The sequence below is a fragment of the Dermacentor variabilis genome, chromosome 6 (genome assembly GCF_050947875.1).
Source record: "Dermacentor variabilis isolate Ectoservices chromosome 6, ASM5094787v1, whole genome shotgun sequence".
NCBI classification, from domain to species: Eukaryota; Metazoa; Arthropoda; class Arachnida; order Ixodida; family Ixodidae; genus Dermacentor; species Dermacentor variabilis.
Window position 1 is genome coordinate 186,131,220 of NC_134573.1, and position 243,793 is coordinate 186,375,012.

The window sequence follows — 243,793 nt, forward strand, 5'->3', positions numbered from 1 at the left end:
GTTGAAGATCTCCTGGTGGTCAAAATTAATCCAGAGTCCCCCACCACGGCGTGCCTCATAATCAAATCATGTTTTTGGTACGTAAAACCCCTGAATTCATTCGTTCATAACGTTTAAGAAGAAACAAACTGGAAGAGTGAAAGTAGTGTCTAAGAAAGTAGCTATAAGCTATTTAAAAGGAGCATTGAGGCACGCAGCCTTTTGTGACCATCTCTAGGGGAAGAGACTGCACGTATACATTATGTTCATTCACGCTGTAAAAACAAATCTAAACAATCCCAGTCACTGATTTTGCAAAACAGAAAAACGCTGAGGAAGGCATTGATTAGGTCGTGAGACGCTACTATATGATGTGGCCTCAGTATTTTGAGAAATCCACGTTTTTATTGCCAGTGATTACATCACTTCACGAGGGATCAGGTAACAGCAGATTTGTTGAAGGATGGTGGTCAGATTGTTCTAGAGAAACTGGCCACCCTGTATACGCAATGCCTCATAACCTCAAGCGTACCGGAATCTTGGAAGAACGCTAACATAATCCTAATCCATGAGAAATGGGACGCCAAAGACTTGAAAAATTATAGACCGATCAGCTTACTGTCCGTTGCCTACAAAGTATTTACTAAGGTAATCGCAAATAGAATCAGGAACACCTTAGACTTCTGTCAACCAAAGGACCAGGCAGGATTCCGTAAAGGCTACTCAACAATAGACCATATTCACACTATCAATCAAGTGATAGAGAAATGTGCCGAATATAACCAACCCTTATATATAGCTTTCATTGATTACGAGAAAGCGTTTGATTCAGTCGAAACCTCAGCAGTCATGGATGCATTACGGAATCAGGGTGTAGATGAGCCATATGTAAAGATACTGGAAGATATCTATAGCGGCTCCACAGCCACCGTAGTCCTCCACAAAGAAAGCAACAAAATCCTTATAAAGAAAGGCGTCAGACAGGGAGATACGATCTGTCCCATGCTATTCACAGCATGTTTACAGGAGGTATTCCGAGACCTGGAGTGGGAAGAATTGGGGATAAAAGTTGATGGAGAATACCTTAGCAACTTGCGATTCGCTGATGATATTGCCTTGCTTAGTAACTCAGGAGACCAATTGCAATGCATGCTCACTGACCTGGAGAGGCAAAGCAGAAGGGTGGGTCTGAAAATTAATCTGCAGAAAACTAAAGTATTGTTTAACAGTCTCAAAAGAGAACAGCAGTTTACGATATGTAGCGAAGCACTGGAAGTGGTAAGGGAATACATCTACTTAGGGCAGGTAGTGACCACGGATCCGGATCATGAGACTGAAATAACCAGAAGAATAAGAATGGGCTGGGGTGCGTTTGGCAGGCATTCTCAAATCATGAACAGCAGGTTGCCACTATCCCTCAAAAGGAAAGTGTATAACAGCTGTGTGTTACCAGTACTCACATATGGGGCAGAAACCTGGAGGCTTACGAAAAGGGTTCTGCTGAAATTGAGGACGACGCAACGAGCTATGGAAAGAAGAATGATGGGTGTGACGTTAAGGGATAAGAAAAGAGCAGATTGGGTGAGGCAACAAACACGGGTAAACGACATCTTTGTTGAAATCAAGAAAAAGAAATGGGCATGGGCCGGACATGTAATGAGGAGGGAAGATAACCGATGGTCACTAAGGGTTACGGACTGGATTCCAAGGGAAGGGATGCGTAGCAGGGGGCGGCAGAAAGTTAGGTGGGCGGATGACATTAAGACGTTTGCAGGGACAACATGGCCACAATTAGTACATGACCGGGGTAGTTGGAGAAGTATGGGAGAGGCCTTTGCCCTGCAGTGGGCGTAACTAGGCTGATGATGATGATGATGATGATGATGATGATGATGATGATGATGATGATGATGATAGAAGACGGAGTTCTGTTTATCGATACTCATTGATTTCTGTTTGTTAAATAGTTTTGAATTAGATTTAGGGGAACACCACGAACTCCATAACACTTTAGCTTTCCTATTAATGTTTCATGGATGATTTTGTCAAAGGCCTTGGACATATCTAAAAATATGCCGAGTGTGAATTTTTTTGCTTCAATATTTTTAAGTATCAATTCTTTTTGAAACAGTAGAGCACTTTCTGTTGAAAAACCTGATCTAAATCCGTATTGCGATTTAGTTATGACGGAATGTTGGTCAAAAAAATTTGACAGTCTAAGATGAATAATTTTTTCAAGTCCTTTGGAGAATAGGGGAAGGATTGAAATAGGTCTATAATTCCCGAGAATGTTTTTATCTCCACGTTTGTGTATTACCGTCACCTTAGCATTCTTCATATTTTCTGGGAAAATGCCAGTTTGTAAGGAAAGGTTATAAATATGTGTCACACACGGGCTAAGTAGATCAATAACATATTTAATCGGTTCCATTTTTAGACCATTTATGTCCTCGCTCTTAGTCATCTTAAAGTTTTTAAATACTCTTAATACTTCATTTTCATCAGTTGGGTAAAAATATATTGATTCCTTGAGCGGCACGGGTAAGTAATCAAAGGCACTATCTTGATGTGAGCTCTCAGTTACCGACGTAAAGTATTCATTAAATTTGTCGGCTAACTCCTTGCCTTCGATAACTTCATTATCAACTAGAAGTTCTTCTAAACTACTTCTTGCTCTACCTGGAGATATAATGGAGTGTAATTTATTCCACATTTGTTTGATATCTGTGACGCCCTCGAACATGTTATAATAGTAATTTCGTTTTGCTTGCCGTTGTAATTTAATGACCAAATTTCTACATTTTTTAAAGATCCTCAAAGCATCTGGACTTCGGTTAACTAAGAATGCATGAAAAAGCCTATCCCTTTCCTTCATGATTTTTAGGATCTCTGTGGTCATCCAAGGTTTGCGGGCACGCTTTGGTTTTTTAAAAACCTGAAGTGGGAAATGTTTACTGTAAACTGAAGTGATCGTTCGGATAAAGCTGTCGTAAGCTAAGTCAGCACAGGAGAAAGAAAATAAGTCATCCCATTGCGTTTGCGCAATTTCATCACGAAAGCGCGAAAGGGAGTTTAAGTTTACAGCTCTATAACATATACCAGAACCAGCCAGTCTGGGTGTGCAGTGGGATTGGTGTACAATAAAATATATAGGTAGGTGATCACTGATAGCAGTACAAATAGTGCCAGCAAGTACGGAATCGGAGGGAAAGTTTGTTATGAACAGGTCTATTAATGTTGCACTCGAGTCAGTAATACGAGTAGGAGTGACAATAACATTCGATAAAAAGTGGGAATCAAGAAGTGCCGAAAGATTCTTTTGCTTATTTGTGCTTGCTAACATATCAATATTCAAGTCACCTCCCAACACGAGTTTATATCCATTGTCATTAACGAAGGAAAATATGTTATCTAAAAACTGTATAAAATTGTTTATGCTGCCATCGGGTGGTCTGTATACTGCAATAAATACACAGTTTTCTACTTTAAGACATACAATTTCAATATCATCCGTGCACTGAGACCACTCGTTAAGCCATTCGTATCTCATCTCATCTTTAACATACATACATACGCCACCTCCTGTCCTTATTTTCCTATTTAAATGAACTGGATTATAACCTTCGATATTAATAACGTCCGATTCATCACGGTACCAAGTTTCTGTTAGCATAACTATGGAGAAATCAAATTTAAACTCATCTAGAAGAATAAACAGGTTGTCCTCTTTGCAGCGAGCAGACTGCATATTAATATGAAGCACAGCTAGGGGTGATATGCGTTGGTCTACAATGCGTGAATTTAGTTCCGATGGAGTAGAACCTATGCTATTTGAATCCATTAGTAGGCAGTGGTGATAACCTATGTATACAGAAATTAATTATAGCAAGTATAATAAAACAGCAGCCTTCGAGAAGGGTAAACGTACTCAGAAAGAGATGTTGTTGAATCGTTACGAATCCATAGTTTCGTTGTACAATGTGAGAAAACTAGCAAAGACAACAGCGAAGCGATTTAAGGCACTAATCCAGCACACAGCAATATTAAAAATTTTATACAAATGTTCAGTTGCATAATGTAGATGAAGAGTAGGGGCATTTGTAACACAAGAAGCTATGTAATATGAAGAATTAGGTTTAGACACATATAACACTCTACAGAAGAACAGGATTATGTTATCCTGTTGAACAAAGTGATAAAAAAAATAAAGAAAAATGACATGCAGGATCACAACTAAGAAAACCATTTTTGCACCGTGACGACCTGTTAAACAACTTGTGCCAAGTCCTCCTCACACGTTATGCGCAAAACTGATGTCTTTTCCAATTTCCGCATCAGAACTTTGCCTTGAGACACCCAGATAAACTTCCATTTTATTTCCTTCCTTGCTTGTCTCGCTTTTGCTAGCAAAATTTTGTTTTCGCGACAGAGATGCTCATTTACATATATAGAAGCATCTGTGTCATACCCTAGATCCCTTGCATTTAGTTTTCTATTCTTTGCTGCCGAAAGCAATCTGTCCCGGGTGGCCCTCAAACGAAACTTTACGACCACATGCGGCCTACTCTTATCTCTGGATGGCACACGATGCACTACGTCTATGTCATTCTCGGTGATGCCGGCCCTGAGATGCCCCGCAAGTTTTCCAACTTCCTTCAGAAGGTCCTCATCTGGTACAACCGGAAGCCCTTGAATTTCAACATTCATATTTCTGGAGTATTGTTTTAACTCAGTTATCTCGTTCCTAGCCTGTTTCAGTTCCTTTTTGAGGAGTTCACTTTCAATGCGGCACTGCTCATTGTCAGCCCTAACAGCAGAAAGCTCACCGCGGAAGGCCTCAACATCAAGTTTAAATTTTTCAAAACCATCACTCAGGAATTGTACGGATCGTTTAAGACCAATGATTTCCGACCGAATTTCACCGTTAGAGGTACTGATCCGTGCAACGTCAGTTTTAATGTCTGAGGTCCCGTTGTCTACGTAGGGGATATTGTATATCGATTTGCACGTTCGGTTTCCGGGTGTTCGTCCCCGCACAACTTACATTTTGGGGTACAGCGATGGTCTTCTGTAGGGTTCGCGAGTCCGCAGGCCAGGCACGTCTTGATTATGGGGGTCGGGCACACGTCCTTGCGGTGTCCCACTCGGCCGCACTGCCGGCAAACGTCGATCTGTTTTCTGTAGAGGCGGCACGGAATCAGGGTAACTGTGTATCGGACGAAGTTCGGTACCTTGGGTCCTTGGAACACCACGACCGCAGTGGTCGTGTTGCCAATCCTCTTTGCGCCCACTGCTAGCGGGTTCCTCTCGTTGACGATGTTCCTATCTAGCTCGTCGGCGCTCGCGTCGATGGGGATGCCTCTGACGACGCCCTTTATGGGTGTCGTGAGGTGCCGTGCGATATGCACTGACCTCGTAGGGTTTGCCTTAAATAGAGATTTCCTGGATTTTAGTGTACCTAGCCACGTTGTCTTCGTTCGGTGTACTGACGACCATGATGTTCTGTTGCGTGTTGGGGCAGATGGTGTCCGCGGCGCTTTCTTCGCTCGTGATCTTGGCCGCGGCGAGTATGGCCGCAGCGACGGTGGTGGTTCCGGTCTTGACGATGTCCAGTCCCCCTCTGGGTCTGACGACTATCTTGCTTTCTTCCAGTGGCATGCCTGCGGCCTTGATGACCGAGGCTCTGACGTTCTTGTTGAATTTCGACTTCGTGCTTGTTTGACTCCCTCCGGGTCCGTCGGGCTTGCCGCTGGCGGGGGTCCGCAGGCGCAGCCTCGACATGCGTTCCCCCGCAAGTGTCCATCCGGCATCGTTGTGGTATGTCTCGGGTGATATCTCTTTTCCTCTAACTTGAACGCACATGTGATTGTCCATGATCATTGTTGTCTGAGGGGGTGCCTCCATTTCAGAGCTGAAGAGCGGCCGCAGCCGAGGAGTATGGAAGGCGGCTGTCGGTGTGACGGTGTTGGCCCTAGCGTTCGCGGAACACGCCTAGCCCTAGCAATCTTTCGCCCGGCGGCAGTTGATGTAGTTACAAAATTTGGCAAAGAAAAATGCACCTCTGGGGTCAGCTCGTATCGGTCGATGCCAGCCCCCTTCACGGTGTAAGGATTGGGGGCTCAATCCCATCGCTCGTAATCAGCTGTCAAGTTTAGAGTGGGGCATGAATTAGAAGGTAGCTGGCTCATGCCGTCGTCGAACTTATCCACGCTGAGGACGTTGTTGAAGGGAAGGACTGCTTCTCATCTAGAACGAGGAATATGGGCTTATTTACAGTATCTACACAAGGACGTTGCAGTACATCAGTCTAGCATGACTGCGAGAGAAAGTGCATCAGTCTAACATGACTGCTCGAGAAAGTGCTCTTGAGCAGCCGCACAACAGCGCTTTATAAACACTCGGTCCTCCCTCGATCCCAAGGTGAGGGAAACGGCCGTCCAGTCATCGTAAACATGTCGCCTCTCTGCGGGACGGCTCACACACACACACTCACGCACACACTTCTTTGCGCGAGGTTCACGGTCCGGAGCCGACGTCAGACGGACTTCGTAGAACTCGGGGCTTACGTCAGGAAAGGCGCCTTCTATTCCCCGAGCTGACCCCCGCAGCGCACCGCCAGGTGCCCATTGTCTTGCGTCTTGAACGGCGCGTGGGAAGGAGCCTCGAACTTCCCGCGAGTACTCCCCCGCTCGCTGCAGACCAGGGCGGCGGTGGCGGGCTCAGTCACAATAGTTGGTCCGCCGATCGCATTCAGGCACAACGGCGACGAGGCTAGAGCGTAACGGTGGCGTTCCAAGAAAAGTGGCCGCCGCTGTCGCAACTGGTTGGTAAAACTTGCACTTCAGCTGGCCGTTCTTAACAACGGACACATTAGTGCAAGGAAAGCTTTGGTTCGAGGTAATTAGCACTGCGTAATTGGTTACTAATCACGGAGCCGATCTGTGGCTGGCTACATGGGCGGTGCCAGTGCTCAAGTCTGGAAAGGATCCTAAGAACCTTGCCTCATATCAGCCAGTATCGCTAACATCATGCGTATCAAACTTCATGGAACGACTAATATGTACGAGGCTAACTTGGTAGCTTGAGCAAGGAAATTGCCATCCTCGATGACCGGCTTTCGTCCACGGTTGGGTGCCCAGGACAGTGTCTTAGACTTACTAAGCCACATCGAGCACCATCACGTGCTGCCTGCCATCTTTATGGAGTTGCCAAAGCATACGACTGTGTGCTGCTTACTTGCATCGTAAACGGATTCCGAGCCCTGGGTGTCTCTGGAAATACTCTTTACTTCGTCCATGAAGTGACATGTTCAGGTTAAGCTCGGAAATTTGATGAGCGAAAAGCGACGCATTTCCCTCGGCGTCCCACAAGGAAGTGTCCTATCTCCCTTCCTTTTTAACGTTGCCGTGGCCACCCTTCCAGACGCACTGAAGTAGGCTGGACGGCTGTTAAAATGTACATCCAGGAAGATGACATCTGCATTTAAATCTCAGGGTACCAGCACAAACGTTTGGTCCCGATAGCCCAGGGTGCAATCTCCGTCATCGATCGCCACTTATCGACGCGTGACCTTTTTTTATCAGCGGAAAAATCTGCCTTCATGCTTTTCCCGGGAGTGAGGCGCAAGTCAACTCGCCTGTCTCCGAATATTAGAGGTCATCCAATTCGTTGTGCAACTAGTATTCGATTCCTGGGCGTGATGCCCAGGAATCGAACACTAGTTGCACACCTGTCGATGGTGATTATCGACAGCAAGCTACTTTAGGGAAGCGCATTTGAAAGTGTTGTGGCTGCAAGAGTCAACGCACTTCGTCGAATGGCATGTGTACGTTGGAGGAACATTCCTATGTCTATGCTCAAACTGAACGCTGCACTGATAACCAGCCGCATTCAGCGCTGGATTGAGGGTGGGGGGGGGGGCTAAGGGGGCTGTAGCCCAGGACTTCACCTCGGACAGTAGGAGAAGGGGGCCCATTTGTTCTAACCTGCTTAGTATATATAACCATGGGCAACGGAACTTCGAGCGACATGTATGAAGCGAGAAAACCAGAATGAGCAGACGGGGCCCCCCGCCTAATGTAACAGCATGCGTTTAGCCTGATCATTTGGGGAAAGCTTGTCATGCTGCAAAAACAGGAATCCCCCGCCACCCCGGCGGGGCCCTCTTGCTTACGAAGCGAGGTTCGTTTGCTTGGAAGAGTTTTCGTGGTTTCCTGTAAGTCCGTCTGTCCAGTGCTGTCTGGAGAGGAGGGGCAAGGGGGAAACACCCTAAATCATGTAATGTGGGATGAGGACCTAAATCTCCCTTGCCCCTCGTCACCACCACGCCACCCTCCACCTCTCAAATAGTTCCGCCGCTGTCCTTCTCATAGAAAGGATGTGCTGCAGTGCCCAACAGTGCCTCCCATTCGACTTTTCTTTACCGTGATGGTAATTTGGGCGGGGGAGGATGAGTCTGATGGCAGAGTCTAGGCAGGAAAGGAAAGAAGACGTCACACGTGCTTTTGTCCGCGTGCCGTGGGGCATGGAATGTTCACTGTTCGGGCTAGGGTTGTGGGAGAGTGAAGGGGGAAGTTGGAGAGCTGGACACAAAGGCATGTCTCCAGGGCCCATTCCTGCCTAGTGGCTGTGCACCCTCGCGCGCGCTCGAAGCAAAAATTAGGTCAGACTGGCCGCCGAACTTTCCAGAAAAAAGTAGAAAAAGATGGCTCAGAGGCGACGGAGGGCGCGTAAATTCGCCCGCGCTAGGAGTCGCCCTCTCTCCTTCGTTCTCGCGCTCGGCGTCGACGGGGCGAAAGAAAACTCGAGACCCTACCAGAACAGACGATTGCTCCTAGCCAATAGGAAGACGAGACCGGAACGGGAGAAGAAGTGAGTTTGTACGGAGAAGGAAGGAATTTGTACAAGGAACTCGATGCGTATGTGAACGCCTGCTTTCGCGCTAGTAACAGACAGATGCAGCGCGCGTCTATAAAAGGAAGTTGATCGCGGTCTGCGATTCAGCCCCGAGCGGCTGGTTAAGCTTGCATAAGCCCGTCCACTGAGGAGCTCCCGGGGGACGCACCACTCTCGGCCAGCCACGGACCATCCAGGCAGCGTGCGCCAGTCATCGGGACGGCCATCGTTGGACAACTGCGGTTGCGTCGGACTGATGAAGTGCCCGGTGAATAATTAGCATCCATTCATGCGAAAATGCTTGGTCGGAAGCATCAAAGTGGTGTGTCTAAACGAAAGACGAAGTTAGAAAGAGAAGAGCGTGAAAATAAGCTATCAAAGATGAGAAAGTACCTACTGAATGCAGCTTGCGCGGAGCAGTATGATCGCTCTACCCAGAGTCCGTGTCAAACTCCTAATAGTACCGACTGTGCTTCTGTGGAGGACTTGCCAACTCCATCACCACGGTTTCCTGACAAGAAGCAAGGTTTTGACTCATCTTGATTGTCTAGATCCTGTGAAAACGGTGCCAACCTCGGTCGTCTATATTTCTGAGCAACCGACGCTAACCGAGCCCTGCCCTATTCCTGAGTCAGCAACGTCTATGCTACTAGGCCGGACCTCTGCCTCAGAGCTCCAGGTGTCCGGTCCGCCACGCCCGATTTCTGCTACTGCTGATCAACAGGTGCCAAACCTCTCCGATGACCCTCCTTCTACTGACAAGCGCCAGGAAACAACACTCCAAGAACCGACTCACTTCTTTCCTGTTAGTTTGGCTTCAATTAATCATGTTCCCACCCACAAAGTGTGCCTCGAGAGGACGAATGAGACGGCTTCTCGTTGCGGCAACAGAGAAGCACAGACACCCCCGCAGCAAGAGGTACGTTGCGAGATTCTCCGACCCTGCTAAGTGGCTGGACGTTATTACTCACAGCTTTCGGAGTGTATGCCTTGAGAAAGGGCCATTGTATTTTCAAAATCGGGCAGGAAATTTTCCGTCTTCCGAAAGGGAATACAAAACTCAGAAACGCTATTTGTCACCTCATCTTTTCGTGCGAAAGGCTGTAAATGGGGAGGCGTACGAGCAACACTGGTTAATGTACTCGGAGTTTAAAGGTTCCATTTACTGTTTCATGTGCAAACTATTTTCGATTTCAAGCAGCCCCAGTGCTTTCACCACGCAGGGCTTTTCTGATTGGAAAAGAACAGAAGAAAAGGTTTGCGCAGATGAAAATAGCGTCGAGTACCGGAATTACGTGGCAGCATGGCTCACAAGCTCTAACTCGAGCAGCACAATTGACAAGGAGCTGGTTAAGCATCTTGTCACTGAGACCGCTTACTGGAGAGAGCTGTTGAAGCGCGTAGTCGTTGTAGTTAAGCTTCTAGATAAGCGCAATCTAGAGTTCAGGGTCAGTGAGGAGATTTTTGGTTCACCGAGAAATGGCAATTAGATGAGAGTGCTTCAGGCCATTGCCAAGTTTGATACCTTTCTAGAGGAGCACATCAAACGCTACGGGAACAAAGGAAAAGGTCACCCATCGTATCTGTCGAAAACCATTTGTGATGAATTTATCGAGCATATATGGCAAAGGCTGTCAAGGAACGTCTCGCTGACGAAGTGAAACGCGCAAAATATTTTTCTTTAATTGTTGATTCGACTCCAGATCTTACTCACGTTGATCAGCTGTCAGTTGACTTACGATACTATTTAAATGGGAAAGTGTACGAACGCTTTCTTGGATTTGTTCCAATTGAATCGCATACCGGCTTGTATCTTTTCGATACCGTGATGTCCCTCTTGACGACCAATGACATCTCAATTGATGATTGTAGGGGCCAAGCTTATGATAATGCGAGTAATATGTGATGAAAATACAAAGGACTGCAAACTCAAATCTAACACCTGAATGAATTGGCAGTCTACGTCCCGTGTGCTGGTCATTTACTGAACTTAGTTGGCGCGTGTAGCGTTGACAATTGCCTTGAGGCTGTCAAATTTTCCCCTGTAATTCAGAGAATATGTGTGTTCTTTGCTGCTTCACCTAAACGATGGAGGTATCTTTTGGACATCATGGGCGGAACTGGCCAGCAGCTTGTTTTGAAAAGTCTCTCTGAGACCAGGTGGTCAAGACACGCTGAATCATGCAAGGCCATTGTGAAAAAATTCAATAGAGTCTTGTGTTGCCTTGAAGCTATATCAAAGAACGAGGATGAAAACGGTGACACTAGGAACGAAGCGCACTCTCTCTTCAAGAAAATGACAAAACTAGTGACTGCATTCATGGCGATTTTCTGGAGTGAAATCTTGGAGCGCTTTGACAAAACGAGCGTAGCACTTCAGAAACCAGGCATAGACATTTCAACTGCTGTAGATCTGCTGAGCTCTCTAGAAGGCTTTGTTAATTCTTTGCGACCTCTCTTTAATACCTTCGAAGAGAGAGCACGCACGCTAAGTACCAATCAATGTTATCAGGATGAGGATAAACGTATCGTTTTGAGTAAGCACCCGGACGGAAAAAGCGATAGTGCGCTACAAGGTAGAAAAAAGTTTATCGTAGAGACCTATAATGTTGTACTTGACAGTCTAGGCTCGGCTTTGCGAGTGCGAAAGGCTGCCTACGCTGAAGTCTGCGAAAGGTTCGGATTCTTAAAATTGCTGACAAAAGTTGGGAGCGAGGTCTCTCTGGCACAGCAGGCTGAGAAGTTGGTGAAAACCGACCAGAATGATTTGGAGCCAGCGTTTCCCGCTGAAATTGTTCAGTTTGCGAACTTTCTGCGCAACTGTGTGTGCCAGGACACGAGTCCCCTGAGAATAACGAAGTCGCTGCACGAAAGAAAGCTTATTGATGTATTTCCGAACCTCTCTATTGCTTTGCGAATAACTTAAGCATAACCGTGGCAAACTGTGAGACCGAACGATCGTTTTCCAAGTTGTCGCTGATAAAAAATCGCTTTCGTTCGAGCCTCCTTGACAACAAGGTGAACTCGCTTGCTAACATGTCCATTGAAAGTGACCTCCTCCGCGATCTATCCTTCGAACAGACTATATCTGATTTCGCCAAAGCGAAGGCGCGAGAGACGCCATTTTAAAAAAAGAACTGTTTGCGCTATACATGAATAGTTCCAATAAGTTCGTTGTGTCGCCTCCCAGCCTCCATGTTGCCAATGAAACGCTGATCACTGTAATTCAAGATATGCAAATATTCGTTGTTCGTCTCTTGTTTGTTCTTGTGATATTTAGCGTGCTTATAAAGAAGGGTATTTTTGTTGTTTTTGATAATGCCACGTTTATTTATTGTCGTCGTTGCTTGTCTTACCTTTAACGAAAATATCTTCAAATAATGTTTTTTAATTACGATTGATAATTTTCATTGGTACTCTAGTGAATTTTTATGGTGTTTGTATTGCCTTAAGTATTGTATATATATCTATTGCATATTTATAGAGTAACGTGTATAACGATTACAGCAGTTTGATGCTTGAATTTTAGTAAAGATTGTTCTGGATAGAACCATGCGTCCCCCCACGGGAATAAACTTAGTGATGCAAACAAAGCCTAGCTTCGGAAGGATCGACATCTGGGCTGTGTTGGCTTTTTTCTACGTTCTAGTTCGTCTTGAGTGCACTAAACTTCTTATTAAAGCCTAGCTTTTGCTGAAAACAGAATGCAGATTAATCACAAAGTGAACATATGTGTTGGTGTTTACAACAGCACGCGTTTCTAGCAAGTTTCCTTGTTTTCCTTTTAATAATAATAACAATAATAATAATCCGGTTGTTCGCAATTCGTTCTTTTTCATTTGGTGGAATTAAAATGAAACGTGTCATATTTCCAGTAGCGTAGCAGGCGACAGGGGAGGGGGGGGGTTCACTATAGGGAAAGGGGGCCTGCATGCGCATTAGCCCAGGGCCCCCATTTTTCTTAATCAGGCCCTGGCCGCATTCTTTATCATCTGCCGCTGATATCGCCATCACCGAGCCAGTTCGAGCGCTTGGACGCACTGAACAGAAAGGGACTTCGCTTGGCGATGGGAGTTCCTCAGGCGGCTTCAAACAAGAAGGTTAATAATGAAGCGGAGTCTCTTTCACTCCGTCTTTTCGCATCTCAGGCTTTGCTGATGCAGCTTTCAAGGCTGGGTGAGTCCCTCGCAGGCGCGGCACTTCTTTTTCGGCGAAGAGCAAGAACTCGTTCTCATTTCCACGCGGCGCTGAACACCTTTCGATTTTTACTATTGGAGTGGCCTAAACAGAGTCGCCTTGACCCGCCATGGTCTTTATAGGACGTTACGTGCAGCCTCAGTGTACCCCTTCTACCAGCGAAACGCACCATTCCAACTGCCGAAGCAAAGTTTCTTGTGCTAGACCACTTGAGCACAGCGTTTCAAAGCCACCTACAAGTGTACACAGACGGGTTGGTGTGTGTACAAACAGACAGCTGCGCTGCGGCATTCTGCATACCCTCCCTTGATGTGTCCTGGTCTGGCCGCCTGGATCGCGTAGTGTGGTCTACAACAGCAGAAAGTCCCGGCGTTACCGCGGCCTTGCGAAAACCACGTACTTATTCCGTACGTGACGTCGTGGTGTTGATGGACTCAACATTATCGTTACAACAATTAGACCGGGCCCTACCTCGAGACAAATTTCCAAGGCAATCTCTGGCGCTGATCAAAGTTTTAATGAGCAAGGGATTTACCGTAAAATTTCTGTGGATCCCATCTCATGTAGGAATTGAAGGAAATGAGAAAGCTGACGCTCTTGCACGCCGGGCACTGACATGTGTCCCAGATGTTAGAGCGCCAAATATTTTTAAGAATTCTAAGAATGTAATCCGCAATCACTTTAGGGCGATCTAGGCTCCACACCCAGCCTGTGTGATCCATGTACTTACTAGGGAAGAAGCAACGCTGTTGTACCGCATCCGAACCATCTCCGCGTACACCCCGACTTGGTCACTCAAGACTAGACAATGCGCTTCCCCGTTCTGTGCCTTCTGTGGTGAGATCGCCGACATCGAACATTTCGTTTGGATATGCCCGTAGTTCGACACGGAAAGGAAAGCGATGGTCGACAGCCTGTAAAAGAATGGCATTCCATACAGGACCTTCGAAGACGTCGTTTTCCCCGGAGGGCCTGCTGCAATCAGGAAAAGGGCGCAACGACTTCTGATTGCCTTCAATCGAGACACAGGGCTCTTCGACACCTGGTGACACACACTGTGACACTCATAGGAGGCTCAGACGCAACAATTTTCGGCTACGTATGCCAGGCTAACCCCGCCTGCTGCAACACCACCACCATCACCACCAAAAGGAAATTTAGTCAATTTTGGTCTTAGTCGGAATCGAACCCGGGCTTCAGGGGTGCGAGACGACCACGCTTCACCGACGCCACGGCGGCTTTTTTTTCTTTAATACCGACATGGCAACATTCGAAACAAGACATACAAACAACACATGACAGTCACGATAAAAATCTCTGCCACTGATTGGCTGACACGGGGGCTAAAAACGCTCGAAGCTGTTGAAGGTTTGGGTTTCCATGGAAAACTTAAGTAGGGTACCACGAAAGCGCTTATATAAGGACCTGATAGACGCCACGTTGCCGGTGCCATTGTATCGCTCAGTGTTCTGCATTGGATCTGAAAAGAACGAATGCCAGTACGCCCGTCGGTACAGTCTTTCTTTATCTAGCTCCACACCGTTACTTCACCTTTTAAACCGTGGCAAGAGGAAGGACATTTTGTGCCTTGGAGCGTCAACTGTTTACTATGCTGAAAACCCTAAATAGTTGAACACACATATCTTGACTGCTGGGATGCTGTATTCCGTTGGGATATCTTACAGAGAACCTTAAAAAAGGACTTGCCGACTACGCCATACGAGATTCGTTTCTTGCCTATGCTAAATGAAGACACTGTACCGTATTACATGTTCATGCTGTTATCCTTGCATAGTTTATAGAAAACTAGAATGGCCGTGAGACATGCTGAAATAAACGCCCGGCTTGTTAGAGAACATTTCATCGAAAGCATTTGCTATATTAAGGAAATGTATAATTTGCGAAAAGAAAAGCCAGCATGGCTCGGTGTGATGACTGTGACGTCACGGCGGCTCCCCGGTGCTGGCTGACTGAAGGCGTGCCTATAGCGCGTGCGTCATCGAGCGCGTGACGGCGCCGCCAATTTACGGGGAGGTGGCGCGTCACGTCATGAATGTATAAAACGAGTGTCTAAAATAAAATGTCACAAAGGGACTATAATGACTTCACATTCGTACACGTAGGCAGTCTTAAGTGTCTCTGCCATATTTTTTTTTGCAATCAGTCACAACTTAACTAATAAAACTTAGTGGTTACAAAGCATAATAACTATTACACTTAACATCAAAAATATGAGGAAAGAAAGAATACAAAGAAACAAATTAAAAAAATATGCACGACTTGAACTGTATTTGCTAAGTTGTACATGTACACCACGCATTGGTATGAAAATTACTAAACGATAGAAGGGACTATTTACAGCAGTAATCATCAATTGCAGAAAAGCACATAGTTCTCAAGTGTTCACAGATCGATGCACTTAAACATTCTGGCAGTATATATTTAATCGTCGCGAAGCCATAATTTGTGCTTGAAGAAAAGAGCGCTACGAAGACGCGGACTAAAAGAGGAACATGTACGACGCACAAGGCGCTACTTCCAACTAAATGTTTTTTGAAGAAACAGGCTTTTAAATAGATACAACCTAGAATGGCCTATCGTGACATCCCGACCTCCCTATCTCATTAGAAATGCTACCTCTTTTTCGGTAAGCGTCACTGAAAGGCAGCTAATGCACGTGCCCTCGGCCTTTGCAATGTGGAAAGCTCCTAATACCTCCCTTTCTAGTCTATCTCGAGACCGTGCCAGAAACCTGGTGTCACGAAGATGCGGGCGGCAATTGTTCCTCTTTGAGTCCGCGTCTTCGTAGCGCTCTTTTCTTCAAGTATGCAAAACCAGCTCGCCCACATCAAGCTTCTGATGCATAATTTGTACGACACTTTGGTAATATGAAAGTATCAGGTGTTCTACTTGTATATGGCTTTTTATAACACTGAAGTGGTACATCTTGAAGAAATGTGCCATTAGTTGTTATTTCTAAAAGCGAGCAAATCTATAATCAAAGAAACGGTTTACAGGTATGATTCTGTAATCGAAGTAAATTGGTCTTGTTTCAGAATCGTAAGAAGCTGTAACTGTTACTCGCAACATTTTTTTTTTTGTAACACTTGAAGTTTTAGAATGTGAGCCATTGTGGTGTGACCTCCAACCAGAAAACAGTAGTTTATGTAGGAGTAGGAAAATGCAGTGGGTAACAAGTGTTCGCTGCGTGAAATCGCACGCAGCGATTTCACGCAGCATTTATCGCATTATAGCATTTTATCGCTAAGGTGAGTAACACGTGCGTCACATATAACATGGTTGGCTTGAGTATGACGCCAAGGGACCGGAAATACTGTCAAGATCACGCATGCGAAGCTTTACCCTGAGAAAACGATCCTTTCTTTTTTGTCCATTTCTGGACAAATGTAGCCTTAAGGTACGTCCTCACTCGTGGAAGTAAGCACGCGAAAGGCGGCGCGCTTAAAAACGCGCGCCGCGTTCCGAACGCCACACCACTGCTCGTTCGCGGAGGGCAGGCGAGAATTCTCGCCCTCTCTCGAGATGCCCCGGGAACGACAGCTCTTTATTCAATGATGACAGCGCAGGAATGAAGCCCACCGAGAAAACACGGCGCACGCGCCGGTCGGGCTCGCCGGAGAGAGCATTGCTCTTACCATCCACGTGACGACTTCGGCGCCTTCGATTGGCTCGCTCGGATTTGCGGAAACGCGGCGCCGCGAAAAAGTGGGTTTGGAACCCATCCTCGCGCAGCAGAGAATTCTTGCCGCGAAAGCACCTTTCGCGGGGCGCGTTTTTAGCGCGCTGCTTTGCGTGCGCTTATTTCCGCAGGTGAGGCCGTACCTTTATGCGGATAACGCTTGTTTTTTGGCCTCTTCTTGTACAGCACACTCCTACATAAGATGGCTGATAGTAGCCACTTGATCAGAAGAGCAAGTGATACTATGCATTCTTAGTGGTGGTAGATGCCCTGCTCTTTCATAAACGGTTTATTGTATACCGCCATATTGCTAGCATACAAGACGGTGGTGCTAGGACTTAGGCCCCTCGAGGCATTCATTTAAGTGAAGGAGAAAAAGTGACTTCCCACCTGAAGCAAAGAAACAAACCGTGAACAGCTAGTATGTGACAGGATGTGCAAAGGTTGCGCGCTTTCACGTTAAAGACAAAAATACGCCAAATGCATGTCGGAAACACAGCGAAGAAAAGCGCGGTCTCGGGCGTAGCAAGTAACGTTGTCTAGTAGAACAGATATTTGGCCCACAACTCACATAGGCGCTTTAAATGGTGCTATACATTCTAAAACTTGTTAGTCGGATGCGTTGTCGGCAATGTTGCACAATTGAAGGCTAAACTTTCTGTCATATTCAATACATACAATAGTATACCACACCTGTGCGGATAACAATTTACAGGTCATACATGATATAAGATAACTATTGTGAAACGATATATCATTATTTCTTTTTTTTCGCGATGCACGAACAAAATGTGATCCATTTGAGTGTGCGACATCTGGTAACATGAAACATGAGTTTATATGCTTTAATCGGAAGCTGAAAGAGTCTAGAAAAGAGTAAAAGAGAGAAAATCGAATGTTTGAATGAATATAATTCTGAACATCATGTTTGACGCCAGGGGTTGAAGGAAAAAAAGAAAGTCAACTTTCATAAGCATAGTTCACTTTGCTACTAACGCTAGAGCCAGCGGACTTAAATGCATACCCTGAAATGATGTCTGGAATCCTTGGAAGCGTAACATGTCCAATTTGTGCTGAGCCTTATAGCAGAGTCATTAGGATCCCCCACCCCCACTTACTTTCTTTTTTTGTGTGTGTGTTCCTGGCCCTCGTATCTTGCACAGAGGTTATGCACTATGATATACTATTTTCGAATACCATGTTTGAAGACACAGGTTTCTTAGCTGTTGGCATAAAACTAAAAGTATTTTGTGGGCACTGAGATTGGGGGCAGTAATGTAATGAACGAAATCAGCAGAAAAGAGACTGGCAGCCAGCTGCCGCAGTAGGGAGAGACGAAATGGCAGGGAAGTTTATCGGAACTACTCCCCCTGTTTGGGGGGGGGGAGGTGGGGGGGGGGGGGCTTGCCCGATAATCTATCCTGTTGTCAGAACGCCTTCGCGCTCTACCTGCGCCAGGAAATGGCCGAAATGCGAAGCCGAGTGACCTCGCCTTCGTCACCACACATAGCTCTTAAGGTGGCAGCAAAAAGCACAAATGCGAGAATAGACAGAAGTGTACGCTCACAAAAAAAAAAAAAATTATCGTATAGTAGTCTATGTGTGACAGGCAAATAAGCTAAGGGCCAAATATAACGGTTTAGACTACAAGGGATGATAATCGAAAAACAAATAACATGTTACGAATTAGGTGTTAAGGTTGAGAGAGAGAGAGAAGGATGCATAGAAAAGCAGGGAGGTTAACCAGAGGCAGTTCCGGTTGGCTACCCTGCACGGGGGGAAGGGTGAAGGGGTCTTAATGTTGACAAGTTAATTCCCTTCCACCAGTCGCTGTTCTATAGACACGATTTGTCACTAAACACCATGTGCTGCGAACATTTGGTGTCGGGAACGGCAGGTACAAAAAAAGAGCAAAGATCGGCAACTGAAGGTCGTTTTTTGTGAGTAAATGTCCGCTCAGACTCGCACTTCCCGTGGTCGGAAGAGGAGTTCCTGGGGCTTTGGGCGGAGTGAGATGCCGAGTACTTCATCGAGCACAAGGTTTTGGCCATCTGGTGGCGCCTCTACAGTGAAATGCTGGAGGATGGTGGTGAAGTAGATAAACGTCTCCATGTTGGCGATCACTTCTCCTGGGCACGCCCGCTTCCCTGCGAGAAGATGCGGGGTATAAGGTCGCACTGAAGCACGATTAAGAAGACAGCCGCAGCGGTGGCTTAGCGGCTATAGTGTTGCGCTGCTAAGCACGAGGTCGCGAGATCAAATCTCGGCCTCCGCATTTCTGTGGAGCTAAATGCAAGAACGCCCGTGTCGCGTGGAGTGGAGGTACGTTGAAGATCTCCTGGTGGTCAAAATTAATCCAGAGTCCCCCACCACGGCGTGCCTCATAATCAAATCATGTTTTTGGTACGTAAAACCCCTGAATTCATTCGTTCATAACGTTTAAGAAGAAACTAACTGGAAGAGTGAAAGTAGTGTGTAAGAAAGTAGCTATAAGCTATTTAAAAGGAGCATTGAGGTTCGCAGCCTTTTGTGACCATCTCTAGGGGAAGAGACTGCACGTATACATTATGTTCATTCACGCTGTAAAAACAAATCTAAACAATCCCAGTCACTGATTTTGCAAAACAGAAAAACGCTGAGGAAGGCATTGATTAGGTCGTGAGACGCTACTATATGATGTGGCCTCAGTATTTTGAGAAATCCACGTTTTTATTGCCAGTGATTACATCACTTCACGAGGGCGTATAAGTAAGATCTATGCAAGTGCCTTTTTATTCAGCGTCATGCCGATAAACTTCTGTCAGCAGCAATCGATGGAAGCCATGAGAGCAAGCAAAATGAGTTGGCACTCGCGAAATGCCAGGCAGCGCAGTGCGGTCAGTCAAGTATTGTGGACTTGATAGTTGTGCAGTGCGGCGCGTCTCTGAATAAGTGGGACGACATATTAAATGAACCGCAAAAGCTGTTTGAACAAGGAAATAACGCAGAAGCTAAATTTCCTCACTAATTCGTCACACAACCTGGAATTTATGTGAGCAACATGCTTGTCGTGCGTGGAAGCGTAAACTCAATTCGGTGCATTGGCTGCCACGAAGTTTTTTTGAATGCCTATAATTTTTTCTTTAGTCGCGGCCAAGGTCAAACGCAATGCTGTCCAAGGACACGGAGTTTGTCGCCGATGCGCGCGCACCCGACGCGCCGGCTCGCACATCGCTATTGGCTTCGCGCTGATTGCTACGCTGTGCGCGCGCCACAAATAGACGTAGCCAGGTTGCAGTAGCGGTACTTGCAGATACGACAGTGAGCTCTCGAAAGTATCAAGTGGCACAAGAGTGCAAAGGCTCTGCAGAGGTATGCGATTCTTATACCGAAGTGGCGAGGCACGAGGCGAAGCAACAGATGCTAGCGGTCGTGGAGCGCGAGCAAGAATGGAAGCGACGCGCGGGCGAAGGACAGCGGCACACCGAGCGAACGGCCGCTGAACTGGCCGCCGAGACCAAGCGGCGACGATTGGAGTCGACGAGGGTGGCGATATGGGCTTGTTGGTCGGTCATCGTAGAACGGTATCTGTATAGCGCATGAGCATGGCATGAAGGCTGACCGCATTTGCAATATGTCATTTACCTTTTGTGGTGCTTTCCTGACGTACGGGTTTTAGATTGTTTTCATGCCTTCATGTACGTAAGTGTACCTTCATGGTTGATATCGCTGTGCACGGGGTTGTTTGGGGGTATAAGTATGACCGATCACGGAAGTAAGTTTTTGTTGCTGATAGTTAGCGCTTGTCTCTGTTTCTTCTTGTGTCCTTGTTCGGTTGCGCTATACAGATACCTTACAATGCCGATTGGAGGACCGCCACTTGCGGGACACAGACGCGCACTTTCAAAAGCACTTTGTCGAAGACGAATTTGGCGCGGCGAGCAACGTCTAGGACCGCCTGTGGTTCAGATCGTACTTCGTCGGGGCGTCGCGGCCCGCGCACGCGGCGGCCCTCGAGTGAGCGCTTCCCGGCACGGACGCGTAGTTCGTTCGGGCTCTGCGCCGCGCGCAGGGGAAAAATGCTTCGCATTGACTTAGTTAATCAGTCAGAATGGTTTGTACGTATTTTCTTTTCTACAGATACTGGTGCGTTTAGGAAATTTTGGTGTCGGGATTAAATCTTAGTAATGAGGTGCTTTCAAACACATAATGGCATTTTGTTTACATGTCTTTATATTATACTATTAACCAAGTAAAAAGGTGCAGCCGTCGCCAGCAGACAGCAACAACTCTTCTGTTTATTTTCATCCAATAAAAGAAATAAGTAGTACGAGTGAAAGCCTTGAGGACGGTCATATATGTTGACGGTTAATGACGAATCGATTAGCTTTTCTCTTTCGCTTGAGGGACGCCACATATAACCTGAACCGAAGAGAACTTACCGTAGGAGAATGGGATGAATCGCTCCGGCTTCTGCGGCCGTGTGCCGTCGTCGGCGAGGAAGCGCTCTGGTCGAAATGCTTCCGGATCGCCCCAGTAGGCGGCGTCGTAGAAGATGGACCAGAGCGATCCGATGACGACGCTGCCGCGAGGGATGACGTACTTGCCAACCTTCACGTCTGTGGAGGCACTGCGCCCAAGAAGCGAAAATGTAACGGACGACACTCGAAATTTAACACAGTCGGCTGCACGTGGAAGGAACATGTGCAGAGGGGTAGTTTTCACAACCACGGGAGAAATACTCGCTTTGCTGGCACAAGTATTTTTCAAGGGACTCTGCTAATCTGCCGTGCACTTGATGTTGCCATACGAAGAAATTGCGAACGCAAATTTTATATTCAAGCATGCTGAATAATACGTAAAATGCGTTAAATGGCAAACTCTGCGTACCAGCCGTGGTGGCGTATGCAGTGGCTTTGGCGTTGCCTTGCTAAGCCTGAGGGCGCGGGTTCAAATCCCGGTCGCGGCAGCCGCATTTCGATGAGGCCGCGGTGTAAGAACGCTCGTGTACAGTGCATGGCGGGGCTCATTCAAGAACCCCAGGAGGTCAAAATTAATCCGTAGTCCCCCTACTACGACGTGCTTCGTAATCATATTGTGGTTTTGGCATGTAAAACGACTAATTAAAAGAAAAATATATTTTCTGTGGAGAACTCGGCTCCGTAAGCTGAGTCACGTTCCCGATAGCGCTTTTGAGATGTCGCGACAACAATGCGAGTGTAGAAACTCGGGCGTGCCAACAGTAACGAGCCTATCGCACGCAAGACGAGCCGAGCATGAAGAGTGCAAGAAGCACTGCGCTGACTGTCGACATTCAGCTCTGATTTTCCATATAAGGTGGGTGCCGCGAAGAGCGCTCAGATACTGACTATCGCATAAGGCTGAGGGGGTTGACGGGCTTGCAGCGCATCGTCTCCCACATGAAGGCCTGCGTGTACGGCATCCGGCAGCGGTCGCTCCAGGAGATGTGCGAATTTTCGCCACTCGCAAGCACGACGTCGATCTCGGCGTGAATGCGGCGCTGCAGCTCCGGTTTCATGGCGCTCATGAGCAGCAGCCACTCGATGGCGGCGCGCACCGTCTCGCTGCCGGCACCGAAGAAGGACGCCACGTTGCCCTTGAGCAGATTGCCTGCGAATCGATGCAACCATGCGTGCCGTTATCTATAGTGGGGCCTGAAACGCGCCGGTTTTGCCCACGTCTAAGGTCCTGTAGGGGACCGGTTTCAGCAACTCCTGAGTCAGTGATTAGGCAGTAGTGTGCCCAGTAGTGCAGGCGCACTTAGAGATAGGCTCAACTAGCGGCACGACTTTGGGAGCAGCGCGTTTCCAGCTGCACCATTTCAGTTTTAGGGGAGTAATAATAATAAAAAAAACTAAGTGCACACGAATTTTCACACCGAACAACTGCAATCGAGGAGCGAACAAACTTTGTTGTCTGTCTTTCGCTGGGCGTGGGTGCAGCGTGAAATGTGTAAATTATTGCTTAGTTTTGAAGAATTACAGACAAACACTCTGGCGCACGATTTAATGCCACTATTGCCTCTTGAACGAACACTTTTGTCATGTGCGCCGAAATGGTCCTAGGAAAATTTCACTGCAGCTTGCAAGCTCTTTACTAGCTGCCTGCGTGTGAATAGCTAAAAGCCAATTATTACAGAGGGCCCACTCAGGCGTATTCAGCAAGAAGTGCACTCTACGCTCTTGCGTGGCGCATCTTCATCACTTCTCTTCTTGCGGCAATCGCACAGTAAAATCAATCAATCATTTATTTTTATTTCGGCATCATCGACACAGACAAAAATCCATCATCACACTTGGCCAGTATCTGCACTCTCAAACATTGACAACCAGGGCACGTCACATATACAGAAACCGAGCAAGACAAAACCCATGTAAGAGCATAGAGGTGTTTCAATAAAATTATAAATGCCTTAAACATAACAAAATTAAGATTGCATCGTAGTCTCACCGTTAGTATGCGTAGTTTCGCTCACTACGACAACCACCTCTAAGTGCCCTCCTTATATGGCGGCAGGACATACAGTAATTTGTAGTTTTCTTGAGTTGCGCAATATGTTTTGTTTGCGCAAGGTGCAAAGTGCCAAAAGGGGGGGGGGGGCATGTACGTACGCGTGAACGTCTTGCTTCTTTCATCCTGCTGCTTCATTTCGCTGAGAAAGCCGTCGATGTAGTCCCGCACCAAGCCGTCCTGATATGTGTCCTGGTGGAAGTCGATCTTGGAGCTGGAACGGAGAGGAAAGGAAGAAGCTTTAAAGCTCTTCTTGTTCTGTGGAAGTATGCAGATACGATGCAAATGCAGTATACTTCGGGAGAAATGCACCGGACAGGATTTCATCATGCGTGCTCAACTCTTCATTCTTACCAGGTGCGTCTCCGCACCTGCATCAGGCGCAAAATATCACTGACGTTTGAAGTGGCATAAAAATAAGTATATGCCCCTATTAAGGCCTTGTTTACAAATAGCACATCTTGTCCACTGCTCCCAAAGCAAAGTTAAAAAATTGATATAAGAAATATCCTGCCACGGAAGTGCTTATGTGCTAATCGAATGGTATGCATGTGAGAATAGACACCGGAGGACAACGTGGTGAAACGAACACTATCTTTTTAATCCTCATTCTCCCCTCTTCATGTCCTTGTCTACTAATGAACCGACACATGTAAAATTCCGTTAGATCATTGTAGACTGCGCGCTTACTCTGTAAATTAATTAACGAGCGTATTAAAAACAAAGTGACCTTCGAAGTGTTCTTTACAACAATGCTATGGAGGCATCACATACAGTTACAGGAAAGGCTATCGTGCAGGCTGCTCATTCGCTCGTTCAATTACATCTGCAAAAGAAAGCAGGCTGTCAGCTGCGTATTTATTTATTTCGCCTACAAAAGACCTTCGCATTTCTCGTTGATAAATTTTTCTAACCATTTGAAAATTGTAGTACAGGGAGTGCAACGGGAAGCTACGATATCTAGTGCGGCTGTGTCGATGACGCAGGTGTCATAGAACGGGCTCTTCACATTGAGCAGCATCTCGTGAAAACTCAAGCCGATTCCTGTGTCTTTCCTGTAAATAAAATCCCTCTCTCTCTCTCTCTCTCCGTGATAAACGGCAGTGCACGGTCGAATTGGGCACGACACGCCTTCTCGGCGGCACGTGTGTGTGTTGCTCATAAACACCGAGCGTGTTTCAATGTACGCAGCTCAGTCGCGGTGCAGAAAACTGGAACCGTGCAGCAGTGGGCACTCACTCGGCAAAATCTTCCCTGCGGACAAGCGCGTCCCTTAGCTGCTCGCAGGCGCCCATGCGGAAGAAGACGAACAGCTTGCGAAGCCAGGGAAAGAAGTTGATTGCCGAAACCTGCGCTGCCAGCGCCGGGATGACCTCGATCAGCTTGTCTAGGTAGACGCGCTCGGGATCGTCGTACTCGAACCGGCGGCCGAACACTAGAGCCGAGATGATGTTGGATGTGCTGGGCGTCAGCACGGACGTGGGCACGATGCGGCCGCTTTTGACTGACTCCAGCTCACGGAGGAGGTACGACAGCTCCTCCTGCAATGATTGCGCATTAGCAACACTTAATAGGTACTGATGGGTCAGTTGGTGAGCTATGACATTGAAACAGCGCACTTAAATCTGACACATTCACGCACAGATAAGAAGGACATACACAGGCGCTGGACTGCAACCACTGCTTTATTTATGTGCGTGAACGTGTGAGACTTAAGTTGCGCTGCTTCAATATCAATACTTTCAGTTGCGTCAGATGTGTGAGAACATACGGGTGAGTGCTCGGGTCGGACGCTCTTCCCTCTGGGCACGCTAAGTTGAGAACAACTCTCAGCACGACTGAAGCAGCAGTACTTGAGTGTGTCCGATTATTTGTCATCGAGAATAGCGAGGAAGAACAAACTTATCCAGAACTTTACCGCACCGTCGGCTGCATAACGTGCGGCGCCGAAGAATGCTCAGTAGATCCGCGGCCTTATTTTTGAACTGCGTCTCAAAACCCTACATACAGAAATAAGCCAGCTCATACGCTGTGCTTTACTCATTCTCATTCTGTAGCTTCCGTCACTTAGAGCAGCCAGGATACGGACCAATAGACCTGACAAATAGGTGTTCTAACTTATGCATAAGTTGTATGAAGCCGTCCTGCAACATCTACACGAAGTGGACACGTGCCATTGAATCTGGCCTCCCCGTTCTAGTCCTTCATGCGACAACCAAGTGCGAACTAGAAACAAAATGACTATGGCAGAACACAGGACGCACACAACAAGAAAGAAAAAAAAAGAAACAAAAATAACGAACTAACACATAAACAAACAACAGAGTTTGTAGCTATGAAGCAAAAAAAAAAATTAAATTGACGTCGCTGGGAAACGTCGCGCTGCACGATGGCGTTCGCAAGGTCTGCTTCATATTATCTGCTCTTACGGCGCTAGAATTGAGGAATAGTAAAATGACATCACTGAAAATATTCGAAGCCAGACGAAGGCTACTTTGCTCGTGAATTTTAAAAACATGTTAGACTCGTGTTTGAGACGGCGCTGCTTAGTTCCGCCTTACGTGTATGTGTTTCTCCATGGCTTGCGTTGCGATGCCAAGGTTCTTGAAGAGCTTCAACGAAAACCGGCGCTGCTCCTTCCATAGGGGTCCATTCAACACAATCAGTCCTGCACAATGAGGGTACATAAGTGAAAGGCGCCTGGCGATCTTTAATTTAAAAATACTGCAGGCAGCAGTGCTGCCCAACCAGAAGGGGGTTACAAAAGGTGAGTTCGCAAAGAACGCTCAAAAGTATTAATATGAGTACATTCAACAACACAAGCAGGCAGGCGGTTCCATTGTTCGATTGCTTAGGGGAAAAGTGAATTTCGGAATTAATTCTGGCATAATATGGCCTTATCACCTCTGGATTGTTTAATCTTGATGATCTTTGTGGTGCAGAAGGTAAGTATGATTCACGTGACAATCCTGTTTTGTTGTGATAAAGCAACTACAAGAATTTCAACATGCGGATGTGCCTGCGTAACTGGAGCGGCTGCAACTTATGTTGCCTTAGCATATCAGTAACATATGAACGTTTTCGATAATCAGATGAGATGAACTAGGCAGCATGATGTTGGAAGCGCTCCACCTGTTCAACGTTTTCGGCATGGTACGGATCCCACACCACATACGAATACTCCAGGACTGGTCGAACAAGAGTGCGATAGGCTTCAAGTTTTACGTTTCCTGCGTAGGTAGCATAATTTTTTTAATTCTTTCGAGCATGTGTTGTTAATATGTCTGTCCCATTTAAGATTGGTAGTAATTGTTAGACGTAGGTATCTAATGGATATAGCAGGATTTATGCACTGATCGCCAATTTTGTAAACGTATTGTAAGGGATGTTTTTTAGTTGTTATTGTCATTGATGCGGTTCTTGAGAAATTAATTTTCATCGCCCTTTGTTCGCACCAGTCCGCGAGTTTACATAAATTAGTATTCAGTAGTTGCTGGCAGGAAAAATTCTTAATGACAGAGTAGATAACGCAGTCATCGGCAAACAACTTCACAGTGATACCTTCATCAACATCTTGAGCAATATCGTTGATATATATGAGAAACAATAGGGGTCCGAGACCCATGTGGTACACCGGACAGAACCTGCAAGCAATCAGACCCAATTCCACCACATCCTACAAATTGTCTGCGATTCTGTAGATATGTTTGCAACCAATTGACAAGATTGTCTGGCATCTCAAGTTCTTTTGGTTTTTCAATAAGCAAGCTGCACGTGGGTATACACCTAAGCCCGATGGAGGCGGGCAATGCAGTCAGCACAGCCAGTACTTCATGCAACTTTAGAAAATCTGTGTCTTAGACTCTCAGCCCAAGGTCTTGTATTTCAGGAAGACACCGGGCTACAAACGACTGCCGCTACACAGCTCCTAAAAATGATTTCGCACGAGCATGATGGTTGCTTTAGTCAATACGTATAATACTGCTATCATATAGCTGAACATGTTAAGGTTCCTGTACTCTTATTTAGTGACTATAGCAACGGTGAGGGATGCCTCGGTGCATTTACTTTTTGTCGACTAATGCGAGATTAACAGTGTACTCTTGTCAATATATCTGGTAATAGCCATTAATGATGAATGATATGCACGAAGAAACAAAAGATGCGTCGCACATCACTAGCTATCGCTGTCACTCGTTTTTTTATCGCTTACTTTTTCTTTCATTTTGTTTGTGCACAAGAGCACTTATCATCTTTCATATTCACCAGCATGAAATTTAGCTATCTCCTGCCCAACATGGTGCGAACCACTGTTTTTTTCATCAGCCTACACAGCACGAGCACATCGAAGCTTGCCAGAATGAAATTCATGCACACCCTAAAATTTTGTGGTATGGTCCGTTTCAAGGGTACCGTATAAGCGTCATTGATCATCATTGAGCGATTGATCATGAAAGTAATTAATTGATGATTTCGATGACTCGTCGTGGACGTCTACATTATTCTAGTCAAACAGTGGATGTACGAACTGCTGATTCAATACCAAAATCGCCGTGCCAACCTGTTGGTTTCAATAAATGTAAGCGCTCCCCCCCAATCCTGGCGTTACAGTTTTCCACAGTTCAAGTGACTTGTAAAAGGCGGCACATCATTTTATGGCCAACGGTTTTGTTTTTGGAAGATGATGTTTTCCGCACGAACTCGGAAAGACACGTCATAGCTAACGGAACACAAGAGAGGCCTTTTAGAATTTAGATTTTGCCTAACCAGCTCGCAGTGTGAAAAGGCAATTGTGAACTTGACAACCAAGGGCAGCTCTTTGCAGGAAAACAGAAAAGTACGCGGGAAAAAATGAGGCGGTGGACTAGATGAGGGCACTTATTTGCACATTTACCAGAAACATTGTTTCAATGTTTCACGTCTCAAGTCAGCAATACTGTTAGGCAGAAACAACGCCCAACTGTGGTCTTTATCATCTGACCAGCACATCCTGGCTTTGTCCATGGTCTCAAGATAAGCTCATTAAACAATGCTCACTTGACGAAATGCGCCAACGAGACTTTCTCTGTCTGCTGTCCTCGTATTTATCGAGAGCACATACGCACATTGCACGTTAGAGTCGCACATTGCAGTCGCGGTAACTCTCGTGGCCGGTAAAAGGGAGAGCGCAGTACTCGATGGCAGTCTAGGTTGTTTTTATCCCTGTGCTGCATACTTGCGGTGGTTCATTAGGCGACTAGTTGCTCCAGTATGTTCGCCGAAGCCACAACAACATAGTTGCTAGAAAAATGTGAAAATTGTTATAGCTGCTTTGTTCTTGCCTACCTTGCGAGTGCTCGTTGACTTTGAAGGGAAACTCTTCGGGTCGGTTGAGGAGGGAGTCTTGCGATAAGGCCTCCTTGATTGAGCCGAAGTCGCACAGGAACACCACGTACCGGCAACCTAGGTGAACACTGCGGGAAACGCATCTTCTTTTATTCGTTCTGGCTTAAGCACAACACAGTAGCCCGAATTACTTCCGAGCGTAGCGCGGCCAGGCTTCGCATATTTTCTCTAGTCAGCCGGAAAAAGTTATTCCATTTAAAGTTGTCAACTATGTTGACCTTCGGTTGTCCCAAGTTTTCCAAATATGTGACGCTCATGTGAAGCACGCTGTCATTCAAAAGATTTCGCTCCAACTAATTGAATGTTGCACGCCGTGTTTTTTTTTAATTCCTTGTTGCCCGTTGTTTGGTACCTTAACGCCCCTAGCTGATATCGCGTTTTGTCTTCCTGGGGAATGTCGCCGCCTGTAGTATTCAGGCACCACCAAGTGTGATTTTTCTTTATTACAAGCAGAAAAAGAAATAGTATTTTGGTTTCTCGCGATTTTTGAGGCCGTACACGAACACGAGCTGAGCTAAAGTTGGTGCACCCTTACTCAACATCTCATCTTTCCAGACGCAATACTAGTTAGGCAATGATACACGTGAACATAGACACAAAGGATATCTGCGGCTTCATTTAAAAAAAAGACAAAAGTTATTGTTTATTATGTTATTCAAGAGCAGGACGAACAATCCCATGCCAAAGACTTTGTTCATAAGCACACGAGTTCATTTTTTCTAAGAGGAAGCGTAACGTATTCGCTAGCTATCAGTTTTTTTTTTCACCGAAGAACTCATATTGCCAGAAATGCGTACGTAATAAACTTCGAAATGAGGGCAGAAATGAGTGCGCACCCGAACACGTTGCCATACTTCTGCCTGAGAGCCTCAACGCCATGGTGACCATCCTTCGGCATGAATGGAAGGTAGCCGAGTAGCGGCACCCCAAATGGGCCCGGCGGGAGATCTCGTCTCAGGCATCTCTTCAGTATGTCCCACAGGTACTGCAGTACGAGGGCACCGACTCCGGCGATGAGGCCCGTGACAAGGCACCGCCAGAAAACGCCAAGCATGACGACAGTCCACAGCAGCCGGTGCAGCTCGGAGTTCTGCAAGCGATATCACTTGTTCGTGTCAACGCTTGTACATAGGATCAAGGACACAGTGCCTCAGCAGCTGTGACAATGGTGCGCGCGTATAGTTGAGCACACTGGGAGAGGGTTTCGTGCTCCCGTACATGTGGCCTCTCACAGAACGTAGCCAACGCAAACACTTCGCACGACACAGCCTTGGCTTGCGCAGAGCGGAAAACACTTGCGGCGTCTGCGCTGACAAAACCGGATCGATACGAGATGTAGAATCTCTGGGAACAGTGCAAAAAGGCCGCCGCTATCGTCGCCTACGCATGCTAGGTCCTGCATATCGCCGCAGGCCTGTTCTCTCTTGCGCTTAGAATGGCGTCCTTTGATCGGACTGTCAATGAATGTCGGCGAGTGAAACTCCATTGTACATGAGCTGGCGCGTGCAAGCAGTTAGTGTCACGGGATTTAAATTTCGTTGTAAACCGTACTTGGTGAACAGTCTGAAGTTGTGCTAGTTCGTGTTAGAGAACACCTTGAATCTTTCGCCTTTCTATCGCCGCTTTGTGGTGGTATTGCAAAAAAAAAGAAAATAAAATAATGTGGTCGTATTTTGATGCTTTCAGAATTGCTCGTTAAATGCCAACTAAAAAAATTACAACGGCGCAGAGAAATATCGCCTTTCACTCACAGCAACGAGTTGGAGTGGATCATATGAGACTTACAAATTGCGGAATCACCTTGTGATGTTAAATTTATGGCGTTACAGCAATGCGCTATCAATCTCCCTTGCCCTAACTTTCTTGACTGGGGGATAGGCTAAACAAGCATACAGACACATCAGGTCGAAAATCGCACAAGAAGTTTAAATAGCCTACCAGATAAAAGCGGCGTTTCCTGGTAGTGCCAGTGTAGCCATGAGTTGACGTAAACGGGTGCTCTTGAGGAGCTCTATCACTCCAGAATCTAGATTTAGCAAGCCTCTTACCGGCAAGACAGCAAGGTATCAAGTAAAGCGATGTAGCGGGATTGGCATGGAATATAACCTAGGAAGGTGGCACATTTGGTCGATCGAAAACGCTTAGGTGTTAACAGGTAGGGTCAATACTTGCCGTTGCGTGCTCCCTTACACCCCCCTCCCACTCCTTCGACTAAGTTCAAGCAGGAAACTGCTTGAAATCTTGAAGCTACTCGTAGCCCAGTTTTACCTGCTGTGCTGCAGGCTTACCTCCTCCGTCGCAGTCAATCAACCCCTTGAAACGCCCTTTTCCGAAGAATATAAACGTCACTTCGATCTTATTTTCACGGAGCGCTAAAATCGCTACATGTCTCCGGCTATAAGTATTTAAGAGGATGAATTGATCCACCTTACTCCTTTGAACACCTCATTTGCTATCTCAGCATTTCTCGACTACATTTCAAGAGCGTTATTCCTTTTACCGGCACTCAGTCCTTAATGTTTGAGCACTAGGATGCAGCTTAACAAAGCAGCCTGCAAGAGATAGCACACTGGTCAGAGAGAGAGAGATAAAAGCTTTAACGACGTGCTGGAGATGTAAGCCTAGCCTGCTACTCCAGTTGATGAGTGAGGCGCGCGATGAAAACGCTTTATACATTGTTGAAAGATACAGGCCTTACGGAGATTTTATTATCAGTTTTAGAGAAAGGACATGTACAGGATGTATATGTCGTCTGTGTGATCATTACGTGCGTATTGTATTTTTCACCCAGCACCTCTTCATTAAAGACAGCGTCTCTCTGTCTCGCTCTCCTGTGCACCCCATTATGACCTTCAATGCCCTATGGCAGCTAGGCTGTATGACCTAGCAATCGATTCAAGAAATCGCCATCGTTGTGGCCACTCTCTGCAATCTGAGAACGTGCTTAGCTCAGGACTTCATACTTTCAAACTTTAAATCGGTGCAACAACCATTGTCTCGTGGGTGGCTTTCAATGTCCTGCCAGCATTCGCTTGCGCTATCTTAATGGAGCCCTGAGGAAATGTTGCAGTGTCAGATTTAGGTCGATGCTGTTAACATACTACTTCTGGTGACCAGAGATAGGATCTCTTGTGAGCAAAGCACTTTAACTTCCGAGGTCTTCCGAGACCACTTCTGAGGTCTTCCAAAAAATAGAGTATCAGAGCATGACCTGCTCTCTTGGGGTCACCATCAATGACCCCACAAATGCAGTTCCGTCACCAGCAATTGGGCACTGAAAAATCAGTCTGTGAACTTATTGGATGTGGCAGAAAGCGAACCGTGAAACTCTCGGTACGGTGAACGACCTTGGCCTTACCAGTAGCGATTTTTTGTCAAGAGCTGCTTCTGCTCACTGACCGCGCGGGCTACAGCAGAAGACAATTTTGCGCTAGCTTGTAGCGATACATGCTATCTTATCCAAGTTTAGGGTACCCAAGGTCGTGACGAAGATGACCAATAGATGCTGAAATTTCGCTGCACTGAGGCCAGCGGCGATAACGACAGTGAAGGTACAGTGAATCTCAAGGAAAAAAGGCAGCCAGGTATCGAGAACGTCACGTGCCGTATGTGGTGAAACGCGCATGCCACACATTGAGCCTCGTACAGCTGATTAGGCTGCATCGTGAGGCATACCGAAGCCCATATAAGCAACAGAAGCTTGCGGGGTGTGCACAACTGCGTGCGACATGGACAATTTTATTTGTAGCCGCTATCACATGCCGAAACCCTGATGTGCTAGACATGATCTGAGCAAAAAGTACGAAATAAGATAGCTATGCCTAATACGAGGTAGACCAAATAGGACTTTAGAGGTGGATAATCGTTTAAAAAAAATATGGAGGAACAAGGAGGCGAAATGCTTCTGACCAGCACCAAAAATTTCGACGATATATACGACTTGCAATTGCCACGAAGATGACGACACAATAACGAAGATTTTGCGCTTACATTCAACCCTTTTAGATATGGAGTGTATAATGCCCCTTTCGTAGTTTTTACTTTTCTGCTTATGCGACAATTATTCGTCGAGTGCCAAGTAGTTCCATGTGTGCGGTGTCGATTGCAATTTCGCAACCTTCGTGCACGTTCATAAAAAGCTGCACACGTTGCTGTGGCTGCATACAATTCTTCAGCGCGTACTGCGTCCTCCACGAGGTTATCTTGGGTCCCACTGCAGAGATAACGTTCAAGGAAACAAACGCGGCCAATGGTGAAAGCCTCGTGAGGATGGGCCAATCGTTGCGCCTTCGGCAGATAAGAGGCTAAGCGCTTGGTAACAGGTTACAGATGGGATTTGTAGTACAATGTAGTCTGCAGCGCACTCTCGTTTCAAGCAAATACGACCTGCTCCACTTAAAGCCTCTTACAATCTATTTGCAGCTTGTACCACAGAAACTGTGATAACACCGAAAACGAGAACGCGTGTGACTACAAGGACTAAAACGATGTGCGCATATGAACTGTCTGTTGCCTTCATGTAGCTGTGATCGAAGTTTCCTAAAACAATTACTAGAATAAACTCTGGCGCTGCGATCGTTCCGTTACCATAGGAATGATGGTTGGTAGATGATTTCTCTGATCTTCATGCGTGTGACTTCAAACGTTCTCGTGACGTCATTATTTATTACGCTTTATCTTCTTAAATTTTCATGCACTAGTAGTTTTCTAAACACAGCATGCAATAGTAAATTGTTGCGTCTATGACGGATTTTGTTGAAATGATCAATTTTCAATGTCGCAAAGCCGTTTGATGCCAAAAGGACAAAGGTTAGCTAAATATACGTACTGCCAATGATGCTGGCTGGACAGCCATACCTGCAGCTCCCCTATACGCTAGAGCCACAGTTCCCTGTAGTAATTTTTGTAGAAAACTCTGCGGCTCCGAGGCTCCGCGATACGCAAGTTTGGAAAGTCACTTCCTGTAGGGCAGTTATTTCACCGAATTCTGTCTGCAATAATTAAAGATAGGGGAGTAGAAATTGTCTAGGGAAGGAGAGATCCCTTAGTCGCCGTCGCAAACCGGCCGATCTGAGGTCAATGTGACATACGTCGCGGTAGTTCGTCGAAGACGAACAAACTCAGCGACACATTAACACAGTGCTGTCTCGGTGGTGAGATGGGGCACCGAAGGGAATCCTAACTGTAGAAGGGCAGAGGAGCAGTCGATGAGCGCAGAATGGGTGCCAGGAAGTCATGTCCGAGGATGACTTCATGTGGACACTGGCGCAGGACGGCGAATTGAACTGATGATCGAGGTCTGGTGGCTAGCGAAGCTCACACGCGCAGTACGCATGCCAGCGACGCAAGATGTACAGCCGTCGGCAACACGAACGACAGGTGACGCGACAGGCGTCAGAATCTTGCGGAGACGATGAGAAAGACGAGCGCTCATAACCGACATGAGCGCCGAAACAGGAATGCCGCCCACTGTCGCCAAGGTCTACAGAGGATTTGCGGGTCGGTTGGCCAATGCAGCAATATCCTTACAGTGATGGCAGCAGCAGACATTTTTAAACTGTACGATGACCGCTCATAAGCTCATTTTATTAAAATATCATCAGTTCAATAATAAGCATCCTAATTAATAACGTAACTATACAGGCTTAAATCGTACAAACAAAGAGGGTCGGCAAACACGGCATGTTCGCTTAGTAGGAATCCTGCCGCTCGAACCGACGACGCATGTGTAGAAATGCTTAGAAATAGATTGGCGCTCAGAATGCTTGTTCTCACACGTATTTCTTGAGCAACACCGGGAAAAAGTTTGTGAAACACCGAGGTGTTTTATCGACGATTTCTGGAACGGATACCTCGACATTTACTAAAGTCAGGATTCATACTAAACAGACATACCTCGAGGTGGCTCCAATTCAGCAGTTGCTATGTGCGCACTGACGTTACCATTCGAGTATTTTAGGGAAAAATGGAGCATAAATAAATAACCTCGATTATCCCTATACTTTGGTGTCCTCAACTGCTATGAACTTAGGAGAGGAAACGAGATGCTTTTCTCACAGATCCCTTGTGCTTATGTAGTTAGAGATTCCCGATAGGGCCGGTGTATATCACGGTTTGTAAAGAACCCTAACAAAATTACGAGCCACGACGGCAACAGCGTCTGCTTGATGCATGTTCGAGAGGGCCACTGTAAGCGCTCGAGACTCCCGGAAACGCCGGCCAAATCTCACGCGACTCACTCAAAGATAAGGCGTCGACAGCGGCCGTAAAGGCGGGAGCGAGTGGCGCGTGTGCGCGTTTCAGTTTAGTATATCGGCCCCACTTACGACAATAATAATAGCACCTTTGTATTTGGGACCAGAGTGTCCGTCGCAGGCAGCACCGGAGGCTTCTAGCAATGTCGTAGTTGATGATGCGGTGAGGAGACTCCGAAATTATCTCCATCACTTTGTGTTCAATTGTAAGCGACATTCCAGTGAAGTTGTCTTTTTAAATCCGAACTTGTGGACATGCGATCAATTTGCTAGGCATCAAACACCGCAGTAACTGCACTTCGTGCAATGAAACTGTTACAAATGTTTTTACAGAATTTTGTTGCTGGACCTCGCATTTGAAACTAAGAGGTACCTCTTGTCATAGGTTCAGTATTGCAAGGGTTTTCGGGGTTTTGTGCTAACTTACCGGCATTAGGAAATTACGGCTCATTCAGGTAAACGACATTTTAGTGGCCCCCAGTGCCTTCATTTTCTAACAAGCTCGCATAATATTTGTTGTCTCTCCTATATGAGGAACTTGTAAGGCAGTTGAAAGATGTCGGCAGTAAATGGTCACCTGTCGTAATCACTAATATCCAGGAACTGGCCGAATACTCTATTTTTTGTGTGTAACAGAAACGCTGCATTAGTCAAAAGAAATCAATTTTGGGTTGGAGTTTAATAAGCAACGAATTTATTCAATTATTGTTCACTGTATGTTATGTTTACACTAATGCAGTATATTTTGCTGCAACTACATCTCAAATACGTCTTTTTGTGCTAGAACCTTTACTAAAGACTTTATCTCTATTCTCCATAGGCGGCCTTTATGAAATACTGTTTAATCACCCGTAGCCTCTAAGAACTTAGAGCTATATCTAAACTTTATTTTTTACCCACATGATCTCGCTCCGGAACACAGCTAAATTAGAATATGGACACACTGTATAAAGAAATCTCAGCCTCTGCCGAGGTCGAAAGATAGCAGATGGGATAGTGTTTATGAATTTATCCCTAGTGTCCTTAACTAATTGCACAGTTCAAGAGTCTCACTCAGCGTATATAAGAGCTTCTGTAGTGCCGGAAAACATCAAAACTGAGCTTCCAACAGGCGCGAAACGCTTACTCATTCTCATAGGGAAACAGCGACAACTGCAGCTCTATTTGGGCCGAACACCTCAAGAAACGCGGACTCTTGAAAATGTACTGTAGCAAGGGAGCATAACACGAACGTAGTGAACTGCTATATATAGTGCATATTTCTCACGTTCTATCCTGACGCTGTTTGACTTTACTTGGGCTTTGTTCCACAAAACACTAAATTTGTCATCGTTATATCACATTTCGCATCATTCTCGTGTAAAATTAAAAAAAAAAGTGGCCGTGCAACTGCCCTTCCTTGAAACCCTTCACACATTTTTGTCAGCGCTAGCTTCATCCTGTTGGTCTGTTGATTAAAAAAAAAGTTCTCAGAACCCCCGGCTACGGGACGTCATCGGCTCAGCAAGCCCTTTTGGCGTACTCCTGCTTTTCACGATTATACCGCTGCGACCGCCTGTGACTGCAGGTCTATTCGATTCAGCCAAGTTTCTCTGCACCTTCTGCACCTATTCACGGTGCACTGCACCTAGCCCCTCGATTCCCCGAGATTCAGCAGTGCGCCCTGCACCTCCGTGCTCGATTGAACGGGGTGCCAGGCAAGGTGCCGCTGTGGTGCACTGCACCCTTGAACCTTGCAGCGAGTGGGTGCAGCCCGGCACCCCCTGCACTTTTTCGTTTGAGGTGTCGTGCACCTTTTTCTGAATCGAACAAACCTTGCGTGATGGGCACCCGCTTGCCGTCTGTACGTTCCCCTTTGTGCTCATTTTTTCAACACAAGAAATGTAGAGGGTGTTCAACCAAATACGGACCGCAGTGTGAGTGCGCGCTATGATCTGTATTCTTTCTTGAAAGGGAACAGTTAAATAGTCGTCAAGCAGAGAAGGAGCGAGAAGCACGAATCTCAGATCCGCCTGTCTCCATTATAGTGGGGTTGTTCCTTTAACACTAAGACTGACGCAAGAACAATGCTCGGGAGGACAAGGGGACACCTCGGCCCTCTAACGTTTGGACAACAAAGAACTTCATTTTGCCAAAGGCAGTTGCACGATCTTGAAACGTTGGCAGACGACAAAGGTGTTTCCTTTTCCTTTTCCTCACATGGTTCCTGCATGAGTCTCCATATTTTTTTTTCGTTCAAAAAAAAAAAAGAAGTAATTACAATTAAAATATTCTTCGAAATATTTTAATTTCCATCTCAATTTATTCATACATGTTTACATGCCCCCGAGATGGGACAAAAGGAGGCGAGCGCTACACGCCTACGGACAAGAGTCGACGTCCTTGGTAATATATTGGTCAATCAGCGCCCTAAGCAACACAGAAGCATAAGCAACATCCACTTGGTCACTTCATAGACATCACTTCATCTGCCGTGAATATGGTCATCTGTACAAACCGCAACACGTAATCGCCCGATTCGTTTCACCCCTATGCACCGTGCTTCATTTAGTGCTATGAAAATGCGATCCGCGAATTCTGTGGATGCGCAGTGGTACGCTGCGCCCTTTATAGCTATCCTGCCTCAATGCACACTGCAGAAACAACGAACTAGCCCGATAGTGCACGGTGCGAGTACTCCACATTGTCATGGTCCACTCACCGCGGTTGCCTGCGCGCGCAGCGTCCCGTTGGAAATGCCCGACTGTCGTGCGTGGCTTCGCCCCCACCTCTCCGGTTCGGACCGCCGCGGAGTGAAGCCGAGGAGCGGTGTGCGACGTAGTCCCGCTACGCTGCGACCGGCGCCAACGGGAAATCCTTGGAAGAGGAAGCCGAGAGCGACCTCTGCGATAGCGAGGTGCGGATAAGAATTACTGACGCGGAAGTCAGGTTGCCAGTCATTGGTCAATCGCCCGAACGCGAGGTCAGGTACACAATTACTGCCATCGGGAAAAGAGAGAGAGACAGACAGCTGTGGCTGGCACCACATTTTGATCTCTCACACATTTGAGTCACACAGTGGGTTGAACTTACAGTCTAACCGAGTTCTACAATAAAAGTTTCGTTATAATCGTCCCGTCATAATCCAATACTGAGGCCAGTTTTTCTTCCAATCAAAGGAACTGCTGGTTATGCTGACTCGTGAAATGCCGGGCGATCATGGACTGGGCTCATCGGGTGATATACTTTCGCCTGATAAAGACGCCGCTGAAGAAATCATACGTTCTATGGTATTACGCATTGCATCACAATGCTTAAATACGTGGTTACATATCATGCTGAAATAACATGTGATCCTCTCTATACGCGTCAGGCATCTCTCTTCTATACTGACTCATAGAATTTAGCGCCCGAAAGCAGACACCTAGGCTATGACAGGCGAGTTGTACAGGCGAGAGCGAGAAGTCTCGTTTTGTCCGCTTCTCCTCACGCTGCACATATAGTTTCAGCACTAGCCTAACAAAATGTGTTAGCTGTGACAACAGGAGAAAGGATGTAAAACAGGGCTACGGATTATTTGAGACCCTCCTGGTGCCTTCATGCACCGACATCTCGCTGCATAATCATTTCTACATTTCGCCTCAAGTGAAAGGCGGGTGGGAGTCGCAACATGTGCTCAGCAGCTGTTTGTAAATCGCGACCGTTTCTTTTTCTTTTTTTTTTTGCGCTCCGCGTCTCCGCCCCACCGCCGCGGCTGGAAACCGAACCTATGCGGTCGTTCAGCAGCGGAGCCCCATTGCCGTGTGGGCTACCTCGGACGGTATGCGTAGGAAAAGTATCACTCGGACAATGACAAAATGCAAAAAAAAAAGTTGGAAAGTTATATCAGAGAATGTCCAAAATGACGGGTTGCAAGAGTTTCCAGTATATCGAGGTTTAGCGATGGTGGGATTTTAATATCCTGAATACGGGAATGCATTGTTTGTAGAATGTGTTCGCAGCTTCTGGATGTATTATTTAATGAGTTACGACGCATGTTGTGTCTTTTTTAATAATAGCGTTTCATTCAGCGGAAGCAAAGGGATAAACGCTCCATAATCCTGCTGGTTAGAAAAGAAATAGGCACTTGGTAAGAATCAAATGTTGCGAAAAAGCCGGCATTGAAATTGGCCGGTATGGTCAAATAAGTAGATCATTATGTAAATGGGCAAATTTCGCCGTTAAATAGTGATGCGAAATTGACAGGTGCGAAAACGAGAAACACTCTCGGGCCTAAGCTCGGCTAAAATTTCAAGCCTGCCGGTTTGTCCCACGGTTAACACCTTCGCAGTCAAGGCTGTAAGCATTTTTTTTACTGTACATAACAGCGAGCGCGAACCACGTCGGTGGGGAGGGAACCCGTAGTTTAAGACAACGTTTTAATTCTGACCCTATGGTGCGTACCAAAATATTTGACACGAGAGCTTGATAGCACTAGCTATTAAAGTCTATTATATGCAGTTTTCATATCGTCTGTCGCAGCTGTCAGTATGTTTACTTGCCACAAAAAGTCGCCTAAAAATAAAACTTAGTTTGGCCCCATCAACGATTCGATCTTTCCTCTAAGGGTAAGCTCGTTAGCCTTGAGACAAACCAAACTTCTCTTGGTTTTTTACTGTGAGCTGCGTTCCTCTGCTTCGTTGCAGCCTTTGCCCACGTGAAATTCCCGACCAGCGTCCTTTTTAAAGCGATTTGCCTCTTCTCTCGACTTTCGTGGCGCTGCTACCGTTGCGGTCTAGCTGGCACGCACCACTGGGTTTCTTGCAACATCCCCAGATGGCGCTCGCCACCGCGCACCCCGGCCACCGCCGCCGTGGCAGCGTTTTCCAGTTTGTGCGTATGACGCGGGCTGTGCTTGCTTTTCTGTGCGACAAAAATGCAGGTGCTGAGATGTAGAGTTCGCGTGCTGGGTTGTGATAGTGTAAACATTACAATCGTCTGTAGCCTGAAGAGAGCGCTTGGAGCTAGCATCTCTGCCGGTAGCCGTGGTGCTGAAGCAGGCTGCGCTGCTGCGTCCGTATGTAAAACACCTGAACGCTCCTTTCCAGCAGCCGAACGCGCAAGATCAGTCCTCTTGCTGACTAGCCGTTGTTGAGTAAATGTTCTTGTGTACACTTCTGCCACGATGCGATGTGCCATGTGAGACAATGATTATGAACAAGGACGCACAACAACGCCTCAAGCAAATACGTCCCCCTGTGTGTTCTGTGGCCTACGCAGACAAACAGCAGTGATGCACGCAAGGTAACGTGTATACCATCAACTCGCCACCCTCGTATTGGACTAAACGATGACCAAGTAAACCAATCCAAGTGACCAATCCAAGTAAGCAGCATACAAAGCTTCGCTTACATCGATTCCCACAGTGCGTGGGATCCGCTAATTTTTTTTCTATACGTCTTCGTTCCCCATCGTAGGACAACTTAACGTCCTTTTTCAATATTCTCTCTCTCGCTTCCCAAAATATTGCGCTTTGCCTGACATTTCCGTCTTCCCCCTTTATATATCTCCCTCTCTATTCTGAATTTATTTTCTTTTCTAATTTTGATGTTCCCGCGTACGCCTACACACGACACTCAGCACACATCTGTGGTATATGCAATGGCCAACGCATCGGCATAGATTCCAACGGAGTTTCCTGATAATCCAGGCCACATTTACGCGTGCAAAATCTTGTCCGTCAGAGCCGTCTACCAATGAAGGCCGGTACGGAATGCCTCACCTTTCGAGCTTCAGAACGAACCTGCAGGGGCTTCGCTCGAAAACGACGGGCCAAGGACGCTGTTACCCGGCGGCCCTCACTTTCCCAGCGTGCCGAAGCCAAGTCCCGTGATCGGCCTTTACGGCCGCTGCATTGTTCTTGTCAGCAGCACGAGCACTCTGCACGAGATGCAGTCCATTGTGCCGAGACATGCCAGAGGGTCAGCCAGCTATCTTTGGAGAAATGCCCTTATCTGGACGAGGTCCTACGTACAGACAGGGTCTTTGACATCGTCACAAGTTGGCGTTTATCTATTGAGAGAAGTGTTCCGGGGGGGGGGGGGAGAGGGAGGGTTAAGAATGACGCGGACTAACGATATGCGCCTTGCTCGACTATAGATGGGTTCAGTGACAGTCGAAACTATAAAGCTTAAAGGGTGCCACTGTTGGACCAACGACTTAAGTTAACATGCACTGTCAGGTGAACATTGGTGCCTGTCCCATTCCATTCGGCCGCACTTATCGCAAAGTTTATGCGTTTGCGATCAGGCTTCTTGCCTGCGGTTACGAAACAGTGGTTAAAGCATAAGAAAACAGGGGCTGCTGCAAGATAAGTTTGCTTCTTCTATGCTTTTCAGTGCTTCAGTAAACACCTGTCTCCTTGGCAGCTTATTCATTTCTCCAGGTTCCTCTGGTGCATATACTTGTTTGTGTGTGTTTGTGCCAGTTTTCTCACTTTCTCTTGTAGCAAGAAATCGCGCGCAATGTGCTGTACTACTTACACTTGCCTAGCAAACTAGGCAAGTAACTTCACATGTTAGTCCTCGAGTTATGAGCTCGAGCAAACATTTAAAATTAGTGACAAACGTATTCATTCATTCATTCATTCATTCATTCAATGAAGGTTCAGTGAAGCACTGAAGACATCGGTCTATTGTTTTCGCAGGTTGAAAATTTCAAAGCTACGTGTTCATCCACGACTGGCGCCATGCCTCAGGCCCCATGACTGGCGCCATGCCATGCCCTGTAAACGTATGTATTACATTCAACAAGAACGCTTTTCTTCAATACGCATTTAATTTGTTATTAATGATAGAACTTGTAAACGACGTGTACATTAAAAATAGGGTATGTATTTCCGCTAATCTGAAGCCTTAAGTAGCGCAACGTTTTTCTCCCCCATTTTTTACAATTTCGACAACCTTCTCGTGGGTTTTCTCCCCACAGATGTTGTAGTCAGCCTTAAGTTACACCGTGGATGATTTTTGGCCTTTTGAAACTTTTACACCGTCATAGGTAGGCTACAGATGTCGTGAGTGCTTAACTTTGCGCTACAGTTCATTGGTATTTCAGTGTTTTGTTCGTGAACAGAAATCCGCGATGTTTCTTTACCTAGTGTTTAAAATAAATAAATGTTTCCACCATTATTGGGCATGCTCCTCTGAGCAGAATAGTCCATGTACCATACGGATGGCAGCACTTCAAACTAGTCAAATGTCCGCTTGACATAACGTATTCGTTCGTCTTCTTCGTCTTCTAAGTAACCAGCACCACCATGATCATCGTCGTCGTCATCGTAATCATTATAATACTAATCATCATCATCACCATCATCGTCATCACCAAAACCATTTCATATCCACTTACTCTAGTATGGCGTCAGGCATCTCCATTCTATGTACTGTGACACCGAACATAGAATCCTGGCCAATCCTGGCAGGCTCGCCAGATGTAATACAAATGGGGGTTCGTGGGCCCACGGCTCAACAAACAGCGAGAAAGGCATGGAGAATTGACATTGTCTATATCCCTCCTATGCCAGGGTGCGCAGAGCATTTACATACACACACAACACAAGAATACATAAAACACTTAGACAAGTCTAGAGCAGGCTTCGCGGTACTATTTTAGTCGTCTGTGTCTACACGGCAAAGTTCGCTGTCGTGAAGCATCCGCTCTCACCCGACGGACGACTAACTCACGCGCAGTACCACGGCGGTACCCTCATGGTACTCCGAATGCCCGCTGCCGTGCCGTCTAGTGCAGCGGCAAGGCCCGGCGCCGGGAAAGAGGGCGAAGAAGACGCTCACCGCTCTGGGTTCGAGCAGCGTGACAGGCCCATTGGCGGCGAGCTCTGCGGGTTCCTGCCAGCGTAACAGGGCTGGAAGGACTGCTGGCAGCCACGCGAACTGCAGCATTGTCCGGTTTCGGCGGCGGCTCTCGGGCGGGACCGCAGGCGCGACCGCCAGTGCGGACCGTTAGCTGCCCGAGTCGTTCCCTGGTCCCCATGAGCCTCGGACAGTTTCCCGAACGGACCGCTAGCCGCTGGTGCTTGGGCCCGGCTGTGCGCTCGAGACGGACCGGTAGCCGTCTCAATCGCTTCTGGTCGTCGCCGTCCCGTGATCGTTCTGCCGAGCAGTCCGATTCTGAACCACAGCTTGAGCTCTCCTCGCTTGCCGCGCATGACCGCGCACTCTTCCTTTTCTTCCTCGTCTGCGCAAACGCCCCACTCGTCACACTATACCTGCAGATTTCTTGTCGTCTTCACAGCACCTATCCGCTGCTGTCCTCAGCTGCGTTTAGCGTACCTTGGCACCCAGTTTGTTACATCTCAGTTAGAAAGGACACTTTCGATCGCGATCGATCCCTTGAATCGATCGCGATCAAAAGGACACCGTGTGACGGGGGTGTTAGTGTAGGACTAATATATTAGATAGCAAACGGGGGTAGCCGATATTATAGTTAACGTTATGAGGAAAAAAAAATGCAGCCGGGCAGGTCACCGGTGGTCTGTTAGAGCTACAGAATGGATGTCAAGGAAAGGGAAGCACAGTCGAGGACGGCCGAAAATCAGATGGTGTGATGAAGTTAGGGAATTTGGAGGCATAACTAGGAATCAGCTAGCGCAAAACATGGACAATTGAAGGATGCTGGGAAAGGTCTTCGTCCTGCAGTGTCATAATTAAAAATAGGCTGATAATGATGATGGTGATAAATATAATAGACCAGTGATCATTTCTGGATGGATTGCACACGCTTCCAAATAACGCTCAATTTCAGCTAGAATATCAGCTGCGCGATCACATTGCCTTAGTCCGAACGCTTGCCGTTAACCCACCATTGTCTTTTATCCTATTGATCTTTGCGCGATCATTAGTTTCTTCTCATTCTTTACAAGAAGTAAAAAAATCTTATTTCTTATTTTATTGACTAAAAATAAGTGTTAGATGGTAAAATATACTGCATAGTAAGTGCCAATGTTATAAAACAGCAGGCAGTACATGGTGTCTTAGTACAGCAAAAAAGAAGCGAGGTGAACACAGAATTTACATGAAGGTACAAAGGTAAGTAGTTGCGCTACTTGTAAACAAGGTGACGAAATAACACTCAAATATTATGAAATACACTCTGAAAGATGGAGGCAAGGCAACATATAATTTGTCTAATAAAACCTACGTACTATAGTTGAATACAGAAAGGTACAGTTCTTAATTTCAAAAGGAAACAACTGAGGAAAAGTGCTGAATTTAACGTAAATAGTTTATCTTTACATGTATTTAGTTAGGAAATAGATAGTGCAGGTGGATGGTAAACCAAGTACTGTTCGCGTCGAAGAGTAAGTACACGCGTAAAAATATATAGTGAGAGTATTTAGTGAAAGAAGTCTTGAATACTATACAGATCGAGGCCCTGACGAAGACAAGTGCCCCTGTCGAAACGTTGACAGGGAGATTCTGGGCAATGTTGGCTTAAGCGACATTCCTTATTCGACTACTCCTCATACAGGCCAAAAGACAGGATAATGTCAGGTCAAAATATACGAACAAATGGTCCTCGACGGTGTGCAAATGTAATCAAACCACTGTTTACTTTTGTGGCCTCCTTAAAGTGAAGAAAATGCGGGCGAAATTCAACGGCGATGCCCTGGCTTGCGCCGTTGGGTGCCAGAGCATGCGGAGCATAAAACGTGTGGTGCTCAAACTGTTTCGGAGCAGACGACACGCTGGTGGCCACGCACATCCTGACGTCACACAGTCCTCACCGAATGGGCGAACTCAGGAACGACCTTCCCGTGCGTAGAAAATAGCTCCCTGCGTACCTTTAGCTACATACTGCGAAATATTCTTGAAGCTGCTGACGCTGCTATACGCTGCTTTTTGTTTCGGCAGGCAGCGACTTCCAGTGTTCACCACTGAATTGACATGTGGTACCTGTTATGTCAACACAGAAAAATTTCAGCCGTCATCGCGGGAAATGGCTCATTGGCTGGTGAGTGCCGCCGCATCTGTCGCAGACAGAAAGCAAGCACTCGGTGAGACTGCACAGTCAACGCCTCTAAAGCCATTGGGAGCACGGCATAATATTGTCGTGTGTTATAACAGAATAAATCTTTTTGAAACATGTGGGCCGACGCTTACGCTTCCCGTTCCGCGTCGTGGGTCTTGTTCACTTGGCAGTCCGGTGATTTCGTTTGCGATGCTAGTGCGTAAATGTTATGGTATCGCTGGAGGTCGTGTTTCCGTTGCCTGTCCGTGTAGGCGTGGTTAAGATGTGCTCGTCGCCATTTTAGGGTTAAAGAACTGTTTGATAAATCGAGGTTAACGTATCTTGCAGATCGTTGCTCCGGGAAATCTGACCTCTCGCTTGACTCTCCGTTGATGCTTCATCTCCTTCTCGCGCTAGTTTCCAGGGCAGTCTCCTGTTACTTGTGCATGCAGTGAAGTTACGCGTCGGGGAGATGCTCTTTCCATGGAGCGGCGGTGTCTGGCTAACAGGAGCGATTCCCCGTGATTTGCAACTCGAGACGAGTTAATTCCACTAGCATTTTTCTGTTATATTAAGTCGGCGCGTGATGCCTGTCACCGACTTGCGATAGCGTTCCAACACGCATAATAATGCGCCAAAAGTCTACTCTTAGCCGTGAGGCGGCCTGTATTACAAAAATCTGGATTTATGTTGAACTGCATGCGCCGGAAGTTATAGTTCTGAATTTCGTCGTCATCAAAGTGTGGCCGCAGTAGCAATAATCGAGTGAAATGTATTTACATTTACAAATGCATGCTTTAGCCCAAGAAGCGTCTAATCAGTTTGAAGATGCTAAGGTGAGCGAAAATTGAGGGCTGGCAAGAACGTCGAAGCAGTCCCACGAAATAGCGAAATACTCGAGTACAGAGCCGATTCGTGATCGCAGACTCTATTGAACGGCTATCTCGGAACATAATACGTTATATAGGACGTGAAGATGTCCGGCGATTCGGCGGGGAAACACTAATTGTGCATTTCCGCCGCTGGGAATGTAGCTGCTCTAGTACAGACATGCTGGCGGCTTTCAAGCCAGGAACGCGTCTAGCAGCGCACCACATTTCTCATAGGTGGAAGCGAATAATTTAGATTTGCTATTGGCTTGAAGTCACAAAGCAATATACGCGCCATTTCTGTTGCTCTAAGCAACAGTGTGGACGCAGTTTCGATGCTAGCACAACGCGGGCATGCCAGTGTTGGCTCAACTTGCCGCGAGAGGCGTTGATTGTTCCAGAAATAATGCAACATAAAGCACTTTGGGGTCACAGTAGCTATGCGGTGGAGCGTGGAATCTTGAAAGGAGCAATGGTGCCAGCGCTAACGTTCGCAAGTGCCATTGTATGCTTAAAATAAGTTATCTTGTCTGGGCTGGACGTTAACCAAGGATCGGTAGTCCCTTTGGCTATGGGAGCCCACGGCAAAACCACAAATGAGGCAGTGCAGGGTGACATGCGTTGGGCCTCGTTTCAAGTCAGAGAAGCGCAGAGCAAAAGTAAGATCCGTAGAGTAAGAGTAAGACCCGTAGGTAACAAACGCCTTGCAGAAGCGCTTGGATTTAAAGTGAATGGAAGAATCAAGCCGTCAGCACTCGAGATAAGCGAGTGACGTGTAGACTATTGGGAAAAAAAAACAGGAAAGAGATCGGTACGACCGGCTCTGTTAAATGCATATGTAGTGCAGTACAAGGTAGACAGAGAAGTTTTCAGGAAGAGAAGATTGAAGAGATGCGTAAAGAGAGAGAGAGAGAGGAAACTTCTTTGCTCAGTTAATCGGTGTTATGGCAGGTCTGGGTGGGGCCCTCAGTCCAGGGCTCCACTGGCTCTTGCGGCGCGCTGAGCTTGGTCCAGGAGGGCCAATCGGCTCCCCTGATCCTCCCTTGCGAGTAGTGCCTCCCACTGCCGTACGAAGTCTGTGGCGCTTAGAAAAGGTGAATTGACGTTGCTTGGCCGAGCCGTACATTCCCACGTTATGTGGGCCAGCTGGGTTTTGCGCCGCACCACGGGCAGGTGTCGGTGTAATATGTCGGGTGCTTCTTGTGTAAGAGGTTTAGGTGTGGGTACGCCTGTCTTGGGCTTGCCTTCTATTTAGTTTGGAGTGCGGAGGGCCGGAGGTCCGTCTCTCCCTCCTCTGATTCTCTAATAATGTCGCGCACTGCGGACAGTGGTTCGTCTATGGTTCTGCCCGCTGCTCGGTCGTTGCTTCCTCGAGCTATGCGGTCTGCCCTTTCGTTCCCGTCGAGTCCGTTGTGACACGCTGCCTGCGAGTCTGCAAGCACATGAGCCGACTGGCCCTTGAAATCGGCGTCTCGTATCGCCAGCGCTATTGCCGCTGCGTCTGCTGTGCATACCGAGGTAGTCTTAACCGTAGCGGTTATCGTGGTGACTCTATTGGTTGCGCCGATCGCGTAGAAGTCCCTGCGAGTGGTTGCACTCGCGTTCGTGTAGTAGACGGCCGGATCCTTGCCGAATCGCTTCTGCAGAGTCCTCGTCCTGGCCTGTCTGCGGCCTGCGTGGTACCTGACACTCATATTTCTTGGTATAGGTGAGACATGGACGTGCTCCCTCAAATCTCGTGACAACAAGTCTGTTTCGTCTCCGCAGAACAGGGGTCGAGCGTTGTATCCCAGTCTTTGGCGAATAGAGCGGCCCTGGGGCGTAGAGCTCAGCCTTTCTCTTTGCGATATCAGAACTGCAGCGGCATGTTCTTCATATTAGTTGTAAATACCCAACCGCTCCAGGCGCTCCGTGCTGACTGTGTTCGGGAGTCCCAGAGCAGATTTGTATGCCGTTCTGATAAGGGTGTCCACCTTCTTCATTTCAGTTTGGTTAAGCTTTTGGAACGGCAGGCCGTAAGTAATGCGGCTAATCGCAAATACTTGCACCAGCCTAGTAGTTTCTTCTCCCGCGAGTCCGTTGCGGCTGCGTCCAACTCGCTATATCATACGTGCCACACTTTTAACGGTTGGTTTTAAGCTCCGAATTGTGGCATTCACTTTGCCATTCTCCGGGACAAGTAGGCCAAGCACTCTCATTTGGGCGACTTCACGAATGGCCTTGCCGTCTAGATGTAAGTCTATCCTTGGTGTGGCAGTTTTCTTATGACGCTTGCTCCGTACGCACATGAACTCTGATTTTTCAGGTGCGCATGCCATACCCGCGTGCTTGGTGAAGTTTACTACCTTGTCCATGGCCTCCTGTAATAGGTCTTGTTTTTCTCCGTAGGAACCCCAGTGTGCCCACAACGTTATGTCATAGGCGTAGATCGTACATCCGAGGTACCGTGCTTGCTCTAGTTCTAGGGCCAGTCGCCTCATTCCAACATTGAAAAGAAGCGGTGACAATATTGAGCCCTGTGGAGTTCCTCGGTTGGGCATCGTAAAGACGTCAGAGCGCGTACTGCCCAACCCAATCGCTGCCTTTCTGTCGCGAAGGAAGGTAAGGACGTACCGAAACACCCTTCCGCAACCTATGTCTTCCAGACCTTCGAGGATTGCTTCGTGAGAGATCGTGTCAAACTCTTTTTTTTTGACATCGAGTGCCACAACTATCCTGGCTTTGTTGCTTCGTGGCGGGTCCAAAACTTCGTCCCGAAGCATAAGAAAGGCGTCCTGTGCCGAGACGTGTGGCCTGAAGCCGAGCATAGAGTAGGGAAGAAGTTCATTCCGCTCGATGTAGTTGCTCAGTCGTGTTTGGATCACCTTCTCAAGAAGCTTCCCTGCACCCGACGTGAGCGATATTGGTCTCAAGTTTTGCAGATCTCTGGGTTTAGTCGGTTTCGGTATGAGTATGATAGTAGCCTCTTTCCATTCTTCTGGCAGTGCCCCGTCGTCGGACCATACATTATCGTTGAAGTAGGTCGTAAGCTGCCGCAGTGATTCCTGACTCAGGTTGCGCAGCATCGCATTTGCAATGTGGTCTGGACCCGGTGCGATGTTCTTCCGGAAAGATTGTGCGGCTGCATAGAGCTCTACCGTTGTTATGGGTGCGTCCAGCTCCGCGTTGTCTGGTCCCTCATAGTTGTATTGCACTGATGTTGTGTCCGGTACTCCTATGTAGACGCTCTTAGGGTCCTCAATGAGGGCATCGGCCGTGCCATCGTATTCACTTTCAATTAATTTCAGTGTTCTGTTTGTGGTGGTTCGTGTTCCTGTCGGATCTATCATACTGCGCAGACTAGACCATGTTCGCTTTGTGCTAAGCGTTCCTTTGAGTGCATCGCAAAACTGAAGGCAACTGGTGTCCTGCAGCTGGTGCGCGTATTCACTGGCTTCCTGCGCAAGCCTGGCTATCCTGATCCTGAGCTTTCTGTTGTGTCTCTGTCTCTTCCACCGTTTGGTCAGACTTCTCCGCGCTTCCCACAGGTGTAGTAGATGCCTGTCTACTGCCGGTGTTTCGACTGTTATCGATATTTCCCGTGTAGTGCTTCTATGTATTCTCCTGATGAATTCCGTCCATTCTGTAGCACTATCGCACGGTGTGGCCTGTCTTTGCTTCTGTCTATAAGCTGTCCAATTGGTTATGGTGGCTTTTTTCCTAATCTATGGCGAACCCGCGTCGTGTTAACTGAGACAATAATAATGCAGTGATCACTGCCAAGGTCTTCGCCTAGGTTGGTCCAGGTAACACCTCTGTCATTGTTGCTGAAAGTTAGGTCTGGCGTGGTATCTTTGACTACACTATTTCCCGTTCTAGTTGGTTTACCCGGCCACGTCAGCAGGACCAGCTCCGCGAGGTCGGCTAGCCTTTGGCCTTTAGGAGTGCCTCGATCATAGCCCCAATCAGAGTGCGGAGCGTTAAAGTCCCATAGGACAATTGCCCGGTCGTTGCTTTTCACTTTGCGCAATGCGGCCGTCACTAGCACGTCGAACTTTGCCTTCCTATCTCTAGGTGGGCTGTAGACGTTGGCAATAACTGTTTTCAGTTTGCAGCGTCTACATGTTCAGACCGTGAGAACCTGATGTTGTACACCGCAGTTAGGGACGTAGTCCACGCTCACCGCTATGTCCGCCCGTGTCAGTGCTGCTACCTGAAGATGGTCAGGGTGCGTGTGCATCTTGTATCCTCTGAGGTTCGATATCTTCTTGCCTGGTTCTTGTATGCATAATATATCCGGGGGAACAGGCGTCGCATCTATAAAACTCAAAAGTGTCGCGTCTTTAGTTCTAAGAGTCCTGCAGTTCCACTGCCAGACCTCGAGGTTTTCGGCTACTCTCCTGTGGCGGTTAGCCATCTATAGTACTTTCACTGTCGGTCAGCTCTCTCTCTTTAGGCCTGCGTGCAGGAGTTCCTGGGCTCGCACATTTTCGTTTTTTCGGTCCCTCTTTCGTAGCATGAGAAGAGGAGTCCTCTGTCGTTTGAGCTTGTACAGCTCTGCGAAAAGAAGTTGGATTCATAGCAGGGTTCATCCATAGCATACCTGAAGAACTCAAGCAGGCTAGGTGAATATTCGTCACCACCCCATTTCAAAGCGGATGGATGCCAGTAAATAATTATCAGCACCACCACCACCGATGCGTCTCTGGGCAGTCTCGGAAACGTACACGCCAGCAGACACTAGTTCAACCCAACTGGTGAAACAGTTTCAAGGCTAACTATGTAGAAGACTTCATACTTGTATTTACAGGTCACAATGTGTATCCGGTGAGCTTAGCGGGAAGCGGACTATGTTAAGTATTTAATTATGCGCTTAAGTATAAGAAGACATTGGAGAAAGATGTGGTTACAGTTAGTACAAAATAACATAAAAGTAAAAGGAGTAAAATGTAGTATGCAGTAAAATGACGGCGATGTAAAAAGCGCTCTAACATTGCGGCATGCGCAACAGTTAGAGCGTTAGTGCATAGCAAAATCTTCATCAGAGCCTTTCTGTACATTTTTTTACGAACTTGAGTGATGCTGTTAAAAATATCAAGTCAATGTGCGCTAAGTCAAGCGTGGTCATGCACTGCTACAGGCTTGTGGCTGATTTGAAATGTAGTAGTTTTAGGTTCCAGTTGAGAAACCAAAGAAGAACAAAAAAAAATGCGTTTTCTTTAAATTGTTTAAGCAGTTTGGTCACTCAAGGGTGGAAGGAATTGCATGTAATGCCCACAGGCAGGCGGAACGTGCATGGAGATGCGTCCGTGTCGGCATCACGGAAGAGACTCGACACCCCTCATGGGCGCATTGCGTTTCCTGTGGCCTCAAACTATGGTGCCGGCCTGCTTCAACCTGTTGGCTTTCCACCAGAGTCATTCTGCCGTTGAGCAATGCCTTTTGGCATAGTCATTCCATTTCCATAAGCGCTGAGGAGTCCATTCGATGAGTAGTCGGACGCGTACTCCCGCTGCGGCAGCTCGGTGGCTGAGCTCGATGTCGCGCGGGATCAAATCCCGGCGGCCGCATTTCGATGGGGCGAAATGCCAAAGCGCTCGCGCATTGGGCGAGCGTTAAAGAAACTCGGCTGGTCAAAGTTAACCTGGAGTCCCCCAATACAAGGTGCATCATAATCATACCGTGGTTTTGGCGCGCAATACATCCCAAATTTAATTGTTTAGTTTAACTTACAACGCATACATTACGCTTCAGTCAATTTACGTGGTCGATGATTTTTAGTATTTATCGGGGATCTCCTTGCGCGGTTAATACAAGACAGAAAGAGAGAGAGAGAGATAGAGAGAGAGAGACATAGTTAACATACAAGTTAATAACAAGACAGAAGCGCTCTTTTATGCCTGCGTCCTCACCGTTTTCTTACACTTCATCTCCTCTTTACAATGCGCCGTCGGAATTCGGCGTTGCGGTGAATGTGGTGCAAAAAGTATACATAAAAGCCGTGATGGTATCGGTTCAACTGTTTTCACCCTGTCAAGCAACTGGAGGTTTTAAGCTCCTGTGATTGTTACTGTGAAATATCGTCCATTTCTTTTTCGTCATGGTTCCCAAGAAGTTCTTATCGCTTCAAGGCTGCCGCCGTTGCTACTGGCAGTACAAAGAGGTCAAGTTGGTTTGGATATGCGTGGAAAAGAGACAAGAAAGTGCTGGGGTGTCAGTACATGATTATCTACCTACTGCAGCTCTCTCTCTCTCTCTCTCTCTCTCGCTTTCCTTTTTTGCGATCTAATACAGCTGGAATGACTGTTTTTGCAAAGCTATGGAAATGACACGTTTAGAGGAAGCTTTTGTGAAGGGCAGAAGAAGTCAACCCTCCTTTATCAGCGCTCGCTGCTTCAGTACTTCATGTGGAGGTCATTGAGATGACAAGAAAGGACCGAAAGTTAAATTTCAATTTCAATTGCAGTAGGGTCTCGTTCATAAAATCTGGAAGGGACCGTGAGAGTCTATTCATCGGGTCACAAGTTTATCGTAATAGAAGTGGTCCTCATAATTGAAAACTTGATATTCCTGGTGCGCCCAAACATATAGGACACAATAATGTAGCCCGCTAACGCGAGCCAGCTTTTGAATTTCATGAGTGAAAATAAATACTGAATATTAAAATTTGTTTGCAAATTGCTACGAGGTGAAAATAAATTATATGCTCCATGAGTCGGCAAAATATACTATAGTCAGTGAAATAGGTCTATAGTTATCAGGGTTATGCGTATTATCGGTCTTGTACAAAGGAACCAATCGCCCGGGAGCAGACCCTGTTCTACGGACTGAAAAAAATAAATAGAAAATATGATGTATGCGTAGGTTTCAATACATGTTTGAGAAACATCGAGAGAGAGAGAGAAAGAAAGAGAGAGAGAGAGAGAGAGAGACTCTTTATTAGAAGAACAGAGATCTTTGCCGTCGGGTATACAACCGCTGGTAAGCTACTCTGTATAGGGATGGGGAATGGGATTAAAAATGAGAAACTTTGTGTTTATACTGTCTACATAAGGGGAACAAAGCTTTGTGTTACGGAAGAGGTGGGTCATCCCTCGGAAATCTATAATGAGAGTGTCCATAGAAAAAAGATGATATGTAGTAATTTCAGGAAATGAAATTGGTTCGGTATTAACAAAGGACATCGAGAACACAGCGTTAAGTACAGAGCAACAATCTCCCCTGGAGACAACAACAGCCCTGGCAGTGGTTAATTCAACTGTTTGTTTAGTATCACTGTTTACCCCTTTCCAACATTTTTCGTGGATTTGATATTAACAAAGACGGAAGCGTTGTTTGAAAAAAAAAAATTAAGCTTAGCAAGGGACAGAGCACGCGTGTACTCGCTTTCTGTGGCACAATATACTGCCCAACGTGCAGGGGTATGTGATAACCCACGGCTTTTCTGTAGAGAAGCTTATTGCTCGAGCGTTTCAGCGATGGCGAGAACCAAGGTGCACGATTGTTCTTTCTTTTTGTATGCGAAGCGGTACGTAGCGTTTAGTAAGTTCGAATACTTTCCATTTATAAGGAAACCAGTTCTTATGCACAAACCTATCAGGGAAGCATGATACAAACTCGTGCAAAAAAATTTGAAGCTCAGCATTTATCAAGCTGAAGTTTCCTCTACGTGGACTTCCCAGCTTTGAGTCCACGTGGTGGAGTATTCAATAAATCGATCTGAATGGCAGCATGTTCGCTTAAACCTCGCAAATGTGACACTTATCGCACGACTGACGGGTGAGAGGTCAGTAATAAACTCTGGATAGTTGCACTCGAAGACGTCGTACGGGTAGGTAGCTTAACTAATGGAGTAAGAGTAAAATATATACAGGCGTTAATGAAGGCTTCATATTCTGAGGAACCGCTATTTGCCACAGGGTTAGGGTCATTCCATGCGAGAGGTTCATCTGCGAGAGGTACTGGGATCGATACCCCGCACCTCCGCCAGATGTCACGTAGTAGTGACGGTGAATAATACAGCGGCAAATCTGTGAGTGACGAAACTAACTTTTATTGGGCGAACTTGTGCCTCCAAAGCCGAGTTACACTCAAAGCACAGCGATAGCGGCGAACACGGTCGGCGATCGTCGAAATCTGATCGGCCGGTCAAGCACGTCGGCTTTTATACACGAGTCATCGAAGGTTCCAGAGTAAATGGGGATGCCTGCGTATCTTCCAGAAAGTTCTACACAATTCGCGTCGCATATGCAGTCAATTACAGAAGCTTCGGTGATAACAGAACCATCGATAACATTCGAGAAACTTCCGATACATGCGGGCGCGTACTGCGCTGAGCGATAACATTTGTTAAGCGGTGAAAAGCGCTCACCCGAAAAATATAAACAAGTCCACGTGTCAGTATAGTAGGGAAATTGAATTCTACTAGAAAAATGCGCGCTGCATGATGCCATACTTGTAACTTGTGAAAAACGTCGTACTATTCAGGAATAACCTGGTGGTGTGGTCGTGGGGCGGTAGCGGGCACAAAATATGACGTCGTTGTGGTTAAGTTGGATGCATGCACAGACTAATTCTAATGGTGATGAAACGAGAACATTGAAAGAAGTCAACACTCACCTCAATTAGTGCACCACCGCCTCCACGCGGGCCGCGATCACATCTGTTAAAGCTGTACTTTTTGAGGCAGTTTAAAAGCTCTGAGCTATCTATTTTCGCCGAGAGCTAAGTTCCGGTTAACGATGTCTGCTGAGCAGGTGTCAACCAGTGACGGGAGGGCGTCGCGTTTATTGAATATTTTACGTATATTGCGTGACAAAACAGAAGTATTCCGAGAAGTATTGTATACCTTTTTTCTGCGCTCTTGACGTTTCAGAAAGACCGCGATTGGTTGACGTCGCGTTGCTTGCCTCTCGCAAATTCTGTCCGTAACAGGTGCTGGATGTACCGCGCATGCCTGTGCCATTTTTACTCGTTGTGTGGGTGGATTTTGATTTCCTTAGCTTAACGCGGAGAAAACTGCGCAACATAATGTGCAATACCCTGCGATTACGTCTTTCCCCACTCTTGCAACTGGCTGATGACGTTCTTAATTTATGCTCAGTTTTTTCCCTCACGCAATTAGTTACTCAGGCCGCCAGGATTTCAAATGACGTAGCTAACACCCTAGACTTGGGACTTACGACACATCCTTACATCTCATATCACCTACTTATTCGAAATTAATGACCACCTCTCGCTCAATTTCATAACTAACGCTCCTTTCCCTAAAAATGCAAACACCGAAAAACCATACGCGACTATCGGAAAGCTAACTTCGTAGGAATAAACAATGAACTGTCTCATTTTTATGATTATTTATTTTGAAACGTTTGAAGATGGTTCAGTTTAATGTAATTGGCATTTATTCGCACGTACAGTTCATGGATTAACTGAGAAGTACATCCCTAACCACACAATCACTTCAACTGCGCAAGCGCCATGGTACTCCGGTCATCTAAAACTCTTATCCAACCGAAAAAGCGCTTCTACCAATTAGCGAAATCATCCCCTACTGACGCGCGCTGGGCAACCTATAAATCAGCCTTAGATATCTAGTATATAGCAGCTCTAAAAACTGCTAAAGACAACTACTTATCTAGCACACTACCTGAAATACTAAAAACAAATCTCAAAAGTTCTGGCAAATAGTAAACCCAACAAATATTAATGCTATTTCATTAGAAGATTTATCTGGAAATATTGTTCTCGAGAACATATGCGCGACCATTCTTAATGAATCATTTACAAGTCAATTTTCGAAAACTGGCAATGTTGAATTTCCTTTCGCATACCAACACAAATACTCACCAATGCATCCTGTGATTCTCGAGGTACACGAAATTAACAAGTTAATAGATAGTTTACCGTATCATTCATCACCTGGCCACAACTGCATTAACAGCAAATTCCTTAAAAGCACTAGCCTCTTTAGTTCTATGAAACAAACAAAAATTTTCCGACAATTACTTAACTCATGTGACCTTCAAAAGGAATGGAAAATTGGGAAAGTGGTTCTGTTCTATAAATCTGGCCCCAGAAACTCACCTCTTAATTATCACGCGATATCTCTTACAAGCAGATGCTGCAAATTATTAGAGCATGTAGTTTTCACAAATCGGGCCAGCTTTCTAGAATCCAACTCATATTTTACTAACACACAGCATGGTTTTCAAAAATCATATTCCTGCGAAAGACTACAAGTATCATTCACTCATGAACTGCATCGCATCCTGGATCGCTCATCGTGCGCTGACTGTGTTTTCCTGTATTTTAATAAAGCATTTGATAAAATATGCCATAAACTACTACTTTTTAAACTAAGCTTGCTAAATAACGACCCTAACCTTCTAAAATGGATCGAGCATTTCCTTACTAAGCGCTTCTAATTTGTTACTGCTACGGTCGTAACTCTCCGCTCACTCAAGTTCACTGGGGTGTATCACAAGGGTCTGTGCGGGGACCACTATTATTTTTTATCTATAATAATGATCTGACCGCTAAAATATCTTCTAACCTACGTCTGTTCGAACGTGACTGTGTTATCTCCCGGGAAATTAAAAGCACTGTTGATAATATAACGCTCCAAGCCGATCCGGATAATATAGATGACTGGTGCGGGAAGTGTATAATGGAAATAAATATTAACAAATGCAAAATAATGCGCGTACCCAGATCTAATTGTACTCCTATAGCACCTACCATCTTGCCTGCCTTTCTTTCATTTGTCATTTGCTCTCTCTATCTCTTTCCCTACCATCTGAACAACGTTCCCTTAGATTTTGTCGTGTCATATAAATTTTGGCAAAATCAAATACAAGACGGGTATAAGTACACATTCGGAGGTCCCGAAGTAACAACTGTCAGGGGACCTCCTAACAAAACATGAAAAGGGGATAGTAGGATCGTGGCAAACAGTGAGTCATGTCATATATTATACAATTTCTACATCGGAAATAAACGACAAGAGAGAAAAAAAATCTGTTAAAAATATTACAAGAATACATTGGTACACACATAACATATAACCTAAATTGTACCATTCATATATAGTACGTCATTAACATTGTTAATCGCATGCTCGGGTACTTACGGCCTAACTTTTTCAAAGCACCGACTACTTTAAAGTTACAGCTTTACAAGACTGTAATACGCTCGAAACTTCGATATGTATCTGCTATATGGGATCCCAGTCACGTTAATCTCATTACGTCACTTGAACTAGTACAACATAACTCTACCCGTTTCATTCTTTCCAATTATAACCATACTGCGAGTATAACCTTAATGAAAACTAACCTAGCCCTTAGTCCACTCGCTAACCACCGCAATATTACCCGTATTTCGCTATTTCATAAAAATTTTAATCACACCACGCTTCACGACGATTTCATCCTGCGGCCTCACTACATTTCAAGCCGCGTCGATCATAGCAGTAAGGCCGGAATTGATTCATGTCACACGAAATTCTTCTTTCAGTCTTTCTTCCCCCGTACATCTCAGGAATGGAATCACCTTCCCTCAAGTATCGTAGCCATCACCGATAAGAAACTTTTCCGCGAAACATTAACTAACATTGTATAATCAGGAGAGTCATTGTATTAACAGAACTGACGGCACTTTTTTGTTTGGTTTACACTACTACCCTGTAACCACTCCCCTCTTTAATGTCATATGACCCTGAGGGTACCTTAAATAAACAAATAAAAATAAATGAACAAACAAACAAACGAATAAATAAATAAATTATGGGCATGCACTTGTTTGGGATAAACGACCCAGGTCTTTGCGCACGAGCGATTCCCTCATCTGACAACAGCAGATTGAACGTCTCGGAAAGCAGCTTGCGAACATTTACTTCCGCGCTTGCCCACGTCTCTGTAGCAGAGCCTTTATTGCCGTAGAGCATAAAGTTGTCCCTTCGAGTATGGTCTTCCTGATCGTCGAGCCGAGCTTGTAGGAAAGCACTCTTGTTCCTAACTGCTGTACTCACCAACTGCTCTAAATTTGAGTAATCATGAATATATTCAAGGTGTTTACATTGCCCTCAAGAGCAGTTAATTCTGATGTAAGATCAGATATCTTGGAATCGAATATTCTTTCTTGTTCCTTCACTTCATCAATTGATTTGATGAGATTATCATGACGAGTGTCGAAGTGCTTATCAATCAATCAATCAATCAATCAATCAATCAATCAATCAATCAATCAATCAATCAATCAATCTTTATTTAGCATTCATTCATTTACAAAAAAATGAACACTAGGACAAGAACTAAAAGCTGCTTTTTTGCAGCTTGACAAGGTTCTTGCCCCTATCTATGACAACGGGGACAGAATAATGTTTGTACACTTTAGTGTGTGCAATGCACAAATGTATAAGTGACAGAACTGAGGTGAAACAGCACGAATAAAACAAGGACACAAGGAAACAAATACCACAGATACTTGTGTCCTTGTTTTATTCGCACTGTTTAACCTAAATTCTAAATATGAACCAAGTAGCCCTCATCAAGATCTTACTAATGCTAAGACAGATTTGAGATATGGGCTAAGTATGTCGTTCTATTGTTTGCAACATTGTACTTCAACAGGGCCAGGGTTAAGCTCAGCGTCCTCAGTGAGCAAGAGCATTTTACAAACATGAACGCAATCAATAACGATTGGGGCCAACAGCCTGTGCGTGGTGATAGCAGCAATGTAATGTTGCTATAACGTTTGGAAAAGGGGGACTCGGATGGACTAACCTGCACATAAAAGCAGAACATGTCTACGGAAGCCATTGCGGCTGCTTCAATTTCCCTTCAGTTCTTCAATTTCCCTATTGTATGACTGTAAGCACCAGCCAACACAGCTTGCCCTGTTGGATGAAAAAGAATTTATGCTCAAGAACATCGAAGAGCGCTTGCTCACACTTGCAGTATTAACAGATTTTACGAACGCGTTCGACTGCATTAATCATGAACTTCTACTCAATAAATTGACTAACTCTGGAATTCGTGGCGGTGCCCTTGATTTAATTAGATCTTATCTAAACTCTAGAGTTCAGTTTACACACGTCAATAACCTCTCCTTTCAGTTAAGGAACACAAGGATAGGAGTGCCGCAAGGGAGCCTGCTTGGCCCTCTCCTTTTCAATATTTAGAGAGAGAGCAAATGATAAATAAAGGCAGGGAGGTTAACCAGGACTGAGCCCTGTTGGCTACCCTACACTGGGGAAAGGGAAAAGGGGACGGAAAGATTAAAAGAAGAATAGAAAGTCCACTGGGGATATCATTCGGTCACTCAGTCCGGATCAAAGACGCTGACTCAATCCGGTAGCTTTCAAATACCGCAGCAGCACTTTTGTGGCGTTTTGTAGCAGCGATATGTGAGGCCATGGTCCCAAGATCTTGTTCAAGGTGAACGGCTTTCTATCTAACTGATTGAAAGCTGTGCAGAGGTAATGTCTTTCATTTTCAAAAGATGGGCAGTAGCACAGTAGATTTTCTATAGTTTCCTCGACACCGCAGGCATTGCACTCGGTGCTATCAGCCATTCCAATCAAAAAAGTATATGCATTGGCGAATGCGACGCCCAAGCGTAAGCGGCACAGCATTGTTTCTTCATTACGCGGAAGCCCTGGTAACTGCTACAGTTGCATAGATGGATCGAGGGAATGCAATCGACGATGTTGCGTGAATTCAGGTGTGCCACTTCTCCAGTGTCATACGGTGCGCAAGCTTGCTTAAGTGTTGGGCTGCGTCAGTCCGCGATAAAGGTGCAGAAACAAGGGTGCTTTCCTAGCAGCTTCGTCAGCGAGGGCGTTGCCGGAGATACCGCAATGGCCAGGCAGCCACTGAAACACGACGTCGTGTCCTTTCGTGACCATATGATGGTGCATTTCTCGTATCTCCGACAGGAGTTGTTCACAGGACCCGCGACGAAGAGATGACAGAAGGCATTGTAAGGCCGCCTTCGAATCGCAGAATATCGCCCACCGATTAGCCGGTTGGTTGTTAATATAATGAACGGCACCTCGGAGGGCAACAAGCTCTGAACCGGTGGATGTTGTCAAGTGAGAAACCTTGTATCGAATGCTTATTGATCGTGATGGTATAACCGCTGCGCCGGTGGAGCTGGTTCAGACTGAGTGGAAGAGTCATCCGTATATATGTGGACTCGGCCAAAGTAGAAAGTGTGCAAACAATCCAAAGCCGCGTGCTTCAAGGCCAAATAGGCAGGTCGGTCTTCTTTCTTATCGCTGGTACCGTAAGATGCACTTGAGGTTGTTTTAAACACCACGAAACTGAGGTCTAACGTGCTGAGGGTGTGAAGCCCGATGGTAAGTAGGCACGATGGATGCTGACTTCGTTGGAGAAGGACGCCTGTGGTCGTCGTTCTGGCAGGCAGGCAAGAGAGCTTGACTGCATCCGTGAAACATGACGAACATTGGCCCTAAGCGTGTCGGTGCTAATGTAAGTCGTGATCGTATGGTCTTGAGCCATTATAATGGTTCCTGCTTTTGAGCCGCTCCGCGGAAGGCCTTGGCAGACACGTAGTGCCTCACCGAGAAGCAGCAACATCTATTAAGCGATGGCGATCATGTCGACGTCGATGAAGAGCTTTCAAAGCCTCTGCAGAACGCTACCCACGTACATTACCACCCACTCTTCCGCCCAGGCCAAACGCAGTCAGCTCAAAGGACAAAGGTGCATCGAACAGCATGGCTACTGATGCTTGGCCTGCAATCCCGAGGCTACATGCCCCTACTGAGCGAAATCAGAGCGAGCCTTCAGAAGTCCACTGCTTGAGAACTTCTACAGCAGAACCATGGCTCATCGACAACAACAGCGATCGTTCTGGGATGATGTCAGAAGTGCCTCCATATTCCAATGGAATGCGAGAGGCCTGAGGTCAGATAGTTCGGATTTTCGACAGTTCATGTTTGAAAACCACTTTCCTACACTAGTAATCTGTGAACCGAACTTCTCAGCCTCCATAAAACTATCAGGATATGAACCTTTTGTTTCAAACACGTGTGTCCGTAGTAGTAAGGTTCTGGTTCACATTCGCAAGGTGCTTGCGTATTTTTCCCAGCCCGCAGCGCCACACGACGGTAACCAATACGCCTGTGTTACTGTGAAAAAGAAAAGGCTGTCTTTTGCTCTTATTGGTGTCTGCCTTTCCCCAGCAAGTCCGTTTGATAGAAAAAGACAAGAAGATATTATGGCTGCTACTCCCGGTCCTTGGATAATAACAGGGGACTTCAACGCTCACCACCATATATGGGGAAGCTGAAGGATAAATTCTAGGGGCAGGTCGCTAATATCTTTTGCATCAGGCCACAACCAGTCTCTTCTAAATGACGGAAGCCCGACATTTCTGCGAGGAACAACATACAGCAGCTGCATTGACTTGACTTTGGTGTCACGTTGCCCAACTTTGAGCGTGCAGTGGTTCACTGGTATTGAAACCCATGGAAGTGATCATATTCCGACCTATGCGAGAATCGATGGACTAGACGCCGCATTACCCGTTGTATCTCGCCAAAAATGGTGCGACATGTAGTTGATGTCCCTCAACACAAAAACAAAACTGCATTCATTCCCTTCCAATGTCGGTCCTCGTATTGCATAGCACGTTACACAATTTACGGTTCCCAAATATCTTCCTTACAATCATAAACATATTGGTACCTGCCTATCTCACGATCTTATGTGGTCGTCTCGCATAATTAGCATCACAAATGATGCTAACTGCACCCTCGCTGATTTACGTCGTAACCGGCATCATGACCCTGTAAAAATACTTGCTTATCAAACGCTGGTACGACCAACGTTACTAGACTAGCTTCAGTTTTAAAACTCGGCGCCGTTGCGCGGAACCGCCACCCGCCCGCGCCTTCGTGGCGCTGCAGTCGTGCCCGGCTTCACCTCCTCACTAGCCGGCTACGCGTGCCGGACTAAGCATGCGGTGCAGCGTTGGTGTATTCTGTAGTTCGTTGACAGCAAATTTCAGCAAGCATGCCATCCGTGGAACTGTAGCCTTGGCCGAGTTTCTTAAGAATATCAGCAGACCATGCCGACGTGCTGCGTACCTGGCTGCATAGGCCGCTATCGGAACGATGTCGACAGTTCGGCGCACCACTTTTTCTGTGCTCCCAGCAATGCGACGCTTCGCTCGGCGTGAAACAGAGCGATTCCTCGTGCCGACCGGGAACTCTCTGCGAAATCAACGGCACGCGCTCGTGCCACTGCTCCCGCGTTCGTCGTCATCTTCCACAGCTGGCTGCGTGGCCGTTCATCTTTCCACCGTAGAATTTCACTTCACTTCTGTCGTCGTAATGGTATAATGGGGAGGCCGCGTTTACGGGGGTATGAGCCACTGCCTAAGGGAGTATGAGCCACTCATGGTCTTACGTAACGGAAAGATCTAGTTTTGGAGAAATTTAATTTCGAAGAATCACAAGCGGCAAATCGCAGGCGAAGGCTGCTAACCACGCCGCCGAGCAAACTCGAGACATCGAACGCAAGCGACAACTGCGGGCATACCGTCAGCGACGTCGTTCTCTCCGTCGCAGCCGATTGTGTGTGTAACCTCATAACTGAGAAGTACTTTAATGAACCCTCGGGATTAACCCAGTGATAAACACAGGGGCCGCACGTTTCAGCTTCGCTGATTAACCATCTTCACGGAATGAAAAATCAGACTTCTTTTCTTATTCTTTTGTGGCTTGCGTGTACAAAGCCCAACCTCATCTTTCTTTTTGTAGCGCATCTTTGGCGTGGTGAGATAGCTTCGGTGGGGATGATCATCCTACAATCACGCACTTTGGCCAGATATTCAGGCTCGTGAGCCTAAACTGCGCGAAACGTTAAGACGACAGGAAGAAACACGACATTTAGAAACGCAGCTTCTGCGCTTCGCTGTGTGCGTTTCTTCCTTTCGTGCAGTTTACCCTTCTTTCAGTAATAACGAACTGGCGCGATAAATCTCATTGCTGTAGGTGGATACCGCTTTCTCGTGGTATCACCAATTCATACAAGGGAGAACGCCAGCGAGCGTGAAACACGCGCAAACTGCCCGTCTGCACGAGCTGAAGGCTGTTACGAGGCGTCTGCAGCGGAGCCCGATGAAACAGCGTTGCCATCTGGCGGCTGTCACAGAAGTGGCGACAGCGGCTGTAACCGCGCGGGCGGGGAGTAACGTTGGGTATGACCGAAACTAGAGTACGCCAGCGCCATTTGGGGCCCCCATCAGATGAACCTTTCAAACATGTCGGAATCGGGCCAAAATCATGCTGCAAAGTTCATTTATTCAGAAAACGCTTATCTAACTAGCGTCACCACACTAAAATCCCGGGCCTACCTTATCAGTCTTGAATGCCGCCGCAGTATTTCGATCCACTTTTCATAAATTTTATCACTCGTCGATTAACCCCGCCGTCATGTTTCCCGCTCATCAACTATCGCTTCGCATCAGTCAACAAAATGCTGTTCATCCGTCACATGCCCACACTTCTGCGCATATGCCTTCATTTCGTTCAAACGGCAAAACAGTGGAGCAAGTTAGCCGTAGATGCTGTAAACAACAGCGACCCTGATATTTTAAAGCGGCTCTGGCGGGCGTTATTTAATAGTGTTATGCGTCGCTCGCTCTTTTCATGTTGTAACACGATGTATTGAAATCTTTGTATGTATACATCAAGTCAACTAACATTTTTTAATGCGCTAAAGCTTACACATGTCCATATTTATTTGAGGTACCTAAATAAATAAATAAATAAATAAATAAATAAATAAATAAATAAATAAATAAATAAATATCTGAGTGGCGCTGGCTGACACTCCCAGGGCTAGATCTAGTACGCATAAATATCAATTTAATGGACAAATTGGTGGCTGTCCCTGTACAATTGGTAGTGCACCACACGCGTAATGCGAAGGTTGCGGATTTGCTCCCCATTGACGACAAGTTATCTTTTCGTTCACTTTCATTTCTTATTTCTTCCTTATTTTCTACATATAAATTTTAACCACCCTCTGTCTCCCTTCTCACTTATATAAGCGCAAAGAATCTTTTTTTTTTTTCACCTTATGGTGAAGCTGAAGATGATGGGGCGGCCTCACCACGACGGCTTGACGATGATGACACCAAGAATAAAGTTGCGACTTGGTTTGATTGGAGTTGTATTTGTTGAAGACGGAACTACCAGAACGCAAAAACACCGTACAGAGTAAAAGTACACACACGAAACACTGTTGCAGCCAAGTTGTCGCATTCGTCAACGTAGTGGTGAAGAAGGACGCTGAAAGCAGTTTCGAGTAATAAAATGCTGTCGCTGTAATAAAATTTCAGGCAACGCTTTCTTCGGAAGGACTTTAGTCAGACTTGTAATGCGCATGACAGAATGTGGTTCCGTTAATACGTCACGAACACCTCTGTGGACTCGGTCGTCCTAACTATATATTGCCACTTAACCTATGGACGATACTGCAGAGGCATTCGCAATGTGTACCAGTTGTTGAGCACCTTTGCTCAAGAGCAACAATCTGCCACTCTCTCACAGAAATGACTACATCTACGTTGGTGTTTTTCTCGGCCTGCTCTGTCTGCACCGCATCGGCTAGTAGTTACCCAGAATTCCTTACCATGATAAAGAGGCTTCATAGTGTGAGTTTTGAACGTAACGGGATTGCGGGATGTGTAGGGACCGTTGCATTTAACGAACGCATTCTCCAGTGCGGCCTGAACCGTGTGTGCGCAAGAGTAACGCCCGCAGTTTTCGAAAAATATGCATAGACACAAGTTGTCTGCTATGCGCCGCGTAGGCTTAGTGAGTGTGGTCAGTCAGCAGTTCAGCACAAGGTTGTGGGCACGATTAACAGTCGCGGAGGCCGCAATCCAGTGAAGGCGCAATGGAAAATATGCTCGTGTGCCGTGCTCCTGGGTGCGTGTTAAAGCACTATTATACAAGTGGTCAGAATCAATCCGGCGCCGTCAACTAAGTATGTTATGGCACCGCTATCGCTTTCGGGCGTAGAAATAAATCAGCCCTATATGTTGTGATCGTGGTCTCTTTAATATTTCGAGTTCAGTTTTCGCAGTCGCTGCACGTCATCCGTAACAGGGAAACTGCCACGCCCAGACCTGAACTGCGTGCTCTAAACATGACGTCACGGGTCAGACTGATTGGGAGTGTGCAAGACGTGCTTTCTTTCTCGTTGTCATTCCCTCGTCCCACTCCTGAGATAAATCCAGGTGAATTGGCCGGTTGCATAATGCCCCGCATGAGCAGCTACTCGCGAGTGAGGCGCTACGCCAACGTATTCAGGGCATTGCCACGTCAGTTCATGCCGATAGCGAGGTCTTCGATAGGGGCTGAAAACTCCAAGTCTTTTTCAAGTGGGTACGCAGCGAGACTTCGTCGGCTCCTACGGCTTTCTGCGAGGTGCTCCGACGGCGATGACGGTAACGGCCGAAAGACAGGCGCTATCTCGTTCGAGTCGAAGACGCTTTATCGACCGCCTCTCGTTCAAACGTTGACAGAACGTCCCACATCTTGGAAACGATAGTCAAAGACCGGCCGGGCGGACCTGGCAGTCGCATTGCTGACTGGCCACGCTGAAGCACAATGCGTGAATCGAAGACCATGCGCTGGTATGCGATTCTTGTCGGGGCTTGTTTTGCCTTCCACGCCACTGACGGTAAGTTGATCGACAAATATATATATACGTAATATTAATTCCTCAGGTTTAACAACCCTAACGGACGCCATATTCTGTGGGAAGTGGTTTGGTGGCGGTCTGTTGGTTAGCCTTTATGACCTGAATTTTCCACCATGCGCATTGCCTAAGTGCTAGCGCGCTTCCGCGATACTCTGATATCAGAACGTGGTCGCCGCTGCTGTTTCTGGATCTCGCAATCTCGTTCCCAGTAGCAGAAAGTTCTGATTGATGACGCGCAGGTTCGCGAGAGATGCTGGCTTTTGAAAACCCACAGTTCAGAACCTCAGCTGTGTTTTCTTACGTTATATGGAAACCCTCGCGGAATGTCAATTTTGCTGCATTCAGACACAAGCTATAAGCAGCTGTGCTTTTAGAAGGGTAACGCCCTTTCCGACAACGATGCAAGAAAAAAGAAGTTAAGTGTGCGTTGTAAAAGGACTTGCTTTGCTAGGTTCAGTATGCATGCGCCACTACATCGCGTGACACTCGTGTAGAAAAGAATTTTTTAAAATTCGATTTTACTACTTTCTCTTTATGGTTCTTGAGCAATAAACAAGTCTAAGTATCACTTCGTAGGTAAAATTTGCTCAATTGTATAGAAATGCCACTGTAAAAGAAAGCTTGAAAGACTTCTCATATCTGCGGAGATAGCCTCATCTATCCGAAGCGCAAACCTAAGGCAAACCGTCGCGCTAAACATCTTCGAGTCTTGTTGACGATCACGTGTTCCACGGTTGGTTGGAATTTCTAATCACGTTTCGTTAAGCGTTATATTCATACCACGTCTTAAACTACCGTAACAACTTATCGAGAGAACTTATCATCATTAACATCAGAGGGCCAATTCCCATTTCTTCCTCTATAGTGTTGAGTAGCAGGCCGAAGAATTTTATCTGGATAACCTTTCCTTCTTTCGAATCTATCTATGCAACTCTCTGTTTGTCTGACGAGTGAAGTCAGCATGCGACATAAAGAAACACGTGGCAACGAACTAAGCGCGTGTCGATCTTGCTACGAATGCCCAATGGACAGAATGTGCTGCACCAGGAGATTTGAGCGTGTTCATTGGGCGCTCATAGCAACATTTACAAACGTTTAATTCGTCTGAGCTCTGCATGGCGTGAAAGTTTGATTTATGCTGGCTTCGTGCATAAGTCGCTTTATAAAGCATGTGACATAACGTTGTCTATGTTTTTAGCTTGAATCGCGGATCAGGAGAAACTCTCGTTGCTAAAAATTTAGAAAGAACACAAGCAACCGTCTAGCTTTTTTTTTTTTTACTCTTTCCGTACCGCGGCCATTAGGCATCGTTAGCCAGCTAACGATGGTTTGAAACACGGCTTTCGAGACCTCCCGCGCCGCTCACGGGCTCACCGCATTATCGCTCGGGAAGGAGGAGAACCATATATATATATATATATATATATATATATATATATATATATATATATATATATATATATATATATATATATATATATATATATATATATATATATTCTAAGCCGTTCGATTTTTCCCATCAGGCGGTAATTTATAAACGCGCTCCGAAGTTTCGCGGTCGTCGAACTAGAAAGCAAAAATGATCGCCTCCTGGATCAGCGCGTGCGCTTCGACAGATCGCAGATCTCGTAATTCCGCTGCGTCTGCGGCTGATGTTATCGATGGCTCGAGCATCAGCGAGTCTGAGCCTGCTGATTTTCGTCGGACTTTGACTCTCGGAACGACAACGACACAAGCCCGGAACATCGGCGGCCGCAGCCCGGCACGCCCAATTGTAGTGCTTGCAGTTAAATATTTGTAGCGGAATATCTTTTCACTAAAGATTTTTGATTTTTTAGGAGATGGTGCCTATTAGACAAATACATTTTGTACATCTCATAATTTTTGTAACATTTTCTTCTTAGTAGGTACAAGCGTGTCTTTACAAGCGTTGTTCAATTTTATCCCACATTCTTGATTGTATCATAAGAAGCCAACAAACAATGACACCAAGGACAAAATAGGGGAAATTACTTGTACTTACAAGTACAAGTAATTTTCCGTATGTTGTGCTTGCTGTCATTATTTGTTGGCTTCTTATGATATGATTATAGAAACTGGGCCTTCGGTTAGCCGTCTTTCTTCTCGATCAATCTTGATTCTAGCTATGTATATCTTTTTTTTATGGCATCCATCTCGTCAATATAACTAACACGCGTGAAAAGTGCCTTCATTGTGCTTTCGTTTATGTATTACATAAAATATTGAGTGCAGTATTTCCTTCAGAAAAAGAATCTGGCGTAATCTACAAAAAACACCTATATTCCCCATGGTAGGGAAAAAGTTTAACAGTATTGTGGCAGCGCTGACAACGCAAACATTGACGCGGCATTACAGTAATTATTTCGCCTGGAAAGATATTTCTGTTTGGAGATTCTTCTAGGCGCACTAAATGAAGTGGGCTCAATTGGCATGGTGTCATAGGTACTTCAAGAAAGCAAGCAGAACGTCTTAAATGTCGTGAAAATAATGTAGTGAAGTAGGATTGGCAAGTGGAGAAAGCCGTCTTCCTCGAGTTTAAATTCTCCTTATTCCTTCCCGTCCTCACTATTCACGAACCTATCTGGTGTTATTGACATGCAACCGTTGGAGATAAGGCGGTGGGATTCTGGGTGCAGCTACGCATACATTAGATAAGCTGCTATGACCAGGATAGCTCCTCGTTGTCTGAATGTCGCCACAAACAACTTAACGTTCACATTGGTTCTCTTAGGATTCTGAGCTTTTACCGAAGATTACGCAAGAGATCGAAATGTCATATTTTGTCCCAGAAGGTGCATATGACGCCAAGGGGCAAACAACAATATCAATATTGAAGTGTTTCACAAAATGTTTTTCTTCGTGTAGCAAGAAAGGAACCCAGTTCACTTACTTGATTACTCTCTTCTCATCACTTGAGGGTTGACCGAAACTTGGTCTCATATTTATTTCTTTATTGCATAGCTGTTCACCTAATTACGCTACGGAGCTTCAATTTCTGGGGGAATGCGATAGCATTCAAAGTTTCCTGAGGGCTTATCACTCTTCCCGGCAACTGCAACTTATGTAACCGTAATGTTCACCGGGAAATGCTGGCGGCGAACGCTGTGCACGAAGGCGAGATTTGCGGTTACCTTTATTTTTTTTTGATGGTCTGCAAGGAACCGAGGGGGCCGCGCCGCTCCTACTACGACAGACCTCAAACGGCAGCTGGAAAATGCTATCGTGTTTTTTTTCTTGTTCTTTCTTCTTTTTTTCCCTCTTGGTGTCCCCCCCCACCTCATTTTTTTCTCTTTCTTTTTCTTTCTTTTCTTTTCTCCCCGCCTTCCCACTCTCCCGCTCTTGTCCTCTCGTCTTGGGAACGACGCTCACAGACGTCAGGCGACAGCGCTCATTACCTCTGAAGTCTCTCCCTTTATAACCAACCGCCACCGACAACAACCGCACGTGACGTCACTGCACTAACCCTTTAAAACTAACATGCCGAGGATGACGAGGCCGCCCTTGACGAAGATAGGTCCTCCTATCGAAACATTGGCCAGCCTTTCTGAGGCACCTTATCCCTGTTTACAAACTTTATATCATCGTGTTAAAAGGGGTTTGTGCGTGAGTTTCCGCGTAACAGAATTATGTTTTCTCGCATATTCAAATTGCAATCCGCCGCCATCACGTCTGTAGGTTGTGTAAATCTCTCTTTACGATTTTTCTGACGCATTTTTCTTTGATAAATGCAATTATTTCAGTAACTTCTTTTCACAATACTGGGGGCCTGCCTGGTTGGGTATGCGTGGCTGAGTGCGTGTTGTTCGGAATAATTATTCCTCAGACAACGGTCGACGCTGGATGCGGGACGCCGGACACAGACGCCGGATTTTCTGCGACACGGGGCCCTTAACACTATCGCAGTAATAAACAGTTTGTTCGCATACATATGACTCTTCAGAAAGCGCGAATGATCGATGTACAGCCGGCAAATCTAGCTCCTTTACCTATGTAGCCTGCTCCTTTACGTATGTTTTCATGTTTTATGTTATGCCCTCATGGATGAAACTAATTGTCGTATTTTTGCTCAAATGATGTTTAAAGTTCGCACAGTTGATATATTGAAACATATAAAAAGTATGTGTGCGAAAATTGTATTTACGAATAGTGACTATTCGATTCGAACACCGAATCGCATAGGGCTCTCCTCGATCATTAATCCAAGATCTCTAATACTCGCGCTTTACACCGAGGACTTTCAGAAGTGGCAGGACCACAGGACAGAGTGGCTTCTACCGCATTTAGAGAAGCTTTCGGCAACGCGCTAATTTTGTGGCTTTCAACTATCGTACGACGCTGACAGGCGCGTTATTGAGTTACAAATTGCTTGTTCACCAGCCTGCTTTTTCGACACTTTTGCATTGAAATTGCCCATTGCTACAGTATACTGAGTTTGCACTTTTCTCATCGCTAATTCAACATCTTCATAAAATTTATCTACTTTATCATCATGGTGACTGACTGGATGTTGTAACGTAGGCTTGTACTACTCTTAATCTATACCTCTTATTAAGTTTGATTACGACTACTACTATCCTACTCCCCTACTACACCTTAGTAAGGCACGCCATATTAATTTTGACCACCAGGGAATCTTTAATGTACCCTCAATGCACGGGACACTGTTGCGTACTCCAGGGTAGCGTATCGTACTGCTGCCGAGTTGTAGCGACCCCTGCCTATTGAAGCTCGACCGACGTTACTATTGGGTAGCGTGGCGTTGTCGGCGGCCTGCAGGCATTCGGTAGACCATGGCGACCAAGCGAGGACGAGACGATTTCTAGTGCGAAACTTGCGCGGTTTATTCAAAGGCTGGTGAAAGATGATAAGAGAATGAAGTGATCTAAAAAAGTAGATATCGGAGCCACTTAAATAGGCTCTTAAAAAGAGCAGACGCTTGTCCTGCTCTTTTGGGCGTTGCTGGTTCGCGGAAGTTCCCCTGTAGAGCTTGACAGCTCGAGGAAAGGGTCCCTCGAAAGTCGCACACACACACACACACAAAAGAGGCCTGAAAACACTGCGGGGCTTCCGCCAGACCGGCAGACACTCGAGATGGCCATGGCGAATTAGGAAGTCACGCTTAATTTCGACGAGGCATGGTGGGCGAAAGTCCTTTCTGCATGAGGTGCTAGACGCCATCCGTAACAGCATCTCCGGCGGGGGAGGAAGATCCCGACGCGTAGGGGCCAGCAGTCGCTGTGCGAGGGATCGGCGTTTCAGTAGCAGAATTCCCCTCAGAAGTGACGAACCCTTAGTTCGTAGCTGGTAGATTCCTGGGAGTTGTCATCATTCCTCGTGGCGCTTTTGTGACTTTTCTCCCTGGTCCGGTCCGGTGAAAGTCGTCTTGCAAGCAGGTCTCACAACTTTTCGTCCCCTGCGTGGGCAAGCAATCACCCCAGAACAGTGCTGAACCCACAACCACAAAGCAGCGAGCACAAGGCCCCTCTCCTCCAAGATACACCAGGCTTAAAAAAAAAAGAAAACCCGCCACACCTTTCCCATTCCTTACGCGCGGCCTCCCCCCTTGAACGCAAAAACAGCCATTTCTTGAAAGCGTCAAGACGTGGTCTTTAAAATCAGCTAACAATCGACTACACTTCGGAAAAAAAAACGTATGAACGAACGTAAAAATGCCACGGAAACCCGGCTGAGCATGAGGCTTTTGTTACTCTAGGGGCAACGATTCAAACCGTTGGCATTGCCGTTAAGCTTACCCTTCTTGTAGCGAATATCGAAGGTGTACTGTTGAAGAGCCAAGCTCCAGCGCAAAAGACGGCCGTTTTTTGTAGACATGGGCTGCAGCCAGGTGAGGGGACAGTGGTCAGTCTCTATGGTGAACCTTGAACCAACAATATAGCAAGCTAGCTTCTGCACCGCCCATACTACGCAGGCGCATTCTTTTTCTGATGCACTGTATGCTACCTCACGAACTGAAAGCTTTCTACTGGCGTACAGTACAGGGTGGTCGTGCTCGTCATTTCTCTTTTGACAAAGCACCACCCCCATACCCCTGTCGCTGGCATCACACTGAAGAATGAATTGCTAAGACTAGTCGCGCGCGTTCAACACTGGCTGACTCGTTAGTGCTTTCTTCAGCATACTAAATGTTTTTTCTTTTGCGTCATCCCACTTTACCGTTTGGGGTTCTCTTTTTCTGAGAGCATCCGTTAAGGAACTCGCAATCTCGGAATACCGCGGGATATATCATTGGTAATAACCCGCCAAGCCAAGGAATGACCTCATGTCCCGCTTGGTGCGTGGTTGCGGGAAGTTGTCTATTTCGGTCAGTTTAACCTTGGAAGGCCGACGATGACCTTGCCCTATTACATGACCTAGATAAGCTACCTCCGCGCGCATTTGGGAGCCTTAACAGTTAAGTTGGCCTCTCGTAGACGACACAGCAGGGTTCGCAGGTGTTGCATATGGTCCGCCCATGATGAAGAAAAGATTGCTATGTCATCAAGATACGGAAGTGCAAAGTCCTTCATTCCTCGTAGCACCTGGTCCACAAGACTGGAGAAGCAATATGGCGCATTCTTCAATCCAAAGCTCAGGACTTTCGGACGAGAGGTTCCCAACGGGGAAATAAACGCCGGAAGCCTGCTTGCCCTCTCGGTCAACGGAACTTGCCAGTACCCTCTGACTAAATCGAGCGTAGAGATGAAATTAGTACTGCTCACTTTCTCAAGCCTTTCCTCGATGTGCGGTATTGGATAAGTCTGATCCTTCGTGGTTAAATTGAGCCTGCGGTAGTCGATACATGGTCGCGGCACCTTTCCTGTGACCTCAACTAAGATAAGAGGCGAGGTATAATCACTCTCTCCTGGCTCGATTACACCTAGCTCTAAGATCTCGTTTATTTCAGCGGCCATGACTTCACACTGACGAGGTGAAACGCGATAAGCTTTCGAACGAACTGGGTCCGATGAGGTTAACTCGATGTCGTGAACGATGGCAGTGGTCCTGCCCGGTGTGTCTGAAAATACGTCTTTAAATTCAAACACGAGTTCCCTTAGTTCGGCTCTTTGATTGGGATTCAACTCCGCCTGTTCTACTAACTTGTCAATGGTCTCGTGAATGTCTTTTGCCTCCGTCACTGCTGTTAACTTCGGAAAGTCGACAGGCATCTCCTCAGGATGGTTAAGGTACATGTTCACAATGGCTTCCCTCTGCCGGTAGAGTTTAAGTAGATTGCTATGGTACACTTTTGGTGTCCTCCGTTTTCCCGGTACTGTGATTACGTAGTTTGTTTCGGATAATTTCTGAATTATGTCAACCGGTCCTTCCCATTGAACCTCTAGCTTGTTTTTCAATGATGGTTTCAGGATCATTACCTTTTCCTCAACTTCAAAGCGTCGCGTGCGAGCCGTCCTGTCATACTAATGCTTAGCATTGCTTTGTGCCTTACGTATTTCCTGCTCAGCAATTATTGTGGCTGGGCTTACGTTCAAGAACTTTCTCCTGCATTCTGCCTCTCGAGACCTTTCAGGCTCCGGCGCTTGCCTGACCTCTTCATGAGATGGTGTACTTTTCGCATTAACCCCTATAGGGCTGTCCTGTTTTGTGCTGGTTGACGAATCCTCCGTCAAACCTGTTTCCTCCACCACTGGACATTCGTACACTGCCTTGGCCGCGAGCTCCCTTGCCTTGGTACGAGTTAAGGCTTGCACTATCCCTTCACTAAATCCTATTCTCCTGCGTCGCAGCAAACACTCAGGTTTGTTAGAAAACCAATATGGATACCGAGGTGGGAGATGTGCCGAGACGGCAGCTTCAGTGTCCACTACTCCAAAATGGCCTTCGATACACAGGGAGACAAACACTGGAGGTTTCCACGGCTTGCCTTATCCAAGCACATTCTCCCGTGAACTGGCCTTCCTCTACGTACGACGGATGCATCACGTCCATTGCGGCTGCCGAGTCGCGAAGCACCCGACACGGTTTGCCGTTTACCATAAGATCTTGAATGTACGGTTCCAGCAAGTTCAGATTTTCCATGTTACTATTTAGTGACGTCAATAATAGTTTGGGATTTCTGCACCCCAGGGAGATATGCCCCGTTTGCTGGCAGTTGTAGCAAACTACTGGTCTCTTTGCCTCGAAAGCCTTTTTTTCTTGCCCTTTTGCCCTCCGTTCGGGCGACTCCCCCTTTCCTTCGCTGTCCTCGTCACTGGTTTTCACCACATCTGACCTTTCCATTGTTTTATGCCGACTCGACTTTGACCATCGCTTTGGCTTGTCGGGTCTGTATTTATTCACCTCCTTCTTAGGAGCTTCGTTACCTTCGTCCGCACGGCGAGTTACGTACTCCTCAGCGAGATCGGCCGCTCTCGAAACAGTGTCTACGCCTGGCCTGTCCTGAACCCAATACTTGATGTTTTCTGGCAGCCGGCGGTAGAACTGTTCTAAGGCAACGCACTGCATTGTCTTTTCGGCGTCGCCGAGTGCACCCTCTTCTCTGAGCCATTCCTTCAGGTTTACCTCCAAGGTGTATGCAAAATCTGAGTATGACTCGCTTTTGGTCTTCTCGGCTTCCCTGAATTTTCACCTGAATGCTTCCGCTGATAATCTGTACTTCTTAAGCAAATTTGCTTTGACTTCATCGAAGTCCTCTGCTTCTTCTTTCCCCACGCGGGCAACGATATCAGCTACCTCACGTGGCAGTAACGTAAGCGAGCGTTGCGGCAACGTGTTTCTCGCGAATTTTCCATTTTCACACGTGCGCTCTAACTGTACCAGGAAAAGACCTATGTCCCCTCCTACTGCGTAGGGTGCCATCAAGTTTGTCATTCTGCGCTCGCTTTCACCTGCCTCTGTACAAGGTATTTCACTATTTTGGGCTTTCAGAAGCTCAATCTCTAGGCGCTTCATTTCGAGTTCGTCGCGTGCAACACGGTCGCGCTCTTCTTTGGCCTCACGTGCTGCCCGCTCTCGCTCCTGTTTTTCTTCTAAGCGCATACGCTCTTCCTCCTTCTCCGCAATGCTCTCTAGGCATTCGTTCAGTTCATCGTCGTTTGCCCCGATCGCTTCGATCGTCTCAATGATCTCCGGCTTTCTCTTTGATTCGGAAATTTGGAGGCGCAACTCTTTGGCCAATCTCAACAATGCTGGCTTCTTTAGTGCCTTCAAGTTCATGGCTGCCCTTAGTGCTACCATGGACTTTGACGTACTCAAATTTTCGTCAACGGTTAAAGAAAATCACTGAACTTTTCAAAAAATACGTAAAGCCTAATGATATCTCAGTGAAGAAAAGCCGTGCGCTCACCATATACAGTCATGGATCCAGACACCTTCCTTCCGAACGTTGTCACCGAAACGAAGAGGCTACGATCTCGTAGTTGTCGTCCAAGTTGGGGTCTCCTGAGTTGCGTATCCCAATCGCTGCCAATCAGTTTGTTGCGTACTCCAGGGTAGCGTATCGTACTGCTGTCGAGTTGTAGCGACGCCTGCCTATCGAAGCTCGACCGCCGTTACATTGGGTAGCGTGGCGTTGTCAGCGGAAGGGTTGAAATCTGGGCCAGTTGGTACATACTTGAAGGAAAAAACCAGTCAAAAACACAGAGGACAAGAGGAGAGGTTCACACCACAACGACTGGTCGTTGTGGTGTGAACCTCTCCTCTTGTCCTTTGTGTTTTTTGACTGGTTTTTTCCTTCAAGTTGTCGGCGGGCTGCAGGCATCCCGTAGACCATCGCGACCAAGCGAGGACGAGACGATTTCTAGTGCGAAACTTGCTCGGTTTATTCAACTCTACAAGCGTGGAATGGATCTTGCTTCCGTCGACGTCACGTGACCGGCACAGAGAGTGATTCGCGGAAAGAGGGCCCCTCCTCCTCCGGTTATACCGAGCCTGCTGCAAGGAGGAGGGCGTCCCGCCTCCGGTTATACCAAGCCCCAGGTCCAGGAATTACAGACGCTTGTCCTTCTCTTTTGGGCGTTGCTGGTTCGCGGAAGTTCCCCTGTAGAGCTTGACAGCTCGAGGAAAGGGTCCCTCTAAAGTCGCACACAGACACAAGAGAGGCCTGAAAACACTGCGGGGCTTCCGCCAGACCAGCAGACACTAGAGATGGCCATGGCAATTAGGAAGTCACGCTTCATTTCGACGAGGCATGGTGGGTGAAAGTCCTTTCTGCACGAGGTGCCAACCGTAACAGGAGGAGCCACGCTGCATTTCGACGAGGCATGGTGGCTGAAAGTCCTTTCTGCACGAGGTGCTAGACGCCAGCCGTAACAAGGGCGCTTTTGCATTTCGCCATGTGGGTTATTGCATTTTCAAGATGTACATGAAGTGAACCTACTCTTGGAAGCTTTTAGAGCGAAGCTTTCTTTGCCTCTTCCTGCGACGTTTCCGCTGCTGCTGTTGCTATCTGGCACGCCGCATCGAGGAGTGGCTGAGAACGTGTAGAATGTAAACGACAGGGACGGAGGAGAGGTATCTATGAGACGTTTCCAACGAACTCACTGGCCGTTGCCACAATGCCCTCTGGGATTCCTTGGCCTCTGGAAGGTGGTAATTGCGCGTGAGCCCCCCGCAATAGCATTGCAGAAGCTGCAGCGCTTACCTTTGTACTCACGCGCAGCAGCCAAGAGGGGAGATAGAATGGTAAAAACGCCGCGATGAAACGGTTGAATGACCACTCTTCTCTCGCGGCAGCTTGCATAGTTGGAAGGATCGCGGGAGGAGAGAAAGGAGCTGTCAGAAAGTATGCTTCGTTGTGGTCTGTTCAAAAAAAAGAAAGAGAAAAGAAGAAACGCTACTTTCTAGAGATGGCGACTGTTGCGAACAAACGGTAAAAAATAGAACAACAATATTCAAGGTTGCGGTACGCCACGTTTCTGCTATATAAAAAAAAATGCGCATCTGAGTTAACCAGGTGGTTACCAGATGGAAGGTAGCCGCCTGGTTAACTCGGATGGTAGAGCGGCTGCCCCGGTAAGGTGGAGGTCCCGGACCAGGACGAATTTTTCTTCAACTCCGAGGCTTTTCTTTTGAGGAACCCGTAAGGGTTTTCTTTGTAGCAATTGCTACGATTAGGTGGATGTCTCATTCTCTCTTCATTAATTACTTCCCTCCACCTTGCGGGTTTTCCGCAGAACTATTACGACAAAGGTACGAAAAGTTGTTTGTGTATAAAATCGAAGTGCATTACCTTTTAAAGTTAAACGTCTCATTTATCATAATATTTTCCATTCACACCTCAGTTACTTTTCACTGATATGGGGTAACACTACCGCGCAAAGTGTTAAAATGCTGGAAATACTTCAAAAGAAAGCGATTCGGCCGATAGCAAGCGTTTCTTCTTCCGAACACACGCAAGAGCTTTTCCAACAATAGAGAATAATCAGTGCTGGTGACATATACAAGTTCAAAACACTACTAAGCTATAGAAACGCTAGGCTGGGTAAACTAGATTCAGTTCTAACCCTTGCAACTTTACAAGAATATAAAAGTACATATTCATATCGTCGCCAAGCACCGTGGAAGATCCCTTTGTCATGTACTAATTATACCTGTAAGCGCCTTAATTATACACTGAGTTCCATACCTAACTATTTAAACCAACAAAATGTTATGTGTTATCACTCAGCAAAACTAAAATGCAGAATTTGTTTTTATAGAAGTTTATTGCTAAAGTATCTAACAGGTTCGCCGAACTTCTGATGTACTCTCGTTCTGTTTATACGTTTGCGCTTGTAGCGAAGATCCCCAGAAGCCGGGTTTCTACTACAGCGATTGTGTCCGGGCCGCGCGGCAGGGTTTGCGTTGTGGACTCCATGCTGCAAAGGCCGTCTTCACGCTTCTAAACTTCGAGGACATGATGACGCCATGGGCTGCGTTGCCGGGATTTCTGTTGTGAAAGCAGCAGCCTAACTGCAGATTGTATTTTTTCCATATAGATTCACATATATGCTTGAAAGTATGTAAAAAATATTTCTAGAAAAAAAGATGTAAAACGTTTCTTGATTGTAATTTGCGTTTATTCTACATTTATTGTGAAGTTTGTCATATTTTTTGCATTCTTATGGTTATATAAGTGCAATTGACGTGTCAAAATAATAATATGCAAGATAGGACATTATAATTGTATACTGAGCAGTATTTTACACAACTGTGTTATAACCGGCTTCTCTACAATAACATGAAAGCATGTACATGTACCCGTGTTAAAATACTCTGATGTCAACATTTTATGCATTATTGTATCGATACACCAGCCTCTCCACTGTCTGTCTGGAAGACTGGAGCTTTGTCAAGTCGGTCTTTTTTCCGTTTCTCCCTTTTTCACCTTGTGTATCTAGTGGTGAAAATAAACCATGATGACGATATGGGGACAGTAGGAAGAAAGTGTCGTGCTTTACCGTTGCCGGAAGGGTGCTTGCAGTTAATACTTGCAGAAAAAAATTGCAAGATGATGGGCGTTGGGGCTTTAGATACGGGACACTAGGTACGTGATGCGAGAGGACAGGTGCGTGTGACACGAAGCGCGAGGGAAAGTCGAGTCTGAGGTCCTCTCTTTGCCTCAGCAGCCAGCTCCGACATCGAAGAAAGGCTGAACAACTGCTGCGAGGAAGGCAGCCAGTGGGGCATGTCCCGTTCGGGCTGCGATGGCCTGCCGCTACTTCAGCTGCCGGCAACGCCGTCGTGCCGCATCGCCCAGGAGATCTGCTGCCGATCGGCGTTGCGCCAGAGCCTGTGCGACGCTGGCAAGGCGGCCGCGCGTGGAGGCCGGCCTTGCCACGACGAGCAGAGCGACTGCGTCGGCGACGCTTACCGGGTAATCCTGTTACGCGGGTGTCTCAGAAATGAGCCGCTCTCCACCTGTAAAGATTGAAATTCTGTATTGTGACAAAGGAAAGGTCTACTTTCTAAATTATCGCGTATGCTTTAGACGCCGTTTTCCCGCCTGCGCTTTTTGACTTGTAACAGATGTCAATCCTTCCATTTGACATGACGTCTGTCTGTCTGTCTGTCTGTCTGTCTGTCTGTCTGTCTGTCTGTCTGTCTGTGGTTCATGCGGCAAATCATTTACGTTATAGTTTTAAATGCGTAAGTATTTGTATGCTTACCCAACGAGAAAACCGTCCCTCCGTCATTCCCGTAATATGACGACCGCTTTCGGGATAGCGTCCGCAGCATAGTGCCCGGATTCACCTTGGCGCAACCTCTCGCTTCAACGCCAACGAAGCGACGAGAGCACAGCACACGCCTCACTCTGCCACTTTCCGAGATCGCTTTCAAGATATGAGCGCGCGCGTTTTCGACACCAAGTAAGCGGCGAGAACACAGCGCGCGAAGCTATCAGCAGTCGGCACTCTTTGTGGCATCGCAGGTCGCTTTCAAGGTGCGGTCTGCGCGGCGGTGCCATACGAGGCAGCCCCCCGAGCACGTTTGTTCAATGGCTCGGCGCGGGTGGATAAGGCGCTAAAGAGCGATAACGGCTCATAATGATTGGAACGTCATCAGCGCACCTGGTGCCGCCGCCCGCACCCGTTCGTGTAGCCACAGCGCTGTCATTTGTACTGGCCTGATCAAGCTTCATAACATTGACACTGACGCCGGGTTGCGTGGAGGTGACCAAGTGGCACATTGCTTACGTATACTTGGACAACTCCCAGAGGAGTTTCTGTGTGAATTTCTTCTTTTTAACAGGCCTCCCCCTCTCACGTAACGTGTTTTGTTTATTTCCGCTTTTCCTCTTCCTCTTTTTATAACCTTGCTCCTTAAGTATGATCTTGACATAGCAGGCTCCTCAGTAGCCACAATTCCTGTTTGTCGATGTTATGAAACAGCAAAATCCCCTTGTCTTTCCGTTCTATTGATAATTTTGGAAATTACGTCTTTTAATGCTTAAATCCGGGCTAATTATTCTAACTTGAATATCCGAGACATTTTTAGCGTTTGGGGCGGAGAGGTGCTAGAGATGTCTCGGATGCTAACCTGCAATATTCGCTGTTTTTTGTCGTTTCAGCTGTTCTTGATGGGATTTGACGGTCTTTTGTGGTAATTAAAGCTTATTAGTTTGTCTCCAATATGCTAATAACATATCGTCATACAATATGAACGCGTCTAGCTGCTATCCACCTGTTTGACGAGCTGTTTATCCTTCTCGCTCCCTTTCCCTCTCCTATGTGGTGTTTACGAAGGCCCTTCAGGACACCAGCATGAACTGAACTTTTCGTTGTGTATTTGCATGGCACGTGCAGGACTGCTGCGACGGCTGTCACCTGGGCCTCGCCGCCGTAAAGGAAGGAGCTCCGTGCCGACCGCAGACTTTCTCGCTCGGCCTGCCCTGGGACGACGCCTTCTATCAGTGCTGCTCGGGAAGGGACGACTTGCCCGACGACACGGGCTCCACGGGCCGCGACAACGACGGTACGAACTGCAGGCACGCGTACTTGGTGCATGGCCTCCGAGACTCAGCGTCGCGGTGTCCGATATCGGAGGTTACTACAGCTGCAGGTCACGATAGGCGGCTCAGCAATTGGCCCGTTCACTTATGTCTGTTGCTCTAGAAATAAAGTGAAGGCGATGAGTCTTCCTATCGTATTGCACGCTGCACAAACGCGGTTAAGCAAGAATCGTATGCAGTGAACGAAACGCAAGCAGAAAAAAAAAACATCTCGCTCGACAGTGGGCAGTTACATGTTTCTTTGGCTTTTTTTTTCTGGTTTGGGTTTCCACGCAGCATAACGTCAGTATGAAACTAAATATAAGCATGCGGGCCCATTTCACAGATATACTGCGATAGTGACTTCTTTGGATCTTACTGAGCGTTCTATATCCAACGAGAAAATTTCAGTAAGCCATCTCTAACATCTCTTATCTGAGGACTGACCCAACATGGTTCGGATTTCTCTTTCGCTCCATGTGTCTATGATGGTACGTTGTAAATTAATAAATGAACAATATGAACATGTAAATTTGAACAAGTAGATAACTATTACGCAGTGCACAGTTTTCACTATCGTTTGCTTCGAAAGGCGTTCGTCACTTAATTCCGCATGTGAAAAGACAAGGAATATCTCAGCTCGCAGTATGGCTGTGCTCGAGCTCCCACTGACAGCCTGCACCACATATATCTTGGTTTCCTTGACATTAGTGCTTCACGCTGAATACGCTCCGGATTTCTGGAAAACGAGGATTGGAACAGCAGGCTATAGTGTGATGTATACGCCCTATATGAGAGTAGGTTCTTGAATATCTTCTGTTGGCCAGCTGCTCTACCAAATCTTCGCGGTCCGTGAAAATTACAACTGCCTGTAACGTAAGGTTTTGGACAATATAGCCCCATGGAATGCATTCCATCATGATGAGTCGCATCACCCTATATGTTTCCTGGCACTCAGCCGCTTGTCTTCTCAACTGCAGTGTTTGCAGGTCCTGGTGACAGAGGGATCGACGTACCGACATGCCCGAGTGGCCACGAACTCCATAACGACGGGCGAAGTTGTGTCCCCGTCACGACAAACAATGGTAGATATCTATCGACAATCCGTCCATCCGTCCAACAAGTATTTTTCTCGGTTATTTGTGCCCAGGAGAGTCGTGTACATTTGTACTTTAATCGGACAAAGCGTCTTGTTATCATCCGACACGTACACGCATGCATCGCTGAGGGTGTTTGGAAATCGTTAGTTTATAAATGGCCAACTTCACTCCAACAAAGGGACCTCTGTAATTTGTCGAACGAAGGGTGCCTGCAGTGATTTTCGGCTTTTGCGACGAAAAGTAATCAGCTTTTTAATTCAGCAAGAAATTATGCACTTTCTCCTGATGCGTTTTTACTTAAGCATTTAGTCCAAAACTAAATGTTGTTAAAGTTAACTGGCAAGCTTACAACGTATAGCAGTCGGAAGCTATTGACCTATGTAACCAAAAAACTATCGATACCATCTGCCACTACTAGTAATTTAGCACGATCATGACATGTTAAAAGAGGTGCATTGTTTAAGCTACAGTAGCGCCAGATATCATCAGTACACTCTACACATTTTTACACATTTATGGGTGTATAAAGGGTGTTCGGCTGTCGCATAGCTAACGCCCTCACGTTTAAGCGGTAAGTTCAAATTGTTGTTGGGAACCAATGGTGGCATCTTGTTTACCGACATTTTTTTGCAAGTAAAAATGAAGGCAGCTGTGACAAGCAGCATAAAAAGTGCATTAAATAAAGTTTCATACGCACCCCTGTGAATTAACAAAATGTCTTGCTGGCCTAGTTGGTTCATGCTTAACGACTGAATACTGGTAAACGCAGTTCCAATGAACATTTGATGCTTAATGGTGCTAGGGCCAGGTGTGGCCAAAGAACGCCAAGACGCAGTTCCAAGACGGGACAAAAGAAAGACACAGAGGCACAGTACAAGCGCTAACTCACAACTAAACTTTATTGTGAGGACTTCGCCTATACTCAAATACACAGCAGACCCAGATCGCGCAAACGCTTTGTCCATCAAGCCAACCAGTACGTCATATCAAGGAGCGTATAAACTACAGCACTCATTTCTAAAAACTGCATTTCCTTGCTTCGCGAGACAACCGACTTATCGCTAATACAGATGCTCTCTTTCTTTCTAATATCATATGCCTCCATGATTCCTCTGGCCAAAGCATTGCCCCTCCTACCTAGAATTCGAATAGAGGGACAGGACCTACAATGCATAGGCAAAGATAGCCTTTGTTAGCTACAGGTCGCTCATGTTCGAAGGCGAAGTCTTCACAATAAAATTTGGTTGCGAGTTAGCGCTTGTACTGTGCTTCTGTGTCTTTCTTTTGTCCTATCTTGGAACAGCGCTTACCAGCATTTAGTTGTTACCCCTGTGAAATTCTCCAGTTGAATTTTTCTTTGCGCCCAAGGCTTTCAGAATGGTTACATAATCTTAAACTACCTCTTTTGCCATCGCATGTCTAGTTAGAGCTTCGTTATCGTTCTGTATAAATTTTTGTAAGGCCGTAACAATATGGGTGTTACCCGTGTGACAAGAAAAGACCCTTAAGAGTCTAAACATTTTTCCAGTGTACAATTCTTTTTCCAGGTGGCGCTCATGAACAGCCGTGCGACCGGAATAATCCGTGCAAACAAATTTGCCACGTCGTGAACGCCTTACCAGTTTGCAAATGTAATGAAGGATTCCGCTTGGAGGACGACCTCGTCAGCTGCACAGGTAACTCTGCACTGACACTGCTCAGTCAGCAAGCATAACAGTTGGCTCACACACCGTACGCCCAGGTGATTTTGGGTAGGTTGCGTGTGTAGGGAGCTCCTTATGGTCGACCCGTTTTGCTCGCAGACATTGACGAATGCTCTGACGGAATGGCTGACTGTGACGAAAGCCGGGAACGGTGCATGAACATACCGGGAAGCTTCAAGTGCATACCCAAGGGAGATACCGTTGCTCTGCCGAACGTCGGCGGAGACGTGCCTCAGTGCGACGCTGGATTCAAATACAACACTGCCATAAAGGACTGCATAGGTGAGTGGGATCAGAGTTCGAGCTTCCGGCGCCTTACGCGCACTGGCGTTCACTCTACATTCATTTCGTGAATCACTTGTGACATGTGCATTTGGGCAGCTTGAAATCGTAACTGCCGTCGTGGCAAACGTAACTTAGCAACTTTCCTTCATCCTGGAATTACACTTTCTGTTAGCTTGCACTGAGAGCGGGATTTTCGGTCAATTGATCGGTCCACATTTTTGAAATGACACCAAAATCAAGCGATTTACTGCGGGTAATATCCAAAGTTTCACTTTGAAGTTAATGTCACAATATTGCCACATATTGCAAGACGATGACGCGGAAAAGCTCTGTGTATAAAACCACAAGCTAATCACAAAAGCAGCAATTGACAATTGACAATCAGGTAATTAAGCGCTCAACTCAAACTGAAGTTAAAATAATTTCTGCGCAGTTTACTTGGCTTTCAGTCGTTCCCATATTTTTTATTGACGGAGAGGATGAAAGCGTCAGTTGCGCGCACGAGAAACGGCGCCCAGCGCAAATCGCTTCACTAGAATCCCTAAGATGCCGTAGTATGCCATGTTTATGCAACCACGGCATCAAGCTCATGGTCGTTGCGCCGACAGACGTGGACGAATGCTCGGAAGGACTGGACGACTGCGAAGGGGACACACAGAGCTGCCTCAATACTCATGGCGGATACCAATGTCTTTCTAAAGAAAGCAAGGAGTGCCCCGGTGGATACGTCTGGAAGGACGACGCATGCGTCGGTGAGTGAACAACTAGTGTATAGATTCGCAAAGCTTATGGTGCTGTCCTTTGCTAAAGGGAACACTCACTTAGTACGTGACCACTAATTAGAGCGGAATACTGGTATGAAGGCATGCAGTCTGTTGCCTGCGCTTTACATCAACCATTTGCTCTATCTACAAAGCTCAAGTGTTTGATACACTGACCTTAATACTAGAGATATAGGTGCTTCCCCTAAAAGAAGGAAAAGTACTGTACTCCTAACAGTGGAATTTACAGCAAGGAAGGCGAAAACGTAAGAAGCTTGGAACAGGCAAGCTACACGATGTCGAATGGTCGAAGAAAAAAAAATGCGCTAAAGCAAGTGCACTTCCTTGTTAGCTTTTCGGTATTTTTTCAGTCACTGTGTCCTTATATGAAGGCGCTACTTACTTTTGAATGTTCCCAATAGTGACGACAAAAAGATATTTAATCTATGTTGAATATATAAACGTAATCCCTTTCCAACCAAAAAAATATAGTTGTTACGTTGGCATGGAAAGTAATGCAACACACTGGTATTTTAAGAAGTGCATGGCCAGGTTTGACGTGAACTACGGGGTGTTGCTCTGTATCACTGCTGTTAAATGCTGTTAATTCTTGCTTCAGGAGGGCCTCAGCTCAATAGTAACCAGCGTTTCTACCTGTAGCAATGATTGCAGTTATTTCCATCAGATAACACATTGTCTAAATAGCTCATTATCCGTAATTAATTAATTTTTATAACTATGGGGATTGACATGATGTGGCCTAAATATTCATGCTACAAGTCCTAAATATTATTCTGCAATATTTGAGCCGTGTTTCTAGAAAATAAACTTGGAGCATTTATAAAAGAATTGTGCTTTAAATAATGACTAAAGGGGTATTCGCATCAAGAGTCTTGGAATAGGCTCGGTACTGCGCTCGCACAAGATGCGATGTTCAATTCATGAGATCATCCCGACATCTTCTTACATCATCTCTTCCCTCGACGCATCTGTGACCATAACTTCTTGGGCGGCTTGGTGGTTGCTATGGGGCAATCTTGTGCAGCAAAAATACAGGAAAAGAATAAGAAGCGATAGAAAGCGAAGGAGGTTAGACAGGTGCTGCACTTACAGCTGTTTATTAAGGGCAAAGCTTATCAGAACGAATACCCAAGGCCGGCGAGGAAGTCGAGCACAATGCTCTAAAGAGAACACAGGCGGTGCCGTGCCTCAACGAAGTGAGCCACAGCCTTAAGAAGGTGGCGAACAGGCATGGAGTACCCGTCTTAAGGCCGACACACACGGAGCGAACTTTCCTGACGAAGTTTCGGCGGCTAGCGCCGGCGCGGCGACCCGGTGGCGTCTTCGGCGTAACCGAGCGAACGAGCACAGCGGCGGATGAAAGACGGCGATAGCGAAGAGAGCGCAAGGAGAAAAGCGGAGAAAGAGGGTATGGTGAAAGCGTGAGAATAAAAGCGCAATGCCGCGCAAGATGGGCTCTGCGGCGACGATGGCTACGAGATGACGCCAGAGTAGCGCCCGTCGTCTGTTCGCCAATGGAGTCACTGATACCATATATGGAAACAAAGCGCTGCGTCAGCGGAGGTCTGTCTGTGGCGGCAGCTGTGAATCGCGCTCACGCATCACCCACGCGCTGCATCTCGCGATCTCCCAATTAGCGAGGAAATCGCGCCACACTTCGATCTGTTTGCAACGTGCTGCACGAGACGGATTGCCCACGCCAGCCAATATATCGCCAAATGAGAGCAAGTATAGAGCGGCGCTCAAATTTCGCATTAGGGAGAGTCTCGGTGAATTGATCGGTGAATCGTCGGTGAATTTTTTTCAGCCCCAAACAAACTGGCGCCCCTCTGCCCCCGCATCACAGAATGCGCTGTGCAAATGCATACAGTCAAGAACGCGAATCGCTACGTGCTGTTTTCCACTAGATTGATGTACCAGATTCCACTAAGCTGTGGAGGAACCTATATACGTCGGGAAAACTTGCCATTGAGTCAACGACCAAATGGAGGGAACACGCTGATTTGAGTGCGCATCTTTCTTCGCATATCAAATTTAGGTCCTGTGAACCACGTCTTCATGAATTGATGATACTGGGTAGAAGGAAAGCTAAAACTGCCCGGAAACTGTTAGAGTCGTATTTCGCGTGTCTCATTCAAATCAATGGTCAAGCCTGCGTTAGCCATACCTCCATTTCCTTATATGATGTAGACATGAAAGGGCTAAGTTCTTGGCGTAGATGACTCTTTTCTTGCTCTATGTCCCCTCATGTTATAGCGTGTTTACGCAGTATATTCGTATGTATAACTCAAAGTTCGACAGAAACCCATCCGGCGAGGAATGAACATAGTGGAATAAAACGAACACTCGCCAAGAGTAAGAGACTTAGATGGGCTTGTTGGTTGCTGGCTCAATATAACATGATTATAACAGCGCGTTTTGAGGACAGGACACAGAAAGAATGCACAGAGGACAGTCGCCACATTTCAACTGAGCTTTACTGCGGAAAAATTGCATGAGCAGCAGTTGCTGCGCGGAGTTGCTAAGTGAGACATGATGATCTGCTTTCGTGCTGAAAAAGTGCGCTGCGGCAATTTTGTTTCCAATGTTTTTGCGCGGCAACTGCTGCTCGCGCAATTTTTCCCCAGTAAAGCTCAGTTGAAATTCGGTGACTGTCCTTCGTGCATTCTTTCTGTTTCCTTTCCTTAAAACGCGCCGTTATAACCATGTCCCAACACTCCAAGACGTAAAATTTATTATATGAAAACTTGACCTTTCGGGGCCTGTACTGCTCCTTTGATCACAATGAAAGCAAACAGGGTGGCTCTTGTTTAAGTATGGAAGTGATTGCGCCGTGCGCGTGCCTAGATTTTGGGCAGTTGCCCACGTGTCCTATTTATCGCATGCTGTGCAGTCTGTATGTCTACCGATTCTAGCATAAGTTGTGCAGGAAATATCTTCTCTGTAGTGATAACTGATGCTTAATTCCAGTCTATGGAATGGCCTGTGCTCTCGTGGTGTTCCGATAAAGCATTAGAAACTGGGTTTCCTTTCATGACATCGTATTGATGCTGTTGTATACGTTTTTTGAAATTACCAGTTTCGCCAACGTAGCTTGCATCACATTTTTTGCAAGGAATTTTATACACGACGCCCGGATACCTTGATCTCTACAAGGGGTCCACTTAAGTTGCTCGAAGGGACATGTGCGAACCAAAAGTCGTAGTCATTAAACACTCTTGCCAAGGCGTCGCTCACGCTGGGCGCATACCGGATGGCCGCACGCTCGCGTTTCTTTGTAACATTGCTGCATGTATAATAATGTACATGCTGGAAGCTTTGTCCCTGATAAACACTTTTAAGTGTAGCGGCTGTCTCACTTCCTTCTCTTTTCATCGCAAGTTATTTTTTACCTTTTCTTTGTATTTATTCGCTACGGAAAGTGTCACATACATATGACCATGATTTGCTCTCAGCACTGAAGAGGGCTTGGCTATGGTGGCTTTTATTACTGAGGCAGTTGTTAGTGAGTTCTGGAGTAAGTGTTCCCAAGAAAGCAGGGCATTTATTTGGCCGAATTAGTATCTGTATTCCATAAGGGCAGATTTTTGCACACAAACTAAGCGATAAGAACATGTGACTCTTAGCATAACCACGTACGAACACAAACGTGTAACGCAAACGTGCTTTCACCTGTATGTATTCACTTGTGTTTATCCCGTAGTTTCCGCCCTGCCGTCACGTCTAAAAATAGACTACGAAACACGAATGTGCACTGAAGTGCGGGATTGAAGTTTGCACAAGGTACCTTTAAAAGCTGGTTGGATCCATGAATCACTACAATATTCTGAGCACGTTTAATTTCAGTGTTGTAATATTTTGCTAAGACAACCTCCCTACAATAGGTGCACCACAGGTTGCTTCGTATGATGTTTTACGCACCTCAGCAAGGCGCCTTGTATCAATAAAAGAAATAAAAAAGTGACAAGTTATATGTTGCAGTTGCTTGCCCCAGTCCACATGTTAGCGAATACCCCTGTCATTGTTCTTGGTGCGCATAGAAACTATACATATAACCCATAGCTTATTATTCCATTTATCAAGGAACATGTCTGCACTGAATTCAACGGACATAGTAATGCGTAAAAAGAGCTCCGTTGTGTAGTTAGGCACACCAATGTACTCGAATTAGCAGGTCAGTGCTTGTGCTTGAATTTCTCTGCGCCCATTGTTTTAGTGAATGAGATTAGGGAGCGAGAATTGTTTACTTGCTGCTACGATCATCTTTCGTATTCACTGCTTTCGGTTCGGAGGCGGTATTTGTTCAAATACTCATTTAGAGAGAATATGATTTTACCCAATTAAGACCAAAGAAAAATCTACAAATTAAAATTTGTTGATTCTTAGTACCAGGTGATTTTTTCACACTGTAACTACATTAATAAAGTTTCATGAGTTGCGCTTCATTCTTTGAAACACCACGATGGCGTGCTTTATAGAGTACGTTGGGCCTTTTTGGGAGCGTAACCTGATGCAGGTCCTCAAATGTATATGCTATATTTTGCAGCTTCCTGTGTAAGAAAAACTTGCAGCGAAGAGTAAAACGAAATTTTACACAACCCCGCAAAACCTTCTAGTCGCAAAATTTGCGTTTTAATGAGAAATATTCTTTGCTGTGAGGTGTTCTTACTGTTCAAGTGTGTAACATGACTTCATCAAGTAACTGGGAAGGACTCTTTTGTTGCTTGCAGAAACGCGAGCGCGATGAAAATATTTTGATGCAGATGTAGGCGTGGTCTAGATTAAAGCATTCAGAATTTGGTTCTGTGGCAGTTGAAACACTTAACAGACTTGTGCCATGTTCTCCAGTGACAGTCGGCTCTTGTGTCATAATCCTGTTGGATGACTTGCTCGGTGACATTTTCGTTAGAATTTTTGCCTTTCCAAGAAATAGCGTCTATGTCTTGTTTCCCAATGTGGGTTTCCCTATTTTTATAGCATTAAGTCATTTTGATTGAGAGAGGAATATGCATTGTCTCTATTGTTTTCTGCCTCCTCCCACCTATTTTAAAAATTGTAATAAAATTATGCATAAATTATGTTTTTAAGCAATTCCTAAATAGATTTTTATTTATCTAAGTTTACTCTAAAATTGCTCACTATGGTATTGACTGAGGAGGTAAGAAAATCGTTATCTTTGTCGGCAGCAAGTAAAAAACCAGGAGGAATAATAACAATGTTGATGTAATCCTTAATATATTTTTTACCTCTGAAGTTTTTGTAGCCAGCAGAAAATATTTTGACGAAATACAGGTAAAAAAGAAAAACCATCGTGTCTGCTTGCAAACAAGCACACTCCTCTGGCATACAAATAGGCCCAGCTTACTTTACAAAGTACATCTGCATTCATTTTCTTGCGACGGTATAAACATGTATTGTATATCGAATGTCATGCATTCATCGTTTACACCATTATTTTCTAAAATTTACACACAAGATTTATCTTCGAGAAACATATGCTATGATTGACAACAAATAAAGAAGGTGCATGTACAGCAGCAGCTGGTATGTTCAGCACTTCTCCAAGTTTGCTGATGAATATATCAAACACATCATGCAGCTGACAAAAAAAAATTGATGTGATCGTCTTGCCAGGACGAAAATGGTATACTAACGAATACTGTATATTTCTTCTTTAATTGTTTACAGATGAAAATGGTACTGTATTATTAAAAGTACACTGGACGCTAATGGGTTCGGTATTTCTTCAAAGACACATATAGGGTAAACATGATATTAAGCTTAACATGAATGTGTTCTGTGCGCGAAGTGTGCTTGTCACTACACTAGCTTCTCCTTGATAAATCGGCTATCTAAGTGCAAGTTCTGGCGCTCTTTTCCAGCGGCTGCCTCTAGCACTTGGATTGCATAAACAGAAACGTTGTTTCAGCACAAATTGGTTCATATTTCGCATACTGACAGTGCGAGCTGTCTTTGTCAAATATTTGCAACAGTTCGCCTTTCTAAATCATGTTCATTTGACTACTGTTTGAAGCCATTTATACTCACTGTGTTTCTTCTTTTCTTTTTTCTTTCGCGTGAAAGCGCTTGTTAGGTATCGCCTACTTTACGAAATTGCTTACTTGCAACAATTTATTGTACATAGCATAGAAATCGCTTGAAACAACTTCGCATACTGATATTACCGTCTACAAAAGCATACCACTGAGTTCAATAATATAAGCAGCATATTTTTTCTTAATGAACAGGCAGTATGTACTAGCTGCTGACCAATGAACAGCAGCTAGACCACTGTCTAGCTGCTGTTCTCTGTGAGCACACTGACAGAGATAGCGAAAATTCGCTTGACAAGGATTCTGCGTCACGCAGTCGTATCACAATGAAAAGAGATGGAAGCGCGCACATGCTTGCGTGTGTTGTGTCCATAGACGTAGACGAATGCGCCGAAGGATTGAGCGCGTGCGAGGCCCAACACAAGGAAGAGTGCAAGAACACAGTCGGCGGCTACGTGTGCGACCCGATCTGTGCCCAAGGCCTTCGCTACAACACCCTCGACGGCGAGTGCCTCGGTAAGCGAACGGCCGCGGCCGTGCTTGGCGCTAAGCGCGCGCCTTTGCTTGCGCAGTGATTGGCCGTGCTACGCACATTGTCCACTCACTGGGCAGCTGCGCAACGGGCAGCAGCCTTTGTTTACGTGAAGCCGACGCGAACGGCGTAGCCAAGGCAAGATAGGCTGACCGACCTGAAGACGTTAGCATAAAATGGTTTCTGGCAGCGTGTTATCGATATGGCGATATGGGGTTGCAGCATACGTCGAGGTAAAAAAAAAAACAACAACGAACAGATCGCTGATAAAGCATATGATTGTTCGTTCTTGGTGGTGAACCACCAAACTGACCCGTCTGCATTTACATGTACTTTGTCAAGTGCGTAGGAAAGGAATTATACGGGAACCCTCAGATCAGTGAAGAGTTGAACGAGCTGCTTAAGAATCATACTGATTACATATAAGAAAGGATGTAGGCAAGCAGCGTACAAGCGCTGCTAATAAAACAAAAGCAGACCGTGTTGATCAGGAAATAAATTGTAGCAAGCCCGGTTAAGATTCATGTCGATTACAGCGCAAAATGGATATAAACACAAGTAGAGTAGAGCACAGGACAATGCCTCTGTTAGCGCTCCTTAGATTAGCCTATTCGTGCGCACTAAATGTGGTGTCCACCAGAGTTATTGATTGGCAATACGGCTCTTGTTCTGTACATGTGCAGTGTTGCTAGTTGAACGCAATGTCATGAAGCTTGCCCTGTTATGTATAGTTCGTGAATTCACCTTCTCTGCTTTTGGAACGAAATATTCCATGTAAGTGATAAAACGCGTAACATATTTTATTACGCAGCATAAAAGTAGCTGCATGCAAGTGTAAAGGAGAAACATGGTTACCAAATGACTGTGCCAGCAAAGGAGCGAGGGAGTACGATACAGTTCGATAGGTACACATCTGGACAACTTACTTATAACATGCTTAAAGTGTTGGGAAGCTACATTTTTACCGACTCGACCACTCCGTAAGTGTTGAGTTCTCTGTACTTTGCTGGTGTATACTGGGCAGTACACGTTTAAAAAAATATCACATGTACAGCCACTAGGCTAACTTTGGTGATTATTACGTAGCACGGAAACATAGATGAAAGGGAAATATATTCAACTTGTAGAGCTCGAAAAAACATAACAACCGGCCCGTAGATGGTAGGATTGATCACTGAACACGCACCCTTGCGCCTATTATCATTATTATTCTTTTTTCTTGGCACGTTGATCTGAGCTCCAGCTGACACCCGAGCCAAGGCTGATGCTGATAAGGTGTCTAGAACTGAGCTCACTCTCACATTTTGCATTGGGGTAGCTCACCCCTCAAATACAGAGTGTCACTCAAACCGTTTAACTTTGTATCAATGTAGCGTAATCATGTGTTATCTAAGCTGCGTAAGCACTTAAGCAGTATACTTTAAATTCAGAGAGCGGCTCTGTTCACACATGACAGCACCTATCTCCAGCAAACTGCAACAGTCGTTTGTAGACTTGATTGAATAGCTTGTTGCTGCTAACGCTGTCATAGCTAGTCGCTGTACTTAGATTGCCAGATAAACTTGCCATCTTTATACACGAATGTGTGTGCGTGTGCGCGTTTAGTACCTCCGTGTCCTGACACTGTCCCTCGCTCGCCAGACATCGACGAGTGCTTGCAAGGCAGCCACACGTGTGGCTCGGCGGCGCTCTGCGTGAACACGGTGGGCGGCTTCCAGTGCAAGCCGCGTGGCGCCAGCCACGCCGATGGTCGCCGGGTCGTCCAGTGCCCGCGAGGATTTCGCTACAGCCGGCACACGCGTCGGTGTCAAGGTGCGTACACACTGACCGCTGCTCGAAATCCTTCGCCCCGTAAGCCTTCCAACTTAAGCCGAAAATGTCCTAATGTTTCATCTTGAGAGATTCAGCCATATCAAAAATGTATGTGAAAAAAACTATAATAAAGCGGGCCCGAAAGCATCGTAACCACTGATGCGTTTAGTTGGCGTTGTTTTGATGCGCGAAGCTTTATTGTAACACTTCCCCTCCTCCCCTCTTTCTTTCTGCCTGCTATATCCGTCTTGAGTTTACGTTCTTGAATATTTTCCCGTTGTTTTACTATACTCTTTAGGCAGTTGTTTACTACTCGCGTATTTGTAAAGCCCGGCAAACATCGGCGCAAGTCACTGGTACACAGGAAGAGAAAAACATGCTGTGCGAACAATTATGACATAATTCCCCGGCTTATCGCACTTGCGGCAACCGCCACGGCCACTCAGTGGCTATGATGTGCTCCTGCTAAGCACAAGGTCGTCGGTTCAATTTAGGCCACGGCTGCCATAATTAAAGATTACAGAAAACAGAAGTTACAGAGAAAAGCAAAGAGGAGAAAAAAAGAAAGGGGAAAAAGGAAGCACGGGAAGCACTGATCGATGCGAAGCAATAACATCGCTGAACGCAGAGTGTGGCCTAGAAGCAGGAAGTGAGGCGAGGGGGTGTAATGGAATCCGGGCGCACTGCCTGATGTGCATTCTTAAGGCATCGACGTGAATATATGTTGTGATTGGGGGATCACGCGCGATGACGGCAGTCGCTACTGAAGGTGCACATCTCGGAAGGCCAAGGCACATTTTCAGTGCTTGAGATTGAATCGAATGGAGAACGTCTACGTTTATTCTTCAGGGCCTGCCAAGCACAGGTAAGCTGCAGTCCATGAACCCGAGGAAAAGTACACTATAAAGTTCAAGCATCGCTTGTACAGATGCACCCCACGATTTCCCCACAAGAAATCTTGGCATGTGGGTGATCATGGTGAGTTTCTTTTTCATGTAGGCAATATAGGGGCTCCAGGACAGGTCGCGATCTATTATTACTCCCAAAAAGCGGTGTCTTCTCATAACTAATAGCCTGCCCATTGATTTTAATGACATATGGGCCCATCGTCCTGCGCGTGAAGGCAACCAGCGAGCACTGCTCAGATGATAGCTCTTGTCCATGTCCTTCAAGGTAGTTTGACGTCAGCGTAACCGCTCTCTGAAGCCTGGCGCGTACGCGTAGACGCGTCAACCGTGAGGCTCATGTGCAGATGTCACCTCCGTATATTGACAGATGCACGGACTGCGGAAGTACATCAACAAGGTCGATGAGCGCATGGTTAAACAGAGTGGGACCTAGGACTTCACCTTGCGGCACACCGCGAAAAGTACAACGGTGTGTTGTTTCATTGTCAATTTGTACAAAGAAGGCCCTTCAAGTAATTGTAAAATCATTGGTAGACACGGCCCTCCAATCCAATGTTCCCCAAGGGGTCCAGAATAGCTTCATGCGATACATTGTCGTATGCGCCTTTCACGTCCAAGAACATCGCCGCGGGTAATCTCTTTAGGCTTTTTGTTGCTGTACAGGTAAGACAAGGTCAATCACGTTATCTATCGAAGACCGTCCACGCCGAAGGCCAGTCATAACATCAGAATATATCTCGTTATGCTCCAGGTACCACTCCAGGTGAGCCAGCGCCCCCCCCCCCCCCATCCTCTTCATAACTTTTCCAAAACAGCTGGCAAGTGAGATGGGGCGATAGGAGATCAGGTCCAGGGGAGATTTACCTGATTTCAGCAGACGAATGAGACGGATGGACTTCCACGAGGGAGGAATCAATCCGGGAAATCGCGAGTCATTGCATATGGTTAGAAGGACACGCCGAGCTGTTTGACCGAGGTTTCACATGGCCATGTCAGTGACACCATCAGTTACAGGGGATGAGGAACGCTCTCATGCTGTCGAAGCTGCTCGAGAATAGATTGTTCATCCGGGAATCTCTTGACATCGCCGTGTTTGCTATATTACTCGCGCTGAACGTGGACACCTTACCGGCAACCGTCGCGCAGGAGTCTTTTACTACTTCAATGTCGTAACGAGCTTCGTGGAGAGCAAGGCACTTGAATGGGCGATGCTGTTGTGGCAATGTTCGTAGGTCGCGGACAATCTTCCATATTTGAGAAAGAGGCTTGTGTGGATCAAGTGACTCCCATAAAGATTTCCATCTTAGAGATTGGAGTGCATTGATTCGACGCTGAATCTTTTCTGCAGACGTGTCGCCTCACGCAAGTCGTGGATGGATTTCGTGTGCGTATACCATCGTCCACCACGACGACGGATTGCTCGGAACCGCTACAATTCCGCTTCATATTCACAAAACCTGATAAAGGTGTAAACTTACAGGCAGCGTTCTGAGCAGCAGCTTTGATTATGTCTTCTAGGTTTTCAAAAGAACCTTCATTTTCTTGACACCGCTTCTCTGTGAGTGACCTGTACTTTGACTAGTCGATGCGTGAAGAAATAGTAATGTGCGACTTGGGGGGGGGGGGGGGGGCTTAGGCCTTTGATTTTTATATAGGTGGGAATATGGTCACTTCCATGGGTTTCGTTGTCTGCAAACCACTGTACCTTGTTACTTAGGCTGCGTGACAACAAACGTTAGGTCGAGGCAGCTGCTGTCCCCGTAAGCACGTAGGACTGCCATCGTTTACACAATACAGTTCATGATCTGACGCAAAGGAGGAAACCCGTCTTCCCCCTGTATCCATCTTCTGGCTTCCCCATATTGGATGATGAGCGTTGAAATCGCCGGTAATAATCCATAAACACAAAGTACTGTATAGCGCTACTGGCAGGCAACTAGTCTGAAGCAAGTCGCCCCGGACAGCTTTGGTTGTTCTGCACATAGCATCAATACTTTATCTTATCAGGATTATATCAATTAGAATATCAACAGGGCAATAAATCGCAGGCCTACTTATTTTCCGGCCCTCAATCTATTTGCATTGAAATTTCTTGGTCACCAGATCCTCGGCAAAGTTGTCTTGTGCACGAGTGTACACGAGTCCACCAGTCCTCTCAGTCCTTGTTTCTCGCGCTTTTGTCACCAGCACGAACCAACTAGCCCGACGTCGCACCCTTTTTAGCACTAGCTTAAATCCAGTAATTCTCAAGGTCTTTCAGCAAAATCATTGGTGTCCCACTTAGCTTTGTCCCACATTGAACGTAAGCGGATTTCTTGCGAAAATATTAACTATAACAACTAATGCATTGCTCAGCAAGTTTGAAAGTAATCTCAAAACTGGTGCTAATCCAAGGATTTGTAAAAGTGTACATGCCTTAGAACGGAGCGGCTTCAGTTACGCAATTCTAACATTTGCTATAAACTAAAGATAACATTATTACCAAATCCTGGCTGTTCATTTTGTTGATCAGTTACTATCAGACTCATAGTTACCTCCCCAGTGGCGTCTAAAAAATACCGCTCTTTACATGCGAAACAAGTGGTACATGCGGAAGATGGTACAGTTAGGTGGTGATGACATCAGTTAAGATTCTTATAGGCTATTAAGTTTTTATCGTGTGATATTTTTGCTTTTTATAGTAAGTGCATGTATCACTAAACGATGAGGTAAGACAAGATACACGGACGACAAAAAGCTTTCGCTCGGCAATGAAAATCAAAACAGCTAAGTTTTTTCGCCAGCTTTCTGTCATGTAATGAAGGGGTAGGCGAAAAGCAGTTTTCGAGACCAAATTTAGTATGACTGGAAAAATACCGAACGAAAATCGAATCGAATATCTAATACTTCTTAAAGTGCTGTCCTATAATGAACAGTTGTTTTTTACATTAATACAAACGATCTTAGCACCATAGTGTACTGCTGTGATTACAGTGCACATTATGAAGCGTTGTTTATTAAAAACATCATCATCATCAGCTTGGTTACGCCCACTGCAGGGCAAAGGCATCTCCCATACTTCTCTATCAACCCCGGTCATGTACTAATTGTGGCCATGTCATCCCTGCAAACTTAATCTCATCCGCCCACCTAACTTTCTGCCGCCCCCTGCTACGCTTCCCTTCCCTTGGAATCCAGTCCGTAACCCTTAATGACCATCGGTTATCTTCCCTCCTCATTACTTGTCCTGCCCATGTCCATTTCTTTTTCTTAACTAAGATATACAACTAAGATATACAGGTGCCATTTAAACACTCATGTAAATAACTGTCTTTGTCTTCCTTTTGTATTTACCACTCCCCCTCTGTAATGCCCTTGGCCCTGAGGGGTATAATAAATGAAATGAAAATGAAAAATGAAAAATTAACTCGCGTTTGTTCCCTCACCCAGTCTCCTCTTTTCTCATCCCTTAACGTTACGCCCATCATTCTTCTTTCCATAGCTCGTTGCGTCGTCCTCAATTTAAGTAGAACCCTTTTCGTAAGCCTCCAGGTTTCTGCCCCGTAGGTGAGTACTGGTAAGACGCAGCTATTATACACTTTTCTCTTGAGGGATAATGGCAACCTGCTGTTCATGATCTGAGAATACCTGCCAAACGCACCCCAGCCCATTCTTATTCTTCTGATTATTTCCGTCTCATGATCCGGATCCGCCGTCACTACCTGCCCTAAGTAGATGTATTCCCTTACCACTTCCAATGCCTCGCTACCTATCGTAAACTGCTGTTCTCTTCCCAGACTGTTAAACATTACTTTAGTTTTCTGCAGATTCATTTTTAGACCCACTCTTCTGCTTTGCCTCTCCAGGTCAGTGAGCATGCATTGCAATTGGTCCCCTGAGTTACTAAGCAAGGCAATATCATCAGCGAATCGCAAGTTACTGAAGTATTCCCGTTAACTTTTATCCCCAATTCTTCCCAATCCAGGTCTCTGAATACCTCCTGTAAACACGCTGTGAATAGCATTGGAGAGATCGTATCTCCCTGCCTGACGCCTTTCTTTATTGGGATTTTGTTGCTTTCATTATGGAGGACTACGGTGGCTGTGGAGCCGCTATACATATCTTTCAGTATTTTTACATACGGCTCGTCTACACCCTGATTCCGTAATGCCGCCATCACTGCTGAGGTTTCGACAGAATCAAACGCTTTCTCGTAATCGATTAAAGCTATATATAAGGGTCGGTTATATTCCGCACATTTCTCTATCACCTGATTGATTGTGTGAATATGGTCTATTGTTGAGTAGCCTTTACGGAATCCTGCCTGGTCCTTTGGTTGACAGAAGTCTAAGGTGTTTCTGATTCTATTTGAGATTACCTTAGTAAATACTTTGTAGGCAACTGACAGTAAGCTGATCGGTCTATAATTTTTTAAGTCTTTGGCGTCCCCTTTCTTATGGATTAGGATTATGTTAGCGTTCTTCCAAGATTCCGGTACGCTCGAGGTCATGAGGCATCGCGTATACAGGGTGGCCAGTTTCTCTAGAACAATCTGCCCACCATCCTTCAACAAATCTTCTGTTACCTTATCCTCCCCAGCTGCCCTCCCCCTTTGCATAGCTCCCAAGGCTTTCTTCACTTCTTCCGGCGTTACCTGTGGGATTTGGAATTCCTCTAGACTATTCTCTCTTCCATTATTGTTGTGGGTGCCACTGGTACTGTATAAATATCTGTAGAACTCCTCAGCCAATTGAACTATATCTCATCCATATTAGTAATCATATTGCCGGCTTTGTCTCTTAACGCGTACATCTGATTCCTGCCAATTCCTAGTTTCTTCTTCACTGCTTTTAGGCTTCCTCCGTTCCTGAGAGCATGTTCAATTCTATCCATATTATAGTTCCTGATGTCAGCTGTCTTACGCTTGTTGATTAACTACGAAAGTTCTGCCAGTTCTATTCTAGCTGTAGGGTTAGAGGCTTTCATACATTGACGTTTCTTGATCAGATCTTTCGTCTCCTGTGATAGCTTATGTCCATGAAACACTAATTAAACACTAATGGGTTATTAGGAGAAAACAATCAGTTTATTCGCATATTCACGACTCACTGGTGAGTGCGAATGATAACGGTTTGGCTGGAAAAGTCTGGCTTCCTGAGTGACGTAGCGTGCTCCACTACAATATTTTTCGTGTTTCATGTCTGCTATGGCAGCCGGAATAGTTCGCTATTCGATTCGCATAGAATAGGGCGATATTCTATTGGTGATTCAAAAGTTTCGAATATTCACCCATCCCTGCATATATGTCTCACCTTTCTTGTGTCGGGCTCTACGCAGTGACGAAATCACTTTTACAGTCCGCGAGAGCATCCTAAAGATGCTTTATATGAAGAAACACAGACATTTGCGCAAATTATTGACAGCCAGAAACCGCTGTTTTTATAACAACCATGGCTAGTACTTTTGACAAAATCTGTTCGATGATGCTGAGGGTGATTCGCCTAAGACGTAACGTCTTTCACTACGCCTGCAGCGCGTTCTTGTTTACGCCACTGATTGTGCGTGTGGTCTGTTTTCTTTTCCTCCACGCAGACGTGGACGAGTGCCGGGAAAACACGCACAATTGCAGATTCTCCACGCAGAGTTGTGTCAACACCAATGGCGGCTTCATCTGCCGAGACAGGAATCCCTGTCCTGCAGGATACCGCATGAACAGGAATACCCGCTCTTGCATTGGTGAGTGCTATCTGGCAAAATACGGTACCTCTCACTGCTATTGTAACTTAATTCGCCGGACAAGAAAAAAATATCAGTGTTTATGCTTTGGCAGGTTCAGTATAGAACCGCATGTCGTCGTGAATGTCTTTTTGTACACCGCCTGAGCGTTCTTGAGCTTTCTTCATTAAAGAAATCCGGATTAACTAGGCCATAACTGCGCCTTTGACAACCTTGTTATGAACAGTGTTGTTTTAACGCGGCAGCGTTAAGGACCCCGTCTGGCAGAAAATACGGTGTCGGCGTAGGCATCCAGTGTCGGTTGTCGTCTCGCAAAAGTATGTTTGAACCACCCAAGCCCAGGCCTTCCATTTGGCGCAAGAAAGTTACTGAACTAATTGTATTTCTCAAGCTAAAATACGTAGAAAAATCGTAAAGTATGACTTAAACACAACCTACAGACATGATAGCCCTCTAATTATAACTTGAATATACGAGAAAACATGCGGTTGCGCGAAAAATCAAACACCTTTTCCTGCGCTTCCACCATTCATAGACCGGCGACAGCGTCCGCCATTTGCGCGCGCCGGAGCTTGCATATATTGGAGTCCATGGAGCGGCGCACCCGCTTGCTTGAAACACTCATATGGTGCTCGCCTCCGCGGCGTCGCGGCCAACGCAAGAGGCCGCGTTTCTGCCAGGAAGTTTCTACCGCCTTCTTACACAGCGTTCGCCGCCAGCGTTTCCCGGCAAACATTACGGTTACATACGTTGCAGTTGCCGGGAAGCGTGACAAGCAGTCAGGGATCTTTGAATGCTATCGCGTTCCACTCTTAAACGCGAAGTTTAAGCATCCTCCAAATTTTATTGCTAATTTTAGTTTGCAAATAATTACGCAGATAGGACATACATACTTGAATATATGCATAAGAATAGTGAATTTACGCCATGGGCCTAAACCAACATGCCCACATCGCTATTCTTATTCAGCGAATATTTAGTACACAGGGCCCTTCCGTTATGTGTAACCCTTCTTCCGCACTTCAGTGCTTCGCGGTGCAGAAATTTTACACCGCGGGCCTAGACCAACTCGGCCACATCGCTATTCTTGTTCAGCGCATTTCTAGCACACAGGGCCCTTCCGTTAGGTGTATCCCTTCTTCTGCATGTCAGTGCTTCGCACTGCAGAAATTTACGCCATGGGCCTAAACCAACTCGCCCACATCGCTATTCTTGTTCAGCGCATTTCTAGTACACAGAGCCCTTCCGTTATGTGTAACCCTTCTTCCGCATCATTTGTCGATGACAAGATAAATTCGTACCCTGACAGCAAAATCGTTGTTTTTGTTCGTCGTGAACTCACCTATGTTTTGCAACCAATTGCGTCCCACTACGACAATCAATATATATGCATCACAGTTAAAAAGAACAAACTCTTGTTTACTCTCATAGGCGTGTATATATCGCCTTCCAGCAATTTCGATACCGAAAGATTTGCGGATATCGTGAGAGTTTGTCCCGCCCCATGGGTCATAGGAGATTTCAATGGACACCATCCAGCATGGGGAAGTACAAGGACAAATGCAAGAGGACGAAGATTAGCAAGCATCGCCTACAACTATGGCCTTACTCTCCTAAACGATGGTAGGCCAACCTTTCTTCGAGGCGTGACATGCGGCAGCTGCCTCGACCTTGCTTTCGTCTCCAACTCTCTCGCCAGATGTGTGAAGTGGTTTCCAGACATTGAGACACAGGGGAGTGATCACATTCCCACCTATCTGAACATCAGAGGCTTGTCGTCTAGATCAGGCCCATGGAATACGACTAGGACTATTCAATGGGCTAACTTCAAATCTGAGATGGAAGATGCCTGCCGCGAGGGCCTACCCTCTGGGTTAGAGCAAACGATTAAAATTACGATGCAAAACGCCACTCGCATGATGACGATCTCTTCCACGCGAAATGACTTCGACATAGAATTAGAGCGACTTCGAGTACTTCGTCGCCGGGCGGAACGTCGATATCGGTGTACAGAATCAATCCATGTCCTTAGGGCAGCCAGGAGGATGCAAAAGAAGACTCAGCGTCGTATGGATAGATTAGCGTCAGAACGTTGGGCAACGTTTTGCCAGACACTCGACCCTCGCAAGCCACTGTCTCGCATTTGGAAAACGGTGCAAGGTCTGCGTTGCCTTCCGGAACGGCGTTTTCCATTCAAGGCGCTAGCGCTTTTTCAAGGGCGACAAGACATCGATGTCGCAGATAACTTTTGTGCGCGGATCGCAGACCAAGCGACTCGTCCAGATCCTCCAGCCCGAGCTGATGTCCCCATTCCCGTGATTACCGCATGGCTCTTCCTTTTACAATGGAGGAGCTTGAAGCGGCACTAGCTCTCTGCACGCGCTCATCATCTCCGGGTCCAGATGGTATATCATACAGGGCCTTGTGCTATCTCGGAGAATCCGCACGGATGGAATTGTTGAACCTTTACAACTCTTCATGACAGGAGGGAAATGTTCCTGACGAATGGTAAGTAAGCCGCCTGGTGCAACTCTTAAAGCAGGGCAAATCCCCACTAGAGCTCACCTCATACCGCCCAATAGTGCTGGCCAGCTGTGTAGGAAAGATAATGGAACGGATGATCCTTGGCCGCCTGGAATGGTGCCTTGAATACTACAAGATTTATCCGATTTCCATGGCTGGTTTCCGACGTGACCGCTCTTCCATCGACATTGTAGTGGATCTTGTTTCATATGTCCAGCTCGAAAGGTCCCGTAAGCGTTTATCTGCAGCTTTATTCTTAGATGTGAAAGGGGCATACGATAACGTATTACATGAGGCCATTCTCGACGCCCTTGCGACGGTTGGTCTAGGTGGTCAAGTCTTTTTGTGGATTGCAAGTTACCTATCTGCAAGTTCATTCTATGTGTTAACTGACGATGGCCCAACTACGCGACGATACCAGCAGGGGCGTTCCTCAAGGCGGTGCTCTCAGCCCGACGCTGTTCAACCTCGCTCATATTGGACTTGCTGAATACTTGCCAACTACCATCAAAATTTCGATATACGCTGACGGCATCTGTGTCTAGACTTCGGCAGTCACACGTCCTCAGATACGTGCGCGGCTTCAAAGAGTGGCCACTTTGACAGCGAACTGCTTGTGTAAACAGGGTCTCAGCGTATCACCAGAAAAATGCGCACTAGCGGCATTTACTCGCAAACCGATGACGCCTTATGCCATCTCAATCAATGGGCGGACCATTTCCTATATCCGAACTCATAGATTTCTTGGCGTAATTATTGACCGAGACCTCTGTTGGAGCTCGCACGTGGCCTACATGAAACGGCGCCTGACAGCAACTTCCCAGATGTTTAAATACTTGACAGGGAGGACGTGGGGGATGTCAGTAGACGCAATGCTTAAACTCTACAGAGCTCGCTTTCTCGGTTCTTTAAGATATAGTCTACCTGTACTGAACAACACCTGCAAGACAAATACTGGTGTTCTGCAGGCAGCAGAAGCTCAAGCACTCAGAGTCTGCCTTGGTTTGCCCAGATGCACGTCAACAGAGGCAACTATTGCGATTGCTCGGGACCATCCAATGCTAACTCACATTACAGTGGAGGCCCTGAGAACGCACATAAGAAATTTTGCACGTGCCCCCTATCACCACCTTGCTACACTACCTTCAGACAGGCACCAATCATCATTCTCTAAAACTATCGTCAAGTACAACGACAAACTTCCCTCGGGCTTCACCTCTGCATCTAAAACATCGATACCCCCTTGGGGTCTTATCAGCCCAACAGTCCATCGCAGTGTACCATGAATCGGGAAAAAGTCTGAACTGTCGTCGCCTGTGCTGAGAAAACTGTCCCTGCTTCTTCTGCACGAGAGGTACGCGGACAGTCAACACACGTATACTGATGGTTCCACAAACATCCAGTGTTCGTCAGGTGCTGTGGTTGTCCCAGAAAGAGCTATTACCATCAGCTTTAGGACTGAACACCCAACAACATCGGCATCTGCTGAACTAGCTGCTCTTCGCGCTGCACTTTGTTTCGTCTATCGGGAGCCACCTCGACAATGGTCAATCTTCAGCGACTCAAAGGCAGCCCTACAATCTGTGCTATCAGCTCTGCGTCGCGGGCCATTCGAACAGCTCGTATTCGATATTAGATGCCTACTCCATACATCACAGGAGAAAGGGCACCACGTGACGTTTCAATGGCTGCCAAGTCACTGCGGCGTCATAGGAAACGAAGGCGTCGATAATGCCGCTCGGGCAGCTCTTGAAGGAGCACAAGAAGAGGCCATACCACTTTCACGGTCCGACGCAGCTAGCAGACTTCGAGTGCTTGCACAGGAGATCACGCTCTCTCTCTCTCTATCATCATCATCATCATCATCATCATCATCATCATCATCATCATCATCATCATCATCATCATCATCATCAGCCTAGTTACGCCCACTGCAGGGCAAAGGCCTCTCCCATACTTCTCCAACTACCCCGGTCATGTACTAATTGTGGCCATGTTTTCCCTCCAAACGTCTTAATGTCATCCGCCCACCTAACTTTCTGCCGCCCCCTGCTACGCATCCCTTCCCTTGGAATCCAGTCCGTAACCCTTAGTGACCATCGGTTATCTTCCCTCCTCATTACATGTCCGGCCCATGCCCATTTCTTTTTCTTGATTTCAACTAAGATGTCGTTTACCCGCGTTTGTTGCCTCACCCAATCTGCTCTTTTCTTATGGTGCACACCAAACAGCCAGACCAACCGGAGCAACCGTCAATACCACCTGCCCTCTTTGATGCATCTCTATATGGTAACTGGACTCCGCCGAGGAGAGGCGACTCTGCTTTATCGCTTATGGCTAGGGATGGCTTTCACGAAACCTTGCTTATTTCACATTGGAATGGCCGACAACGCTCTCTGCAATGCCTGTCTTTGCGAGGAGACGCTGGAACACATTCTGTGCGACTGTCCTGACTATAATGTTCAGCGACAGTCCCTGGCATCCGTTCTAGCGTACCTTGACACTAGACCATTGTCCCTTGACACGATTTTCACATGCCGCCGACAGAAGACATCGCAGCTGAAGGCGACGAAGGGACTACTTCGGTTTTTGAAAAAGATGGGATTGGAAAGGCGGCTGTGACAATGATATCTCGTACCACGCCAGTGTGATGGACTCTTACGGACGATGTGTGTGGGCTATGCTATGTGCTCTCCCAATCTCTCCCTTCCCCATCTTTCATCCCCCCATCCCGCTCCCATGTGTAGGGTAGCAAACCGGTTAAGCTAAACTGGTTAACCTCCCTGCCTTTCCTTCTCCACTTTTTCCTTCCTTCCTTCCTCCTTCCGCACATCAATGCTTCGCAATGCAGAAATTTACGCAATGGGCCTAAACCAATTCGCCCAGATCGATATTCTTATTTAGTGCATATTTAGTACACAGGGCCCTTCCGTTATGTGTAACCCTTCTTCCGCACTTCAGTGCTTCGCGCTGCAGAAATTTTACACCATGGGCCTAAACCAACTTGCCCACATCGCTATTCTTATTCAGCGCATTTCTAGTACACGGGGTCCTTCCGTTATGTGTAACCATTCTTCCGCACATCAATGCTTCGCACTGCAGAAATTTATGCCATGGGCCTAAACCAATGCGCCCACATCGCTATTCTTATTCAGTGCATATTTAGTACACAGGACCCTTCCGTTATGTGTAACCCTTCTTCCGCACTTCAGTGCTTCGCGCTGCAGAAAATTTACACCACGGGCCTAAACCAACTCGCCCACATCGCTATTCTTATTCAGCGCATTTCTAGTACACGTGCCCTTCCGTTATCTGTAGCCCTTCTTCCGCACATCAGTGCTTCGCACTGGAGAAATTTTGCGCCATGGTCCTAAAACAATTCTCCCACATCGCTATTCTTATTCAGTGAATTTCTAATGCACAGGTCCGTCACGTGTAACTCTTCTTCCAGCGCTCGGGCTGTCCTCTTGCAATCCTTCTTCCTTCGTGTCTTTTTATAGTTATTTTTTGTGCACTTCAGTGCTTCACGCTGCACAAATTTTACAGCATTGAATATACGCGAAGCGAAGCTTTCGTGAAGCAGTTAAATTCTATAACACTTCATATTCTGCAAAGCGTTTCGCAGCATAGGGACTTCGTCCCAGCTCGGCTAATCAGCAAGACGCGGGAACCCCTACCACGGGACCCACGTGATCAGCGTGACCGTGGATTACATTGTCTCCGTCACCGTCCCACCACGCCATCTCCGGAATTCAACATCGTTAACTATTGGATTATCTCCCGAACCTTATTCTGCAAGAAACCGACCGGTCATGCACGCTAAATACCTAAAAGAAAGTTGTAGAAATTGTCGTTTTAATAAGAGAACTGCATGCTTGAAGGCGTAAATTCATGGCACTGAAGATGTTTAGAATAATTTGTTGTTTAACTATGGAACATGCCAATTCTAGATTGTCACAAACTCATTCTGGAAGCTTAGCTAAGAATTGTCACACAACGAGTGGCACATACCGAGTGGGTAAATCACAGAAAATAGAGGAAATGAAGAATGCTGCTGAATGCATTGCGCTATTCCATTAAGATCTCGGTGTGCTTTAGAGATGCGCCTGCGTACTGTGTTCAGGTTCTTTGTAGGCACTCGCACTGATGTGTCCGTCCACCAAAGGCTTACGCGCGCATGTTAGCTGGTAAATATTTTTCAAAGCGCAAACATTGAACACGGCACAAAAGGAAAGTCATTCACAGGACAGGCGCCCGTCCTATGAATGACCTTCCTTTTGTGCCGTGTTTCTTGTTTGCGCTTTGAAAAATATTTGTCAATTATGCACCAACTAAGCCCACAGAATGTTCTTCTATGTTAGCTGGTACTTGCATTCGGAACATATATAAGCTTTGCATATATATTCGCTAATCTATCCGGAAGAAAACCATCGACCCATGCCAAACTGCGGGGAGATTGACAAAGTAAGCTCGGCTTTACAGCTGTGAGTGACGTGGCATACCTGATAAGGCTGTTTGAATTGACGTGCCAAGGCGGTCAGCCTTCCGAGTCAGATAGATCAATGTGTGTCGGCAACTAGAACTGGCGAAATAACATACCAGGGATAAACAATAAAACCTGGCGATATTAGAGAACGTACGGTAACCTGTATGCCCTTCACGCGTTGGGAGGAAGTGAGGAAGCGTGCATGAAACAAGAGGATGGTCAGAAACATATCGGTGGTGCTCAAGCTGTCGCCGATTGCCCGCTGGTCATCCAAACTGGCACAGGTGTCCCTCGGATTTCCTTAGTGGTTTTGGGAAAGAAACCCACATCATGCAAATCCCGTCGAATCCTGTGGGCACAACAAAACCCTGAAAAATAGGGAGAGACGTCAACCTCTCTCTCACCTGTCACACTCTCTAACCTTAAACTCTTACAAACGCACTTCGGCACCTAATCGACTTGCATTGTATAATGAGTTTAAGGCCACGTGCTCGGCTCGTATGTCGTGTATAAGAATGCAGGCAAGCTTTCAAGTTTTGTTGTCGTAATACGAGTTATATGAAACGTTCTCCTTCTCTCTCTTTCTCCCTCTGTCGTTGCATTTCTGCTTTTTCAGTGTTCAGCAGAAGAAATTGTTCGACTTTTTCTTGGCAAAAATTTTCTCAGTAAGTCTACTGGAAGGTACGTCAACTACGCCATAAACGTCTGAAAGGAAATAGGTGACTAAAAAAATATTCTGCATTAAGGACATCGATGTCGTGGTAACGTGGCTCCTTAACGCAAAGTGTTGTCTCTTTTGTTGTTGTTCGGCCTGCGTGCGCCTGCGTTTGTGAATGTAAATGCTTGCATATCAGTTAAATTACAAGAACCATACCACACCGAATCTTAAGTGGAAGTTATCAAGGTGTAACACAGAGTGTTTATTAATTGAGTGTCGCCTGCCATTGCAGACATCGACGAGTGCGCCGAAGACCGATACGTGTGTCCCGAAAGGGAGACCCAATGCGTGAATACGCCGGGCAGCTACCGCTGCGTCAAGAAGTCCCGCCATCACTCCTGCCAGGAAGGCTTCCGCTACAATCCTCAGGTCAAAGGATGCCAAGGTGCCGCCACTTCCATGTGCAAGCCGAGCCAGCGCGCGCGCAAGCCTCGACGCAACTTGTTCTGGTTGCTACACTCGGCTAAGCGGCTTTCAAGGTTGTTTTGAAGCGACGGCGGCGGGCGGTGAAACGCAGGCTTGATGCTTCGGAGCTTCTTGGTGCCTATTCCTGTCGCGAGAACTACCTATTGCGAATGGATCGCTTTCGGGTTGCCCGCGTGACGACGTGTTGTTGCGCGTCCGAGTCTTCGCGTAACTGCCTCCCGCCCTCACTGCATCGCATGGGACTGCTACTTTGCCCTGCTGGGTTATCCTGCATGGCAGGGCCACGTACTTCTCCACGCTATAGCCCTTCCAGCTTATGTCCTTGGCCACAACGCTTTGGGATCGCTGCTGATGGGACGCCCCGGGCTGCACTTTCGGTGCGAGCACCAACAGCTGCAGTTAGAAGCAACTTGAGGATGGAGAAAGACATATGTCACGCACAAACACCACGTGGCAAACATTTCTCAAGTTTTAGCTCAGGAGAGAACCTAACACACACAAGAAAATCTATTCAGCAGGAGTTAAACGCTTATTACAACATTTAATCTTGCAGAATGTTTGTTTGATGCTTTTTTTCTTCATTTAAGTGTAATAAATAACAGTTGGAAACGTGCCTGGCAGACTTTATGAATAATGGTTCGGGTCGTTGGTGGTCAGCATTACTTTTTCCTTTCAAGCACCAATTGATGAATGATGCTTACTAGCACGTGACGTATAAATTGACTCTAAAGTAAACGCGTTTCCGTGGCACTCATCTTTTATGCACGTTTCAGAAGACGACTCTAACCGCTGTAGTTAGGAGAATAACATTTACTAGATGATGCCAACCACCGTATTCACACTTTCTTTTTCTTCCACTCACCTGGAAATACATCAAAACACCTCATATAAGCTACAGTGCTCATGCCAGTTCACGGAAGCACGGTTTGTTAAATTCAAATAGGTGGTATGCACTATAATCGTGTCAGCACAATTCTTTGGCACCTTAAAGCCAGCAGAACATCGCGAATATGCACTGCACACACAGTCGAAGCCGACTTATATCATTGGAGGAACCGCGGTGGGTCCTACAATCAGCGAAAACTTTTCTAGAGCCTCTACACGAGATTTTATCTTATCCATAATCATTTTATTGTATAGATGGATAAGTTCTCGGGCTCTATATGAGTTCTTGAGAACGTATGTGTAAGCCGCAGCATTCATTTGTCACCATCCATTAACCCCTTCGTGGTTGGTATTAGTATAGAGTAGGAAAAATTGTTTAATCTAGTCGTGTAATTGTGCCCCTGCAGAAGCGAAATCCTCCACCAGAAGATAAGTTAGATGAACCGCCATTACTAAACGAGGTTGCTGAGCCACTTTATCTGAGAGTCAACGTTATCCTTGCGAAATTTATGACATAAGCAGGAATCTTCTTCCGAGTCGTTAAAAAGGCGGGGAGGGGACTTTGCGTTGATTGCCAGTAGCTTCCAAGCCTTTCTCAGCGGTTGGGGCTATGCGAGCCCGAATAAGAATGCTTCACTAATTCTCTTAGGACTTTCCTTTCTTGTTTACAAAATTCCGCAGATGTGTTTCTTTTACGAAGAAAACATGGCTCGTAGCTTTATTGTTTATTGCTAGCACAAACACGAAGACAAGAAAACGAAAATACACAGAAATTTTATCCTGCGTAGTTGCGGGACCTCCGCACACACACACACACACAAAAAAAATGATCAGGTCTCGGCTGAGACATGAGAATTTGAGGAAAAAAATTAAGAAAAACTAACTCGGTTGTCTTTGCAGTTACTGAGAACTGCTCTTCAGTCGGTGCAATCTATACCTCGTGCAACTTCTTCGAATATGGTCGTTCCCAGTATGTGGTCTGACGAAAAATAATTAACTCTTTTTTTTATTTTTGGAAGTGCATCTCGCCTTGCAGCAAAAAAAAATAATTTTTTGCCTTTTCTGTGATCCATTTCAGACGTCAACGAGTGCACCGAAGGGCTGAGTAGCTGCGCCGAAGGTGAGGCCTGCGTCAATGGTGTCGGCTCCTTCAGCTGCGTGCCGGTCTCAAACAGCGGCTGTTCAACTGGGTACCGGAGAAATGCCGACACTGGACGTTGCGAAGGTGAGTTGGGGCTGCAACGCTGTTAGAAAAAGCTCGGTCAAACTACATGCAAACGCCAAACAGAACTCGTCCAGTGCACCGTAATTACTCCGAACTAGCTTCCAAACAAGAATGTTATACGCGTAGCGCGAAACGAAGGCGGTAGGCTAAGCTTAGCATGACACGTTATTCGGTTCTATGAATATCTCATTCTTTTCGCCGTGTAACGGGAGTTTTAGTGCACAAATTCAGGTGGGTTGTTTGGTCACGCTTGCTATCACTCACTACTTACTGGACGATGTCACAAAGCGGCATTCTTTATTCAGTGGTCTGCCACCTCGTTCGGTGACAACGAAAATCAGTATGATGCCCGCCGTAACCACTATAGTTCTTATTCTTGTCAGAAACTAGCAAGAATACTGAGTTTCTGGTTTACTAGTACACGTCGTCTGCCTAAGCAAATACAGGACGTATTTTAAGACAAGTCAAGCCAAAGTAGAACGTAGCACATTCCATCTGAAGCAGTTACAGAAAGTGTTGCGCAGTTCAGCGCTACGAAACTTGTGTGCCAAAAGTAGCACGTGCCATGCGTGCGAATAATTTTTCAAATAATGTATGAATGGTCCCGTGTTGATACGCACTATAGACCTCGTCAGGTTTTCGGAGATTTACTTTCCGTCTTTTAATTCCCATGTCTGAGTGATGCTGTGGATTAAATCGACACGCAGGCCTAATGGCTGAATTCAAGCTCAATAGGCGCTGGCACCTAAGAAAAGCCGGATTTTTGAATTTATTTGTCAGTAACTGCGGCACTCCACAGTGGCATCAAGGTCTAAGCCTTGAAATTTCCCCGAAACGTGAGTTCTATCTGTAGGAAGTCTGTAGACGGACGGATAACTGGTGCACTTAGACCGGGAGAAAAAAAATTAAAAGAAGCATCGCGACAGACGTAGCACAAAGGGGCCCGTCCTGTTCTCCTCCCTTTCGTGTTGCGCCTTTCGATCTGCTTTTCTCGCGCTGCAATTAGAAAGTTTATCCGATCTATTGCTTTCCACAAATCACATGCATTGTCCAACATCGAATTCGGTGACGACCAAGTAGAGTCCTCCGATACAATGGATGATATCGATGCAGTGATGACGTCAAACTCTGTTACTTCACCCTCTGGCAGACATCAACGAGTGCGAGGAGTACGCGCACAGCTGCACGGGCCATCTGCAGTGCGTCAACACAAGGGGCAGCTACTTGTGCGAGAGGCGTCCCGATGCGTCGACAGCCGGCACGAGCTCCACCGCGATCAAGGGAAGGCCTGACGACCCCACGTGCGGTGCCGGTTACCGCAACGATCAGCTCACACAAGCCTGCAGAGGTACATTATTTGTGAAAAATTCTTAAGCCAATACTTTCGTAACTCCCAGCCGTGCAGTGTGGCTTGCATCATGACGCCTGTACTGTCTGTACGCCGAGGGTTCGGGCATATCGAGGACTTTCGTTCTCACCGGCCAAAGCTTTCGAAGTCCATCAATGCTACAGCTATCAAACTGGCATGATGTAGCTCTGGTAAAGCGCACAACATATGTAAACCCTTGACGACAATTTATACTAATGTCTGCGAACTTTATGCTCCTTTCACCAAATTCGACGCGTTGAAACTTGATGACATCGTTCTGCGGGCATTCGTCGCGGCTTATCGCTTACTTTGGCATCTACTTCAGCTTAAGGGGCTCCTCCCCAGGTCAGACCATTTTAATCTGACAAGCGCAGTAAATACAATGCACGCTAACAATCGTGTCGGCTAATTACATCCATACGCACCGCGGAAAGAGCTTAAGTTTCAAGCCAAACGGCATTTTCCCTTCTCTTTCCGGGCGCTGCGCACCCAGCCGGAGAGTCGATGTCTATCGCGCAATTGCGCCTGTGTGCATGGCATTGCTGTGACGTCGCTCAGTGACGCTTGACTTCAGGAATTCTTCGAGGCAACATCAGTTATTTGTTTTATCAGCTGCTTTAGTAGACCGATCAAAGTCTCGAGAAATAATAAAAGATGCAAACCGAAGGTCTCCGCGTTATTATTTTACTTCGTACCGTAGCCAGTGAGATGTACTTCCGTTTCGTCAGCTTGTTCCCATGGCGTTCAATCGCGTTTAGAGTACGAATCAATCATCAACATTTTAGATAATCAACTAATATGGCACCACACTATCATATGGTGTCCGGCACACGAAGGACTGGCAGGAAACGCGAGGGCAGACCATATTGTTCGAGGATTAAACGTCCAAGCAACAGCATGGCCCAGCGACGACCTTCGACCGAATTCGCGTGACATCCTCTTACAGCAAAGACAGGAGTGGAGACGTTTTGATCATCCTCATTCGAATTTAAACAGCCAACAGGAGAGGGACTGGCGTCGCATTCAGACGAACACATTACCCAACTTGCACCACCTACACACAATAAACCACACGATGTTCACTGACGAGTGCCCGTGGAACATATCCACATTCACACTAAAACACATCACATGAGAATGCCCCAAAAGGCCTCCGCACATAAACAGCCCTATAATACACGAACATCTACTAACGAGGAATAGGTAGTGGGAGACATGGCTTAAGGACGAGGGCCGGATGAGCCAATTAGCTCACCTGGACCAAGCCAGCGAGCCGCTCGTGCCACTGGGGCCCTGGAATAGGAGCCCCAACTATCGTGCCTTATTTTATTTTATTTTCAATGAAATACTCACTCACTCACTCACTCACTCACTCACTCACTCACTCACTCACTCACTCACTCACTCACTCACTCACTCACTCACTCACTCACTCACTCACTCACTCACTCACTCACTCACTCACTCACTCACTCACTCACTCACTCACTCACTCACTCACTCACTCACTCACTCACTCACTCACTCACTCACTCACTCACTCACTCACTCACTCACTCACTCACTCACTCACTCACTCACTCACTCACTCACTCACTCACTCACTCACTCACTCACTCACTCACTCACTCACTCACTCACTCACTCACTCACTCACTCACTCACTCACTCACTCACTCACTCACTCACTCACTCACTCACTCACTCACTCACTCACTCACTCACTCACTCACTCACTCACTCACTCACTCACTCACTCACTCACTCACTCACTCACTCACTCACTCACTCACTCACTCACTCACTCACTCACTCACTCACTCACTCACTCACTCACTCACTCACTCACTCACTCACTCACTCACTCACTCACTCACTCACTCACTCACTCACTCACTCACTCACTCACTCACTCACTCACTCACTCACTCACTCACTCACTCACTCACTCACTCACTCACTCACTCACTCACTCACTCACTCACTCACTCACTCACTCACTCACTCACTCACTCACTCACTCACTCACTCACTCACTCACTCACTCACTCACTCACTCACTCACTCACTCACTCACTCACTCACTCACTCACTCACTCACTCACTCACTCACTCACTCACTCACTCACTCACTCACTCACTCACTCACTCACTCACTCACTCACTCACTCACTCACTCACTCACTCACTCACTCACTCACTCACTCACTCACTCACTCACTCACTCACTCACTCACTCACTCACTCACTCACTCACTCACTCACTCACTCACTCACTCACTCACTCACTCACTCACTCACTCACTCACTCACTCACTCACTCACTCACTCACTCACTCACTCACTCACTCACTCACTCACTCACTCACTCACTCACTCACTCACTCACTCACTCACTCACTCACTCACTCACTCACTCACTCACTCACTCACTCACTCACTCACTCACTCACTCACTCACTCACTCACTCACTCACTCACTCACTCACTCACTCACTCACTCACTCACTCACTCACTCACTCACTGAGAGAACGAAAATGTAATTTTCTACCGTGTTCCAGAGCCACGATCATGCTCTTTTATGAACCCGCCGCGGTTGCTTAGTGGCTATGGTGTTGGGCTGCTAATCACGGGCTGCTAATCATGGTTGCTAATCATGGCGGCCGCATTTCGATGAGGGTGAAATACGAAAACACCCTTGTACTTAGATTTAGGTGAATATTAAAGAACCCCAGGTGGTCCAAATTTCCGGAGTCCCCCACTACGGTGTGCCTCATAATCAGGTCGTGGTTTTGGCACGCAAAACCCCATAATTTAATTTGTTTAATGCTGTTTCATTCTTTCGCGCCTGCCTGAGTGCTCGTGATTGTGGCAATGTCTTACACCGCTAATCAAGCGTTCTCGTGCAGAGCGTGCAAAATCGTCCGCTGCCCGAAACGAGGACACCGCAATAGCTCGCGCGTGAGACCGTCACCGGAAGTGTACAACAGTGATACGAGACAACAAAAACTGGAGAAAGAACAATAACGAAGGTGGCGCTCGTGACGGATTCGTTAAACGATCCTCCGGCTCCGGTATGGGAAAACTCAGGGAAGGAATTTGGCTTGCGGAGGCTAGACAGGGAAAGTGGAGAGCATGTCTATGTAGCCGGTGGCGCTCGAATCCTGAAATCATGGGTTCGCGACACTTCAGATATTTATTTCTATCTCTGCTATTAATCAACTAATTCGAAAAATTCTGTCTGTATAACACTCCATAGAGGACAAGTAACAACTTCCAGCGTATAACCAAAATTTGCTATGTGATGGGTCCTTTTACCTCAAAATTTCTTTTCAAACGTAACGCGTCAGAGAGAAATAGGTAAAGGACATTGAATTCTTTTTCTGGGAGACAGAAAGAAATCTAGGCACAAGGGCTTCAAATCGTAGCAACATGCAGGTGTACCGATGGGGAAGTCAGCTGTGGCATTTATTTGTTTGACAAATGTGAATGCACAGCGGCTATGGTGTTTCGCTGCTAAGCACGAGGTCGCGGGATCAAATTCCGGCCACGGCGGCCGCATTTCGATGTGGGCGAAATGCAAAAACGCCCGTGCCCTGTGCATTGGGGACCCCTTCAAGATCCCCTGGTGGTCGAGATTAATCCGGAGTCCCGCACCTTGGCGTGCCTCATAATCAAATCGTGGTTTTGGCACTTAAAGCCCCAGATTTACATTACGTTAGTGCACTGCAATGTTACTTCGCAAGATTGCCTAGAATATTGTGGTAATCAAGAAAATTCATAGACACGGCTGCGACTTGAATCCCTGCCACTGTATATAAGAGATCACAGTTCGTTACTCTTGCGCCAAGGCTCACTTGAAGTCGGACCAAAATTATTTTTGAAGTGTGGGGAGGGACGTACGGGTGTACGGCGGAGAGCAAGAATATGAGTTACCCAAGGCTAGGTACAGCGACTCAAGGGCGATACTCGGAGCGCATGGAAGCCGGTACTTGTTGAGCCGCCGTTGAGTTCTGGGAGAGGGTGCCAAGTGCAGTCGCAGTCGTCAAAAACGCTCTCTCCTTCGTCGTGTACCACAATGCGTCCGGTCGGTTTCGCCTGCGCTCAGCGGTGGCCCACCCGTATCGCGTTTGAATCGATGATCACTGCACATCTCGTGTATCTACCGTTGTTGTTTACCAAGTAGTAAATGTCTTGCTGATTGAGGTAACTAAACTAATGGGCATGCAGACATCGACGAGTGCCAGGAGGACAAGCCCTGCGGCAGCAACGAGGTGTGCCGCAACACTTACGGTGGCTTCGAATGTACCTGTAACCACGGGTACAAGCGCGACCCGGCCTCACGAATCTGCAAAGGCAAGTAATTCTTTAAACGGAACTTTCTTTGCGAACACTCCCGGGCTTTCCTGACCTTGGCTGCTGGGTGCTGCTGTCTTGCCCAATAGCTCATATGCAGGACAGCAATACCATGCTTACTACCTTTATCCGGGCTGCTGGACTTGTTTTCTGCGGTAACACGCAGTAATAAAACAAATTATACGTAATTGTCCTCATTGCGACAAATATGCGTCATCATGAGTGTAATTCCTTTAATACCGCAAACCTTTCTGTACTTGCTTTGGTTTGGGGTTTTGCGGATCGCACCTGCTTGATCGTTTTTCGTCGAGTAAAGTGCAGTTTACTATTGCACTATCTGCGGGATCGGCCTGCTCTAGTCGGCGAGCCGACCTTCACTATAGTGTCAGGCCAATCTCGCAGACAGTGTAATGTGCGGTCACGTAGGTCACGTGGTAGGGGTCTCCGCGTCTTGCCGTCTTCACTGGCAGACAGGTAATCGTTATATAGTGCGAAACATTGTGCAAAAGATAGTCATTTAGATGGCATTTCATTAACTGCTTGACAAAAACTTCACTTCTCAGATTCCAACATCTGACTTGGAGGTGCATAATTTGTTTTATCTCGTACATCGCATGCCAATCTAAACGTTACGTGCCTTTGTAACAAAACATGTTTACAAGATCACATGAAATAGCTTGCGAGCTCTGAGGAACACATATGGGATGCTATAAGGTACAGCTATTTCAAACTTTCTGTTCAAATTCTGCAATCAGCCCTCCACCATTTGTCAAAAACTTTTTGGACCATCCCCACTTCGCCTGTGTGTCAGGCGACGTCACGAAAACCGCAATAGCTCCCTATCTGATATGACGCATCACACTGAGTATGCATCATTGGACCGAACAAAAAAAAATAGTTATTTCTGATTCGACGCCTTTTAGCCATTAACCGTCGGCTATTGGGTAAAAGTTTTCGGGCTGCACCCACTTCACCTGCCCGTCACGCGACGTCACAAGACTGCGAAAATTCACCGCGTCAAAGTGACGTGTACGCTTTAAAGATGCATTAATATGCCGAACAAAACTGAATTTTCTTCAGAATAGCCGCTGGCAGCCCCGTTCCGAAAGGAATTAAACATGGCTGCCGCCGATCGCTCAGGCACTGATTACTCGCACTTGGCGGAGGGCATGGGTTTATTTGCGTACAATAAACTTTTTTGCGTGATCTTGTAACGTTTTCAAGCATTTTCGGCACGTTTACGACCTCGTTCTCCCAACTCTTCTTTGCTGAGGATCCGTTTTAGCGGCATTCTTAACCTTCCGCTGCATGCCGCCGCGATTTTCGACCTGCCACCTCAAGCCAAGTAAGAGAAAGTGGGCCAATCGCAGACGCCGGCACCACCCTCTTCACTCGGTTATCGATTTTCAGTGCTCTGACTTGGCCCCATCGAATCCCTCTCCACTAGAACGTGCTCCTCGCCTGTTGTCAGCCAATTAGATAAGACAAGCCGCTCACTGTAGGCAATGTTATTCGTTTTTAAAGCAAACAAAAGTGAGCTGCTATAAAATAGGAGAGCATTTGATTGGTTTGTTCAGACTACCCTGCGGGTTACCGCCCGATGCTTGCGCCGGCGGTTACGTAAATTTTACGTCAGGAGATTGGAATAAAAGCGTATTGGAATACTTTTACGTTACAGGGCCCATGTAGTAGACAACGACATACAAAAGGCAGGAAGGGAAACCAGAATCGCCTTCGCTTGCCACCGTGCACTCTGAAAAAAGGAATAATTGAAGGAAAATTGAATCAAGCCAAATCCTTGAAACGATATACATGGCGGCAGAAAACTGGCCTTGTGAGCTGCTTTTCATGACCATGCATAGCCGTAAAGAAATTGAAAATAAACAATGCTGCGCGGCAAGAGTGTGCAGTAGTGGGAGAAATCGTCATCCACTCGAGTTGTAGCACGAAGCTACATAGGAAACCCATACGGGTATCTCAAAAAGAAAGCCTGGCAGTAGAAGAAAACTTCGTCCTGGCGCGACGAATTTTTCTTCCACTACGAGGCTTTATTTCTGAGAAGCCCGTATAGGTTTCCTCTGTAGCTTCGTGCCACAATTCGGGTGGATGACGGTTTCTCCCTTTCATGTACTTTTCTGCACCTTGCGGACTTCCGGAGAACTAATTTGCCAAGAGTGTGCCGTGTTTACTAATATAACTGGCCACAGGACGCTTCATCTCGAGGTCAACTCCAATTTTCCTATACGAACACGTGTAAAACGCAGTAATTCTTTTATGAGACAAGCGCTTGGCCTAGTTTCATGTCATTTGTTATTTGTTGCATTTGTAAGAGAAGGCTAAATTCTAGTATTTCTATGCAGATGAATGTTTATTTAGGACGTCAATATTTTTACAAAACTTGTGAAAAATTGGTAAATTGAAAAAGATATAAAAACACGAAATTTAGAAACCCGTACCTCTGAACCAAAAACACATATCATAGTTCTGTAAGCTGCGTCTGTTACAACATCTCAAGCAGACAAGCTACATATATGAATATACAATGCGTTGGCGGGCTAGTTGGTGCAAGCATTTAACTATTGACGATCCTTATGGCATAAAGAATTCTTTCGAGGTTGTTTCTTTTCTGGAAGACAACCATTCAGTAGCCGACATTTTTTCTATTGACGTCGAAGATCTTTACTATTCGATACCGCATGATGAGCTATTTCGCAGTGTGATGACGTGCATCGAAGAAAGTGGCGAGGTAGATTTTCGCAATGCGACAGGGTTGTCTTCGGAAAGTTTCATGTCCCTTCTTGAATTTTATTTAAGTGCAACTTTTATCGAGTTCGAAAATAACCTTTTTATCCAGAAAAATGGTGTGTGTATTGGTTCATGTGTGGCGCCTGCTCTTTGTAATATTTTTTTATCGTTTGTCGATCGCGCCCTTAAGAGTGCCTTAAACAATGACTCTGTTCAAATTTTTAGATATGTTGACGATTTTCTTGTTGTGATAAAACAGACTAACAACGAATGCTCCGTGACGGTAGCTGATATTTTAACTCTGTTCAATGACAATGGCAAAGGTCTAACTTTCACACATGAGCTATCTAGGGACGGTAAACTCCAGTTTTTAGATTTGCAGCTTTCCTTACAAACAGGCCACGCCTGTTGGATGTACTCGCCACGTGCACGTAAAGAACTTTTACCTTACGCGTCTGCGCATTCAAAGACTGTGAAACGCGCCATTGCCTTGATGTGTTTAGAATCTTCCTTAAAGAAGTCTTGTCATCACTCTGCGAACATGAGTTTCCTTGCACAGTTAAATAGGCTGCAGGCTGCTGGTTACCCAAGTGTGGTGGTGACGTCAGTCTCGGAAGTATTGCTTCAAAAACTGAAAGGCAAGCGGCATAAAAGTAACTGCAGCACACAAAAGAAAAGGCCTGAAGTTGTGCCGTATTGCCACAGAGTGGCTCACAATCTGAAGAATGTCGCCACCAGATACAAAATTCCGGTAGTGTTTTCCGCTCCTCAGAAACTGTCGATGTTGTGCAGCCGTATTTCTCAAACAAGTAAAAACCTGATTGTGAAAAGAACCACGTGAAGTTTGTAGACTGCAGCGTCGGTGTGGTTTATAAAATTCCCTTGTCATGTGGCAAAGTGTATGTAGGGCAGTCAGGCCGCTGTGTTAACGAGCGCCTGAGAGAACATGAGCGATCCATACCAACAGGCACAGGTTCGCATTTGGCTCAGCATTGTAAAACATGCAAATGCAAACCCATGTTTCGTGATACCACAATCTTGAAGAAGAGTCGTGACACCACCGCCCGAGAGTTATCAGAAGCATTTTTCATTCAGTCATTGGGGTCACTGTGCATTAGTGTGCCTTCAAGTTCAAGTTCAAGTTCTTTATTTGCATAATAATCAGGTTACAAATGGGGATTATACATACATACAGAGGGAGGTCCCATAGTCAATAGACTGTACAGGGGACCTCCCAGGTTAACCTTGTACAGCGCTGAATTTGGTTTTTTGGATTCGGTCGCATGAGTGCGCTCTTGGGATCGGACGTTGGTGGCTCCACCGCATGGTGCTCACTGCGCATGTTCCTCTGGTTTGAGCGGTCTATAAAGGAGTGACGCAATAAAATGATGTCAGTTGAGAGTAGCGCCTTGTCCTGTCGTCTTTCTTGTGTCTGTCTTTTTGCGCTTAACAAAGTATTCATGAATATACAGTGTAGGCGAAATATACTATGTTTACGAGAACTTCGCAAAAGTTCTACCAGAACTTAGCAGTATATTTCAGAGTGGTGTACATCACATCTGTGTTGTCCGCTTTAGATGTATTATTAAGTGCAGTTTATAAAATTGTGGTATCGTTTTTTATTGTTTAGTTGTAAACTTGATACTTGACTTTTTTTTTTTAGCATTCCACAGCTTCCATGAAAAATTTGTTCGACGAATTGGAAATCCGCTTCCTAGAGTTATTACGTTGTATATTTATATTCAAATGCAATAAACCTCATCAAAATCGGTGCAGTGGTGTCCCAAAAAAAATTTTTTTTCTGCGATGTATTCAGGAGCTTTCGAGCTAAAGCTTCCTCTTAAGAAATTACGCCAGCTCTGGCATGGCATTATGTACAAAAGAAAAGTGTGGCTACGGTCTAAGAAACGTTTTTCCGCAAGCATTCTAGTGTCTAGAGCGAGGAGCACTTGAAGCACTGAACCCTCAACTCAACATTCTGTGGTCTTGTGCGACGTTTATGTCGCCTGTAATGCCCAGATGGCGAAGACCTGTTGGTCATTCCTACGGAATGCCTCTACTTGCGTGTAATGTGGCAATAAGTTATCTCTAGTATTTATGTCGCCATGGAAATGATATAAGATTATTGTGAGGCTACTGCTTCTACGCTGACAGGCATCAGAAGGTAAACGTTGTTTTGGCCACAAAGTGATCACGCAGTAGGAAGGACAGCTACAAGGGCTGTTGGGGACTATTTAAGGAGCACCGGACTATAGACCTTGAGAACGCTGCTGTGCTACATTGCATATACGTACCCTTCGAAATTTCACCTTGCTTCTTGTACTCATCATCACTCTGTTTCATCCCCTTTCCCATTTCCCCTGTGCAGAGCAGCAAACGGGGCAATACTAGCTCAGTCCTTTGTTTTTTCTCTAATGAATAATTCTCCTCCTTCCCATGCGTACGCAGATGTGAACGAGTGCCAGTACGGCGGCCACAACTGTCAGATCGGCTTCCGGTGCGACAACACACCGGGATCATTCACCTGCGTCCGCATTTCAGGCTGCGGCACCGGCTATACAGTCAACGCTGCCACAGGACAGTGCGAAGGTAAGCGTGCCTTTTTAAAGCGACGATTTCTTTGCGAAACCTCTCGCCGACTTTCCTGACCGTAAGTGCTGGCTGCTGTCCTGCAAGATAGCTCATAGATCAAACACTGAATTACGGTCCCGACGGTGGGATCGAACTTCTGTCTCCTAGCACAGCAGGCCGATGCTCTATTAGGCCACCATCGGTCGTGCACTTGTATCGTGCCAACGCCGACTAGCTCTGAGCTTCTTGCCCTGTTTGTCACGTTGCGTAGCACGGGTGCATCAGTTTCCTCTACGTCAAAAAGACAGGAATGAAATGGGCAAATTTATAGTGTTTTATTGGATGTTTCACGAAAGCTTTGCTTCACATAAATTCCAAGATGTGCGTTTCACTTGCATGTATATATCTTTTTTTTACAATTTTGCCAGCAAGGGCAATGAGAGGTGATAATAGCAAAAAAAAAAAAGAAAGGAAAAAGAAAAGTGCAGGTCACATGCATTGGGGTAATCGATGCTATGCTAAGCATGCATTTTGCAGGCAGCTGCTTATCCAAGGTCGTAAGGATCTCTGCTAAGCGTTACCAGCTGGACCGACGTGTTTTGCAAGTCAAGCACATTGATGTGTGAAGCAAGCGTGTATGTGACAAAAACAACAAGACAGTGACGACTATCGCATAATCGCTATGGTATGATTTCCAGTCCGGCCGTTCGACATGCCAATTGTTACGTTCGGCATTGATTTCGGCACTGAACGGGCTTGAGCGAGAGAAACACAAATTGTGGCATCATCCGCGACTAAATGTTATACAATCGCACGTACCTATGCCTGTGTCATGTGGTCTATAGTAAAATGACGATGAACAGTGTAGTCCGGCGAAGAAACGTTAAAGAAATATGCTCCACCTGGGCCGATAATGAAGGTGGTACAATGTCGGAAGCTTCTGCATAGCATTAGCTGCTATGAGAAAAGGTCTGGCGAAAGGAGCCGATTCCGAAGGCGATGCATGTGTAACAGAGCGTGCGAAAACGATGTGTTGGAACCGTGTCACATGAAACGCCATGTCGCACGCGCCAAACCTCTCACTGCGTTGTTTTGTGTACGACAGAAGTATGTATATGTTCTTATGTAGAGTCTGTCTTTCAGGAAGAGACCGACCTTTGGTCCCCTTCCTGAGCGCTTGTGGCTTTCGTTTATAGCCACTTGTGCTTGTTAGCCCTAGTTTTAGTTTTCCATCGGACTCTTTAGGAGTCTATCTCTCTCGCTCTGTGTGTGTGTGTGTGTGTGTGTGTGTGTGTGTGTGTGTGTGTGTGTGTGTGTGTGTGTGTGTGTGTGTGTGTGTGTGTGTGTGTGTGTGTGTGTGTGTGTGTGCGCGTGCGTGTGCGCGTGCGTGCGTGCGTGCGTGCGTGCGTGCGTGCGTGGTTTTCATGCAATAAAGGGAAAAAAGTGATTGATGAGAGAGTAGCCGAGTGGTTAAGGGTTCAGTCCCACCATCGCGGCCACTTGAGTTTCTTCTTTTGTTCAAGAGGCCCGAAACTTCGCGAGGCTGCATGGAACCTAATCTAAGGGGTGAGCCTAATAATGAGTAGGATTTTCCTTGGATTATCGCAATATTTGATGCCGCCTCCATTCTGTCATGCACAATTTAGCTCCATGGAAGCATATTGTTAAGGGTCTCAGTCCTCCTAATACTGACGGCTTCAGTACATAAAATATAGTTCGGAACGCAGCGGCTGATAACTTCTTTTGAAGGGCTACTCCTTAGAAACACATCCTCATGGCCGAGCTAAGTGAAACTTGCCGACTTGATGAGCACGGCAGGCGGGCCATCAACGTGAAGACGTTGTATCCGCAACCAAGTGAAAGCAACCGAAGCACGCGTTAACTGAGCAGATTATCTTAAAAAATTGTGTTCCCGGGTGAGTCTGCTTGCTTACCTGATAAGGAGTATGTATTGCGAAGGTGACATGTGTGGCGTCCAGTCGTATCTTCGCGATATTTTTAGTGAGCAACTCATACCGATTCTTCCATTCTTTGCATAGCGAGCGTCATGGGCAAAATATGGCATCGTTAATGACAGGTTTGGCAGCCGTGAAAGGGTGAAATGCTATTATTCTTATCTCACACACTGTTCGTGAAGTTCTGAAGAAGCGAAGAAGAAAGGCCACACGCAACTTTCAGTCGTATAAGTGCTGCCAGTCGTACTTCGTTGCCATCGAACATACATGCCTCCAGCAAGACCATCCTCACCTTCATGGTGCCTGCACAAACCTGAAATACGCCTCACCATCACAGGAATCACTAAGAAAGTTAACATGCCGTCGTTTGCCCTGAAGCAGGCCACATTAGAACTTTTGCATGAGGCGCACAGTGGCAGCGTACACGTTTACATCGATGGCTCAGCCACATCTGCAAGTTCAGCTGCTGCTGTGGTGATACCAACAAAATCCGTCATAATACAGTTAAAAACGTCACATGTATCATCAACGGCAGCTGCTCAACTGGTAGCCCTGCGTGCGGCTCTTCATTTCATTCAGGAGGAACCACCCCATGCATGGTCAGTCTTCTCTGATACCAAGGCAGCCCTACAGAGTGTACTCTCAGCACTGCGCCATGCATCACATGAGCAGCTCGGCGCAGAGATAAGAGAAGTCCACCATCGCATAGTTGACGAAGGACACGATATAATATATCAGTGGTTGCCTAGTCACTGTGGCATACATGGCAATGATCGAGCAGACGCAGCTGCCCGATCTGCCCATGACGGCATCAACTGCGTTGCCATTCCCCTTTCGAGAGCCGACGCGGGGAAAAAACTTGCCGCACTTGCGCGTGACCTAACATTAGCTCGTTGGAATTCATACGAGTTCACAAGTGCACGCCTTCATACCCTGGGCCCTAATTTACAGCTCCGTATTCCGCCCGACCTTCAACGGAGTAACTGCATCCTTCTAGTCCGTCTATGGCTAACAGTAGCATATTCAAATGCGTACTCCTTTCTTATCAGAGCAGCCAACAGCCCACTTTGTGACGTCTGCGGGTGCAATGAAAAAAATCGCCCACCTTCTTTGTGAGTGCCCTCGTTTCAACCCGCAAAGAGCAGTTCTTTCAGCCACGCCCAATGACAGGAAACAACATCCTTGGGAACCGGCCTACGCGAACATCAGTGCGATCCGCTATGAAGGCGCTGCTGCGGTACTTAAAAGACACGGGACTTTCTGACAAATTGTGGCTGTACACTGCTTGACGTAGGATTGTACGTCGACACTGCGTAACACTAGGAACGCCTTTGCAGGCTGCGTGACAGGGCCCACAGAAAACAGTTCGTGTGTACGTGCGTGTGTACGTGTGTGTGCACGTGTGTGTGTCTGCGTGCGTGTGCATGTGTGTGTGTGTTTTCATTCTTTTATTTTTTTGTCCTTTTCTCTCTCTCACCTATCGCATCCCTTTGCCCCTCCCCTAGTACAGGGTAGCCGACCGGAGATAATCTCTGGTTAACCTACCTGTCTTTCATTTCCCTTTCTCTCTCTCTCTCTCTCTCTCTCTCTCTCTCTCTCTCTCCGAAGAAGTGTTGGTCAGAGAACCTAGATATTTGGTGACTAGCATGCGAGCAAGTCCATTTGACGTGCAGCTAAAAGGGTAGTGCTACTATAGGCAACGAAACCCGAGCTTCGGTTTGTGCAAACGCACATCTCTGATGAAAGATTAAGTACATTATTGCCATTTGGTCGTCTGTGTACCTTTTCTCTTCTAGAGGTCGCAAGCATCGTGCCCCTCCTGGTGGCAGTTGCTACCCGCCGTGGTTGCTCAGTGGCTATGGTGTTAGGCTGCTGAGCACAAGGTCGCGGGATCGAATCCCGGCCACGGCGGCCGCATTTCGATGGGGGTGAATTGCGAAAACACCCGTGTACTTAGATTTAGGTGCACGTTAAAGAACCCCAGGTGGTCGAAATTTCCGGAGTCCTCCACTACGGCGTGCCTCATAATCAGAAAGTGGTTTTGGTACGTAAAACCCCATAATTTAATTTAATTAATTTGGTGGCAGTTGCCAGCTAGCTCTCTTCTCGGTGATCGTTTTGATGCGTGTAAACTAAGTTAATAAACCAATAGGATTTGCAAAAAAGAACCTTGTAGAGGATGATGATGCCAGGGTGAAGTTATCAGAATGCCTGTCTGGCATGATAGAAGAATTTTATGTCATTTTTGTGACTCAGTGCTGGTGGGCGTGCATTATTTATTTCGGTCCCTTTTTGTTCTGTCGGAATCTCAGACGATGACGAATGTGCACAAGGGATCCACAACTGCGGTCAGAACTTCGAGTGCCAGAACACGGAGGGTTCGTTTCGCTGCGTGAGAAGCACGTGCCCTGTCGGAAGCCGCCGATTGGACGACGGCAGCTGCCAGGCCACCGACTGTCCGCTGGGACACACGAGCGACAGCTTCGGAAACTGCGCAGGTGTGGGCACAGTTTCTGATGATCGTAATGGTTAAGGCTAACAGAGAGACGGATCTATCCTCTGCAAGACCGCCATCAGTGAGTACTTTTCATGATGTGTCAATCTCATAGTGTGGTTGAATATCCAAAATATAGGCCTACAAGGACCGTTACTGAACTGTGCGTGCCTGTGTGCCCTATGTCCTTTCTCCTTTATTTTCGTTTTTTAAGCATCAATAGGCGAAAACTACAGACTAGCCTGTTTCTGCGATGTGGGTTATTATGCTCTTGTCGAAATACTGCTTTTCGCGCAAATATTTCGTGGCAATATGAATACTAGCACAATGTACTGTAAACATAAATAATAGCGAAATATAAGTTTCCATGTAAGTCATTTCACCAACATATTCATCCCCTTCCGCATGTCCTTCGCCACTTCCTGCCACTCGTTCTGCCACAGACGTCAACGAATGCGCGCACAACCGCAGCCTGTGTGGCCGCTACCATCGGTGCATCAACACGGTGGGTTCCTACCATTGCGAAAGCCTGCTCAGCTGCACGCCAGGATACGAGCCAAATCTGCAAGGAAACCAGTGTCTCGGTACGCAGTAGCGATTTAACCAGTGCCAATAGCCATATCCTTGTATTCCAATCAAGCAGCGCTGGCTGACATGTCAGGTTGCCATTAGCGTAGAGAGTTGCCGTAAGACCAACAAAAACAATAAATTTCCAAGTTTATCTCTATTTTTTACAACGCATAGCGTGTTGCAGCACAGCTACACCTCCCACCCTTTCCTCCCACGTCCTCCCTTCCAAAAAAGAGCAACTATTCAGCATGAATGAATTTTAATCTCATAAATACAGTCGAATCAGCACTTGTATTATTTGGTTTAAAATACGTTCTGTTTTACCTCGGACGCGATGGAACGCTGACCAAGTTTTTAAGATTTCTACATACACGAGCATTTAAAAAGCTCAAAACGAGGACAAGCAAGAACAACTCTTACGTATAGGAAAATGATGAGAATGCGATATCTTCACGAGTGAACGCTAAGCAACAAGTAAATAAAGAGTGAAAAAAGACGGAATTCCGCGTTATGTAAAAAATTGAGAAGTGGAATTCTAGCAAGCCACTTGTGCGTGCTTTATTTTTTCGTGTTAGGCTAATATAGAACCGGAGAACAGTATGCATAGACGTCCGACAGCTTCGCACCACGAGGTGATAAGCTCTGATGTGCTACAGCTAAACCGCACATACAGCTGTTTTCTTGCTCACAGTTTCTACAGCGCGGCACAGTATACTCTGACGTAGCCAGGGGCTGGCTGCAATGATCCATGGACATTTCAAAGCCACAATCAATAATCTAGCAAGCGACTAAAAGAAAAATGATACCGTGTTTCAGAACATTCTAGCTTAGCACTCCGACGTAAGCTAGTCAGGAGCGAGATCACGTGAGCGTACGAGTCACTGTGGCACGTGCGTGTCCCTTTGCGCGAGAGCGCCGTGCGTGCTCAGTCTCTAGCAGTCTTTACACTTTACAGAAGAAAAGTAACTGATTACAATTACTTCTTTCAAAAATGTAATTAATTACAGTGACTAATTAGCGCCCCCATAAAAGAAATTAAGCAGTTAGTAATAAGTAATCGGTTACTTTCGGTAATAAGTAATCGGAAGAGGGCGCTCTCGCCAGGGCCAAACAGAAGCTGGAGATGATGAAGCTGATTTCCTGGAATGAGCGACCGAAGTGGCCATCACTGTCGAGTACTGCCGGTTCAGCCGGGGGAGGGGCGAGACGATGAGCGCCCACGTGTGGGGCTCTCCGAACATTCGCGAGGCCGTGCGCGGTACAACCGCTCCACTGCAGTGACAGCCAAATTCAAGTGCTGAAAGCTGTGTCGCCTGTTACGGCTTGTCTGGTCAACGAAATAACTAGTCAAATGTAATTGGTTACAGAAAAAATTGACCGCCCTTCCACTACTGTGAAGAGGGGTGCAAGCGAAGCTCGGGATCCGCGGCTGTTCCTTGTAACGCTTAGGCTTCGCGCTTCCTCACGGCGGAGTGGGCAGGTCGACTACAAGCCCTTTCTCGAGCGAGTTCCCGGTGGCGTTCGTCAGACGCCGCCTGTTCTTTCGGCCGAACGCACGACGCGCGGCCGTTCCTTTAAAGCAGCCTGCTCTTCGGCAGAACGAACCAAGCGCGGCCTCCCCATCTGACTGCCGGGCCTGAACGAGCGAGAAACGGCGGGCGCGAGGCTTCCCTCCTCCGAAGGGAGTAGACGGCTGTGATTGGTTCACGCCTTGCGCTGCGTCTATTTCTTCATGCATATAAGACCCCGCTTTAAAGTGCGCGCGTGATGACCCATAGTGGCTGAATCGGTTAGCGTTTTGTTTTCGCAACCCGACAAGAAATTTTTATTTTCGCGTGGCTTAGGTTTTTTCGTACGGCAACACCGAAGCCGACACGAGTGAGGCAATACAAGCTTCGCTCGAAAAGTAATTGAATTACAGTGAGCGTTTCTTAGGACAAATGAAATCAATTAATTGCCGATATACCTGAAATGTAATTGATTGCAAGCAATTAATTACATGTCATTTATTAAGTACAAGTCTGGTCTATAGCTCCAGAGCACGCCTCGTCGCTTTCATTGCAGTGCCACATTGTTTTAAAAAGGATCAAGTGTTTCCTTTAGGTGCCATCCTGGTCTGCTCACAGTACTGTGGTTCTGTGGTTACGGCGTCAGGCTACTGAGAACAAGGTGGCAGGTTTGATTCTCAAATGACGTGATCACATTCCGATGGTCGGGAAAAAGTTGGCAGTTTCGGCCAAGGGCAAAGCATTTGATGCAACAGCGAGGTGTAGTGAGGTTGCTGTTCGCGAGCAGCGGCGTTCTCGCAATACGCGGAGGCGACATGGCGCGACGCAGCGCGCGAGACAAGTGCTGCGGCGCAGCGGGAACGGCGCCCTGTGCGGATGCACCAGCTGGTGTGTCGAGACGCTAGCGCGAAGACGGCCTTGCCGTCGCCGCACCTCCATCATGGTGCGCGAGACGAGGTCGACGGAACTAATCCGACATACTGTGGCGCAAGCTAAAAAACCCAAGAAAAAAATTCATGTGTCATTATCCACTCTGTGAAGATAGATTACTAGCGAAGCTCTGCAGCGCATGACATGGAGGTGACACAGAATTTTGAACAAAGGTACGAGCATATTTATTGTCTTAATCTGTGGTCATTGTGACGACATAGGTACGCACACACATTTGCGTATCACCTCTGTTATTAAATATATCCGTCACCTAACACAATGAATGGTTCATACACCCTTAAGCAATGGCTCATATCTTCGTACACGCGGCCTCCCCGTTACGATGACGGTCGTTATCGAAGCATAGTCTGTCACACACGTTGCAGGTCGAAATGTCGATCAAGGAAGTCTCTTTGCAACGTCGCGTTCGCACCCTTGAACTCATCCACGTTGAGCCCTTGACGCCGAAGGCGCGTCGCACCATTATCTGACTCACGGTAAATTTGCTTCGCCGGTCGTCGCTAGTCGCTGCCGTCTCGCGGACACGCTCGTCGGTCGCCTAATTAGCGTACGCACGCTGTCGACGATCACACTCGCGTCGCTGCTCCCTCCGTCACTCTTCATGCGCGCACTGTTCTTCTGCAGTCCTGACGACGCGTGAACTACCCAGCGCACTGGCGGAACGAAACGGAGATCAATTACGTCCATCACCTACAGAGCCGTGACGTCAGCTGCACTCGAAAGAGCCATTGGTGATGAGGGTAGCTTTTTATACACCGGAGTCGGCTGTGGCGGAAGACGACGACGAACGTGCGAGCAGCGACACGAGCGCGTTCGCGCGGTGGCACCGCGGGGCGCCGACGAAGAAGACGACGACGCTCGAGCCACTGCTGACGATGATAATTTCTGCTCGCAAACGCCACGAAACCCTGGATAAGAGCCCTCCCCCCCCCCCCCCCCCGTGTACAGCTTGGCTGTAGAAAGAAGAAAACAGAAAGAGCGCTCTTTCTATCTCTTTCTTTCTTTCCTTGTGTTATCTTGAGCCGCAGTACATGGTATTAGTGATGCACCAACTCGCTCAACATGTCACTCTTCTCGACGGACAAAAAGCCGCCGGCGTTGTCAGTGAAAGCACGATAGACAGAGCCAGCTCGTTTCGCTCAGACCAGTGAGCGGCCGCGTGAGCTACGCACACAAGCGCTCGGCAGGAATGCGACGCCAGCAGCCAGAACGCCTCATGGCAGAGTCCAGTGAGGCGAGCGGGACGGTGCGTCCGCTTGCGTTGCAGCCGAATGCACTGAGCTCCTCGGGAGACCACCGAAGCGCGGGCCGTCGATTTCTGAACAGCACGACGGCGCTGACGACGCTAGCGCGCCTGTAGTGCGCGCATAATTGATGTCGCCATAAAATAATTCGGTGTCCTTCATTACGGTGTGTTCATAACGCTAAAATCTTGTCAAGCAATCACATTCCGATGTACGCTGCCCCATTATTGTCGATGCGAGCGACGTAGCGAAAGTATGAGCACAAATTTCAGTTATCAGCACAAGAAGTGGCAAAATTGACTGTGAAGCAGTTTTTGGTTTTTCTTTTTATCTCTCTCTACAATGACTGCGCAGACATCGACGAGTGTGCCACCAACACTCATGATTGCCGGATGAACCAGACGTGCAGCAACATGCCCGGCAGCTACGTGTGCGAGTGCCCCATCGGGTTCCGAATGAACTCCTTCCGGGATTGTGAAGGTGAGTGGCACGCAGTTCAGCCGCATCGACGGAGCAGCTGTTGCTGAGCACAAGCTTTTGCAACTTGCTTCTTTAGTGTTAAATACTCGGTATGACGGCCAAGTGTCACGTGAACAGTGCAAACCTTAGCCCTGAGGATTTTTTTTAATGGACACTTTGCAAGAAAGCTGCTGCGCATGCGCAAGCGCCCCACTTGCGAGCGCCCCATATGCGGTTGGAAAGCGAGCAGACGGCTCCCCGCCTGGCTGGGCATTCTGGAACGCTCAGGCAAGCTCCCGTGCCCATAGTTTCTGAATGACATGCCAGCGAAGTGCGTCGTGTATGGATGTATGAATTATTACGGCAAGAATGAGGACGGTATTTTTTTTGTTTGTTTGTTTCCGTCCGAGTAGCGGCGCCCACTAAAAAGAGCGTCATGGGTGAACGCCGTGAAGCGACTGAATGCGGACTCAGTATGGCAGCTAAACGTGCAGTCAAGGATTTGCAGCGAACACTTTATAACAGGTGTACGCCATGAATTATGGCCTGTAGTGAGTCTATTGTATCAATATTTGTCCTTCAATTTCAGGCCAGCCTTGAACACTTTCTAGCGACTCAGACTACGTGACAACTATTTTCACGCACACTCGAACTTCCAGACTGGCTGCAGTGCAGCGGCACGGTCGTTTGCTAACGAGGCACGTAACAGCTCGTAAATAACAGCGAAGTAGGATTTCGGCGTGGCGTGCGCGCGACGGCATCGGCTAGTCACTTCAGAGCGCGCTCGGTGTGTGCGCTCACAGCTCTGGAGATCTGAACGCGGGCACGCGCTGCCGGCGTCTCGCCGGCTTAAAACCTCGCGCGCGGCGCCTTCGGCTAGTAGAGCGCGCTCTTGGTGCTCCGTGTACGCTCATGGGGCTCAGCGGGCTCGCTCAACACGGCTCGCTCCGCCGGTTGCATGTGTTGGCGTCTATACAAGCCACTTCAGTTCATCGCTGGGCTTTATTTTAGCTATGTTTTGATACATACATGGAACAGTTTGCACAGCGCTAACTGCGGATTGTCCTTGTCAGTGTGCTGCTTCACCGCCAAGGCAGGATGACTAATCACCCAACTCACCCTACTTTCCACATTACTGTAATGCTGGTGGTTCAGCTTCTACAACACTGCAGGACGAGATAAGCAAAAGTGAATATACAGACGTCAAATCCGATGGGGCTGCTGCGAGCTGCCCACTGCTGCGAGCTGCCCGAACGAAACCCACTTGTAAGGCACTGGCGCTCAGATTGAGCATAACGTTTTTCACATAACCCTCTTTTCTAGATGTCCAACCACAATGGGGCTAACGCACGGTCGCGGTTGTTGAGCGCAGATAGCTCCACACCTGGCCGCTCGCGATAGAGCATCGCGAGAAGTCAGAAGTCCATCCCGTTTCCAAAAAAGAAAACGGAATAAAGCCTTCCTCCATCATTTTGACACGACGTAATACGACTAAACAAACAATGCAAGCTGAATTTTATGCGACCAAACTCGATGACACAGGTAGAAACAAGGCGATGACGGGGAATATTTTCCACACAAGTACTCTCGCACCCAGCGCCCCGAACTCAGGCATGTGGCTGGGGGCGCTCACTTTTTTGCAAGGTGTCCATTGCTGCATTTTTTTCTGGTCTGATCATTATGACACAGAAAAATAGGTCTTCAATGAAGAGGGTCACCCAGCTCATTATTCGCTTCAAAGCTACAGTTGCAACAATCCGTCAAAAATTTAGTCGATGGAGTTGCTAGTAACATGTGCTCTATTAGCTAAGATAACTTCCACGGCTGGACATGTTTTTTTAATGGATTGCGCACAAGAACTAGTTGTCCAGCTCAATTTAACCGTGTGCAAAAACAGAAGGAACCGAATCCGAGACACATAAAGATGAAGGTGGTCGCATCGGCCACTTAGCCTCTCTTCACTGAAATCGCATACCTGAATGCAACCAGCGCATTGTCGACGCCTGTGATAAGTGTGTTTAGGGACATAGTGCTATGTGCGGTGATAAGCGGTATGTAACCACGAACCGACGCCATAAATTACGCTACGCATGCGCTATTTTTTTAACTCCGCTCTGCATTATCAGCTGTGCAGATGAAAATATCCCGAACCGTTGAGAAAGAAGAGTTCTTATGAACTTGATGCCCCTGAAAGAGACGCCAAGGTTTCGACTAAGGTCTCGCAGTTTCACCCATCACTGTCCGTCATGAGTCGTGCTAGCAGCCTGCGCTCGTAGGCCCCCTTAGGGCAAGAGCTATACTGTTGTTAGCTGATAGCGCGATAAATATGATGATGATCTATCGTGTTTACTGGCGCAAGGGCCAGTTATTATGCCAATGATAGATATGGAAGGAAAGGCCATCATATTACTTAATCACTAAATTCAGCAGTATTAAGAAAGATGGAGATCTTGACTACTAAATGAGAAGAGAGTGGCTTCGCTAAACGTTGCAAAAGGAAGTGACTGCTTTTGCTGTAGCTGTTTTCTTGCGATGGGAGTAGCACGTGCAAGCGAGGAAGTACTCTCAAGCCTTGGTGTAAAAGTCAGCAGAAGCACAGTTAAATGAAAAAAGACCATTAAAATTAATAGAATAGAAGAGTTTATTATGTTGCAGAAAGAAAGAAGAAAGAAAATAGTGATAGTAAGCATGGCGGACGTGCCCCTATTTTGACACAAGCTATTTGGACCGATGCACCGATAGCAGAATAGGCATAATTTATTTCTTCGCCGAATAATGTGGTAGTTTCTTCTTTCACCGAGTGCGTTACCGGCCCCGAGCATGGAGATCACGGGCAGAACACATGTGTTATTAAAGTCAGTTGGAAAATGCAGTGGTGTCCGCAACAGCAGTCGCCGCCTAGCTGTCTGATAGGCGCCACCAGGCATCCTCTTTTGAACCTGTTGAGTGGAGTCGAGATGGAGCCTAATTTTGCTGCCTTGAGACAGAGGCGATATTTTTCATCCTTGTTTCTTTCCTTCGATTGGCAATCCAATTGGTGATACAATCTATTCGAAGCACGCACCAGCGCGAAATTCATGATAAATATTCTTGTTGCGCCGAATATTGTGAAAATCGTGACGCTTTGTTTTGCTTATTGTTTACAGGCTGCAGCCAAAAAGCTCTCAGCTTATTTATATTAGCGAACTCATCCTTGCCCCTCTTTCCGAAATAGGTCTTCGGCCATCGCGATAAGTAAACATTATTCAGTTAAATTTTTGGGAGGCCAACCCGGATCACCTCTTTGGCGACCGCGCCGAGCACACTGAAACCAACACTTGAGCGCTAACTGTGGCCGCCGACGAGCACTTGTTCTCGCAAAGGCTGGACCCGTTTACCTCTGCGCGCAGACATTGACGAGTGCACGCGATTTGCGGGCCGAGTCTGCTCCGTCAACTCCGAGTGCATCAACACGCCGGGTTCCTACGCGTGCCACTGCAAGCCGGGATTCAAGAGGGGCTACGATGAACGCACCTGCATTGGTAAGACAACTTTCCTGAACCTGCTGTTTCTCAGTGGCATGTTCAAAATTGAGAAGGGTTGACGGGAAGAACTGCGCTAGCGGGGCGACGCGAGAATTAAAAATATTGTTCGTCCGGTGTACTAAAATGATGCTTACTTAATTGTGCTACGAACGTTGTCCATGTTTGCTGACTTACTGACGCTCCGAGGATACATCGTGGTCTGAGACCAGAGATGCAGAGGAACGGAAGGCGATCGTTCACACGCTACTCCCGGTGATTGAAATCTCCAAAAGAAATAAGCACAGTTTCGTAATCTCTATACAATCGCTTTGCCTATTGCCCTCACTGAAATGCGGGCGCTTCAACCCTTAGTCGAGCCGGAGATCTTGCGCGCTACTGATCGGGGGTGCAAAGTTATTCGGCCATGTACTGCCCGCCCCTGTTATTATACGTGGTCCCCCATCAGAGATGCCGCGCTAGGTCACCGCGTGGCATAAGCTGGAATATGTCCTGCGCCAAGAGCCGTTTCCAAAGCATGGTTGACAGCAGGTATTCTATATTCTACTATGGTTTAGATGTCAACGAATGCGAAGAGGAAACGCACGCGTGCCACCATTCGTGTATCAACACGTGGGGCTCGTACCAGTGCATCTGCAAGAAAGGATTCCGCCTCGCCGAGGACCAGAAGACGTGCGTGGGTAAGAGGCGTTGGCGACTTCTACTTACGCATGCACGTGCAAATAACATGTGAGCAAGCCTGCCGCAGTTCAGAAAAGCGGTAGACTATCTCGCGATATTGTTTCTGAATACGAATGTCCTCCCTTATAAACCGGCTCGCGATTATAGTTGAAAACATTTAGGGAAGGGCACACATAGGCAAGTCACGCATCTGCGAGTATATAAATGCATCCTGATGCGGCGTGACAATAACTTTCTGGATCTCTAAAACCTGCATGAAGCTTTCACAACAGCTATAGACTCAAAATGTGGTTTACTGAAGGCAGAGCGTTGGCGTAAAGGCGCTGTTTTTATGAGAGAACAACGATCAAATGCAGTTTCATAAGTGTGCCAAGTGAGATCACAAAATCATATTGACGTTTCACTTCGTGAACGCGGGTTGCGCGCAAGCGTATGGGTGCTGTTCCCGAGTTTCTAAACTCTGCCGTCTGAGCCTGACACACCCAGATGATCGCAAGCTGCCTAGCACGTTCTTCGGCGTTCTGGATGCGTCCAGCCTCGGCCTCTTGCCGATCGTGTTCAGCTCGTGCCCGGCGCTTGCCGACGACTTCGGGGCCGGTCGACTCGCGCATGTCGGCATGCCGCCGCTTGCGTCGCTGCTCTGTCTTCGCTCTGCGCTCGGCCCTTCGATCGCCAGACGAACCCGGTACTCACATTGCGCACACAGAATCGGTAGCAACTGCCATAGGAGGTGGACCCAGCGCGCCGGCCCTGCGCCTCCGCGCCGCTCTGTACCTTCCCCGGCGCGCGCTTTTCCTCTCCACCTACAGGCACCCTCCTCCTCCCACGATAGCTTCCCTCTCCCAACTCGGCGACCTCCAACTTAACCTCACCAATTTCACAGACGGTGCATGTGCGCTTGCGTGTAAAGGTATAATGAGAGTTCGTGCAAAACGCGAATAGTAATCTTCATCATGCGCTGCTCCTTGGTCTGCAGACGTGGACGAGTGCGAAATGTGGAAAGGTCGAGGCAGCCTCTGTATCGGCACATGCATCAATGAGCCGGGATCCTACTCGTGCACGTGTCCTGAAGGCTATGTGCTCAACAATGACAAGAGGACTTGCCAAGGTACTTAACGAGTGCTCATGCAATTTTATGCGTATTTGCCCATTTTGGCTCTACGTGTTATCACTTCTTTTCATTAGTGATGTTTTGACGTAAAGGTGTGCGCGGGCGAAGTCGACGATGAAGTATTTGTTCCCTTAGTTGTAGGCATAAAAGCATCTCGTAATCACCGAACAATGCGCTGGCTCCCGCTTCCGTTCTGTTTATGAGCTGTGCTACTAGTTATAAACTCTTTATAAGGAGCCAACAACTAAAGACACCTAGGACAACCTAGTAGAAATTACTTGTGCTTGCTAACTGGATTGAAAAAATGATAAATTAATGAAAATGTAAGTGCGTGAAAAAAACAACTGGCCGCAGGTGGAATACGAAACCACGTCCTCGCATTACGCGTGCGATGCTCTTACGAAATGAGGTACCGCGGCGCCTTTTTCCCATTCACTTTATGGGGTATTAATGTTTTTTACTACTAGGACTAACCCTACGAGTATTAGCCAGCGCCACCACTCTCAAACCTTGGCGGCGGATGTGGAACATCCTTTCTGCCGCAGGCGTCTCGAGCACTTGATCTGTTTGGGGGACGGCAACTGGTCAATAAACCTACACATGCTAGCTAAAGGTATCTATGTTGCTGGATTCGAGACACTCGTTCGAGACGCTCGCTACCCACACATGCTACCTGAAGGCATCAATCTTGCCGGATTCGATAACCGAATCTGGCAACATTGATGCCTTCAGATAGCATGTGTGGGATTATTTACCAGTTGCCGTCGCCCAAATGGATCAAGTGCTCGAGACGCCTGCGGTAGAAAGGATGTTCCACATCCGCCGCCAAGGTTTGTGAGTGGTGACGCTGGCTAACACTTCAAGTGTTAGTTTTAGTAGTAAAAAAGATTAATATGCCAGAAAGCGGATGGGAAGCGGCGCCGCGTAGCTAATTTGCTAAGAGCATCACCCGCGTAATTCGAAGACCTGGGTTCGTATTCCACTTGCAACCACTTGTTCTTTTTTTTTTCATGCACTTACAATTGCATTAATTTATCATTTATTTAATTCATTTAGTAAGTACAATCGATTTCCCCAATGTTGTCCTTGGTGTGTTTGGCTGTTGGCTTATGACATGATCAATAGAAATCGAGCCCCTCGGTTCCCCTTCTTCTCGTTAGTTGTGAACTTGTAAGTTACTGGGCGCTATACCTTTTTGTAGGTTCTGGTATATGTAACATGGTTCTTTCCGCATTGTTGTTCGAACTATCAGTCACTGCAAAAATCACACAGCCTCAATATATTGTTAACCACGTTTAACGCTATATGAAACTCAGCTCTAGCATTCACTGTTTCAGTTTCCCGGGAACCTCCTGAAATTTCTGAGACGACCTGATAAACCTTTGAAAAACTTGTAATGGGGTACACAAGTTATATTTTTATTTAGCCGACAGGCGCGTACCTCTCCAAGTAACTCAGCCGCACTAATGTTCTGTTCTGTCGAATGCTGCCGCAAGTCCAGCCGCCGGCTACGGCGACAGCGTCTTGAAGTGCGAATGCGGCAGCTCCAGTCTGCTGAGGTGTGGGGCATCTTGGAAAGTTGACAATCACTTCAGCATACGCTAAAGGGGATAAAGGCGAAAGCCCGCGCTCTCACGAGAAATTCATTACATTGCTTGACATTTTCATTCGAATACGTTCCTACTTCTTGTTTCTCGTTTTCTCTCACCAGAGGTGGTGCGTTCAAGTGCCTTGATTAACTCTACCTTAATAAACTGTGCCCTAAAAAATTGACAGTCACTTTAGCGTGCACAAAAGAGGATGAAGGGGAAAGCCTGCACGCTCACGCGATATTCATTAAAGTACTTGACATTGTCATTCGAATGCGTTGTTACTTCCTATTGCTTCTTTTCTCCTACTAAAGGTCATGGAAATCGAAGGAGCGACTTAATTGACTATGTCTTAATTAACTGTACCTTAATTAACTTCGTCTTAATTAAAACCAAAGGTCGTGGGCTCGACTCCCACCAAAGCTAGTTGGTTCGAGTCCCTTAATTAACTTTGTCTTAATTACCACCAACGATCATGGGTTCAAGGGTCTTAATTAACTATATCTTAATTAACTGTGCTTTAACGGCGCCTTAAAAACACCAACGGTCCCATGTTCGACTACCACCAATGGTCGTGGGTACGACCATCAATGGTGGCACTACCAATTTTAGTGCCATTGAATTTTGGTCCACCAAAGGTCGAGGTTCAACTCCCACTAGAGCTCGTTGGTTCGAGGGCTTTAATCAAGTTTGATTTAATTAACACCAAAGGTCGTGGGTTCCAATCCCACCAATGGTCGGGGGTTCGACTCCCACAATAGGTCGTGGGTTAGAGTATCTTAATTTGCTGTGCCTTAAATTCGCCTTTATTAACAGCAACGGTCGTGGACTCGACTCCCACGAATGGTCGCGTGTTCGAACATCAACGGTGGCACCACATATTTTGGCGCCATTCAATTTTGGTTCCATCAAAAGTCGAAGGCTCGACTCCCACTAAAGCTCGTTGGTTCGAGCACCTTAATTATTGTTGCCCTAATTAACAACACAGGTCGTGCTGACGCTTCCTTTTCGTCTCGGATTTACGCTATATTATGGAGAAATTGATGACCTAATTCACCCTAATTAATACCAAAGGTCGTGGGCTCGACTCACACCAAAGGTGAAGGGTTCGACTCCAACGAAATGTTGTCGGTATTAATTACATTCGCCTTAATTAACATCACAGGTAGTGGCTTAGACTCCCACCAAAGGTCGAGAGGGCGACTCCCTATGAATTTTGGTGCCATGAAGCCGGATGGTGTAACGCCGGACATCGGGTTCTTCGTCCCATGAGCCGTCTAAGGCTTTCGCCTTAAAACATGTGGTGTCCCGCGCAATCTTTCGAAGCAGCGTCGCTGCCTTCGCATGTAGGCAGAGGAATCGATGAGTTGTCATACGTACAACCGCGCTTCTTGTGGCCGTAACGTCACTAAAGGGAATGTGAGTGTCTGTTAATTATTGTTGTGAAATGTGGTTTGGCGTGTTCCTGTCATTGTAATCCATGATCTTGAGTGCTGTCCCAATAAACCAGACAACAATGAAAGAGACAAGCCTTCTTCATTGTCTTTTGCAATATTACGCCTAAGGGAATAAAACAAACTGGCATGCTGATTCGTGCTGTTACGGTGTGGTTACCGTCCTAAATCTGTGCAGACATCGACGAATGCGAGCGTGGCGATATCTGTCGGGGTGAGAACGAGGTGTGCCTGAACACCCGCGGCGGCTACCGATGCAACAAGCTGGACTGTCCACCCGGATACTTCAGGGACGCCGACCATAAAACGTAGGACCCGTTAGACCTTATCACACGCAAGTACACAATCCCCCACAGACAAAGCGGAACCCGAACGAAGTGTCACTCATACCGGTCACCCAAAGAGTCGCTATGGGGCATATAAGAGTTCAATACTTTTTGAAAGCCTCAGCCCTGAACCAACGCTTGGACAAAGGCTTTGTCGTAGCATTGGCTTCGGGCTGAGGGTTCCCCTGTTCGACCTCTGTTGGCCACTTCTAAATTTCATCTTCCTTTGACCCATATGCATTCTATGGGCCGCTGAGTTCATTGCTACACCTGCTCCTGTAAACACAAGAATATCCTATGCATGCGGTTTCATACAATAATTACCAGAGGGAACTTCTGCCATTTCATATTTATTGTCGCTCCAAAGTAATCTGTGTTTTATTGTTGCTGCATTCGACTTCCCTTTGATTTTCAGATTATCTTGGTGGGTGCTTGAGTAAATCTGTTCATTGTTTACGTATGCGGTAAGTCTTTTCTTCGTTTATTTGGCTGAACGATTGCAGTGGCAGAGTTGCCTCTAGTAATTATTGTAAGGAACTCTGTGCTCCTAAGGTCAATTAGCAAAACTCATTGCTGCATTTCAAATGCTCCTTCCGTACTGCTTAATATTGCGCGGCGCTGACGTGAAAGAAAATTTAATTCTCCGTTTGTACGTGTGAGAACCACGATTCGATCATGAGCTACGTGGTATTGGCGGACTCCATATTCATTTTGACCACCTGGTTTTTTTTCAACGTGCACCCAATGCTTGGTACACGGGCACTTTTGCATTTCGCTGACATCTAAATGCGGACGCCACGGCTGGGATTTGATCCCGGGACCTCGTGCTTATCAGCGCAATGTGAGAGCCGCTAAGCCACCACGGTGTATGGCGCTGTCGTCGTCTAATGCTAATACAAAGGCAAACGTGATGAGGATAAGACGAGCTCAAACAGGGGTGTTACAGTAACTTCGGTGCTATATGGAATGGCAATGGAAGCCATAAAATTATAACTGTCCAAATGGGCGGGAACAAATGATGTACTGGGAATGAATGTGTACAGCCGAATGTGTACAGCCGAATGTGTTCGTCTATAGAATGTTCACACAAGGCAGACGCTTAGACGATAATATTTTTGTATTAACTCAGTGCATAGAGATTTAAGTAGCTCAGAATATACCTTTATGGACATCATTTTTGGATATTAAGGGAGCCTACGACAACGTAGACAGGGAGTTGTTATAAGATATTCCAAGCGCGGAGGCATAGATAACATTGTCATGGAGCTGGTAAGGGATATATGTTGAGACTACCGAGTAAAATTATGTGGGATGGCTCAACTTGTAATGAAGTTGTTGAAATTCGCTAAGAAATGAAGCAGACATGCCCTCTATGTTCACAGTTCACACTTTATGTTAAGGGCATAGAAAGACAACCGGAAAACAGTCCATTAGGATTTATCATACACGCGTAATGGACAAATGGTGCAAGAGAAGGTCCCCGCACTGATGTATGCGGACGACATAGTGCTACTAGCGGACAATGTAATATATCTACAGACACTGGTCAATATGTCTGGTAATGCAACGACAAATCTAGCCTTAAATTGCATCATCATCATCGCCATCATCATCGCAATCATCATCATCATCATCAGCCTGTTTTATGTCCACTGCAGGACGAAGGCCTCTCCCTGCGATATCTAATTACACCTGTCCTACGCCAACCCATTCCAACTAGCGCCCGCGAATTTCCTAATTTCATCGCTCCACCTAGTCTTCTGCCGTCCTCGACTGCGTTTCCCTTCTCGTGGTACCAACCTGTAACCCTAATGGTCCAGCGGTTATCTAACCGACGCATTACATGACCTGCCCAGCTGCATTTTTTTCTCTTGATGTCCATTAGAATGTCATATATACCAATTTGTTCCCTGATTCAAACCGCTATCTTTCTGTCTCTTGACGTTATGCCCAGCAATCTTCGTTCCATCGCTCTTTGCGCGGTCCTTGTTGTCAAGCTTCTTTGTCAGTCTCCAAGTCTCTGCCCCATATGTCAGCACTGGTAAAATGCACTGATTGTACACCTTCTTTTTCAATGATAATGGTAAGCTTCTAGCCAGGAGCTGACAATGTCTGCCCTATGCAATCCAAGCCACTTTTATTCTTCTATGAACTTCCTTCTCATGATCATGGTTTCCTGTGATTAATTGACCTAGGTCAGCGTACTCCTTCACAGACTCTAGAGGCTGACTGGCGATCCTGAACTCTTGTCTCTTTGCCCGGCTATTCATCATTATCTTTGTCTTCTGCACAATAAATCTTCAACTCCACTCTCACACTTTCTCTGTTAAGGCCCTCAATCATTTGTTGTAACTCGTCTGTAGTGTTGCTGAATAGAACAATGTCATCGGCAAACCGAAGGTTGCTGAGATATTCGCGGTTGATCCTTCCTCCTAAGCCTCCCCACTTTAATAGCTTGAATACTCCTTCCAAGCACGCAGTGAATAGCATTGGAGAGATTGTGTCTCCTTGTCTGACCCCTTGCTTTATAGGTATCTACCTACTTTTCTTGTGTAGAACTAAGGTAGCTGTGGAATCTCTGTACATATTTGCCAAAATAGTTACGTGAGCAGCCTGTACTCCTTGATTACGTAATGCCTCTATGACTGCTGGTATCTCTACTGAATCACATGCTTTTTCGTAATCTATGAAATCCGCATAGAGAGGCTTATTGTACTCTGCGAATTTTTTGATAATCTGATTAATGACATGGATGTGATTCATTGTAGAGTATCCCTTCCTGAAGCCAGCCTGTTCCCTTGGTTGAATAAAGTCCAGTGTTGCCCTTATTCTCGTGGAAATTATTTTGGTAAGTATTTTATATAACACTGGGAGTAAGCTAATGGGCCTATCATTTTTTCAAATATTTAACGTCTCCGTTTTTGTGGACTAGTATATTTGCATTCTTCCAGTTTTCTGAGATCTTTGCAGTCGATAGACACTTAGTATAAAGAGCCACCAGTTTTACAAGCACTATGTCTCCTCCATCTTTGATTATATCGACCGTTATTCCATCTTCTCTTGTCGCTCTTCGTCGTTTCATGTCTTGCAAGGCCCTTCTGACCTCATCGCTAGTTATAGGAGTTTCTGTATCCTGTTCATTACTATTTCTAATGGAGGTATCCTGACTCCTCTGGGTATTGTACAAGTCAGTATAGAATTCTTCTGCCTCTATTACTGTATCTTCGAGATTGCTGATGATATTACCCTGCTTATGTTTCAGTGCATACGTCTTGGTTTGTCTTATGCCAAGTTTCCTTCTCACTGATTTCAGGCTGCGTCCATTTCTTACGGCTTCTTCAGTCTTTCTCACGTTATAGTTTCGGATATCACTTATTTTCGCCTTGTTGATCAGTTCTGACAGTTGCGCGAATTCTATCTTATATCTTGAGTTGGACACTTTCATTCTTTATCCTTTCTTTATTAGGTCCTTTTTTTTTACTTGGGAGAGCTTGCCTATTTAAATTTGGCACATAGAAATCGAGTAAGAGGCGAGTAACTATGTGGTCTCGATTCAACAGCAAGTCATACCCACAGCCAAGAAATATAAATACCTCGGCGTATACATAAACAAATGAAATACATACTCAAGCATTCACCAAGATAACCTGAACATAATATGTAAGAGCACTTCGTGGCCGCAATAAATTTGAATTGGTGCCTGGGATCTAGAAAGGAGTCGTGGTGCCAGCGCTAACGTTTGCAAATGCTACTTTGTGCCTAAAATTTGATTTATTGTCGGGATGAAAGTTAACCAAGGATCGGATGGGTTTAGGAGTCTGCGCCAAAGCTACAAATGAGGTAGTGCAAGGAACATGGGTTGGGCCTCGTTTGAAATCGGAGCAGCGCAGTTCAAAATTAGTTTTGAAGAAAGATTCCGGAACACGGATCAAAAGAAATGGGCGGCTAAAATGCACAAGTATCTGTACCTGAAAAGCGTGGACAGAGAATGGAGGAAGAAGTCAAGAAAGTCGGCAAAGTAATTGACAGAAAGTTGACAGAGTAAATGAAATTTAAGACAGACAACCAGGAGAAATCAGAAAGAAAGTGAGAGAAACAGAGACAGTTAATTGGATGCAAAGAACGGAAACGAAAGGCCATGGAGATTTAGTAGAATCAGAAAAAAGAAATTAGAAAGGAACATGTGTACGATAACACGAAGCCTTGCTATTCGAGGCTCGAGCTGGTTGTTGCCTGAGGACAAAAACATACCGCCGCAAATATTCGCAATTAGATGAAGCATGTGTGTGCGGCAGCAAAAATCCGGATACCACTGAGCACACCCTAATGGTATGCAAAGGGAATCACCCAGCGAGACCCATAGACAACGTACACATGTCAGAAGCGCCTGGATTTAAAGTGAACGGAAGCATCAACCGGTCAGCAGTCGAGAAGAGCGAGTGACGTGTAGAGTATATTGGTGGAAAAAAAAAAGCAGGGAAGAGATTGATATAACTGGATCCATTACAGGCATAAGTAGCGGCACTAAGTAGATAGAGAACTTTTGACCAAAAAAGATTAAGGAGAGCTACAGAAGATTGCTAAGATTAAAACAATGTATAGCATACACGATTAAACCAAACAGGCACGGGGACTATTTGTCGCCGCCCTGTTTTAAAGGGGATGCCAATAAGTCGTCGTCGTCGTCGTCGTCATCATCGTCGTCATCATCATCATCATCATCACCATCATCATCATCATCTTTCGTTATGCGCGGTGACAGTGCGGTTGAAGCTGCAAAACGTCTCGGTTTACTTGCATCAAGTTAAGCTTAACGACGTGGTGCGAGCTAGGCACAAACGAAGTATCGGTTGTAACAAAATAAGCTAATGAAATAAAATACATCACTGTTTTTTTTTTTACGGTTACACTAAGAAAATTACTCAAATCAGGCAAGACCTATAAATTCTCTTTCGGAACTTCTCCTGCATTTGTCTGTAACATGATGGCTTTGCACAAGCACACAGTAAATATCACGCTTTTCTCGGTCAGTTTTGGGGCCAAATTGAGGCGCGGGTAAATCCATTATGACGTCACAACTTTTACTTATTTTTGCACTTTCTTGTCTTCATACTGGGTAGGTCTACAGAAGTTTCCGGGACGAGCCTTCGCTATTTTGTTATTAATAAAAAGTTGGCAGTCACTTTCGCATACGCTAAAGAAGATGAAGATTAAAACCTGCGCACTCAGGAGACGTTCATTACATCACTTGACATTTTCATTCGAATGCATGGTTACTTCCTATTGCTTGTTTTTTCCCACCAGAGGTCCTGGGTTCGAGTGCCCTAATGAACTCGATCTTAATTAAGTGCGCCTTAATTCATTTCACCATAATTAATACCTAAGGTAGTGGGGTCGACACTAGACCTTCGCGACGTCAATTGGAATCGATTCGCCCGTATCTCCAAGTGAGTTCTACTCCCACCAAAGGTCGTGGGTTCGAATACCTTCGTTAACTTTGTCTTAACACCACAGGTCGTGCTGATGCTTCTTTTTCATCGCCTCGGCTTCACGTTTTCTTATAAAGAAATTGATGGCCTCATTCACCTTAACACCGAAGGTCGTTAATACTTCACCTTAATTAACATCACAGATGGTGGGTTCGACTCCCTATGAATTTTGTTGCCATAAATTTTGGTGACATAATGCCGGACATCGGATGTTTCGATCCGTGAGCCATCTAAGGCTTTCGCCTTAATCGGTTATTCAGCACGGACCAGGCAGTGCCCCAGTCTCTCACTCCATAGGTATTTCGTGTGGAAATTTGATCACGGTGGTTGCCACCTCTTGGTTCTTTCGAAATTTTTTTGTGACATATACTGAACCTCTGCCCTCCTTATTGTCGTTCTGCCGAGCGGTCGCATCTTAAGATTACGATTAGGATGACGATCTTGGGATGACGTATTAGGCAGCTTTTACAACAATGGTTAGCGCAACTGTGACACTCTTCTAGTCTGGCTGCCAGTCTGAGGCGATGTGTGTGGGACACAATGAATTCGGTTTCATCGCGCCCTTTCCCTTTTCAAGCTTTGCGTCCCCGGGCTTCGGCACCACACGTAGCCTGCTTCTGTCAGCTCCATCATGAATCACTGAGCAGTCCTAGACAGAGCCAGAAAGACTACAGAGTGCGAGTATGTTTATGGGAACCGATGAGTAAAGCTGCTCGGGGAAAACCACTCGCAAATCTGAAGGGCTCGGCTGTCGTCGTTTGGATACCTAGTGAAATACAGACTTACTTGTGGCCTGGACCAAGTCTGCGCACTCTACCTTTGCGACACCATGTCCCATATGTTCAACATCGCTCATAATGTTTTTCTGACAACGTCTCATTTGTCTTTCGCAGGCGATGCAAGCGGGAGAAGCGCGACTGCACCCCGGATGACCAGGAGTGCCGGAAGGAGCCTTTGTCGCTGTCCTTCAACTACTTCACCTTGCCGCACAACATGAAGATACCGCCTTCGGGTCACCAGGACTTTTTCACTATGCGTGGACCACGCTTCAGTTTCTCCACCGTCCAGTTCGAGCTCGAGTTGGTTGAGGCACGCGCTTCCTCCAGGTATACATCATTGTGTATCCGTCGTGGAATGGGCGCTGCAAAAGTTCACTGTAGGAGGCAGGTTTACTCACGGGTCTATGGCAGTCAGATGGAAGTGCGATTTATTTGCCTCGTTTCTAATGCACTCTCCATTGTTACGCAGCCGAGGAGTGCAAAATCTTCGCCACTGCGCGAGCGCTTCGAAGCTCCTCATCTGCGCAACGTGCCCTGCAACCTGCCGAGCCGTTGTCCAAAGCTGTTTCCGCTGTAATAAGCACTCAAAATGTATATTAAGTGATCAACGAATGCTATATTCAAAACATAACAGTGTCTGTCGTGACAACTATTCACGTATAGCGCAGAAGCGCTATGGTGAACTTTGATCGCCCAAAGAGGCTAGCTCTATATTACGCGCGCGTTTTCACGTTGTCAATTTTTCTTATTGCTAACTGCTGCTAACAAGTTGACTGCATTTGCCATTTCATTTGCATGCATGACTTCCGTTGTACTAAGGTGACCGCAAAGAATCGTCCAAAAGATGCATATATATATATATATATATATATATATATATATATATATATATATATATATATATATATGTGTGTGTGTGTGTGTGTGTGTGTGTGTGTGTGTGTGTGTGTGTGTGTGTGTGTGTGTGTGAATGGAATTCTGTAGTTTTGCGTGCCTAAACCACGATTTAATTATGAGGCGTGCCGTAGTGGGGGACTCCGGGTTAATTTTCACCACCAGGAGATCTTTAACCTGCCCTCAATGTGTTGTAGTGTGTGTTGTGTGCATTGGTATCGGTAATAGTGCTTTGGTGGGACAGTGAGAGCGTGGCCGCGTGTTTGAACACATGTGAACACGTGTCACGCCTTAAGTCTGCGCGGCATTTACTGATTCTAAAACATTGATGATAATTACTTTGCAGCAGTTTCAACATTTAGATTCTGTGCATATCGGCCTTTGCTAGAAGGCACGTGCCCTGAAAGCTTCGGTGTGTATTACAAAAAGCCAAGTGCAACACACGGCAAGAAAGACGGCAAAGCGTGCAGTGTGCGGGGAGTCCCTCAAGGTAGACGAGTGGACGGATGAGAACGGAGAGGAAATCGAGTCAATCGCCAGGTGCCGTGGTGTCGATGCTAGGCTGAAGAAAATGGAGGCTTTCCAGGATGAGCCTGTCAAACAGGTTGAAGAGCTCAAAAATGAGCTAAATATGGAGCATGATGCACGGAAGGCAGTGGAATAAAGACTTCAAGCAGCCGAGTAAAACCTGAACAGGGACGCGATTGTGAACGATAATGGTCGTGAAAAGGCAACGCAGTCTACCGACGTGACAGGAGAGTGAGTGTCAACATAGCACGTGGAATGTGCGCAACGTGGGGAGGGGGTAGCCGGAAGGAGATGCACCTACCTTGATGCGGCCAGAAAGGAAAAGCAGAAACTCAGGGTCCAATGCCCCTTGTCAAGTCCAAATCACACAAAAGGATGACAAAGGGAAGCAGGGTGAGGCCTTGTCGTAACCGCAGGTGGGCTAAATGACGTCCTAAACAAAAAAGTGACAGGAGTAGCCCATAGCTTGGCTAAGGGGGTAGACGACTTGCGCGAGCTGTCCCCTCCGGTGCAGATCGTGGTGTGCACGGTGCCGGAGGTGCCTGTACGTGACAGTAACGTACAAAGAGCCGTAGTGGCTGCTAATGAGGCGATATGGAAAATGAGCCGAGAGAAAGGTTTGAGGTTGTCGAAATAAACAAGGAGGTGAGAAGGTGTGGTGGTTTCCAACGAGACGGGATCCGCTTCAATCACAGGCTTGGGCGAGAAGTGAGCTGGCGACTTGCTGGTCACGCGGTCGTTTTTTTAGGGGACCCGCGGGCGCTCAGGAGGCCAGAGTAGGTAGTAATGAAGAAGGTCCCCTAGGGGAACTTCACAAGAGCATCGCCGTCAATAACAGAAAAGGGAGGAAAACAAGAAAGAGACCTCGTCATGCAATAGGCTACATAAGCATGCAGGGCAGCAACAGAAATGAGAAGTTGAGGAGCAGTTAAATAGAGAACAAATATGGGCATATGCTGCTACGTAAACGCACCTTAGATACTCCGAAGAGCCGCCAGTGATGGGGAACTATGTTTGGGAAGGGGGCAACAGAATTAAATCGAGAAGAAAGGGAGGGGGAGTCGGAATGCTCATCCATCTGGGAGCCAAATGGAAAAGGGTAAATTCAAAATGTCAAGAGCATCTTTGGTTATCAGGCACAATGAGTGGAAAAAAAAACTTGGCTAGGCGTAACGTATTTTTGGACCGGAAATAATTGCAGAGGGAAGAATAACAAGTTAGTGGAACGTCTAAGTGCCGATATTAAAGGTTTTATTAAAGAGAATGGTGTCGAAATTATCCTATTAAGTGACATGAATGCGCACATACAGGATCTAGATGGCTATACTGACCGCAACGGGAAGTCAATGCTAGACCTTTGTCAGCAACATAACCTCGTTATCGTGAATACAAGGCCTAAGTCTGACGGGCAGGTCGCGTGGGAAAGGGGAAACCGGCAATCGACCATGATTACTGTCTGATGACAGAAAGAATTCATGATAAGAGAAATGGTTATTGACGAGGAAAGATGTAGCAGCATATGCAGTGACCGTAAACCCATCATTTTGAAAATGGGATATGTAGTTGGGAAAGAGAGCAAGGAGCGCAGAATAGCCAGTCCAAATTTGAACGCTGAACAAATAACGAATATAGTTACAAGAGTCGAGGAAGAACTTGGCAAATGGCCAAGCAACGAGTCGGAATACGGTGAGCTTATAAGTTTAATAACGACAGAAATATGGAAAGAGAAGCAATATGCTCGTTGGAAAGGAAAAAAAAGAAACTGAAAAGCTGGTGAAACAGGGAGATACGAGTAGCGATAGCCGAACTACAGAAAGCCTCCCGAGAGCGCAGGCAGGCGAAAAAAGCGCAGTTGCGACAGGATGAAGTAGCCAGAAAATGGGAAATATATCGGGAGAAAAAAATCTATGGTTCAAATACTGGTGCAAGCAAAGGTAAAAGGTGAAAGTGTCAGTTGTCAGAAATACGTGAGAAAAAGAAGGCCGCACGCAGAATATTTTGGAACCACATAATATTATTAGGCAGGAAATCTCGAACATTACAACAACATACCATAGACGAAGATGGACACTAACTGAAAGGGGACGCGGAATGAAATTACATCCAAGAAATAACAGCCGAATCTTTCCAAGGCAAGAACGAGGTTGTATTTGAAGATAAAAAGAGCATGAAAGAGACCGAGGTGGAAAAGGAGCTGGTGCTGACAAATTTTAACTGGAAGAAAGCCGAATAGAAAATTTCTAATCGCACAGCCACAGAGCTAGACGAGGTTCCCGTTAGGCTGATTAATGAACTAGGGACAAAAAGTAAGGAAGATCTGTGAAAGCAGTGGAAAAAAACTTTAAAAGATAGACGAATACCAGACAGTTGGCGATAAAGTAGAATGAATTTAATTTATAAAGGTAAGGGGAGGAAAGATAGAATTGACTCGTACAGACCGTTGACCATTACGTCGGTAACACACAGGTTAGCAATGCAGGCAATTAAATTAAAGCTGTAAGCATGGGCACAGCATAATGGCATTTTGTGGGAACTTCAGAATGGCTTCAGCATAGGTATGCGTTAGGCTGATAACTTATTTGTTCTTACTCAGTGTTTTGAAACATCAAGAGTAGAAAGTATACCTTTACATGTGGCCTTTTTAGACATTGCAGGAGCGCATCACAACTTAGACCGCAACATTTGCGATTATTCTGGAAGGGGAATGCTTGGGCGACGATTATATACAGCTTTTGAGAGAGATTTGCCTTGAAAATACCGTTGACGTTAAATGGAAAGGGATGAGGAGCGAGCAGAACGTTCATATCAACAAGAAACTAAGGCAGGGGTGTCCTTTATCCCCACTGCTGTTTATGCTGTACGTGGTGAGGATGAAAAGGGCGCTAAGGAAGGTAATTCCGGGTTTAATGTATAGTACAAACAGGCGGGTACAGTAGTAGAGCAGCAGCTTCCAGGTTTGTTTTATGCGGACGACATTTTGTTGCTAGCTAAGAAGCAGAGTCATATGCAACTTCTGGATAATATCTGTGGACAGGAAGGCTATAAACTAAGTCCGAAATTTAGCGTTAAACATCAGGTATTATGGCATTCAATGAAAACAGTGAACAGACAGTGTTAATTCAGGGCCAGGAAATACCTCGGGTAAAGTAATATTGTTACGTGTAGCTGAAGCCGAATGCTATTTACAATTTATTTACACGGAAGCTAACGGAGGCCAAAATGGCAACGCTATATCAAGCCGGCACACACGTCGTCTTTGACCTCCTCAGTACAGCCGCACTGTGGCGGCTGTTACGTAGCATCACCCTTGGCTGTAGAAGCACCGTCCCGGTGCTTAATCTGCACATCCGCGGTGAAAAGTGTGGTATGGTTTTAATCTCGCCACGCGAACGATGTCACTTGCAGCTGATGAGGACGCTGAGAGGTCGGCGGGGATGATTTCATACGTGGCATCGGTCACTTGTCGCACCACACGGTAAGGGCCAGTGTAGCGCGACAGCAGCTTTTCGGAAAGGCTCACACGTCGAATGAGTGAACCAGAGAAGCACCAGAGAAACCGGAGATAAGTGCACGTCGCGATGGTGGCAATCATAGAGGCGCCTCTGATGCTCCTGTGAGGCCTCGAGACGGGTGCGGGCGAGCTGGCGCGCGTGGTCGGCGTGTGCGATCGCGTCGCGGGCATATTCAGTGGCTGAACGTGTGGCCGAGGGAAGCAAAGTGTCCAAGAGCAACGCGGGTTCTCGGCCATATAGAAGATAGAATGGTGAATAGCCGGCGGTGTCGTGACGCGATGAATTATACGCGAACGTCACATATGGTAAGTAAAGATCCCAGTCGTGGTGGTCGGTCGCAACGTACTTCGAAAGCATGTCGGTGATGGTCCGGTTGAGGCGCTCCGTGAGGCCGTTGGTCTGTGGGTGATAGTACGTGCTGAACTTGTGCTTTGTCGAGCAGGAGCGGAGGATGTCCTCGACGACTGCCGAGAGAAAGCTGCGGCCACGGTCAGTGAGTAATTGACGCGGAGCACCGTGCACTAAAATGATGTCATACAGAAGAAAGTCAGCAACGTCAGTAGCACAACTTGTCGGGAGGGCTCTGGTGATTGCGTACCGCGTAGCATAATCAGTAGCGACGGCGACCCATTTATTTCCGGAGCCGGAGACAGGAAGTGGTCCAAGAAGGTTTAGACCAACACGGAAAAAGGGTTCGTGTGGGATATCGATCGGCTAGAGACATCCAGCTGGAGGTGTGGAGGGCTTCTTCCGGCGCTGACAGGGCTCACAAGCGGCAACGTAGTGCCGCACGGAGCGGGCGAGACCCGGCCAAAAGAATCGACGGCGTACACGGTCGTATGTGCGCGAGACGCCCAAGTGTCCAGCCAAGGGAGCGTCGTGAAGTTGCTGGAGGACAGTCGAACGCAGGTGCGATGGAATGACGAGCAGAAGGTCAAGGCCGTGTGTATCAAAATTGCGGCGGTATAACGCCCCCCTCCTTAAGGAGAAACATCCGGAGAAAGGCGTCGCCTGGAGTTGACTCCAGACGGTCGAAGGATCACGCCGTTTCTCGTTGCCGATTTGAAGCAACTGGGACACAGAGAAAAGAAAACGCAAGCGATGGCGTCGGCATCAGCCGGTTCGTCGACGGGGTAGCGGGACGAACAATCGGCATCCTGGTGCAAGCGTCCCGTCTTATATACCACGGAGAAGGTATATTCTTGCAGGCGTAACGCCCAGCGAGCGAGTCGTCCTGTGGGGTCCTTGAGCGAGGATAGCCAGCAGAGAGCGTGGTGATCAGTGATGACACAGAAGGGACGTCCGTACAAGTATAGACGAAACATCGCAACAGCCCACACAAGAGCGAGGCACTCGCGCTCTGTGATTGAATAATTGCGCCCAGCGGGTGATAGAAGTCGGCTGGCATAGGCTATAACGCGATCATGTCCACGCTGGCGTTGTGCTAACACTGCTCCTATGCCGTGACCACTGGCATCAGTTCGAACTTCCGTTGAGGCAGACGGGTCAAAGTGGGCCAAAATTGGAGGCGTGGTAAGGAGAGTAGTCAGCTGCGAAAAAGATGCGGCATGGTCAGGACCCCAAGAAAAAGGGGCGTCTTTCTTCAAGTGGTCGGTAAGGGGACGTGCGACGGTCGCAAAATCCTTCACAAAGCGTCGGAAATAAGAGCACAGCCCTACGAAACTACGAACATCCTTGGTAGTCTTCGGAACAGGAAAATTCGTAACGGCGCGAATTTTGTCCGGATCGGGTCGCACGCCTCTGGCGTCCACGAGGTGTCCAAGGACGGCGATTTGGCGGCAAGCGAAGTGACATTTTGACGAGTTCAACTGGAGACCGGCGCGGTGGAACACGTCAAGAATCACTGAAAGACGGTCTAGATGCGTGTCGAATTTGGGCGAATAAGCGATGACGTCGTCCAGATAGCACAAACAGGTGGCCCACTTGAACCCCTGAAGCAAAGAGTCCATCATTCGTTCGAAGGTGGCGGGCGCGGTACAGAGACCGAAAGGCATCACCTTGAACTGATAAAGGCCGTCAGGGGTAACAAATGCAGTCTTCTCTCGGTCCATGTCTTCGACGGATATCTGCCAGTAGCCGGACCGTAAGTCGATAGAAGAAAAATAGGCGGCACCGTACAGGCAGTCTAGAGCGTCATCAATACGTGGCAAAGGGTACAAGTCCTTTTTTGTGATTTTGTTCAGGTGGCGATAATCTACACAAAAGCGCCACGTTCCATCCTTCTTTTTGACAAGTACGACGGGAAATGCCCAGGGACTACAGGAAGGCTCGATAATGTCCTTTGCAAGCAACTTTTTGACTTCCTGTTGGATAACAGCTCGTTCCGACGCAGAAACACGATATGGACGTCGGTGAATAGGGTTTCCATCGCTAGTATTTATGCGATGGGTCACGACGGACGTTTGACCTAAGGGTCGATTGTCAAATTAAAAAATGTCGCGATAGCCTTCAAGAACGCGGCAAAGAGCTTCAGCTTGAGCAGGTGCAAGGTCAGAGGAAACCATCTTCTCAATGTCGACGTCAGTACCGTGCGATGACGTCATGGTATGGGCTGAGCTGTAACGATCTTCCACTGTGAATGGCTCGACCTCATCATCCTGCAAAGCGCTAATTATAGCCAAGGAGATCCCCTGAGGCAGAACTTGCGCGAAATTGACAAGTTCGTGAAGTAAGGTGCAGTTGCCAGTAATTTTCAGCACAGTGTGCGGCACGGTAACACCATGTGTAAGCATAACGGCCGGAATTGGTGCGGCCACGTAATTGCCGTCAGGTACAGCTGGTGAGGACAACAAGTCGACGTGTGTCACAGAGTGAGGCGGTAGGCGAATAAAATCCATGCAGCTCAAATGGCTTGGAGGCGGGTCCACAGAGTCGGCAAGAAGAGGCAAGTCAAGGCGAAGTGAGCCGGCCGAACAGTCAATGAGGGCAGAATGACTGACAAGAAAATCCAGACCGAGAATGAGTTCGTGAGGGCAATGCTCGATACGGTATACGGTACGGTAAGTGCGTAATACCGTACCGGTCGAGGACTGCGCATGCGCGAACTTTACCGTACGGAATGACTTTCCGTGCGGCATACTAGACGGTAAGGGGTCGGTAAGGCTCGGCTGGCACCGTGGGTCACGATCCGAGCTGCACCAAGCCAAAACAGTGAGAAGCTGATGTCGGCCACAGAGTCCACGTCTCGCGTGCTTTTTTTACCATGATAATACCAAGGCAAGAGGTTACTTTAAATCACCTTCTGCGGAGCGACGAAGTGACAATAAACAGTGGCATAAAATAAAAAAACCAGGTAGTTGGCGCCATCTACTGATGCAGAGTTTACTTAGAGGGGACGCAGTGATTCTATTGCAGTAACTAACTATATTCTACTTATCTGCTGGTGTAAAGTGTCAGCAGCAGTACAATTTACAAGAAACAAACCCCTTTTTTATGTATTGATTAGATAAGAACATCTGTGTAACAAAAGGTTTCGCGTGTTGCAGGACGAAGTGTCACAAGATGTCGCTACCGGCCTTGTGACTGGCGTCTAACCCCCGAATGCAGAGATCTAACTTGGATCGGGCTTGGACTTGACTTGATGAAGTCGGCCCGAAGCAAGAGGCGGACTTCAAAACGCCCAAGTCGGCTTTCGCGTTTCATAGACACTCAAGCTGACTTGCTTCGTCAAGTCAAGACTGTGCTTCAATGCAAAAGCAGGTAGCTCGTCTGTGTTCGAGGTTAACAATAAATTTATTAGCGTAAGGCACGTTGTATTGCAAAAAAGTATGTATCTTTCCAAATTTCTACCAGGGCATAAATGCTGAAGTATAGTTTGCGTAAATTTATTCCATCTGGCTACGTCCGCCGCTGCGATGGGCAGTGTTGCTTGCGGAAAGCGCGCATTCCCGGCGGGTTTAAGTGGTCTTCAAGTTTCGGTGTTTTGGCGCGCTTTTTGAGTTGCAGGTTTCGCCATACTTTCAAGTCGCTGCTACACTTTTAGGCGACAGTGCATTTGAGCGCAAATCAATTTTATGGTCACATTTATTTTGGTGTTAGCTTATCTTTAACTCAGAGGTCTTGTTGCGTGTTTGTATAACTGGCCGTAGAGAAGCGAACGAAATGGTTGGTTCGTATGGTGGTCTTTGAACGGCTTTTGTTCTCGATTGCCGCAAGGCGTTCATGCGCCGTCTGGGCCGGCAACCGGATACAAGAGGCCGAGACGAGGCATACGGTCGGTTTCTGAGGGAGCTCGCGCGTCCCTTTTCGCCTATAGGCATTCCAGAAGGAAGGCGACGGCCCTTGTTCTACTCGGGCTACGTGACCCTTTGAATAAAAAGCCAACCTATTCGAACGCACTAGGCCGGAGTAACAAACAAGAAAAAAACTGCAACATGTGCTGCGAACGAAGAGTACCGAGCGCCGTAGAGTCCCCTGTGCGGACCCATATGGGTGACAACACCTGATAAAAAACAAAACAAATAAAATGACACGTGCAAACGATTTGTCTACTTCTCATGGAGGGCTCGTCGAGAACAACGAGAGGGAGAGTGTGGCACAGTCGTAGACATCGCAAATTGGCAGCGCGTGTCGTCTGCTCGGAAAGTGTCATCTGTTAGGAAAACAAGTTGTGGGGCTCGCGCGACGGCCGCGCGCCGCATTTGGTACGAAATTGCTGTTCTGTCAACAGGCTTTGACGCTGCAATGTTGCACTCACGTACGCTCTCCTCCCAAGAGAATGCACCGCAACGCAAGACGGCACCCCGTTTTACAGAAGACGAAAACAGCCTGCTGACGACACTCGTGAACGACTACAAGCATATTGTGAAATGCAAGAAAACTGATGTCGCATCGTTGACCAAGAAGAATCAGACATGGAAAGAAATAGCAAAACATTATAATGCCAACCACGGCATTACGCGGCGCGATCACCTGCAACTGAAAAAATGCTGGACCAACCTGAAGCAAAAGCGGATAGAGGAAGCTGGGAAAGAAAAGGGAAAGCGCCACAAAACTGGTAAGCCCACATGTTGTGCATGTCTGGCTTATTTTGGGCTACTTTTTATTATGTTAGTGCCCATGTTTCGTATTCGGTGGAGGAGTGCGTGACAGTTCCGAATGCTGAGCGTAAATAGGGTCCTGAGCGCTAATAACTGGTGATGGCACGTGTAGTCACAGGAGATGAGAGAATACACTCGCAATCAATCTTTCCGCGACTGAGGGAAGCGCACCAGCATCGGGCGCAGGTGCTTCGCGATGAGCAGAGTAACCTTTCCAACTGCGCGCCACACTGTTGACTGAGGAATGCGGACCGGACCTCCGGTGACTGATACGTGCCAGCGCCGTAGAACATCACAGCCATCAGCAACTGCAGCATGGGAGGCACACAGGCGGTCCTCTGTTGTCCCCGCTTACCCGGATAGGAAACATAGCGAGAAGTCGCACGGCGTTCTTCGTGAATCTGTAGCGACCGAGGAATTGTTCGTCGTCGTACAGCTCCATCGGATTCCCTCTGTCACGTAGGGTGGGTCGCGGAATTTTCGGCAAGGGCTGCGCCTCTGAAAATGCTGTATCCATGGCGTGGCAAGCAAACTCGAAAGCAGCTAACCTCCGCACGACGTCCGTTCGGGAGGCTACCATGTTGGAATAACACACGAAGTCAGTTTCAAGCTAGCCCGGGAGCAGACTTGAAACTTGAGCGGACTTCGACGCAGCCAAGTCGTTCGCAAGTCGTCCGCAAGATCAAGCACGATTTACGACGCGCGGCGAAGCTGTCTTGAGACTGCCAGAAGTCAAGTTAGATCTCTGCATTCGGGGGTAAGTTTGCCGTAGCCGGGCGCTTCTGTAAAAAATAATGGGCGTATGTACAAGCTAAAGCTTTCTAAAGTATTCGTCAAAATGAATATTTAGCGCTCAGCGCATAATTATTGCATTCTGCAAAGCCCCAATGTTAGCCGCTATCATAATTATCACATTACCGTACGCATCGAGCGGCACACGCAGCTAAAACGTCTTCGGTCATCGCGGTATGTTAGTACAGAACGGTAATACCGTACCGTATACCGCACTTATCGTATCGTAATACGGCACTGCTAAAACTCTTTAATAGCGATAGTCCTTCCGTCGGCGACTTGGACAACTCGGTTCGGGCCAGGCGTCAGAACTTTCTTGAGCCGACGGCGAAGAGCGGCACTCATAAATGACACATGCGCCCCGGTGTCAATCAACGCGCACACAGGAACATTGTCGACGAGAACGGCCAAAAGATTGTTGTTCGTGGGTAAGGTGAAGCGAGGATTTCGTGCCAATGTCGTCAATGTAGCTTCACCTCCAGAAGCTGCACTGTCTAGTTTTCCGGTCGGGGGTGCGGCGAGTAGGCCGGAGAAGGAGCACGGCGTGACGGGGGCGAGCGAGATTGGCGGCGGGAGGGAGAAGGCGAGCGGGAGTAGCGGGGTCGTGTCAAAGGTGTCGCAGGGTCAGATGATGGGGCGGGCACAGAAGGAGCGAAGAAAAGGGCGCGCTAGAAGGGCGAGGGTGGTAATCAGGGGAATGGCGCGTGGGAGAACTCCAGTGGCTGCGGCAGTGGCGAGCGACATGTCCAATGCGTCGGCAGTTAAAACAGATCGGCTTGTCCACGGTTCGCCATTCGGAGGGTTTGCGCTGTCCATAAAAGGAGTAAGAAAAGCGGGGTGGGGACGTGCGTGGAGAAAGAGGTTCCGAGCGTACGGAACGAATGGATTGCAGGCCGACGTTGGACAACTCTTGACGGACGACGGCCTGGATCAAGGAGATTGTCACCGGAGAATGATCAGGTAACGGGAATGAAGGGGCCGCCGGTTGTGCCGCTTCGACCTCACGACGAATGAGGTGGGTCAAGTTGTCACATCGCGACGGCTGGTGGAAGAGGTCGTCACAGGATGACGTAGCAGCTGTGTTGGGGAGTCGCGTGATGTGCTGGGTTACCCGGCGGCTTTTAGCATGGTCGAGACGGCGGCGCTCCTTGAGAATGGTATCGATGCTGGTGACGTTCGTAAACACCAGTAAATTGAAGGCGTCGTCAGCAATGGCTTTGAGGATGTGATTAACCTTATCGTCCTCAGACATGTTCGGGTCAGCCTTGGCACAAAAGGCCAAGACGTCGAGAATGTACGGCACGCAGGACTCGGTCGACGTCTGTACACGTGTGGTGTTGCGTTTCGCCTGCGACACGTGGTTTTGCCGGCGCGACTGCGGCGGGGCGGCAGACATTTTGGCCCGATCGTCGTCGCCGCAACACTCATCGGCAGGTGTTTCCAGGCGCGACTGCGGCGATGCGACCGCAAAGGATCACCCTCTCATTCCAGTCATTGTGCCCGAAACAGGCGATGCCAAAGCAGGGATCACCCTCGCATTCCAGTCATTGTGCCCGAAACAGGCGATGCCAAAGCAGGGATCATCCTCTCATTCCAGTCATTGTGCCCGAAACAGGCGATGCCAAAGCAGGGATCATCCTCTCATTCCAGTCATTGTGCCCGAAACAGGCGATGCCAAAGCAGGGATCATCCTCTCATTACAGTCATTGTGCCCGACCGGCAGCGCTACAACAGGGTGCTACGAGATCGTGCTCGACAGGGTGCTACGAGATCGTGCTCGACATGGTGCTACGGCAGCGCTTCGACAGTGTGCGTCACCATTAGCCCATTGTACATTCACGTGCTCGTCTTTTGAGGGGTTCCTTCTTGCCCTCAACTGCGAGAGTATAAAAACAGCTGCCCCCGGACGCCAAAAGGAGGGCTCCGATTTCTTCTGTTGAGTGAAGTGCTCTCCCGTCTCTCTACTTCGGTCAACCTGACCGCCAACTCTTTGCGATGTTAAAATAAACAAGTTGTTTCGTTGTTACCAGTCGACTCATGCTTTGCCGGGACCTTCGGATGCTTCCAGTTGTACCCCAGGCCGCCAGGCCAACGCTACCCTTGGGGCTTGCGACCCAGGTACAACCACGGGCGTCAGCGCCGAGTTCCCAACAGATCGTACCAGCGGTGCGATCCCAAACATCTGGTTGGCAGCGGTGAGATCGCCTCCGACTTCAAACAACTGTCTGCCAGCGGAGAGATCGCGACAACGGAGGCCAGCAGCGAAGAGATGCAGTTGACTGTATGCTGAGCAGCTCAACGACGATCCGGGAGCAGTGCAACGAGCCCTGTGTGACGACTGGTTGCCTGCAGCGGAACGACTGCGCGGAATTCCTGCCTGCGAGGTTTGGTGAGTGCGGGACTTTCTTCTTCTGAGCTTTGCCAGGCTTTTGTTAGTGTCAGAAACAGAGCTGGTAATTGTGGTTGTCGTTGCTGCCGGGTTAGTTGCGGCAAGACAATAGTAAGCAGTAGAGAAAGCAGCATTCAGAGCGGCCATGGATTTGAAGTCGTTGCGCAAACCGAAATTGTTGGAGCTTGCAAGAGAGTTGGGTCTGGATGTCTCAGACAAACTAAGAAAACCTGAACTGCTAAAGGCTATTCTTGAGTTAGAGGCTGAGGATGACGAGCTGTCGGAATGCCTTGAGACTATTGAGGAGAGGTCAAAAAGACAGGAGCGCGAACTTAAAGAGCAAAAAGAGAAACAGGAGCGCGAACTTAAAGAACAGAAAGAGCGAGAGCAACAAGAGCGTGACCGTCAACACGCTTTGGAAATGAAGCGTCTTGAGGTAGAGATGGAACGCGCTCGTAATGGAAGTCAGGCACACGGTGCAGGAGAACGCGTATTGTTCAAAATGACTGACCTGATGCGGCCGTTTAAGCTTGGAGAGGACATTGGTTTGTTCCTGGTTAACTTTGAGCGAACGTGCGAGAAGCAGGGGTTCTCTCGGGAAACGTGGCCACAGCGCTTGCTCACTTTGTTACCCGGCGAGGCGGCCGACGTAGTCGCTCGCTTGGATAGAGAGGAAGCAGAGGATTTCGACAAAGTAAAATCGAGTCTGCTAAAAAAGTACCGGCTGTCTGCGGAGGCGTTCCGTCGGAAGTTTCGGGAAAATGAGAAAGACAGAAGTGAGTCATATACAGAGTTTGCGTATAGGCTTATGTCGAACATGCAGGAGTGGCTCAAAGAAGAGAAAGCGTTTGGTGACCACGATAAAGTTCTGCAGTGTTTCGGGCTAGAACAGTTTTATAGTCGGTTACCGGAGAACGTGCGATACTGGGTCTTGGATAGGCCAGACGTTTGTACGGTGGCTAAAGCCGCTGAGCTAGCCGAGGAGTTTGTGACGCGTCGGGCTCGCGGAGCTAAGGATGGTCAAAAGGGTGAATTTGGCTCGAAGTTTGAGAGGCCGAAGTTCACACCCATGAGAGCAAAGGGGAACACGCGTAGTGAGGATGCAAGTGAAAGCAGTCCGACCAAACGTAAAGAGACGGCGGCAGCCGAAGCCGAACGCAGAAAGCGGTTCGAGATGAGGCGAGCGGGCGTTTGTTATACGTGCCAGAAGCCGGGTCACTTTTCGGCGCAGTGTCCGGAAACAACACCAAAAGTTGTGTTTTTTTCAATAGGCAGCACTGACGAGAACATGAAGCTTCTCGAGCCTTACATGCGAGACCTCCTCGTGAACGGGAAAGAGTGCCGAGTGCTTCGCGATTCCGCAGCAACGATGGATGTAGTTCACCCGTCTTACGTAGAACCCCATATGTTCACGGGCGAGTGCGCGTGGATCAAGCAAGCCGTGGAAGCTCATAGCGTGTGTCTGCCAGTAGCAAAGGTGCTTATTGAAGGACCTTTCGGAGCGCTTGAGACGGAGGCGGCAGTGTCATCTATGCTGCCACCCCAGTACCCGTACCTATTTTCAAACAGGTCCGATCACCTCCTGCGCGAGAAGGGGCTTTTGTTTGGTGAAGCTAGTGTTCAGGCCTTAACCAGGTCGAAGGTTCGGGAGCTCGCTGCAAAGGCGGTAGTTGCGGGGCCGACGTTATCAAACAACGAAAAAGGGTCAGTGGCGCAGCAAGCTGATATTCAGAGCACGCCCGAACTGAATAAACTTGAGTCCGTAACGTTAAAGGCACCAGATACCGGAGAGGAAAATCCCGATGCGGGAAAGTTAGAAGAGCTATCTACTGATTTGCTCATCGCGCCTACGTCAGACGGACTTGATAGGTTGCTAAAAGTCAGCCGGTCGGCTTTGATAGCCGAGCAAAAAAAGGATGGCAGCCTGGAAAACGTGCGCTGCAATGTCAAAGAAGGTATCGCCAGGAAAACGGCGCGTTTTGTGGAAAGGGGTGGAGTCCTCTACCGGAAGTATCTAGACCGCAGAGGAGTGGAGTTCGATCAGCTGGTCGTGCCTCAATGCTATCGTCAGGATCTGTTGCGCTGGTCGCATGGGGGTTCGTGGTCCGGACACCTAGGAGTTAAGAAAACTAAGGACCGTCTCTTGCAAGAGTACTATTGGCCAGGGTGTTTTCGGGACGCAGACCATTTCGTGAGGACATGTGACACTTGTCAGCGGGTGGGCAAACCAGGGGACAAATCGAGGGCGCCGTTGAAATTGGTACCTATCATTACGGAGCCTTTTAGACGGCTCGTTATTGATACTGTGGGACCTCTGCCGGTAACAGCCACGGGGTACAGACACATTTTGACTGTGATCTGCCCAGCGACAAAGTTCCCTGAAGCAGTGCCGCTTAAAGAACTCAGCTCAGTTGAGATAGTTAATGCACTACTGTCCATATTTGCGCGAGTTGGTTTTCCTGCAGAAATTCAATCAGATCAGGGCACAGTGTTTACTAGCGCTTTGACGACAACTTTTCTCGAAAGGTGTGGGGTAAAGCTGCTACACAGCTCAGTGTACCACCCACAGTCGAATTCCGTTGAGAAGCTCCACTCCGTCATGAAGCGCGTGTTGAGAGCCTTGTGTTTTGAACATCAAACTGACTGGGAGCTGTGTCTGCCTGGGGTGATGTTTGCTTTAAGGACCGCGCCGCATGCGGCTACGGGGTTTTCGCCAGCTGAACTGGTGTACGGTCGCTCGCTTCGATCTCCGCTTCGCATGCTTCGAGAATCGTGGGAAGGTAGGGGCGACGACCCAGTCGTGGTGGAGTACGTGCTTAAGCTCCTCGAACGCTTAAGAAGGGCACAGGAGTTGTCAGGTGAAGCAATGACAAAGGCCCAGCAGAGGGCCAAGGTTTATTATGATCGGACAGCCAGGGCCCGTCGTTTTGAGGTTGGCGATGAGGTCATGATATTGCGCACATCGCTAAACAACAAACTAGACGTGCAGTGGGAGGGCCCAGCACGAATTGTTCAGAAACTGTCGGACGTTAACTACGTGGTAAGTCTGCCAGGAAAGCGGAAAGCACAGCAAGTTTACCACTGTAATCTGCTCAAACCTTATAGACAAAGGGAAGCAGTGGTGTGCATGATGGTAAACGTTCCTGAAGAGCTTCCGGTCGAGCTTCCGGGACTAGGCTCAGTGACGAACAGGGAAGACACCGGTCAAGTCATTAGTGACCTTATCAGTAAAGCGCCGCTGTCGCCCGAGCAGAAAACCGAACTACACCAGCTATTACAAGAGTTTCAAGGTCTGTTCTCTGAGAGGCCTGGTAGGACTTCTGTACTTACTCATGATATAGAACTTACCTCCACAGAGCCAGTACGATCCAAGGCGTATCGGGTGTCACCCCGCCAGAACGATATTATGGAGGCTGAGGTAAAGAAAATGCTACAGCTCGGTGTTATTGAGGCAGGTGAGAGTGATTATACCTCCCCTTTGATTTTAGTTGAGGTACCGGGCAAGGAACCTCGTCCTTGCGTCGACTACCGCAGGCTTAATTCCATCACTAAGGATCAAATTTATCCGATCCCTAACATCGAGGAGCGCCTTGAGAAAGTTAGTAGCGCTCAGTTTATTTCCACCCTAGATCTTGTCAGGGGTTATTGGCAGGTTCCACTTACAGAAGAGGCTAGTAGGTATGCGGCGTTCATTTCACCAATGGGAACATTCCGTCCTAAAGTGTTGAGTTTTGGTTTGAAGAACGCGCCATACTGTTTTTCAAGCCTCATGGATAAAGTGTTGCGGGGACAGCAAGAATTCGCTTTACCGTATCTAGACGACGTAGCGATATTCTCCGCATCCTGGTCTGAGCATATGACACACTTGCGGGCAGTGCTAACCCGCCTGCGCGAAGCGGGCTTGACAGTCAAGGCTCCTAAGTGCCAGTTAGCACAGGCCGAGGTTGTCTACCTCGGTCACGTGATTGGTCAGGGTCGTCGCCGCCCCTCTGAAATAAAAGTGGCCGCTGTGCGAGACTTTCCGCAACCGCGCACCAAGACCGATATTCGGTCGTTCTTGGGTGTCGCCGGCTACTATCAGAGGTACATCCCTAGGTACTCTGATATCGCGGCTCCCCTGACGGATGCTCTAAGAAAAACAGAGCCTCAAACAGTCGTCTGGGACGAGACAAAGGAAAGAGCTTTTAGCGCCCTAAAGAGTGCCCTAACAAACCAGCCTGTGCTACGATCGCCAGACTATACAAAAGGGTTCATTGTTCAGTGCGATGCTAGTGAGCGAGGCATGGGCGTTGTACTGTGCCAACGGGAAAAGGGAGAAGTAGAACACCCCGTCCTGTATGCTAGTCGTAAGCTGACCAGTCGTGAGCAGGCGTATAGCGCCACCGAGAAAGAGTGTGCGTGTCTCGTGTGGGCCGTTCAGAAATTGTCATGCTATCTAGCCGGCTCGAGGTTTATCATTGAGACGGATCACTGCCCTCTCCAATGGCTGCAGACCATCTCTCCCAAAAATGGCCGCCTCCTGCGCTGGAGCCTCGCTTTACAACAATATTCCTTTGAGGTGCGTTACAAAAAGGGGAGTCTCAACGGTAACGCCGATGGCTTAAGTCGAAGCCCCTAACGTAGGAATCAGCCTCAAAATTGTTTGTTACTGATGTTTTTCTTCCTGAGGCAGGATTTTTTTTTTTACATATTGCTTTTGTTTAGTGTTTCAAAGTGATGATATGCTTTCTAGTGCAATTTTTCAATTTGTGGACGCGTTCTGAGTGATGCTAGACTACTGTAAGGAACTAGGCAGTGGTATAAAAAGGGGAAAGAGCCTGGCAGGGCTTAGTGAGGGTTGTGCCGTGCTTGCTGACTGAGCGGTTGAGTTTCAGCGTAGTTCTAACGCTTGCCGGGAACGAGAACAAAAATGTGAACTCTCCCGAAGTCACTTTGCAGTGTCCCGTGCGAACCTGAACGAGAGAACGAGGCCTTCTCTGTGCGCTGCGCTCAAGAAACGTCGAGGGACGCCCGACTTCGGTTATGAGCATCATCGAGCGACATCCCTCCGGCCAGCGGATGCAGTCCCCTGTCCATCGGGATCTCCTTCCCCCGGCGGGGCGGTCTGTTGCGTTTCGCCTGCGACACGTGGTTTTGCCGGCGCGACTGCGGCGGGGCGGCAGACATTTTGGCCCGATCGTCGTCGCCGCAACACTCATCGGCAGGTGTTTCCAGGCGCGACTGCGGCGATGCGACCGCAAAGGATCACCCTCTCATTCCAGTCATTGTGCCCGAAACAGGCGATGCCAAAGCAGGGATCACCCTCGCATTCCAGTCATTGTGCCCGAAACAGGCGATGCCAAAGCAGGGATCATCCTCTCATTCCAGTCATTGTGCCCGAAACAGGCGATGCCAAAGCAGGGATCATCCTCTCATTCCAGTCATTGTGCCCGAAACAAGCGATGCCAAAGCAGGGATCATCCTCTCATTACAGTCATTGTGCCCGACCGGCAGCGCTACAACAGGGTGCTACGAGATCGTGCTCGACAGGGTGCTACGAGATCGTGCTCGACATGGTGCTACGGCAGCGCTTCGACAGTGTGCGTCACCATTAGCCCATTGTACATTCACGTGCTCGTCTTTTGAGGGGTTCCTTCTTGCCCTCAACTGCGAGAGTATAAAAACAGCTGCCCCCGGACGCCAAAAGGAGGGCTCCGATTTCTTCTGTTGAGTGAAGTGCTCTCCCGTCTCTCTACTTCGGTCAACCTGACCGCCAACTCTTTGCGATGTTAAAATAAACAAGTTGTTTCGTTGTTACCAGTCGACTCATGCTTTGCCGGGACCTTCGGATGCTTCCAGTTGTACCCCAGGCCGCCAGGCCAACGCTACCCTTGGGGCTTGCGACCCAGGTACAACCACGGGCGTCAGCGCCGAGTTCCCAACAGATCGTACCAGCGGTGCGATCCCAAACAGTGGCAAGTGCTTTCTTGGCATTGACTTGTCGACCAAACGGATTGCCAAAAAGGTCGCGGAGTGTCTTTGAAGAGATCCCAGCTTGAGATCCCCTCTTCGTGAGTCTGGAACCACGCCAGTGGAGCTCCATCGAGGTAGAAAAGAACGTTGGCAAGCATAATTGTCGGATCCAACCTATGACTGGTGCTGACACGTTCGTATAAGCGGAGCCAGTAGTCAACATCAGGACTGCCGACTCAGTTGAAAACACCAGGATCCCCAGGTGGGGAAACGGCGACGTAGGTCGGTGTTGCAGGCGGAGACGCTTGCGTAGATGAAGTGCCGCCAGCAGGAGCCGAAGGTGCATTGTAGCCGTTGCGACCGCTGCGAAGATCCATGACGGGTGCGGGGAACGTCAACCTCCACCGAATTAATGTTACGTGTAGCTGAAGCCGAATGCTACCTACAATTTATTTACACGGAAGCTAACGGAGGCCAAAATGGCGACGCTATATCAAACCGGCACACACGTCGTCTTCGTCCTCCTCAGTGCAGGCACACTGTGGCGGCTGTTCCGTAGCAATATAAATACCTTGTTATATGGTTAAACGAAGGCGATAGATGTATGCAAACACAGGAAAGAACAATCTCAGGAAAGGGGAGGAGAAATGCGGCCAGGATGAAACACAAAGCGCTGTGGGGATACAATAGGTACGAGGTGCTGCGGGGTATGCCGGAAGGTGTAATGGTTCGAGGACTTACATTTGGAAATACCGTTGTTTGCTTGAAATCACGGCTACTATCAGGACTCGATGACAACCAAAGGTCAGAGGGACACCTCGCATTGGGCGCTCACAGGAAGACTACAAATGAAGCAAGGCCGGATGATACGGGCTGGACAAGCTTTGAAATGAGAGAAGCTTAGGTCACAGTAAAATTGATTATCAAGAGCGACTGAGGAATATGGAAGAAAGTAAGTGGGCTGGGAGAGTGTAAAGGTATTTGTACAGGAAAAACATTGATTCACAGTGGGGGAAAAGATGTAGGAAACTTAGCAGCAAGTATGCGACCTGTATGGTGAGCAATCTGCTATGAGTAACTACTTCAGAGGAAAAAAGGAATTCAGGAAAGAAACAATTTATGATAACTCAGAGAAAAGCTCATTACTTTCCGAAGCGAGATAAGGATGCCTTAGAACACGCGCTTATAAAGCGATTATATAAAGCGACAAATCGCTTATAAAGCATAACACTGAAAACGGTGTTATGGAACACCAAAACCACAGTCGATACGATATTTCTTTGTTTCGTTTTTAAACACTGCAGTGCAGCACCATAGCCGCTAAATCATCGCGAGGTATGTATATACCAAGTCACGTAACACCTCATACTGGAGTAGGAATGTGCTGTAAATGTTTATTTTCGTGAAGTGCGGTGAAACAGTAATGATGCCAACAACATAGATTTACACTAACGGGCTGCTGCATTCTTCGCGCGTGCAGGGCCCACGGCGTCGAGGTGGCAACCAGGGAGCACTTCTTTTTGCGGAATACCGGCTTCAACGAGGCCATGGTGTCCATCGTGCGGCCGTTGCAGGGACCGCAGGACATTCAGCTGGAACTGCGAACCAGCATCTACCACAACGGCCTGTACAGTGGCAGTGCGCTCGCAAGAATCTTCATCTACGTGACTGAGCATGAATTCTAAGGCTGAACTCGTTTCTCTAAATGACGTGTGGCGAAACGCGTCGTTCTGCACCATGCTTTTTTCTCACGCCACTATCCGACTATTACGCATTGCATGCAGACATATTGATGTGCTCAAATTCAGCCGTCGTCAAGTACTAAAGCAGCCGCATTTGTTCATTCCCGTTCATCTTCAGCAATTAAACAGAGCATTTGTTCACGAAATACTGAACAGTACATACTAAGGACAGCGAAAGGAAATTTCAACGACGATTCCGATACTCCCTAATGCGAAATTTGAGCGTAGCTCTATAGATGTTTTCATTTTGCGATATATTGGCTGGTGCGGGCAATCTGTCTCGTCCGGCACGTTGTAAATAGAGTGAAGTGCGGCGCGACTGCCTCGCTAATTTGGAGATCGCGAGAGGCAGCGCGTGGGTGACGCGTGGGCGCGATTCACAGCAGCCGTCGCCGACAGACATCCCGAACGGCGCGCGCTACTCTATAGTGCCTTCTCGTAGTCATTCGCCCCGCACTAGGCTTTTCTTCTGACGCTTTCGTTATACCCTCCTCCGCTTTCCGCCTCATGGTGTCGCTGCACTATCCTCTCCGCTTTCCTCCTCGCGTCTTTCGTCTGCCGCTGCGCTCTGCGTTCGCCTTCGTCTTTCGCTGTGCTCGTCCGCTCGGTTACGCTGAGCTACGACGCCGAGAGACGCCGATGCTCGCCGGAGGAAGGGACGCCTAGGAGCTCCGCTCTAAAACTGCGCCGACTAGTGTATTCAGGAAAACAAGACTCGCAACTTATTTGCGAATAAATTAGTTGCGAATAAACACATGCTGAGTATTCTTTCACTGAACACTGTGGCTTACGTAGTTCAGTTTTCTGTGAAGCTGTGCCAACTCTTCCATTTAGCGATTTACCGGATGCAGTCTCCTTTGTTGTTGTGGCTCTCAACCCCACCCGCTCTGCTGTTCGCTAAGGAATATTCCGCATAGGCCGCGCCAGCTGGGCGTTCTTCGCGATACTGCCCATAAACAGCCGGATTGTGTTCACTTGTCATAGCTAGGGACAAGTAAACTGTACTATTAGTTTTACTCTACCTCTACGTTTGTGTATTGTATGAGCCTATTTGTTATATTTCTTTGTATTATGCAACCCTTGCTTGGTCTATGGATTGCAGTATGTTTTAAATAAATAAATGAATAAAATGAAACGCTTTCTTGCTTCTTGGGCACGCACCCAGGGATCTTATACTACCGCTTTTTTGAACTATTCAGATGCACACCCCGTGTTCACTGCTGTGGCGCTGGTCGGAGGGTTCTTCTTGAAGGGCAGTTTGATCCTCTCCCATGAGTCCTCGTGGCAGGCACTATGCGCAGAAGTACTTAGCGCCATCCTCCGCCTTATGTCCAGCTTTGTAAATAATTCATTAAAAAATTTTCAGCTAGGTATACCATCCGCTCTCTCGACCAGCTATGTACACTCTTTAGGAGCAGCGTAGTGCAACGTGGGAGTTTGATGCGACTAGCTTCCAGAACGGACGTGGATGGCGGTCGCAGGAACAAGTTAATGAAACCGTTATTAGACAACGCAAATAAGTGTTAAGTCGCACTTGGAGTTATTTAATTCTCTTGACTACACTGACCACCCATATTGTTTGTATACGTTGTCTGAAATGAACCTTTGTCTTTAAAGATGAAATTTTTTGCAATAAAGTTTTATAAACATTATATTCCATCTTATATGTCCTCACACTGAACTTCAGTGTGAGGACATGCTAGCTCAGAAGCTCCTAAACTGTGTCCAAAAAAAATGAAGTATTCTCATTCGTTTTTCGCTCTCGGTGCAAACAGCCTTTTATGAGCAGGCTAGGCGTATTGAACTGAAGGAAAAGGCATCAGCGACATGCCGGAACAATCTTCTCGCTCATGAAAGCCATCAGCAGCGTCTTGCACGACGCAGTTTTGGATTCCTTTCACAACGTGATGACCGGCGGCAGCAGGCTCGGGTACTTCGGCGTGCAGTTTTCATATATACACGGTCACTGTGTGCGGTGTTGTTCTACTAGCGCTTGGTCCGCCTCTTGTAACCTGCCTTCACTAATGGCAGACATTGATTGGGTTCCTTCCGTTACGAAGCCTCTTGTTACCCACCGTTCAGTTTACGATGTCAAACTCCATAATTTCTGGTGTGGCAGTGGACTTTTCAGATTCTGGGCCGCACGTGCGTGAAAGCATGAAATAACGTGTTTCTTGCATATTCAAGCACAGACTTCTTAAAGTCACTAATCAAGATGGCTTTTTATCTGTGCTCTCCTCCTATCATGTAAAGATGTTGAGTAAACTTAAATGAACTGCATTCTGCACCTGGCACCTGCATATTCAAAATGACTGAGACTAGGTTTATGCTCATATCCATATGCTGCTGCGCATTTAATATTTTCCATTGACTGTTGCGGTGTTTCCTTACATGACCCATTATTGGTTTCTGGTTGTGTCATTTTTGTTTTTTGTTTTATATCCTTGTCGACAAACATCCTGACATTAAGGTGAAAGTCTAGCGCAGACCTGTGCTGCATACTTTCGTAATTAAGTGGGATTCGTCGAAACACCTCCTTGACCACCTTTGCCGTGCAAGCCTGGTGCTGAGCATGGGCTCAGATATAGCACTTGGCACTAATGCACAGCTTAAGAAGCCTGCGCCCTCTACGGCGTCTGTGTATATCTTCCACTGCCATATTCCAGTTGTTTATTGCGCACGGAAGCATTAATTATCCGCGTTCTATAAGAACTTGTCGTACCACACCTGGTGTGAATGAGTAACGTGGACACTGAACTTGTGCACTGAACGTGAGCCGACGCCGCGATGTGTCCCCCCCAAAATAGCATATCCCAAACTTTACATAAGCGCAGATTAGAACAAGAATTAACAGTCACTTACGTATCCTTACGTGATTTGGATGCGGAAGCATTTTGACTTCTCTATTTAATTGGTGGCGTCCACGACACGTGACGTCATACACTGTCACGTGTCCTTCACAACTCTACCTTAATTCACCTTAATCGACTTTATTCACCTTCATTCCCTTTACTTCAGCCCAATTCACTTTATTCTCCCTTAATTCACCTTACTATAAGTTGTTCTAACTTTGATTCTGTATTAATACTGACGTTTTACTGATGACGTCCTGATGATGACGATTCTTGTTGCCACTCGTTGCGGACAACGCCAACTATTCTGCCGCATGGGACATATAATGCTTTCGCATTCAAACATGCAACGAAATATTGGGAAAGTTAGACATGTCCGCGACAGCGACCGTCCGGAGCCGAGTGGCTTGAACTATTTAAGCAAGTTTTGCAGTGGAGGGAACGTTGGTGTGATTCCAGCACTCGTGTGTCTCTTGTTGTTGTCGTTGTTGTTTGGTGATCGTTTTAACCACTGGTAGCACACGGTAACCTACGTTAATGTCATCGCAGAAATGTGAAAATATGGATCTTGGATCAGCGGTAGTCATGAAAGAAAGTGAAGGTCGCGGTAATGCCGCTTTGTCACGAAGCGGGCAATGTGGTCTCATGTGAAGAATTTAACGCTATAGTACCCTGCGCTAAAGTAATGACTGTACTGTACTTATGGATATTTCTGGCATTGGCATTGATGTAAATGACCGAAAGTCAGTGCTGGCGATAACTTGGTACATCTGCACAAGTTGAAGAGAGTTACTGAAGATCTAGCAAAAGAAGTCTTTGTAAGAAAATCATTGTGTACAACCCACCTACCATTGTTCAAAATGCTGCGGCCCCTCACTTCAACCTACTCATCTTGTGTATCGCAAATATAAATTCATTGCAAGGAGGAGAAAGCCTCGGCGTAGGCACTTTTCAATAGAATTACCGCGAATCTACGTCGCTGCATAAGTATGCACACATGGGTGCAGTGGACAAAGTTTTGAGAGCCTAGTTTAGTGCACGCTTGCTTAAGGTTCTCGTTCCATATTCACAAAAAACTCACGCGCCAAAATTGTTCGCAAGAACAAATTACGGTTAATCTTGATGCTGGATATGCTAGAGGGGGGAGGGGGGAGACAAAGTGGAGGGAAGACAGGGAGGTTAGCCAGTGTAAGTGCCGGCTGGCTACCCTGTGCTCGGGAAAGGGGTAAAGGGAATAAAAGGAGAAAGAAGAGTAAAAAAAAGGAAACCGGAAAATTCACACATTAACGCGATATTACGCGCTGCAACACTCAAAGACGGTCGCACAATTCGCACGTCTTTAAAAACTTCAGTAAAGCCCTTAAGGCATTGAGTGCCGAAGCCCGTCTGAACCAGTATGGTGTGAATAACTTTATTTGGGTCCTGAGGGATCAGTATGGGACTGATGCGGGCCGCTCCCACATGGACCAGTGTCCTAGAGCTTTTTCCTCTGTAAAGGGGCGATTGTCCAGATTTTCGAGCGTGGTCACGAGCACTTTTCTTGGCACTTTGTAACGGGGACAGTCACAAAGGAGGTGTTCAATCGTCAAGCTCCTCGCAGCCGCAGGTGTCGCAAGTAGGGCTATCGCCCATTCTAATGCGGAATGAATGCTACGCCGAGCCACAGGCGGCACAGAAGTGTTGCTTCCGCTCTGGATATGCTAGAGTGAATGTGGCCGGCCAATGGCAGAGAACATTACGAACGAGAACCTTAGTGAATTCGGCCCCTTGCGAGTATAGGAAAGCGTTTGAGGCGGACCTCAATTGTAAGCAAGTACGTTCTCACGGTCGCTCTCACTATAGACCTTCATTAAAACTTGTGGACTTTAATCAGGAGGCATGACGCATTTCGTGAGTGCTTTGAAATTGATATGCGTATACACTCGGGCGAGAGGTGAACAGGATCCTATTTCGCGGAGCAAAAAGTTCTCTATCTAGGGAACCGTCGACATACTACCGTAATGGAAGTCGGGTTCAGCATTACCTCTTTAAAAGCCTGAGAAAGGCACGGGTGATGTTAAGACTTATCACCGTGAATTCTTTAACGTCGCATCATCTATGCCAGCCTCTTATGGCAATTCGAGGAGCGTCGCAAGCTGCATCAGTGCATGACTCGTTATTTGAATGCTCGTTTGCTTTTGAGCGTACATGCAAGATCAGCACTTTTATGTTTCTTCAAGCCGTCTAGCATTTTGGGCCAGCAGGGTTCAATAGAAAATCAGTTTTACGCAGCGATTTCTCAATACGTGCGCAAAATGTTTGGGACCCCTGCAGGACATTCCCAGATTTACAGCCCAACTATGGACGTCTTTGTGTTCGGGGCTTGGGGACGAAGACTGACGGAGATGCGCGGAGGTCTCCGCTTCAAACAAGCTGATCATTGCTCCGCGTGCCGGTACGCCTACGAAGAAAAACAGACAGCGTCTTTCCTCTGGTTAGCGTGCGGGATATTGCGAGTTCAATTAACAAGATACGGAAAATTATGGTGCAATATGTCACTTGCGGCTGATGAATGTAAAACATTCGTGCATGGTATTGGACTTTAATGGCGAACAGGCTCTTACAACGTCTGTATATATGTTTCTTCAGAGCGAGAAGGCGAGCCGACACCACCACGCGCTTAGCGTTTATTATCACTTATTGTCTCCAGCTCATCACGCATAGAGCCTTCAGTCGTTTGCATTCTCAAGCAGGCATTCCTGTAATAAGAAATAACCATAAAAAAGCTCACTTCGCTGATATCGGCTTTTGTTGAGAATACGCGAAGCGTTGTGAAATGCGGAAGTGCGTCTACAAGTGCGGCGGTTTCGGTAAGTTTAAGACTACCAGAATCTTTCCATGTTTTTGGTAGTACTAAGTGCAGTACTGCGTATTAGGCAGGACATTGCAAGACATACACCTCAGATCATTTAACAACGCGCGAGTGCGGGGCCAGAGACGCCATAAGCGCATTTTATTTGGTGCACCGGCGTTATTAGCGAGATGCATACGCGCAGCGCACTTAATCGAACGCAGCCCGAGCAGCGACGCACGAGGCGCGTAATCCCACTGACAACGCCAGCGTGCCAGTACAAGGCGCGGATTGTCCGCGCATGCGCGTGCCTTGTTAACAGATCTCAGGTCTGTACACGGACAATAGAAGTAGAGCAACATTCGAGCATAAATCGGTGCCCGTCATACCTGAAGTACGTAATTGATCATAATTTTTTACGTACTTTATTTCCTGTTAATGAAAGTGTTGACAGTATTACGCAGACCTTTTATCTACATAATCTCGCTTAGTAAGGCCTGATGACAACATAATAGGAATTGTAGCAGGTGGACGACGAAGCGACTGCGCGGGAAGCAGCGCAGTTAATTTGAAATTGTCCCGTGGGCCACTGAATTTAAATTCGTAAGGCAATATGGCGATTGTGTTCTTATGAGTCATAGCATTTTCCACCGTGAACACGTTTTCCAGGCATTTGAAACTATTTGTCAATTCCCCATTCCCTGATATAAGGAAAGGTGACTACGCCACGCTTGCAATAAAAAACGTGTGCCTACTACGGCGTAGCGTCGCTCGAGAAGTAGAAGACAAAATAGGAGGAGTAGAAGGAAGTACACGATGTATTTCAAAGCTTTGTGGCACCTCAGCTCGCTCAATGAAAACCTCGTCAATCAATTTTGCTTTTGTCAATACTTGCTGTTATATTTGACGGAGAGAAATAAAATGGAACGAAGCGGGCAATACAAAACGGAACGAAGTGTTCAGCTTCCCAATTGAATATCATGTAGCATGGGTCACTTAGAAAATGGAAGGCAGTGCATAAATTTTGAATTAGCGGGCACGGTATGTTCATTTCGACTAGGTACGCTGCATGTTCTGCATTGCATATGCAGAAGGCTTAGGAGCACTCGCTCGATGCTATGGCGTACGGGCGACGCCCGTAACTTGCTGAACCTCGCCGAACACGTGATGCAGTCGCTTTCTCAACTGCGGCAACAAGTGCAATTTCGTTTTCTTACTTGACACGGGAAAAACGCGCGAGTTACCTCATTATGCAGCCTGGAGCCGCTTCGCCAACACGTACGAAACTTCATGCATGAACATAAAGATCCTGTTACGTCTGTAACATTTCCAAGAAGGTAAATAATAATTTAAAACGAAAATTTAAACACTTTCTGGGCTCTTTGCAAGCCCATGCGAGATACTGACAATCAGCCCGTGCTTGGACGCACAAAGTTTGCAAACACTCGGAGCTGGAAAACGAGACGCAAAAGCAGTTTAAAAAGCTGGGTGGTCTCCTTAAAAAGAAGGCAATGGGACGGTGAACGTTCCTGCCTTGAGTAACGATTTGGTGAAAGCAATGGTATCTTTGAATTGTGACGAATAATTAAGATTATTGTATAGCATGGTGAACATTACCAATGCAGGTGCCAGCTTGCTTCTCTCTATGTAGACATCCTGTAAACCATAGAGACACGTCGGTTAAATTTCAAATGGAAAATTAAAAAGAAAAATACAGCTTTGTACTCACACGCTTGTACATACCATGACCTCGTCGGTCAGCTGACATCTCACTGCCTGAAAGTGAGAACGAGGCGAAACATTACTGGCGGATAGTGATTATTTACGTGCTTTCCAGATGGCAGTAAATGTCGCTATCGCTATCAAGTGTCGACGCCTAACCACATTGTTCTTGTCAGCCTTTAACCAATTGACATTTACAGACCGCACTGCGAGGTTGGTTGTCGGTGATTCCACCAGTACGGCGTAACTACGTCATTCAGGTTTTCCGTAGCTCTATTTTTTAGCATTGATTTGTAGGAATGAATGCTGCAGCAAGAGATTGTAGAGTCGCAATCACTCTCGAACGATAACTACCGTTGCATGGTCACCGATACGATGGTAACGTAAGGCTACGACCCGTTCTTCTCTCTTTGTTAGGGCACTGATATGTTCCATACGACGAACAAGTGAGCGATAGAGTGGGGAGCGAAATTTGCTCGCCTCAAAAGACACTAGAGTGAAACACTTAATAAGTATAGACTGCTGAAGTATTATTCAAGAACTCTGGCTCATTTCGCGGTAATTGGTTGTTTATTAGAAGATAAAATTATGGTCATAGTTTCAATTTTGAATTTCGCACCGAAACTCAGGACCGGGACGTCATTGTGACGTCACAGATTACAACGTATTTTTTCACGTTATGGCTGTTGTGGTTCATTAAAAGTTCATTAAATTTTCCAGGTTCCTTTAAGAGTACAATGTAGTCCGCCATCTATAACGTTAAAAGCTTAACTAGGCCAGAGCAGATGGCATGAAAATCCGTGACGTCACGGCGAGCTGGCCCGGGAATTTCAAGGCGGCGTCACCGCCTTTGTCTCCCGTTCGCGCATTTTTCTGGCTTATCAAACGCCTTTTCGAGGTAGCAGTGGCGTGTTGGTATTTTGGAAGGGTAATTTACCAACACAGCTCAAATTGTTTTTCTTTGAAGTTCTATTCATTAGTTGCTTCGATTCTTGTTGTTTCATTGCAAAAACAATTATAAAGATACACCAAACAAACGTTTGCCGTCGGCGTTGTCGTGAGGTTCCGTATAAAGTTCGAGTGCGATAAGACAGTGTCCCTTGCGTCGTATGCTTCGGGTGCGAGGGTGAGCCGAGAAGGGTGGTAGCTTGATGGTTGCTGTTCTCCAGTGCCCCGATTGTTGGCGGTCATGTGATCAAGGACGCGCTGTATGGGGGGGGGGGTTAGCAGGATAGCGCGCGTCTCTTCTAATCTACTGCCATGGCTGCGCATGGATGCCCACGCGCGCACGCTCTATCTTGGAAGTAATCTGCGGAGGGTGCAAAGAGCGCGTGAGCCGATTTGTCTGCTCGCCTAATGTTTGCTGTCTTCACCTAGTGTTAAACTTCGCTCAATCTCAAGTTACGGAGACGCATTGCAGCCAATGACAGCGCGAAGAGTTCGCTCACCGAGGCTGGCGCCGTAAATCACACCAGCGTTTTGACAGCGAGTGTCCGCGGTCATCGAGTGAGATCTGTTACCTATGAACTTCGTGTAATTGTCTAATATTTTGCTAGCGCTACCAATGCTTCGACTTTCGAGAAAAACGGCAACATTTCATGCCCGTTGATAACCAAAACCGGGGCTAGTGTTTAGGCTGAAAACTAACGACAGAATGCCAGAGCTGTACGAAAAGAAATACACAAATGGGTGGGACCGCCTTTTTCTTTACTTATGTCGGTCGAATCACATATACAGCTAGAGTCGTGTTTCTTGTACGAAGGTTGCTAAGAATTATTTTCCTGCAACACGCGTATATAAACAATGAAGTTAACCGATACATTTAAGCAAATGGCCATAACACTAACGTGAAATTTATATTCTTTCACATAGTTACTTTTTCGATACTCATCATACAACCGTCACAGTTTTTGTGGCTAGTGGATCCTGCAATAAAAATCGTGTGCGCCACTTTCCTTCTCTAGGAACCTTCAGTTCGGATGGAATGTCCCTGCTGTTTATCGATTTCACGTTAACTTCAATTTGGTGGGGATAAGTGCCTGGTATGAAAGCGTTTCACGCTCCCTGCAAAAAAAGAAAATGAATATGGGGTTTTACGTGCCATAACCACGATCTGACTTTGAGGCACGCCGTAATGAGAGACTACGGAATAATTTGGACCACCCGGAGTTCTCGAACGTGCACCTAAATCCAAGTACACTGGTGTCTTCGCATTTCACCCCCATTGAAAAGCGACCGCGATGGCCGGGATTTGATTCCGTGAGCTCGTATACCTAGCAGCCTGACATCACTCTCTGCAGCTACGATACACACGACACAATATATGTTACGGACTTCGCTCACGGTGATAAAGGACGGTTTGTTGTGCCATTGTCTCTGTTCTATCATTAAGCACATTGTAAGCCTGGACCTCGCATTATACCAAAACACCACTGTGTTCCTTTCACGCTAAACAACACGTGCGCTTTCACGTTTGAAAAACGTTAGGGGTGCAGGCACAAACACAGGAAAACGTAAACCGACAACACAAACGCGCATTTCTGACTGTGATCCCTACCAATTAGCTCACATTTCTGTCGTTCTAAACGTGTGTTTTCTTCTAACATTTGTGCTTCTATACCACGTCTAATCTTGACGGCTATGCTGGCTCTTCGTTTTACTTGCGTGTGAATTGTCAAAAGCCAGAGCCATCTCTATAAAAATAGACCAGGCACGAAAAAAGAAAAAAAAAGTGCAGACGCTATCGATGACGATTGCCAACATAAGAGAATAGCTAAGGTAATAGTTAGGGAATTCGCTTTTTAAATGAATGATACGCTTAAAGGCGTATGTTTGTTGCGGTGAGGATATTCAGGTAGTGTTTGTTATTTCGTAGCGCAGTTCCGTACATACCAGAGCCGTGGACCAGCAAATACGTAGTAGATGTATAGGTTTCTGTACATTGTGGGAATCCTCGTGTCCCGTGGCGGCCGCTCGCCCAGCACATGTCGCGACGGACGAAAGCGCCAGCAGGTTTGTGGAGAAGGGGCAAGTCTGTCTTTCTACTGCAGTGCAAGGACCGTAGTTTCTATGGCGGTGCACGGGAATCGCAAGCACTATCAGCGCCACCGAGCGTGTCGCGTGAGATCCGTCACCTGAGATCCATCCGACGTTTCCTGAGCCTCTGGTCACCGTCAAGCAGCGAGTGCGGAATAATTCGCCGCTGCTCCCGTTTTCCAGCACGTGGTTAATCAACCACGTTTTTGCCGTGGCAGTCGCCGTGGCCGTCTGTATCACCACCTGGTAATCGGAAGCCCCCTGTTTCTCCTCGATAAATCCCTCAGTGCTGTCAACTATTGCTAGCTCGCCTGCTCTAAATGTGAGTGGTAATCGTAATAAATGCTTTCCGAGCGTGCACGTGGTTGTGGTGCGTTCTTTTCTCGAGCTTGTGCCACACCGAGGTTGATGAATCAGAAAAATAAAAAAGAAATAAGTACAGTGCAAAATTCATGGGTTTCATTATAGATATCATAGCACAGCATAAGTTTCGTTACAAGGTGAAATACTTATGTGTCTGAAATAATTGGAAATAATTAGAAATCTCTGATTACCATGCACCAAAGCACAGGATCGTAGACGTCAGAGACCCGTCACGTGAACACGACTTTACCGAAATTCCTGGAAACCCGGAAGTAGGAAGCGGAAGTAATGACGTCATTATGTCACGCACAAGGTGGCGTGATATTTAACCGGCTAATTTATGGAAAACAGTTGCCTGGCATAGACTGAACATCTGCCTAGCAGAGCGGATATGACGTCCCTCCCTTCTCTCTCGCTTCTCCTCTCCCGGCGCGCACCTGTTCCCTCACTCGCTTGGTCGCAACAGCTGCCTGCGCGCTTGTTACATATCCTGACGTCGCACCGGAGAGCGAGCATAAGGTGCGCTTCGGGCGCCGCTCGCTAGGGCCTACGCCCCGCCATGTGGCGCCCGCTGCTCTTCCTCCTCGCCCTCCTTCGCTCCTTGCCTGCATATCGGGCCAGGGGAAAGAAGTTCGCTCGCTTAACCTAAAGAACATCAACGCCCAAGTACGAGTGCCACTAAAAGACACCTAAGTCAAAAGATTAGGGTCGCCTACCATTTTTTGTATCCAACAGCGATCTTCGGCACCCCCCCCCCCCCCTTTTCTTAAACAATGAATTCATTTATCGATTCCCCCGAAAAATGGACAACCGAGAACGCCGACCTTGTATGCCAGAGAATTTATGAAATGGCTTTATTTTTGTTTACGTACGGCTTCTAATTGCGCCTTTCCTGTGTGCTTCGGGGTTTCTAAAAAAATGTAGCACTTTCGCCAGAAACGCAGAGCACCGATTGCGGTAGCAAATTAGTAGATAGCTACACGAAGTAAGGATAGTAGCTTTGTCGGCCGTGTAAGCTTGTAAACATTTGCTTACTGAATTAACAATGATATAACGCGTATCGTGACTGAACGAGGACGTAGAAAAAAACAGACACACATGCAGCGCTGTCTCTGTGTTTCTCTTTCTTTCTACATCCTCATTCAGTCGCGCTTACACATTCTATCATGGATTCAAGCCAACTAGCCCGCCAACGTGTTTTAATTAAATTAACACACACGGTGTCACGCGCGCACAGGTAAACATGAACACATCTCACTCCATGAGTGCGGAAACTCGCTGTCAAAATGGTGGAGTAAGGAATCCCGGCAGGAGCAGCGATCGAATTGACGTTCGTGCATCTCTCGCTTCAACGCGAACGAAACGTCAAAAGCACAGCGCTTACCAAGCTGCCGGCACTACGTGCATTCTGCAAGCATCGCAGATCGCTTTGAAGATGAGGCCCGCCGCAGATCGCTTTCAAAATACGGCGTCCGTACGGCCGCACCGTAAGCAGCTGCCGCCAGAGAAGAACGACCTTTCCCTTATCCTCACCCCCGTGCCTCGCGTACTACAGGAGAGGGCGAGCTTCCGACCCGCCCTCCTCGCTCGCACACGCGAAAACAGGTGCGTTCGCCGGCTCACCCTTTCGTGCTTTCACTCGCGCATACATAAGGCGTGGGTTTATCGCCATTGGACTTTATACGGAACCTCACGGCGACGGCGACGCCGACGGCAGGAATGCGTCTGAAGTGTCCATATTGCTATATCAATAAAAAACGAAAACTGAAACAGCCAACAAAACGTTGGGACTACTTGGCGTAGTAGCACAAGCACGCTAGCTCCACGCACGTAGCTTTGGCTGTGCTGCCACAGAAAGTTCTCGCCGGGTGCATACGCGAGTACGGGCGCGAAAGGCGACGTCTATCCTCCTCTCCCGCCATCGGAGCCCTCTCCTGCAGCCATCACGTGGGGAGAAGGTGGCGACAGGAGACGGCTGTCCCTTCCGAGCACGCGCGTGAACGTTCACACGACTCAAAGCTCTCGCGCGGCAGCAAGTGCGTCTCAAGGAGCTATAATGGTTGCCATCAACACGCCCTGCTACTCGGTTACGCAAGAACTCGTGCCCTTTGTATCGGCGGTGATGTCCTACCGTCACGAAAACAGGTGAAACAGTCGAAGAAAGCTATTCGCTTTCAAACCTACCATAGTTTCCGGCAAGTAAATGTGACAGCTTTGGGGAACTAACGACAACTGGTACATTTACTAACACGCTCAGCTATTCTTCTTCGTATAGTTTCATTCGCTGCAGCGCCGTACGCTCATGAGCCTTGGAAGACGCACTCTTTGGACCTGTTATCAGCTTATTTCATAATAATGCGAATCGCTTAATTTGGTTCTTTCACCTGTTTTTGAGGTTGTCGGACCGGCCACTCACAAAAGGTGAAATCGGATTGGTGCAAAATACGATTCTTGGTTACAATGACCACCCACATTTGAAGTATAAAGGAAGTGCGACCACTTCCATTTCTTATTCTGGTTTTTTGCAACTGAGAACAGGAGGAAGATGACGTTAAAAAGGGGGATATCCAGAGAAGGGGCGCTTACGACTGAGGAAACATGACATGTCTAGAATTTCTCGATAAAATTTTTCCGAAATAACTTTCTTAGTGTGTCACGATTAACGCTGTTTTTGACTGGATTAGAATCTTTAACACTTTACCTCCCGTTCTCGTGTATAGTCGTCATGAAATGTTGCACCAATGTACCAATGACGATTATAATCGTCATAAACAAAAAATTTTTGCATAGTGGACCTATGACGGCTATACTCGTCATATTGCACTTAGTGGCGATTCCTGACACCAGGTGACCACACTTGTCCATGTGCCATTTGTGTCTCACCATTATATTGCCCCCTCTGACAAACCCGCGTAAGGCATGGCTGCCTCCTCGAAGCGAGGCAATGAAAGCGCGCGTAAAAGAAAGTATTTTGGCGACTACTCATTAAACCACAGCTCTGCAGAGTTTTTCTCAGAAACGGAAGATGATGGGTTCTCATCTGAGGAGTCTGATGACGACTATTCTATAGAGCTGCGTAAAAGCAGCCACTGTTCACGTGCATGTTTTTGCAACGTTTAGGTTATTTTTTCTTCCTATTCTTTTTTTATAGTGCATCGAGCCTTGTAAAACGCTTTTATGCAAGACACCATGACTATGCAGCGGAGCCTTCTTCAACCTATGTTTACGCAATTTCTGAAATAAAGGAACCCCATTGAATAGAAATAATGGTGCTGTTTTACTCACAAAAAAGAAAGCTCCACAAACTGAGCGAAAAAAGAAAAATTCCGGTGAATTTGGTACAGCCATCTTTTTTTCGCAGTAGGGAAAGGGTTAAAACTTTTTCTTAGACGTTTCACTCACATCCCCGTAAAGTCCGCTCTTGCTGCAATCCTGCTTGTAGTCCGGAAAGCCTCGATCGAACACATTCTTCATGCAGGGAATGGACTGCGTGCGATGGAACAATACCACCAATTAAATAAACGAGATAAATGTTTCACTGCTAGGCCGAAATACTTTGCACGCGTCTCTTGCGCCGAAGTGTGCTGCCTGTTCTTGAGTTTCACATTATTTGCATATGGCTGCGAAGTAATATCGTATGTTGGAGAAGTTCACAAGCGAACACTTCTTGGAGTCACCAAAGTAGATGCTGCAATGTTGTCAGCATCGTGATCGTTTCTTGCTGAACTTAGGAACAACGGTGAAAATACTTAGGCAACGTGAACTGAACATTCCTTAAAGGGACTGACATCCAATTTTTAGGGACCTATATTTTTATGGCGCAACGCAAAGCTCACCCTCGGTAGTGTTTACATCTGCAGTGGTTAATTCCAGAAGCGCGTGGATATTTAGTAAGCAGAATTTTTCGATCTGAGCAACCTCTAAAAAAGAATGAGCCCCTCCTCCGGCAACGCTGAGAAGTGATAGCGATGCCGATAGCCTGCCTCGCGAATTGTGAAAGCTGCCCATCGTTCTGCTTTCACGGCAGTGAGTGAAACTGCATTTAACCACCTACATTTTTAGGTCTTGAGCCACTTTTCAAAATAAACAGCTAGTACAATACGTTTGCGTTGTTGTACAGACCTTTCTCTTATTTTTGCAGCGTTTTCCCCCAAGTATACGCCTACGTTCTGTCGATAGACGAGCCAAGCTAAATCATCGAAAACGTAGGCGATGACAGCGCCACTTTTCTACCCGCTACAAACTAAAGAAAATCTGCAGATTGTGAGTTAGAAGAAACTTGGTAAAAAGTGTACTGCATTTCAACGCTAATAAAAGGACCAGGAACTGCGTCCATTTATAGAAGGTCACGTGATAGGCCGCTTATGCATCTTCACCTTTTTGCCGTGTGGGGCGCGAAAGCTCATTTTTCGCGACATTTAAACGAATAGTTAAACGTGTAAAGTGCACACTTGATGAGAGAAGTACGACTCGCGGTCTCTTTCCCTGTCTTCGTCCTGTCGTTCAGCGCTGTTCTCTGCTCGTGATCGTGAACGAACCAGCCCAAATGCGTGCACTTCTGCAGTTTGTTTTAACCAATACGATAGGCAATCTGTCAGCGGGGTTACCTCGGTTCACGTTCTGAGCGGTTGTCTGTCCCTTTAAGGAAATTGTTGCGGCGCAAGCTGAGTCATGTTCGTGCGTTTATAGAAACGTATGCGAACGAATGCGAAAAGGACACAGGACAGGCACTACTAGAGACTCAGTTTTGCTCAGTATCCTTCGAATGTACTGTCACAGTGATACGCACTTACCTCGTATTCTTTCCAGCGCTTGCTTACGTTGTCAAGGACATGAACCATGCTCAACAGCTTGGGGGCGCACTTCTGAAAAACTGAAATAAATTTACTTGCTTTAAATAACGGGGCATGACGAAAGCACATCAAACACAGTCAATCAAAAACAACGCAGTGAGATTACCAAACAGTAATTGTAACGTTTAAAAGCCGGGAGTTTCAATCCACTTGTGAGGTTAGTTAGAAGGCAGGAAATTAATTTTCACTTATGTGAATTTTTCTTAAATTTGACCATATGTGACCTACCTTACAGCCTTCTGGGAGCAATCTGCACATTTTAACTCTGCGATGTTTAGGATGGTTGTTTTCACTTCGTAAATATAACGATTTTCATGGTCATGATAATATAGAATGGATAAATCTGCAAGAAATTTACGAGGACGATGAAGTGCCAATTTATAAGGAAATAATTATGCACAAGCTTACCGACTCTCTCGGGGAAAACGCTTTAACCTTCGTACATAGCGTAATTGCTTAGATAAATTTATTACCCCTATTTCACATTAAATAAAAAGAAAAATTACCATTATTATGGTGGATAGTTCTGTTGGTTATATATTGAACAGCAGCCACATTAGTCATTTGTGACATTAATTGCGAGGGAGAGACAGCAAGTGCTTTCGAACGACGAAGGACGTAGGACTAATTTTTCAACTGCGAGGTTTTTTTCTTTCGAGGAACCCGTAGGAATTCCTTTATAGGAATTTGCTACGTTAGCCCATACATGTCTCATTTTCCCTCTATTAATTACTTCTCTCCACCTTACGGGTTTCCGCAGAACTATTTCGTCAAACTCTTGGCTTTGCTTCGAGTTGTTGAATTTGACTTCGCCCTGCCATCTGCAAGCCGCCTTGATAGCTCAGATGGTAGAGCGGCTGCAGACCGGCGAGGCGGTGGTCCCGGGCTCGAGTCCCGGAACAGGACGAATTTTTTCTTAAGCGGCGAGGAAACCCGCACGGGTTTCCTTTGTCAGCGATTTGCTGCGCTTGCGTGGACGCGTCCCCGCGTGCAGGACCTGCACGCCGGGAGCCGCCTTGGCCCTTGGCGCGCTCTTGTTCATTTGTGGTGGTCTTGTTGACTTGCATAATTATGTGTGGTTGTGATCACGTGCGCTAGGCTATATACTCATGCTTCTTTGTAATAAGCACCACTTGGAAGTCAGCGCTCGTCCTTATCGCTTCTTCTTGTGCTCCGTGTCTGCTCTCGGGCTGGTTATATCATCGAGCCCGGCATCACACCTTGCTGCTGACAACGTAATAGCTACTGACACATCTTCGTGCGATGAAAAGGTACGTGTAAGAAGCTTCTCTGAATTTCTGCAGTTGTCTCACTCTCTTTGCCTTCCTTACTTCTCAATTATATTTGGGCCAGAATAACTAGCGACTGTTTTAGCCTAGGAATACTTAACCAAACTGCTTCATTGTCTGGTTTAGTGACCGGCTGTTCTTCTGTTTAAGTAGACTTACTGGATCCTTAAATTCCAGAATTCTGCGGCTATTACTTGTTCAGTGATTCCTTTGTATACTTACAGCAAGTTGGCTTGCTCTGGGCCTCAGTTAAATTATTTATTTACAAAAATCCGGCCTGGATCTGTCCACTCAGCATTGTTTTTGCGATTTACCAGAATCTATACGCCATTTTTTTTAACATAGCAATTGTAAATCTTGTTATTAAAACAAACGATGAAAAATTTTTTATCTATTTCACGCTGATTTTCAAGAACAATAAAACGTTTAGCAGTACCATTTCACTGACTACGTGCCGCTTTCAGAAACTTTGTCGGCAATTTTCTCCCTTGGGGCATTTTCGCTGCGATTCAGCCACAGGGACGTTTTCATTGCAATTTATAACTTTATTAAATATTCAAAACGATTACCCTATTAAATGTTTTAAATTATTTATTACTTTCTTTTTTCTTCATATGAAGTTATTCTATATATCTCAGAATTTATCATAGCTTCTTTCACGTTTCTGGATGTTTTTCTCTTTCTCACAGGTTCTAATATTCAAAGCATTATTTTGGTTATAACCTTACTTTAAAAAAAACCATATTAAACCGCTTGCTCTTTAGCCAACTACGCTTGCTGGGTAAGGGTATTGTCGGGAAACACAACAGAACTTCGCCGTCAGGGTACGCTACCTCCCCAATAAATGAAGTTTACTTCTTCTCGACAGGAGATTGCTCCAGCCGACATCGCACAAGACTGCACCATACTTACCTGGAGACTAGCCTTTCTTCTGCCGATGTTACAACAAAAAAGAAAGATTAAAGCATCCGAAGAGCAATGATCGGCTGATTCCAATCTCCGCAGCTGACACATAAACCAGCATCGAGTTGAAGGAACTTACACGAAGCAGAGTGGGAATGAGAAGAGAGAAGCCATGTATTTGCGCTTGTTCACAAACCTTAAACAAAAATGACGACGCGTGCTAAAGCCGACATCAAAGAAATTTTCCCACTTTTTATTTGATTTATGAGAGGTTTCTTTCATATATTCGTTTACATAAATTTTTGTCAGAATGCCATTCGGTTCGTGGCCTATCCCCCGCACTCGGTTTGTGCCGTTGTCCAAGGAATCCTCGTCCTCCCGTTATACACCATTGCCACCGCACGTCTTTCGAGCAATCACTCGGCGCGATGCCAGAAGAAACAGCGCAGAGCTTACGGACCTTTTCGCCAGCGGTCGCACGCTGCTGCGCCTATTTTGACGAAACTACGTTACTTTTTTTTTTCATCTGAAGAGAGCGAACGGTATTCTCTATTTGTTAGGAATCAGAACACCTCACCTATTCTGCACTGTGGAGTCAATGCCGCAGGGTTGAAGGATAAGAGACGCTTGCGATAGTCTTTGAAGCTAAGCGCCTCGAGCGGTGCGACCAGCAGACCAGAGAAGGTCAGCAAGAGCCAGAGCGATCGGCACCCCATTGCAGAGCGGTTCTTCGCAAGCCTCTCTGAGCGCCCCGCTTTTTAAACGGGAGCCACCAGCTGCTTCAAGTTGGAAAACATGGCGAGAGTGAAGCGACCGTGCGCATACAACACGCGCGGGTTGAATCTCTCCGCTTCGCCACGCTATGCAGGCGATCCATTTTTTAATGGACAGCCTCCGAACTCGGGGAAAGTTCCACGGTGTCGTGGCAGTGGAAATATTGAGTGATGCTTCCAGATCGCTCCTCTCTTCTCTTCCCTCGCTCATCTCCACGCCCGTCGTGCACTCGTGCAAAAACGAGGCGCGCACTCTCAGGACTATGTGAGGAAAATGAAAGAGTGAACTAAGCTTTGGCAAGACAATGGTTTGTTGCAAGCGGGGAACACCATTTCCAACAAAATCTGAGAAGGCTGCTGTGCCCTTCACGCGTGGATATGAACAAGATGTATACACTGGCGATAGCCGACCATGTGCTTGCGAGGCCTGTTTTCTTCTTCTTTTTTAGAGCGCAGCTCTTTGGCGTCCGTTCCTGGGTTTCGCGTCGGCGTCGTCGTCGGCCTCGTAACCAGCTCCGCCCCCCCTTTCATCCCCCCAGCGCTAGCAGCGATCGACTGATACCGCTGGATGCCGCTGACGCCGCTAGAGAGTCAAGATAGCGTGACTGCATAGAACACCGTCGCCGCCATGCAGAAAGAGGAGGAAAGGGTCCCCCCCCCCTGTTCTTGTGTGCCGGATAGGGTGCTCTTCAGTTGCCGACGCGCCGGTTATTCGTTGTCCCTGAAACCAACTCCGCAGCTGGGGTTGACTCACTATCGGCGTCAGCGGCATCAGTCAGTCGCTGCTATCTCTTCCCTCCTCCCTTTATCGTGTTGTCCGCTTGCTGCGCGCGCTTCTGCCCCCATCGTTTGCCGCTGGGTGTACACGCCGCCCCCCTCCCCCCTCTTCCTGCGAGTCTCCGGTTGTCAAAGCGCCGGCTCGAACTTAGTTCCTTTCTTCGCTCCTCCTCCAATGCAACCCCTGTGCGGTGGCAATCAGAGAGCCAGATCGGTGGCGGCGGATCTGTATATGTGCACCGCCCGAGCCGAAATTGCCGCTGCCGTTCGCCCTGTGCGGTGGCAATCAGAGAGCCAGATCGGTGGCGGCTTGACATAAAGACAAACAGCAATTTCCTAACACTTATGCAGGAGAACATCCCGTTCCTCTCGCTCGTAACGCGTCCCACGGCTGTGACAACCTCGCGAGGCACTTGTATACATCTCGTCTTTGAGAATCAAGCATTGGTGTACCAAGTCGAACATATATCAGTCTATTTCTCCGACCACAAAGCTTCCTTCATGACTGTCAAGAACTGTTAGTGGAGTCTTTGTTAAAGGAATACGTGTGAAAAATAAAAAAAAAATTCTGTGATAGCGCATACATGTGTTGCTAGATTTCTTTGCCTCAATCTATCGAAAAGGTGAAACAGCTTATTTGCTGCGCTCAAATTTCGCATTAGGAAGTAACGTAATCGTCGGCAATTTTTTAGAGGGGGGACATCGGAGGGGAATTTTAGTTTAATGAGTCGTTCGACGCCATGCAAGTGATCGGGATGCTTCTAGTAGCACTGCGCAAAATTCGCTGTCGCGGTTAAACCACCCTGAGAAGAAGCAAAACTCTATGCGTGAGTGGCTCTTTGTCCAAGTCTCAGTCTCGCTCGGTCTCCAGTCGTAGTGCTGCGTCCAGTATTCCATAAGCAATGGTCATAGTGGAGAGGCAGCGCGCTCCGGATGTGCCAAGAGGGAAGGCAGGATGTTTGCGTGTAAATATGCAGAGAATGCAGGCCTCTGAGGCAAGGTCGGCGTAGGCGGCTGGCATAGTGCGGTCGAGGTGTGCTCCCTTCTTATCGTTTGCAAGAACAACCCTGAGAGATACTGTTGCTTTCTTTCAAACGGCGTTTGCATATCACACAGGCTGGTCTGCGTGCTGTTGCCTCTCAAATGCACGCACAGGTGCTTGCTTTCATTCTTGAAGTCTGCGGTACAAATTCCACATACTGCAGGTGCATCCAAGTATGATACCAAAAACATTCACACTACCCTTGATGCAGTACTTCCTTGGGAACGCGCATTGAATTAGTCAGTTAATACCAAATAAACATCGACGGATCGAATCCAAATGTAGCATTTGGGGATAAGTCCTTTGCCATTCACTGAAATGGTTTAGAAGAACTTCCCTTCAGCTCCTTCACGTCCCTTCGTTTCTCGGCACGGCCCAACACTTCTCACCCGCCGCGGTTGCTTACTGGCCATGTAGCATATGCGTTGTTGCGCTGCTCAATACGAGGTCGCGGAATCAAACCCCGGCTACGGCGGCCGCGTTTCAATTGGGGCGAAATGCGAAGCGCCCTTGCACTTTTATTTAAGCGCACGATAAAGAACCCGGCGTGGTCATAATTAATTCTGAGCCCCCCACTGCGGCACGCCTCATAATCAGATCGTGGTATTGGCGCCTAAATCCCCATGATTAAAGAAAAAAATCTTCTCGCTATGGTTCCATTTTGTGTACTCAAATTCTTTCTTCACATTTGGCTGATTTTATAGCCGACTTCACTTCTTGATTCTTGATTCCTTGCCTATTCGGGCACCTGACCAGTAGCACTGTCACACCTGCCCAATCTGTGGAATTGCCGGCCAAGGATGTTCTCATAGCGGATGCCCAGTTTTACAAACCGAGCAGGACGACGGGGAAGTGTCGAAGACACACACGCACGCACGCACAGGGGAAGGGAGGAGTTATACACGCCCCACTAAGCAAACATGCATAACGCTAAGGAATGTAGAACTGCGTTGGCTGCTGTTTACCATGCGGATTTTATTCGCTGATTTCGTTACGTATCCCGTAGAAAAAAATTAAGAACCCTTCCACTGTGTGAAGTTGGAAGGCCAACGAAGCTGTATTGCTCATTAGCTATATTAAGGTATGTATGGTAGTTATGCTATATTGGTTGAACTAACGCACAAACACATAACCTCGTTGCAGGCATAACAGCAGTGCCAAAAAACACACACAAAAGAAAGGCACACTGACAGACACGGACATCGCTGCAATGCCTGCATAAGTGACCAACTCGCCCAAGAACTCGTTTTACCGAAACATAACCTCGTTGTTTGTTTCGTTCTCTCTTTCTTTTTCTTTTTTTATTTCTTTTGTTATTTTCATTTTTTATTTCTTTTGTGACTGGTAATTGGAGGACCAGACTTCTGTTGAATTGCGCGCCACGATCTTAAATGGCCATAACGACGTCATTATAGGAATACAACACGCCACAGAACATCCACACAAAGTAGGCTTAATTTGTATTTTCCTTCAGCCCCTTGCTGATCATTATTATTATTTTTTCTTGCCAGTGCAGATTGCGACTAGCAGCAGAGGTCACGCAATTCTTTTCGGTTTGACAGGCACCACTAAAAAAAACCATATTTCTTGCACAGTATTTTTTTATTGTAAAAGTAAGATAAAAAGCAAGTGCACCATGCTAGATGGAGTAACTAGTTATGTGGACTCAGCCATAATATCGGATTTTCAACTAATAATGTGCTCGAAACTTCCAAGCAATCTTATTTTTAAGTCGTCGCAGAGCACCTCTGGAAGTGCGCAAGTCTAGAAAATTCAGTCTTGTAGGCAGCACTGAAAGCCTTGTCTCTGCAGCTGCGTCGACGTTCTTCAAGGCAGGGCGTTGTCGATGAGGCATTTCTGGGAAAAGCATCAGAGGTGAAAATAAAATCAGGAGCAATAGGCCTCTCAGGACAACTCTACTTATGATTAAAACAAGTGCAATTTATTCCGGCATATGGAGCTCTGGCGTCACTGCAGGTGTTTTATTTGAATTCAGAGTAGAATCAAACTAAACACACATGACAGCAGCAATTCTTTATATTTATTTTTCACTGTGAATAAACCGAAGCTTTTCGTAAATATTTACTGCCCCACTTTATAGTCAAAACTAAGTGACGTTGCAGAGTCGCGCGCTGTAGAAGGTAGACATTAGCGATGCATCATATATAGTGTCACAGGTCGCAGATGACCATGAGGCCTGCGAGGATAAGCCATGCGGATATCGATGGATAACGCTCAGATGGTAGAATATGATCACGATTTCGCATTACACTCGCTCGAATGAAGCACAACGTGAGGGTGCACGCAAGAGCCCACGCCCACGCCATTGTGGTGCAATAATGCAACGGCACTGCAAGAACCTATGGCGCTCACGGCATCCGGTGAGTTGCGATCGCCTCGTGCGACTTCACGCAACGCCAGTTCAGCCACGCGCCACAAGCACCCTTTGCATTCACAAAGAAGGCTGATTCGCGGAAAAACATTCATTGCTTTTCATTGCATTGGCAGGGATAGGACTTCCATCCTATCCCTGTCAACTTAATGCACTGTACGCTTTATGTAACACCCTCCATGCTTAAAGGTGTAGTTAGTAAAGCATTTCCTCTTGAAATCTATGATCGGAGAGATAAAGAGGAATGTGACAGGAAGATTATTTAGGTCAAGAAAAGGAGCACTGCTGCAGTTTTCTGGGGTAAAGGGAATGGAAGGCAGAAATGTTGCACGACAGAAGGAAGGTATGAGAGGCGCCGAAGCGCGTGTCAGTTACTGTTAGTTCATGACTCAGAACGCTGAATATGTGGATGGTTGTGCAAAACACAATGCCCTGGTATATGATACCCAAAAGGTGGGGGAAGTGTTACGGCGCGTACAGGTAAAACGAGCAAAAGTAACAAGAAAATATTTACAACGTACGAAAGCTGGTGCCACGGCCTCCTGCTGTTTCTTTCCGATGACCGCCTGAGTTGCGAAACATATTTCAAATTAATGGAACGAAATGAGTGCAAGAATAAAAAATGCACATCGTGTCCAATTAAATATGTTGAATTTATTTTAAAAATATATCATCTCCACAAAAGATTCCTTATAAAGCTTTCATCTATGGACGTTTCTTTTTCCCAATTCACTTGGTGTTTGAGCTGTCCTATAATATACGGGTATCCAGAGAAATATTTTAAATATTTCTCTGGATACCCGTATATTATAGGACAGGTCAAATATTTTAAAGCGAAGCTTTCTAGACAAATGTTGGCGGACTTTGCTGACCTCGGCTGCTGCTGTATCGCCGAACAGCTCGCATACATGACAGCCCTCGTATAACAAGTGCGCTTGCTTGCCGCGCTATGTGTACAACCCTTGCAGATTTGCTGGTCGCCGGCTCTGTTCTCTACGGAATTGCGCAGTGTTATAACACAGAGCGCCTGAATATCGTCAGTTCAACAAAGATACGCCTTGTCTACTACACCAGTAGTTCAATCTGAACCTGCCTACAGTTTAGACTACTGGTAACCTCGTCGAGTCGTACTTCCACCCCATGGTTTGATTTCATCGCCGAGCAGTTATATTTTCCCTACAACGCTGTTTAAGTAGAGTAAGCTTAAACGGCAGAATCGACCAAGCCGTCACAAAGAAAACAAACGCTTCGCCGCAACAGCGTTTGTGCTACTGCGTCAATTCAAAATTTACAGTAGTCTTAGCTCAGTGGCGGTTAAGATCGTTGTGCACAACGGGCTGGAGGAGCTGGCTAGCTGAATGCGTGTGAGAGAAAGGTTGCACGCGCCACGCACTGCATTCATTTAAAACCTTGTAGAGCATAGAATTCACTTTCAGGTTATTAAACAACCGGCCGATTCCATTCAACTGAGAAGTAAATACGTCCGCATTAATTAGCATTAGCTTTCATGATATCCACCGACTTCGTGAAAATACAGTACTGTGTTGTGTATAATGACACATCGAATTTTCGTCTACATCATTTGCAGCTTCAGAATATAAATATAACACGTAACATAGCAGCGTGCAAGACGTAATAGACACATAAGTATTCGTGCCAGCAGGTGAGAGTGCAAACAATGAACAAAGTACTTACGAAGGCTTCTGGTGACTGCATGCATTTAATTGACTGAAAGTAAAAATAAATCAGCGCATTGTTAAAAGATGACTTATAGAAGGGGAAAACCAACGCGCTGTCATCGCGCAACAAGAAGAGATCGACTGAAATCATGGCTGCAAGCAGAGAGTTCAAACGATCCAGAGGTACTCAACCAAAATTTTTTCATGGCATTTTATTTATCATTATTATTTTGCTCTATCATATAGCTTCCGACTCCTTAGTGAAGATGCGAGGCCTTAAATTTTAGACTGCATTACAAATAGTGAATTATACCATCTTTTGCGTGACGACTTCAAAATGCACACCGCATGTAGTGGGGCTTCTTTGCGTAATGTGTGCGTGCACGTCACAAAAGTCGGGGCGTGAATGCGACGCGATATCACTGGTAAGCGGTTCGATGCAGGTTAGGGGCTGAAACCCGCATTTTAATCGTCTTGTAAGCGAGGATGGGATAAGAGGAGAGAGAAGGTGAAATCAGGCGACAGGGGGAAGAACATAAGGCTTACTTCTGTCCAACGCGGTGAAGCGCAGAGTTAAAGAAGGAAGATCGATGCTGTGCGCGTCCAGCTTTAGCGGAGAAGTCGTTGCGTGGCTTACAACGACATCTTGAGTCTCAGGCGCTGCCACCGACATCACATAACTGCAGGCTTAAAAAATCTGGCATATGTCGCCAGAGGTACGATGACTGGGCGCTTTCACGTAATAAAAGAAAAAAAAATGCATTAAGACAGAAACTCTACTGGAGTTCTTTAGGCATACAGAAGCATTGTGCCCCTTGCTCATCTCCATGTAGTCCGGTGTCGTTATCAAACTCTGTCCGACCAGTATAAACCCTTATCAACCCTTATCGGCCGTTATCAGCCTCATCGGACTAGATCTGACACTTATCAACTCTTATCCGTTGTTATCAAACTTATCAGACTTGATCCGACACTTATCGGTTCTTATCAACCTTATCAGAATTGCTCCGACCATTATAAGCCCTTTTTATTCTTTAGCACCTTATCCATCTGCGTCGAAGCATTGTCAACCGTGATGAGACCCATATAACCCCTCATTACTCATTATCATCCTTATCAGCTCATTGACTGCTTATCTGTCTGTGTAGGGCGACGCCAAGCGCATGGGCCCTGAGAGATTGGTGGCATTTCGGTCAATGACGGAAAGCCTCTACGGAAGGGGCAACCAGCGAACACCGAAACGCATCGGGGATGTGGCGTGTTTGGGAATGAATTTTCGCCTTATCGGAATTCTCCGATATGCTCCAATGTTCCAAGTCAGCTCTACGTATGGTCTTAGAGATGGCTATTATTCCACCATCACCAAATCTTTCAAGAAAACCTTCGTAGAAATTGTTATCCCTTAACATTTGTTTTGTACCGCCGGTACAACACATTCGTATCCTTTAAATATATTCACCTGTAAGCGTGGCTGTTTCGCCCACTGGGTAAGACACATGGCTTCTGAGCGCGGGATCGTACGCTCGAAACTCACCCCCACCAACGTTTTAAATAAGTAAGTACTCTTCCTTTCGAATTTATTCTTATGTTTAAATGCGTATACATTTCTATGACCTACCCAACGAGGAAACATATCCGTCCGTCAGTCTGCCTTCCACTCTGTGAAGAAGGCTGACCAGCGAAGCTGTGTATGGCGAACTACACCTCCGCCGCGGGTTGGTCCGGCATTGCGCTATCTTCGGGATCGGCCCACATATGTGGAATGCTTAACGCCTGCTTCACCTCCACCGCGGGTCGGCCTGGCATTGCACCAATTTCGGGGTCGGCCCACGTATGTGGCATGCTTAACGCCTGCTTCACTTCCACGGCGGGTCGGCCTGGCATTGCACTACCTTCGGGATCGGCCCACGCATGGGGAGTGCTTAAAGGGGTTGGGACCCCAAATTTTGAGGCTATGAAAAGTATGTTGTAGGCTGCTTCCGTATGCGAGGACACCCACAACGAGGTATTGAACGCTGCAAACATTTCAAAATAATTTTAATTCAGCTCCAAAAAGTCATTAGAAGCTCCTTCTCGTAGTCGAAACCCATCGCTAGCGCGGCAGTTATGACGTCACATAGGAGGAACGAAAATATAGACCTCATAGCACACTAGCACAAAAATGTGACGTATGATGAGTAGCGCTGAAATGCCGATTACGGAGCCTGCTGAGCCGAGCGACCGAGCATAGCCTCCACTATGACCGAGCTACAGCCCCCCCCCCCCCCATATACATATCCTTTCTAAAGAAGGGTAAGACGTTACCCTTCTTTAGGATTCTAAAGAATCCTAAAGAAGGGTAAGGCATGCACACGCGGACACAGGAGCAGAGAAGTGGACGACGCCGCACGGCGGCCCGCGAACGGCAAACTGCGTGCCGCGAGTTACCGTGCCAGTAATGTGGACGGGTCTTTCACGTTGAGTGTAACACTAGCCGGCCAACTCCAAAATGGACTAGGATATGCGGCGTTCGTGTTGTCCGCTTCTCTCCTCTTGTGTCCGTGTCTGCACGCAATTGCCCCTTCTTTGCATTATGAATCCTAACCAAATAGCTCAGCTTCCTGTCATTCTAAATATCTTTCTCTATGCTACAGGCGTCTAGAACACTGTAACCGAGCTAACATACACAGCACTCTCGCGGAGAGCAGTTGACGTATACCATGTGCCAGTCGCATAGTTTGGTAGCTCGGAGCGGTCTCTCGTTCGCTTGGTGTTTCTCAATGTGTAAAGGCCCGTCCACGTTACCGGCACGGAAACTCGCCGCACGCCGTTTGCCATTCGCGGGCCCCCGTGCGACGGCGGTTTTGCTCGCGAACGGCGAGATTTCCTTGCCGTAGAGAGGACGGGCCCGGGACCCATTTGTACAGCAGCCTTACGGCGAAGCGGCCATTCAGCGACCGCGGAGTGGTCCCTCTGGCACCGACGGCAGCCTCACCGCCGCTGATCGTTCGGCACCGCCGATATCGTCGCTAGGCCTTTTCCGGTTCACTTCAAACCTAAAGCTTACGGCGCTTCGAAATGAATCACCGACTCTCACACGCCGCCATATTAACGCGATAGCGTTAAGGAGCTCGTGTCGCAGAAAAGCCGGTGTCGTCGGCGTCGGCGTCGGTGTCGGCGTCGGCGTCCGCGGCGTTGGCCGTGAGCGATAAATCACGGCAGGCGCTTCATAAATAAAAAGCAACTTCCAAGATGGGCTGGGTGGGAATCGAACCAGGGTCTCCGGAGTGTGAGACGGAGACGTTACCACTGAGCCACAAGTTCAATGCTTCAAAGCGGTACAAAAGCGCCTCTAGTGAACGCGGTGTTGCCTTAGAAACGAGCTGTTTCTAAGGCTCAGGCGTGCGTCGCTTGCTCAGGCGCACATTTCGTTGTCGCGCCGAACGCTGCGTTGCTCGACGCTCACCGCGTCCGGTGCGGTGCGGGGAGCGTAGTCGCTGCGCCGTAGCCCATTGTCTTACACCCCTTGGCGGGTCGATGGGAACGCTGTCGCGTTCCACTCTTGAAGGCGAAGCTTAAGCGTCCTCCAATTTTTTTCTTACCGTTGTTGTCGCTCTTCGCAAAAATTATACCAATCGCGACATGCACTTCGAATCGCCAGTTGTTTACCTCTGCTGGCAGAGCACGCGTATGCGCGAGCAGACGACGCAGCATGGTTTTACGTCACTATTTTGTGACCCACGTGACCAAGCCGTGTTGCGCTTCCTCTCCTATGACGTCATAGCATCACCCGGAGCCCAGAAACCGAAACCAAGATCGCTCGGTATAATAATGCTATTAATAAATTATTTATCGGGTATATATGAATCCCGCGGTGTGTATCGTGCTTCCTGATGCAGTACGCAACGCTTGAATTGAAGAACGCATGAACGAAAATTTTCATGTCTCCACACCTTTAAGGCCTGCTTCACCTCCGCCGCAGGTCGGCCCGGCATTGCACTATCTTTGAGATCTGGGGTGCTATAACGTAAAACTATTCCAAACTTTTCTATTCCAATTCTGCTATCAGCCCACCGCGATTGGTCAAAAACTTTTCTGGACCACCCCCACTTCACCTGTCTGTCATGCGACGTCACGAAAACCGCAATAGCTCCCCGTCTGATATGACGTGTACACACTGATTATCCATAACATGACCGAACAAAACAAAAATAGTTATTTCTGATTCGCCGCCTTTTGTACATTAGCCCTCGGCTATTGGTCAAACGTTTTCGGGCTGCACCCACTTCACCTGCCTCTCACGCGACGTCACAAAACCGCAAGAACTTACTGCGTCAAAGTGACGCGTACGCGATAAAAATGCATTAATATGCCGAACAAAACGGAATTTTCTTCTGAATAGCCCCAGGCTGCTCCGTTCCGAAAGGAATAAAAGATGGCTGCCGCCGATCGCTTCGGCACTAGCTACTCGCCCCTGCCGGAGAGCATGGGTTTATTTGCGTGTAATAAAACTTTTTGCGTGGCCATGGAACGTTTTCGAGAACTTTCGGCACATTTACGACCTCGTTCTGCTAACTCTTCTTTGCTGAGGATCCGTTTCAGCGTTATTCCTAAGCTTCCGTTGCATGCCGCCGCGACTGTCGACGAACCACCGCAAGCAAAGTAAGAGAAAGCGAACCAATCGCAGACGCTGGCACCACCCTCTTCATCCGCTTATTGATATTCAGTGCAGTGGCTCGGCACCATTCCCTCTACACTTGAGCATGCTCCTCTCCTCTTGTGAGCCAATTACGTAAGACAAGCCTCAGTGCAGGCAATGTTATTCGTTGTTCAAGCAAACAAAAGTGACCTCCTATGAACGAGGGGAGCATTTCATCGGTTTGTTCAGACAGCCCTGCGGGTGACCGCCCGATGCTTACGTCGGCGGTTACGGAAATTTGACGTCAGGAGATTGGAATGGAAACATATTGGAATAGCTTTACGTTATACGGCCCCTGCACCCATATGGTGAGTGCTTAAGGCCTGCTTCACCTCCGCCGCGGGTCGACCCGGCATTGCACTATCTCCGGGATCGGCCTACGTATGGCGAGTTTTTGCTTACCACGCCAAAGACACGAAAATTTCTTTGGACGGTAGAAGTATACAGCTTCGCTGTAAGAATGGTAGATCCCATGCACTGAGGGAATTGATGTAAGCGAAGATTTGTGTGCTCTTTGCTCTGATTCACAATAGTTAGCGGCGATGTTGGCTGCGAATGTATAACTTCTTCAGCGTTTAGTCCAATACGAGTGGTGAGCTGATGTTAAACGTTACCTTCCGTGAACCTCTGCTGTTTGTCAGCGTATAGTCCACAGAACACACAGGAAGACGTGTTTGCTTGAGGCGTTGTTGTGCATCATTGTTTATAACTCTGGGAGGGTGGAGCATTATCATTGCCTCACATGGCACATCGCAAGTGGCAGACGTGTTAATCATTGATTGAATTATGGGGACGTAGTTATTTCAGACAATTATTATAGTTGTATGTATACATTGTATACATACATCCGTGGTCTGCAACCCGTTTCACTGCGTTGCGAAGGCACTCCTGTTTTCCAAGATGGATGGATGGATGGATGTTATGAGCGGTGGGTTGCGCCACCAAGTTCTTGTTATTGTGTTGCGTAATGTCCTACCTATGTTTTAAAAAAAATATGCAGGTCCCACGCACTGTGGTAATTGAAGCACGCGAAGCTATTTGTGCTGTTTGCTTTGACTGACGATAATTAGCGGTGATGTTCACAGCAAATGTTTAATTTCTAGAACGTTTTGTCCAACACGAGAGTGGTGAGTTAATGTTAAACGTTACCTTGCGTGCACCATTGATGTTTGCCTGCGTTATACACAAAATGCAAAGGGAGAGGTGTTTGCTTGAGGCGTTGTTGTGCGCCATGTGCCCCATATTTCATAACCTCTGAGAGAGCTGAGCATTGTCATTGCCTCACATGGCACATCGATTCGTGGCAGAAGCATTAAACTTAAATTTGATTATAGGGCTGTACTTGCCAAACCACAATCGGATTATGAGGCAGGCCGTAGTGGCGCACTCCGGATTAATTTTGGCACCTGGGTCTTCTTTAACGTGTCCCTAGATCAAAGTGCGCGACCGTTTTTTATTTCGCCCCCGTCGAAATCCGACTGTCTTGATCAAATCCGCGACCTCGAGCAATGTCATAGCCGCAAAGCTATCCCGGCGGACGCAGAAGTGATGATTTGACGTGCGACCGCTTTCGTTGTGTCGCCTATAGACCCTTAAGGTGTACTTTAATCCGCCTTTTGAAACGCCGAACTGCGCATGCGCGGAGCCCTAGCGGCTGAGGACTGAAGCAATTTGGCAGGCGCACCGGCCGGACTCGACTCTCTCCTCCGAGTGAATGGAGTACGGCCGTGGCAGGCGTTGCCCTTGTCAGTGGAACAAGGCGCCAGCCGTTTGTCTTACTCTTACAGACCGGCACATATCCGTGTCTTGCCGTTCTACACGGTTTACCCCGACGTACATCGCGACGACGCCTGCCCCTCCTGCGGGCAGACCTCCACTCTAGCACACATGCTCCGGGAGTGCGGTTCGAGATACCCCAAGTTCAGTAAGGAGGAGTGGGACTCGCGTTTGCGTAGCTCCGCTCTAGACAAGCGAATCCTGGCTGTCCGGCGTGCCCGTGACCGGGCCCGTGGGCTACACATTCCAGTCCTGACGTGGGACTAGCCGGGTGCACGACGAGTTCGCGTCCTCGCCGGAACTCCAATAAAGTTCTTTCACTCGTCAGCCTTGCCATTCTCGCTGCCGTGCGCAAGGAACGCCTTTCAAACTTTTTTGCCATCGAAATTTGGCGCAATGCCAACGTCGTGTCTCGTTTACGGCTGCACCTCCCGTGACCATCCCAGCAGGGCAATGCGGATTTTCCGATTTCCGTCGGTAAAACGCGATCGACAGCGCCGTGAAGCCTAAAGTAGAGCTGCACTTTGTGACAGGTGTGTATTGGCATATGCAGTTTACCTCTCTGTTATTGTCATTACTGACTCATGCGAATAATCTCCACGAAGACGTAAACGTATGTTGGAGCTAGCGAAACAAACGATTTCTGAGCTCGCGCGACCTGGTTGAGTGAAACGCGAAGTGTTTTTTTTTTTTTTCTCTATCGTCACTGAACGTCCGTCGCTAGAACGCCGTCATTTCGCAACTTCACACCGTGCACACTTACAGCTTTAGAAACGCTCAGCGAATGGTGATGTCGGCGTAGTTATCTGTCCGAGCTAAGGTCACCTGCACTGCCGGGCTGACGTGGGAAACAGCGTGCACTGTGCAAGTAGCTGATAGTGCTAGTTAGCAATCGTTGCTAGTTGTCGTTTCGTCATTCTTGTCGGCACCAAGTAAAATAATATTTACTTGCAGAAGGCTTTTATGTTCGTTTAGCGAATCGAGAGCTAGTACGGCATGTACTAAGGCTCATTTTCCTGTGTGGCATCTTCTGAAGTCGAGTGACACATCTTGCTGTGTAACTGACACATTTCTGGGGCGCCTTTGCTGTCGCCCAGACATCTGAGCTTCATAGTGACACTTGCACTTGTTTATCTTTTTTTCGGGTGACCGCTTTTCACCGTGAAACAAATGTTATCGCTCAGCGCGGGACGCGCCCGCGTGCATCAGAATTTTATCGAAAATTATCGATCGTTTTATCCGCTGTACGCCGTCGCCGAACCTTGTGTAATCTGATTGCATGTATGCGCGACGCGAATGGTGTAGGATTTTCTGAAGACACGCGGGCACCAGCTATTACTCTCGACCGTTCGATGGTTCATGTATAAAAGCTGACGCGCTTGACCCGCTGAATGCGCTGATCAGATTTCGACGATTGCCGACTGTCTTCGCCGCTATCGTCGTGCTTTAAGTGTAGCCTGTTTTTGTGGGCACAGGTTCGGCCAATAAAAGTTAGCTTCGTCATTCACAGTATTGCTACTGTGTTCTTTGCTGTCCCTACCAAGTCCCTACTACGTGACAGTAACGACGCTGTTTGTGTACACGCAGGAGTTAAAAAAATTGGAGGACGCTTAAGCTTCGCCTTCAAGAGTGGAACGCGACAGCGTTCCCATCGACCCGCCAAGGGGTGTAAGACAATGGGCTACGGCGCAGCGACTACGCTCCCCGCACCGCACCGGACGCGGTGAGCGTCGAGCAACGCAGCGTTCGGCGCGACAACGAAATGTGCGCCTGAGCAAGCGACGCACGCCTGAGCCTTAGAAACAGCTCGTTTCTAAGGCAACACCGCGTTCACTAGAGGCGCTTTTGTACCGCTTTGAAGCATCGAACTTGTGGCTCAGTGGTAACGTCTCCGTCTCACACTCCGGAGACCCTGGTTCGATTCCCACCCAGCCCATCTTGGAAGTTGCTTTTTATTTATGAAGCGCCTGCCGTGATTTATCGCTCACGGCCAACGCCGCGGACGCCGACGCCGACACCGACGCCGACGCCGACGACACCGGCTTTTCTGCGACACGAGCTCCTTAACGCTATCGCGTTAAAAGAAAGAACGCGGTCGACCGCTATGTTCGTACCACGGCGCGTTCTAAGAAGAAGACGGGCGCCCCACAAACAGAGGGTATCACCGATCTTGGTTATCCTGATCATTTTTTTTTTGCATTTTGCTAGATGTATACACACTTTATGTGGGTAAATAACTTACGCAACTTGGCATTTTCTCGGCCTCCCCACTGCCTGTGTACGCATGTACGTCTAGCACATGATAAAACATAAAGCAAGACATGCAGTGGTGAAACGTGATATTCGCCCTAAGAACTACACCACATGCCCTATTGGAGCGATGCGTTTTTGTGCGTGCTCATACTGTTTTATTACTTATTCATTCTACGCCACAGGCACAGCGGTTTCAGGCCAAAGAGGAGCTTGTAAAGCGTTGCCGAAGCTCTTCTTCCAGCCGTTCGTCACGCTGAATAAACCTCCCGGTAGAAAGCATTCACCAGCGGGCTCGATGGCCAGCTGACGATAAAAAAAATATGACGCCGCGTACACGTTGTTTCGGTCTTGTGGCACGCGCTGCTTGTTCGGTCGCGAGTCTCGCGTAGGGCGGCTGTCGCGGCGCGCAGCAGTGCCTGCTAAATTGTTTCTCGTGGCCACCGCACGATGGCGCCACAATGCATCGCAAAAGGCGGATTAATGCGGCTCTGCTTCTGCACTCCCTGCGTAAGTTGTCCGCTAGACATTTTTGCATGGTTTTATTTTTCAGAAATAGCTGGAAGGTACCAAACCGTACCTCCAACTTAAGTTTATCCAGCGTTTCCTTGCCTTCCCACGTCACATTTTCCATATCTCCCCCCCCTCCCCCTTATTTCTACGGAAACTGCGAGCGAAGAGTGGCAAGGCTGTTATTCACTCGTTTCGCGACTGCGTCGATTCTACTCATTCTCTGCCTTATCTTCCCCCTTCTCTCTTTCATTCTATTATAGTTGGGTACAACATTAGAAAAAAAGGGGAGGCCCCGTCCAGATGACCGAAGCGTGACAGCCGATTGCCTCTATGACTAAAGTAGTGCCGCTCAAAAAACCCTGCTTCTAAAACTCGTAATTCTCTGTATAAACAAAGACTTTTGTATTTTTATGACTGTCTTGCTAGAGCTCTCGTGATTAGAATACTACAGCCCATGCTGGATCACGAGGGAAAAATAACCCCGTGCCTTCTACAGTGCTGCGCGTCGTGTGCTCTTTAGCTTCACTGCAAGGGACAAAAGTGGAAAGAGCAGCTCTGCATGACCTTTGCGCAGTGGCGTAGCTAGGTCGTCTGGCACCCGGGGCCCATAGGTCTTCTGTCACCCCCCCCCCCCGGGTGTAGCCGGCGGAAAGGGTGTCTTCAGACGTATATGACACCCCCCCCCCCTCCACAGGCCCCTTGCACCCGGGGCCCCCGGCCCCCCGGCCCCCCTGTTGCTACGCCACTGCCTTTGCGATGGTTTACATGTACACGGCACATTTACTACTCGTTTTCGGAGCTTAAAATGAATCATTTACTATTTAAGATGTACTTAAAGAAGCAGTGCGTTTATCGAAGGCCACTACAAACCTGGGGCGAGTAGACGATCGAGGCAGGAAAGGTACAAAAATGCTTCATTCGGCGGTTTAAATAAATGCTCTTGGTTTTAAATAACACAAGATTTATATTTTTTTTGTTTTGTGTTTTCACAAGCTTATTTCCAAGAATGTGACTCTTTTCTTGTTGTTGCTCCTTTTCACGTTTTTTTTATTATTATTTGCAAGCCTGCAGTCTCGCCAGTTCGCGTAGCGTAGCGTCAGCGAGGCTCGCTGCAATCTTCCTTCGCCGGATCAAGGCTCAGAATAAACGCACGCGGCACAAATAATGCATCGTAAGCTCGTGGTAATATTTCCGGCATGATAGACCACCACAAACAGTTTGGGAATTCACTGGGACGCGGGGCAGACGCACACTACTGACGCGATTCGGCCCAATTCGAAGCGCGGGTGGCCATCTTCTCCATCGGCGGGGTCACCGTCCGTCCGGCTCGTGACGTCAGTCTGCGGCACACGCCGCGGCCCGAGGCCACACCTCCCGGGCCAGCCCTTCCTACTCTCGAGACGTCCAGTCTGCGTCAGCGGGGGCAGGGACCGTACCCAGCACCTACTCGGGGATCCTTCAACATCACAGGCCGGAACGCGGGCTGTACCCACCACCTCAGATAAAGCTCAACAAAGAACAACGCACCACACTCAAAAGACTACAGAATAGCACTTACACCCAGGGAATCTTCATGCACGGACTATACTCAACGCTACAAGGATACCACTGCCCAATGTGCGGCGTACCGGACCCCTTGGAGCACCTGATCCTCGAATGTCTATGGCAGATAGACACAGAAGCATTGCCTTCACCGAAAGACTGTTGTTACGCCAGACAGTAAAGCGACGACCTCATAGAAAGGTGGCAGGCCAAGCTCGTCTCCAAGGACCTCTATCAACAACAACGCCTCGTCGCCAGGGCCAAGGAGGCAGTGAAGGCCAGAGGGTTCCTGGAATGAGGAGACCTCCCACCTAGAGTAGAACAAGGACTTACCCCAGGATACTGTTTCAAAAATAAACGTTTATTCCTCCTCCTCCCCCTCCTGTACCCGACTAAAGCTTCCCTCTGGACTTCAATCTTGGCAGAAAGGTAATTTAACACCTGCACATGGGCTAGATGGTTCATTGCAGACCGATGGAAAATAAGCGCACTGGAAGACACACACGAACAGCCGAGAAAGACACAGGACAGGCGCTAAGGTAAGCGCTTGCGGGGGGTCGCGGATAATTGCAGCTGTCAAGAGGCTAATGTGGCGACGACCGGGAGTTCCAGAGGGCATTGTGCATATTTGACTCAGCGCGGTCAAAACGAGTTCCTCGCGTCTCTTTTCTCTTACCGCGTTTCTCTTACCGCGCCGCGGTAGCTCAATTGATTAGAGCATCACACGCGTGATGCGAAGATGTGATTTCGTTCCCCACCTGCGGCAAGAGTTTTTGTCATCCACTTTCATTGCCATTAATTTATCATTTCTTTAATTCAATTAGTAAGTACAAGTAATTTCTTCTATGTTTTCCATGGTGTCTTTGTTGGCTTGTCATTATATGATTAACAAAAACCGGACCCCTTTCCTATCGTTCTTACATAACGAGGGTCTCGAATCCGGCAACATTGAGGCCTTCAGGTAGCAAGTGCGGGTTTATTGACCAGTTACCTTCGCCAAGAAAGATCACGTGCTCGTGAGGCGTATGGCAGAAAGGATGTTCCACATCCGCCGCCAAGGTTCGTGAGTGGTGGCGCTGGGTAACACTCCCAAAGTTAGTTCAAGTAGTAACAAAATAAAGCCCAAGAAAGTGGATGGGGAAACCGCGCCGCGGTAGCTCAATCGGTTAGAGCATCGCACGCGTAATGCGAAGACGTGGGATCGTTCCCCACATTCGGAACTTACTTTTTAACCACTTTCGTTGCCATTAATTAAAAATAAAATTAAATTATGAAGTTTAAATGCCAAAACCACTTTCTGATTATGAGACACACCGTAGTTGGGGACTCCGGAATTTTCTACCACCTGGGGTTCTTTAACGTGCACATAAATCTAAGTACTCGGGTGTTTTCGGCCGCGGTGGCCGAGATTTGATCCCGCGACCTCGTGCTCAGCAGCCCAACAACATTGTCACTGAGTAACCATGGCGGGTTATTGCCATTAATTTATAATTTATGTAATTCAATTAGTAAGCACAAGCAACTTCCCCTATGTTTTCCTTGGTGTCTTTGTTTGTTGGATTCTCATGACAAGATTAATAAAAATCAGGCCCTGCGCTTAACCCCCTTCACTTTCGTTCTTTTCTTCTCTACCACGCTCCTTCCATGTATATACACGCTCTAAACCACCCTCCGACGCGGTGTGCCGGACAGAAACAGCAGCAGCAGAAGGGGGAAGTCGAAGAAAAAGAAAGTTTCGCTTTAAAAGGCCACGTTGCCGTAAGCAAAGTTTCTGAGCTCCTATCGTGAACTTTGTTTTTGTGTGCCTCCATTGTTTGTCGTTTCTCAACTTTTCTTCCACAATTCTTCCAATCGCCTCTTACTAATCTCTATTGCGGGCATGCTTACCTTTCCCCTGCTCTCGCTGAACCCAAGGGTTTCAAGGAGGCCAGTGATTCATATATCGACCACTGGGCAGATATCTTCACATTCTAATAAAACATGCTCCATCGTTTCCCTAGATTTACAGCTGCAAGCACATGCTTCTTCCTTCTTATATGTCGCTTTACAAGTGCGTGTTCTAAGGCATCCTGATCTTGCTTCGAAAAGTAATGAGCTTGCCTTTGAGTTATCATAAATTGTTTCTTTCCCTATTTCGTTTTTGCCTCTTAAGTAGTTACTGACGGCAGGTTTCTTTTAAACTTCCGCAACCCGTGAGATTATCTCAGACTCTCTGACTTTCCGCTTCACGTTCTTTGTTGCTGTGTTGCTCACCATAGAGGTCGAGTACTTGCTGGTAAGCTTCCTAGTTCTTTTCTTCCACTGCGAATAAATGTTCTTCCTGTACAAATACCTTTACGCTCTTCCAGCCCACTTACTTTCTTCCATTTTCCTCAGTCGTTCTTCATAATTAATTTTACTGTGAGCTTCCCTCACTTCAAAACTTGTCCAGCCCAAACCACCCCGCACTGCTTCATTTGTAGTCTACCCCTGGGAGCCCAATGCGAGGCGTCGCACTGACCTTTGGTTGCCATCGAGCCCTGACTGCATCCCTGATTTCAAGCAAACAACCGCATTTACAAAAGTAAGTCCTGGAACCATTACACCTTTCCACATACCCCGGAGCACCTCATAGCTATTGTATCCCCATAGTGCTTCATTATGCAAAAACGTGAGGCGTGCAGACAGGACACAAGAGAAGAGAAGTGGACAACACGAATGCCGAGTATCAACTGAAGGGAGCCCTGAGGAGAAAGAACGAAAGAAGACACAAAACTCATCTGCGCAAGCTCTGGAATGGTATCACCACGTGTAAGTCAGGTACATGTGCCGGTCTACGTGAGAGACAGCTGTTAGGGCACTTAATCTCTTGCTTATGTAGAGATTAAACCCGATATTACTTCCTTCTAGCGCCCTTTGCACCTTCAGCATGTACATCATAAACAGCAGTGGGGATAAAGGGCACCCCTGCCTCAGTCGTTCCTTGATATCTACTTTCTCCTCGCTCCTCATCTGTTTCTATTCAACGAAAACTGTATTTCCTAGGTAAATCTGTTTCAAAAGCTGCAGAAAATCGTCGCCTAAGCCTTCCCTTTCCAGAATATCCCACAAAATGCTGCGTTCAACGTTGTGATACGCTCCTGTAATGTCAAAAAAGGACACATATAACGATATACTTTCTACTCTTGATATTCCAATACATTGAGTAAGGACAAATAAGTTATCATCCAAACGCCTGCCTATTCTGAAGCCAGGATTCTGAAGTTTTCCCGAAATGCCAATATTTTCTGTCCATGCTTGTAGCTTTAGCTTAACGGCCTGCAATTTCTAACCTGCATATTACCGACGTAATGGTCAACGGTCCATACGAGTGAGTTCTAGCTTTCTCCCCCTTGCCTTTATAAATTAAATTAGTCCTAATTTGTCGCCAACTGTCTGGTATCCGTCTATCTTTTAAACTTGTTTCTACTGTTTTCAACAGAGCTTCCTTACTTTTTGGTCCTAGTTCATTAATCAGCCTAACGAGAACCTCGTCTAGCCCTGTGGCTGTGCGCTTCAGAATTTTCTCTTCGGCTTTCTTCCAGTTGAAATTTGGCACCACCAGCTCCTCTTCCATCTGGTTTTCTTTCGTGACCCTTTTTCCTCCACTACAACCTCGTCATTGCTTAGGAAAGATTCAGCTGTTACTTTTCGGATGCAATTTATTGCCGCGTTCCCTTCCAATTTGTTTCCATCTTCGTCTAGAATGTGTTGTAATGCTCCAGACTTCCGGCCTAATAATTTTATGTGGTTTCAAAATATTCTAGGTGCGGCCTGCTTTTTCTCACGTATTTCTAACAACGAACGTCCACTTTCACCTTTTATCTTTGCTTGCACCAGTATTTGAACCATATATTTTTTTCTCCCGGTATATTTCCCATTTTCTGGCTATTTCATCCTGCGGCAACTGCGCTTTTTTCACCTGCCTGTGCTCTCGGGATGCTTTCTGTCGTTCGGCGATCGTTTCTCGTGTCTCCCTGTTCCACTAGCTTTCCAGTTCCTTTTTTTCCTTTCCAACGAGCATGTTACGTCTCTTTTCGTATTTCTGTCGTTATTAAACTTATAAGCTCTCCATATTCCCACTCTTTGCTTGGCCATTTGCCAAGTTCTTTCTCGACTCGTGTGACTAAATTTGTTATTTATTCAGCATTCAAATTTGGACTGGCTATTCTACGCTCATTGTCCTCTTTCCCAACTCCATATCCCATTTTAGAAATGATGCGTTTATAGTCACTCCCTACGCTACTATAAGCATAACATAAGTATAATAAGCAGGATGCACGAAGGCGAACGCCAGCTGGTGGTGTTGCAAGAAACCCAGCGGTGCGCGAGCAAGACCACAGCGGCAGCGCCAGGAAAATTGGAAGGAGCGGCAAAGAAAGCTTCACTCTAAAAGACGGTGGCAAGCTTCGAAGCTATAGGAACTCGCGCTCAGAAGCCGAGTGCCCTACCCACTGGGCTATACACCCATGCTCGAAGAAGGTAAATATATCTGAAGCGTATGAATGTGTTTTACCTGCGGTACAAAACAAATGTCAAGGGAGAACAGTTTCTATGAAGGCTTTGTTGAAATATTTGGTAATGTGGAACAAAAGTCATTTCTAGGACCACACATGGGCCCGCCTTGGAGCGCTGTAGGCATCAGGAAAATTCTAATTTTGCGACAATGTAATTCCGAACACGCCACATCCCCGATGCGTAGCGGGTTGAGCCTTCCGTTAGGATGTTACTCCTCTGTAGAGCGCTGCTTAGGCGCATACGTCTAACGCACGCTGATGCACGTGCTCACGCCAATATATAGACGCAGTGCAGACCGTCTTTCGCGGGAAAACGGTAAGCCTACAGCCCATTAAAATGTCGGCGGAGTCAGGTCCATTCACTCCTCTGTAAAGCACTGGTTGGGCGCATACATCTAAGCACACGCTAATGCACGTGCTCACGCCGGTCAAACGCTCCTGTAATGCCTAAAAAGGCCGCATATAACGGTCTCCATTTCTACTCTCAATATTTCTATACACTGAGTAAGGACAAATAAGTTATCATCCAAACGCCTACCTATTCTGAAGCCATTCTCAAGTTTTCCCAAATGCCATTATTATCTGCCCATGCTTGCAGCTTTAACTTAACTGCCTGCATTGCTAACATGCATATTACCGATGTAATGGTCAACGGTCTATACCAGTGAATTCAATCTTTGTCGTCCATAGATTGCGAAGAGCCCGTCAGTTGAGTTGACATACCCGCTGCCACAGAGGCATTGCGTAACCAAGGAGTACAGGAAACATACGTGAATATATTTGCGAATATATCTCAAGACTTCACAGCTACTCAATTCTTCCTACAAAAAAGCGTATAAATACCTGTTAAGAAGTGGGTCAGACAAGGATATCCCATATGTTAAATGATACTCACTCTATGCCTAGAAAGTAGCAGGTCTGAAGATTATTATGCAGAATATTACGGCAGTCTCCAATAGCCCGGCACGAGAACGAGAATTGCGGACTAACAGCGAGCCTGTAGAAGCACTCTAGAAGCTTGTTTATGTAGGCCAGTTAGTCACAGGGACCGGATTATCAATCCGAATGAAATCTACAGAAGGCCAGAATTGGTTTGGAGCACATAGGGAAAGTATTACCTAGTCATGATCTGCAGCTTACCGCTATCCTTGAAACGTGTGCAATCATTGTATTCTACCATTAGTAAAATATCGGGCATAAACTTGCAGGTCGACAAAGAAGCTTGAAAAGAAGTTAAGGGTCGCGGAACGAGTCGTTGAACCAAAAAATTATGGACTTAACACTAAGAAAACAGGAAGATAGCGGTGTGGATTAGAGAGCGAATGGGGGCAGTCGATACATTATGGTTGATCATAAGAGGAAGAAATGGAGGCTGCTTGGTCATGATGTAGTTAACCAGTGGTCCATCGACTATAAGAGTTTCGGAATGGTGCCAAGGGAAGGGAAGCGCAATTCAGGATGGCATGTAAATACGTAGTGGGGTAAAATGAGGAAATTCTGAGCAGTGAGACAAGATAGAGGAATTCGGCGATCTCTGGAAGAGAGTTTAGTCCTCCAGTGGACATACAAAAGGGCTGCTGCTACTGCTGGTGCTGCTGCTGCTGATGATGATGACCTATCGTAAATGCATTCAATTTCCTCAGCACCGTGATGCCGCTGCAGCCCGTTCGTGACGTCATGTTGTTGATTAATGCCCTAGCTCTTACAGTTTGAAATAGCGAAAAAAATCCTTTACAGAAGAATACGGTTAGCAAGTAAATTAACATTAATTATTAATTATTTATTAATTAAATTATTTATTTATTAATATATCATTTAGCTCATTGGTCATTGTGAACTGTAGTATATTGTTGGTGATATATGGGTGCACTCGGTATACTGTGAGATAAGCGAGATCTAAATTTTTAGCTCCGATCTCATTGAAGTTTTACTGAAGTATGCAAACATAACCTCGGTGAATTGGACTAATTATTATGTTCTCGTATGTGTTCTCATATGTTTTAGCCTCGTCCTCCACTACCCTCCCCGCTTCTTTTTAGAGCGCAGCTCTTAGTTTCCTGTCTCTGCGGCAAGCGGCGGCGGCGTAACCGAGTGAACGCGCACGACGGCGAAACATGAAAGAGCGAACGCGGAGCGGCAGACGAAAGACGCGAGCCGCGAGCGGCGGAAACAAATGAGAGCGGCCCCTTCAGTGCCGTGAACGCGGGAAAGTGGTTTCATGCGGACCCGCCCGACGGCTCGATGCGTTCGCGTATCTGGTCTCAGCAGGACCACTCGTTTCGCGCTAACGCCTGCTCGCGTCGGCTCTCGCTCGCGCTCGTTTGGTGTGCTTGGTTTGGTCTCGTTCGCGCTTGTTTCGATTGTCATGGTTTGCGATTGTTCTGTAATTTGATTGCATGCGCGACGCGAATCGTGTGGTACTTTCAGGAAGCCAAGCGACGCCAGCGATTACACTGGAACCTTCGACGAATCATGTGTAAAAGCCGACGTGCTTGACCCGCAGATCAGATATTCGATGATCGCCGATGCTACTAGATTCTCTGTTAAATTATTTGCCTCAATATATTGCGAAATGAAAACACGTATATAGCTGCGCGAAAATTTCGCATTAGGGAGTATCGTAATCGTCGGTCAGTTTTTTCCTTCACATCATATATAGAATTTTAGGCCAAACACGTGTCCCCTAGGCGTCACTAACGTGACGTCTCCATCACTGAAATGTTTACGAGCGAAAGGCGGTAAACGCCGTCTACAAACATCTTTGTCTCTGCTTAAGTTTTCCCGCTGCCTGAGAAGCCGTGTATTGTCAACTAGGTGCCGCAAATTATATGTCGTACAGACTACATGTTTAGAAGAGGCCGATGCGTACATTTCCATAGAATCCGCTCATGGAACATTCTTCGCTGAAATCCGGGAAGGTTCTTGATAGCATCCCTTTCACGCATGGCACCGCCTGCAATGTTGTAGACAAAATATTTTTTAGAACTTGCTTTCTTAACACTAGAAACCACAATTCTATATTTATTAAGTTGGTGTGAAGAAGAGCTGTCATCTGAAAGGAGTTGTCTGCCTTAACAGCGTAGCATTATACTGCAATCAGTTCTATAATGAGCAACCGATGTTCTGAGCTGTACGCAGCTTACCTTTCAAAACAGTTGCCTTTGTTACAACTTGAAAAGTGAAGTTCAAAAAGGCGACTGGTATGTCGGTTATTTTAAATAATATACTTGCCCACGACTGAGTTTTTCTTGTTTTTCAGAATTGCCTCACAATGCCCGCAAGGTGGCAAAAGATGAATACATGAGGCAGGCGCTCGTTACTATTCCTTTAAATGATGTGCGAAGCCAACAGGCGTGCCCGCAAGCAACATGTGGAGAGCAGCGGCCACGGACTTACACGACCCGGTACGCTATCATACGTGCTCTTAGACCAGCTGTGCAACCGATCCCCTCGAAGATGTTATTCATCACGGCGCTCCTTGCGTACTGCTCCCCGACCGGGTCCGCTACTTTGTGTCAATCTTGCGCTCCGGCACTACAAAGCACAAGCTGCACTGCTTTCCACCCTCAAACCAAAAGCCTCATAGAACGTCTCAAGCCTACAATCACTGACATGCTTGCCATGTATGTAGCTCCCGACCACCGTGACTGGTGGGCTGCTCTGCCCTTCTCGAGGTTTGCATACACTTACTCTCGTCACGACTCTGCGGGCTTTCGTCAATTTCATCTTCTGTAGGGACGTGACCCAACGCTACTTCTTGACGCGCCTTTTATTGATGGTCTCGACACGACGGCGATCGTGATGCCATTCTTATGGCTGCGGAGGCACGCCGAATTGCCCGCTAGCGCCTTGCCACTTTGCAATAAAAGCAGCGGCGCACCTATGACGCCCGATATCGAGACGTCTGCTTCATCCCTAGTGTACATTGTCCTGCTTTGCAGCTCATCGCGGTTCGTTGGCCTCTCACAAAAGCTGCCTTTGCGTTATGCTCTGGTCCATACCGTGCAATGAGGCATCTGACGTCGCAAACGCCGGGACGAAGCTCCCGCTGGCGAAGGTCATGCTGCAAACGAAGACAACGTCGAAAACTACGAAGCAGAGGGATGCGCGTAGAGTTCACCCACCATATGTGTCGCTCAACCGTTGTACATTACCTGTATATGTAATTGTCTTTCCGTAACAATATATACTGTGGTACACACCGAGGAATACAAAATGCTCGCATTTCCCTTAATATTCATTTTTTAATCTTATTGCGCTGACTAGTTATTAGCTACAACTTCAAGTATCTCAGCAACGTGTTACGTCAGACTCAAACTTTCGACAACGTAAACTTGTAAGCAAAATATTCCCGTTAGTATTCGGGTTCAAAGCAGCCAAACCACAATTGCGACAGGGGCGCTATCACAGGCGATTGTGTGTGTGTATATATATATATATATATATATATATATATATGCTGTGATACTCTTACGTGGGTAATGGATTTCCGCCTCAACACTATAGGGGGGGGGGGGGCATCCAAGAGAGGTGGAGGAGGAAGACGACGTGCGGCTGGCTAGCTGAATCTCGATAGGCGCTCAGCTGATCAAGGCCGGCGCGTCCAACTCTACCTGGCTTGTAAATAAACGCCTTTCGTGGGCGTAACAGAGTGGTGGAGGTGCGGGGTACGACACAACGTACCACAGAGTCGCAACACCTAGAACTTCGCCGGAGCAGTCGTCTTGCCGGTCTCTCGCCAGCGACCTTCCCTATGGCTCAGGACTGAGGTGCACAAACGCCACCTCTAGTTTTACCTGCTCAAAGGTCAGCGCTAGTTGGACCTTTGCAGCACAACATGGAACCACGCTCGTTCGCAGGAAAAGCGGGTGAAGACGCCGACGAGTGGCTGACGCACTACACAAGGATGAGCTGCTGCAACTATTAGGATTTTGTCACTCAGCTTAAATATGTCGTGTTGTTTCCAAGTCAGACAGCGCTGATCTAGTACGAAAACTACGATGGCCTGCAGATGGTCTACTACCTGAACAAGGCCAGCAGGGACTCAACGTGGGAGCGCTTCGTTGAGGAAATTAAGAAGTGTTTTGGCGACTCCTATGCTAAACATAAACGTGCGGAGAGAACACTAGCTCTAAGAGCTCGAACTCCTGGAGAGAGAGAGAGAGAAAGGGGAAAGGCAGGGATGTTAACCAGATGAGTAGATCCGGTTTGCTACCCTATGCTGGGGAGAGAGGAGAGGAGGAGGTAAAGTGATAGCAAAGTAGACATGCACTACATACATAGAAGAAATCATCAAGCTGTTCAAAACAGTCAATTTACAGATGTCTGAGAAAGACCGAGTCAGACATCTCCTCAAAGGAATTGCAGAAGATGCCTACAATATTATTATAAGCAGGGAACACGTTGATTCCGTCGCAGATGTCGTACGTAATTGCCATACGTTTGAGACGTTGAAGACACGTCGCATTGCGCCAAAATTTGGACGCCTAGCGAATGCCACAACCATTGCCAGCGTCGATGAGAGCCCGTCCGCCGATCTTTCATCTACTATACGGCATATCGTGCGCGAAGAACTGCTGCGACACCAGGTACTTGCGCGCAGCGACATGCAACAACCTGATGCTTATTACCCGCAATACATGGCGATTGCAGCACACTGCGCTTCGTGGCAAGCACTGGCATGTGTCACAGACGCCAATCCCAGAGGAGCGCCATGGCAACCGTCGGTATGTGTCACAGACATCTACCACAGAGGCCTGAACCTGAGCACCTGAACACCGACTTGCAGATCACCCTCCCCCCGGCAGGTTTGCACGTAGACCGATCGTTCCGCAGCAGGCTGAGTCGCTTCACTCTGCTACACGACAATTCCTCCTCCCCCCCTCCCAGCTGAGCGCTTCGAGCAACACTTCATCGATCGTGGTTTACCTGTGTGTTATAGCTGTGGCGACTTGAGTCACATTGCCAAGTACTACAATCGCCGCCAACCACCGAGGTTCGACCGATCGACGATGTCAAGACGGTACCGCGCTCCACTTGGCGAAACGTATTCGCCCTCGCAGACATATCCTGCAAACTTGCCTCACCAGCACCCGGAGCTGCTGCGGAACCGTTCTCCAGCATCCGATCGCAGCTTGACACCCGCTCCTCGCGTAAGCCGGTCGCCCTCTCCGCGGCGTCGCTATCCGTCGTCAGCGCCGGAAAGGTAGTCAGCGCGGCCGTTGGAGGTGAGGTCGCTGGACAGTCTTCGATGTCGACAGAGATACCTCCACCTATTTGCATGTTTAAGAATAAGGTGTCTGTATTAATTGACGGAGTTCCGTAAATGGCCTTAGTGGACACGGGAGCAACCGTTTCAGTAATGAGTCTTGCGTTTAAAAGCCCCCTAGGACGAAAAGTGATGTCGTACCGTGCCGATACGTTTCGCGGAGTGAGTGGGGAGCTGTTGTGTCCTGCCGGTGTGTGCAATGTAGACATTATCTTGGGTGGTCAAATAGTTAACGAAGAGTTCGCTGTTTTACCTCACTCTACGCAGGACGTAATCCTGGGCCTCGATGTTCTGAAACTGTGTGGTGCCGCTGTCGACTGCAGAACGGGAGAAATCAGTGTAGGTACGAGCTTTTCTGCTGCGTTTATGGAAGGCCCACCGTACCATGAAAATGTGCTTTGTGTATCCAGGGATACAGCTGTGCCTCCGTTATTCACAACATGTGTTTCAGTCGCCTGTTTACCTACCACAGACGGAACGTTTGACGCTACCGTGGAGCCCGTTCGTCTGAGTTAAATCAAGAGGAATGTGCTGATACCGTATTTTGCGCTGCCAGTTGTTCAGGGTCGCACTAACGTATGTACTGTAAACTGTTCCAGTGAACCTGCAATACTACCATAGGGTCTGAAACTTGCCGCATACCATGAAGATCAAGTGCTGTCGCTCGCCATTCTTACAGTGGCCCCCGATTCTGCGGATGAGCGCCATTTCGTTAATGCATGCCCTGCTGCGCGGTCCTCCATTCTAACTATGGTGAACAAGTCGCTCAGCACTAATCAGCGTCACGAAGTGCCGAATATTTTGCTAAAACATGCCCGGCTGTATGACTTTTCGCAGCAAGAGGGGCCCCCATTGTTTCCTCGTTTTCGTATACACCATAGGATACTTACGGGATCTGCCCAACCTTTGCGACAGAAGCCGCACAGTCTCTCACCATCGCAACGCAAGGTGATCAACGACCAAGTTCGTCAAATGGTAAATAAGAATGTAATCCAAGGATCCTGTAGTATGTGGGCAGCACCAGTGATTCTGGTTAAAAAGAAAGATCGTACATGGCGATCTTTTTTTGACTACCGTCGCCTCAACACCAACACTAAAAAGGACGTATGCCCTCTTACTCGTATTGATGATGCTATCGATTGCCTTTCATCAGCGTCTTACTTTTCGTCTGTTGAATTGAGGTCGGGGTACTGGCAGATTCCTATGCACAAGGCAGACAAGGAGAAAACAGCATTTGTAACACCAGATTACAGTTTTGAATTGAATGTGATGCCCTTCAGGCTCTGTAATGCGCCTGCAACTTTCGAGCGCTTTATGGACAACATCCTGCATCGTTTGAAGAGGGAAGTATGCACGTGCTATCTAGACGATGTAGGGATATATATATATATATATGCTCACTACATAGACTGCTCGGGAAAGGCGGCTTTGTTGCTCAACTCGAAGAAATATCATTTTGGAGAGGGCCAAACACTGATTCTTGGCCATCTAGTGGGTAAGGACGGTATACGGCCCTATCCAGCGAAGACTGCTACTGTGGAAGCCTTCAAGCAACCTCGCCATGTAAAAGAGCTACGCAGTTTTCTGAGACTTTGCTCGTACTTTCGCCGGTTTATTCATGGATTTGCCAACATCGCGAATCCGCTGGCATGCCTCCTCCAGAAGGGCGTTCCCTTTGATTGGACTCCTGAACGTGAGGCTAGTTTTCGTAAGTAGAAGTTTCTTCTGACGTCCCATCCCATTCTTCAACACTTGGACCATGCGGCTCCCACAGAAGTTCATACGGACGCTAGCGGTATTGGCATCGGTGCTGTCCTTATTCAACGCATCGACACCAAAGAACACGTCGTCGCCTATGCGAGTCGCTCTTTAATTAACTCCGAGCGCGACTACAACGTCACAGAGCAAGAATGTCTTGCAGTGATTTTCGCAGTACAGCGCTTCCGCTCATATATGTACGCGCCCCTTCACAGTGGTGACGGACCATCATATATATATATATATATATATATATATATATATATATATATATATATATATATATATATATATATATATCTATATAGTGGTGTCCGATTTGGTGTCCAATTGGTGTAAAGAATGGCAAATGTCAATTAACACCAGTAAATCTGTATGCATGTCCTTTACAACAAAAAAGAAGCCTTCGGAATTTACTTACGCCCTCGGTGGCACTTGCCTGAATAAAGTCAATAACCACAAATACCTAGGTTTGACATTCTCTTCTGACCTTTCATGGAACTTACATATTGATAATATTACCTCAGTCGCATTACGCAAGCTTTTTTTTTAGACGATGCTTACGCCTTGCGCCGAAGCACACCAGACTACTAGCCTACACAACTTTTGTTCGCCCTATCTTAGAATACGCTAACATCGTCTGGTTCCCGCACACATCAAATAACATATCAAAATTAGAAAAGGTGCAAAGAAAAGCTGTGAGGTTCATTTTTAACAAATACAGGCCCTATGACTCCCCAACAAACCTCTTAGCTAACGCAGGTCTTAATACACTATCTGTTAGGGCGAGAGAAGTCCGCTTAAAATTCATCTACCAACTAATGCATGGCAGTTATAACATATACCGAGCTAAGTACATTACTTTGTCTACATCACGTCTATCGCGAAAAAATCATCCATTTACACTAAACCAGCACAGTGTTCGCAATGGCACGTTCAAGTTTTCACTTTTCCCACGTGCGATCAAAGAATGGAATCTCCTCCACCCAGACATAGTTTCCTCTCCGTCACTTTCATCATTTATCAACCTACAAGACACATTCAACAGAGAAGACGCCACTTAACGCATCCACATATATAAAACTGTAATACTTACTGCTGCGCGTGGAACGCCTGCATTTCAACCCCCACACTGGCCGCTTCTGCGCGCTTATGTTAGCTTTATAGCTTCTGCAATCTTACATGGGACATTTATTCGCTAATATTTATATAACTTCTAGTAATACTATATTGTTATACCAACTATACTGCTATAGTGTTATGGCCATATTATTGTACCAACCAAAAGTATTGTACTTCACATCGTCATTGGTGATTTCTACAGTCGTTAAGGAAGCTTTTTCTCTTTCCTTTCTTTCTTTTACTGTACCATGTATAATGACCTGTTTGTTTCTTTTTGTAAAACTGTGCCCTCCTGCTTTGGTCTCACTGAGACTAGCAGTACTGCAAATAAATAATATATATATATATATATTATGATATCATATGAAGTAAACAAACATTGATGCCAAGGACAACATAGGGGAAATTACTTGTACTTACTAAATGAAATAAAAATTTAAAATTAACGGAAATGAAAGTGAAGGAAAAAACAACTGGCCGCAGGTGGGGAAAAATCCCACATCTTCGCATCAAAGCATATGTTATGAAATATCAAGCTCCAGATATTACGAACGGGCACCCAGGACCCTGGAGGTAACGTGGGCCTGCCGATCTGGAGATTGACCAGTGGTTATTGGAGCGCATCGTTGACACCAGTTGAAGAACCAACTTACGAAGAAGCACATTAGAGAAGGGAAACTACATTCCACAGTGATACAAAAATAAGAAGCGGAAGCGCATGGAACTCGCTTGGGAACAAGACAGCGCTGCTCAAACAGCAAGCGGAAATGGAATTTTTATTTTAGTTATTTGTGTTACCTAGCTCAACTTCTGCGTAACTGCTGCTGATGCCGTTACTTCGCTGTTGTGCTTTTTTAATTTCGTAACATTGTACTTTTCATTCTGTACCAGCTTTTACTTTGTCTTGAAAAAAGAAAGACAACAGTGTGTTTATACAAATAAATAAATGAATAAATAAATAAATAAATAAATAAATAAATAAATAAATAAATAAATAAATAAATGTTTGGTGGTCATAATGAGTGTTTACTTTTCTCACGCCATTTTATTTCATTTAGGTCGTGATACCTTTTTAGGAAACAGTGGTTCATGCGCAGCAAGCGCATGAACCGCTGTTCGATCAGGGAAAACGAAGGATGACGTAGAGCACACCATCACAGTGGCTGCCTAGCCAAGACTCGTAAACGCGGACAATTAGACATCTTGCAATAAACACTTGTACTGTATAGCAAAGGAAACACTGTTATGGAGCTTACATATAAAAGATGAAAAAAAAATTGCGCGATTTTTATAAAACCCTCCTTGACCTTCTGTGCCTGAGTAAATTCAGCGAGTTGTCAAATTCCCGTTGACCAGTTGTATGCGACAGCATAGAATACAGCAGCGCGTGGGTGTAGGCCAGTTGGCGATTCGTAATTTGGAAAGACGCAGCAGAAGAAGGAAGTTTACCGCTTCGTGCGGTCTTCGTCGCGCGCGCTCCTCGCGGTCACGCCTCGAATCGCGATGATCCGCGCGTCGTGTCGGCGCAGACCAAGATTCAAGCACCCACCGTGTACTCCTCCCAGTGCTGCTTGAGCGCCTCCATCACGCCGACCAAGCTGATCAACTTCACGTTGCAGGCCTTGAAAACTGGCGGAATAAAACAAGAAGTGCGCGCAAGAGATTGTTAATTTTGGTTTTCTAATATGTTTTACTTTGTGTCTTTTTATCTTTTTCTGGCGAGCGTATTTTATAGATATGTTACTGCGACAGGTGTTATGGTTTGAATCTCAGAATTAATGAATCTGGACGCGAATCTCGGACGAGTCCTTGCCCGCAATCCTCGTAGCCAATATCTATCACAACACACGTTCAATGCATTAGTTCCTCGGCAACATCTGAGCACGATTAGAACATCCATTGGAGCATCTGAACACGACTGGATCAACTACCGCAGACATGTGCAACTGTACAAAAGTGAAATTGAATCAGCGAAGGACAAATTTTGTAACAGCGAGCTTTCACACATGTTGAAAAACAATCCTCAAAAATTTTGGCGGGTTGTTAATCCAAATTGCAGTTCAAACTCCTCAGTATCCATAAATAAAGAAGGTAATCTTCTTACCTCCCTTCAAGTAGCGGAAGAATTCAGCCAATTTTTCTGCTCAGTATTCCCTCATGAGAGCACCTTACCTACTGAGCTACAATTCCCAACGCTGCACTCAATTATGCCTGGCACAACTGCCACGTCAGAAAGCGTATATTCTGCCATGGACCGTCTCCCTAGTAACTCGGCACCTGGCTCCGATGAAATATGTCCTAAATTACTCAAAATAGCAAAGCCTACGATATGCCCCATCTTAGCCACAGTTTTTCAGGAATCAATAGATACGGACTGTGTCCTAAACAACTGGAAAATTGCGCATGTCATACCCGTTTTCAAATCTGGTGATGCTTATAACACGTCAAATTACAGACCAATTTCGTTAACCAACATCGGCTGCAGATTACTGGAACACATAATCTCATCGGCCATCATGAGCTATCTGGTGAAACATTTCTTTTTTGCGAATCAGCACGGCTTTCTCCACAGTCGATCTTGCGAAACACAACTGTTCGAATTAATTACTGACCTTCATTGCGCTGTTCATGCTCAATCTAAAATCGACTCCGTATTTGTATATTTCGCCAAAGCACTCGATAAAGTTCCACACAAACGTCTAATAAAGAAACTTGACAATCTGAACATTATTTCGAAGGTTACCTTTTGGATTAAAAGAATTTTTGGCCTAATCGCTACCAATCAGTCTTTGTTAATGGTCATTCATTAACCCTTTCCTACGCTAAATCTGGAGTACCGCAAGGGTCTGTACTCAGACCAATCTTATTCTTAGCTTATATTAATGACATACACAATAACCTGAGTTCTACGGTCAGATTGTTTGCAGATGATTGCGTGATATAAAGACAAATTAATGAACCTTCGGATTCACTTCAGTTACAATAGGACTTAGGCAAGATTAACAATTGGCGCACGCAATGGCAAATGGAAATTAACATCTTAAAAACAAAAGTCGTGAGATTTACCACAATATCTGACCTCGGCTGCTGAGCACGAGGTCGCGGGAACGAATCCCGGCCACGGCGGCCGCATTTCGATGGGGGCGAAATGCGAAAACATCCGTGTGCTTAGATTTAGGTGCACGTTAAAGAACCCCAGGTGGTCAAAATTTCCGGAGTCCTCCACTACGGCGTGCCTCATAATCAGAAAGTGGTTTTGGCACGTAAAACCCCAAATATTATTACAATATCTGACCTCGAACCTTGCCATTACACTCTAAACAGCATGACCGTATAATCGGTACCTCTCATAAAATATTTAGGGATCCATTTAGCATCCGACCTTTCGTGAACATTCACATAGATACGGTTATTAACAAGTCTTCTAAAACCTTTGGATTTCTCAGATGCAATGTGCGCTTAGCTAATACAGGCGCAAACATTTTAGCATACAGCACATTAGTGCGCTCGCAGTTGGATTACGCTTTTTTTTTATTTGGAAGCCGTACCAAGCATACGTAATAACAAAATTGGAATCTCTTCAGAATAAAGCCGCTCGATTCTTATCGAAGAACTACTGGCGTACGGCAAGTGTGACTGAAATAAAGAAAGCTCTCAAGTTACCTCTTCTTGAAAGACGTAGAATGCTTTCTATTCTGTCCTTTCTTTCACAAATTATATCACAGCCACTCTTCGCTATGTCCCGTATCACGCCAGCGCATCGCATATTCCCACGCATTGACCACCAACTGAAAGTCGAACCCATCTTTGCCCCCACTAATCTGTTCTTCCATTAGCCTCTCGTCCTCGCCATCCGTCAATGGAATCTTCTGCCCCATTGCATCTGTCGTTGATTAGGAAGAGCTGTAACCTTCATCCACCCCTCCCCCTTTATATATATATATATATATATATATATATATATATATATATATATATATATATATATATATATATATATATATATATATATATATATATATATATATATATATATATATATATAAAACGCTACTCTCTGTAAAAATCGAATGCTTGTTGATGCTTGTTGTTATCTGTCTTTATATTCTGAGTTTTTCTTTTCAACATGCTGTTAACGGCCAAAGACTTCTGTACACATCGCAGTGCTGCGTTGCTTTGTGCTCACTGTTGTTCCCCCCCCCCCTTTGTAATTCCCAGCCGGGCCTTTAGGGTACCTGAATAGATAATGTACGTAGCGTGTACTAGAATACCACAGCTATTGGTGAGCGCGTTGCCTTGGTGCAAGCTAGGCGTGACAAGCCATTAGTCCCCCCAGGGCCACGAGGGCGTGTTCGTCATGTGTTCTTTGGTCAACGCATGAGGCTTCGGACTAATGCGCAAACCAACCGCTAAACGTCGATAATAACCATATTCCTTGTGTTAACTGTCAACGTGGAGATTGTTGAGTTGGTATTTTTATAGAACAAAGAGCAGGCCGTCCCAGACGAAAGCAGTCGAGAGGGAAATAAGACACCATGGCTCCTGCGCACAATTTGAGTCTAACTCGACCCTACGTGAGCCCCTCGCTTTTTTCCATATTCAAACATGTAAAACGCAATATTTTCATTGTGCACGCCCCGAATGCATTTGTGAGACATTTTTTGCATCACAGTTCGCTAGACACGCATACGTACGTATGCGTATGCGTCAAAGAGAAAAACCTGAACGGCTTCTTCGGCTCTGAAGAGTGACTGGAAAACTCTGCTTCGAAAAAGTTCGACATGGACATAGGCAACCGACGAGGACGAACACTTCAGAGACGAGCGTCCATCCTCGTCGGTTGCCTATGTCCGTGTCGAACTATTTTGAGCCGTGTTTTCTAGTCAGCACAATTCAGCAACTAGCACAGCAGTCAGACCTTTTGAACTCGCTACATTAAACACAGAATTTTGACAAGTGCTTCCAAAAAGCGGAAGTTTATCAGTTAAGCTTCAAATTTAGAAATTTAAAACTTAGCAAACATTCAACTTGATGTAATGATTCTGTAAATTGCTTCTGTTTGGACGTCCAAGATGGGGATCAATATTTATTATGCCCATCCTGAAGCCTATGAGCAGAACTCCCGTTGAGCTGGCTTGAAAATTTAACCTAATCCTTAGACTAACACATTATCACAGAAGCCCGATATAGGTTCTCTAGCCGGATGACAACTGTTTCGACATACCTGTATCATGTGCCGGTATGTCATCATCGTCATCAACAGCAGCCTGCATACGCCCACTGCAGGGCAAAGGCCTCTCCCGTACTTCTCCAACAACCCCGGTCATGTGCTAATTGTGGCCATGTTGTCCCTGCAAACTTCTTAATCTCATCCGCCCACCTAACTTTCTGCCGCCCCCTGATACGCTTTCCTTCCCTTGGAATCCAGTCCATAACCCTTCATTACTATCGCTTATCTTCCCTCCTCATTACATGTCCTGCCCATAGCCATTTATTTTTCTTGATTTCAACTAAGACGCCATTAACTTGCGTTTGTTCCCTCACCCAATCTGCTCTTTTCTTATCCCTTAACGTTACACTCATCATTCTTCTTTCCATAGCTCGTTGCGTGGTCCTCAATTTAAGTAGAAACCTTTTCGTAAGCCTCTAGGCTTCTGCCCCGTACGTGAGCAGTGGTAAGACACAGCTGTTATACACTTTTCTCTTGAGTGATAGTGGCAGCTTGCTGTTCATGATCTGAGAATACCTGCCAAACGCACCCCAGCCCATTCTTATTCTTCTGATTATTTCAGTCTCATGATCAGGATCCGCGGTCACTACCTGCCCTAAGTAGATGTATTCTCTTACCACTTCCAGTGTCTCGCTACCTACCGTAAACTGCTGTTGTCTACCGAGACTGTTAAACATCACCTAAGTTTTCTGCAGATTAATATTTAGACCCATCCTTCTGCTTTGCCCCTCCAGATCAGTGAGCATTCATTGCAATTGGTCCCCTGAGTTATACCCCTGTCAAGCGGGCAAGTTAAGTGCACTTACTGGGAGTGCACTTCGGGACCTTGAGTCCCACTTTAGGCAGCGCGCTTCTTAACGGGAAAACAGAGTGCACTCCCAGTAAAAAAAAAAAATGGCGACAGACTAAGAGCGCGTTTTTAAAGGTGTAAATTAACAAGAGAAAGCTGCTAAAAAGCGATTGTTTTAAGTAGAATTATATATAAAAACAAACTTCATCTATTTGTCTCAACAAAAAAACGAAGACGTTTTTCTTATAAATCTGTTGCAAGTCAATGCTGGCCAAGACGAATGCCTAGCAAATCCAAAACAACATGGCGGCGTGCGGCGAGGCGGCAGTTGATCCTGCTAGAACAGAATATGAGCAGTTATATATGAGCAAAGATGGCGAGTTCGATATTTAGCTACACTGCAAAATGCCACGCACACGGCTCAAAGCACGACCGGCAAGGTCCCCCCCCCCCACCCGCCAGCACGCTTTCACACCAAAATAAACACGAACTGAATGAACATGGCGGAGCCGCAGTGCCGCATCATTCTGGCGCCGTTAGTTGCGTACATGATAAATTCGTTTCTTTATTGTGCTATTTCGCTTTTCGCTAAACACAAATTATATTGTTAAAAGCTGTTCACTAACTGAAATGAACTTCTGTGTCCTTTTTCTATGCATTACATTTTGCGTCGTTGAAAGCGTTGGCGGCGAGGCTACGTACTCGGCCAGCAAAGTGCGTTCCGTGAACGTACTCCGACTTAAGTGCACTCATCTGAGAGTACACTCCGCTGCGACGTTAAGATTTGGGAAAGTGCACTTAAAAACTGAGTGCACTCGCCGTCAGTGCACTTAACTTGCCCGCTTGACAGGGGTATTACTAAGCAAGATAATATCATCAGCGAATCGCAGGTTACTAAGGTATTCTCCATTAGCTCTTATCCCCAATTCTTCCCAATCCAGGTCTCTGAATACCTCCTGTAAACACGCTGTGAATAGCATCGGAGAGATCGTATCGGCCTGCCTGACGCCCTTCTTTATTGGGATTTTGTTGCTTTCTTTATCGAGGACTACAGTGGCTGTAGAGCCGCTATAGATATCTTTCAGTATTTTTACACACGGCTCGTTTACACCCTGATTCTGTAATGCCTGCATGACTGCTGAGGTTTCGACTGAATCAAACGCTTTCTCGTAATCAATGAAAGCTATGTATAAGGGTTGGTTATATATTCCGCACTTTTCTCTATCATCTGATTGATAGTGTGAATACAGGTCTATTGTTTAGTAGCCATTACAAAATCTTGCCTGGTCCTTTGGTTGACAGAAGTCTAAGGTGTTCCTGATTCTATTTGTAATTACCTTAGTAAATACTTTGTAGGCAACGGACAGTAAGCTGATCGGTCAATAATTTATCAAGTCCCTGTCTTATAGATTAAGATTATGTTGGCGTTCTTCAAAGATTCCGGTACACTCCTGGTCATGAGGCATTGCGTATACAAGGTGGCCAGTTTTTCTAGAACAATCTGCCTGCCATCCTTCAACTAATCTGCTGTTACCTGATCCTCCCCAGCTGCCTTACTCCTTTGCATAGCTCCTAAGGCTTTCTTTACTTCTTCCGGCGTTACTTGTGGGATGTCAAATTTTTCTAGACTATTCGCTCTTCCATTAGCGTCTTGGGCGCCACTGGTACTGTATAAATCTCTATAGAACTCCTCAGCCACATGAACTATCGCATCCATATTAGTAAGGATATTGCCGGATTTGTCCCTTAACGCATACATCTGATTCTTACGTATTCCTAGTTTCTTCTTCACTGCTTTTAGGCTTCCTCCGTTCCTGAGAGCATGTTGAATTCTATCCATATTATACTTCCTTATGTCACTGTCTTACGCTTGTTGATTAACGTTGAAAGTTCTGCCAGTTCTATTCTAGCGGTAGGGTTGGAGGCTTTCATACATCGGTGTTTCTTAATCAGACCTTTCGTCGCCTGCGATAGCTTACTGGTATCCTGTCTAACGAAGTCACCACCGACTTCTATTGCACACTTCTTAATGATGCCCACAAGATTGTCGTTCATCGCTTCAACACTAAGGTCCTCTTCCTGAGTTAAAGCCGAGTACCTGTTCTGTAGCTTGATCTGGAATTCCTGTATTTTCCCTCTTACCGCTAACTCATTGATGGGCTTCTTATGTACCAGTTTCTTCCGTTCCTTCCTCAGGTCTGGGCTAATTCGAGTTCTTACCATCCATCCTATGGTCACTGCAGCGCACCTTGCTGAGCACGTCCACATCTTCTATGACGCCAGGGTTAGCGCAGAGTATAAAGTCTAATTTCTAGTCTCGCCGTTCGGGCTCCTCCACGTCCACTTTCGGCCATTCCGCTTGCGGAAGAAGGTATTCATTATCCGCATATTATTCTGTTCCGCAAAGTCTACTAATAACTCTCCCCTGCTATTCCTAGTGCCTATGCCATATTCTCCCACTGCCTTGTCTCCAGCCTGCTTCTTACCTGCCTTGGCATTGAAGTCACCCATCAGTATAGTGTATTTTGCTTTCGCTCTACCCATCGCCGATTCCACGTCTTCATAGAAGCTTTCGACTTCCTGGTCATCATGAGTGGATGTAGGGGCGTAGACCTGTACAACCTTCATTTTGTACCTCTTATTAGGTTTCACAACAAGACCTGCCACCCTCTCGTTAATGCTATAGAATTCCTGTATGTTACCAGCTATACTTTTATTAATCAGGAATCCGAACTCCTAGTTCTCGTCGCTCCGCTAAGCCCCGGTAGCACAGGACGTGTCCGCTTTTTAGCACGATATCTGCGTCTTTTGGCCTCCTAACTTCACTGAGCCCTATTATATCCCTTTTAATGCCCTCTAATGCCTCCAATAGCCCTGCTAGACTCGCCTCACTAGATAGCGTTCTAGCGTTAAACGTTGCCAGGTTCGTATTCCAATGGCGGCCTGTCCGGAGCCAGGGATTCTTAGCACCCTCTGCTGCGTCGCAGGTCTGGCCGCCGCCGTGGTCAGTTGCTTCGCAGTTGCTGGGGACTGAGGGCTGGGGTTTGATTGTTGTGTCCATATAGGAGGTTGTGGCCAAGTGCTGCACCAGGGTGGTCAATCCTGCTCTGGTGAGGGAGTGCGTTACCGGTTCTGGTCACCGGGATCAGGCCACACTCCAGGCCTGCTTATGCAATTTTATCAAAACGTGGATTTCTTTTAATCCGGTGGAAATTGATTTTGAATAAGTTCTAATGAATTAATTAGTTTGTCAATGGTAGGATCCCAAAGACCTTATGCATATTCAAGTTTCGGACGTATAAGGGTTGTATAAAGAAGCATTTTTAGGGGTGAAGGGGCGATTGAAAAGTTACGGCGTAGGTAGCCAAGCATGCGGTTAGCATTACGAATTACGTAGTCGGTGCGAACATTCCTAGGTAAGTTCGTAGATATATGCACATCTAAGTATCTATAAGAGTCAACTAATTCCAAGGGAAGATTATTTAGGTAATATGTATGCATGCTGTTAATTATTCGGGATACGCGCATCACTTTACATTTGACAACATTTAGTTGTATTAGCCAATGTTTGCACCAGTTAGCTACACTAATTAGATCAGATTGAAGGTGGTTAGTATCCGCTACATTAGTTATTTCACGAAAGATAACACAATCATCCGCAAATAAGTGAATGTTAGAGATAGTGAGGAAGAGACGTCGTCAATATAAATGAGAAACAAAAGAGGACCGAGTACTGAACCTTGTGGTACACCGGAAGTTACGCTTCGAAGTGGGGAGTTATGGCCATTTGCGGTTACAAATTCAGAGCGACTTGATAGAAAGCATGTAATACAGTTCAAGATGTTAGTGTCAGGGTTCAGCTGATTTATTTTGTAAAGTAAAAGTTAAAAAGCAACAATAAAAGCAACATAAAAAAATTGCGGGTGAAAGGATTTTTCTCATCCGTTAAATGGCAGAGTAGAATATCGACAATCTTGTCCTCAACGTATCCCTTGTTTTTTATTTTTAGTACATAGGTTTACTATTAGCAGGAAGCCCGTATATTTTACACCAATTCTGAAAGCTTGTTTTGACCATTTTCGTCATTAATTTCAATCCTGCATTGTAGTATCAATAATTAAGGTTAAAGAAAGCTTTCTTGCATCAGTGTGGTTAAAATAGAAGTGCCTGTTGTCCCCATTTCTGCGTAACGGGATTAGCAGAGCACCTCCCGGGAAAATTCTTAGCACACTGTGACAATAGAAAGGTATTCGATAAGGTATGCTAACAAAATATTGAGAACTTCGATTGTGGTCCTCTGACTATAAGACGTGCCCTGACAACTTAGTCTTGACTATCAAAGTAGCACCGATTTCTGGATGTTCTCTTTCTTTCTTTCATTTTTTCTTTATTTATTATTTAACGCACTAGTTCCTCTTTATGCCTATATTTACTGATTTCTTGCAACCGACAATAGCTTCATGTTCCGACATATCTGTAAAGGAACGGCTGTTAAACGCTCCTGAACTCTTTAGGTACGTGTTCTTCCCGCGTGTGAACTAAAGCGTGTTCATTGGGGGCGAGCTCCACCTCTGGAAGAGCTGGCGCCACGGTCGGCGTGACGTGCGTTAGGGATCACGTGGGCACAGCGGCCGCGTCGGCTGCTTCGGAAGCGCCGAAGCGAGCTGTGAAAACGAAAGTTTAAAGTCCCACCTGCGCCGCGGTTCTGATTGAGTGTTGAGGCTTTACCGCCTTGGGTGTCTGCTTGACAACATTTGAAAGTACTATAGTAGGTAGGGGCTGCCTTTGGAGGCGTGCAGCACACTGCTCGGTGCCGCAGTGCCGGACGTACACAACGGAGCCCGGTGTCAGTCTTATTCGCACGTAGCTGCAGGACAAGGAGCTGCGTGAAGCTTGGCTTGCGAAACTTTGAACCGGCAGACAGCGATCGGCTACAACTCGGGTATGCAGCAAGCACAGACGCAAGGAAGATTTCTGCTACGGCGCCGGGACTGCGCGATGTTCGGTGAGAAGCAGAAAACGCGCACTGAGACGCTTGCCCGCGCCCGCTGCCCGGCTAATGTCAGCACGGTTTGGTCTATGTACTTGTTGATGCTAGATATATACTGGCATGTTCACTGGAACGAAAAGGGAGCGGTAAGACGCACATTAAAAAAAAAGCATGGCATATGGTCATGTTTGTGTTATGAATTAATGCACTGGATTATGAAAAAGGAGCAGAAGGAATTCGCACGCTGGGAAGACCGATAAACATGCAGTGCGACGCAACTTGAGAAATAATATTGAAATATCCAAGAATTTAGAAGACAAAAAAAAAAGATTGAATCGTCGCGATGGCACATCACAGAAGCCGTAGGCGTCGAAGTCTCTACAATGAAATTATTTTTGAACAGTTCTGATAGCGTCCACACAACAATGGTTGCTAGTGTACTGTCAAATATTCGTATGTTGCGGCCTAAAGCTCACGGCACTGTGCGAAAACGCGCTCCCAGCGAAAGCAAAATATTGTGCGCGGACATGCATGCAGACGCGCAGTCGGTCGCTGCGAACCCGTGTTATCGCTGAATTGAGGCTTCATAATGTTATGCCCCATTTGGTGGTACAGACAGTCCACTATAAGAACATATTTAACATAGTTTACTCTCAGCGTTTTCCTACCTTTCACTCAAGAAGCCGGTTCGGGAGACTCCATCGCGGCGAGCGCGCGCAGTGGCGTTCACTGTACGTATTCGGTAAAGAGATAGCGCCTGTAAACGATTCTGTGCTTTCAGTTTGCCCAAGATTATTATATCGACAGTCAAAAACTTCCCTCGTTTTGAGAGTACCTACATAAATGTCCAGGAGGGCTGCCGCGTGGTGTTTTTATTGAGCGGCGTAAGCGAACCCTATGAGGAGCGCGCCGCGTGATCCCTCATACTACGCAAGGGAGGCGCTTCCGACCGATGGCGACTCCGTAACTCCTCGGCCCCAATAGAAATCATGTGAATAACGAGCGTTTTTCCTTCATTCTGTTGTTGTTCCTTTGTCCATGGAGTAGCATGTTCTCACCTTTCTTGCACTGCGGCTGCAGTGAGCCAGGGTTGATGTTCATCAAATTCTTACGCCACTCGGCGAAAGTGACAGTGCAGCAGGCTTCGGCGAGCAGCGCCAGGACACATGCGAGCCCAACGGCGGAACGGCACGCCTTCATTGCGCAGTCGGAGCGAAGCAGACGGACCAATTCTTGCACACAGCCGATGTATGTCTCACGCGGCAGCCGTGGGCTTCGTTCACTTATACGTGCACTTACGACAGCCAGTAGCGCCGAAACTCTTGCCCCGACCCAATGGATCAATGCCAAAGTGCGCTCTGCTTAAAGCACAGAAGTCGAACGGAGCAAATAGCGCCTGTGTTCCCTCTACACGGATGACGGATGACGCGTCTACCAGTGGCAACCTTCGGTGCAGCATTTCCTAATTTTTTTCTTTATTTATTTCGTTTTTTTCCTCCTTCTTACAGAATTCTGGAATACCTGACTACAGTGCACTCAGAAGGGAGAGAAAAGCGAATGACGGTATGCATGAAGGCCCGCTCCACTCCGCTTTGTTTTCTGCGTAGTGCGCTTCAATATGCCTGTCAATGCAGGTGCTTTCGAACTGGAGCAGCAACTACCAAACACACTGCCAGTGATTAGCAAAGTTCTCATAGACTACGCTCCTTTCAATTGACTCTCTGATTAGCCGTTTGTAAAAGAAAGTTCGGTCGCATTACCAAAAAGAGTATGTATACAACCAACGCCGAGATGAAAGACAAAATTATATGTCATATACGAAACCGCAAGAGAGAAAAACTGGGACACATGAAATGTGCGCTGACGTCACTGTGTACTTCAACGTCCGCCTCGGCGCACGTATGCACCGAGGTGGACATCTTTGGAGTTCTTCAACACAGTGTTCAGTGGTAAGAGATGCAAATTTTTCGGAACGCTCGCACTTAGCCAAAAACTTAAATCTGAATGACACCCTGCATTCAGATTTACTCAGATTACTCATATTCAGCTACTCATAATTTACCGTGAATTCCATGGAAAAATCGTCCGCACCGCATACGCTTTCGCCCTGTGTTCACCGAAGAAGTGCGATGAAGGAGCGGGTTCAGCTAGGTCAAACATCACAGTTTTCAATAGGCGTCACGGCACTATTCGGTGGTATACGCTGGGTAAGCTTACAGCCACTACCTTCCATTGTCCAGGGCTCGCCTCAATGACCTCCTAACTTGTGGCTATGTTCTGTTCAACAGCTTATAAGAGAAAGACGTGACAACTCAGGCAAAATCACCTGTACCGTAGCCAAGGCGTAAACATATTCAGTCTGGGAACACTTCCGCGAAACGCCACTTTCAGCATAGCACTGTAAAAGCAACTGACTCGACAGACGGTATTCTTGCACACAGCATGACTATAAGTTTCTGAGCTCATAAAATGTGTGAATAAGAAGGACCTGTAGTTCTTTTAAATTGATAGAAGGCTTGATATGGTAAGTCAAGCGCGTTGTGTGACTTTTTGTGTGTTCAGTACGCTCGCATTCTTAAGAAAAAGTATGTTGAAGTGTTGCCAAAAAGGCGGTAGGGCTTCTATCTGGCATAACTTGATTAAAATGGTGAACGAGGAGAAAACGGGTTAACCGAGGGGCTGGATTTTTATTAGTCATATCATAAGAAGCCAACAAACACTACCACCAAGGACAACAGAGGGTAAATTACTTGTGCTTGATATTTGAAATAAAGAAACGATAAATTACTGGAAATGAAAGTGGATGAAAAAAGAACTTGACGCAGCTGGGGAATGATCCCACAACCTTCGCAATACGCGTCCGATGCTCTAACTAATTGAGCTACCGCGACGCCGTTTCCCCACCCACTCTCTTGGGTATACCCGCCGTGGTTGCTCAGTGGCTATGGTGTTGGGCTGCTGAGCACGAGGTCGCGGGATCGAATCCCGGCCACGGCGGCCGCATTTCGATGGGGGCGAAATGCGAAAACACCCGTGTGCTTAGATTTAGGTGCACGTTAAAGAACCCCAGGTGGTCAAAATTTCCGGAGTCCTCCACTACGGCGTGCCTCATAATCAGAAAGTGGTTTTGGCACGTAAAACCCCAAATATTATTATTATCTCTTGGGTACTTATGTTTCCTAGTAGAACCCTGGGAGTGTAAGGCAGCGCCACCCCTCGGTTAACCCCTATCTTCTCGTTTATTACATAACGAGGGTCTCGAATCCGGCAACATTGATGCCTTCAGGTAGCATGTGTGGGTTTATTAACCGGTTTCCTTCACCCCCCCCCCCAAAAAAAAATAGACCATGTTCTCGTGAAGCCTGCGGTAGAAAGGATGTTCCACATCCACCGCCAAGGTTTGTAAGTGTCTGCGGCAAGTTGCTTTTTCATCCACTTAGATTTCCATTACTTTATCGTTTCTTAATTTATTTCAAATATCAAGCACAAGTAACTTCCCCTATGTTGTCCTTTGTGTCAGTTTTTGCTGGCTTCTCAGGATTTTATTAAAGTGGTGTATAACATGACGAGTATCAGCCAAGCTGTCATGACTGCATTGCCACACATGCGCAGGGCATCTTTGCGGGTGGCATTTTTTCCTTTGCTAAACTTGGTTGCGTGTGGGCGCCTCTGCCATGTCCACCTCTCTCAGCCCTGCTCTAAAGACTTCAAGCTCCATTGGCAGAAATGCATTCGTAACGGCACGTGTCATGCACACGGTTCTACGGGACTATTTAAGAATCGCCGGTGGTATGCAGCATAATTCTTGTCCTTGAGCTGCATTATTCGAAGAGGTGGACTTTACGAGCGCGAAAAATTGAAACACATACGCAACTAATTAACTTAAATTCATTGCATGATTTTTTAATTAATTACATTACGGCACATATTGCAATTTACGAATTGTATCCCGTTAATTTGCAAGGCATAGCCACTAAGAAAGGAATTTTCGGGATTACACCAATTTCAAGATATTATTCTGAAAGTGCGGGACAATATACATGGGTTTTCCAGTTACTTTTGTACTGCAATGCATAAAAACACGTTTTGTTAAAAAGTAAGTGGAATAAAAGCGCATATTTGCGGTGAGTTTGATGACGCATGTCTGCAAACCGATGTAATTCTGAAAATTCATTCCAAGTGGATTCACCTTGCAAACACACGGGCTACAATTCGTAAATTTCCATATGTGCCGTTAGGTATTTAAGTAGTAAGTTGATTAGCGATAGTTGAAGAATTAGCTGAATATGCATTTTGCATTCTCGTGCTGATAAAGTCCACCTCTTCCAATAATACACCTCAATGACAAGAATTATGCTATCTGCCCCAGGCGATTGTTAAATATTCCGGGACACTTAAAAATTGTCACCCCGTATAATGCAACAACGCCTCACTGCAACTGCTGCAACAGGAGCAAGCGGAAAACAAATCTAGAAAGTGCCCTTCTTTCTCAGTGTTATCATTTGAGGTTGGTTTGCTAGCTCGGACGCCAGTATTATTACATCCGTCGCTAGAAAGAAGATGTGTGCGACGCGTTCGTCATGATGGTGCGTAGAGTTCGGCGTTACAATTTCGGACACAAGCCATCGTCTGTCATATTTTGACAAATACTCAAAGGACAAGCTGCGACAGGCTTTGCCATCGAGCCGGTATTATGACCCTTCAGTATACAATATCAGGACGCCCTTTCATGGGAAATATTCTGCTTGTGAAGTACGCACCAATGTGCTCAATATGAACACAGAAACAAGTCTATAAACACGCGTACGTTAACCTTGCACGCACCGAACGGCTCTCTCGCTTCTCTCTCTCTTCACTGACACGCCCCCTAACACCCCCCCCCCCCCCCCAGGGCCGTAGATATATACACTGCAAGAGGTTGAATTGTCTGTTGCGAATGCGTTTGTTTTGCCTTGAACGTTGACGTCAATCGTACTTTTTACAGCGAAGCTGTTAGCCACTACTTGGTCGGCATTTTTCGTGCCCGCCTCCACCAGCACAAATGTGGGCCGATTCCGGCGGCAGTGCAGGGCCAGGAGCAGTGGCTCGATCGTGCCCCCGTACGGCAGACGCTTCAAGCAGTCAGCAAAGTGAAGGGAACAGGACGCGCATTCTTTGGAATCACGCATACAACACACAGAACAGCATACGTTTCAGTAAAGAACAAGCGCAAAACTAAAATCCGAACCGCATAATTGATGACAAGGCACTCCTGATAACAATGCGAAGCACGTAGCGCTCGCCGCATACGTTTCCCGGTAAAGATTGCTGTTGCGGAAACTGCCGCGCAGACAGCAACTTGCGAGGTGGGGAGTGACGTCCCTAGCCTTTCGCATACAAAAGAACCAACCTAGAAACTGAATTCAACGCTGTAGCAGCACCGCTATGGGCGACGGCGTGCTGTCAAAATTACCATTACTCTAATTTACCATTACTACAACTACTCTAAAGAAGTAAAGAACTGCATAAACCCTTCACAAGTTATAGTGGTAGTTTTAAAGAGCTTTGCTGGACATCTACTTTCGCAGGGCCGGGATGAAGAGTCAAGTCTTTTCTTTTGGCATTCTTGTAAAAGTGCTTTAGAATATAAATAACAAGCTTTGGTGCATAAATAAAGGCGAATCAAGGGCCGAATGTACCTTTACTTTGGTGGTTATGCGTTGGTATTAAATGTAACAAAGAGATTCTTGTACAAAGGAATGAACTATGCAAATACAAACTTCCATATTTTGATCACACGCAATAACTAGCACGAAGGAAAGCACTACCATATTTAATATGCCCTTATAAGTGTCCAGGCTGCTGACTTTGTTTTCTAGGCAATTACGCAGCGATAAAACAAATTATACGTAAATGTTCTAATTGCAGCAAACATACGTCATCTATTGAAGAATTTTTTAAATAAACGAAACCTTGCCAACATTTATATGCCTACTTTTCTAACCGTTAGGCCACGAACACGCGTGTAATTCTCTCGTGCCAACGCCAACTACCTCTTTGATATGATCGCCGCCTGTTTATAGTGAAGACGATTTCCATGCTATGTCACATACCTACAGCGGGGCCAAAAAGCACGCGGCACATTTAAAATAATTTATAATAGACGAAGACGGACGGACGGAAACAACTTTAATGAGAAAAGCAGCTGCGAGGTTGCCAGCCCGGCTCAGGCCACCCGGGCATTATGTGCGGTGACGATTAGCCTTTGCACCGATGCCCGGGGCCTCTGAATTGCCCATAGTTGGTAGTGTTGTTCCGAGCTAGTCAGAGCGCTTAGCCATCGCTCCTCGACAAGATCCGGTTCTATGTTGTCTTCGACATATATTGCTCTGATCTCTGTGCATTTCGATAAGATGTGTGTCATATGACTGCGTGTTCGTGCTTGCACAGCTTGCCGCTCGCGTCTGGGTATTGTCTGGAATTTACTCTAAATGTGGTGGGTTTCGGAACGTATTGGTTTGCAACCTTCTTCAATCTGTTTTTTGAGACCTGTCGAGTTGTTTGTTCGGTTGTGGGTATGCTTCTCTTCGTTTCGTATGGTGTGTCAGTATGTCGGGGTACGTGACCAGCCTGTCCCTGTCGTCTTGTTTCGCTACTTCGTCGTCGTCGCCTCCTCCGTGTTCTCCGTCTCCTCCGCCGCAGTCCTCCCCCCTTCCCCAGGTGTTGCGGGGTGTTGGGCCGTCACTGTCCGAGCCCCAGTGGGTTAGTTGTCACCCGTCTCAGTGGGCCTTCTCGTTGAGGGTGGGAGGAGCGCTCGGGTATTCTGTGGTTAATTCTCCCGTATGTGCCGGTATCCATTTGAGGCATTTGGGTGTGATTTTGCCATTCTTGAAGTCTCCTGCTCTGCGGTTCAGAATTTTGGCTGCCTCGATGGAGACCCAGCCCTTTGTGAAGTTCCTAATGGCCGTCTTGGAGTCGCAGGTTATTGTTCTGTCTTGTTGCCGACTGTTGATTACAGGCAATGCGATTGCCGTTTCTTCCGCTGCCTCTGACAATCTGGTCCTTACGGAGCCCGCAGTCACGGTCTTTCCTTTCGTGCATATGACGAAGAGTGAGGTACCCTTGTCAGCATGGAAGACCAGGAACGTCGTAGAAACGCCTGCAAGGGTTAAAACAGAATAGGTTGCTAAGACGCAAAATCGCGGAACTAAACAAGAACATCGAAACACACTGCGCCCAGTTATGCAATCAGGATTTGGACGAGGTATGCGATGCCATGGACGGCAGCATCAACACGGGCAACACATTGAAGATTCTCAAAGACCTGCTCTATCCGCGGGGACCAAGACAGCGGCGAAAGCGGAAATGACCAAGCTCAGACACAAGTACAAAGGAAACATCCGAGAGATCAGTGATTAAATCGTCAGTCTGTACCTTGAGAGACCTCCAGCCGTTGAACAGCGGAACTAATCGGCCACCCCCCAACGAGGACTTCGAGAGAGACTTCTCCCAGAAAGTAATCAAGGCATTTCTGCAGACCATCAAGACTAAGTCGGCTCCGGGCCCCGACAAAGTGACCAACAAGATACTCCTGAACCTAGACGACCAGGCAACGAGCCACTTGACAGACTGCATCAACGAGTGCTGGCGGAAAGGGGGTCCGTCGTGTTGCCAATGCTCTTCAACCTCGTCTTTATCGGACTATCGGAAAAACTGGAGCGGACAGAACACATTAATCAAACTGTTTTTGCAGACGACATTACGATTATGACCATGAAGGACGCAAGCGAGGGCGATATAGAGAACAGACTTCAAGGAGTGGTGGAGGCAATCGAAAATCATCTGGAGGGCACCGGACTAGAATGCTCGCCGGAGAAATCGGAACTGCTGCTCTAACGCCCCAGGAGGCTAGGTAAACCGTCCAGAGACGCAGCGGAACCACACAAAAGGGGAATCAGAATTATCGCGAGAAAAGGCACGGAGATACCCATGGTCCAAAAGATTACAGTCCTGTGTCTCTGGATCAAATCCAGGGAAGAAACGCGGAAACCATAGGGTGCCTGGAAAAGAAAGTCACGGTGACCGTTCGGCTAATACAGAGTCTCCAACAACAGAAGGGGCACTAAAGAAAGAAACGTCGTACGGCTCGTCCAGTCTTCGCGATCAGCCACGTCGCGTACGTGGCGGCATTCGTGCACTGGAACAAAGCTGAGAAAGACAAGGTCAACGCGCTCATTAGAAAAGCGTACAGAACGGCACTGGGTTTCCCGCAATACACATGAAGCGAAATGTTACTACAACTCGGGGTACATAACATTCTGGACAAAATCGTGGAAGCCCAGAAGACCGCGCAATTCGAAAGTCTCTGCGGAACCAAGGCGGGAAGAGAAATCATGGAAAAGATCGGCATAAGTTACCACCGAATGAAGTGCCCCAAGACATAGATTTGCCCGGACGTGCAAGCCGCAATAAACACGGAAAACATCCCGAAAAACATGCACCACATGCACAATGTCGAGAGAAGAAAATGCCGCGCGAAAACGATCCTCAAAAACCACTGCGCGTGGGGAGTGCTCTTCGTAGATGCCGCCCCCGAAACAGGGGCGACAATGGTGGTATCGGCGGTGACGCGGGCACTTCCCTCTTCGCAATGGCGGTCGTAGACACGAAAGGAAAGACTGTGACAGCGGGCTCCGTAAGGACCAGATCGTCGAAGGCAGCGAAAGAAATTGCTATCGCATTGGCTGTAATCAACGGCCGGTAACAAGACAGAACAATAATCAGCGGCTCTGAGACGGCGATTAGGAACTTCACAAAGGGCTGGGTCTCCACCGAGGCAGCCAAAATCCTGAATAGTAGAGCAGAATACTTCAAGACAGGCAAAATCACACTGAAATACCTCAAATGGATCCTGGCACATATGGGAGAAGTAACCACGAATGCCCCTCCCAACCTCAACGAGAAGGCCCAGCAAGCCGCGCGAGAACTTACCCACCGCGGCTCGGACAGTGACGGCCCAACACCCCGCAACAGCCAGGGAAGGGGGTAGGAATGCGGCGGAGGCGATGGAGAACTCGGAGGAGGCGACGACGACGAAGTTGAGCCTAATCCGGGTCCTTCTACTGAAGACAGTCTTAAGATCATACGCGACGACATACGAGACCTCAAGCAAACAACGAATAGTAATCTTAAAGGGACACGAAAGCGAAACAATAAATCAGTTTAGACTAATAAAGCATTGTCTGAGAGCCCCGCAGGCAGTTATTTCAAAAAATAGTTGGATTATTAGGCGAGAAAATGAAGGTGCAAGTATCCGTATTTGAATTTCGCGCCGAGACACCAGCGCCTTTACGTCAGCGTGACGTCAGGGATTCCAAAGTATGTTTTCGCATTTGGGCCGCGTTGACTGAATAAAGGCTCCGAGAAACTTCCCATATTTAATATTTGCTTCCTTTAGAACCCATGGTAGTCAATCTGTACCGCTATATATAATTAGCAGGCCCTAGAACATGCCATCAAAATCCAAGACGTCACAGCCCCCAGGTGCGGGAACTTGAGTAGGCGTCGCCACTCGTTTTTCGTTCTTACGCTTTTTCTGGCATACCAAACGTCTTATCGTTGTAAGAGTAGTGTTTTTCGTGTTGTAGAACGGTAATTTACTGATGCAGAAGAAATTATTTTTCACTTTAGTGTCCCTTTAAAGAGCCTATCGACAAGCTGAATGCCATTGACAGGAAAATGGATAACATAGCTTCAACGGTCACCAAATATACGAGTAAAGTTGATGCCTTGCAAGAGACAGTTGGCAGCTTACTTTTGAAGATTGACGACCTCGAGAACCGAAGCAGACGTAGTAACCTCATCATTTTTGGAGTAAAGGAAGCAAAAGGGGAGCATATTGCCTCTCTTGAGCGGACAGTATCGAAAGATATCCTTGACGACCTGTTGAAGCTGCCCAACGTGGACATTGAACGAATCAATAGAATCGGTGAATCGGTAAGCCAACATAGACATAACGTGTCGTCCAGTTATTCTCAAACTTGTTGATGGGAGAGACAAATTTAGGATGATGAAAAACTGTGGTAAATTGCGAGATACGGAATTCAGTACTTCGAAGGACTTTTCGCCTAGGGTACAGTCTATCCGCAAGAAGCTTTGGGCAAGTACTAAAGTAAGCAGGTCCAATGGGGATAAGGTCATCCTTGTTTTCGACAAGGTTAGAATCAATGGAACCCTCTACTTTTGAAATGAGGCGCGGAACGAACTTGTTCAGTCTACTAGGCAATGACCACGCTCTTGGGATGACTGCACCCAACAGTGCAATCCAAACAACCCCCCACTGCAGCCGATAGTTTCTCACGACCGAAGAGATTTTTCCTTAATGAAAACGAATGTCAACGCTAGAAGCATTGTAAATAAAAGCGACGATCTGGAAGGTTTACTCATTGCTTACGATCCTGACATGGCTTCAGAGACTTGGCTTCACGATACCATAGATGATGCAGATGTTGTACCTGTAACGCATGAAATTATACGTCATAATCGCTGTTCAAGAGGGGGAGGTGTGGCACTTCTGATGAAGAAAGGCACTCAGTGTACGCTGGTCCCACACAATAAGCAGTTTGAAATGGTGTGGATAGCTGCCAAACTTTCAGGCCAGAACGCACTTATCGGAGCTGTCTATAGACCACCCAATGCTGACATTTCTATGCTGGAGGCACTACACGACTTTCTGTACGATAACAAAAAGTGCCACAGTTGCGTTTTAATGAGTGGCGACTTCAACATGTCTAATATAGAATGGGACTTGATGTGTGCAACTTCAACATGCCAACACGCGGATCTGTTGCTAGACATTGCATATGCCTTCGATCTACACCAGGTAGTGCATACCCCAACGCGCCAGACTGCCGTATCAAGTTCGATTCTCGACCTCGCCTTCATATCCGAAAATGTCAGTCAACTAGGTTATAGTGTCGATATCGGGCCCGGTATATCGGACCATTTCTATGTCCTTTTTAAAAGCCAACTGTGGCGTAAAGCTGAGCGCAGCAAGCCGAGGCCATACTATGATTTTAATAATGCGGACGACGTGGCTCTGCGGAGCTCCGCCCTCCTCGACGTCCCTTCGTGGGAGGCTTAGGCCCGGCCATCATAAAGTGCTGGTTCTACAAAAAAAGTTTATTCCTCCTCCTCCTCCTCCTCCTCCTCAGCATATTGGATTTCTTAGAACAAGACTATGGGCGCTATAACGTAAAACTATTCCAAACTTTTCTATTCCAATTCTGCTATAAGCCCTCCACGATTGGTCAAAAACTTTTTCGACCACGCCCACTTCGCCTGTCTGTCACGCGACGTCACGAAAACCGCGATACCTCCCCATCTGGTATGATGTGTACACACTGATTATGCATGATTTAACAGAAAAAAGAAAAACAGTTATTTCTGATTCGATGCCTTTTCTCCATTAGCCGTCGGCTATTGGTAAAAAGTTTTCGGGCTGCACCCACTTCACCTTCCTGTCACGTGACGTCACAAAACCGCACAAACTCACCGCGTCAAAGTGACGTGTACGCGATAAAGATGCATTAATATGCCGAACAAAAGTGAATTTTCTTCGGAATAGCCGCAGGCTGCCCCGTTCCGAAAGGAATAAAAGATGGCTGCCGCCGATCTGGCTACTCGCACCTGCCGGAGAGCATGGGTGTATTTGCGTATAATAAAACTTCTTGCGTGGCCGTGTAACGTTTTCGAGCCATTTAGGCACGTTTACCACCTCATTCTGCCAACTATTCTTTGCTGAGGGTCAGTTTTAGCGTCATTCTTAAGCTTCCGTTGCATGCCGCCGTGATTTTCAACCAGCCGCCACAAGCTAAGTAGGGGAAAGCCGACCAATCGCACACGCCGGCACCACCCTCTTCATCAGGTTATCTATTTTCAGTGCACTGTCTCTGCGCCAGTGAATCCCTCTCCACTTGAGCGTTCTCCTCGCCTCGTGTCAACCAATTAGATACGACAAGCCGCTCAGCGTAGGCAACGTCATTCGTTTTTCAAGCAAACAAAAGTGACCTCCTATGAGCGAGGAGAGCGTTTGATTGGTCTGTTCAGACAACCCTGCGGGTGACCGCCCGGTGCTTGCGTCGGCGGTTACGCAAATTTGACGTCAGGAGATTGGACTATGATTTCTTTTTACAGTGTCACAGAAACTTTACAACTGTGAATAGTTTGTGGCTGCACTTCAAATGTGTGGTGCGTCATTGCATGAATAAATATATCCCGAAAAAACATAAGAGCGAACGTTGAAGACCCTGGATAACACGCGAAATCATTCATATAAAGCGGCGCGTAAAACGACTATCGTCTAAAAACAAGAGAGATAGCGGCACCTTGGCTGAGCTGCGATCGGATTTGCGTTCAAAAATAAAATCTTCCAGATTCACTTTTTTTAACTTCAAAATGCACAACTTCCTTTCCAGCGATCCGAGAAAGTTTTGGCTTCACTTGACGCAAAAGAAGGAACCAGTTAATAAATTGAAAATACACGATAAGGACGTCACTGACCAAACTTGTATAGCAACGGCATACAACGACTATTTTTCGTCCGTTTTTCTGCGCAGTGCCGATAACAATATAGATTTCAGCCACGCAACTATGTATGAACTTTCAGAGCTAATAATCACAGAAGAAGGTATTTTTTCAGCATTGCTTTGCTCAGGCATTAGGAAATCTTCGGGGCCCGATGAAATCCTAAAAGCATTTTTGTTTAGATACGCGGAGTGGTGTGCCAAGTATCTTTATATTATTTTTAGCAAAAGTTTGGAGAAAGGAGAAGTTCCTTCTGACTGGAAAATAGGCAAAATTATACAGATACACAAGACTGACGTGAAGCTTACAGTAACTAACTATCGCCCGGTGTCGTCGTTGTGCACAGCTAGCAAAGTATTTAAACATTTCCTTTTCAAACATTTAAGCAGCTTCCTAGAAGGCAACAATTTTTTCATGAACAGTCAGCACGGATTCAGGCGTGGCCTTTCAACAGTGACACAGTTACTCCACATTACTAATGATTTGTTTGCAGTTCTCGATAATAGAGGACAGGTCGACATAATCTTTCTAGACTTTGAAAAAGCCTTTGACCGCGTTTCGCATTCCAAAATGATATTAAAACTAAAGCACCTCTTTAGAAATGGGCGTATTCCGAGGTGGCTTGACTCTTACCTAACGCAACGCCAACAATGTGTTCAAATAGGTGACACTGAATCATCAATGCTTCCAGTCCTTTCAGGCGTACCTGAAGGGTCCGTCCTTGGACCATTACTTTTTTCTTGTTTATCGGAATGATATCTCACTTGACACTGCTGTACAATGCCGATATTTTTGCGGATGACTGCGTTGTTTATCATGCCATTCAAACTAAAGATGATCAACTACTCTTGAGCAATTATTTAACATCAATTTCTAACTGGTGCCAGACCTGGAAAATGAGCCTAAATATCCTTAAGTACTCCCAAATGACCGTAACAGAAAAGAAGAGTCCACTATCGCATGCATACAAAATTAACGACGTTGGCGTTACTCTTGTCGATACGTTTAAACATCTGGGGATTGAAATATCTCGCGATTTAAGATGGAGTGCGCCCATAAAAAACATGTTTTTGTCAGCCTCAATAAGACTATGGTTACTTCGACAACATCTGAAGCACTGTACAAGCAAGACAAAACTAGTTGGTTATTCTTCCCTGGTGCGTCCTCTACTTGAATATGGGAATGTCGTTTGGGACCCGCACACTAAGACTGATACAGTTAGGCTGGAAAAAGTACAAAAAAGAGCACTCAGGTTTATTTTTAATGCCTACGGAAGACAAGTGTCACTATCTGATCTCCGTTCAAGGTCTGGCCTTCCAACACTGGAGGAATGCCGTAAGCTACACCGTCTGAAGATGCTTTACACAATAGTCAACGGCCAAACTAAAATGAATTTTGACAAATACTTACAATTTAACACGTGTAGAAGTACCCGCGGAAAGGACGAACTTACCCTTATTGCACCTCAGGCTAGAACTATCGCTTATCAATTTTCATTTTTTCCTAGAACGATAAGAGCATGGAACAGGCTTCCACAAGAGGTAACGAACAAGCGTACTGTCAACTCTTTCTTATCCGCTATTTCTCAGTTGTGAGCGAAGCACGCAATTCCTTTCGTACCGAATTTTTATTCAACTCATGTCATTAGTTTTAGAGATATTGTTCTGTGCAGTAGCGTACAAGTATGATCTGTGTTGCACTGTGTGTGAGCGTGCTGTGTTCGAATTTTATTTTGACATTTTCTTTGCTTGTACAGTGTCCCTTTTTATTTTCTATGTACCACTTCTGCTTTGGCTGCCAAAAAGCAGCTCGCAGTATCTTCAAATTAATAAAATAAAAATAAAGTAGGGAAACAAGACGACATGGACAGACTGGTCACGTACCACGACATACTGACACACTATACAAAACAAAGGGAAGCATACCCACAATCCCACAAACAACTCGAAACGTCTCAAGAAACAGATTGGAGAAGCTTGAAAACCAGACCGTTCCGAAACCCAGCACATTTAAACAGAGTAAATTCAAGACAATACCCTGACGCGAGCTGCAAGCTCTGCAAGCACGAACACGCAGACATGGAACACACCTTATAGAAGTGCACAGAAATCAGATCAATATATGTAGAGGACAACATAGAACCGGACCTTCTCGAGGAGCACCCGCCGTGGTTGCTCAGTGGCTATGGTGTTGGGCTGCTGAGCACGAGGTCGCGGGATCGAATCCCGGCCACGGCGGCCGCATTTCGATGGGGGCGAAATGCGAAAACACCCGTGTGCTTAGATTTAGGTGCACGTTAAAGAACCCCAGGTGGTCAAAATTTCCGTAGTCCTCCACTACGGCGTGCCTCATAATCAGAAAGTGGTTTTGGCACGTAAAACCCCAAATATTATTACTATTCTCGAGGAGCGATGGCTAAGCGCTCTGACTAGCCCGGAACTGCACAACCAATTGTAGGCTATCCAGCGGGCCTGGGCAGCGGTGGAAAGGCTGTGCCTCACCACATATAATGTCTGGGTGGCCTGAGCCCGGGCTCGCAAGCTCGCAGGTCCTCTTCTTATTAAAGTTTTTTTCCGTCCGTCCGTTTCTGGATATATTTTTTGGTTTGTACGTGATGCGCGAGCCTGCTGTCCATCCGCGGATGGTGAGTACCACCGTTGTCGTCGTCTTCTCGTCCAGCATCCAGTCGTCCTGCTCCATCTCGGTCGTGGCCTTTTCTGCGTCTCGTAGCAGCTCCCCGTTCCATTCATCTATGTATCTTATAGGTCTTTGTTCTTTTTCGTCTCTGATTTTGCGGAATTTGTCCCGGTCTACTAGCCTGAAGTTAATCTTTATTGCCTTCGTGACGCGAGCCTCTCCTGGGGCTATACTGAGCATCCAAGATCCCAAGATCGCTCCCAAGATCCTCAAAAGTGTTCTCCCAGGTGATTCTCCCGCCGCTCCTACACAGTGTTAGGTCCGGTGTGGTGTCCCTATGGGGGCCCGCACCCAGTCTTCTGTCCGAGGCCGACTCGTTCAAAAAGGTTAGGCCGACCTTTTGTATGAGGTCAGTCAGGTCCTTTCTCTTCTTGTACAAGTGCCCACATCCCCGCGATGGTCATCGTTTCATTATTTAAATCTTCGAAATTGTGTTAGGCCTTTTTTGGCCGGGCTGCTGTACATGTTCAGGATGAAAGTGGTGCTCTCCTCATTACTGCGTGGTACGACTTCTATGAGGATGTGGCTAATGTCCGTAATTTCCCTCTTAATGTGCGGGATGGCGACCAGTCCTTTTTTGACTAAAGTGGTCACGACTCTGTCCCTCCCCGTCTCTTGTGCGTTGGCTGTGGGTAGCGTACGCGGCAGTTTTGGCGTGGTCGAATGTTTCCTGAAGAATTATTTCGTTGGACATTTTTCTTTTTGGGATCGTTGTAATGTGTCGTGTCGTCTTTTTTTTTACTTGAGAAGCTACGGCAGTTCCACTGCCAGATGACGAGTCTTCCCTTTTTGGTGCCCGCCATCTTTACGAAATCTTCTCCAGCTGTGCGAGCCGCCTGTCGTACTTTAGGGTCTGCGCCTTCCTCTCTGCCTCGCTGTCACTAATGCGCGCCGCCAGCATCTCGAGCATTTTCTCCATTTTGTCTGAGAGCTTCTTGAGCATGTCCTCAAAGACGTTGGTTCCTTTTTTTTGTGCTAGGTCGTGGTCTCTTGACCTCCTGTACTGAACTGACCTGTTCGTTGGTCTTGGTCTCCGGGATCTTTCGCTTCGCGCCCAGTGAGTGTGCTACCTCTATTAACATCTCCACCTCCCCCTCCATGTCTTCGCCTCCGCTTCGCCTCCGTCTTCGCCTTTGTATTTCGTATTTTGTATTTTGTATTTCGGTCTGTATTTTGGTAAGTATTTTATTAAGTGTTTCCTGTATTTTCTCTATTTTTCTTTTTTTTTTCTTAAGTCGGTGTTCTGCGTTTTTTCTCGCTTTATCAAGCTCCTGCCCGAGTAGTTGGTTTTCCGTTCTATATTCCTTCACGCGTTCCTCTGTTTTCGTACTTGCCCCTATCGTTACTGGTATTGCCGGACCTTCCCGATTCGCGATTGGCCACTACGTCTGACCAGCTCACTTTTGCTGGTGTTGTCTGTTCTTGCTTGTTCCCCTTCGTTTCGGGCTTTTTCCCCCTCCATGCGGATCTCGATCCGCGCCCGGTCCTTTCTCTGTTCCTGGACTTGGGCCTCGAGGTCGGTGGTCCCCACGCTCCCGGCCTAGACCTGGATCTGGACTTGGATCTGGGTAGTGTGTGGCTGCTTTCCCCGGCGTCGTGGTCTTGTGAGCCGGCTACCGGCAGGACTTCTTCCTTGTTTCTTCTCGCTGACGGTCTTCTTAGTTTGACCATGTACGGCGTCTTGTATTTAGCCCTGCAAGTCCAGTCCGCCGTGGGGTGCGCTTCTCCGCAGAGCTTACATTTGAGTGTGCATTCCTGGTCTTTGCCGGGTTTTTGGCACCGCATGCCGGGCACAGCTTGTCGTCGCGTCTGGGGCACACATCTGCTCTGTGTCCGAGCCTGACGCACTCTTTGTAAAACTCGATTTGTTTCCGACAGAGGGAGACTCTCATCATGATGCTGTTGAAGTGCGCCCACGTGGGGACCCTGCTGCCCTCGTACCGTAGTATCACGGTGGTCATGCTGTCCAGTCTCTTGGCGTACGCCAGGGAAGGGTACCTCACCTTCAGCAGTGTGTGCACGAGCTGGTCTTGTATGTATTTCGAGGGAATGTTGCGGATTATCCCCTTGCCCATCTGTTCTGGTGCCGAGACGTACGCGTTGGTCGTGTGCTTCCTCCCGTTGATTGTTAATTCCTTGATTTTGGCGACTTTGGTCGTCGTCTTCTTATCCGGTGTGCTTATCTCCAGGATGTTTTGCTTGGGGTTGGGGCAGATCATGACGATTTCGTCGCTGCTTGTTCCTGCTTTATTGCGTATCACCTCGCCTAGCCTGGCGCTGCATGTATTTCTAATGTTCAGCCCGTCCCTCGGTCTGACGATTATTTTGATGTCGTCTCTAGGTAGCCTGGCTATCTTGCTTGCTCTTAAAATCTTGTTCACTATGCTCTTCCCGCTCCTGCGCGTCGGGCTTCTCGAGCGGGTGCCCTGCTTGTCTGCCTCTTCGGTAGCGTTCGTGCGGCCCTTTCTTCTGTGCGCAACTTCGATCCATCCATCCGCGTCGCCGTCCTTGGCTCATCTTGTGGGATCATTTTTTTCTTCTCTGGCCTTGGTATTCGGGGTTTCGCCCATTTCTGTCTCGTCTGCCTCCATTTCGGAGGTGCTTCCGATTCTCTGGTTTACAGTGCGACACCGTTTTCCGCTTTGCCGGGGGCCGGTAAAGGTCCGCTAGTCTTAGTCGGCGTTAAGCTTAGCTGTGTTTCTCACTTCGAAAAACCTTAAAGAAAGGTCGCTCACCCCGAGTCTCGGTGTCTCTGGGTACGGGTCGATTTGCTCTATCCGATGGTGGCCGGTTTTTATGTAGTTGTTGTGCCGAAGAATGTGCACCCGGTGCATGACGTGCAAAGACGTATACGCAGGGCGGTAGCAATCCTCGAGAAGCATGGCCGCTGTAGTTACCAACACAACACAAATCGCGGTGGACGGAGCTGGGGATCACGCGGACGCCGACTGCGATGTCAAGGAGTTTCCGGCAGCGTACAGAGAGGTGCTTGGCCACTATAGGAAAGAACGAAGAAAATATCCACAATCGCGCGGGCGCCTAGACAGGTCCCAGGCAGTCGACCTGAGACGGTTGCAGACGGGCACTTTCACCAACTCCTACCACCTGCACCGCCTGTGGCCCGCGCTGCACCCGTCGCCCGGCTGCCCGTGGTGCGAGCACGAACGGGCCGATATGGCACATGTGCTTTAGCAGTGCCAACGCCATGAACAAGGACAAGGAGGAAGGAAGAAGACAACATCAGGACCCTCTGAAGCGGGGCGCCTCAGTGAGAGATGGCAAGCCGCCCTCCTGAGCGGGGCACCCGAAGACCAGGAGTGGGCCGTCCAGCGGGCCAGGGCCGTTGCCGAGGATCTCGAAAGATTTTCCTCGGGCAATGGACCCCTGGCAGCCTAGCCCCGGTCACCAACACCAATAACCGC

At 46.9% G+C, this 243,793-nt stretch overlaps 4 protein-coding genes and 1 long non-coding RNA gene across 9 annotated transcripts; 1 reads left to right on the forward strand and 4 right to left on the reverse strand.

Moving 5' to 3' along the window:
• Window positions 1-15,332: 15,332 nt before the first annotated feature.
• LOC142585945 (cytochrome P450 2J4-like) lies at window positions 15,333-40,828 on the reverse strand. 2 transcript variants are annotated; one of them, XM_075697069.1, is made up of 10 exons: window positions 40,661-40,828; window positions 37,622-37,803; window positions 29,503-29,756; window positions 28,607-28,734; window positions 25,843-25,949; window positions 24,521-24,822; window positions 23,383-23,495; window positions 22,120-22,381; window positions 21,193-21,380; window positions 15,333-18,918 (listed from the first exon to the last, which is right to left on the reverse strand). In XM_075697069.1, exons 3-10 carry the CDS (start codon window positions 29,718-29,720, stop codon window positions 18,728-18,730), a joined length of 1,509 nt encoding a protein of 502 aa, XP_075553184.1. In that variant the 5' UTR covers window positions 29,721-29,756; window positions 37,622-37,803; window positions 40,661-40,828; the 3' UTR covers window positions 15,333-18,727. The 2 variants fall into 2 exon arrangements, with proteins under 2 accessions (XP_075553184.1, XP_075553185.1); XM_075697070.1 differs by lacking the exon at window positions 37,622-37,803.
• Window positions 40,829-65,165: 24,337 nt separating this feature from the next.
• On the forward strand, window positions 65,166-166,799 carry LOC142585949 (uncharacterized). Its single transcript, XM_075697079.1, has 24 exons — window positions 65,166-65,479; window positions 78,088-78,338; window positions 79,768-79,936; window positions 80,933-81,037; window positions 82,600-82,728; window positions 82,855-83,037; window positions 83,649-83,792; window positions 90,251-90,391; window positions 92,049-92,219; window positions 98,699-98,842; window positions 106,802-106,954; window positions 108,959-109,105; window positions 110,256-110,453; window positions 114,706-114,831; window positions 120,025-120,165; window positions 124,415-124,600; window positions 125,040-125,180; window positions 129,224-129,349; window positions 132,718-132,849; window positions 133,407-133,529; window positions 134,507-134,638; window positions 137,863-137,992; window positions 144,393-144,605; window positions 164,886-166,799. The coding sequence occupies exons 1-24, from the start codon at window positions 65,407-65,409 to the stop codon at window positions 165,088-165,090; spliced, it is 3,663 nt and encodes a 1,220-aa protein (XP_075553194.1). The 5' UTR covers window positions 65,166-65,406; the 3' UTR covers window positions 165,091-166,799.
• On the reverse strand, window positions 77,528-90,312 carry LOC142585950 (uncharacterized). Its single transcript, XR_012829160.1, has 2 exons — window positions 90,226-90,312; window positions 77,528-78,382 (listed from the first exon to the last, which is right to left on the reverse strand). It is a non-coding gene; the product is annotated as an uncharacterized LOC142585950 (long non-coding RNA).
• A 3,749-nt stretch (window positions 166,800-170,548) lies between the features above and the next one.
• LOC142585951 (uncharacterized) lies at window positions 170,549-183,715 on the reverse strand. 3 transcript variants are annotated; one of them, XM_075697080.1, is made up of 6 exons: window positions 183,573-183,715; window positions 180,744-180,823; window positions 179,353-179,436; window positions 172,573-172,605; window positions 172,447-172,485; window positions 170,550-170,737 (listed from the first exon to the last, which is right to left on the reverse strand). In XM_075697080.1, exons 1-6 carry the CDS (start codon window positions 183,709-183,711, stop codon window positions 170,708-170,710), a joined length of 405 nt encoding a protein of 134 aa, XP_075553195.1. In that variant the 5' UTR covers window positions 183,712-183,715; the 3' UTR covers window positions 170,550-170,707. The 3 variants fall into 3 exon arrangements, with proteins under 3 accessions (XP_075553197.1, XP_075553195.1, XP_075553196.1); XM_075697081.1 differs by having other exon boundaries at window positions 172,559-172,605; XM_075697082.1 differs by lacking the exon at window positions 179,353-179,436 and having other exon boundaries at window positions 170,549-170,737.
• A 3,425-nt stretch (window positions 183,716-187,140) lies between these two features.
• LOC142585953 (uncharacterized) lies at window positions 187,141-226,428 on the reverse strand. 2 transcript variants are annotated; one of them, XM_075697083.1, is made up of 6 exons: window positions 226,169-226,427; window positions 215,650-215,729; window positions 207,822-207,905; window positions 189,675-189,707; window positions 188,501-188,545; window positions 187,141-187,444 (listed from the first exon to the last, which is right to left on the reverse strand). In XM_075697083.1, exons 1-6 carry the CDS (start codon window positions 226,308-226,310, stop codon window positions 187,415-187,417), a joined length of 414 nt encoding a protein of 137 aa, XP_075553198.1. In that variant the 5' UTR covers window positions 226,311-226,427; the 3' UTR covers window positions 187,141-187,414. The 2 variants fall into 2 exon arrangements, with proteins under 2 accessions (XP_075553198.1, XP_075553199.1); XM_075697084.1 differs by lacking the exon at window positions 207,822-207,905 and having other exon boundaries at window positions 226,169-226,428.
• Between the last annotated feature and the right edge of the window lie 17,365 nt (window positions 226,429-243,793).

Coding starts and splice junctions, on each gene's coding strand:
- LOC142585951 (XM_075697080.1), bottom strand. CDS start 183,711: ATGGGGTGCCGATCGCTCTGGCTCTTGCTGACCTTCTCTGGTCTGCTG. Junction 180,824..183,572: donor GACTCCACAGTGCAGAATAG/GTGAGGTGTTCT, acceptor AATTTATTTCAG/TTTTTCAGAAGTGCGCCCCC. Junction 179,437..180,743: donor AGCGCTGGAAAGAATACGAG/GTAAGTGCGTAT, acceptor CATCGCACGCAG/TCCATTCCCTGCATGAAGAA.
- LOC142585945 (XM_075697070.1), bottom strand. CDS start 29,720: ATGCTTGGCGTTTTCTGGCGGTGCCTTGTCACGGGCCTCATCGCCGGA. Junction 24,823..25,842: donor CCATGGAGAAACACATACAC/GTAAGGCGGAAC, acceptor CAATCATTGCAG/GAGGAGCTGTCGTACCTCCT. Junction 23,496..24,520: donor CGCAGGGAAGATTTTGCCGA/GTGAGTGCCCAC, acceptor TCTCCGTTCCAG/CTCCAAGATCGACTTCCACC.
- LOC142585953 (XM_075697083.1), bottom strand. CDS start 226,310: ATGAAGGCGTGCCGTTCCGCCGTTGGGCTCGCATGTGTCCTGGCGCTG. Junction 215,730..226,168: donor GCAGCCGCAGTGCAAGAAAG/GTGAGAACATGC, acceptor TTATTCCGCCAG/TTTTCAAGGCCTGCAACGTG. Junction 187,445..188,500: donor AGGCCGTGGCACCAGCTTTC/GTACGTTGTAAA, acceptor TGCTTTTCCCAG/AAATGCCTCATCGACAACGC.
- LOC142585949 (XM_075697079.1), top strand. CDS start 65,407: ATGCGTGAATCGAAGACCATGCGCTGGTATGCGATTCTTGTCGGGGCT. Junction 81,038..82,599: donor CCCCGTCACGACAAACAATG/GTAGATATCTAT, acceptor TTCTTTTTCCAG/GTGGCGCTCATGAACAGCCG. Junction 129,350..132,717: donor CTCCTTCCGGGATTGTGAAG/GTGAGTGGCACG, acceptor CTCTGCGCGCAG/ACATTGACGAGTGCACGCGA.